Genomic DNA, 259,856 nt, shown 5'->3' on the forward strand with positions numbered 1-259,856 from the left:
GTTGGGCCCTTCCCGGGGCTAGGGAGGAAGACAGATGGATAAGCGATTGGAGGACCCGCACAAGTGCTACTGAAATGCACGTCTCTGCATATTTGCAAAACGTCTGGCCCCGGGATTGAAAACTTGGGCCAGCAGCCACTTTGCTGCTTCCCCCTCAGTTAACTCTAAGCAATGTGCTCTTGTCGCCTAAGACTCAGTGGCCAATCATGGCCTCCAGGCCGACCTGCCGGTCAGACGACGAGGCGGGTTCTTCCCCCGCTGCCGTGCTCCAGGATCAGCGCAGTAGCTGAGCAGGCTGGAATGGTTGGTTCTGTGTGATGAGCTCTGAGCGCTGCTGCTGGGTGCTGTGAGAGGCGCTCAGGCAAGCTTTTCCACGTGGTGAGCGCAGGAGCACTGCACACAAAGGGGAGGAGCTGTCGGCTGAGCCGCGGGAGCTGGAGAGCTGGGTCCTCCCGGGGGCTGGATGGGAGATCAGGCGGGTAGGCTAGCGGAGGACAGGCACGAGTGCTACTGAGATGCAAATCTCTGTAGTTCTGGAAAAAGTCTGGCCCTGGACCCTGGTCCAGGAAACACTATGCTGTGTCTCTTTTGGATATTCTAACCCTAAGGGAGGTGTTCACGTGACTAAAGACTCACTGGCCAATCAGGGCTTTCAAGTGGACCTGCCAGTCAGAAGAGGAGGAGGGTTCTCTGGAAGCCATGCTTTAGGTTCCCGGATTTGGCTGATGTGGTTTGGATCTTTCCGTGTCCTGTGCTCTGAGCGCTGCTGCTGCTGCTGGATGCTGTGACGGGAGCTCAGGCAAGCTCCGAAGTCAGGAGATGGTGAGACAGGGTCAAGGCCCGCAACCGGGAGGAGTAGACGGCTGCGCCACTGGTGTGGTAAGTCCTCTCTGGGGCTGGATGGTAAGTGGCGGCCAGGTGTGACCCCCTGTAAGGTCCGCTGTGGTTGTAGTCACTCTCTGGACCCAGTAGTGGCCTCTGATTAACTTCACAATGGGGGCTGCATCTGGGCAAACCATTTTGAGCAGGGGCTTGTGTGTAAGAACATCCTTGGCAGGATGTCAAACTGGGAGAGCCCTAGTTTTTCTAGCGTCTTCTACAAGTTCTGCCTTTAGCATTTAACATTTCGGGGTAAAATTCATTTTGTGGAGGTTGTAAAAGGCATCTCATGTGTTGAGTGGGGCTCCAATATTAAACTGTGATGTAGAAAGGTAGAACTGATGGTATAAAGGATTGGCCAATGCTTAGATTATAGTAAGAGGCACCAAGCCGAATTTAGCTGAGGAGGACCGCCTCTCAAACACCCCACAGGTGAACAGTGTGCTAACCAGGCCTCTTAGAGGTGTGTGCTACACATGTTTGCTCTCCAGAATTGTTCAGAAATCTGGCTCCAAAATATGATAAAGGAGACAGCACATATGTACAACCAGCCACTACTTCCATCCCCATCACACACACACACACACACACACACACACACACACACACACACACAGAGACTCCAAGCTTCTAACAAGCTGCTCAGTGGGGCATGACAGGTTCACAACCAACATCAAGGCCTGGTGTTCCTTAAAGCTCTAGTTTTCTTCTTGAGAAAAGCATAGTTTTGCCACATAGGCAAGACTACACCAGGTGACAACTCTCTGACAAGGAAAAAGACTGTTGTGTTGAGGGCTGGCCTGATGAAGCAGGCTTTCTATGAGGCCCTCCTGTATGGAGAATGACAGAGCTCCTTCTCCACCCCAGGAGCATGCTTGGGAGAGGCTGGGAATGGTCTAGAGCGAGGGCCTTTGGGGAGGGGTTGCTTCAGCTCCTGAGAACCCAACTCATTCTCTCACATGGGGCTGTGGTATCCGTCCCAAGTCCACTGTGGCTTGGTCAGTAATGTTTTTAGATACCCTGTGTTCCCCTGTACAGCATTGTTTTATTATATTCCTGAGTTAGTCCCATTGTGTAGTGGTTTCTGCTGGTGTCATAGAAGTCTCCCTTTTTTTTCCATTGTTTTCCCTGTAAGTCCTATACAAGATGCTGTTGTTCAGAGGCTTAGTTGGCATAAGACGTAGCTGTGGAAGACCTCCCGCCCTGGCTTTTCTACTTTCTACCTGCTACTTTCCCATCGTCTCATCTTCTGACACCTTCAAGTCAGGACCCTGTCACTGAAGAGTGACCTGCTGTTCTCAGAGCGCTGAGGTACTGAAGAAATAATTCACCGCTGAGGACTGGAGAGATGGCTCAGAGGGTATGAGCACTGATTGCTCTTTCAGGGGTCCTGAGTTTAATTCCCAACAACCACATGGTGGCTCATAGCCATCTATAATGTGATCTGATGGCCTCTTCTGGTGTGAAGGTGTACATGCAGGCAGAGCACTTGTATATGTAATAGTAATTAATAAATATTAAAAGAAAGAAATAATTCACCGGGCATGGTGGCACACGCCTTTAATCCCAACACTCGGGAGGCAGGAGCAGGCAGATCGCAGTGAGTCCGAGGCCAGCCTGGCCTACAAAGCGAGTCTAGGACATCCTAGGCTACACAGAGAAACCCTGTCCCGGAAAAAAAATTCTGGGAATAGTTTGCTGTGTAAATCTCCTATCGGTCTAAGTGGCTAGACTTGCAGTGTCCAGTTCCTATTTAAGTGTTTCAAACCATAACCTGTGGCTTGACCCTAAAAGAGACTAAAGGCTGACAGCGTATGTGGAATGCAAAATAATGTCTTCAGATGGCTCCTCTTGTGTGGGCAGTGATTTCTCCATAGGGAGGCATAGTGCTTCCAGAACAGCTGCATCTTCAGCCTTTCAGAAAGATGTGTCTGAGACAAGTTGTTTCGACTCCTGTCTCCTTGGACCTGGTCTGTTGCTCCCCAGGGCAATGACCTTGGGTTCCTATTGATGAAAATTTCTAAATTATTTTTTTGTTTATTTGCTTGTTTTGTTTTCTGAGACAGGGTTTCTCTGTGTAACCTTAGCAATCCTGGATTTGAACTCAGAGATCCGCCTGCCTCTGCCTCCTGAGTGCTGGGATTAAAGGTGTGCACCACCACGCCCGGTTTTTGTTGTTAATCTGAAAGACTTTGTTTATGGATAAAAAGTACTGTGCACTGTGCAGGTCACTCAGAAAATATTCTTTTGGTGGTGGTGGTGGGGGTTGACCTTTTTGGAATTGGGTTCAGATACCAATACCCAACTCAAGTCGGGAGGTTCATAACCATCTGCTACTCCAGATGGAAGGAATCCTATATCCTCTTCTCTGGTGAGTCACCTGTACAAGAATGGAAGACATTCTCTTTCTCACAGACATACATACACATAAAAATGGTGATAGGCTTGTACAATTAGTGCAAAACAAGCTATTTAGGTGTATAATACAAATCATACACTGTTTCTCTTTTTTAAATTTATTTATTTATTTTTATTCACTATATATCCTTGTCATAGCCCTGTCCTTCCTTTCCTCCTGGTCCAACCCTCCCTGCCTCTCCCGCTACAGCCTCCTCTATTCCTCAGAAAAGAGGAGCCCGCTTCCCATGCACCCCAGCTCATCAAGTCCCATCAGGATGTTGCCTGTCCTCTTTCTCTATGGCATGGCAAGGCAGTCCCATCATGGTGGAAGTGATCAAGAAGCTGGCATCAGAGTCCATGTCAGAGACAGCCCCTGCTCCCCTTACTAGAGGACCCACATGAAGCCTGAGCTGCCCATTGACGGCATCTCTGTAGTGAGCCTAGGTCCAGGTCATACATGGTCCTTGGTTGGTGCATGAGTCTCAGCAAGCCCCTCTGAGCCGTGATCAGTTGGTTGTATTGGTCTTCTTGTGGAGCTCCCATCACCTCCAGGTCCTGTTTTCCTTGCCATCACTTTTCCACACGACTCCCTATGTTTGGCTGTGAGTCTCAGCATCTTTGCAAACTGCTGCTAGGTGGAGACTCTCAGAGGACAACTCTGCTAGGTTCGTTTTTGTAAGCATAACAGAGTACCATTAATACTGTCAGGGGTTGGCTCTCTCCCATGGGGTGGTGGGGTCTTGGATTGGTCTCGGCATTGGTTGGACAGTCCCTCAATCTCTGCTCCATCTTTCTTCCTGCACATCTTGTAAGCAGGGTCAATTTCGGGCCAAAGATTTTGTGGGTGAGTTGGTGTTTCCCTCCCTCTACCAGGAGTCTTGTCAGGTTAGAGGGTGTCCTCTTCAGTCACTATGGGACCTCCTACTAGGAGTCTCTGCTAGCGTTCCCTCATATCTTCCCAGGAGCCTACCCTGACTTAGGTCTCCATCTTGTCACAGAGATGCCCCTGCCCACAGTTTCTCTTTTCCCTGGAGGCCTCTGTCCTCCTGACTCCACTCTCCCCAGGTCACATCTCCACCCTCCTTTCTCTACGCTCCCCCTCTGCTACCTGGTTCCCTCTAGTCAACCTTCTCTTCTGCCTTTTCTGTTTCCCTTTCTGAGTGATATTTGAGCATCTTCCCATGGGAGATCCTTCCATATTCTGATATCTTTCTCACTTTCTCCAGAAACTTGAAGTTTTTGTCATACAGATCTTTGACTTACTTGGTCAGAGTTACACCAAGATACTTTACACTATGTGTGGCTGTTGTGTGAAGGGTGTGGCTTCCCTTATTTCCTTCTGAACCCCTCTGTCTTTTGTATACAGGAGGACTACTGACTTCTTTGAATCAATTTTGTGTCCATCCACTTTGTTGAAGGTATCAGCTGTAGGAGTTCTCTGGTGGAATTTTGGGGGTCAGTAATGTATATTATCATAACATCTGCCAATTCGGATATTTGACTTTTTCCTTTACAACTTGCAAACCTTTGACTGACTCAGGTTGCTTTATTGCTCCAGCTAGAACTTTAGGTACTATATTGAAGAGACATGTCTGGTCCCTGATTTTAGTGGGATTGCTTTGAGTTTTTTTGTTTGTTTGTTTGTTTTGTTTTTTGTTTTTTGTTTTTCAAGACAGGGCTTCTCTGTTTGGCACTGGCCATCCTGGACTAACTTTGCAGACCAGGCTGGCCTCAAACCCACAGCGATCCGCCTGCCTTTGCCTTGGAGTGCTGAAATTAAAGGCGTGCGCCATCAACGCCCTGCTCTCCAAGACTTTCTTTCTTTTTTCTTTTCTTTTCTTTTCTTTTTTTTTTTTTTTTTTGGTTTTTTGAGACAGGGTCTCTCTGTGTAGCCTTGGCTGTCCTGGACTCACTTTGTAGACCAGGCTGGCCTCGAACTCACAGTGATCCACCTGCCTCTGCCTTCCGAGTGCTGGGATTAAAGGCTCTCCAACACTTTCATAATGAAGGCGTATTGGATTTTGTCAAAGGGTTTTTCTGCATGTAATAAAATAACTGTGATTTTTTTCTTTCAATTTGTTTATATGGTGGATTGCATTGATGGTTTTTCATGTGTGTTTAACTATTCCTGCATCCCTGGGATGAGGCCTACTTGATCACGATGAATGGTATATTTGATGTGTTCTTGGGTTCAGTTTGCAAGTATTTCATTATTTTTTCATCAATGTTCATAAGGGAAATTGGTCTGGAATTCTCTTTCTTTTGTGAGTCTTTGTGTGATTTAAGTATCATGGTGACTGGCTTCAAAAAATGTGTTTGGCAATGTTTCTTATGTTTATGTTTTGTGGAATAGTTTGAGGAATCTTGATATTAGGTCTTCTTTGAATGTCTGGTAGACTTCTGTGCTAAAACTTATCTGGCCCTGGACATTTTTCTTTGGGAGACTTTTGATAACTGCTTGATAAGATTGTTTAAATTGTGTACCTGATCTTGATTTAACTTTGGTAAGTGAAATTTATCATGAAAATATTCCATTTCCTTTATTTTTCCCAATTTTGTGGAATGCACGCTGATGGTTTTCTAAAATTTCCTCTGTGTCTGTTGTTATGTCCCCCTTTTCCTATCTGATTTTGTTAATTTGGATACTCGCCCTCTGCCTTTTAGTTCGTATGGCCAAGGATTTTTGTATCTTATTGATTTTTCTCAATATTGGTTCTTTGCATTGTTCTTTTGCTTCTAATTTATTGATTTCAGCCCTGAATTTGATAATTTCTTGACATCTATTCCTCTTGGAGTGTTTGCTTCTTTTTTGTTCTAGTACTTTCAGGTGTGCTTTTAAGTTGCTAGTATGGGATCTTCCCAATTTCTTTCTTTCTTTCAGCCTTAAAAAAAAATACATTTATAGCCGGGCGTGGTGGCGCACGCCTTTAATCCCAGCACTCGGGAGGCAGAGGCAGGCGGATCGCTGTGAGTTCGAGGCCAGCCTGGTCTACAAAGCGAGTCCAGGACAGCCAAGGCTACACACAGAGAAACCCTGTCTCGAAAAAACCAAAAAAAACAAAAAACAAAACAAAAAAAAACAAACAAACATTTATATTATTACACATATATACAATAAACTACATATAGCAAGAGCAATCATGAAACAACCAGGAATTATATATGTTTCATTTATGGTCTTTTGCCTATTTGTATTTGACAACTTTGAAGAAAACATGTTTCCTATTTGGTGAATCTAAAATTTTGAATGTAAATCAATATAATTTTTTTTATGAAAGTGCTTAGTGTTATGAATTTTCCTCCTAGTACTCTTTTCATTGTGTTTCATAGCTTTGGGTATGTTGTGCCTTCATTTTCTTTCTTTCTGTTTTTTGTTTTTTGTTTTTTTTGGTTTTTTGGTTTTTTGGTTTTTTGGTTTTTTGAGACAGGATTTCTCTGTGTTGCCTTGGCTGTCCTGGATTCGCTTTGTAGACCAGGCTGGCCTCGAACTCACAGCGATCCGCCTGCCTCTGCCTCCCAAGTGCTGGGATTAAAGGCATGGGCCACCACGCCTGGCTCATTAATTTATTTTTTTTTAAATTACATTCTTTACCCAGTTGCCATTATAAAGGGAGTTTATCAGTTTCCGTTACTTTATAGGCTTTCTCTCGTTTCTGTTGTTGAGTTCCAACGTTAATCCATGGAGGTCTGATAAGATACAAGGAGTTTTTTCAATCTCTTGTGTCTGTTGAGGCTTGCTTTGCTACCGAGTCAATGGTTGATAGTGGAGAAGGCTCTATGAGGTGCTGAGAAGGTGCTTCTGTGTGTGAGTGAAATGTTTTGTAGATATCTGTTAGGTCTATTTGATTCCTGATGTCTGTTAGTTTCATCATTTCTCCATTTAGTTTCTGTCTCGATGATCTGTGCATTGGTGAGAGTGGGGTGTTGAGGTCTCCCGCTGTTGATATGTGGTGCCGCTTGCTGGGAGGGTTTGTTGAAGGAGGCGGGGCAGGAGGATGTTTCCTTAAAAATCTGTTTTCTTGCATATGCTATCTGAAAATGTACATTTCCTCATACTGGTACAGACTTTCATCCAGTCAGTAGCCATAGGAAACCAAATGCAAAACAAGCATCCTTCAAGTGCCTTGTTCCAACCAATTATGAATGCCTGTTCCGGAAGCCCCACCCCCACCCCCAACGCGCGCAGATGCTGCCCTAGAGACATACAGCCTTTGTTCTCCCTGATTAAAACCAAACTACCCACTGAAGTAGTTCCTAGAGTGTCTGATCTCTGTTGTACTTGCTTTGTTCCTCTTGCCTGGGTGGGCTGGTGGCCAGCAGGCCTCCAGGGAAGGGGAGAACCACGCTTTGTGGCATTTTGGAGGGGAGCTTATGGAGGCTTTTAAAGAAGCCTTTCCAGATTCCGTAATTGGGAATGCAACTTGAGTGTATCTACTGTGTTGTGGTTGAAACTTCTCAGTCCGCTTCCCTTTTGTGCTGTCCTGCCCTCCCCAATCCACGCTCTATCCCTAACTGACGAAAGATACACTGGAAGCAACTGCTATTCAATGCTGAGACACGTTGCTGGCCTGATATTTGTGTAGTTTTAGTTTGTTGGGTTTGGTTTTGATTTTGAAGATGTAGTTTTTTTCTGTGTTGCTCTGGCTGTCCTGAAGGTAGGTATGTAGACCAGGCAGGCCTTGACTTTAGAGGTCCAGTTGACTCTGGCTCCAGAGTGCTAGGATTACACGCTGACCAACATGTCTGGCTTGTTTTATTTTTATACTATTAACTGATGGGCATGGAATGTGGGTTTCTGTACATGCAAGCACATGCTGTTGTGCTGATTTTCATCTACATCTTGAATTTTGAAATTTGGCAGAGAGTATATTCTGTTTCTCAGATGGCACGTATTCATGACACTAATGATGCCTGAGCCTTCTGAGTCATTGAATTGAAGGTGTGTGACATTCTTCCTGTCAGCTATATTTGTTTTGAATGTTTTCGAATGAATAGGAGTGTTTTGCCTCTTTGCATGAATATGTACGTAATGTATGCCCGGTCTTCACAGTAGTCAGAAGATGTACCCAGAACTCTGCACGTGGTTAATGGACAGGTATGAGCCCCCTTGGAAATCCTGGCAGTTGACCCATTATTTGCAAAATCAGCAAGAACTCTTATGTGAACTATATCTCCTGCCCAATGGTACTTATTAATTATGAAGGTTTTTATTGCTCATATTTTCATCTGCCCATTTGTAACTGTTTAACCCTGCGTTCCCTTTCACTAATGCCACATTTATGTTACAATACAGAACTGCAATGAATGTATAATACTTAGAAACTTCAGTAAAGTACCTCTGAGCTCTTTATCTTTTTTGTTTGTTTGATTGATTTTGCAGGGGAGTCAGGCTCTTAATATATGTACCTCTTACTGTTTGGAGCTGGTTGCATAGACCAGGCTTGCATCCACCTCAATGAGATACACCTGCCTCTGCCTCCTAATTGCTAGGATTAAAGACATGAGCAGATACACCCATCTTGCCCATCATTTTTGTAGTAGTTTTTCATATACTTTTTCTGGTTTGGGCTCAGTGCTGTTGATCTATCTGCTTGCCCCCTCCCAACCCCTCGCACCACTGTTAATTGGCGTTTCTCTTGCGAAGCTATATCCTACTCGAAGGTTGCAGCAATGACAGAGATGAACCTCATTATTCAGTTTCTTTCTAAAATGACTTGGTGATTGTGTTTTAACTTCCATGTCAGGTAATAAGTAGCGGAAGCACCAGAGTTATATGTCAATGAAGTATGTATTTGCAGTGTTGTCAGTATCAAGCTTTTTGTTGTACACATATATGGGATATTTTAGGATTTATTGACCTACGATGATGTGAATGTGAACTTCACTCGGGAAGAGTGGGCTTTGCTGGATCCTTCCCAGAAGAGACTCTACAGAGATGTGATGCTGGAGACCTTCAGGAACCTCACTGCCATAGGTAAGACACTGAATTTTCTTTCACTTTTTAAAATAAGGGAACAATTGTTTCTTTGTTATTGATGCCTTTCTATAATTTCTACTGAGAATGAGGAAGAATGATATGAATAAATCAGACAAGAAAGTAAGGTTCACTTAATATAGAAAGTTACATTTTGTCTAACTTCCAATAATATATCACACAATTTTTTGGTGTTATATTTTAGGCTGCAATTTGGAAGACCAACATAGTGAAGAGCATTGTAAAAGTTCTAGAAAGCGTGGAAGGTAATTTACATGTGCAAACTGGTATGAACATGCCTCTGAAGAAACGTTAAGGTATCCTGGAAGTTTGAAAGAAAAGCAACAGGCTAACAGAACTTTAAGATTATCCGTGATTATTAATTCTCACACAAGCATGTACCTCAATGTCAACTGTCTGATTTCCGTGTGTGATACATTGCTCTAAATAAAGAAGACAAGGAACAATGCTTAGCAGACATCATCATTTGCATCGTAGCCCCATAAGAACTGGGCTGGAGAACTGCCAATCTGTTTCCTTTCACACTAGTTAGATATTGCAAAAGATACAGAATAGTAATAAGTCTGTCTCTAAAACCCTTCTTTTTCTTTTCTTTTTTTTTCTTTTGGTATTTTGAAACAGGGTTTCTCTGTGTAGCCTTGGCTGTTCTGGACTTGCCTTGTAGACCATGCTGGCCTCAATCTCACAGAGATCCACCTGCCTCTGCTTCCCCGGGGCTGGCATTAAAGGCGTGCGCCACCACCGCCCAGCATCTAAAGCCTGCGAATAAGCCAATAGTCCACAGTAAAGCTGGTGTTACTCATATACTGCAGTGATGTTGCTGAATTTCTGGAGAGGACAGTTTATGAGAATCAAGAATGTTGTTGTAGAGAAACTTCAGTCTCTTTGCCACATGTGTGTGAGGAACAAACATTTAAACCATGTGACTGTGATGTGCAGCCCTTTATTCGTTATTCTTTTTTAAATAGTTATAGCATATGTCCTAGAGGATGCAAGCCACGTGAGCATAGGGATAGTGAAAGAAGCCACAGACCTCCCTCCCTCCCTCCCTCTCTCTCTCTCTCTGTCTCTCTCCTTCCCCCCTGCGTGAACAATTAGCAAACATGTAGGAGTGCCCCCTTGAGTAGACTTTTTGAATGTGATACCAGTTTACAGTTAATTGGTTTTTCAACTATATTGGGAACATCCACAAAATTGCACTTAAAAATCCCCATGAGGTGGCTAGAGAGACGGCTTAGAGGTTAAGAGCACTGACTGCTCATCCAGAGGTCCTGAGTTCAATTCCCAGCAACCAGATAGGGGCTCACAACCATCTATAATGTGATCTAATTCCTTTTTTTTTTCATGCAGCCAAGCACTGTATACATAATAAATAAATAAATCTTGGAAAAATATTTTTTAAAAATCCCCATGAGTACTAGGAATATGAAAATTCTCCTGTTTGTCCTGGTTCACTTTACAAATGTAGTATGACCGTACTATAGGAAAATTTATGAATGCAATCAAGGGAGAAAGGTCTCGGTTCTTCCAGTTTTCTTTAAAAATGTAGAAGTTCTAATATAGAAGAAAAGGATGCTATAAATGTGAGCCAAGTAATAAATTGTCCCTTATCTACAAAGAGGCAAAAGAACCCACCATGGAGAATGAATATAAACTAAGTGACAAATCTTTAAGATCTGATTCCTCTTTACCGTAAGACCAGATGTAAAATTAATCCATACAAATACAGGCATTCATGAGTGTGATGAATGTTGTAAAGCTCTCAGATGTGCCAATTATTTTTGCAGGCATGAAAGACGTCATACTGGCAAGAAACCACCTGAATATACTCAAGATGGTAAATCCTTTGGCTATCAGAGTCATCCTCTAAGGCATGAAAGAGTACATACTGGAGAGAAATCCTGTGAAGATATTCAGTATGGTGAAGCCGTTGCATTTCACAACAGCCTTCAAATACATAAAAGAACACGGACTGGAGAAAAACCCTATGAGTGCAACCAGTGTGGTAAAACCTTTTCACGAGGCAGTTATCTCTCAAGACATGAAAGAATACATACTGGAGAGAAACCATACAAATGTAATCATTGTGATAAAGCCTTTTTAAGGCGCAGCGGTCTCCAAATTCATGAAAGAAAACATACCGGAGAGAAACCCTATGTATGTAGTCAGTGTGGTATAGCGTTTGCATATCAAAATAATCTCCACACACATAAAAGAACACATACGGGAGAGAAACCTTGTAAATGTGACCTATGTGGTAAGGCCTTTGCGTGTCACAGTACTCTCCAGTCTCATAAGAGAACACACACTGGAGAGAAACCCTATGAATGTAATCACTGTGGTAGAGCCTTTGCACATCACAATCATCTTCAAATACATAAAAGAAGCCATACTGGAGAGAAACCCTATGAATGTAATGAGTGTGGTAAAACCTTTGCACATAACAGTCATCTCCGTGTACATAAAAGTACACATACTGGAGAGAAACCCTATGAATGTAATGAGTGTGGTAAAACCTTTGCACGAAACTGTCATCTCAAAGTACATAAAAGTACACATACTGGAGAGAAACCCTTTGAATGTAATGAGTGTGGTAAAACCTTTGCACGTAACAGTCACCTCAAAGTACATAAAAGTACACATACTGGAGAGAAACCCTATGAATGTAATGAGTGTGGTAAAACCTTTGCACAAAACTGTCATCTCAAAGTACATAAAAGTACACATACTGGAGAGAAACCCTTTGAATGTAATCAGTGTGGTAAAACCTTTCTATATAAAGGTCGTCTCCATGTACATAAAAGTACACATACTGGAGAGAAACCCTATGAATGTAATGAGTGTGGTAAAACCTTTCTATATAAAAGTCATCTCCATGTACATAAAAGTACACATACTGGAGAGAAACCCTATGAATGTAATCAGTGTGGTAAAACCTTTGCACGAAACTGTCATCTCAAAGTACATAAAAGTACACATACTGGAGAGAAACTCTTTGAATGTAACCAATGTGGTAAAACCTTTGCATGTTAGAGTTATCTTTGAAAGCATGAAAGAATTCATCCTTGAGAGAAACCCTATAAATGTATTCAATATGCTGAAGCATTTTCACATTTCTATAGTCTTCTCGGTCAGGAAGGAATTCATATGGGAGAGAAACCTTGTGGATGTATTTAATATGGTGAAGCCTTTGCACTTTTCTGTAGTCTTCATCATCATGAAAGTGTGTATAGTGGAGAGGAATTCTATGTAAGCGATGTGGTAAAGCCTTGTGTTGTGGGTTCTGCTGAGATCCAACACAACTCAAGGACCACATTAATGCAAATGACAAAGATTTATTGTAATCAAGTTGCTACTGCTCGTTCAGGGTGATGGAACACAGTGGGAAGCTGAACGGTGGCGCCTTGGCCCACTCCGCAGCCCCCCACATCTTCATACCGTGACTCTTGAGCCAGCATAGACAGCTTTTAAGCTTGAAAACCTCGAGTAACTATGCCAAGTTACAGCCACATTTTCCACCGGTCAGGATTTAGGAACAGGGGCGTTCCTATGTAGTTGCTCCATGTCAGCTGATACAGAATGTAGGTTTTAGAGTCTAACCAATCATATCAATATGTTCTTTTGTGATTAGGAACAGGGATTGTGTTTTGAGGAGCAAAAGATAAATACGAGAAGTCCTGGTTAGGAACAGTCATGTTTTGGGTAAGAAAGGATGAATAATGGAAGCTTGTCAGGTATTCAGAACTCTCCAACTCCTGTGGGGCCTGGGAACTTGAGCACAGTTTTACCCTGTGACTAACAGGAGGCAGATAAGAAGTCTTTAGGACCAGTTTCTTTTGCTTGTTCTGACATTTGCATATCACAGTCATCTTCAAATACATAAAGAACAGATTGCATAGGGAAGCTATGAATAAACATAGTAGCGTGTAGTAGTGGTCTTCAAAATTATGAGAAAATGTCATATACTGCAGAGAAACCCCATAAAGTTAGTCACTGTGCTCAGTTTTACACTTTATGGTATCTTTATACAAGAATAAAACCTTTGATGTGTATTCTATCTGTTAGAGCCTTTGCTTATCACAGTAGTGTTTGAAGATCATAAAGAACTCACACAGAAGGGAGTTGATGTCTATAAAGGATTTTGGAAGAAAAAACTAGTGGATAAAAACCCTTAGAATGTAACAGTGTGGTACTGTGTCATTGCACTTTCATTCAGTTACCCAAGATTATTTTGGAAAGAAATGTGACAAGTGTCAACAATCCCTTCAAACATTATGATCTCCCTCTTTATTTTGTTTGGACTTGCAAACTCATGGACAAAAGCCCCAAGAATTTAAACAATAATGTAACCCTTTTAGATTTTACAATTCTTTTCAGTTGTGTGAAATAACTCACCTAGGCATAAAAGGTTACGGGTTTGTATTGGTGCCTTTGCTGTTGTTGTAATTAAACCCAATGTCTATGGCAACTTATAAAAGAGTTGATTTAATTTGGCTGATGGTTCTAGGTGGGTATGGGGTCACCATGAAAGTGGCCACGCAGCCAGTGTCACACATGGCAGCTGAAGCAGGAATCTCAGGGCTCATATCTTCCAGCTCCAGCATGAAGTAGAGTGGGGACTAGAAATGGTGTGTGGGTGTAGCTCTCAAGCCCACCCCAGGTGACACATGTCCTCCCGCAGGGCGGCATTTCCTAAATTGTCTGAAGTGATATTACCAACTGAGAAGCATTAGCTTTCCTGACTTCAAGCCTACAGGCTTGCCTTCTGTTACACGAACCAATACATTATGAAGAAACTTGTGTAGGTAAGCCTTGAGGTACCTCAAGAGCTGAGTTACAGGAATAAATGCTTACACAAGGAAAACATTCATGAGTAAAATTTTATTTGTTTAGAAAATTGTTTTAATTTAAAAATTTTGACGTCAGTGTGTGGCTAGCGTTACCGTCTCGTCAGCAAGAACGACGCTGCACACACAAACAGGATCCTTCTGCAGTGAAGCTTTAATGCCTCTTGAGAGGGAGAGCATAAGCTTACAACATGTAAAACGGAGACAGAGAGAGCAAACAGCAGAAACCCCTCCCTTATATAGGAAACTGTCCTCCGCTTAGGATGTGTCAGTCCCTGATTGGCTGTTGCTCATCGGGCAAGATGATGCCAAGGGAGAGGCAGAGCACAACGAGTGGAAAATCCCTTCGCACATGCGCAGATTAGTTGTTTGTCAGCATGGGACACAGGATGTCAGCGCCATCTTGTAATGGCGAATGTGAGCGCGGCTTCTTACATCAGTGCAGCTGTGTGTGTGTGTCTGTGTGTGTGTGTGTGTGTGCGCGCGCGCGCACGCTGCTTCCAAAAATAAATTGTCTTTGGATTTTCTTGTAGCAAGAATTACAGGAATTTGTTAAAAAAAAAAAAAACCTGGCCCTGGTACTAGTCATGAACTTGTCTTAATTGCACAGCTATCTTTCTAACCCTTTAAATATCGTAAAGCCTATATATGTCCAGGACAGCCAAGGCTACACAGAGAAACCCTGTCTCAAATAACCAAATAAATAAATAAATAAATAAATAAATAATCTTGTTTCATCTTTTTCTTCATCATAGCCTTGAAGGAAGTAAGTTATTTACCATGTACAGTCAAGTGTAATAGCAGAGATCACAAATTGTGGTTTGTATATGAAACATTTGGGGTAGGTGTTGACGTTTGCTATATGTGTGACACATCGATTTACAGAGGTTTATTAGGCTGTTTTGATCTTCCTTCTGTGGCTGCTGTTCATCTTCTATTGCACTTTTACTTGGTGACGGATTTTTTTTGCTGCAGTGTACAGAGTGGTCTGGCCATCATCTAAGTGGTCCATTTAAACATCAGGCATCATCTGAATATCCTTTTCAGTAAAGGGTTCCTGTGAATGGATGGTGGGTGGCTGTTCCTGGTTTTGCTTTTCATATGTTCACAAATTCCTTTCAGAGTTTGCTGTTTCTTATCTAGCTTGGGTTGACCATCAGTCATTAGTTAAGGCTGCACTTTCACTCTTGATTCTCATGTGTTAGCCTCGTGATTGTCAGCCCAAGGGGAGAAGATGGATCCCCAATGTCAACACGGTTTAAGAACGTTAATGTTGGGGCTGAAGAGATGGCTCAGTGGTAAGAGCACTGCCTGCTCTTCCAAAGGACCCGGGTTCAATTCCCAGCACCCACAAGGTAGCTCACAACTGTCTTTGACTCCAAGATTAGACACCCTCACACCAGCACACATATATTAAAAAATTTTTTTAAAAATAAATGTTAATGTTAAAATGCTAAATAGAAGAGAATGTAAGAGACATTAGACACATCATATGTGTATCCAAGGCAGCATTTTCGTCTATCTGGTAGAGATGTGATGAAGTAGGATAATTAGCAATCATCTGTTTATCTCATAACATAGCTTGATTGGTATACATATAATTATTTGCTGTTCTATGCATCTTCAGATTCCCATTACTTAACAATTTGGCATTTCATCATGAAGTGCTGTCTTCTACGGGGATGACTTATAGATGCTACAGCAGTAAGATTGATTAGAGAAGCCAGGCATGGTGGCGCACACCTTTAATCCCAGCACTCGGGAGGCAGAGGCAGGTGGATCCCTGTGAGTTCAAGGCCAGCCTGGTCTACAAAGTGAGTCCAGGACAGCCAAGGTTATACAGAGAGACTCTGTCTTGAAAAACCAAAAAAAAAAAAAAAAAAAAATTGATTAAAGAAACATTCTCTGTGTGTGTGTTTGTGTAATATGATTATCGGCTTCCGGTCATGACGTATATGTGGAGACTGGGAGACAAATGTGAGGGCTCTACTTTGGCTATCTTTATATGATTATCAGCGTCAGGTTTCCAACTTTACATACCACAGACAACTCCCACTTAGCCATCTCATTGATGCTCAAATAAGATTAGCTGAAACATTACACCAGTACAATATTGCCTTCTTTTCAGATTGTAAACATTGTCATCTCAGGGTGGAGAAATATAGGGCAATTTAAGTAATAAATCCTATTTGCAAATGAAAATGATACACTGCTATTTTTATGTTTTTTTTTAATTCTGAGGAGTAAGCACTTTCTCACAAGTCAGTGCTAGAGATTTGCCTCAGTGGGTAAAGTTGGTTGTTGTTGCATCTGAACACCTGAGTTCAGTCTCTGAGGTCCACATTACTCCTTCTATTTTTTTTCTCCTATTTTTACACTTGGGCTGTGGCAAATGCACAGCCCCACACCACCAAATGCATAGATAATTTTTAAACCCAAATAAGGGACAGTGAGGTCACTTGAACCAAATGACCCCTTGGGCTTCCTGTCTAGAACTCACACAGAGGAAGCAGATGACAGCCGTAAGTTGTCCTTTCCTGACCACATGCACACCATGGCACAGGTGTGTACACAGACACAGGTCAGACATCTTCAAAATTAACAAAGCAAAGAACCCAATTATTGAGAACACATGAAAAGATAGGCCAGTTTATTACTGTAGAATTTTCACAAGTATTAACTCGCCATCCAAACAGGGGTGGTTTCTTTTTAAATCTTATTTTATCTTTTCATTTTCAGATTGAAAGTTTGACTAGTCCAGCTGGTCAGTTATTGGGGGTCCGAGAAGGGTCACAACCTGTGAATAAAGAATGGGCGAGAGAAAGGCAAGGCCCAAGGAAACCGCAGCTTGTCAAGAGCCGTTTATTGAAGGTGAGGGCAGGCTTTTTAAAACCTGCTTTAGGGAGGCGAGGAGGGTAATGGAAAAGTACAGAATCTTCTGGGGTTGGGCCCCGGGAACATCTGCAGGGGGAGGGGTTTTTCCTAGTTCGGGGCAAAGCAGGATGTCTCTGTGGTTATCTCAGGGTCAGATCGTTCTCTTCTCAGGGCTAAGCCGGATGCCTTGCCTGCCTAGTGAGCGGCCAAGCAGGATGTTTGCTGCAGGTGCTGAATGGGTGGGGGACGGCCAAGGGCCGTTTGGTTCCTGGCAAGAGATAGTTTCTTTTAAAAACCACATCATCTGGGCTTACATGTGCATCCCTGTTCTCCCAGCACATGGAGACAGTGACCTAAACTTGAGGCCATCTTGTTCCACATAGTTGTAAAGACATAGCTATGTAGGATTATCCTGTCTCAAAAACATTCCAATAATGAAGCGTATATCTCATATTATGCAGTTTTTCTGATATGATCTGACCAGATTCCGACTGATTTCAACAAAATGTTTTGCTGTCTTTCCTCACATTAAGAGAATTGTGTTAACAATGAAAACAATAAGCAATTAGGAGAGTGCATTCCCAGAGGGATAGAAATCCATTGAATCCATCAGCAACTTTGTAGCTGGGTTTCATAGCCTTCATGTGGTTGGAGACAGAAGGGGCAATGAAACGTCTTCCTTAGCATTATAATGGCATTTGGCAACTGGAGAGTTAGGAGTGCTACTCCACTTGCATACTCAAGTTTGGTTCCTAGTGCCCATATCAGATGGCTCAGAACCACCTGTCTTTCCAAGTCCAGGGTATCTAGTGCATTCTTCTGGCCTTATAGGGCACCAGATATGCAAATGGTAGAAACACATTCATATGTGACTTACATTGTGAAAAAAAATTTTTTTTTTGTTTTTTTGAGACAAGGTTTCTTTGTGTAGCCTTGCCTGTCCTGGACTAACTTTGTAGACCAGGCTAGCCTTGAACTCACAGTGATCCGCCTGCCTCTGCCTCCGGAGTGCTGGGATTAAAGGCAAGCGCCACCACCGCCCGGCGTGAAAATGGTTTTCTTTTTGTCCTGGGTAATTTTTAATAAAATTGATTTAATTTATGTGTGTGGGTGTTGGAGCTGTGCATTCCAACTGTATGCTGAGTACCAGTTGGAGCCTAGAGGTGACTGCCTGATCCCACGTGATTGCAGTTACAGACGGTTGTGAGCTGTCTCTCGGGTGCTGGAATCAGTGTTAGGCCCTGAGGATGAGCTCCAGTGCCTTTAGAGGGGGAGCTGTCTATTCAGCCCATGAAAATATCACTAAAGGCAGTACTGTGTCAATGGCTGATCCTGAGTTCATCTTTACCTCAGCCCTGATAACCCAGAAAAACATAAAATTGATAGCATCAGAAATTAACATAAGACTTGGTGCTTAAGGGAGTTTCTCAGCCCAAATTGCTAAAAAAAAAGTAAGAAGAGTACAAACACGCACACACACGCGCACACACACACACACACACACACACACACACACACACACACACAGAAATATCCGGAGAGAAACTGGCAATACAAGTCTTTACAAAGTGGTTGAAAACTTGAACAAATCTACAAGAATGAGTTTGTCTCACCCTGCCGCCTCCTGACAGCATCTCTGATGAAGAAACATTAACTTGTTATCTGAATACCTTACAGTAAAGAAAAGAGTTGAAAATTGGATAGGAATTTACAGATGTGAAAAAATTCATTGTATGGCTTGGTTGGATTACTTATTCATATCTCTGTGCTACTGTTTAAACCTGTCAGGACATGGTTGTCCTCGGACTGCAAAGAGATGTGTCTACCTTGCCTCCAGAGTGTTTGTGAGGCGCCTGTGCAGGAACTGACTTACATTATAAGTAAGTATTGTAATCATGAATATTAGAGCTAGAAAACCTGTTCTTTTGGTTGGCTTCTATAGGAATCAGTGGTTGAGCCTGGCTCCTTAGGTAACCTAACCAGGACACAGGCTCTGGCCCTAACTCCAGGGGGCTCCCATCAGCTGCAGCCCCCACTCTGCCTAAAAGTCCCCTGTCTTTCAACTATAAGCAATATTATTTTTCTTTTATCATTGAGTCTGCTACAGCTCATCAAAGGTCTAGGGCGGAGTTCTGTCCGTATTCTACAGGTGGGGAAACCAGGGCTCAAAAAGGTAAGTGGTCTTGCAACATAGTTAAGTGTAACTTCTCAGCTTACTCATCCCTTCACTGCAATCACCCACTCAATGAAGGTGAAGTCGCCTAAGCCAGGCATGGTGGCACAGGCCTGAAACCATGCTTGTTAGAAAGTAGAGACAGGAGTTTCTGAATTTGAAAGTATCTAAGTAAGAATGCTTAGCGCAGTGTGGGAGGTCCACAGAACCTGTGACTGGCGCGGGCCAATTTTCTGCCATCTATTGCAGGTCTGTACCTTCAGGGCCACGGCACCAGCAAGCGTTAGCTGGGGTACTTAATGCCCCAAGATTTCTGTTCTTGATAATGCTTCCCTCCCTAGGCAACCTGTGGCACTTCAGGGTCAGACTCCTCATTCTCCTGCAAGAAGGAGAAGCAGCCTCAGGAGAGGATGAGCTTGTCCAATGCTGAAGGTTCAGCTCTGAAACCATGAACCCGGTCAGGAGGAATGGACACAGCAGGTTCTATTTGTGTCTTTGCACATACGTACACATACTTATAAGGAAGAAATTGGAAGAATCTGGGAGGAGATGGAGAAAGGACAGGCAAGGGGAAAGTGATAGATTTTAATTCATATATACGAGCATTGAAAACACATCTAGAGGGATAGCACAGCAGTCAGGAGCCCTGAGTGCTATTACAGAGGACCCAGGTTCCATTTCCAGAAAAGAACTGATAGCTAAGCATCTCCTGGAACTCTCGTCCCAAGGGATCTGATTCCCCTTCTGGCCTCTGCAGGTGCTGCACACAGACATGTGCAGGCAAAACTTACGTAAAGTAAAATGGAAGCTTAGTGGAACATTTTACAGTGATGTCATAGCTCTAAGATAGACAGCAGTTAGGGCTAGTTAAAATGAACAGCTAGCCTGCTCAGAGGTAAAGCTGGCCTTATTCTAAGTTAGAATAGTTCAGTATAGCCATTTATCTAAGAACTGCAGCCAGAGTGCAGTCAGATCACTTTCCCTTGAAGTTTTCTGTATTTATCTTCCCTGTCGTTTGTATGTGTGAGGATTGTGCCATTGGTAAGTCCTTTAAATCTATAAAGGAAAATATCCCAGTGACTAAGTGTCCTCTAACCTCTCTGTCTTTTATTGGGACTTAAAAATTAAGAGGGGCCTGTGCAGGAATTGAGTTCTATCACTAACTTTGAAGGTAGAATAGTAACAGCAGAAAAATGGATGGAAAACAAGGAGGGTAAAAACTTTCCTGCTTTGACTATAGTTGACATTAGTAAGGAGCAGTGACGTCATCACTTTTAGAGCATCCATAAACGTCCGGACGGGCTATTTCTTGGGCCCATAGAGCAGGCACTCGAGAATCTGGAAACAAACAAACAAACAAACAAACAAAACCTGAACTTAATTCGAAAGTGATTTACTGCAGTTACAAAAGTTCAACTGAAATAGAAATGGTGTGGCCCTGTCTAACAGGTCTGCTCTTTTCCAGGTTTAAGGTGTGAGAAGAGATGTGAGCAACACTTGCTGTGCTGTAGTCCAGTTCCCTACTATCTTTTTACCTATAATTTTGGGGATTATAATTACATCAGTTCTACCATCTCTTTTCTGCCTCCGAGCCCTCCCCTTGAGCCCTCACTGACTGCTTATTCCTGGCCTCTTTTTGCTTTAACAAGTTACTCTGTGGATGTCGCCTGTGTTTCGCGGCAGGCAGGAGGTGACGCAATGGGATGGCTGCAGGGGGCACTGAGTGGGGAATGGAATGTGCACATAGAAGACCTTGTGCCTTGGAAGAGGAGGAAGAGCTCTGGGAACCTGCAAGAATTTCTACATAACCACACATTTCCCTGACTAGGGGTCAGTGTGCCTGTAGGGTGAGAGGGCAGAGCTGGGTAGGTCTGTGCTGTTTAAGTTATTCAGCTCTGCTCACCCAGTGGTGCAGCTAGTGCTGTCCTTAGGCCAAGCTGGGTTAAGGGTAGGAAAGCCCTAATGGCGGGAATCTAGGAAGACTGCAGTCAGGAGCACCAGTGAGAGACGGGCTGCAAATTCTTTCCTGTGTTTTTCTCTGCTGGGTCTTTAAGAGGGGATGAGGGAGACTACAAGCCATACCATGGTGAATGTGGGGGACACTGTCCACAGACCAGGAAGTGCAAAGGGCTGAGATATCAGAGTCTGATTTGATGGGATTGGGATGGAGTGTGAGGCAGATGTTGGCTCTCTCTGTGGGTACATATGGTGACCTGGGCAGAGTCCCTTGGTCTCTGAACTTTCCTGAGTATGGATCCCCTGGGGAGGGGTAGGCACTTCAGCCCTGCTTTTAGGAAGCTGTGATGCTTGTAATATCACTGTCCAGTATACACACCAGGCACTGCTTTGCGTGTCCAATAGGACCACAGTTTGAAAAACTGATGTTTTGGTTTCTAGAAGATCTTAACCTTGTACTACACATTCAGTTTTGTGTGATCACTTTCACAAATAGTTTAGAACCTGGTAGAAAGGAGGTGAGGGGTGTTGCCCTTCAGCAATGTTTAGTTAGAAACCTTTTACCTTTTTGCTACGACCAGCCACAGTGTCACGATTCAGGAAAATTCATTTCCAGGGTACAAAAGAGGTTTCTGAGCTGCAGAGGTTTCTCAGGTGTGCAGTGTTGTGCAGGTGGATCCCACATCCTATGCCACCATCCACACGGCAGGAAGCAGACATAAAATAATACTTCAGCATTATTTTGTGTGTGGGCTTCTGTGGTGCTGGGGTCGCCTGAAATCCACAAGGGGGTGTGAGAGGCTGCGGAGCTGTAGCCCACCTCTCGGTTATGCAGACAGCGGTGGTCAAGGTCAGGGTTTTAGTGGCAAACAGTCTCCATGAAAAAGTAAGGTAGGGATTATTTGTGTCATATGTTGTCCAAAAAAAAATCTCTCTTAATCTGCTCATGTCCTGTAAAATTAAGCAAGGCAAAGTAAATGATGAAATATTGATTCTGTTTGATGGTCGCTACTGACAAATCCTTCAGATCTACAGTGAAAAATAGCAACAAGGTAGGTAAAAAGAAATTCAATGCCTGTGGTTTGGAGAGAAAAACAGTACTAGGTAATTTCAGGTGGCAGCCAAATGCAGAAACAGAGGCAGGATTTTTTTTAAATGATTTTTTTCTTTATTATGTATACAGTGTTTTGCTTGCATGTACAACTGCATGCCAGAACAGGCTACCGGATCTCATTATAGATGGTTGTGAGCCACATGTGGTTGCTGAGAATTGACCTCAGGACCTTTGGATAAGCAGCCAGTGCTCTTAACCACTGAGCCATCTCTCCAGCCCCCGAGGCAGGAATTTTTAAGGAGATCATCACTATTAAAGAGAAGGCCCTTGCTCTGGATTTTAAGCCTTAGAAGGGACCTTAAGGGTAACGCTCTATTCTGCTCATTCTTAGTTGATGGAGGAGTAGGCAAAGTGACTTCTATTCTCAAGATGACGCTTCATACAGAACCTGGTGCCGCTGTCGTTCTAGCACGATCGGTTCCGTCTCAACTTCGAAGCCAAACTTGACAGGGTCATTCATGTCTTACTAGTTCTGGAAACAACAACCAAAACATATGCAAATTTTAAGGTCATGGATTCTTTCACTGCGGTTTCAGTTCAGCACTGTTGCTCTCATGTGCTTTCGGCAGAACCCAAACCCTCCGGAGGAGACTCTAAGGGCCTCCAGGCCGACCTGCCAGTCACAGGAGAAGGCGGGTTCTTCCCGGTGCCGCGCTCCCGGATCAGCTCTGTAGCTGAGCAGGCTGGAATGGGTGGTTCTGTGCCATGAGCTCTGAGCGCTGCTGCCAGGTGCTGTGAGAGGCGCTCAGGCAAGCTTTTCCACGTGGTGAGCGCAGGAGCAATGCACACAAAGGGGAGGAGCTGTCGGCTGAGCCGCGGGAGCTGGAGAGCTGGGTCTTCCCCGGGGGCTGGATGGGAGATCAGGCGGGTAGGCTAGCAGAGGACAGGCACGAGTGCTATGGAGATGCAAATCTCTGTAGTTCTGGAAAATGTCTGGCCCTGGACTGGAAGCCAGGGCCAAGAAACACTATGCTGTGTCCCCTCAGTACACTTCAAAAGAGAAGTTCTCACGTCACTCGAGACGCGCTAACCAATCAGAGCCTCTAGGCGAGCCTGCCCGGCAGAAGAGCAGAAGGTTCCTCTGGGTGCCCTGCTGCAGGTTCTGCTCTGTATCTGAGCAGGCTTAAGTGGTTCGGTGTGATTTTCTCTGAGCGCTGGTGCTGGGTGCTGTGAGGAGAGCTCAGGGAAGCTTCACGACATGGTGAGCGCAGGGTCACTGCCTGCAACGGGAGAAGCAGGCGGCTGAGCTGCGGGAGCTGGAGTTCTGGGTCCTGCCGGGGTTGGCTTGGGGAGACAGGCGGGTTGGCTCCTGGATAACAGGCTTAAGTGCTACTGACTGCAACTCTCTGCAGATCTGGCAAAGCTCTGGCCCTGGACTGGAAGCCCGGGCCAGGAAACGCTCTGCTGTGTCCCTTCAGTACCCTAACCCTGAGGGCGGGGCTCACGTCTAGACTCACTCGTCATCCAGGGCCTTCTGGCGGACCTGCCAGTCAGAAGAAGAGGAGGGTTTTTCCGGATGCCTTGCTACAGGTTCCGCTCTGTAGCCGAGCAGGCTTGAATGTTTAGGTAGGAAGTGCTCTTAGCGCCACTGCTGGGCGCTCTGAGGGCAACTCAGCAAGCTCCGTAGACTGGTCGCGGTGAGCAGGGGGTCACTGCCCACAACAGGGAGGAGCAGGCGGCCGCATGGCGGGAGCTGGTGTGGTGGGTCCTCTCTGGGGCCAGATGGTAAGTGGCGGCCAGATGCGGTCACCTGGGAGGTCTGTGGTGCTTCTTGTCACTCTCTGGACCCGGCAGTGGCCTCTGAGAAGCTTCACTGTGGAGGCTGTATCTGGGCATAGCAGGTCCAGCAGGGGCTGGTGTGTAGAAACATGCACGGGAGGATGCCAAACTCACAGAGCCCTAGTTTCTCTAGTATCTTCTACAGGTTCTGCCTTTAGCATTCAACATTTCAGTGTAAGATCCATTTGGAGTTAACTTTGTGGAGGTTGTAAAAAGCATCTCATGTGTTGGGTGGCACTCAGGTGTTAAGCTGTGATGTAGAAAAGTGTAACTGAGCATGTGACGGATTTGCCAATGCTTAGAAAATAATAAGAGACACCAAGCAGAATTTAGCTGAGGGAGGACCGCCTCTCAAACACCCCACAGGTGAACAGTGTGCTAACCAGGCCTCTTAGAGGTGCTACGATACACATATTTGCTCATCAGAATTGTTCAGAAATATGACTCCAAAATATGAAAAAGGAGACAGCACATATGTATAACCAGCCACTACTTCCATCCCCATTTCACACACACACACACACACACACACACACACACACACACACACTCAACACAATCCAAGCTTCTAACAAGCTGCTCAGTGGGGCATGACAGGTTCACAACCAACATCAAGGCCTGGTGTTCCTTGAAGCTCCAGTTTTCTTCTTGAGAAAAGCATAGTTTTGCCACATAGGCAAGACTACACCAGGCGACAACTCTCTGACAAGGAAAAAGACTGTTGTGTTGAGGGCTGGCCTGATGAAGCAGGGCTTTCTATGAGGCCCTCCTGTATGGAGAATGACAGAGCTCCTTCTGAAACCCAGGAGCATGCTTGGGAGAGGCAGCAACAGCCTGGAGACTAGGACTTGGGAGCTGTCCCTAAGGCCCCTATGCACTGGGAGTAGAGCTCCTTTTCTAAAGGCAGGAGCATGCTTGGGAGAGGCTGGGAATGGTCTAGAGCGAGGGCCTTTGGGGAGGGGTTGCTTCAGCTCCTGAGAACCCAACTCATTCTCTCACATGGGGCTGTGGTATCCATCCCAAGTCCACTGTGGCTTGGTCAGTAATGTTTTTAGATACCCTGTGTTCCCCTGTACAGCATTGTTTTATTATATGCCACGGACCACCGAGGGGGCTTCAACTGTGGCAGGGTCCTAGGTATCCAGGTGGGCACAGATTCGGCGCAACAGGCAGACGCACAAACGCTAGAGAGGTTTGATGCTGCTGCAATGACCCTTTACTCAGTTCAGTGGTTTATACAGTCATATCAGGAGCTAGTTATTGGTGGGTCTCCAGCAAGTGAAATACAAATCAAATCATAAAGTGCATAATACAGCAATAATAAAAAAACCAAACGTTCACTAAAAAACAGTGTTTCCCCTGAACCCAAGTTTACAGCAGACAGTGGTTAATCATCTAGACAGAGGCCAAAGCTTTTCTTAGACTTTGTGGTCATCCCATTTCATTTTTCAAGCTGTTTACTTTTAGTTTCTTGCTTCACCATAAGCCTGCTATTGTCAGCACGTCCTCAGGGCCCTTCAGGCCAGTTAATATATTTCATAAAGTACTCTATCCAATCTTCTTTTTTCTTCAATATCACCATCTTCTATCACGATCATCTCCTGAAAAATGTAGGAATCGGTAAACTTGTCACAACAGGTCTCTTTTCTTTGTCAGGGACATAGTGCACCAGGGAGGACGTGCACGTTGTATCCGTTCCCAAACGCTTAGGTCTCCATACTTAACACATTTCCCGTTCCTATTAACCCATCGTTCTGCATTTCTATCATATATTTTCGTATAGGGTCAAGGAGGACTAGGAGTGGCAGCCAGTCTGTAGGGACCCCGATGCTGAGGGGCTGTCACCACTTTTCTTTTATCCAATACCATACTGAGTCATTCGCTCCTTTTAGTGGGAACTCCCAGGACCACTGCATCATCCTCTGACCTGACTCTCTCTTCCTAACTCACCTCCTTTTCCTAGAAAGTGAACCCTTTATGCCTAACTCCATGTTTTGGGGCTGGTCCCTAACATTTCCTAACGTGGTATTTTTTCTCTCCCTAGCATCAACTTCAACAGAACTTTTACAGTCCTAGGGAGATTCTCAGTAATAGTCATATTCCTAGCAATGGTTACCAGACTCTGTTCTGCTTCATCATGTGATGTGTTCCTAATGGGAGCACTGGAAGCTGGGGTGGTCATGCTCCCCTCATGATCCGAACTGCTCATGTCAGTGGTTCCTGGAACAAGGATGTCCAGTGGGCCAGGCTGCCCACCACCTGTTCCTGCCATAAAGACTCCCTGCGAGATTAAAGTGAAAGGAACAGAAAGAAGAAACTGCCAGCACACAGATGGCCAGGAAATAGCTTGGTGCCCTCGAGCCCGGTTTCCACATCTTGGGTATCTGCCAGAGGCCTCCAGGAGACTTAGCTACATCAAGCACCTGCCTCGGGTCTGAACATGCTCCCAGCCTGTACGGCCGCATGTCACACGGCCTCTACTGGAGTGGGTGTGGCAATTATCCTCCTGAGTTAGTCCCCTTGTGTAGTGCCTTCTGCTGATGTCATAGAAGTCTCCCATTTTTCTCTATTTTCCCCTGTAAGTGGTACACAGGGTGCTACTAATAAGAAGCTATTCAGACTTATGCTATCACTACAGATAAGCAGAAAGTGTTCTTAGGTTTTTGGTTTTTTTTTTAACATTCACAGCCTTGGGCTCCTTGCCAACCTCCAGAGACAAAGTTGGGACATCTTGCTCACCAATCATCATTGTTTCTATCTCTTACCTTTCAAATGTGTAAAGCATGTTGCTTCTTTTAATAGAGTGTTTCCATCTCCCTCTCCGAGAGCATCCAGGACCACCAGTCTTGGTGAAAAGAGACAAGTCAGTGGAACTAGAGAACACTAGTTAGATGACTTCATCCTTCAGGTAGCATGAGCTAGAGGCAGAACTGGGGCTCTGTCCACCCCTGCCAAGAGCTGGCCTTCCTCATATCTCCCAGCCATTGTGGTTACCTAGTCCTTTTCACCCATCATTTACCCTCTTGCCTTCTCCGCCTGGCTCTCCCTCCTCCCTCTCTCTACACAGCTCAGCATCATGTCCACTATGGACTCTCCCATATGGCCCTGTTTCTGCCTATGCTCTCTCTTTATCTATAATAAACTTTTTACTCCATCATACGTAGGAACAGCCATGTCCTTTCCTGTATATTTCTTTTTTTTCTTTACCTTCCATTAACCACTCCCTGCTTTGAAATTTATGGTTACTTTTTGCTGTAATTCTTGTGTAGACCTTCCCAGCTATGAGTTAGTGTTGGAGGTTGGTCTGATGTATCTTGATGCTAATTACTGCTTGCTGTCTTTTTTTTTTTAAAGATTTGTTTGTTTATTTATTTATTACGTATACAGTGTTCTGCCTGCATGTACACCTGCAGGCCAGAAGAGGGCATCAGATCACATGGATGGTTGTGAGTCACTATGTGGTCTCAGGACCTCTGGAAGGGCAGTCAGTGCTCCTAACCTCTGAGCCATCTCTCCAGCCCTACTCGCTCTCTTTTAATGCTCTGTAACCTTGACTAAAAACATGTTCCTTTTGACCAATAAAAAGACCAATACAGCTGGGTAGGCAAATGGGCTAGACCTGACCTTGGGCTCTTGAAGACAGAGAGAAGAATCTTGGGGAAAGCGGGACGAGACAGGACAGAGCGGGAGGAGAATGACCATGGGATAGGAATGGACCACGTGGGCCCAGAGGAGGAATTCTGCAGTTCCTCATGGGAGGAGATGGAGAACATTAGCAAGTGCTTTGGGATTTTTGGATGGGAGGTGGCCAAAATAGAAATTACTAGAAGCGGATGGAAGGAGATGGAAAATAGGAGTTATCGGAGTACAGCTTAGGAGGTAATATCTGCCGTGGCCAGGGTAAAGGCTTACTCTAAACCACATCAGGTGTCTGAGTTTTCATTGATTTCTAGAGGGTTAGAAAATACTGCCTCACACACAGAAGAAGAGGAATCGGCTGTCTGGATGAGACCTGATAGGCTGTGGTCATATGGTGGGGGAGGAAGTCTAGGGGAGGGGAATAGGGTGAAAGAGGGAGGGAGGGTGGGATCAGGAAGATACAACTGAGCGGATAACAATCAGGATGTAATCTGAATACATTATTTTTTAAAAAAGAAAATACTGCTGTAATAATAAGTAGGCTACTAATAAATATTTACGAGGCTCTACTTCTAAAATTAACCACAACAAGGTAGAGATGGATGCACTGGACATTGAGTGTGTAATGGAATGTGCACACTAAGGACCTTGGAAAGAGGAACAGGAAGTGCTTTGGGAGACTGGAACATTCTATTAAATACCAACATCCCAGACTAGGCCTCTGTCTGCCCCTAGGGAAGAAGAAGAGAGCTGGGAAGGCTTCAGTTGTCTGCGTCATTTGATCTCTGGTCCCCCAGTATAGGAGCTGCTCCTGTCCCCAGGGCCACCTGGGTTGTCCAAGGCAGTGAGGGGCTGTGGGCAGGCCTAGCAGTCAGGAGCACCAGTGGGAGGTAGCTTGCAGGTTCTTTGCAGGATTCTCCTCAGCTGCCGCTGTGGCAAGCTACAAGGAAGGCTACATGGTATGGCATGGTGAGTGTGAGGGCCCTGTCTCCAGGCCGGGAGGAGCAGGTCTGTGGAGATATCAGAGTCTGATCCGCTGGGAGTAGGAGGGACCTTGGGTCATGAGGTCCATGTGGTGATCTGGGCAGAGCCCTTGACCTCTGATCCTCTCTGAGTGTGGAAATCTTCCTCTTGGGAGGGGTGGGGGTTGTGCATCCCTGGCAGGGGAAAGCAGTGGTGTTTATAAAATCACTATCAGGTGTGCACACACAGACAGCCGTTGCTTTTGGTGTGAAGTAGGAAGACAGGTTGGAAACCTGAAGGTCTCGTTTCCAGAAGTTCTGCATTTTGCATTCCCCAGTTTTCTGTGATAGATTTTATTTGTAGTTTAGAAACTTGGGGAAAGGTTATAGGGAGCAACCTTCAGCCATACTAGATTAGAATCTTTTTAACCTTTCCACTACCACCAGGCACAATAGCATGAATCAGGGAAATTCAACTCCTGGGTACAAAAGTAGTTTCTGTGATGCAGGGGTGCCCTGGACCACTCCAGCCGGATATGGGGGTCCGTGGAACAAGGGGCTTCGAAGACTTGGTGGGTAAAGCTTCGGTGGCGACGAACAGAAACAAACACAGAGGCAGTTTGAATCTGAGTGTATTTCACAGCTTTTAGGCAAGAATATTTATACCCAGTGAAACAAGTATGTCTTTGTGGTTACAGCTCTTGGAAGATGGGTTCAGCGAAGCAGTCAGGGATAGAACAGATAACATCATTGTTTTGTGTTACTTGGCACAGTAAAGCATAAGATCATCCAAAGTTGGTAGCATACTACCAAGAGCAGGTAAATCAATTCTTTCTTTTTTTTTTTTTTGGTTTTTCGAGACAGGGTCTCTCTGTGTAGCCTTGGCTGTCCTGGACTCACTTTGTAGACCAGGCTGGCCTCGAACTCACAGTGATCCACCTGCCTCTGCCTTCCGAGTGCTGGGATTAAAGGCTCTCCAAGACTTTCATAATGAAGACGTATTGGATTTTGTCAAAGGGTTTTTCTGCATGTAATAAAATAACTGTGATTTTTTTTCTTTCAATTTGTTTATATGGTGGATTGCACTGATGGTTTTTCATGTGTGTTTAGCTATTCCTGCATCCCTGGGATGAGGCCTACTTGATCATGATGAATGGTATATTTGATGTGTTCTTGGGTTCAGTTTGCAAGTATTTCATTATTTTTTCATCAATGTTCATAAGGGAAATTGGTCTGGAATTCTCTTTCTTTTGTGAGTCTTTGTGTGGTTTAAGTATCATGGTGAGTGGCTTCATGAAATGTGTTTGGCAATGTTCCTTATGTTTATATTTTGGAATAGTTTGAGGAATCTTGATATTAGGTCTTCTTTGAATGTCTGGTAGACTTCTGTGCTAAAACTTATCTGGCCCTGAGCTTTTCTCTTTGGGAGACTTTTGATAACTGCTTGATAAGATTGTTTAAATTGTGTACCTGATCTCGATTTAAATTTGGTAAGTGAAATTTATCATGAAAATATTCCATTTCCTTTATTTTTCCCAATTTTGTGGAATGCACGCTGATGGTTTTCTAAAATATCCTCTGTGTCTGTTATGTCTCCCTTTTCATATCTGATTTTGTTAATTTGGATACTCTCCCTCTGCCTTTTAGTTCATTTGACCAAGAATTTGTGTATCTTATTGATTTTTCTCAATATTGGTTCTTTGCATTGTTCTTTTTGCTTCTAATTTATTGATTTCAGCCCTGAATTTGATGATTTCTTGACATCTATTCCTCTTGGAGTGTTTGATTCTTTTTTGTTCTAGTGCTTTCAGGTGTGCTTTTAAGTTGCTAGTATGGGATCTTCCCAATTTCTTTCTTTCTTTCAGCCTTAAAAAAATCATTTATATTATTACACATATATACAATAAACTACATATAGCAAGAGCAATCATGAAACAACCAGGAATTATATATGTTTCATTTATGGTCTTTTGCCTATTTGTATTTGACAACTTTGAAGAAAACATGTTTCCTATCTTGGTGAATCTAAAATTCTGAATGTAAATCAATATAATTTTTTTCATGAAAGTGCTTAGTGCTATGAATTTTCCTCCTAGTACTGTTTTCATTGTGTTTCAAAGCTTTGGGTATCTTGTGCCTTCTTTTTTTTTTTTTTTTTTTTTTTTTTTTTGTTTGTTTGTTTGTTTGTTTATTGGTTTTTTGGTTTTTCGAGACAGGGTTTCTCTGTGTTGCCTTGGCTGTCCTGGACTCGCTTTGTAGGCCAGGCTGGCCTCGAACTCACATCGATCCGCCTGCCTCTGCCTCCCAAGTTATGGGAATAAAGGCATGCGCCACCACGCCCGGCCCATTAATTTATTTTTTTTTTAATTTCATTCTTTACCCAGTTGCCATTATATAGGGAGTTAAACAGTTTCTGTGACTTTGTAGGCTTTCTCTTGTTTCTGTTGCTGACTTCCAGCATTAATCCATGGAGGTCTGATAAGATACAAGGAGTTTTTTCAATCTCTTGTGTCTGTTGAGGCTTGCTTTGCTACCGAGTTAATGGTAGATAGTGGAGAAGGCTCTATGAGGTGCTGAGAAGGTGCTTCTGTGTGTGAGTGAAATGTTTTGTAGATATCTGTTAGGTCTATTTGATTCCTGATGTCTGTTAGTTTCATCATTTCTCCATTTAGTTTATGTCTGGATGATCTGTCCATTGGTGAGAGTGGGGTGTTGAGGTCTCCCGCTGTTGATATGTGGTGCCCCTTGCTGGGAGGATTTGCTGAAGGAGGTGGGGCAGGGGGATGTTTCCTTAAAAATCTGTTTTCTTGCATATGCTATCTGAAAATGTACATTTCCTCATACATTCATCCAGTCAGTAGCCATAGGAAACCAAATGCAAAACAAGCATCCTTCAAGTGCCTGGTTCCAACCAATTATGAATGCCTGTCCCGGAAGCCCCACCCCCATCCCCAACGCGAGCAGGTGCTGCCCTAGAGACATACAGCCTTTGTTCTCCCTGATAAAACCGAACTACCCCCTGAAGTGGTCCTAGAGTGTCTGATCTCTGTTGTACTTGTTTTGTTCCTCTTGCCTGGGTGGGCTGGTGGCCAGCAGGCCTCCAGGGAAGGGGAGAACCACGCTTTGTGGCATTTTGGAGGGGAACTTATGGAAGCTTTTAAAGAAGCCTTTCCAGATTCCGTAATTGGGAATGCAACTTGAGTGTATCTACTGTGTTGTGGTTGAAACTTCTCAGTCCGCTTCCCTTTTGTGCTGTCCTGCCCTCCCCAATACACGCTCTATCCCTAACTGATGAAAGATACACTGGAAGCAATTGCTATTCAATGCTGAGACACGTTGCTGTCCTGATATTTGTGTAGTTTTAGTTTGTTGGTTTTGGTTTTGATTTTGAAGATGCAGTTTTTCTGTGTTGCTCTGGCTGTCCTGAAGGTAGGTGTGTAGACCAGGCAGGCCTTGACTTTAGAGGTCCAGTTGACTCTGGCTCCAGAGTGCTGGGATTAGACACTGACCAACGTGTCTGGCTTGTTTTATTTTTGTACTATTAACTGATGGGCATGGAATGTGGGTTTCTGTACATGCAAGCACATGCTGTTGTGCTGATTTTCATCTACATCTTGAATTTTGAAATTTGGCAGAGAGTATATTCTGTTTCTCAGATGGCACGTATTCATGACACTAATGATGCCTGAGCCTTCTGAGTCATTGAATTGAAGGTGTGTGACATTCTTCCTGTCAGTTATATTTGTTTTGAATGTTTTCGAATGAATAGGAGTGTTTTGCCTCTTTGCATGAATATGTAGGTAATGTATGCCCAGTCTTCACAGTAGTCAGAAGATGTACCCAGAACTCTGCACGTGGTATAATGGACAGGTGTGAGCCCCCATGGAAATCGTGGCAGTTGACCCATTATTTGCAAATCAGCAAGAACTTTTATGTGAATATCTCTCCGACCCTATGGTACCTATTAATTATGAAGATTTTTATTGCTCATATTTTCATCTGCCCATTTGTAACTGTTTAACTCTGCGTTCCCTTTCACTAAGGCCACATTTATGTTACAATACAGAACTGCAATGAATGTATAATTCTTAGAAACTTCAGTAAAGTACCTCTGAGCTCTTTATCTTTTTTGTTTGTTTGATTTTGCAGGGCAGTCAGACTCTTAATATATGTACCTCTTACTGTTGGGAGCTGGTTGCATAGACCAGGCTTGCATCCACCTCAATGAGATACACCTGTCTCTGCCTCCTAATTGCTAGGATTGAAGACATGAGCAGATACACCCATCTTGCCCATCATTTTTGTAGTAGTCTTTCATATAATTTTTCTGGTTTGTGCTCAGTGCTGTTGATCTATCTGCTTGCCCCCTCCCAACCCCTCGCACCACTGTTAATTGGCGTTTCTCTTGCGAAGCTATATCCTACTCGAAGGGTGCAGCAATGACAGAGATGAACCTCATTATTCAGTTTCTTTCTAAAATGACTTGGTGATTGTGTTATAACTTCCATGTCAGGTAATAAGTAGCGGAAGCACCAGAGTTATATGTCAATGAAGTATGTATTTGCAGTGTTGTCATATCAAGCTTTTTGTTGTACACATATATGGGATATTTTAGGATTCATTGACCCACGATGATGTGAATGTGAACTTCACTCGGGAAGAGTGGGCTTTGCTGGATCCTTCCCAGAAGAGTCTCTACAGAGATGTGATGCTGGAGACCTTCAGGAACCTCACTGCCATAGGTAAGATAGTGAATTTTCTTTCACTTTTTAAAATAAGGGAACAACTGTTTCTTTGTTATTGATGCTTTTCTATAATTTCTATTGAGAATGAGGAAGAATGATATGAATAAATCAGACAGGAAAGTAAGGTTCACTTAATATAGAAAGTTACATTTTGTCTAACTTCCAATAATATATCACACAATTTTTTGGTGTTATATTTTAGGCTGCAATTTGGAAGACCAACATATTGAAGAGCATTGTAAAAGTTCTAGAAAGCGTGGAAGGTAATTTACATGTGCAAACTGGTATGAACATGCCTCTGAAGAAACGTTAAGGTATCCTGGAAGTTTGAAAGAAAAGCAACAGGCTAAAAGAGCTTTAAGATTATCAGTGATTATTAATTCTCACACAAGCATGTACCTCATGTCAACTGTCTGATTTCCGTGTGTAATGCATTGCTCTAAATAAAGAAGACAAGGAACAATGCTTAGCAGACATCATCATTTGCATCGTAGCCCCATAAGAACTAGGCTGGAGAACTGCCAATCTGTTTCCTTTCACACTAGTTAGATATTGCAAAAGACACAGAATAGTAATAAGTCTGTCTCTAAAACCCTTCTTTTTCTTTTCTTTTCTTTTTTTTTTTTTTTTTTTTTCTTTTGGTATTTTGAAACAGGGTTTCTCTGTGTAGCCTTGGCTGTTCTGGACTTGCCTTGTAGACCATGCTGGCCGCAATCTCACAGAGATCCACCTGCCTCTGCTTCCCCGGGGCTGGCATTAAAGGCGTGCGCCACCACCGCCCAGCATCTAAAGCCTTCGAATAAGCCAATAGTCCACAGTAAAGCTGGTGTTACTCATATACTGTAGTGATGTTGCTGAATTTCTGGAGAGGACAGTTTATGAGAATCAAGAATGTTGTTGTAGAGAAACTTCAGTCTCTTTGCCACATGTGTGTGAGGAACAAACATTTAAACCATGTGACTGTGATGTGCAGCCCTTTATTCCTTATTCTTTTTTTAAATAGTTATAGCATATGTCCTAGAGGATGCAAGCCACGTGAGCATAGGGATAGTGAAAGAAGCCACAGACCTCCCTCCCTCCCTCTCTCTCTCTCTGTCTGTCTCCCCCCCCCCTTCCTCTCTCTGCCTGAACAATTAGCAAACATGTAGGAGTGCCCCCTTGAGTAGACTTTTTGAATGTGATACCAGTTTACAGTTAATTGGTTTTTCAACTTTATTGGGAACATCCACAAAATTGCACTTAAAAATCCCCATGAGGTGGCTAGAGAGACGGCTTAGAGGTTAAGAGCACTGACTGCTCATCCAGAGGTCCTGAGTTCAATTCCCAGCAACCAGATAGTGGCTCACAACCATCTATAATGTGATCTAATTCCTTTTTTTTTTTCATGCAGCCAAGCACTGTATACATAATAAATAAATAAATCTTGGAAAAATATTTTTTAAAAATCCCCATGAGTACTAGGAATATGAAAATTCTCCTGTTTGTCCTGGTTCACTTTACAAATGTAGTATGACCGTACTATAGGAAAATTTATGAATGCAATCAAGGTAGAAAGGTCTCGGTTCTTCCAGTTTTCTTTAAAAATGTAGAAGTTCTAATATAGAAGAAAAGGATGCTATAAATGTGAGCCACGTAATAAATTGTCCGTTATCTTCAAAGAGGCAAACGAACCCACCATGGAGAATGAATATAAACTAAGTGACAAATCTTTAAAATCTGATTCCTCTTTACCGTAAGACCAGATATAAAATTAATCCATACAAATACAGGCATTCATGAGTATGATGAATGTTGTAAAGCTCTCAGATGTGCCAATTATTTTTGCAGGCATGAAAGACGTCATACTGGCAAGAAACCACCTGAATATACTCAAGATGGTAAATCCTTTGGCTATCAGAATCATCCTCTAAGGCATGAAAGAATACATACTGGAGAGAAATCCTGTGAAGATATTCAGTATGGTGAAGCCGTTGCATTTCACAACAGCCTTCAAATACATAAAAGAACACAGACTGGAGAAAAACCCTATGAGTGCAACCAGTGTGGTAAAACCTTTTCACGAGGCAGTTATCTCTCAAGACATGAAAGAATACATACTGGAGAGAAACCATACAAATGTAATCATTGTGATAAAGCCTTTTTACGGCACAGCGGTCTCCAAATTCATGAAAGAACACATACCGGAGAGAAACCCTATGTATGTAGTCAATGTGGTATAGCGTTTGCACATCAAAATAATCTCCACACACATAAAAGAACACATACGGGAGAGAAACCTTGTAAATGTGACCTATGTGGTAAGGCCTTTGCGTGTCACAGTACTCTCCTGTCTCATAAAAGAACACACACTGGAGAGAAACCCTATGAATGTAATCACTGTGGTAGAGCCTTTGTACATCACAATCATCTTCAAATACATAAAAGAAGCCATACTGGAGAGAAACCCTATGAATGTAATGAGTGTGGTAAAACCTTTGCACATAACAGTCATCTCCGTGTACATAAAAGTACACATACTGGAGAGAAACCCTATGAATGTAATGAGTGTGGTAAAACCTTTGCACGTAACACTCATCTCAAAGTACATAAAAGTACACATACTGGAGAGAAACCCTATGAATGTAATGAGTGTGGTAAAACCTTTGCACGTAACAGTCATCTCAAAGTACATAAAAGTATACATACTGGAGAGAAACCCTATGAATGTAATGAGTGTGGTAAAACCTTTGCACGAAACTGTCATCTCAAAGTACATAAAAGTACACATACTGGAGAGAAACCCTTTGAATGTAATCAGTGTGGTAAAACCTTTCTATATAAAGGTCATCTCCATGTACATAAAAGTACACATACTGGAGAGAAACCCTATATATGTAATGAGTGTGGTAAAACCTTTCTATATAAAAGTCATCTCCATGTACATAAAAGTACACATACTGGAGAGAAACTCTTTGAATGTAACCAATGTGGTAAAACTTTTGCATGTCAGAGTTATCTTCAAAAGCATGAAAGAATCCATTCTTGAGAGAAACCCTATAAATGTATTCAATATGCTGAAGCATTTTCACATTTCTATAGTCTTCTCGGTCAGGAAGGAATTCATATGGGAGAGAAACCTTGTGGATGTATTTAATATGGTAAAGCCTTTGCACTTTTCTGTAGTCTTCATCATCATGAAAGTGTGTATAGTGGAGAGGAATTCTATGTAAGCGATGTGGTAAAGCCTTGTGTTGTGGGTTCTGCTGAGATCCAACACAACTCAAGGACCACATTAATGCAAATGACAAAGATTTGTTGTAATCAAGTTGCTACTGCTCGTTCAGGGTGATGGAACACAGTGGGAAGCTGAACGGTGGCGCCTTGGCCCACTCCGCAGCCCCCCACATCTTCATACCGTGACTCTTGAGCCAGCATAGACAGCTTTTAAGCTTGAAAACCTCGAATAACTATGCCAAGTTACAGCCACATTTTCCACCGGTCAGGATTTAGGAACAGGGGCTTTCCTATGTGGTTGCTCTATGTCAGCTGATACAGAATGTAGGTTTTAGAGTCTAACCAATCGTATCAATATGTTCTTTTGTGATTAGGAACAGGGATTATGTTTTGAAGAACAAAGATAAATAGGAGAAGTCCTGGTTAGGAACAGTCATGTTTTGGGTAACAAAGGATGAATAATGGAAGCTTGTCAGGTAATCAGAACTCTCCAACTCCTGTGGGGCCTGGGAACTTGAGCACAGTTTTACCCTGTGACTAACAGGAGGCAGATAAGAAGTATTTAGGACCAGTTTCTTTTGCTTGTTCTGACATTTGCATATCACAGTCATCTTCAAATACATAAAGAACAGATCGCATAGGGAAGCTATGAATAAACATAGTAGTGTGTAGTAGTGGTCTTCAAAATTATGAGAAAATGTCGTATACTGCAGAGAAACCCCATAAAGTTAGTCACTGTGCTCAGTTTTACACTTCGTGGTATCTTTATACAAGAATAAAACCTTTGATGTGTATTCTATCTGTTAGAGCCTTTGCTTATCACAGTAGTGTTTGAAGATCATAAAGAACTCACACAGAAGGGAGTTTATGTCTATAAAGGATTTTGGAAGAAAAAACTCCTGGAGAAAAACCCTTAGAATGTAACAGTGTGGTACTATGTCATTGCACTTTCATTCAGTGACCCAAGATTATTTTGGAAAGAAATGTGACAAGTGTCAACAATCCCTTCAAACATTATGATGTCCCTCTTTATTTTGTTTGGACTTGCAAACTCATGGACAAAAGCCCCAAGAATTTAAACAATAATGTAACCCTTTTAGATTTTACAATTCTTTTCAGTTGTGTGAAATAACTCACCCAGGCATAACATGTTACGGGTTTGTATTGGTGCCTTTGCTGTTGTTGTAATTAAACCCAATGTCTATGGCAACTTATAAAAGAGTTGATTTAATTTGGCTGATGGTTCTAGGTGGGTATGGGGTCACCATGAAAGTGGTCACGCAGCCAGTGTCACACATGGCAGCTGACGCAGGAATCTCAGGGCTCATATCTTCCAGCTCCAGCATGAAGTAGAGTGGGGACTAGAAATGGTGTGTGGGTGTAGCTCTCAAGCCCACCCCAGGTGACACATGTCCTCCAGCAGGGCAGCATTTCCTAAATTGTCTGAAGTGATATTACCAAGTGAGAAGCATTAGCTTTCCTGACTTCAAGTCTACAGGCTTGCCTTCTGTTACATGAACCAATACATTATGAAGAAACTTGTGTAGGTAAGCCTTGAGGTACCTCAAGAGCTGAGTTACAGGAATAAATGCTTACACAAGGAAAACATTCATGAGTAAAATTTTATTTGTTTAGCAAATTGTTTTAATTTAAATTTTAGACGTCATTGCAGCTTTGTGTGTGTGTGTGTGTGTGTGTGTGTGTGTGTGTGTGTGTGCATCTCTGATGAAGAAACATTAACTTGTTATCTGAATACCCTACAGTAAAGAAAGGAGTTGAAAATTGGAAAGGAATTTACAGATGTGAAAAAATTCATTGTATGGCTTGATTAGCTTACTTATTCATATCTCTGTGCTACTGTTTAAACGTGTCAGGACGGGGGCCTGGAGAGATGGCTCAGCGGTTAAGAGCACTGACTGCTCTTCCAGAGGTCCTGAGTTCAATTCCCAGCAACCACATGGTGGCTCACAACCATCTATAATGTGATCAGATGCATACTGTATACATAATAAATAAATCTTTAAAAAAAAAAAAACCTGTCAGGACATGGTTGTCCTCGGACTGCAAAGAGATGTGTCTACCTTGCCTCCAGAGTGTTTGTGAGGCGTCTGTGCAGGAACTGACTTACATTATAAGTAAGTATTGTAATCATGAATATTACAGCTAGAAAACCTGTTCTTTTGGTTGGCTTCTATAGGAATCAGTGGTTGAGCCTGCCTCCTTAGGTAACCTAACCAGGACACAGGCTCTGGCCCTAACTCCAGGAACAGCGGGCCCCCATCAGCTGCAGCCCCCACTCTGCCTTAAAGTCCACTGTCTTTCAACTATAAGCAATATTATTTTTCTTTATCATTGAGTCTGTTACAGCTCATCAAAGGGCTAGGGCAGAGTTCTGTCCGTATTCTACAGGTGGGGAAACCTGGGCTCAAAAAGGTAAGTGAGCCGGGCGTGGTGGCGCACGCCTTTAATCCCAGCACTTGGGAGGCAGAGTCAGGCGGATCTCTGTGAATTCGAGGCCAGCCTGGCCTACAAAGCGAGTCCAGGACAGCCAAGGCTACATGGAGAAACTCTGTCTTGAAAAACCAAAAAAAAAAAAAAAAAGGGGAAGTGGTCTTGCAACACAGTTAAGTGTAACTTCTCAGCTTACTCATCCCGTCACTGTAATCGCCCACTCAATGTAGGTGAAGTCGCCTAGGCCAGGCATGGTGGCACAGGCCTGAAATCATGGCTCTTAGAAAGTGGGGACAGGAGTTACAGAAGTTTAAGTCATCTAAGTAAGAATGCTTAGCGCAGTGTGGGAGAAGCTTTTATTGGCGCGGGCCAATTTCTGCCATCTATTGCAGGTCTGTACCTTCAGGGCCACGGCACCAGCAAGTGTTAGCTGGGGTACTTAGTGCCCCAAGTTTTCTGTTCTTGATAACTTTTCCCGCCCAAGGCATCCTGTGGCGCTTCAGGGTCAGACTCCTCATTCTCCTGCAAGGAGGAGAAGCAGCCTCAGGAGAGGATGAGCTTGTCCAATGCTGAGGGTTCAGCTTTGAAACCAATGAACCCGGTCAGGAGGAATGGACACAGCAGGTTCTATTTGTGTCTTTGCACATACGTACACATACTTATAAGGAAGAAACTGGAAGAATTTGGGAGGAGATGGAGAAAGGACAGGCAAGGGGAAAGTGATAGATTTTAATTCATATATACGAGCATTGAAAACGCATCTAGAGGGATAGCACAGCAGTCAGGAGCCCTGAGTGCTATTACAGAGGACCCAGGTTCCGTTTCTAGAAACTAACTGATAGCTAAGCATCTCCTGGAACTCCAGTCCCAAGGGATCTGATTCCCCTTCTGGCCTCTGCAGGTGCTGCACACAGACATGTGCAGGCAAAACGTCAATATATGTAAAGTAAAATTGAAGCTTAGTGGAACATTTTACAGTGATGTCATAGCTCTGAGATGGACAGCAGTTAGGGCTAGTTAAAATGAACAGCTAGCCTGCTCAGAGGCAAAGCTGGCCTTATTCTAAGTTTAGCATAGTTCAGTATAGCCGTTTATCTAAGAACTGCAACCAGAGTGCAGTCAGATCACTTTCCCTTGAAGTTTTCTGCCTTTGTCTTCCCTGGAGTTTGTATGTGTGAGAATTGTGCCACTGGTAAGTCCTTTAAATCTATAAAGGAAAATATACCAGTGACAATGTTTTCCCCAACCTCTCTGTCTTTTATTGGGACTTAAAAATTAAGAGGGGCCTGTGCAGGAATTGAGTTCTATCACTAACTTTGAAGGTAGAATAGTAACAGCAGAAAAATGGATGGAAAACAAGGAGGGTAAAAACTTTCCCTCTTTGACTGTAGTTGACGTTAGTAAGGAGCAGTGACGTCATCACTTTTAGAGCATCCATAAACGTCCTGACAGGCTATCGAGCAGGCAATCGAGAATCTGGAAAACAAAACCAAAAACAAACAAACGAACAAAACCTGAACTTAATCATGAAACTGATTTACTGCAGTTACAAAAGTTCAACCGAAATATAAATGGTGTGGCCCTGTCTAACAGGTCTGCTCTTTTCCAGGTTTAAGGTGTGAGAAGAGATGTGAGCAACACTTGCTGTGCTGTAGTCCAGTTCCCTACTATCTTTTTACCTATAATTTTGGGGATTATAATTACATCAGTTCTACCATCTCTTTTCTGCCTCCGAGCCCTCCCCTTGAGCCCTCACTGACTGCTTATTCCTGGCCTCTTTTTGCTTTAACAAGTTACTCTGTGGATGTCGCCTGTGTTTCGCGGCAGGCAGGACCATCCAGATGTGATGCAATGGGATGGCTCCAGGGGACACTGAGTGGGGAATGAAATGTGCACATAGAAGACCTTGTGCCTTGGAAGAGGAGGAAGAGCTCTGGGAACCTGCAAGAATTTCTACATAACCACACATTTCCCTGACTAGGGGTCAGTGTGCCTGTAGGGTGAAAGGGCAGAGCTGGGTAGGTCTGTGCTGTTTAAGTTATTCAGCTCTGCTCACCCAGTAGTGCAGCTAGTGCTGTCCTTAGGCCAAGCTGGGTTAAGGGTAGGAAAGCCCTAATGGCGGGAATCTAAGAAGACTGCAGTCAGGAGCACCAGTGAGAGACAGGCTGCCAATTCTTTCCTGTGTTTTTCTCTGCTGGGTCTTTAAAGGGGGTGAGGGAGACTACAAGCCATACCATGGTGAATGTGGGGGACACTGTCCACAGATCAGGAAGTGCAACAGGGCTGAGATATCACAGTCTGATTTGAAGGGATTGGGATGGAGTGTGAGCCAGCCTTTGGCTCTCTCTGTGGGTACATATGGTGACCTGGGCAGAGTCCCTTGGCCTTGAACTTTCCTGAGTATGGATCCCCTGGGGAGGGGTAGGCACTTCAGCCCTGCTTTTAGGAAGCTGTGATGCTTGTAATATCACTGTCCAGTATACACACCAGGCACTGCTTTGCGTGTCCAATAGGACCACAGTTTGAAAAACTGATGTTTGGTTTCTAGAAGATCTCAACCTTGTACTACACATTCAGTTTTGTGTGATCACTTTCACAAATAGTTTAGAACCTTGTAGAAAGGAGGTGAGGGGTGTTGCCCTTCAGCAACGTTTAGTTAGAAACCTTTTACCTTTTTGCTACCATCAGCCACAGTGTCACGATTCAGGAAAATTCATTTCCAGGGTACAAAAGAGGTTTCTGAGCTGCAGAGGTTTTTCAGGTGTGCAGTGTTGTGCAGGTGGATCCCACATCCTATGCCACCATCCACACGGCAGGAAGCAGACATAAAATAGTAGTTGAGCATTATTTTGTGTGTGGGCTTCTGTGGTGCTGGGGTTGCCTGAAATCCACAAGGGGGTGTGAGAAGCTGCGGAGCTGTAGCCCACCTCTCTGTTATGCAGACGGCGGTGGTGAAGGTCAGGGTTTTAGTGGGAAACAGTCTCCATGAAAAAGTAAGGTAGGGATTATTTGTATCATATGTTGTCCAAAAAAATCTTTCTTAATCTGCTCATGTCCTGTAAAATTAAGCAGGGCCAAGTAAAAAAGTAATAGGTTGATTTCTTAGATGAAATATTGATTCTGTTTGATGGTCGCTACTGACAAATCCTTCAGATCTATCATGAAAAATAGCAACAAGGTAGGTAAAAAGAAATTCAATGCCTGTGGTTTGGAGAGAAAAACAGTACTAGGTAATTTCAAGTGGCAGCCAAATGCAGAAACAGAGGCAGGATTTTTTTTAATGATTTTTTTCTTTATTATGTATACAGTGTTTTGCCTGCATGTACAACTGCATGCCAGAACAGGCTACCGGATCTCATTATAGATGGTTGTGAGCCACATGTGGTTGCTGGGAATTGACCTCAGGACCTTTGGAAAAGCTGCCAGTGCTCTTAACCACTGAGCCATCTCTCCAGCCCCCAAGGCAGGAATTTTTAAGGAGATCATCACTATTAAAGAGAAGGCCCTTGCTCTGGATTTTAAGCCTTAGAAGGGACCTTAACGGTAACACTCTATTCTGCTCATTCTTAGTTGATGGAGGAGTAGGCAAAGTGACTTCTATCCCCACGATGACGCTTCATACAGAACCTGATGCCGCTGTCATTCTAGCACAATCGGTTCCGTCTCAACTTCGAAGCCAAACTTGACAGGGTCATTCATGTCTTACTAGTTTTGGAAACAACAACCAAAACATATGCAAAATTTAAAGGTCATGGATTCTTTCACTGTGGTTTCAGTTCAGCACTGTTGCTCTCATGTGCTTTTGGCAGAACCCAAACCCTCCGGAGGAGACTCTAAGGGCCTCCAGGCCGACCTGCCAGTCACAGGAGAAGGCGGGTTCTTCCCGGTGCCGCGCTCCAGGATCAGCTCTGTAGCTGAGCAGGCTGGAATGGTTGGTTCTGTGCGATGAGCTCTGAGCGCTGCTGCTGGGTGCTGTGAGAGGCGCTCAGGCAAGCTTTTCAACGTGGTGAGCGCAGGGTCACTGCACACAAAGGGGAGGAGCTGTCGGGTGGGCCGCAGGAGCTGGAGAGCTGGGTCTTCCCGCGGGCTGGATGGGAGATCAGGCGGGTAGGCTAGCAGAGGACAGGCACGAGTGCTATGGAGATGCAAATCTCTGCAGTTCTAGAAAAGGTCTGGCCCTGGACCCTGGACTGAAAGCCTGGGCCAGGAAACACAATGCTGTGTCTGCTGTACACTCTAACCCTAAGGGAGGTGTTCATGTCACTCAAGACTCACTGGCCAATGAGGGCTTTCAGGAGGACCTGCCAGTCAGAAGAGGAGGCGGGTTGTTCCGGATGCCGTGCTTTAGGTTTCGCTTTTGCGCTGATGTGGCTTGGCTCTTTCCGTGTCCTGTGCTCTGAGCGCTGCTGCTGCTGGATGCTGCGACGGGAGCTCAGGCAAGCTCCTAAGTCAGGAGATGGTGAGACAGGGTCAAGGCCCGCAATGGGGAGGAGCAGGCGGCTGCGCCACTGGTGTGGTAGGTCCTCTCTGGGGCTGGATGGTAAGTGGCGGCCAGATGTCACCACGTGTAAGGTCCTCTGTGGTTGTAGTCACTCTCTGAACCCAGTTGTGGCCTCTGATTAACTTCACAATGGGGGCAGCATCTGGGCAAACCATTTCGAGCAGGGGCTTGTGTGTAAGAACATCCTTGGCAGGATGTCAAACTGGGAGAGTCCCAGTTTTTCTAGCGTCTTCTACAAGTTCTGCCCTTAGCATTTAACATTTCGGGGTAAAATTCATTTTGTGGAGGTTGTAAAAGGCATCTCATGTGTTGGGTGGGGCTCCAATATTAAAATGTGATGTAGAAAGGTAGAACTGATGGTATAAAGGATTGGCCAATGTTTAGATTATAGTAAGAGGCACCAAGCCGAATTTAGCTGAGGAGGACCGCCTCTCAAACACCCCACAGGTGAACAGTGTGCTAACCAGGCCTCTTAGAGGTGTGTGCTACACATGTTTGCCCACCATAATTGTCCAGAAATCTGGCTCCAAAATATGATAAAGGAGACAGCACATATGTACAACCAGCCACTACTTCCATCCCCATTACACACACACACACACACACACACACACACACACACACACACACACACCCCACTCCAAGCTTCTAACAAGCTGCTCAGTGGGGCATGACAGGTTCACAACCAACATCAAGGCCTGGTGTTCCTTAAAGTGCCAGTTTTCTTCTTGAGAAAAGCATAGTTTTGCCACATAGGCAAGACTACATCAGGCGACAACTCTCTGACAAGGAAAAAGACTGTTGTGTTGAGGGCTGGCCTGATGAAGCAGGGCTTTCTATGAGGCCCTCCTGTATGGAGAATGACAGAGCTCCTTCTCCACCCCAGGAGCATGCTTGGGAGAGGCAGTAACAGCCTGGAGACTAGGACTTGGGAGCTGTCCCTAAGGCCCCTATGCACTGGGAGTAGAGCTCCTTTTCTAAAGGCAGGAGCATGCTCGGGAGAGGCTGGGAATGGTCTAGAGCGAGGGTCTTTGGGGAGGGGTTGCTTCAGCTCCTGAGAACCCAACTCATTCTCTCACATGGGGCTGTGGCTATCCATCCCAAGTCCACTGTGGCTTGGTCAGTAATGTTTTTAGATACCCTGTGTTCCCTTGCGCAACATTGTTTTATTAAACTCCTGAGTTAGTCCCATTGTGTAGTGGTTTCTGCTGGTGTCATAGAAGTCTTCCATTTTCCCCATTGTTTTCCCTGTAAGTCCTATACAAGATGCTGTTGTTCAGAGGCTTAGTTGGCATAAGACGTAGCTGTGGAAGACCTCCTGCCCTGGCTTTTCTACTTTCTACCTGCTACTTTCCCATCGTCTCATCTTCTGACACCTTCAAGTCAGGACCCTGTCACTGAAGAGTGACCTGCTGTTCTCAGAGCGCTGATGTACTTAACAAATAATTCACTGGGCGTGGAGGTGAATTAGTTTAATCCCAACACTCGGGAGGCAGGAGCAGGCAGGTTGCTGTGAGTTCGAGGCCAGCCTGGTCTACAAAGCGAGTCTAGTACAGCCAAGGCTACACAGAGAAACCCTGTCTCAAAAAACAAAACAAAACAAAACAAAACCAAAAAATAATAATTCTGGTCTGGGAATATTTTGCTGTGTAAATGTCCCATCGGTCTGAGTGGCTAGACTTGCAGTGTCCAGCTCCTTATTTAAGTGTTTCAAACCATAACCTGCGGCCTGAACCTAAAAGAGACTAAAGGCTGACAGCGTATGTGGAATGCGAAATATGTCTTCAGATGGCTCTTCTTGTGTGGGCAGTGATTTCTCCTTAGGGAGGCATAGTGCTTCCAGAACAGCTGCATCTTCAGCCTTTCAGAAAGATGTGTCTGAGACAAGTTGTTTTGACTTGGACCTGGTCTGTTACTCCCCAGGGCAATGACCTTGTGTTCCTATTGATGAAAATTTCTAAATTCTTTGTTTTGTTTTCTGAGACAGGGTTTCTTTGTGTAACCTTGGCAATCCCAGACGTGAACTCAGAGATCCACCTGCCTCTGCCTCCTGAGTGCTGGGATTAAAGGTGTGTGCCACCACTGTCCAGCTTCTAAATTCTTTAGTTAAAGAGCTGTACTATTTTAAAGAAACCCATTTGAGGCATGTAGTGAACTTTTCATTGTACTAACAGGGAAATGAGTTGCTTGTGGAGAGTGGCTTCTGCCTTCAGGCCAGAGTAGGAGGAACAGCATACTGTGTACTGTGCCAGGCGAAACAGCAGAGGTAATAGCTGGATCGCAGACTACAGGTTAAGGGAGTCAGCTGCAGTGGTCACCCTTATGGGGAAGGACCTTCCTGAGGCAGAGTGAGTGATTTTGTAGTTTCCTAGCATGTATTAATTCATGCATGTGAATAAAAACAGACCAGATTGGTGGGACTACACTTTGGGTGGGTTAACTGGAGCCAGTGCATATCGAATTTCCAATTAAGGAGTGTCCTATGTAGATATGTGCACTCCTCCTTGACGTAGTTAAGTCAGGTCAGAAATTTGAAGCACGTGTCATTATCTGTACCTGGGTGTGTCAGGATTTAGGTGTCCGCAGCTAACTTTGCACTTAAGAGCAAGGGCAAACTATCTCATTAATGTCATTCCCTCTACCAAGGAAGGCCCTCTGCTTTTTCAAAGCCAGTATACCTGTGTGTTTTATCAATTTTAGTTATCTTAAAAAAAAAAAGTCATTGAGCTAGAAATGATCATAATGAGTGAGTTAACCCAGAAGCAGAAAGAGTCAAATGGTATATACTCACTTATATCTGTACACTAGCCCAAGGGGCATGTCCCATGAAAGCCTTCACTTACCAGGAAACTGGCACAGAGGGGAGGACATCCTATTGAGACTCTGGATGAGAGAAGCATGGGAGAATAGCAAAGTAGAAGGATCCAGAGGGTCCTAGAAATCTACAAGTAGAACATGATAGGCAGATTTGGGCCCAGGGGTCCCGCTCAAAGTAAGGCACCAGCCAAGGACAATACAGGCGGTAAGCTTTAAACCCCTACCCAGATCTAGCCAATGGACAGGACATTCTCCACAGTAGAGTGGAGAGTGGGATATGACTTTCACACAAACTCTGGTGCCTCATATTTGACCATGTCCCCTCAGGGGGAGGCCTGGTGGCACTCAGAGGGAGGATAGCAGACTACCAAGAAGAGACTTGATACCCTATGAGCATATAAAGGCGGAGGAAGTCCCCCTCAGGCACAGTCATAGGGGAGGGGAGTAAGGGGAAAATGGGAGGGAGGGAAAAATGGGAGGTTACAAGGGATGGGATAACCATTGAGATGTAACAAGAATAACTTAAAAATAAAAAATTTTTTAAACAGTCAATTTTGGGATTACTTTTTAAATTTCATTTTCTTTATGCATCACTGCTTTAGTCTCTTATTTGTCTCTATTCTCCAATGTTTCTTAGTTATTTATAATTTCATTCCTAGAGCAGGCATGGCATGTGGCGCACTCCTGTAATCCTAACACTCAGAAGGTCAGATCGCTGTGAGTTCAAGGCTATCCTGGTCTACCAAGTGAGTCTGGTACAGTCAAGGCTACACAGAGAAACCCTGTATTGAAAAACCAAAAAAATAAAATAAAATAAAATAATTTTATTCCTTTTTTTTTTCCTCAAGGGTTTTCATATTTGTTTCTGTTTAGAGCAACATCACCTGTAGCTCAGCCTTTCCTCATGCTATGTAGTAAAGACCGGCTTTGAGCATCTAATCCTGCCTCTTCTGCCCAGGGCCTGGAAGACAGTTCTGTAACTCCTTTCAGGCTGGGCCTTGCCCGGTCAGCAGGAAAGAAGACACCAGTGAGTGATTGTCTTCCAACCTCCCTGGATTTTTTTTTTTTGCTGGGGCGGAGATTACAAATAAAGAGGAGCCTGTGTAGGAAGTGAGTTCACAGACCAACTTTGAAGCTGGTGTTAGTCACAACACAGAAAAATAGAAAGAGGAAAGAAGGTGGCAGCTTTCTTCCTTTGACAGCAGTTGCCTTGAGCAGTGAGTAGTCAGGTGAATCAATTTTAGACAATCTATAAAAGTCCAAACTGGTCATTTTTTGGGGGGGGGAGTGGGTCACAGACCAAGAGAATCAAGAATCTGGTTGAGGAACCGAACTTAGTTTTAGAAACCAAATTTCTGTCACCACGCTAGCTCAACCAACACAGAAGATCGGGACAAACTGCTGTGGCTGCGCCTAACACGGATGTCTGAAAATGCACACCGTGAGAGGAAAGGTGTGAGTCACACTTGGTGTGTTCTAGTCTGTATGATTGGCCCCTCAGGCGTATTGCATCATAAAGCTTGTTTCAAGTAGTAGAAATAATATCTGAGATTATAAATCACTTCAACTATTAAGTCTTGAACCCTGGGACAAATGGCTGATGTGCCCATTGACCAAATCAAAGCGGACCTGTCTAACAGGCTCTCCCAGCAGGCCTCAGTCCCTACCTTTTGCAGGGTTAGGGTTGGCATGGCCTACCCTCTAGCCCAGGGGTTGGGATGCCCTTCTCCCAGCTGTCCTTAAGTAAGCCAACCATTTTGGTGACCTGGTCTTTTTTGCCTTGTTTACTCTCCTGGCCTCTTGGTCTGATCCTCCCTTCCTCCCTCACATGGCTCGGGCTCATGCCCACTCTCCTAGATGTCCTTGGCTCTGGCTAGGCTCTCCTTTTCCTCTACAGTAAGTGTGCTGCTCCATCATGCTGAGGAGCAGCCATGGCCTTCCTTTTTATATTCGCCTTCCATTAACCATTCCTTGCATTCAAATTCACGGCCACTTTTTGCTTTTTTTTTTTTTTAATTTAAATTTTAATTTATGTGCATTGGTGTGAGGGTGTCAGATCTTAGAGTTACAGACAGTTGTGAGCTGTCGTGTGGGTGCTGGGAGTTGAACCTGGGTCCTTTGGAAGAGCAGGCAGTGCTCTTAACCACTTAAGCCATCTCTCCAGCCCCACTTTTTGCTTTAATTGTTGTTACTGTTTGACTTTGACTAAAGTTTGCCTGGAGGACTTTCGAGCTATGAGGTAGAGATGGCTGCACTGGACATTGAATGTGTAGTGGAATGTGTGCATAAAGGACCCCGTTGCCTTGGAAGAGGAACAGGAAGTGCTTTGGGAGACTGGAACATTCTATTAAATACCAACATCCCAGACTAGGTCTCTGTCTGCCCCTAGGGAGGAAGGAGAGAGCTGGGAAGGCTTCAGTTGTCTGCATCATTTGATCTCTGGTCCCCCAGTATAGGAGCTGCTCCTGTCCCCAGGCCCACCTGGGTTGTCCAAGGCAGTGAGGGGCTGTGGGCAGGCCTAGCAGTCAGGAGCACCAGTGGGAGGTAGCTTGCAGGTTCTTTGCAGGATTCTCCTCAGCTGCCTCTGTGGCAAGCTCCGAGGAAAACCACATGGCATGGCATGGTGAGTGTGAGGCCCCTGTCTCCAGGCCGGGAGGAGCAGGTCTGCGGAGATATCAGAGTCTGATCCGCTGGGAGTAGGAGGGACCTTGGGTCATGAGGTCCATGTGGTGATCTGGGCAGAGCCCTTGACCTCTGATCCTCTCTGAGTGCAAATCTTCCTCCTGGGAGAGGTGGGGGTTGTGCATCCCCGGCAGGGGAAAGCAGTGGTGTTTATAAAATCACTATCAGGTGTGCACACACAGACAGCCGTTGCTTTTGGTGTGAAGTAGGAAGACAGGTTGGAAACCTGAAGGTCTCGTTTCCAGAAGTTCTGCATTTTGCATTCCCCAGTTTTCTGTGACAGATTTTATTTGTAGTTTAGAAACTTGGGGAAAGGTTATAGGGAGCAACCTTCAGCAATACTTGATTAGAATCTTTTTGACCTTTCCACTACCACCAGGCACAATAGCATGAATCAGGGAAATTCAACTCCTGGGTACAAAAGTAGTTTCTGTGATGCAGGGGTGCCCTGGACCACTCCAGCCGGATATGGGGGTCCGTGGAACAAGGGGCTTCGAAGACTTGGTGGGTAAAGCTTCGGTGGGGAGGAACAGAAACAAGCACAGAGGCAGTTTGAATCTGAGTGTATTTCACAGCTTTTAGGCAAGAATATTTATACACAGTGAAACAAGTATGTCTTTGTGGTTACAGCTCTTGGAAGATGGGTTCAGCAAAGCAGTCAGGGATAGAACAGATAACATCATTGTTTTGTGTTACTTGGCACAGTAAAGCATAAGATCATCCAAAGTTGGTAGCATTCTACCAAGAGCAGGTTAATCAATTTTTGTGGTTAATTATTGTTTAACATCTAGTGCCTAAGTCTATGTGAACCTTCAAGGGGTGAATTTAAACTATTTTAATTCTTTTCTATTTGAGACTTCTTTTTCTCTAGGTAGGTACTTTATGGCCAATATTTTGTCCGTATCATTTTACTAAATAGTCCAAATTCCTGTTACTCATCATTAGTTATTTGTTAGTTATTTCTTAGAATCCTGTTGATTCTTTTTTTTTTTTTTTTTTTTTTTTTTTTTTAGTAAGAAGACAGCAAGGAGGCCAAGCCCTCTCAAGGTGCTCAGCCCCATTTAGGAAAAAGACACGCTCTCTCCATTAATCATAATCCATCCACCGTCCTCTTCATAAACTCCCGTACAAGGCAGAGGTGGATGTGGAGTAATAGCCAATCTATATGCACCCTTAGTATCTGGGATACCAAAGCCGACTCCCGACAGCATATGCATTGCCATGTGGAGTTTTTGCTGTTGGAAGAGGTTTGTAAATAATTCATGAGCTCCCCTAGCAAAGCATCTTTCTATAGCGCGATAACGCGCTGGTTTCTCTGGATATAGGGTCACGCGGGGGACTCCGTCTCAGGGAACATTTTCATATCCGTTTTCCCGCTTGGCATCTCAGCTCAGGCTATGAGGAACATCTCATGAGCGAGGAACGGAACAGATAAAAGTAATTGCTAAGAAACTCCAGCCAAGTGCACTGGCTAGGGTCAAACCACCATGACCCGTTCCAGGGGACTTCTTGTGAAGTTTTTGCCTCAGCCTGCGGAACAGGTCACACAGACTCCACTGGAGTTGGCGTGGCCCAGACGGTTCTCAGGTGTGCATGGTGCTGGGCATGTGGACAGGACAGATTCCACATCTTGTGCCATAGTCCTTGTGACAGGAAGCAGACATTAAATTTTTCTTCAAAATTAGTGCAAAACAAGCTATTTAGGTGTATAATACAAACCATGAACTGTTTCTCTTTTTTAATTTTATTTAATTTTTATTCACTATATACCCTTGTCATAGCCCTGTCCTTGCTTTCCTCCTGGTCCAACCCTCCCTGCCTCTCCCCCTACAGCCTCCTCTATTGCTCAGAAAAGAGGAGCCCGCTTCCCATGCACCCCAGCTCATTAAGTCCCATCAGGATGTTGCCTGTCCTCTTTCTCTATGGCCTGGCAAGACAGTCCGACCATAGCGGAAGTGATCAAAAAGCTGGCATCAGAGTCCATGTCAGAGACAGCCCCTGCTCCCCTTACTAGAGGACCCACATGAAGCCTGAGCTGCCCATTGACAGCATCTCTGTAGTGAGCCTAGGTCCAAGTCATACATGGTCCTTGATTGGTGCATGAGTCTCAGCAAGCCCCTCTGAGCCGTGATCAGTTGGTTGTATTGGTCTTCTTGTGGAGCTCCCATCACCTCCAGGTCCTGTTTTCCTTGCCATCACTTTTCCACACGACTCCCTATGCTTTGCCCAGTGTTTGGCTGTGAGTCTCAGCATCTTTGCAAACTGCTGCTAGGTGGAGACTCTCAGAGGACAACTCTGCTAGGTTCGTTTTTGTAAGCATAACAGAGTACCATTAATACTGTCAGGGGTTGGCTCTCTCCCATGGGGTGGTGGGTCTTGGATTGGTCTCGGCATCGGTTGGACAGTCCCTCAATCTCTGCTCCATCTTTCTTCCTGCACATCTTGTAAGCAGGGTCAATTTCGGGCCAAAGATTTTGTGGGTGAGTTGGTGTTTCCCGTGTCCTCTTCAGTCACTATGGGACCTCCTACTAGGAGTCTCTGCTAGCGTTCCCTCATATCTTCCCAGGAGCCTACCCTGACTTAGGTCTCCATCTTGTCACAGAGATGCCCCTGCCCACAGTTTCTCTTTTCCCTGGAGGCCTCTGTTCTCCTGACTCCACTCTCCCCAGGTCACATCTCCACCCTCCTTTCTCTACGCTCCCCCTCTGCTACCTGGTTCCCTCTAGTCAACCTTCTCTTCTGCCTTTTCTGTTTCCCTTTCTGAGTGATATTTGAGCGTCTTCCCATGGGAGATCCTTCCATATTCTGATATCTTTCTCACTTTCTCCAGAAACTTGAAGTTTTTGTCATACAGATCTTTGACTTACTTGGTCAGGTACACCAAGCTACTTTACACTATGTGTGGCTGTTGTGTGAAGGGTGTGGCTTCCCTTATTTCCTTCTGAGCCCCTTTGTCTTTTGTATACAGGAGGACTACTGACTTCTTTGAATCAATTTTGTGTCCATCCACTTTGTTGAAGGTATCAGCTGTAGGAGTTCTCTGGTGGAAATTTGGGGGTCACTAATGTATACTATTATATCATCTGCCAATTCGGATATTTGACTTTTTCCTTTACAATTTGCAAACCTTTGACTGACTCAGGTTGAAGAGACATGTCTGGTCCCTGATTTTAGTGGGATTGCTTTGAGTTTTTTTCCATTTAATTTGATGTCGGCCATCTCCTTGCCTTCATAATGGGCCTTATAGCCCTGATCTCTCCAAGGCTTTTTTTTTTTTTTTTTTTTGGTTTTTTTGGTTTTTGAAGACAGGGTTTCTCTGTTTGGCACTGGCTATCCTGGACTAACTTTGCAGACCAGGCTGGCCTCAAACTCACAGCGATCCGCCTGACTTTGCCTTGGAGTGCTGGAATTAAAGGCGTGCTCCATCACCGCCTGGCTCTCCAAGACTTACTTTCTTTTATTTGTTTTGTTTTGTTTTTGTTTTTTGAGACAAGGTCTCTCTGTGTAGCCTTGGCTGTCCTGGACTCACTTTGTAGACCAGGCTAGCCTCGAACTCACAGTGATCCACCTGCCTCTGCCTTCCGAGTGCTGGGATTAAAGGCTCTCCAAGACTTTCCTAATGAAGGCGTATTGGATTTTGTCACAGGGTTTTTCTGCATGTAATAAAATAACTGTGATTTTTTTTCTTTCTATTTGTTTATATGGTGGATTGCACTGATGGTTTTTCATGTGTGTTTAACTATTCCTGCATCCCTGGGATGAGGCCTACTTGATCACGATGAATGGTATATTTGATGTGTTCTTGGGTTCAGTTTGCAAGTATTTCATTATTTTTTCATCAATGTTCATAAGGGAAATTGGTCTGGAATTCTCTTTCTTTTGTGAGTCTTTGTGTGGTTTAAGTATCATGGTGACTGGCTTCCTAAACTGTGTTTGGCAATGTTTCTTATGTTTATGTTTTGTGGAATAGTTTGAGGAGTGTTGATATTAGGTCTTCTTTGAATGTCTGGTAGACTTCTGTGCTAAAACTTATCTGGCCCTGGGCATTTTTCTTTGGGAGACTTTTGATAACTGCTTGATAAGATTGTTTAAATTGTGTACCTGATCTTGTTTTAATTTTGGTAAGTGAAATTTATCATGAAAATATTCCATTTCCAAGCTGGGCGTGGTGGAGCATGCCTTTAATCCCAGCACTCGGGAGACAGAGGCAGGTGGATCACTGTGAGTTCGAGGCCAGCCTGGTCTACAAAGCGAGTCCAGGATAGCCAAGGCTAACACAGAGAGACCCTGTCTCAAAAAAAAACCAAAAAAAAAAAAAAAAAAAGAAAAGAAAATATTCCATTTCCTTTATATTTTCCAATTTTGTGGAATGCGCCTTTGTGATTTTCTAAAATTTCCTTTGTGTCTGTTGTTATGTCCCCCTTTTCATATCTGATTTTGTTAATTTGGATACTCTCCCTCTGCCTTTTAGTTAGTATGGCCAAGGATTTGTGTATCTTGTTGATTTTTCTCAATATTGATTTTTTGCATTGTTCTTTTTGGTTCTAATTTATTGATTTGAGCCCTGAATTTGATGATTTCTTGTCATCTATTCCTCTTGGAGTGTTTGCTTCTTTCTTCTTCTAGAGCTTTCAGGTGTGCTGTTAAGTTGCTAGTATGGGATCTTCCCAATTTCTTTCTTCCTTTCAGCCTTAAAAAAAACAACAACATGGGGCTGGAGAGATGGCTCAGCGGTTAAGAGCACTGACTGCTCTTCCAGAGGTCATGAGTTCAATTCCCAGCAACCACATGGTGGCTCACAACCATCTATACTGTGATTTGATGCCCTTTTCAGCACTGTATGCATAATAATAAATGAATATTTAAAAAAAACAACAACATACATTTATATTATTACACATATATACAATAAACTACATATAGCAAGAGCAATCATGAAAGAACCAGGAATTATATATGTTACATTTATGGTCTTTTGCCTATTTGTATTTGACAACTTTGAAGAAAACCTGTTTCCTATCTTGGTGAATCTAAAATTCTGAATGTAAATCAATATAATTTTTTTATGAATGTGCTTAGTGCTATGAATTTTCCTCCTAGTACTGCTTTCATTGTGTTTCATAGCTTTGGGTATGTTGTGCCTTCATTTTCATTAATTTAAATTTTTTTTTTCTTCGGTTTTTCGAGACAGGGTTTCTCTGTGTTGCCTTGGCTCTCCTGGATTCGCTTTGTAGACCAGGCTGGCCTCGAACTCACAGCGATCCGCCTGCCTGTGCCTCCCGAGTGCTGAGATTAAAGGCGTGCGCCACCAGACCCGGCCCATTAATTTATTTTTTATTTCATTCTTTACCTAGTTGCCATTATATAGGGAGTTAATCAGTTTCCGTGACTTTGTAGGCTTTCTCTCGTTTCTGTTGTTGAGCTCCAGCGTTAATCCATGGAGGTCTGATAAAATACAAGGAGTTTTTTCAATCTCTTGTGTCTGTTGAGGCTTGCTTTGCTACCGAGTCAATGGTTGATAGTGGAGAAGGCTCTATGAGGTGCTGAGAAGGTGCTTCTGTGTGTGAGTGAAATGTTTTGTAGATATCTGTTAGGTCTATTTGATTCATGATGTCTGTTAGTTTCATTATTTCTCCATTTAGTTTGTGTCTCGATGATCTGTCCATTGGTGAGAGTGGGGTGTTGAGGTCTCCCGCTGTTGATATGTGGTGCCGCTTGCTGGGAGGGTTTGCTGAAGGAGGTGGGACAGGAGGATGTTTCCTTAAAAATCTGTTTTCTTGCATATGCTATCTGAAAATGTACATTTCCTCATACTGGTACAGACTTTCATCCAGTCAGTAGCCATAGGAAACCAAATGCAAAACAAGCATCTTTTAAGTGCCTGGTTCCAACCAATTATGAATGCCTGTGCCGGAAGCCCCACCCCCACCCCCACCCCCGCGCCCGCGTGCTGCCCTAGAGACATACAGCCTTGGTTCTCCCTGATTAAAACCGAACTACCCCCTGAAGTGGTTCCTAGAGTGTCTGATCTCTGTTGTACTTGCTTTGTTCCTCTTGCCTGGGTGGGCTGGTGGCCAGCAGGCCTCAAGGGAAGGGGAGAACCACGCTTTGTGGCATTTTGGAGGGGAGCTTATGGAAGCTTTTTTAGAAACCTTTCCAGATTCCTTAATTGGGAATGCAACTTGAGTGTATCTACTGTGTTGTGGTTGAAACTTCTCAGTCCGCTTCCCTTTTGTGCTGTCCTGCCCTCCCCAATACACGCTCTATCCCTAACTGACGAAAGATACACTCCAAGCAACTGCTATTCAATGCTGAGGCACGTTGCTGGCCTGATATTTGTGTAGTTTTAGTTTGTTGGTTTTGGTTTTGATTTTGAAGATGTAGTTTTTCTGTGTTGCTCTGGCTGTCCTGAAGGTAGGTATGTGGACCAGGCAGGCCTTGACTTTAGAGGTCCAGTTGACTCTGGCTCCAGAGTGCTGGGATTAAACGCTGACCAACATGTCTGGCTTGTTTTATTTTTATACTGTTAACTGATGGGCATGGAATGTAGGTTTCTGTATATGCAATCACATGTTGTTGTGCTGATTTTCATCTACATCTTGAATTTTGAAATTTGGCAGAGAGTATATTGTTTCTCAGATGGCACGTATTCATGACACTAATGGTGCCTGAGCCTTCTGAGTCATTGAATTGAAGGTGTGTGACATTCTTCCTATCAGTTATATTTGTTTTGAATGTTTTCGAATGAATAGGAGTGTTTTGCCTCTTTGCATGAATATGTACGTAATGTGTGCCCGGTCTTCACAGTAGTCAGAAGGTGTACCCAGAACTCTGCACGTGGTATAATGGACAGGTGTGAGCCCCCATAGAAATCCTGGCAGTTGACCCCATTATGTGCAAAATCAGTGAGAACTCTTATGTGAATATCTCTCCTACCCTATGGTACCTATTATGAAGATTTTTATTGCTCATATTTTCATCTGCCCATTTGTAACTGTTTAACCCTGCGTTCCCTTACACTAACGCCACATTTATGTTACAATACAGAACTGCAATGAATGTATAATTCTTAGAAACGTCAGTAAAGTACCTCTGAGCTCTTTATCTCTTTTGTTTGTTTGTTTGATTGATTTTGCAGGGGAGTCAGGCTCTTAATATACGTACCTCTTACTGTTTGGAGCTGGTTGCATAGACCAGGCTTGCATCCACCTCAATGAGATACACCTGTCTCTGCCTCCTAATTGCTAGGGTTGAAGACATGAGCAGATACACCCATCTTGCCCATCATTTTTGTAGTAGTTTTTCATATACTTTTTCTGGTTTGGGCTCAGTGCTGTTGATCTATCTGCTTGCCCCCTCCCAACCACTCGCACCACTGTTAATTGGCGTTTCTCTTGCGAAGCTATATCCTATTCGAAGGGTGCAGCAATGACAGAGATGAACCTCATTATTCAGTTTCTTTCTAAAATGACTTGGTGATTGTGTTATAACTTCCATGTCAGGTAATAAGTAGCGGAAGCACCAGAGTTATATGTCAATGAAGTATGTATTTGCAGTGTTGTCATATCAAGCTTTTTGTTGTACACATATATGGGATATTTTAGGATTCATTGACCTACGATGATGTGAATGTGAACTTCACTCGAGAAGAGTGGGCTTTGCTGGATCCTTCCCAGAAGAGTCTCTACATAGAGGTGATGCTGGAGACCTTCAGGAACCTCACAGCCATAGGTAAGACAGTGAATTTTCTTTCACTTTTTAAAATAAGGGAACGATTGTTTCTTTGTTATTGATGCTTTTCTATAATTTCTATTGAGAATGAGGAAGAATGATATGAATAAATCAGACAGGAAAGTAAGGTTCACTTAATATAGAAAGTTACATTTTGTCTAACTTCCAATAATATATCACACATTTTTTGGTGTTATATTTTAGGCTGCAATTTGGAAGACCAACATATCGAAGAGCATTGTAAAAGTTCTAGAAAGCGTGGAAGGTAATTTACATGTGCAAACTGGTATGAACATGCCTCTGAAGAAACGTTAAGGTATCCTGGAAGTTTGAAAGAAAAGCAACAGGCTAAAAGAGCTTTAAGATTATCAGTGATTATTAATTCTCACACAAGCATGTACCTCATGTCAACTGTCTGATTTCCGTGTGTAATACATTGCTCTAAATAAAGAAGACAAGGAACAATGCTTAGCAGGCATCATCATTTGAATCATAGCCCCATAAGAACTAGGCTGGAGAACTGCCAATGTTTCCTTTCACACTAGTTAGATATTGCAAAAGATACAGAATAGTAATAAGTCTGTCTCTGAAACCCTTCTTTTTCCTTTCTTTATTTTTTTCTTTTGTTTTTCTTTTTATTTTTTTTTTTATTTTGGTATTTCGAAACAGGGTTTCTCTGTGTAGCCTTGGCTGTTCCGGACTTCCTTTGTAGACCATGCTGGCCTCAAACTCACAGAGATCCACCTGCCTCTGCCTCCCCGGGGCTGGCATTAAAGGCGTGCGCCACCACTGCCCAGCATCTAAAGCCTTTGAATAAGCCAATAGTCCACAGTAAAGCTGGTGTTACTCATATACTGTAGTGATGTGCTGAGTTTTTGGAGAGGACAGTTATGAGAATCAAGAATGTTGTTGTAGAGAAACTTCAGTCTCTTTGCCACATGTGTGTGAGGAACAAACATTTAAACCATGTGACTGTGATGTGCGGCCCTTTCATTCGTTATTCTTTTTTAAATAGTTATAGCATATGTCCTAGAGGATGCAAGCCACGTGAGCATAGGGATAGTGAAAGAAGCCATAGACCTCCGTCCCTCTCTCTCTCTCTCTCTCCCTCTCTCTGCCTGAACAATTAGAAAAAATGTAGGAGTGCCCCCTTGAGTAGACTTTTTGAATGTGATACCAGTTTACAGTTAATTGGTATTTCAACTTTATTGGGAACATCCACAAAATTGCACTTAAAAATCCCCATGAGGTGGCTAGAGAAATGGCTTAGAGGTTAAGAGCACTGACTGCTCATCCAGAGGTCCTGAGTTCAATTCCCAGCAACCATATAGTGGCTCAGAACCATCTATAATGTGATCTAATTCCTTTTTTTTTTTCATGCAGCCAAGCACTGTATACATAATAAATAAATAAATCTTGGAAAAATATTTTTTAAAAATCCCCATGAGTACTAGGAATATGAAAATTCTCCTGTTTGTCCTGGTTCACTTTACAAATGTAGTATGACCGTACTATAGGAAAATTTATGAATGCAATCAAGGTAGAAAGGTCTCGGTTGTTCCAGTTTTCTTTAAAAATGTAGAAGTTCTAATATAGAAGAAAAGGATGCTATAAATGTGAGCCAAGTAATACATTGTCCGTTATCTTCAAAGAGGCAAAAGAACCCATCATGGAGAATGAATATAAACTAAGTGACAAATCTTTAAGATCTGATTCCTCTTTACCGTAAGACCAGATATAAAATTAATCCATACAAATATAGGCATTCATGAGTGTGATGAATGTTGTAAAGCTCTCAGATGTGCCAATTATTTTTGCAGGCATGAAAGACGTCATACTGGCAAGAAACCACCTGAATATACTCAAGATGGTAAATCCTTTGGCTATCAGAATCATCCTCTAAGGCATGAAAGAATACATACTGGAGAGAAATCCTGTGAAGATATTCAATATGGTGAAGCCGTTGCATATCGCAATAGCCTTCAAATACATAAAAGAACACGGACTGGAGAAAAACCCTATGAGTGCAACCAGTGTGGTAAAACCTTTTCACGAGGCACTCATCTCTCAAGACATGAAAGAATACATACTGGAGAGAAACCATACAAATGTAATCATTGTGATAAAGCCTTTTCACGGCACAGCAGTCTCCAAATTCATGAAAGAACACATACCGGAGAGAAACCCTATGTATGTAGTCAGTGTGGTGTAGCTTTTATATGTAACAGTAGTCTCCAAGCACATAAACAGAAGCATGCTGGAGAGAAACCCTATGAATGTAATCAATGTGGTAAGGCCTTTGCGTGTCGCAGTACTCTCCTGTCTCATAAAAGAACACACACTGGAGAGAAACCCTATGAATGTAATCACTGTGGTAGAGCCTTTGCACATCACAGTCATCTTCATATACATAAAAGAAGCCATACTGGAGAGAAACCCTATAAATGTAATGAGTGTGGTAAAACCTTTGCACGTAACAGTCATCTCAAAGTACATAAAATTACACATACTGGAGAGAAACCCTATGAATGTAATCAGTGTGGTAAAACCTTTGCAGGTAAAGGTCCACTCAAAGTACATAAAAGTACACATACTGGAGAGAATCCCTTTGAATGTAGTAATTGTGGTAAAACCTTTCTATATAAATCTCATCTCCGTGTACATAAAAGTACACATACTGGAGAGAAACCCTATGAATGTAATCAGTGTGGTAAAGCCTTTGCACGTAACTATTACCTCAAAGTACATAAAAGTACACATACTGGAGAGAAACCCTTTGAATGTAATGAGTGTGGTAAAACCTTTGCACGTAACAGTCATCTCAAAGTACATAAAATTACACATACTGGAGAGAAACCCTATGAATGTAATCAGTGTGGTAAAACCTTTGCACGTAACGGTCCACTCAAAGTACATAAAAGTACACATACTGGAGAGAATCCCTTTGAATGTAATCATTGATGTAAAACCTTTCTATATAAATGTCATCTCCGTGTACATAAAAGTACACATACTGGAGAGAAACCCTATGAATGTAATCAGTGTGGTAAAGCCTTTGCACGTAACTATCACCTCAAAGTACATAAAAGTACACATACTGGAGAGAAACCCATTGAATGTAATCAGTGTGGTAAAACCTTTCTATATAAAAGTGAACTCCATGTACATAAAAGTACACATACTGGAGATAAACCCTTTGAATGTAATGAGTGTGGTAAAACCTTTGCACGTAACAGTCATCTCAAAGTACATAAAAGTACACATACTGGAGAGAAACTCTTTCATTGTAACCAATGTGGTAAAACCTTTGCATGTCAGAGTTATCTTCGAAAGCATGAAAGAATTCATCCTTGAGAGAAACCCTATAAATGTATTCAATATGCTGAAGCATTTTCACATTTCTATAGCCTTCTTGGTCAGGAAGGATTTCATACGGGAGAGAAACCTTGTGGATGTATTTAATATGGTAAAGCCTTTGCACTTTTCTGTAGTCTTCATCATCATGAAAGTGTGTATAGTGGAGAGGAATTCTATGTAAGCGATGTGGTAAAGCCTTGTGTTGTGGGTTCTGCTGAGATCCACCACAACTCAAGGACCACATTAATGCAAATGACAAAGATTTATTGTAATCAAGTTGCTACTGCTCGTTCAGGGTGATGGAACATAGTGGGAAGCTGAACTGTGGCGCCTTGGCCCACTCCGCAGCCCCCCACATCTTCATACCGTGACTCTTGAGCCAGCATAGACAGCTTTTAAGCTTGAAAACCTCGAATAACTATGCCAAGTTACAGCCACATTTTCCACCGGTCAGGATTTAGGAACAGGGGCGTTCCTATGTAGTTGCTCCATGTCAGCTCATACAGAATGTAGGTTTTAGAGTCTAACCAATCGTATCAATATGTTCTTTTGTGATTAGGAACAGGGATTATGTTTTGAGGAGCAAAAGATAAATACGAGAAGTCCTGGTTAGGAACAGTCATATTTTGGGTAAGAAAGGATGAATAATGGAAGCTTGTCAGGTATTCAGAACTCTCCAACTCCTGTGGGGCCTGGGAACTTGAGCACAGTTTTACCCTGTGACTAACAGGAGGCAGATAAGTCTTTAGGACCAGTTTCTTTTGCTTGTTCTGACATTTGCATATCACATTTATCTTCAAATACATAAAGAACAGATCGCATAGGGAAGCTATGAATAAACATAGTAGTGTGTAGTCGTGGTCTTCAAAATTATGAAAAAATCTCATATACTGCAGAGAAACCCCATAAAGTTAGTCACTGTGCTCAGTTTTACACTTTATGGTATCTTTATACAAGAATAAAACCTTTGATGTGTATTCTATCTGTTAGAGCCTTTGCTTATCACAATAGTGTTTGAAGATCAAAAAGAACTCACACAGAAGGGAGTTTATGTCTATAAAGGATTTTGGAAGAAAAAACTACTGGAGAAAAACCCTTAGAATGTAACAGTGTGGTACTATGTCATTGCACTTTCATTCAGTTACCCAAGATTATTTTGGAAAGAAATGTGACAAGTGTCAACAATCCCTTGAAACATTATGATGTCCCTCTTTATTTTGTTTGGACTTGCAAACTCATGGACAAAAGCCCCAAGAATTTAAACAATAATGTAACCCTTTTAGATGTTACAATTCTTTTCAGTTGTGTGAAATAACTCACCCAGGCATAAAATGTTACGGGTTTGTATTGGTGCCTTTGCTGTTGTTGTAATTAAACCCAATGTCTATGGCAACTTATAAAAGAGTTGATTTAATTTGGCTGATGGTTCTAGGTGGGTATGGGGTCACCATGAAAGTGGCCACGCAGCCAGTGTCACACATGGCAGCTGACGCAGGAATCTCAGGGCTCATATCTTCCAGCTCCAGCATGAAGTAGAGTGGGGACTAGAAATGGTGTGTGGGTGTAGCTCTCAAGCCCACCCCAGGTGACACATGTCCTCCAGCAGGGCAGCATTTCCTAAATTGTCTGAAGTGATATTACCAACTGAGAAGCATTAGCTTTCCTGACTTCAAGCCTACAGGCTTGCCTTCTGTTACACGAACCAATACATTATGAAGAAACTTGTGTAGGTAAGCCTTGAGGTACCTCAAGAGCTGAGTTACAGGAATAAATGCTGACACAAGGAAAACATTCATGAGTAAAATTTTATTTGTTTAGCAAATTGTTTTAATTTAAATTTTAGACGTCATTGCAGCTTTGTGTGTGTGTGTGTGTGTGTGTGTGTGTGTGTGTGTGTGTTTGTGTGTGTGTGTGTGTGTGTGTGTGTGTGTGCTGCTTCCAAAGAAAATTGTACCCGTGGATCTTCTTATAGCAAGAATCACAGGAATTTGAAAAAAAAAAAACCTGGCCCTGGCACTAGTCATGAACTTGTCTTTATTACACAGCTATCTTTCTAGCCCTCTAAATATCTTAAAGCCTATATATGTCATCTTGAAGTCAGGAAGTAGGAAAGAACTCAATACAAGTGAAAACCATACTCATGTAAATGATTGGATATAGACTTTATACATCTTCAGTTTAAGAAAAAAAAAGTCTTGTTTCATCTTTTTTTCATCATAGTCTTGAAGGAATTAAGCTTTTTACCATATTCACTCAAGTGTAATAGCAGAGCTCACCAACTGTGGTTGTTGTTTGTATTTGAAACATTTGGGGTAGGTGTTGATGTTTGCTGTATGTGTGGCACATCAATTTACAGAAGTTTATTAGGCTGTTTTGATCTTTCTTCTGTGGCTGCTGTTCATCTTCTATTGCATTTTTACTTGGTGACGGGTGTTGGTTGTTCTGCTACAGTGTACAGAGTGGTCTGGCCATCATCTAAGTGGTCCATTGTTTATTTAAACATCAGGCATCATCTGAACATCCTTTTCAATAAAGGGTTCCTGTGAATGGTTGGTGGGTGACTGCTCCTGGTTTTGCTTTTCATATTTCCACAAACTCCGTTCAGAGTTTGCTGTTTCTTATCCAGCTTGGGTTGACCATCGTCATTAGTCAAGGCTGCACTTTCACTCTTGATTCTCATGTGGTATCTCGTGATTGTCAGCCCTAGTGTGGACGATGTATCCCCAATGTCAACACAGTTTAAGAACGTTAGTGTTGGGGCTGGAGAGATGGCTCAGTGGTAAGAGCACGGCCTGCTCTTCCAAAGGACCTGGGTTCAATTCCCAGCACCCACGAGGTAGCTCACAACTGTCTTTGACTCCAAGATCAGACACCCTCACACCAGCACACATATATTAAAATATTTTTTTTAAAAATGAATGTTAATTTTAAAATGCTAAATAGAAGAGAATGTAAGAGACATTAAACACATCATATGTGTATCCAAAGCAGCATTTTCGTCTATCTGGTAGAGATGTGATGAAGTAGGATAATTAGCAATTATCTGTTTATCTCATAACATGGCTTGATTGGTATACATATAATTATTTGCTGTTCTATGCATCTTCAGATTCCCATTACTTAACAATTTGGCATTTCATCATGAAGTACTGTCTTCTACGGTGATGACTTATAGATGCTACAGCAGTAAGATTGATTAAAGAAGCCAGGCGTGGTGGCACACACCTTTAATCCCAGCACTCGGGAGGCAGAGGCAGGTGGATCCCTGTGAGTTCGAGGACAGCCAAGGTTACCCAGAGAGACTCTGTCTTGAAAAACCAAAAAAAAAAAAAAAGATTGATTAAAGAAACATTCTGTGTGTGTGTGTGTGTGTGTGTGTGTGTGTGTGTAATATAATTATCGGCTTTAGGTCATGACATATATGTGGAGACTGGGAGACAAATTTGAGGGCTCTACTCTGGCTATCTTTATATGATTATCAACGTCAGGTTTCCAAATTTACATCCCACAGACAACTCCCACTTAGCCATGTCCATGTGCTCACATAAGATTAGTTGAAACATTACACCAGCACAATATTGCCTTTTTTTCAGATTGTAAACATTGTCATCTCAAGATGGAGAAAAATAGGGCAATTTAAGTAATAAATCCTATTTGCAAATGAAAATGATATACTGCTATTTTTATGGTGTTTTTTTTTTATTCTGAGGAGTAGGCACTTTCTCACAAGTCAGTGCTAGAGAATTGCCTCAGTGGGTAAAGTTGGTTGTTGTTACATCTGAAGACCTGAGTTCAGTCTCTGAGGTCCACATTACTCCTTCTATTTTTTTTCTCCTATTTTTACACTTGGGCTGTGGCAAATGCACAGTCCCACACCACCAAATGCATAGATAATTTTAAAACCCAAATAAGGGACAGTGAGGTCACTTGAACCAAATGACCCCTTGGGCTTCCTGTCTAGAACTCACACAGAGGAAGCAGATGACAGCCGTAAGTTGTCCTTTCCTGACCACATGCACACCATGGCACAGGTGTGCACACAGACACAGGTCAGACATCTTCAAAATTAACAAAGCAAAGAACCCAATTATTGAGAACACATGAAGGATAGGCCAGTTTATTACTGTAGAATTTTGAGAAATATTAACTCCATCCAAACAGGGGTGGTTTCTTTTTAAATCTTATTTTATCTTTTCATTTTCAGATTGAAAGATAGTTCACTTTTAAAAACCACATCATCTGGGCTTACATGTGCATCCCTGTTCTCCCAGCACATGGAGACAGTGACCTAAACTTGAGGCCATCTTGTTCCACATAGTTGTAAAGACATGGCTATGTAGGATTATCCTGTCTCAAAAACATTCCAAAAATGAAGCGTATATCTCATATTATGCAGTTTTTCTGATATGATCTGACCAAAAACAAAATATTTTTCTGTCTTTATTCACATTAAGAGAATTGTGTTAACAATGAAAGCAATAAGCAATTAGGAGAGTGCATTCACAGAGGGATAGAAATCCATTGAATTCATCAGCAACTTTGTAGCTGGGTTTCATAGCCTTCATGTGGTTGGAGACAGAAGGAGCAATGAAACGTCTTCCTTGGCATTATAACAGCATTTGGCAACTGGAGAGTTAGGAGTGCTGCTCCACTTGCATACTCAAGTTTGGTTCCTAGTGCCCATATCAGATGGCTCAGAACCACCTGTCTTTCCAAGTCCAGGGTATCTAGTGCATTCTTCTGGCCTTATAGGGCACCAGATATGCAAATGGTAAAAAACATTCATATGTGACTTACATTGTGAAATGGTTTGTTTTTTTTTTTTTTTTTGGTTTTTTTTTTTTTTGGTTTTTTGAGACAAAGTTTCTTTGTGTATCCTTGCCTGTCCTGGACTAACTTTGTAGACCAGGCTAGCCTTGAACTCACAGCGATCCGCCTGCCTCTGCCTCCCGAGTGCTGGGATTAAAGGCGTGCGCCGCCACCACCGCCTGGCGTGAAAATGGTTTTCTTTTTGTCCTGGGTATTTTATAATTAAAATTGATTTAATTTATGTGCGTGGGTTTTAGAGCTGTGCATTCCAAGTGTATGCTGAGTACCCGTTGGAGCCATTGGTAAGTCCTTTAAATCTATAAAGGAAAATATACCAGTGACTAAGTGTCCTCCTACCTCTCTGTCTTTTATTGGGACTTAAAATTTAAGAGAGGCCTGTGCAGGAATTGAGTTCTATCACTAACTTTGAAGGTAGAATAGTAACAGCAGAAAAATGGATGGAAAACAAGGAGGGTAAAAACTTTCCTGCTTTGACTGTAGTTGACCTTAGTAAGGAGCAGTGACGTCATCACTTTTGGAGCATCCATAAACGTCCTGACGGGCTATCGAGCAGGCAATCGAGAATCTGGAAAACAAAACCAAAAACAAACAAACGAACAAAACCTGAACTTATCATGAAACTGATTTACTGCAGTCACAAAAGTTCAACTGAAATATAAATGGTGTGGCCCTGTCTAACAGGTCTGCTCTTTTCCAGGTTTAAGGTGTGAGAAGAGATGTGAGCAACACTTGCTGTGCTGTAGTCCAGTTCCCTACTATCTTTTTACCTATAATTTTGGGGACTATAATTACATCAGTTCTACCATCTCTTTTCTGCCTCCGAGCCCTCCTCTTGACCCCTCACTGACTGCTTATTCCTGGCCTCTTTTTGCTTTAACAAGTTACTCTGTGGATGTCGCCTGTGTTTCGCGGCAGGCAGGAGGTGACGCAATGGGATGGCTGCAGGGGACACTGAGTGGGGAATGGAATGTGCACATAGAAGACCTTGTGCCTTGGAAGAGGAGGAAGAGCTCTGGGAACCTGCAAGAATTTCTACATAACCACACATTTCCCTGACTAGGGGTCAGTGTGCCTGTAGGGTGAAAGGGCAGAGCTGGGTAGGTCTGTGCTGTTTAAGTTATTCAGCTCTGCTCACCCAGTAGTGCAGCTAGTGCTGTCCTTAGGCCAAGCTGGGTTAAGGGTAGGAAAGCCCTAATGGCGGGAATCTAGGAAGACTGCAGTCAGGAGCACCAGTGAGAGACGGGCTGCCAATTCTTTCCTGTGTTTTTCTCTGCTGGGTCTTTAAAGGGGGTGAGGGAGACTACAAGCCATACCAGGGTGAATGTGGGGGACACTGTCCACAGACCAGGAAGTGCAACAGGGCTGAGATATCAGAGTCTGATTTGATGGGATTGGGATGGAGTGTGAGGCAGCCTTTGGCTCTCTCTGTGGGTACATATGGTGACCTGGGCAGAGTCCCTTGGACTTGAACTTTCTTGAGTATGGATCCCCTGGAGAAGGGTAGGCACTTCAGGCCTGCTTTTAGGAAGCTGTGATGCTTGTAATATCACTGTCCAGTATACACACCAGGCACTGCTTTGCGTGTCCAATAGGACCACAATTTGAAATTTTGATGTTTTGCTTTCTAGAAGATCTCAACCTTGTACTACACATTCAGTTTTGTGTGATCACTTTCACAAATAGTTTAGAACCTTGTAGAAAGGAAGTGATGGGTGTTGCCCTTCATCAATGTTTAGTTAGAAACCTTTTACCTTTTTGCTACCACCAGCCACAATGTCACGATTCAGGAAAATTCATTTCCAGGGTACAAAAGAGGTTTCTGAGCTACAGAGGTTTTTCAGGTGTGCAGTGTTGTGCAGGTGGATCCCACATCCTATGCCATCATCCACACGGCAGGTAGCAGACATAAAATAATACTTAAGCATTATTTTGTGTGTGGGCTTCTGTGGTGCTGGGGTTGCCTGAAATCCACCAGGGGGTGTGAGAGTCTGCGGAGCTGTAGCCCACCTCTCTGTTATGCAGACAGCGGTGGTCAAGGTCAGGGTTTTTGTGGCAAACAGTCTCCATGAAAAAGTAAGGTAGGGATTATTTGTGTCATATGTTGCCCAAAAAAAAAAAAATCTCTCTTAATCTGCTCACGTCCTGTAAAATTAAGCAAGGCAAAATAAAAAAGTAATAGGCTGATTTCTTAGATGAAATATTGATTCTGTTTGATGGTCGCTACTGACAAATCCTTCAGATCTACAGTGAAAAATAGCAACAAGGTAGGTAAAAAGAAATTCAATGCCTGTGGTTTGGAGAGAAAAACAGTGCTAGGTAATTTCAGGTGGCAGCCAAATGCAGAAACAGAGGCAGGATTTTTTTTTTAATGATTTTTTTCTTTGTTATGTATACAGTGTTTTGCCTGCATGTACAACTGCATGCCAGAACAGGCTACCGGATCTCATTATAGATGGTTGTGAGCCACATGTGGTTGCTGGGAATTGACCTCAGGACCTTTGGAAAAGCAGCCAGTGCTCTTAACCACTGAGCCATCTCTCCAGCCCCCGAGGCAGGAATTTTTAAGGAGATCATCACTATTAAAGAGAAGGCCCTTGCTCTGGATTTTAAGCCTTAGAAGGGACCTTAAGGGTAACACTCTATTCTGCTCATTCTTAGTTGATGGAGGAGTAGGCAAAGTGACTTCTATTCTCAAGATGACGCTTCATACAGAACCTGGTGCCGCTGTCATTCTAGCACGATCGGTTCCGTCTCAACTTCGATGCCAAACTTGACAGGGTCATTCATGTCTTACTAGTTCTGGAAACAACAACCAAAACATATGCAAATTTGAAAGGTCATGGATTCTTTCACTGCGGTTTCAGTTCAGCACTGTTGCTCTCATGTGCTTTTGGCAGAACCCAAACCGTCCAGAGGAGACTCTAAGTGCCTCCAGGCCGACCTGCCAGTCACAGAAGAAGGCGGGTTCTTCCCGGTGCCGCGCTCCAGGATCAGCTCTGTAGCTGAGCAGGCTGGAATGGTTGGTTCTGTGCCATGAGCTCCGAGCGCTGCTGCTGGGTGCTGTGAGGCGCTCAGGCAAGCTTTTCCACGTGGTGATCACAGGAGCACTGCACACAAAGGGGAGGAGCTGTCGGCTGAGCCGCGGGAGCTGGAGTGCTGGCTCCTCCCGGGGGCTGGATGGGAGATCAGGCGGGTAGGCTAGCAGAAGACAGGCACGAGTGCTACTGAGATGCAAATCTCTGCAGTTCTGGAAAAGGTCTGACCCTGGACTGGAAGCCAGGGCCAAGAAACACTATGCTGTGTCCCCTCAGTACACTTCAAAAGAGAAGTTCTCACGTCACTCGAGACGCGCTAACCAATCAGAGCCTCTAGGCGAGCCTGCCCGGCAGAAGAGCAGAAGGTTCCTCTGGGTGCCCTGCTGCAGGTTCCGCTCTGTATCTGAGCAGCCTTAAGTGGTTCAGTGTGATTTTCTCTGAGCGCTGGTGCTGGGTGCTGTGAGGAGAGCTCAGGGAAGCTTCACGACATGGTGAGCGCAGGGTCACTGCCTGCAACGGGAGAAGCAGGCGGCTGAGCTGCGGGAGCTGGAGTCCTGGGTCCTGCCGGGGTTGGCTGGGGGAGAAGGCGGGTTGGCTCCTGGATAACAGGCTTAAGTGCTACTGACTGCAACTCTCTGCAGATCTGACAAAGCTCTGGCCCTGGACTGGAAGCCCGGGCCAGGAAACGCTCTGCTGTGTCCCTTCAGTACCCTAAGCCTGAGGGCGGGGCTCACGTCTCGACTCACTCGTCATCCAGGGCCTTCTGGCGGACCTGCCAGTCAGAAGAAGAGGAGGGTTTTTCCGGATGCCTTGCTACAGGTTCCGCTCTGTAGCCGAGCAGGCTTGAATGTTTAGGTAGGAAGTGCTCTTAGCGCCGCTGCTGGGCGCTCTGAGGGGAACTCAGCAAGCTCCCTAGACTGGTCACGGTGAGCACCGGGTCATTGCCCACAACAGGGAGGATCAGGCGGCCGCATGGCGGGAGCTGGTGTGGTGGGTCCTCTCTGGGGCCAGATGGTAAGTGGCGGCCAGATGCGGTCACCTGGGAGGCCTGTGGTGCTTCTTGTCACTCTCTGGACCCGGCAGTGGCCTCTGAGAATCTTCACTGTGGGGGCTGTATCTGGGCATAGCAGGTCCAGCAGGGGCTGGTGTGTAGAAACATGCACGGGAGGATGCCAAACTCACAGAGCCCTAGTTTCTCTAGTATCTTCTACAGGTTCTGCCTTCAGCATTCAACATTTCAGTGTAAGATCCATTCGGAGTTAAGTTTGTGGAGGTAGTAAAAAGCATCTCATGTGTTGGGTGGCACTCAGGTGTTAAGCTGTGGTGTAGAAAAGTGTAACTGAGCATGTGACGGATTTGCCAATGCTTAGAAAATAATAAGAGACACCAAGTAGAATTTAGCTGAGGAGGACCGCCTCTCAAACACCCCACAGGTGAACAGTGTGCTAACCAGGCCTCTGAGAGGTGCTATGATACACATATTTGCTCATCAGAAATGCCCAGAAATCTGGCTCCAAAATATGAAAAAGGAGACAGCACATATGTACAACCAGCCGCTACTTCCATCCCCATTTCACACACACACACACACACACACACACACACACACACACACACTCACCACAATCCAAGCTTCTAACAAGCTGCTCAGTGGGGCATGACAGGTTCACAACCAACATCAAGGCCTGGTGTTCCTTGAAGCTCCAGTTTTCTTCTTGAGAAAAGCATAGTTTTGCCACATAGGCAAGACTACACCAGGCGACAACTCTCTGACAAGGAAAAAGACTGTTGTGTTGAGGGCTGGCCTGATGAAGCAGGGCTTTCTATGAGGCCCTCCTGTATGGAGAATGACAGAGCTCCTTCTGAAACCCAGGAGCATGCTTGGGAGAGGCAGTAACATCCTGGAGACTAGGACTTGGGAGCTGTCCCTAAGGCCCCTATGCACTGGGAGTAGAGCTCCTTTTCTAAAGGCAGGAGCATGCTCGGGAGTTGGGAATGGTCTAGAGCGAGGGCCTTTGGGGAGGGGTTGCTTCAGCTCCTGAGAACCCAACTCATTCTCTCACATGGGGCTGTGGTATCCGTCCCAAGTCCACTGTGGGCTTGGTCAGTGATGTTCTCAGATACCCTGTGTTCCCCTGCACAGCATTGTTTTATTATATGCCACGGACCACGGAGCGGGCTTCAACTGTGGCAGGGTCCTAGGTATCCAGGTGGGCACAGATTCGGCGCAACAGGCAGACGCACAAACGCTAGAGAGGTTTGATGCTGCTGCAATGACCCTTTACTCAGTTCAGTGGTTTATACAGTCATATCAGGAGCTAGTTATTGGTGGGTCTCCAGCAAGTGAAATACAAATCAAATCATAAAGTGCATAATACAGCAATAATAAAAAAACCAAACGTTCACTAAAAAACAGTGTTTCCCCTGAACCCAAGTTTACAGCAGACAGTGGTTAATCATCTAGACAGAGGCCAAAGCTTTTCTTAGACTTTGTGGTCACCCCATTTCCTTTTTCAAGCTGTTTACTTTTAGTTCTTGCTTCACCATAAGCCTGCTATTTGTCAGCACGTCCTCAGGACCCTTCAGGCCAGTTAATGTATTTCATAAAGTACTCTATCCAATCTTTCTTTTTTCTTCAATATCACCATCTTCTATCACGTTCATCTCCTGAAAAATGTAGGAATCGGTAAACATGTCACAACAGGTCTCTTTTCTTTGTCAGGGACATAGTGCACCAGGGAGGACGTGCACGTTGTATCCGTGCCCAAACGCTTAGGTCTCCATACTTAACACATTTCCCGTTCCTATTAACCCATCGTTCTGCATTTCTATCATATATTTTCGTATAGGGTCAAGGAGGACTAGGAGTGGCAGCCAGTCTGTAGGGACCCCGATGCTGAGGGGCTGTCACCACTTTTCTTTTATCCAATACCATACTGAGTCATTCGCTCCTTTTAGTGGGAACTCCCAGGACCACTGCATCATCCTCTGAACCTGACTCTCTCTTCCTAACTCACCTCCTTTTCCTAGAAAGTGAGCCCTTTATGCCTAACTCCATGTTTTGGGGCTGGTCCCTAACATTTCCTAACGTGGTATTTTTTCTCTCCCTAGCATCAACTTCAACAGAACTTTTACAGTCCTAGGGAGATTCTCAGCCATAGTCATATTCCTAGCAATGGTTACCAGACTCTGTTCTGCTTCATCATGTGATGTGTTCCTAATGGGAGCACTGGAAGCTGGGGTGGTCATGCTCCCCTCATGATCCGAACTGCTCATGTCAGTGGTTCCTGGAACAAGGATGTCCAGTGGGCCAGGCTGCCCACCACCTGTTCCTGCCATAAAGACTCCCTGCGAGATTAAAGTGAAAGGAACAGAAAGAAGAAACTGCCAGCACACAGATGGCCAGGAAATAGCTTGGTGCCCTCGAGCCCGGTTTCCACATCTTGGGTATCTGCTAGAGGCCTCCAGGAGACTTAGCTACATCAAGCACCTGCCTCGGGTCCGAACATGCTCCCAGCCTGTACGGCCGCATGTCACACGGCCTCTACTGGAGTGGGTGTGGCAATTATCCTCCTGAGTTAGTCCCCTTGTGTAGTGCCTTCTGCTGATGTCATAGAAGTCTCCCATTTTTCTCTATTTTCCCCTGTAAGTGGTACACAGGGTGCTACTAATAAGAAGCTATTCAGACTTATGCTATCACTACAGATAAGCAGAAAGTGTTCTTAGGTTTTTGGTTTTTTTTTTAACATTCACAGCCTTGGGCTCCTTGCCAACCTCCAGAGACAAAGTTGGGACATCTTGCTCACCAATCATCATTGTTTCTATCTCTTACCTTTCAAATGTGTAAAGCATGTTGCTTCTTTTAATAGAGTGTTTCCATCTCCCTCTCCCAGAGCATCCAGGACCACCAGTCTTGGTGAAAAGAGACAAGTCAGTGGAACTAGAGAACACTAGTTAGATGACTTCATCTTTCAGGTAGCATGAGCTAGAGGCAGAACTGGGGCTCTGTCCACCCCTGCCAAGAGCTGGCCTTCCTCATATCTCCCAGCCATTGTGGTTACCTAGTCCTTTTCACCCATCATTTACCCTCTTGCCTTCTCCGCCTGGCTCTCCCTCCTCCCTCTCTCTACACAGCTCAGCATCATGTCCACTATGGACTCTCCCATATGGCCCTGTTTCTGCCTATGCTCTCTCTTTATCTATAATAAACTTTTTACTCCATCATACGTAGGAACAGCCATGTCCTTTCCTGTATATTTCTTTTTTTTCTTTACCTTCCATTAACCACTCCCTGCTTTGAAATTTATGGTTACTTTTTGCTGTAATTCTTGTGTAGACCTTCCCAGCTATGAGTTAGTGTTGGAGGTTGGTCTGATGTATCTTGATGCTAATTACTGCTTGCTGTCTTTTTTTTTTTTTAAAGATTTGTTTGTTTATTTATTTATTACGTATACAGTGTTCTGCCTGCATGTACACCTGCAGGCCAGAAGAGGGCATCAGATCACATGGATGGTTGTGAGTCACTATGTGGTCTCAGGACCTCTGGAAGGGCAGTCAGTGCTCCTAACCTCTGAGCCATCTCTCCAGCCCTACTCGCTCTCTTTTAATGCTCTGTAACCTTGACTAAAAACATGTTCCTTTTGACCAATAAAAAGACCAATACAGCTGGGTAGGCAAATGGGCTAGACCTGACCTTGGGCTCTTGAAGACAGAGAGAAGAATCTTGGGGAAAGCGGGACGAGACAGGACAGAGCGGGAGGAGAATGACCATGGGATAGGAATGGACCACGTGGGCCCAGAGGAGGAATTCTGCAGTTCCTCATGGGAGGAGATGGAGAACATTAGCAAGTGCTTTGGGATTTTTGGATGGGAGGTGGCCAAAATAGAAATTACTAGAAGCGGATGGAAGGAGATGGAAAATAGGAGTTATCGGAGTACAGCTTAGGAGGTAATATCTGCCGTGGCCAGGGTAAAGGCTTACTCTAAACCACATCAGGTGTCTGAGTTTTCATTGATTTCTAGAGGGTTAGAAAATACTGCCTCACACACAGAAGAAGAGGAATCGGCTGTCTGGATGAGACCTGATAGGCTGTGGTCATATGGTGGGGGAGGAAGTCTAGGGGAGGGGAATAGGGTGAAAGAGGGAGGGAGGGTGGGATCAGGAAGATACAACTGAGCGGATAACAATCAGGATGTAATCTGAATACATTATTTTTTAAAAAAGAAAATACTGCTGTAATAATAAGTAGGCTACTAATAAATATTTACGAGGCTCTACTTCTAAAATTAACCACAACAAGGTAGAGATGGATGCACTGGACATTGAGTGTGTAATGGAATGTGCACACTAAGGACCTTGGAAAGAGGAACAGGAAGTGCTTTGGGAGACTGGAACATTCTATTAAATACCAACATCCCAGACTAGGCCTCTGTCTGCCCCTAGGGAAGAAGAAGAGAGCTGGGAAGGCTTCAGTTGTCTGCGTCATTTGATCTCTGGTCCCCCAGTATAGGAGCTGCTCCTGTCCCCAGGGCCACCTGGGTTGTCCAAGGCAGTGAGGGGCTGTGGGCAGGCCTAGCAGTCAGGAGCACCAGTGGGAGGTAGCTTGCAGGTTCTTTGCAGGATTCTCCTCAGCTGCCGCTGTGGCAAGCTACAAGGAAGGCTACATGGTATGGCATGGTGAGTGTGAGGGCCCTGTCTCCAGGCCGGGAGGAGCAGGTCTGTGGAGATATCAGAGTCTGATCCGCTGGGAGTAGGAGGGACCTTGGGTCATGAGGTCCATGTGGTGATCTGGGCAGAGCCCTTGACCTCTGATCCTCTCTGAGTGTGGAAATCTTCCTCTTGGGAGGGGTGGGGGTTGTGCATCCCTGGCAGGGGAAAGCAGTGGTGTTTATAAAATCACTATCAGGTGTGCACACACAGACAGCCGTTGCTTTTGGTGTGAAGTAGGAAGACAGGTTGGAAACCTGAAGGTCTCGTTTCCAGAAGTTCTGCATTTTGCATTCCCCAGTTTTCTGTGATAGATTTTATTTGTAGTTTAGAAACTTGGGGAAAGGTTATAGGGAGCAACCTTCAGCCATACTAGATTAGAATCTTTTTAACCTTTCCACTACCACCAGGCACAATAGCATGAATCAGGGAAATTCAACTCCTGGGTACAAAAGTAGTTTCTGTGATGCAGGGGTGCCCTGGACCACTCCAGCCGGATATGGGGGTCCGTGGAACAAGGGGCTTCGAAGACTTGGTGGGTAAAGCTTCGGTGGCGACGAACAGAAACAAGCACAGAGGCAGTTTGAATCTGAGTGTATTTCACAGCTTTTAGGCAAGAATATTTATACCCAGTGAAACAAGTATGTCTTTGTGGTTACAGCTCTTGGAAGATGGGTTCAGCGAAGCAGTCAGGGATAGAACAGATAACATCATTGTTTTGTGTTACTTGGCACAGTAAAGCATAAGATCATCCAAAGTTGGTAGCATACTACCAAGAGCAGGTAAATCAATTCTTTCTTTTTTTTTTTTTTGGTTTTTCGAGACAGGGTCTCTCTGTGTAGCCTTGGCTGTCCTGGACTCACTTTGTAGACCAGGCTGGCCTCGAACTCACAGTGATCCACCTGCCTCTGCCTTCCGAGTGCTGGGATTAAAGGCTCTCCAAGACTTTCATAATGAAGACGTATTGGATTTTGTCAAAGGGTTTTTCTGCATGTAATAAAATAACTGTGATTTTTTTTCTTTCAATTTGTTTATATGGTGGATTGCACTGATGGTTTTTCATGTGTGTTTAGCTATTCCTGCATCCCTGGGATGAGGCCTACTTGATCATGATGAATGGTATATTTGATGTGTTCTTGGGTTCAGTTTGCAAGTATTTCATTATTTTTTCATCAATGTTCATAAGGGAAATTGGTCTGGAATTCTCTTTCTTTTGTGAGTCTTTGTGTGGTTTAAGTATCATGGTGAGTGGCTTCATGAAATGTGTTTGGCAATGTTCCTTATGTTTATATTTTGGAATAGTTTGAGGAATCTTGATATTAGGTCTTCTTTGAATGTCTGGTAGACTTCTGTGCTAAAACTTATCTGGCCCTGAGCTTTTCTCTTTGGGAGACTTTTGATAACTGCTTGATAAGATTGTTTAAATTGTGTACCTGATCTCGATTTAAATTTGGTAAGTGAAATTTATCATGAAAATATTCCATTTCCTTTATTTTTCCCAATTTTGTGGAATGCACGCTGATGGTTTTCTAAAATATCCTCTGTGTCTGTTATGTCTCCCTTTTCATATCTGATTTTGTTAATTTGGATACTCTCCCTCTGCCTTTTAGTTCATTTGACCAAGAATTTGTGTATCTTATTGATTTTTCTCAATATTGGTTCTTTGCATTGTTCTTTTTGCTTCTAATTTATTGATTTCAGCCCTGAATTTGATGATTTCTTGACATCTATTCCTCTTGGAGTGTTTGATTCTTTTTTGTTCTAGTGCTTTCAGGTGTGCTTTTAAGTTGCTAGTATGGGATCTTCCCAATTTCTTTCTTTCTTTCAGCCTTAAAAAAATCATTTATATTATTACACATATATACAATAAACTACATATAGCAAGAGCAATCATGAAACAACCAGGAATTATATATGTTTCATTTATGGTCTTTTGCCTATTTGTATTTGACAACTTTGAAGAAAACATGTTTCCTATCTTGGTGAATCTAAAATTCTGAATGTAAATCAATATAATTTTTTTCATGAAAGTGCTTAGTGCTATGAATTTTCCTCCTAGTACTGTTTTCATTGTGTTTCAAAGCTTTGGGTATCTTGTGCCTTCTTTTTTTTTTTTTTTTTTTTTTTTTTTTTTGTTTGTTTGTTTGTTTATTGGTTTTTTGGTTTTTCGAGACAGGGTTTCTCTGTGTTGCCTTGGCTGTCCTGGACTCGCTTTGTAGGCCAGGCTGGCCTCGAACTCACATCGATCCGCCTGCCTCTGCCTCCCAAGTTATGGGAATAAAGGCATGCGCCACCACGCCCGGCCCATTAATTTATTTTTTTTTTAATTTCATTCTTTACCCAGTTGCCATTATATAGGGAGTTAAACAGTTTCTGTGACTTTGTAGGCTTTCTCTTGTTTCTGTTGCTGACTTCCAGCATTAATCCATGGAGGTCTGATAAGATACAAGGAGTTTTTTCAATCTCTTGTGTCTGTTGAGGCTTGCTTTGCTACCGAGTTAATGGTAGATAGTGGAGAAGGCTCTATGAGGTGCTGAGAAGGTGCTTCTGTGTGTGAGTGAAATGTTTTGTAGATATCTGTTAGGTCTATTTGATTCCTGATGTCTGTTAGTTTCATCATTTCTCCATTTAGTTTATGTCTGGATGATCTGTCCATTGGTGAGAGTGGGGTGTTGAGGTCTCCCGCTGTTGATATGTGGTGCCCCTTGCTGGGAGGATTTGCTGAAGAAGGTGGGGCAGGGGGATGTTTCCTTAAAAATCTGTTTTCTTGCATATGCTATCTGAAAATGTACATTTCCTCATACATTCATCCAGTCAGTAGCCATAGGAAACCAAATGCAAAACAAGCATCCTTCAGGTGCCTGGTTCCAACCAATTATGAATGCCTGTCCCGGAAGCCCCACCCCCATCCCCAACGCGAGCAGGTGCTGCCCTAGAGACATACAGCCTTTGTTCTCCCTGATAAAACCGAACTACCCCCTGAAGTGGTCCTAGAGTGTCTGATCTCTGTTGTACTTGTTTTGTTCCTCTTGCCTGGGTGGGCTGGTGGCCAGCAGGCCTCCAGGGAAGGGGAGAACCACGCTTTGTGGCATTTTGGAGGGGAACTTATGGAAGCTTTTAAAGAAGCCTTTCCAGATTCCGTAATTGGGAATGCAACTTGAGTGTATCTACTGTGTTGTGGTTGAAACTTCTCAGTCCGCTTCCCTTTTGTGCTGTCCTGCCCTCCCCAATACACGCTCTATCCCTAACTGATGAAAGATACACTGGAAGCAATTGCTATTCAATGCTGAGACACGTTGCTGTCCTGATATTTGTGTAGTTTTAGTTTGTTGGTTTTGGTTTTGATTTTGAAGATGCAGTTTTTCTGTGTTGCTCTGGCTGTCCTGAAGGTAGGTGTGTAGACCAGGCAGGCCTTGACTTTAGAGGTCCAGTTGACTCTGGCTCCAGAGTGCTGGGATTAGACACTGACCAACGTGTCTGGCTTGTTTTATTTTTGTACTATTAACTGATGGGCATGGAATGTGGGTTTCTGTACATGCAAGCACATGCTGTTGTGCTGATTTTCATCTACATCTTGAATTTTGAAATTTGGCAGAGAGTATATTCTGTTTCTCAGATGGCACGTATTCATGACACTAATGATGCCTGAGCCTTCTGAGTCATTGAATTGAAGGTGTGTGACATTCTTCCTGTCAGTTATATTTGTTTTGAATGTTTTCGAATGAATAGGAGTGTTTTGCCTCTTTGCATGAATATGTAGGTAATGTATGCCCAGTCTTCACAGTAGTCAGAAGATGTACCCAGAACTCTGCACGTGGTATAATGGACAGGTGTGAGCCCCCATGGAAATCGTGGCAGTTGACCCATTATTTGCAAATCAGCAAGAACTTTTATGTGAATATCTCTCCGACCCTATGGTACCTATTAATTATGAAGATTTTTATTGCTCATATTTTCATCTGCCCATTTGTAACTGTTTAACTCTGCGTTCCCTTTCACTAAGGCCACATTTATGTTACAATACAGAACTGCAATGAATGTATAATTCTTAGAAACTTCAGTAAAGTACCTCTGAGCTCTTTATCTTTTTTGTTTGTTTGATTTTGCAGGGCAGTCAGACTCTTAATATATGTACCTCTTACTGTTGGGAGCTGGTTGCATAGACCAGGCTTGCATCCACCTCAATGAGATACACCTGCCTCTGCCTCCTAATTGCTAGGATTGAAGACATGAGCAGATACACCCATCTTGCCCATCATTTTTGTAGTAGTCTTTCATATAATTTTTCTGGTTTGTGCTCAGTGCTGTTGATCTATCTGCTTGCCCCCTCCCAACCCCTCGCACCACTGTTAATTGGCGTTTCTCTTGCGAAGCTATATCCTATTCAAAGGGTGCAGCAACGACAGAGATGAACCTCATTATTCAGTTTCTTTCTAAAATGACTTGGTGATTGTGTTTTAACTTCCATGTCAGGTAATAAGTAGCGGAAGCACCAGAGTTATATGTCAATGAAGTATGTATTTGCAGTGTTGTCATATCAAGCTTTTTGTTGTACACATATATGGGATATTTTAGGATTCATTGACCTACGATGATGTGAATGTGAACTTCACTCGGGAAGAGTGGGCTTTGCTGGATCCTTCCCAGAAGAGACTCTACAGAGATGTGATGCTGGAGACCTTCAGGAACCTCACTGCCATAGGTAAGACAGTGAATTTTCTTTCACTTTTTAAAATAAGGGAACGATTGTTTCTTTGTTATTGATGCTTTTCTATAATTTCTACTGAGAATGAGGAAGAATGATATGAATAAATCAGACAAGAAAGTAAGGTTCACTTAATATAGAAAGTTACATTTTGTCTAACTTCCAATAATATATCACACATTTTTTTGGTGTTATATTTTAGGCTGCAATTTGGAAGACCAACATATTGAAGAGCATTGTAAAAGTTCTAGAAAGCGTGGAAGGTAATTTACATGTGCAAACTGGTATGACCATGCCTCTGAAGAAACGTTAAGGTATCCTGGAAGTTTGAAAGAAAAGCAACAGGCTAACAGAACTTTAAGATTATCCGTGATTATTAATTCTCACACAAGCATGTACCTCAATGTCAACTGTCTTATTTCTGTGTGTAATACATTGCTCTAAATAAAGAAGACAAGGAACAATGCTTAGCAGGCATCATCATTTGAATCGTAGCCCCATAAGAACTAGGCTGGAGAACTGCCAATCTGTTTCCTTTCACACTAGTTAGATATTGCAAAAGATACAGAATAGTAATAAGTCTGTCTCTAAAACCCTTCTTTTTCTTATCTTTTTTTTTTTTTTGGTATTTTGAAACAGGGTTTCTCTGTGTAGCCTTGGCTGTTCTGGACTTGCCTTGTAGACCATGCTGGCCTCAATCTCACAAAGATCCACCTGCCTCTGCTTCCCCGGGGCTGGCATTAAAGGCGTGCGCCACCACCGCCCAGCATCTAAAACCTTCGAATAAGCCAATAGTCCACAGTAAAGCTGGTGTTACTTATATACTGCAGTGATGTTGCTGAATTCTTGAAAGGACAGTTTATGAGAATCAAGAATGTTGTTGTAGAGAAACTTCAGTCTCTTTGTCACATGTGTGTGAGGACAAACATTTAAACCATGTGACTGTGATGTGCAGCCCTTTATTCCTTATTCTTTTTTTAAATAGTTATAGCATATGTCCTAGAGGATGCAAGCCACGTGAGCATAGGGATAGTGAAAGAAGCCACAGACCTCCCTCCCTCCCTCTCTCTCTCTCTGTCTCTCTCCCCCCCCCTCCCTCTCTCTGCCTGAACAACTGGCAAACATGTAGGAGTGCCCCCTTGAGTAGACTTTTTGAATGTGATACCAGTTTACAGTTAATTGGTTTTTCAACTTTATTGGGAACATCCACAAAATTGCACTTAAAAATCCCCATGAGGTGGCTAGAGAGACGGCTTAGAGGTTAAGAGCACTGACTGCTCATCCAGAGGTCCTGAGTTCAATTCCCAGCAACCAGATAGTGGCTCACAACCATCTATAATGTGATCTAATTCCTTTTTTTTTTTCCATGCAGCCAAGCACTGTATACATAATAAATAAATAAATCTTGGAAAATTGTTTTTTAAAAATCCCCGTGAGTACTAGGAATATGAAAATTCTCCTGTTTGTCCTGGTTCACTTTACAAATGTAGTATGACCGTACTATAGGAAAATTTATGAATGCAATCAAGGTAGAAAGGTCTCTGTTGTTCCAGTTTTCTTTAAAAATGTAGAAGTTCTAATATAGAAGAAAAGGATGCTATAAATGTGAGCCAAGTAATAAATTGTCCGTTATCTTCAAAGAGGCAAAAGAACCCATCATGGAGAATGAATATAAACTAAGTGACAAATCTTTAAGATCTGATTCCTCTTTACCGTAAGACCAGATATAAAATTAATCCATACAGATACAGGCATTCATGAGTATGATGAATGTTGTAAAGCTCTCAGATGTGCCAATTATTTTTGCAGGCATGAAAGACGTCATACTGGCAAGAAACCACCTGAATATACTCAAGATGGTAAATCCTTTGGCTATCAGAATCATCCTCTAAGGCATGAAAGAATACATACTGGAGAGAAATCCTGTGAAGATATTCAATATGGTGAAGCCGTTGCATTTCACAACAGCCTTCAAATACATAAAAGAACACAGACTGGAGAAAAACCCTATGAGTGCAACCAGTGTGGTAAAACCTTTTCACGAGGCAGTTATCTCTCAAGACATGAAAGAATACATACTGGAGAGAAACCATACAAATGTAATCATTGTGATAAAGCCTTTTTACGGCACAGCGGTCTCCAAATACATGAAAGAACACATACCGGAGAGAAACCCTATGTATGTAGTCAATGTGGTATAGCGTTTGCACATCAAAATAATCTCCACACACATAAAAGAACACATACGGGAGAGAAACCTTGTAAATGTGACCTATGTGGTAAGGCCTTTGCGTGTCACAGTACTCTCCTGTCTCATAAAAGAACACACACTGGAGAGAAACCCTATGAATGTAATCACTGTGGTAGAGCCTTTGCACATCACAATCATCTTCAAATACATAAAAGAAGCCATACTGGAGAGAAACCCTATGAATGTAATGAGTGTGGTAAAACCTTTGCACATAACAGTCATCTCCGTGTACATAAAAGTACACATACTGGAGAGAAACCCTATGAATGTAATGAGTGTGGTAAAACCTTTGCACGAAACTGTCATCTCAAAGTACATAAAAGTACACATACTGGAGAGAAACCCTATGAATGTAATGAGTGTGGTAAAACCTTTGCACGTAACAGTCATCTCAAAGTACATAAAAGTACACATACTGGAGAGAAACCCTATGAATGTAATGAGTGTGGTAAAACCTTTGCACGAAACTGTCATCTCAAAGTACATAAAAGTACACATACTGGAGAGAAACCCTTTGAATGTAATCAGTGTGGTAAAACCTTTCTATATAAAGGTCATCTCCATGTACATAAAAGTACACATACTGGAGAGAAACCCTATGAATGTAATCAGTGTGGTAAAACCTTTCTATATAAAAGTCATCTCCATGTACATAAAAGTACACATACTGGAGAGAAACTCTTTGTATGTAACCAATGTGGTAAAACCTTTGCATGTCAGAGTTATCTTCAAAAGCATGAAAGAATCCATCCTTGAGAGAAACCCTATAAATGTATTCAATATGCTGAAGCATTTTCACATTTCTATAGTCTTCTCGGTCAGGAAGGAATTCATACGGGAGAGAAACCTTGTGGATGTATTTAATATGGTGAAGCCTTTGCACTTTTCTGTAGTCTTCATCATCATGAAAGTGTGTATAGTGGAGAGGAATTCTATGTAAGCGATGTGGTAAAGCCTTGTGTTGTGGGTTCTGCTGAGATCCAACACAACTCAAGGACCACATTAATGCAAATGACAAAGATTTGTTGTAATCAAGTTGCTACTGCTCGTTCAGGGTGATGGAACACAGTGGGAAGCTGAACGGTGGCGCCTTGGCCCACTCCGCAGCCCCCCACATCTTCATACCGTGACTCTTGAGCCAGCAGAGACAGCTTTTAAGCTTGAAAACCTAGAATAACTATGCCAAGTTACAGCCACATTTTCCACCGGTCAGGATTTAGGAACAGGGGCTTTCCTATGTAGTTGCTCCATGTCAACTGATACAGAATGTAGGTTTTAGAGTCTAACCAATCGTATCAATATGTTCTTTTGTGATTAGGAACAGGGATTGTGTTTTGAGGAACAAAGATAAATACGAGAAGTCCTGGTTAGGAACAGTCATGTTTTGGGTAAGAAAGGATGAATAATGGAAGCTTGTCAGGTATTCAGAACTCTCCAACTCCTGTGGGGCCTGGGAACTTGAGCACAGTTTTACCCTGTGACTAACAGGAGGCGGATAACAAGTATTTAGGACCAGTTTCTTTTGCTTGTTCTGACATTTGCATATCACAGTCATCTTCAAATACATAAAGAACAGATCGCATAGGGAAGCTATGAATAAACATAGTAGTGTGTAGTAGTGGTCTTCAAAATTATGAGAAAATGTCATATACTGCAGAGGAACCCCATAAAGTTAGTCACTGTGCTCAGTTTTACACTTCGTGGTATCTTTATACAAGAATAAAACCTTTGATGTGTATTCTATCTGTTAGAGCCTTTGCTTGTCACAATAGTGTTTGAAGATCATAAAGAACTCACACAGAAGGGAGTTGATGTCTATAAAGGATTTTGGAAGAAAAAACTACTGGAGAAAAACCCTTAGAATGTAACAGTGTGGTACTATGTCATTGCACTTTCATTCAGTTACCCAAGATTATTTTGGAAAGAAATGTGACAAGTGTCAACAATCCCTTGAAACATTATGATCTCCCATTTTATTTTGTTTGGGCTTGCAAACTCATATGGACAAAAGCCCCAAGAATTTAAACAATAATGTAACCCTCTTAGATTTTACAGTTCTTTTCAGTTGTGTGAAATAACTCACCCAGGCATAAAATGTTACGGGTTTGTATTGGTGCCTTTGCTGTTGTTGTAATTAAACCCAATTTCTATGGCAACTTATAAAAGAGTTGATTTAATTTGGCTGATGGTTCTAGGTGGGTATGGGGTCACCATGAAAGTGGTCACGCAGCCAGTGTCACACATGGCAGCTGAAGCAGGAATCTCAGGGCTCATATCTTCCAGCTCCAGCATGAAGTAGAGTGGGGACTAGAAATGGTGTGTGGGTGTAGCTCTCAAGCCCACCCCAGGTGACACATGTCCTCCAGCAGGGCGGCATTTCCTAAATTGTCTGAAGTGATATTACCAACTGAGAAGCATTAGCTTTCCTGACTTCAAGCCTACAGGCTTGCCTTCTGTTACACGAACCAATACATTATGAAGAAACTTGTGTAGGTAAGCCTTGAGGTACCTCAAGAGCTGAGTTACAGGAATAAATGCTTACACAAGGAAAACATTCATGAGTAAAATTTTATTTGATTAGAAAATTGTTTTAATTTAAAATTTTTGACGTCAGTGAAGCTTTGTGTGTGTATGTGTGTGTGTGTGCGTGCGTGCACGCTCACGTGTGCACATGCTGGTGTGCACATGCTGCTTCCAAAACAAATTGAGCCCTGCATTTTCTTGTAGCAAAAATTACAGGATTTGTAAAAAAAAAACAAAAACAAACAAACAAACAAACAAAAACCTGCCCTGGTACTAGTCATGAACTTGTCTTAATTGCACAGCTATCTTTCTAACCCTTTAAATATCTTAAAGCTTATATATGTCCAGGACAGCCAAGGCTATACAGAGAAACCCTGTCTCAAACAACCAAAGAAAGAAAGAAAGAAAGAAAGAAAAATCTTGTTTCATCTTTTCATCATAGCCTTGAAGGAAGTAAGTTATTTACCATGTACAGTCAAATGTAATAACAGAGATCAAATTGTGGTTTGTGTTTTGAAACATTTGGGGTAGGGGTTGACGTTTGCTGTATGTGTGGCACATCAATTTACAGAGGTTTATTAGGCTGTTTTGATCTTCCTTCTGTGGCTGCTGTTCATCTTCTATTGCACTTTTGCTTGGTGACGGATTTTTTTTGCTGCAGTGTACAGAGTGGTCTGGTCATCATCTAAGTGGTCCGTTGTTCATTTAAACATCAGGCATCATCTGAACATCCTTTTCAATAAAGGGTTCCTGTGAATGGTTGGTGGGTGGCTGCTCCTGGCTTTGCTTTTCATATTTTCACAAACTCCTTTCAGAGTTTGCTGTTTCTTATCTAGCTTGGGTTGACCATCGTCATTAGTCAAGCCTGCACTTTCACTCTTGATTCTCATGTGTTAGCCTCGTGATTGTCAGCCCAAGGGGAGAAGATGGATCCCCAATGTCAACACGGTTTAAGAACGTTAATGTTGGGGCTGGAGAGATGGCTCAGTGGTAAGAGCACGGCCTGCTCTTCCAAAGGACCCAGGTTCAATTCCCAGCACCCACATGGTAGCTCACAACTGTCTTTGACTCCAAGAACAGACACCCTTACACAAGCACACATATATTAAAATATTGTTTTAAAAATGAATGTTAGTGTTAAAATGCTGAATAGAAGAGAATGTAAGAGACAGTAAACACATCATATGTGTATCCAAGGCAGCATTTTCGTCTATCTGGTAGAGATGTGATGAAGTAGGATGATTAGCAATTATCTGTTTATCTCATAACATAGCTTGATTGGTATACATATAATTATTTGCTGTTCTATGCATCTTCAGATTCCCATTACTTAACAATTTGGCATTTCATCATGAACTACTGTCTTCTACAGGGATGACTTATAGATGCTACAGCAGTAAGATTGATTAGAGAAGCCAGGCGTGGTGGCACACACCTTTAATCCCAGCACTCGGGAGGTAGAGGCAGGTGGATCCCTGTGAGTTCGGGGCCAGCCTGGTCTACAAAGTGAGTCCAGGACAGCCAAATTTACCCAGAGAGACTCTGTCTTAAAAAACCAAAAAAAAAAAAAAATTGATTAAGGAAACATTCTGTGTGTGTGTGTGTGTGTGTGTGTGTGTGTGTGTGTGTGTGTGTTTGTGTAATATGATTATCAGCTTTAGGTCATGAGGTATATGTGGAGACTGGGAGACAAATGTGAGGGCTCTACTTTGGCTATCTTTATATGATTATCAGCGTCAGGTTTCCAACTTTACATCCCACAGACAACTCCCACTTAGCCATCTCCGTGTGCTCAAATAACATTAGTTGAAACATTACACCAGTACAATGTTGCCTTCTTCTCAGATTGTAAACATTGTCATCTCAGGATGGAGAAAAATAGGGCAATTTAAGTAATAAATCCTATTTGCAAATGAAAATGATATACTGCTATTTTTATGTTTTTTTTTTTAAATTCTGAGGAGTAAGCACTTTCTCACAAGTCCGTGCTAGAGAATTGCCTCAGTGGGTAAGGTTGGTTGTTGTTACATCTGAACACCTGAGTTCATTCTCTGAGATCCGCATTACTCCTTATATTTTTTTCTCTTATTTTTACACTTGGGCTGTGGCAAATGCACAGTCCCACACCACCAAATGCATAGATAATTTTTAAACCCAAATAAGGGACAGTGAGGTCATGAACCAAATGACCCCTTGGGCTTCCTGTCTAGAACTCACACAGAGGAAGCAGATGACAGCCGTAAGTTGTCCTTTCCTGACCACATGCACACCATGGCACAGGTGTGCACACAGACACAGGTCAGACATCTTCAAAATTAACAAAGCAAAGAACCCAATCATTGAGAACACATGAAAAGATAGGCCAGTTTATTACTGTAGAATTTTCACAAGTATTAACTCTCCATCCAAACAGGGGTGGTTTCTTTTTAAATCTTATTTTATCTTTTCATTTTCAGATTGAAAGATTGACCAGTCCAGCTGGTCAGTTAATGGGGGGCCGAGAAGGGTCGCAACCAGTAAATAAAGAATGGGCGAGAGAAAGGCAAGGCCCAAGGAAACCGTAGCTTGTCAAGAGCCATTTATTGAAGGTGAGGGCAGGCTTTTTAAAACCTGCTTTAGGGAGGGTGGGGGTAGTCGAGGAGGGTAATGGAAAAGTACAGAATCTTCTGGGGTTGGGCCCCGGGAACATCTGCAGGGGGAGGGGTTTTTCCTAGTTCGGGGCAAAGCAGGATGTCTCTGTGGTTATCTCAGGGTCAGATCGTTCTCTTCTCAGGGCTAAGCCGGATGCCTTGCCTGCCTAGTGAGCAGCCAAGCAGGATGTTTGCTGCAGGTGCTGAATGGGTGGGGGCCGGCCACGGGCTGTTTGGATCCTGGCAAAAGATAGTTCACTTTTAAAAACCACATCATCTGGGCTTACATGTGCATCCCTGTTCTCCCAGCACATGGAGACAGTGACCCAAACTTGAGGCCATCTTGTTCCACATAGTTGTAAAGACATGGCTATGTAGGATTATCCTGTCTCAAAAACATTCCAAAAATGAAGCGTATATCTCATATTATCCAGTTTTTCTGATGATCTGACCAGATTCCGACTGATTTCAACAAAATACTTTTCTATCTTTACTCACTTTAAGAGAATTGTGTTAACAATGAAAGCAATAAGCAATTAGGAGAGTACATTCACAGAGCGATAGAAATCCATTGAATCCATCAGCAACTTTGTAGCTGGGTTTCATAGCCTTCATGTGGTTGGAGACAGAAGGGGCAATGAAACGTCTTCCTTAGCATTATAACGGCATTTGGCAACTGGAGAGTTAGGAGTGCTGCTCCACTTGCATACTCAAGTTTGGTTCCTAGTGCGCATATCAGATGGCTCAGAACCACCGGTCTTTCCAAGTCCAGGGTATCTAGAGCATTCTTCTGGCCTTATAGGGCACCAGATATGCAAATGGTAGAAACACATTCATATGTGACTTACATTGTAAAAAAAAAAATTTTTTTTTTGTTTTTTTTGAGACAAGGTTACTTTGTGTAGCCTTGCCTGTCCTGGACTAACTTTGTAGACCAGGCTAGCCTTGAACTCACAGTGATCCGCCTGAGTCTGCCTCCAGAGTACTGGGATTAAAGGCGTGCGCCACAACCGCCCGGCGTGAAAATGGTTTTCTTTTTGTCCTGGGTAATTTTTAATTAAAATTTATTTAATTTATGTGCGTGGGTGTTGGAGCTGTGCATTCCAAGTGTGCGCTGAGTACCAGTTGGAGCCTAGAGGTGACTGCCTGATCCCACGTGATTGCAGTTACAGAGAGTTGTGAGCTGTCTCTCGGGTGCTGGAATCAGTGTTAGGCCCTGAGGATGAGCTCCAGTGCCTTCAGAGGGGGAGCTATCTATTCAGCCCATGAAAATGTCAGTAACGGCAATACTGTGTCAATGGCTGATCCTGAGTTCATCTTTACCTCAGCCCTGATAACCCAGAAAAACATAAAATTGATAGCATCAGAAATTAACATAAGACTTGGTGCTTAAGGTAGTTTCTCAGCCCAAATTGCTAAAAAAAAAAAAAAAAGAAAGAAAAAAAAAAAAAAGAAGAGTATACACACACACACACACACACACACACACAAATATCCGGAGAGAAACTGGCAATACCAGTCTTTACAAAGTGGTTGAAAACTTGAACGAATCTACAAGAATGAGTTTGTCTCACACCGCCGCCTCCTGACAGCATCTCTGATGAAGAAACATTAACTTGTTATCTGAATACCTTACAGTAAAGAGTTGAAAATTGGATAGGAATTTATAGATGTGAAAAAATTCATCGTATGGCTTGGTTAGATTACTTATTCATGGTAGCAGAGGCGCTACTGTTTAAACCTGTCAGGACATGGTTGTCCTCGGACTGCAAAGAGATGTGTCTACCTTGCCTCCAGAGTGTTTGTGAGGCACCTGTGCAGGAACTGACTTACATTATAAGTAAGTATTGTAATCATACATATTACAGCTAGAAAACCTGTTCTTTTGGTTGGCTTATATAGGAATCAGTGGTTGAGCCTGGCTCCTTAGGTAACCTAACCAGGACGCAGGCTCTGGCCCTAACTCCAGCGGGGCCCCATCAGCTGCAGCCCCCACTTGCCTTAAGCTCCACTGTCTTTCAACTATAAGCAATATTATTTTTCTTTTATCATTGAGTCTGCTACAGCTCATCAAAGGTCTAGGGCGGAGTTCTGTCCGTATTCTACAGGTGGGGAAACCCGGGCTCAAAAAGGTAAGTGGTCTTGCAACATAGTTAAGTGTAACTTCTCAGCTTACTCATCCCGTCACTGCAATCACCCATTCAATGAAGGTGAAGTCGCCTAAGCCAGGCATGGTGGCACAGGCCTGAAACCGTGCTTCTTAGAAAGTAGAGACAGGAGTTTCTGAATTTGAAAGTATCTAAGTAAGAATGCTTAGCGCAGTGTGGGAGGTCCACAGAACCTGTGACTGGCGCGGGCCAATTTTCTGCCATCTATTGCAGGTCTGTACCTTCAGGGCCACGGCACCAGCAAGCATTAGCTGGGGTACTTAATGCCCCAAGTTTTCTGTTCTTGATAATGCTTCCCACACAAGGCATCCTGTGGCGCTTCAGGGTCAGACTCCTCATTCTCCTGCAAGAAGGAGAAGCAGCCTCAGGAGAGGATGAGCTTGTCCAATGCTGAAGGTTCAGCTCTGGAACCATGAACCCAGTCAGGAGGAATGGACCCAGCAGGTTCTATTTGTGTATTTGCACATACGTACACATACATATAAGGAAGAAATTGGAAGAATCTGGGAGGAGATGGAGAAAGGACAGGCAAGGGGAAAGTGATAGATTTTAATTCATGTATACGAGCATTGAAAACGCATCTGGAGGGATAGCACAGCAGTCAGGAGCCCTGAGTGCTATTACAGAGGACCCAGGTTCCGTTTCCAGAGACTAACTGATAGCTAAGCATCTCCTGGAACTCCAGTCCCAAGGGATCTGATTCCCCTTCTGGCCTCTGCAGGTGCTGCACATAGACATGTGCAGGCAAAACTTACGTAAAGTAAAATGGAAGCTTAGTGGAACATTTTACAGTGATGTCATAGCTCTGAGATGGACAGCAGTTAGGGCTAGTTAAAATGAACAGCTAGCCTGCTCAGAGGCAAAGCTGGCCTTATTCTAAGTTAGAATAGTTCAGTATAGCCGTTTATCTAAGAACTGCAACCAGAGTGCAGTCAGATCACTTTCCCTTGAAGTTTTCTGTATTTATCTTCCCTGTCGTTTGTATGTGTGAGGATTGTGACATTGGTAAGTCCTTTAAATCTATAAAGGAAAATATCCCAGTGACTAAGTGTCCTCTAACCTCTCTGTCTTTTATTGGGACTTAAAAATTAAGAGGGGCCTGTGCAGGAATTGAGTTCTATCACTAACTTTGAAGGTAGAATAGTAACAGCAGAAAAATGGATGGAAAACAAGGAGGGTAAAAACTTTCCTGCTTTGACTGTAGTTGACATTAGTAAGGAGCAGTGACATCATCACTCTTAGAGCATCCATAAACGTCCGGACGGGCTATTTCTTGGGCCCATAGAGCAGGCAATCCAGAATCTGAAAACAAACAAACAAACAAACAAACAAACAAAACCTGAACTTAATGCGAAAGTGATTTACTGCAGTTACAAAAGTTCAACCGAAATATAAATGGTGTGGCCCTGTCTAACAGGCCTGCTCTTTTCCAGGTTTAAGGTGTGAGAAGAGATGTGAGCAACACTTGCTGTGCTGTAGTCCAGTTCCCTACTATCTTTTTACCTATAATTTTGGGGACTATAATTACATCAGTTCTACCATCTCTTTTCTGCCTCCGAGCCCTCCCCTTGAGCCCTCACTGACTGCTTATTCCTGGCCTCTTTTTGCTTTAACAAGTTACTCTGTGGATGTCGCCTGTGTTTCGCGGCAGGCAGGAGGTGACGCAATGGGATGGCTGCAGGGGACACTGAGTGAGGAATGGAATGTGCACATAGAAGACCTTGTGCCTTGGAAGAGGAGGAAGAGCTCTGGGAACCTGCAAGAATTTCCACATAACCACACATTTCCCTGACTAGGGGTCAGTGTGCCTGTAGGGTGAGAGGGCAGAGCTGGGTAGGTCTGTGCTGTTTAAGTTATTCAGCTCTGCTCACCCAGTAGTGCAGCTAGTGCTGTCCTTAGGCCAAGCTGGGTTAAGGGTAGGAAAGCCCTAATGGCGGGAATCTAGGAAGACTGCAGTCAGGAGCACCAGTGAGAGACGGGCTGCCAATTCTTTCCTGTGTTTTTCTCTGCTGGGTCTTTAAAGGGGATGAGGGAGACTACAAGCCATACCATGGTGAATGTGGGGGGCACTGTCCACAGATCAGGAAGTACAACAGGGCTGAGATATCAGAGTCTGATTTGATGGGATTGGGATGGAGTGTGAGCCAGCCTTTGGCTCTCTCTGTGGGTATATATGGTGACCTGGGCAGAGTCCCTTGGTCTCTGAACTTTCCTGAGTATGGATCCCCTGGGGAGGGGTAGGCACTTCAGCTCTGCTTTTAGGAAGCTGTGATGCTTATAATATCACTGTCCAGTTAACACACCAGGCGCTGCTTTGCGTGTCCAATAGGACCACAGTTTGAAAAACTGATGTTTTGGTTTCTAGAAGATCTTAACCTTGTACTACACATTCAGTTTTGTGTGATCACTTTCACAAATAGTTTAGAACCTTGTAGAAAGGAGGTGAGGGGTGTTGCCCTTCATCAACGTTTAGTTAGAAACCTTTTACCTTTTTGCTACCACCAGCCACAATGTCACGATTTAGGAAAATTCATTTCCAGGGTACAAAAGAGGTTTCTGAGCTGCAGAGGTTTTTCAGGTGTGCAGTGTTGTGCAGGTGGATCCCACATCCTATGCCACCATCCACACGGCAGGAAGCAGACATAAAATAATACTTCAGCATTATTTTGTGTGTGGGCTTCTGTGGTGCTGGGGTTGCCTGAAAACCACAAGGGGGTGTGAGAGGCTGCGGAGCTGTAGCCCACCTCTCTGTTATGCAGACAGCGGTGGTCAAGGTCAGGGTTTTAGTGGCAAACAGTCTCCATGAAAAAGTAAGGTAGGGATTATTTGTGTCATATGTTGCCCAAAAAAAAATCTTTCTTAATCACCTCATGTCCTGTAAAATTAAACAAGGCAAAGTAAAAAAAACTAATAGGCTGATTTCTTAGATGACATATTGATTTTGTTTGACGGTCACTACTGACTAATCCTTCAGGTCTACCGTGAAAAACAGCAACAAGGTAGGTAAAAAAAAAAAAATCCAGTGCCTGTGGTTTGGAGAGAAAAACAGTACTAGGTAATTTCAGGTGGCAGCCAAATGCAGAAACAGAGGCAGGATTTTTTTTTTAATGATTTTTTTCTTTATTATGTATACAGTGTTTTGCCTGCATGTACAACTGCATGCCAGAACAGGCTACCGGATCTCATTATAGATGGTTGAAAGCCACCATGTGGTTGCTGGGAATTGACCTCAGGACCTTTGGAAAAGCAGCCAGTGCTCTTAACCACTGAGCCATCTCTCCAGCCCCCGAGGCAGGAATTTTTAAGGAGATCATCACTATTAAAGAGAAGGCCCTTGCTCTGGATTTTAAGCCTTAGAAGGGACCTTAAGGGTAACGCTCTATTCTGCTCATTCTTAGTTGATGGAGGAGTAGGCAAAGTGACTTCTATCCCCACGATGACGCTTCATACAGAACCTGATGCTGCTGTCGTTCTAGCACGATCGGTTCCGTCTCAACTTCCAAGCCAAACTTGACAGGGTCATTCATGTCTCACTAGTTCTGGAAACAACAATAAAAAAAATGCAAAATTTAAAGGTCATGGATTCTTTCACTGCGGTTTCGGTTCAGCACTGTTGCTCTCATGTGCTTTTGGCAGAACCCAAACCCTCCGGAGGCCGACCTGCCAGTCACAGGAGAAGGCGGGTTCTTCCCGGTGCCGCGCTCCAGGATCAGCTCTGTAGCTGAGCAGGCTGGAATGGTTGGTTCTGTGCCATGAGTTCTGAGCGCTGCTGCCGGGTGCTGTGAGAGGCGCTCAGGCAAGCTTTTCCACGTGGTGAGCGCAGGAGCACTGCACACAAAGGGGAGGAGCTGTCGGCTGAGCCCGGGAGCTGGAGAGCTGGGTCCTCCCCGGGGCTGGATGGGAGATCAGGCGGGTAGGCTAGCAGAGGACAGGCACGAGTGCTACTGAGATGCAAATCCCTGCAGTTCTGGAAAAGGTCTGACCCTGGACTGGAAACCTGGGCTAAGAAACACTATGCTGTGTCCCCTCAGTACACTTCAAAAGAGAAGTTCTCACGTCACTCGAGACTCGCTAACCAATCAGAGCCTCTAGGCGAGCCTGCCCGGCAGAAGAGCAGAAGGTTCCTCTGGGTGCCCTGCTGCAGGTTCCGCTCTGTATCTGAGCAGGCTTAAGTGGTTCGGTGTGATTTTCCCTGAGCGCTAGTGCTGGGTGGGTGCTGTGAGGAGAGCTCAGGGAAGCTTCACGACATGGTGAGCGCAGGGTCACTGCCTGCAACGGGAGAAGCAGGCGGCTGAGCTGCAGGAGCTGGAGTTCTGGGTCCTGCCGGGGTTGGCTTGGGGAGACAGGCGGGTTGGCTCCTGGATAACAGGCTTAAGTGCTACTGACTGCAACTCTCTGCAGATCTGGCAAAGCTCTGGCCCTGGACTGGAACCCCGGGCCAGGAAACGCTCTGCTGTGTCCCTTCAGTACCCTAACCCTGAGGGCGGGGCTCACGTCTCGACTCACTCGTCATCCAGGGCCTTCTGGCGGACCTGCCAGTCAGAAGAAGAGGAGGGTTTTTCCGGATGCCTTGCTACAGGTTCCGCTCTGTAGCCGAGCAGGCTTGAATGTTTAGGTAGGAAGTGCTCTTAGCGTCACTGCTGGGCGCTCTGAGGGCAACTCAGCAAGCTCCGTAGACTGGTCACGGTGAGCACCGGGTCATTGCCCACAACAGGGAGGAGCAGGCGGCCGCATGGCGGGAGCTGATGTTGTGGGTCCTCTGTGGGGCCAGATGGTAAGTGGCGGCCAGATGCGGTCACCTGGGAGGTCTGTGGTGCTTCTTGTCACTCTCTGGACCCGGCAGTGGCCTCTGAGAAGCTTCACTGTGGGGGCTGTATCTGGGCATAGCAGGTCCAGCAGGGGCTGGTGTGTAGAAACATGCACGGGAGGATGCCAAACTCACAGAGCCCTAGTTTCTCTAGTATCTTCTACAGGTTCTGCCTTCAGCATTCAACATTTCAGTGTAAGATCCATTCGGAGTTAACTTTGTGGAGGTTGTAAAAAGCATCTTATGTGTTGGGTGGCACTCAGGTGTTAAGCTGTGATGTAGAAAAGTGTAACTGAGCATGTGACGGATTTGCCAATGCTTAGAAAATAATAAGAGACACCAAGTAGAGTTTAGCTGAGGAGGACCGCCTCTCAAACACCCCACAGGTGAACAGTGTGCTAACCAGGCCTCTTAGAGGTGCTACGATACACATATTTTTTTTACAAGAATTGCCCTTAAATTTGGCTCCAAAATATGATAAAAGACACACTCCATATGTATAATCACCACTACTTCCATCCCCATTTCACACACACACACACACACACACACACACACACCACCACCACCAACAACAACAACAACAACAACAGCAACAGCAACAACAAAACAAAAAACCAAGCCAAAACTCAAGCTTCTCACAAGCTGCTCAGTGGGGCATGACAGGTTCACAACCAACATCAAGGCCTGGTGTTCCTTGAAGCTCCAGTTTTCTTCTTGAGAAAAGCATAGTTTTGCCACATAGGCAAGACTACATCAGGTGACAACTCTCTGACAAGGAAAAAGACTGTTGTGTTGAGGGCTGGCCTGATGAAGCAGGGCTTTCTATGAGGCCCTCCTGTATGGAGAATGACAGAGCTCCTTCTCCAACCCAGGAGCATGCTTGGGAGAGGCAGTAACAGCCTGGAGACCAGGACTTGGGAGCTGTCCCTAAGGCCCCTATGCTGTAGCGCTATAGCCTGCCTTTCTGATCATCACCTCCACTTTCTAGGAGAGTTCTAGAGCGTGTAGCCTCACTGTTTGGAAGAGAAGTCAGTAATAGGTGGAGGGTCAGAAATATAACAGTTTAGAGTCATTTTGAATTATTCTGTACATCGCTGAGATTTTGGAGGAACTTATCTATTTAATTTTGTATAATTTATCCATGGAATCATATATATCTGTTACACCTAAGATGTATATTCCTATGATAAATTTGACTAGTATCTGATATGATCTCAAGTTGATCAACTAATGATTAACTTGTGTTATTTAATTATTCAAAACAGTTTGTAATAGCACGGTTAAAGGTTCTAGAAGCAAACCTTGTATTATAAATGAATTGTATGGGCACAATACCTCATGCCAGAGTAGAAATGTGTGTGTGTGTGTGTGTGTGTGTGTGTGTGTGTGTGTAACAAAGTAGCCTTGAATTTGTATCAATTTACCAAAATTTATACCAGTGTACCAAAATAAACTTACTTATATATAACAGTATCTCTAAGTTAAAGACTAGATACAATAATCTATCTTTTGGCTTATTATTCCTATAAGGTATTTCTGTATTCACCTTCTTTCTTTTCAACCCTTTACTTATTACCTAAGGAAGAAAAATAGAAAAAAGAAGGACAAGATAGCCCTATGTTTTTATACCTTGTTTTTTCCCCTCTGGATAGGACCATTAATAATTTTCTTAAATGACGACAAACGTGTATAGTCCATTAGCACAACCACAATTTACCTCCCCACCTTAAGGGAAATAGTGTATTGTTCTTCTCAAGGTTGTTTCTTGCTGATTTGGGTGCTTAGGATACCTTTTTGGGGCGTCCCAAATAAAATAGGAAATAATGGTTAAGCAAGCTAGCAGTAACACTGTACCTTTTTGAGTGTGCCAAATAAAATAGGAAATAATGGTTAAGCAAGCTAGCAGTAACATTATACCTTTTTGGGCTTCCCAAATAAAATAGGAAATAATGGTTAAGCAAGCTAGCAGTAACATTTGTGATCCAGTCTCTAAAGGTTGAGAAACTTGAGGCTTACCAGAAGTCCTGTTTGGAACAGTGGAAGTGCTGCTCTAGTTGAGAGCAGCAGCTTTCTTTGTAGCTCTCCTGGGAGCGGGATTTGAAGAAACAGCTGAAGCAGCTGTGTCTGGAGCCCGCAGGATGTTGGAATAAGCTGTGTCAGCGTATGAGCCAGCAGCATTGATAGCCGGTTCTTTTGCTCTAAAAACGCATTCTTCACAGGCATTATCTGTCCTAAAATTATAATGTAGGAGACGTGCAGGATGCATAGATCGATTAAAGATGTTCTTCCTGCTCTTTGGATCAGCAGAAGAAGACACCTGTCTTTCTTTAAGTCAGTTTGGATTGTATACCAAGCTGTAACACCAATTTTATCTATGTCATTTAAAAGAAAGGCATGATAAATCCTGAGGATTTTGTAGCCAAGGATCTTTTTTTCTTTTTTTTTTTGAAGTGTTTTGGCTGGAGACATTTATATGTCCCAGTTAGTTGAAGAGCTCTACCCATGTGGAGGGATCAGCAACTTACCTTTCCTGTTTGGTCTTCTTGATTGATTTTTTTTTTTCTTGTCCATGGCCAAAATCTTCATGGGATCGTCCTCTGTCAAATCTGATCTTTATAACTTTGGATACGGTACAAAGCTCTGCCTCTCACACACACACACACACCCGGTTAACAGAAATATATGGCTGCTCCTCTTTCAACATAATATTGGTCCTCCAGTTTGAAGTTATCCTGAGTATAGGATGATTTAATTCAGCAGTCCAGTTTTTTAGGCCTGCTATCATTTGATTGCCCCCAAAGGGGATGAGTAAAATCATTATTGAATATAGAAACATTTTCATGTTGATAAGTTAGAATATGATTGTATAGAGTTTAAGTATATTCTTTTATAGAGATATAATTATAAATTCCATTGAGATAAGATTTTCCTGTACAGCCTTGGCTGCTTTGGATTGGTTTTGTTGATTATGCTGTCCTCTAACTCACAAGGAACTTTTAGTATTTTGTTGTCTCCCAAGTATCAGGATCAAGGTATGAATTTAGTTAAAGATTGTAAGAGTCTAAATATTCCAGGCTGAAGCGTGGTAGGGCATGCCTTTTAGCCCAGCACTTACGAGGCAGAGGCAGGTGGATCGCTGTGAGTTTGAGGCCAGCTTGGTCTACAAAGTGAGTCTAGGACAGCCAAGGCTACACAGAGAAACCCTGTCTCGAAAAACAAAAGAAAGAAAAAACAAAACAAAAGAGTCTAAATATTCCATTTTATAGAGCTATATATATATATTTTTTTTAATGGAGGCATGGTTATTATATGTAGTTCTGGGGCTGGAGAGATGGCTCAGAGGTTAAGAGCACTGACTGCTCTTCCAGAGGTCCTGAGTTCAATTCTCAGCAACCACATGGTGGCTCACAACCATCTATAGTGTGATGCCCTCTTCTGGCCTGCAGGTGTATGTGCAGGCAGAGCACTGTATACATAATAATAAATAAATCTTTAAAAAAATATGTAATTCTGGCTCTGCCTCTTCCCCAAGTTGCAATTAAATGCATTAATTAATTATTTTGTGTTAGTTAGAGTTCCTATCAGTTCCTGTGAACTTTACACTGTTCTGAGCATTTAATTGTTTTGTTTTATTTATTTATTTATTTGACACTGATTAAATTACCTTACAGTTCCTATGAAGCTCCACACTTAGGAAACCAGTAGCCTGCTCAGAGCATAAATTAATTATTCATGTTGTTATATATCAATAATTTTCAGTTGAGGGAGGAATGCAGAGTGGTTTCCTGTCTTTGTGGTCCTGCCATAGCTGCTTGTCCTGAGTGCGGATGTGTGTAGGCTGAACTTTTCACTGCTGTTATTGTCCCCCTTGTTTTAAAAGGACAATGACTGTCTGACCCACTGCTCTGGGAATCTGTGAAAAACGCCTTAGTCCATGGAAGCCAAGTTAGTATTCCTGCGGCTGCACAAGGTTTGGGGCAAACCCTACCTTTGCTGAGTAACTGCCTCGCGTCCTATGCCCTGTTCTCCAGTCTCCAAGCCCTGTTCCCTGCCCACAGCCCCTTCTCCCCTCCTTAAAAGCAGCTTTTGTCTCCTGGGCTGATGTTGGGTGGAATCAGACAGAGGCATGGCAGCTGCGTTTCGTTAGACAGTTTTGTTCTGGTTAGGGCACTCCATCTCTTGCCTGCACACTGTACGATCTTTCACCTGTGGGCTTCCCCTCAGGGGCTCACATAGAGACACAGGTAGCAGACTGGTTTTGACCGGGAAGTTCTTGGTTTTAAGCTTCGGTTCTAAAAGTGTTTGTGTAGGGTGCCATTACGTTGTGGTCATGTTTATCATTAAAGCCTGTACGTATTACAGCCGTGTTATCCAACCCACATCATATTCAATAGAGATACAGACACCTGTTGTATTTTAGAATGGCCTCATTTTTCCTGGGGCTGAGCAGATTAATCCTCCAAACTACCTTTATCGTGCAGCCTCGATCCCAAGCCATCGGCTTTAATCATTCCTGTCTAGGCTGCTTCCGGTCCATCATCCGGAAATGCTTGCTGATGCTCTTCATCTGGGCTGCTGTCCTGCGTCCGTGCCGATGTGTTCTCGTGTTTCTCTCCACGCTACAGTAATTTTCTCTCCCCATGATCCTTCTCTCCCCAAAACTCGTGAACTCTGCATCTCTCGTCTACCCTGCCCTGCCCAGATTAGGCCTTTTAATCAGCCAATGAGGAATATTTTTTAGGCAAGGTTACAAACATCAGTTTTGGGTATGTGAGTGTGGGCAGAGAGAGGAAGGGGGAGGGGAGGGAGGGGGAGAGGGGGAGGGAGGAGAGAGAGAGAGAGAGAGAGAGAGAGAGAGAGAGAGAGAGAGAGAGAGAGAGAGAGAGAGAGAGATCATGCGAGCAAGCGCGCCCCGGGAACAAAATAGTTAGCAATCAAATACAAAGCCATGTTGTTACAACAAGCAAATGTGCTATTATAGTGTACAATAAAAATACAGCACATCAGTTTATTTGGATGGGAAGATAAGAGAGCTTTCTGTGAATGAGCCATACTGCATGAAAAAGTAAAAACGGGGTTATGAAACAGACTGACATGTTCTGTTTGAGTTTAAATAACGAAAATAAGGGCTGGAGAGATGGCTCAGTGGTGAAGAGCACTGCCTGCTCTTCCAAAGGACCCGGGTTCAATTCCCAGCACCCACATGGCAGCTCACAACTGTCTGTAACTCCAAGATCTGACACTCCCACACAATCAGACATAAATTAAAATTAAATAAAATATTTTTAAAAAGAAAATAAATTGTAGTTGATAAAAATAATAATAGTCTTAGATAAGTGAGCCTGCGCTTTGTTTTCTTCTCATCTTCTGATCCGTTAACTCCCTTATGTGATAACACTTTCATTTTTCTTTGGAGGATTTGTTTAAACCTTTAACATTTTTATATGTCATTTTGTTATGTTTAATATATTTTGCAATTAATGTCGCAATCCTGTATAACAATACGTATGTATTTCTATTATTTGAATAGTTATTCAAACAGTTTTCCTTCAAGAAAATGAAGAGCACTCCTTTGGAATGAAATGAGCAGGAATTGCAGAAAGAATTCCACAGTCCAAAGTAGTGAGAGCTAACATGGGAAAATGACCTGTGTTTGGTTCCTCTGTGAAGTACATTTCATATTGTAAAGCTTCTGATTTCGCAGATCTAGACAAGGCGCCACATGGATTGTCATGAGCTCCTGTATGATGCTCTCTCTCTACACACAAAGAACTAGGACCTTATGTGTCAAATCATGCTCTCCTCGTCTCTGTATTTGGCTTCTCTGGTTTTTTGTTGTTGTTTGTTTTTGTTTTTGTTTTTTTGTTTTTGGAGACAGGGTCTCTCTGTGTAGCCTTACTGTCCTGGACTCGCTTTGTAGACCAGGCTGGCCTCGAACTCACATCAATCCGCTTGCCTCTACCTCCCGAGTGCTGGGATTAAAGGCGTGCGCCACCATGCCCAGCTGGCTTCTCTGTGTTCTTTATTGCTTCACTTCTCTGCATTTTCAATTAGAAAACATCGAATTAATGTTTTTCAATTGAAATAGATTTTTTTCTCTCATACAATATATTCTGCTCAACTCCTAATTCCAGCCTCCCCCCCCACCACCCCCTTTGTCAGATCTTGTCCACCTTCTCTGTTTCCTCTCCAGATGAGAGAATCCGAGCTGCGTCTGTTCTCGCTCTTAGGAGTCACACAAACACAGCAAGCCGACAGCCATATCACGTCATCAGAGGACCCGGTGCAGACCCATGCACTCAGGTGCCTGCCATTTAAGTCTCTTGGAGATTCCTGGGCATCCAGGAAGTGTAAGGCATGGCTTCCCTCACATGCCATGGGCCTCTAGTTACACCAAACATCGTTTGGCCACTCAAACAAGTGTGGTGCCACCATGCTGCCCCTGCACATCTTGCAGGCAAGACAGATTTTAGTTAAAAGGTTTTTTTTAGCTGGGTTGGTGTCCAGGTTTCTCTTTCTATAGCCTATAGAGTACCTGCTCACCCCAAACAAACTTGAACAAGGGGCAAAGTCTCCAAGCCTGTACCTGCTTGACCTCTCTTTATTCAGTGATCTGTGTGGAAGTTTTCCTCCTCAATGGGATGCTGCTATCTCTTTCCAGAGAGCAACCTTCTGTCCTAGCATCAGCCAGGCTTGTTTAGGGATCTATTTAAATTATTTCTCTAATATTGCCAAGTACTCCTTCTAGGCTTACTTTTTTTTTTTCTTTAGAGCTTTCTGATGTGTTAAGTTGCTAGTAAAATATATCTCCATTTAAAAAATATGTATGCACTTAGTTCTGTCAACGGTCCTCTTATTACTGCCTCATTGTGTCCATAAATTTGGTTATTTGGGTATTCTTTTTCACTGAATTTATAAAATCTTTAATTTCTTTCTTTATTTCTGTCTTGTACAGTTTTCTGTTCAGTAGAGTGTTGTTCAGTTTCCTTATGTTTTTAACCTTTTGGTTGTTTCTCTTGTTGGTGATGTGCAACTTTAATCCATAGAGAGGTCTTACAGGATGCATGGGGTTGTTTCAATTGATTTGTATTTGTTGTCACTGGCACTATGTTCATGTATGTCATCAATTTTGGTGAAAGTTCCATGAGTTGCTGAGAATAGGATATATATGTGTGTGTGTGTGTGTGTGTGTGTGTGTGTGTGTGTGTGTGTGTGTGTAATGTTTTGTGAATAGGATTTTATTTGCTTTTTCTTGTTAGCTGGAGATTTTTCTGTTCATCCTTTGTTTGGAGGACGTCTCCTTTGTTAGAGTGAGATATTGAAGTCTTCCACCCTACCCACTGTGTGAGGACCAATGTGTTTCTTTTTCAGAAACGGCAGAAGTGTTTCTTTTACAACAGCATAAGCTCTTATGGTGGAGCTGAGATGTGATCTTTGTGGACTTTTAAAAAATGAATATGTAGTGTCCTTCCCCACCACTTTTGATTAATTTTTTGAAGTCTATTTTGTTAGATATTAAAACGGCTACACAAGCTTTGTTTTCAGTTCTATTTGCTTAGACTATCTTTGTCCCACCATTTACCATGAGGCATTGTCTATTCTTGACGTGGAGCTGTATTTCTTCCGTGGAGTAGGAGAATGGATTCTCTTTCAGCAGCTGTTCTATAGCCTGTGTCTTTTTATTGATGAATTGAGGTTATTGATGTTAAGAGATATCAGTGGACAGTGATTGACAATTCCTGGTATTGTGTTGTTGCTGTTGTTGTTGGTGTGTGTGTGTGTCCTTTTTTTTTTTTTATTATTTTGTTGGTAATGTGAGGTTGTTTATTTCCTGTGCTTTTATGTGTGTAGTTAAGCTCCTTGGGCTGGGTTTTTCCTTCTAACATCTTGTGTAGGGCTGTATTTGTAGATAGATATTGTGTAAATTTGATTTCATTGAGGAATGTTTTATTTTATCCATTTGGTGATTGAAAATTTTCTGGGTATGGCCTCTGCAGTTTCTTAGGGTCTGAGGCACATGTGTCCAATGCTTTCTAGCTTTCAGAGTCTGCATTGAGAATACAGGTGTAATTCTAATCAGTCTGTCTTTATATGTTACTTGTTTGTTTGTTGTTGTTTGGTTTGGTTTGGTTTCCACTGGAGCTTTCATATTCTTTCTTTGTTCTGTATGTTTAGAGTTTTGATTATTATGTGGAAAGAGGTCTCTCTTTTCTGGTTCAATCTATTTGATATTTTGTGTGCTTCTCATACCTTGATAGGCATCTTCTTTAGGTTAGAAATAAAAATAAGATTTTTGTTGAAATTATTTTCTGGGACTTAGATACGGTATTTTTCTCCTTCTATTCCTATTATTTTATGTTTTGTTTTTTTCTGTTCCAGGTTTCCTGGATGTTCCTGTGAGGAGTTTTTAGGTTTAACATTTTCTTTGACCAATGTATTCATTTCTTGTGTTATGTTTTCAGTGCCTGAGATTCTCTCTTCCATCTCTATTCTGTGGGTGAAACGTTCCTCTGTAGTTCCTCTTTGCAGTCCTAAAATTTACATTTCCAGGATTCTCTGTGTTTTTGCCTTCTTTATTGCTTCTCTTTCCATGTATAGGTGATGAACAGGTTTGTGTGTTCTCTTCAACTGTTTTTTTTTTCTTGCCTTTAGTTAAGGATTTATTGATTTTCTCCAATTATTTAATAGTATTTTCCTCAACCTTTTTTTTTTTAAAGCAATTTATACATTTCACCTCTTAAGCACATCAGTCATCTTCATATAGTTTTTAAGTCTTTTGTTTGTGCTATCAGCTATGTTGGACTATTCAGAACCTGTGTGTTAGGATAACTTGGCTCTGTGGGTAACAAATTTCCCTGGCTGTTTTTGATTACGCTCCTATGCTGGTATCTAGGCATCTATGTTTTGGTGATTGTAGCTCTAGGTGCTGATTTCTGCCTTTGTCTTGCTTGGGTGGGAGTTTTGTTCCTGGGTTTCTGTTTGCTCTCTGAGTTTTCTAAGAGTGGGTTTGCTGGGTATTGCCTCTTTTACTCACCTTCTTGGTGGGCGTGGTCAAGGAGGAGTGCTCGCTGGTGTTGGTAGCTGAGGTAAAAGGGAGCCAGAGAAGGATGATCTTAAAAGTCCACAGGAGGAGTAGACAGGGGAGAGCTGAAGCTGCCTCTGGTGTTCTAGTCCAGTGTTGGGCAAATGTGAAAATTTGATATTGGGTAAGAGACAGTGTCGTAGATCTGTGGACAGTCTACTTGGTATTCTGGTAGGGGTGTCTGCCCAAGTTGGGGCTGTGACACAGAGATGAAGCTGGAAAGAAAGGAAGGGCAGCTTGAGGGGTCTGTGATATCTACAAGAGGCACGGGAAAGAGAAGAGGAAGCTTCCCCGGCTGTTCTGTTCCAGTTCTAAGGCAAGTGTGAGAACTGGGTCTGAGGTAACAGATGATAGGGTAGGTAGGTCTTTGGACAGACCACCTAGTCTTCTGGCAGTCATGGCCTGTGGCTGAGCATGGGGTGTCCTTCCAGAGGTGGGGGCTCAGGCACAGAGATGCGGCAGGAAGAGAAGGGCAGATAGGGATGGTCTGTGGTACCTATAGGAGGCATAGGCGGGGGCGAGGAAGCACTCTGGGCGAGTTGAGTATTGGGTCTCAGGAAACAGAGAGTGGGGAAGGTCGAGAGGCGTCCTGTGTGGTCACATACCCAATGTCTTAATACTGAGGCATCACGTCTTTAGGGGTCATTTACTGACTTCTATATTTATGTAGGCTTTTGTTAACATTAATCTGTGAAAGACTTTTTGTTTATTGGGGGAAAAGTACTAAATGGGCTGTACGGGTTAGTTAGCAAGTATTCTCCTTGGGGTTGACCTGAATTCAGATCTCAACACCCAGCTCAAGTTGGGGGGCTCATAACCACCTGGTATATTCTACATCCAGGGGCTGGGACATTCTCTTCTCTGATGTGTCATCGGTGGACACATGGAAGACATTCTCTCTCTCACATTCTCAAATACACAGGTAAAAAGTAGGATAGACTTGTTTGCTCATGACTTTTAAAACAACTAGTGCAGAACAAACTGTTTGGGTGCATAATAGAAATCACACACTGTTTCTTTACAGATCTATTTTCTTGCATTTGGTCTGTAAGAATTTGTATTTCCTAACACTGCTGGAGATTTCTATACAATCATCAATCATAGGTAACAAAATGGTTTCTAATTGATCCTAACAGACATCCTTGTCTCTATCATAACACAGAATGAGATACTTTTCTTTTTTTTTTTTTTAGAATGAGATACTTTTAATAATCACAATTATTTTCTCTAACATTGGAACATTTGTATGCTTTAACCAAATCTCTCTGATTGGAATTGCCCTCCACCTCTGTTCCATTTTATATTATTGGCAAAGGAGAGAACCAGAGCGAACAGAAGGAGCGCTGGCCAGCGATTTCTTTGAGTTTTGACTTTGACTATAATCCTGTAGTTCCAGTTTAAGGACTGTTATATGCACAGATTTGTCTTGTGTTTGTTTTTTGTCAGTGGTGCATTCTATGCTATATTATTTTATTATTTATAATCTAATTATATTGTTGTTTCTCTGGGAAATGATAGACCTTCAGCAATCTTTGTCTTCTGAAATTTGAATATATTATGTTTTGTGTTTCTTGAGTTTTTGTTACTTTGGGGGACTTTCTTTTTTTTTTTTTTTTTTTGGTTTTTTTTTGGTTTTTTGAGACAGGGTCTCTCTGTTTTAGCCTTGGCTGTCCTGGACTCACTTTGTAGACCAGGCTGGCCTCAAACTCACAGCGATCGGCCTGCCTCTGCCTCCCGAGTGCTGGGATTAAAGGCGTGAACCACCACTGTGGAGAAATGGTTTTAGTTTTCTCTTTTTGATCCTAAAGACTGGCCTCACTTCTTTTCTTGGCAAGTCTGCATCTTTCACTTCCTCCAATCATCAATGTTTGTGTTTCTGATACTTAAGTAATTGATATAGTTAACACATTAGTTTGTGGTTTTAATACTTTGTCATATATTATTGTGTTTGTGTCTTAGTTAGCTTCAGTTCTCAACATTTTAGAGCCTACAGTCATGTGAGGAAGCCTCCAATGAGGAAGTGACCCCAACAGAATGGCTGGTTGTTATGGTCAGGAGAGAGTATATTGATTCGTGATTGACGTGGGAAGGCTCTTCTATTTATGGTGGCAATATCCCTAAGCAAACGGGCGTGGGCTGGATAGGAGAGCTTGCTGAGCCTGAGACAGTCAGGAAGCCAGAGTGCAAACCACAAAACCGTGTTTGTCTGTGGTTCTTGCCTTCATTTTCTAACTTGGGTTTCTCTTCTAAGCTTCCAAAATGATGGACTGTGATCTGAGAGAACCATCAAAACCAACAACCAATCAATCAATCAAACAAAAACAAAAACAAAAAAAACCCTGTTCGTTGCCTGGGATGCTTTTGGTTAGAGGATTCCATCACAGCAGCAGAGCAGCAGCGAGTTAGAATAAGAAGTGGTGTGAAAAAGTGATTTTGTGGCTGGACTCAACCTGGCTATGTTCTCTTTGGGGAGAAATGTGGAAAACATGATGACGTGAGATGGTCAAAAGCAGAGGAAGCTAAACAAGACCTTAATGGGCTTTTTTTTTTTTTTAGGACCTGAAAGATTGGAGTGTTGAGAGTAATGCAGACAGAGGAAGTTGAGGATTTCAGGGGAAAGTAGACTCCATGAAAAATTCAACAGAAGTCATTTATGTGATATTTTGACACCAAATCATTCTTTTTGTTTTGTTTTGTTTTGTTTGTTTTTGTTTTTCGAGACAGAGTTTCTCTGTGTAGCCTTGGCTGTCCTGGACTCCCTTTGTAGACCAGGCTGGCTTTGAACTCACAGCAATCCGCCTGCCTCTGCCTCCCGAGTGCTGGGACTAAAGGTGTGTGCCACTGGCTGAGGCCAAATCATTCTTCCTCTGCCATGTTCTGAGGAATTGAGTAAGGAAGAATTAAAAATCAATGGACTGATTTCATAGATGGAATATTGTAACACTCGGATAGTTATTACTAGGGACTCATTCACAACTACTTTGAGAAAAAGCACCCATTAGGGCAGAAATAAATGCAAAATCTCTGGTTTATAGAGACAAACAGCACAAGGTAATTTCCAATGGCAGTCAAATGGTGAAACAGAGGTGGGAGTTTTCAAGATTATCACCATTAAACAGAAGGCTCCTGCAACATTCTCTCCTTCTAAACTTTCACTTATTGGAAGGAGTAGGCAAAGTGATTCCTAGTCCCAGGAAGGAACTTCATATAAAACTTGATGCACCAGTCATCCAAGTGTGGCAGGGTCCATCCCATTTAGAAGCCAAACTTGACAGGATCTCCCATATTGTGCTGGGGTCTGGAAACAAGAAAGATGCCAAGCTTAAGGTCATAGATTTTTTTTTTTCCTTTGTGGTTTTAGTTCAGAACTATTTCATCCATGTATGTAGTGCAGAGTCAGAGTCCCAGTGAGGATACTGTGAGAGTTCATTGCATGAGGCTGTGAGAATGAAGCCTAAGCTGCACTTTGAGACCACAAGATGCTGAGATTCCCTAAGCTTTGAGAAACCTGCCATGGAGAGATGCTTATGCACAGTAGAGGTAACCAAGCTGAGAGTTGTATGAGAAGTTGCAGGCATGGGACCATCTAACACCTGTCAAACTGAAGCCCCACGTGTCTGAGACAGAGCTACAGGACTTCTTGTTTGTCCTACTGGTTTTGCTCCCGTGGTCCAATCTTCCTTCACTGCGTACGCATTTCTCTCTGTTGGACTGGGAAGGGAGATTCTGTGCCATTGTATTTGGAAAAATATAACTTGCTTTTTTTTATTTTACAAGTTGTGGCATTCAGGAGATTCTCCTGAACGTCAGAAGAGAGTTTGGACATCTGACCAGTGTAGGGGCTGTTACCACCATTAGGATCATTGGAGTTAGACGAATTGCACTTTCATCATGGGATGACCCTGAACCTCTAGTGACCATTGTCAGAATATATTTGGTTGAATCAAAGTGCTCCCAAATAGCATGATGTCTTTGAACACTTTCCTCTACTTTTCGGGGAGCTTATGGTAGCTTTTGTAGTAGGAATCTTTCAAGAGGTATTTTGGGGATGGGATTTGAGTGTCTATAGACACACTCCATTTCCTGCTCTTCCTTTGTGTGCTGTCATGCCCTCACTAGTCTACAATCCATCCCTACATTGCCTAAGATACAGTAGAAGCAACTGCCATTCAACACTAAGCTATTAGGCTAGCCTGATATTTTTATACTTATTGTTTTGTTATTTTTATTTTTGATTTTGAAGACAAAGTTTCGCTGTGTAGCCCAGGCTACCCTGAAAGTAGGTGTATAGACCAGGCAGGCCTTGGATTTAGCGATTCAGTGACTCTGGCTCCAGACTCTGGCTGGGATTAGATGTGGGCCAACATGCTTTATTTGTTTTATTTTTATATCATTACCTGATGGGATCAGAATATAGGTTTTTGTACATTCAATCACATGCTGTTGTGCGGACCTTCTTTTTTTTTTTTTTTTTCCGAGACAGGGTCTCTCTGTGTAGCCTTGGCTGTCCTAGACTCACCTAGTAGACCAGGTTGGCCTCGAACTCACAGCAATCCACCTGCCTCTGCCTCCCAAGTGCTGGGATTAAAGGCGTGCGCCACCACATCCGGCCCTATGGAGAGATGTTGGTTCTTTTGTTGTTGTTGTTGTTGTTGTTGTTGTTGTTGTTGTTGTTGTGCGGACCTTCGTCTACACCTTGAATTTTGAAATTTGGCAGAGAGTCTGTTCTATTTCTCAGGATGGCATGTATTCATGACACTAACAGTGCCTGAGCCATCTGAGTCATTACACTGACAGTGTGTGACATGCTTCCTATCTGTTGTGTTGGTTTTGAATATTTTTGAACAAATATAAGTATTTTGCCTGTATGTATGAATATGTGCATCATGCGTACCTGGTCTTCACAGTCTTCAGAAGACGGTCTCAGAGCTCTTGAACATGAAATTATGCATAGCTGTGAGCCCCCGTGTAAGCTCTGTCAATTGAGCCCAATTATTTGTGAGACCAGCAAGAACTCTTCACTGCTGAAACACCTCTTCCGCCCTATTTTGCTTATTTATAAACATTTACATTGCTAAAGTTGATTTAATAGATAGTTATGAGCCCCAATATAAATACTGGGAATTGGCCCCATTATTTGCAAAATCACTAAGAGATCTTCTTAGGTGAACTATCTCTCCTGTCCTATGTTATTTATTATGATCAACATTCATATGGCTAATACTTTCACCTGTCCATTTGTAACTGTTTAAACATGGATTCTCTTTTCCTAAGCTCATATTAATGTTACAGTTTAAACTAGGGAACTTCAGGTTTCTGGAAGATGAATATAGAAAGGAAGGGAATGTATAATTCTTTGTAGAAACTTCAGTAAAAAACTCTTGAGTTCTTTTTCTCTTTTTTTTTGTTTGTTTGTTTGTTTGATTGATTGATTCATTTTTTGCTGGGGAGTCAGGGTCTTAGTATGTACCACTTGCTTTCCTGGAACTTGTCGCATAGGCCAGGCTGGCATCCACCAGCCTCGTGGATGTACCTGCAGGTACACATACTTCTGCCTCCTGAGTGCTGGGACTAAGGGCATGAGAAAATGCACATATCTTGTCCATCATTTTTGTAGTTAATAGTCGTCCATACAATTTTTCTGATGTGTTATCAGTACTGTTGATCTCTCTGCCTCTCTCTCTCTCCCTCTCTCTCACTCTTAGTTGGCATTTCTCTTGCAAAGCGATATTCTATTCAAAAAGAAATAACAAGATGAATCTCATTTATTCAGTTTCTTTCCAAAATGACTTGGTGATACGAAAGAACTTCCAAGTCAGGAAGTCAGTGGAGAAAGCACCTGAATTATATGTCAATGTAGTATACTTTTACAGTGTTGTCAGTATCAAGCTTGTTATTTTACACATATATGGGATATTTTAGGATCCAGTGACCTATGATGATGTGCATGTGAACTTCACTCGGGAAGAGTGGGCTTTGCTGGATCCTTCCCAGAAGAGTCTCTACAAAGATGTGATGCTGGAGACCTGCAGGAACCTCTATGCTATAGGTAAGAAAGCGAATTTTCTTTTACTTAAAAAAAAAAATGGGACAGCCAGGCGTGGTGGCGCACGCCTTTAATCCCAGCACTCGAGAGGCAGAGGCAGGCGGATCACTGTGAGTTTGAGGCCAGCCTGGTCTACAAAGTGAGTCCAGGACAGCCAAGGCTACACAGAGAAACCCTGTCTCGAAACACACAAAAAAAAAATAAAAATAAAAATAAAAATAAATGGGACAACTGTTTCTTTGTTATTGATGCTTTTCTGTAATTTTTATTGAGAATGAGGAGGACTGATGTGAATAATTCAGGCATGATTGTAAGGTTCACTGAAGATACTAACATGAATTTTGCATAATTTTTAATAACATGACATATTTTCTGGTACTATATTTTAGGCTATAATTGGGAGAACCAACATATTGAAGATCATTGTCAAAGTTCTAGAAGACGTGAAAGGTAATTTTCATGTGCAAGCTAATATAAATATGCCTAAGAAATTTTAATGTGTCCTGGAAGTTTTAAAGAAAATCAACAGTGTAAATAAAACACTGCTTTAAGTGCATTGGTGATTATTAAATTCTCACAAAACCATGTACCTCAGTGTCAGGTATCGGCTTTGTTTTTGCCAAGCATTTCTCTAAGAAAGAAGACAAGGAAACAATGCCTGAATGGATATCACCATTCGAATCATAGCCCCGTTACAACAGAATAGATAAATATATGTCTAAAACCTCCAAATAAGAAAGTAGAGTGAGGGGTGGTGGTGCACGCCTTTAATCCCAGCACTGGAAAGGCAGAGGCAAGCGGATCACTGTGAGTTCAAGGCCAGCCTGATCTACAAAATGAGTCCAGGACATATACTTATAAAAATCATTGCTAAGTTTATTGACATGGCTAGTTTATGAGAGTCAAGAATGTTGTTGTTAAGGTTAATTGTTGTTAACCTTAATCTCTATACCACGTGTGTGAGGAACAAAAATTGAAACAGTATGAATGCAATGTGGAAGCCTTTCATTTTTCATTATTCTTTTAATAGGTGTAGCATATGTCACAGTGGATGCAAGCCATGTGAGCATAGGGAGAGTGAAAGAAGCCACATACTTCTCTTTCTTCCAGAACAATTAGAAAATATGTAGTAGTCCCCGCTCTGTGTAGACTTTCTGAATGTGATACGATTTTACAGGTAACTGGCTTTCCAACTTTATTTGGAACATCCACAAACTTACACTACAAAAAAATCTTTATGAGGCCGGGCGGTGGTGGCGCACCCCTTTAATCCCAGCACTCGGTAGGCAGAGGCAGGCGGATCGCTGTGAGTTCAAGGCCAGCCTGGTCTACAAAGCAAGTCCAGGACAGCCAAGGCTACACAGAGAAACCCTGTCTCAGGAAAACCAAAACCAAACAAAAACAAAAACCAAAAAAAAAAACAAAAATTCTCTATGAGTAATAGAAATATGGATATTCTTCTGGTTGTCCTGGTTTTCTCTCCAAATGTAGTATGACTCATACAATAGGCAAATTTACAAATGCAATCAGGGTGAAAAGATCTGGTTTCTTTCAGTTTTCTTACAATATGTAAAAATTTAATATAAAAACAGGATCCTATAAATGTGCGCCATGTAAAGAATGCTCTTACCATCAGAGGTATCTTCAAAGACAAAAGAACCCATAATGAAGGGGAACCAGGAATGTTAATATCGCAATAAAACTTTAAGATCTGAGTCCTCTTTACTATTAGGCCAAATTATAAAATTAATTACACAGATAAAAGCATTCATCAATGCAATCAATGTTGTAAAGCTCTCACATGTGCCAATTATTTTTTCAGGCATGAAAGACGTCATAGTGGAGAGAAATCACCTGAACATACTCAATGTGATAAATCCGTTCTGTGTCAGAGTCATCCTCCTGGAGAAAAACCCTATGAGGATATTCAATATGGTGAAGCCTTTGCATGTCTCCATGGGCTCCAAAGACATAAAGGAAGACACACTAAAGAAAAACCCTATGTATGTGACCAGTGTGGTAAAGACTTTCCATGTCACTGTAGTCTCCGAGTTCAAAAAAGGACACAGACTGCAGAGAATCCCTATAAATGTAACAACCAAAGTGATAAGGCCTTTTCACAACACAGTCGTCATAGAAAACATAAAAAAACAACTGCTGGAGAAAAACCTAATGAATGTAGTCAGTGTGGTAAAACCTTTGCATGTCACAGTGCTCTTCAACAGCATGAGCGAATTCATACAGGAGAGAAACCGTATGAATGTAATCAATGTGGTAAGGCCTTTGCACACCATGGTCATCTTCAAAGACATAAAAGAACACACACTGGAGAGAAACCTTATGAATGTAAGCACTGTGGTAAAGCCTTCGCAGTTCACAATACTCTTCAAATCCATGAACGAACACATACTGGAGAGAAACCTTACGAATGTAATCAATGTGGTAAAGCCTTTTCCCAACCGAGTAATCTCCAAATACATAAAAGAAAGCATACTGGAGAGAAACCCTATGAATGCAACCAATGTGGTAAAGCCTTTGCAAGTCATGGTAGTCTCCTATATCATAAAAGGACACATACTGGAGAGAAACCCTATGAATGTAATCAATGTGGTAAAGCCTTTGCACATCACAATCATCTTCAAATACATAAAAGAACTCATACTGGAGAGAAGCCCTATGAATGTAACCAATGTGGTAAAGCCTTTGCACGAAACAGTCATCTCCGAATACATAAAAGAACACACACTGGAGAGAAACCATTCGAATGTAGCCAATGTGGTAAAGGCTTTGCATGTCACAGTTATCTTCAAAGGCATGAAAGAAATCATCCCGGAGAGAAACCCTGTACATAAATTTAATGTGTTGAATCTTTTTCACATTTCTAAAGTCTTCATCATCATGAAAGAATTACTACTGGAGAGAAACCTTACGAATGTAGTTCTCATCATCCTGAAAATATAGTGGAGAGAAATTCTGGGAGTGTAAGCAATGTGGTAAAGCCTTTGTGTAGTGGGTTTGTTGCGATCCAACACAATGCAAACTCCAGATAAATGCACATGACCAGAATTTATTGTAATCAAGTTTCTACTGCTCGTTTAGGACCACAGAAAATACTTGGAAGCTGAACTGTGACACCTCAATCCCACTGCCCATCCCCCTTCCCCACTTTCATGCCACTACCCCTGAGCCAGAATATTACAGAGCTTTTAAGGTCGAAAACCACAAATATCTGTGCCAAGGTACAGCTACACTTTCTCACCAATCAGGATTTAAGGTTCGGGGCTTTCCTTACGTGGTTGATTGATGTCAACTGATACAGAATGTAGGTTGTACAATTTTGCCAATCATACCCATTTGTTCTTTTGTGGGTAGGAACAGTCATTATGTTTTGGGGAACAAAAGATGATAGACAGAAGCCAGTCAGCTGTTATAAAGTCTCCAGCATGACTAGGGCCTGGGAACTTGAACTCAGTTTCATTCTATGACTAAATGGAAGCAGATAACAAAGAGGACATGTTTCTTTTGCATGTCACCAACATTTGCCTGTCACAGTCAAATGCATAAAAGAACAGATCCTGTAAAGAAACCCTATGAATAAGCAATGCGTTAAAGCCTTTTCATGGAGCAGTAGCCTTAGAAATCATGAAAAAAAAAATCATCCTGCACAGAAATCCATAAATTTAGTCAGTTGGGAAAAGATACTTCATTCTATCTTTATACAAGAGTAAAACCTTTGGTGTACAGCATCATATTCAAGGGGAGGAGGTCCCCATCAGTCACAGTCATAGGGAAGGGGAATGGGGTGAAAGCAGGAGGGAGGGAGGAATGGGAGGATGCATAGGATGGGATAGCAATTGAGATGTAATATGAATGATTTTATTTTTCAATAAAAAAAAAAGAATGGAAAAAAAACCCTTTGGTGTATAATCATTTTTGCGAAAACCTTTGCATTTCACAGTAGTCTCTGAGGATCTTAAAGAACACATGCAAAAGGGAATCTATATTATTGCAGACTTGGAATAAAGAATCACTCACTGCCTATTGCTCCACAGGTGCTATGCTCCATTTGGGCCAATTTCCTGCAGAATCTTAGGAAGATGATTTTACCACTCCTGATAATAATTCCTGTGTCGATTCAGGTAACTTTGAGTCTTCCTGCTAATTAGCAGAAGAACTCCCAGGAACTTTGTATGCCTGTAAGGGTCAGGCATATAGACTGCGTTAAATTAGGCCTGACACAGATGTATGACCTAGGGCAAACATTTCTGTAGGTCAAGGGATTAGAGAGAGGACTCCTGTACAGGGGTTGCTGCACTGAGCCTGCTGGAAAGAATGGACATGCTCTGCCGGACCTGACATGTAAGGATAAACTGCCTGGAATCTCTTTTCAGTTCTGGGAATCAAGTTCCTGGCCTCCAGCAAGTTGTGCCAAAGAAAGAAAGGGGCTGAGATTCCTCTTTACAAGGCCTTCTCAGCTAGAGTGGGAAGTTCTGATAAGGCACCTGAAAGGTTCTCTACTCAGCCCCAAGCCAGTTGGAATCCTCTGAGTAAACAAGCCAGGGTCCCTTGTCAGTCTAATTAAGACTGCCTGCTGTTAAGCAATCAAAGACTTTAGTGAGAGAGGAGCTTTGGCTGGAAGAAAGTTAGTGACCTCAGATGGCTCAGGAGGTAAAGCAGGTTTTAAGTCTGGAAGTCTGGGGTTCAAAGCCACGCTCCAACTTGTCTACTTTCTCCCCTGAGTCTGTCGATGCTGGATATGACTTTGATTGACAGACTGCTTCCCTGCATATCTCTAGCTCTCATCCCAAATAGCCTGTGGTAGCGGCTTTCATGAGGACTAGAACTTTACATGGCACATTCTCTTTTGTTTGTTTGACTTACAAAAGACAAAAGGTACTTGTGGAAAAGAGACCCAAGATGGGATGAAGAACTAAGCAGTGATAATCTCTATGGAAGAAGTTTTTTTAAAAATGACACTTTGCACTAGAGTCAATTAAGGAGCTCATCCCTGGGCGTGGTGGCGCATGCCTTTAATCCCAGCACTCGGGAGGCAGAGGCAGGCGGATTGCTGTGAGTTCGAGGCCAGCCTAGCCTACAAAGTGAGTCCAGGACAGTCAAGGCTACACAGAGAAACCCTGTCTCGAAAAACCAAAAATAAATAAATAAATAAATAAATACGAACAGGAATCTGACCCCACAATGACCTAGGCTGCCTTTGACCTTACACAGTATCGATAATAGAAAACAAGGGATGGTAAATATTTCATTTAATACTTGTGAAGGCTGGGCGTGGTGGGGCACGCCTTTAATCTCAGCACTCTGGAGACAGAGGCAGTTGGATCGCTGTGAGTTCGAGGCCAGCCTGGTCTGTAAAGTGAGTCCAGGACAGCCAAGGCCAAAATCAAAATCTAAGGAATCAGTGGCCAGCACTGTGCACTCTGCTTTTCTCTCCTTTGCCAATAATAATGCAATGTGGACTGGGGGTGGGGGCGCTATTCCAAGATGAGAGAGCCACTTTAAGCATACAAGTATTTTAGTATTCGAGAAAATAATTTTGACTACTTAAAGTATCTTATTGTCTTTAAAAATATATTAATTTATTTATTCACTTCACATCCCAATCATAACTCGCTTCCTCCTTTCCTCCAAGTCCCGCCCTCCTGTCCTCCTCCCCTATCCTCCCTCCCCTATTCCTCTGAAAAGGGAAGCCCCGCCCCCCCTTCCCCCGCCACCAACCCACCAAGCTCATCAAGGACAGAAAATGTCCTCTTCCTCTGTGGCCTGGCCAGGCAGTGGGGAGTGATAAGGAAGTAGAGGCTTGGTGGGGTGCTTCTGGGGACACCTCTGGGTCCTGGGGAGTTGGCTCTGTTGTTCTTGTGGGGCTCCTGTCACCTCCAGGTCCTTCCGTCCTAACCCCTCCACCCCCTCACCCCTTCACCCCCTCACCGCCCCCCCCTTCCCACCAGCCTTTCTATTGCATTGCCCAGTATTTAGCTGTGAGTCTCAGCGTCTGTTTCAATCCCCTGCTGGGTGGAGCCTCTCATTGTCTTCTGATAAAAAGAAAAGAATGTATGTTAGGATCACTCAGAAACCACTTTTCCGCCTGGGATTGGTAAGTGGATATAAGTCTGCACCAGTGTGAGGAAATGTAAACTTTTAAAAAACCAAATACAACAAAGCAGATTTAAAAAAAAAAAAAAAGAAACACTCTATTTGTATTATACACCTAAAGAGCTTGTTTTACAGTTACTGCTTTATAAGTCATAAGCACTCTTGAAAACAAGCCTATCTTGATTTTTGTACATGTGTCTGTGTGTATGAGAGAGAGAGAGAGTCTTTCTTGTGGGCTCAGGTGCCACACCAGACAAGAGCGTGTCAGATCTCTTGGATCTAGAGTAGAAGGTGGTTATGAACTTCCCAACCTGGGTTGGGTGTTGGTATCTGAACCCATGTCAACCCCAAGAGGGTATCTGCTGAATTACCTGCCCAGCCCTCATAGTATTTTTTTTAAAGATTTATTTATTTATTACATACACAGTGTTCTACCTGATTGTGTGCCTGCATGTCAGAAGGCACCAGATCTCATTATAGATGGTTGTGAGCCGCCATGTGGTTGCTGGGAATTGAACTCAGGACCTCTGGAAAGAAAGAGTAGTCAGTGCTCTTAACCGCTGAGCCATCTCTCCAGCCCCCCTCTCATAGTATTTTTTAATCCAATAATCAAACCTCTTTTACAGAGTAACAACAACATAAACCTAAGTAAGTACAGAAGTAAATAATGACCCCTGGGAATCTGCTGCTGCAGTATTAAGACCCTGGGGGTGGGACTACGTAGGACGCCTCCAGAACATCCCCACTATGTTAGTCACCTGAGAACCAATACCACAGACCGTGCTCACCTGCTCTTCTCTTACTGCCTTATCTCTGTGTCTGAGACATCAACGATGGGCTGAGAAGCCCTACTCAACCAGAGGCCTTGCCTGCTAGACAACTTCGTAGTCTGTCTCAAGGCCTACCCCATTATCTGATACCCCAGACTCAACTCTCACGGTTCCTCTAGCACTGGAATAGAATAGTAGAGGAGGCTTCCTCTCCCCTTTTCCATGCCTCCTGTAGATACCACAGACCATTTCACCTGTTCCTCCTTTCCTGCCTCATTACTGTGTCCCAGCCCCCACTGGGGCAGACACTCTGCTCAACCACATGCCATTTCTGCTAAAAGACCATGTAGGCTGTTCACAGACCTAACACACTACATGTTACACTAGACACAATGTTCACAGTTTCTCCTAGCACTGGAATAGAACATCAAAGGCAGCTTCACCTCTTCCCTGTCTACACCTCCTGTGGGCTGCTAAGAACCACTCTCCCTGGCTTCCTTTTCCTCTAGTCTCCAATACCAGCAAGCATTTCCCCTGGAACACATCCACCAAACAGGTCAGTTTAAAAGTCAACAGTCGTCCACTACATTCAGGAAATCCAGATGGCAAGCAGAAACCCAGGAACGAAACTCCCACCCAAAGAAGAAAAACCCAGAAACCAGCACCTAGATCTGTACTCACCTCAAACCCAGGTGCCCAGACACCAGCCAGGGAACTACGTCACCAACTGAGGCAAACTACCCTGTCATAGCAAGTCCTGAATATTCCAAGTTAGCTGCACGCCTTTAATCCCAGCACTCAGGAGGCAGAGGCAGGTGGATAGCTGTGAGTTCGAGGCCAGCCTGGTCTACAAAGGGAGTCCAGGACAGCCAAGGCTACACAGAGAAACCCTGACTCAGAAAAAAAAAAAAGAAAGAAAAGAAAAGAAAAGAAAATAGAAGCAATAATAAAAAAAGAAAGCACAAATTGAGAGAAACCTGGAAGTGAAAGTTTTAGGACTGCAACAATGAACTACAGAGATAAGTTTCACCGCAGAAAAGAAATGGAAGCGCCGGGCTCAATGGCACACAGCTGCAATCCCAGCACTCGTGGAGGCAGACACAGATGGTCCTCTGTGAGTCTGAAGTCAGCCTGGTCTACAAAGTGAGAATCTCAGGCAGTCAAGATACAATGGAAGAAATGAATAAATCCATCAAAAAAATGTGAAATCTAAAAATTTCCTGGAAAAAAAACCTTTCAGGAACTCTGTGACATTATGAGAAGGCAATTGCAAATAGTAGGAATAGAGGAAGGAGAAAAACACCAGTTCAAATGTCTAGAAAATATTTTCATCAAAATAATCTAAAAAATGTGTAATGTAAAGAAGAAAATGCCTATAAAGGGACACTAAGCATACAAACACCAAACAGATTGGGCCACAAAAGGAAGTCACCTTGCCACATAATAACCAAATTCTAAACATACAGAACAAAGAAAAAATATAAAAAAGTTGCAAAAAGAACAACACAAAACAAAACAAAGTAACCTATAAAGGCAGAACTATTAGAATTATACCTGTTTTTCAATGGAAAATTTAAAAGTAAGAAAGACTTAGACACATGTGCCGCAGACTCTTAAGAAACTACACATGCCATCCCAGCTTATTATATGCAGAAAAAATCAATCACAACAAATGGAGAAAATAAGTTATTCCGTGATAAAGTCAAATTTAAATAATATGTCTATAAACACAGCCCCATACAAGGTGCTAGAAAGAAAAAAATGCAAGCCAAGGTGTAAACTATACACGTGACAACAGAGGAAACAAATAATCTCACATCATCAGCAAAAAGAAAATGGAAGTGCGTGCACACATATCACCACCACTACCACCATCACTCAATAACAACAGCAGCAACAGCAGCAGCAGCAGCAGCAGCAGCAGCAACAGGGACTTAACAGTCACTGTTCAATGACCTGAATTCACCAATAAAAAGACACGGTCTAACAGAATGGATGCTAAAGAGAGAATCCATCCTCTTATTGTATACAAGAAATTCAGTTCAGCCCAAGTGTGGTGGCGCATGCCTTTAAAACCAGCACTCAGGGAGGCAGAGGCAGGTGGATTGCTGTGAGTTCATAGCCAGCCTGATCTACAAGGCGAGTCCAGGACATCCAAGGCTACACAGAGAAACTCTGCCATGAAAAAAAAAAATCACAACAACAAAACAAAAATGAAGAGAAAGAAATACAGTTCAACTTGATGGACAGTACAGCCTCAAGGTAAAGGGTGGGAAAATGACACTTCAGCCAAATGGATCTAAGAAGCAAGTTGATGTAGCCATTTTAACGTCTAACAAAATAGACTTCAAACAAAAATTAATGAAAAGAGATGTTGAAGGATGCTAAATATCCATTAAAAAAAAACCCTACCAAGGTAGCATTTTCATTCTTTTTTTTTTTTTTAATTTTTCATTTATGTGCATTGGTGTGAGGGTGTCAGATCTTAGAGTTACAGACAGTTGTGAGCTGCCATGTGGGTGCTGGGAATTGAACCCTGGTCCTTTGGAAGAGCAGGCAGTGCTCTTAACCACTGAGCCATCTCTCCAGCCCAGTGTTTTCATTCTTAACATCTATGCTCCAAACATAATAGCTGCCACCACTGTAAAAGGAACAAGTCTGCAGCTTAAATCCCACATCGACCCTCATACACTTACAGTGGGAAACTTCAGTATCTTATTTCCACCAACAGGTAGGTCCTCCAGAGAAAAACTAAACAGAGAAATGCTCCTGATAACTGATGTTAAAAACCAAATAAACCCAACTCATACTTACAGACTATTTCACTTAGACACAAAAGAATATCCCTTCTTCTCAGCAATGTGTGGAACTTTCTAAAAACCTGATCATATCCTCAAACACAGTGCAAGTTTTAACAGATACAAGTAAACTGAAGTAAACCCCTGCTTCCCATAGGATCGCTGTGGATTAACACTGCACATCGTCAACAACAGAAACAACAGAAAGCTTTAAAACGTATGCAAGCTGAACCACCCTCTACAGAATGAAAAGTGGGTCGAGACAAAAATAAAGAAATGAAAAACTTTCTAGAATTCAATGAAGGGGCTGGAGAGATGGCTCAGAGGTTAAGAGCACTGCCTGCTCTTCCAGAGGTCCTGAGTTCAAATCCCAGCAACCACATGGTGGCTCACAACCATCTATAATGTGATCTGATGCCCTCTTCTGGCATACATTAATATGTATATGCATTAATAAATACATCTAAAAAAATAGAATTCAACGAAAATGAATTCACAGCATATCGGAATTTACGGGATACAGTGAGCGTGGTGATGAAAGAAGAGTTGAGAGCAATAAGTGCGTACATGAAGGCAGAGGTGCCCTTCATTCACACCGTGTTGAGGTGGACACATTCCCTTGTTAGCTGCCGAATGAGCAATGAGCTAAATGCAAACAGATTCTGGTATTGTATTTGCTATTGGGGGATCTCTTGCCTTAATATGTAGTGTAAAGATGACTCCCCAGTTATCTTTGATGGGTTAATAAAGAAGTTTAAGAGCCTATGACTGAGCAGCTGAGACAGTACGTTGGACCTCAATACCCAGTCTTGGGTTCCTTGGAGGTGGGAAGAAAGAGAGAGAGAGAGAGAGAGAGAGAGAGAGAGAGAGAGAGAGAGAGAGGAAAAAGGAGGAGGAGGAAGTTACCACAAAGCACAAAAACCAAGAGTGTACAATATTTGTAACAAACAAACAACCCTCCCCCCAAATAAGGGGATAAAAAGAAAAAAAACATAAGCATAAAAATATATTCAGGTTTTTCATCAACAGGCCTAAAGAAACTGCACCAGTAATCCTGTGAACTTGACCAATGTTACCTTTGATTGCACGTGTAAAGAAATTATATAAGCAGACTTCACAACTCCTACAAAAACAAGTCCAAGAGCTCCCTAACCTCTTATATTTCTGACCCTCCAGCTACTACTGATCTTTCTTGTGGGAAGCCATGCTAAATTCAGCCATGTTAGAAATCCCTTGCTTAGCCTGCACGCTGTGACCTTCGAGTTGTTGACCCTTGCTGAAGGAGCTCTTGTGTTCTAGGCTAATCTTTGGATTATTTACCTTTGAAAGAAATAGGGGGCTGGAGAGATGGCTCAGTAGTTTAGAGTAGTTAAGGGTTTCTCTGGGTTAGCCCTAACTGCCCTGGACTTTCTTTGTAGACCAGGCTGGCCTTAAATTCACAGCGATAAGCCTGCCTCTGCCTCCCAAGTGCTGGAATTGAAGGTGTGTGCTACCACAACCAGCTAAAATATATATATATTTTTTAATATTACAACATTTTGGTGGTTGCTTCCCGCTTTGAGACACTACAATAATAGTCACCTTTGAAAAAATTTTTTTTCTTATGTCCACTGGAGTTGTGTGATACTACGGAAGTGACTATGTACACCAGCATTACCTCGATTTCATGAATATGCGTTTGCGTCCAAAATTCTGGGATTAATGACATGTGCAATTATGTTTGGCAATATTCATTTTTGAAAAATGATTGTGGAAAACATCTGAAATGACATTAAGAGGTATTATATTGCCCTACTCGCCAATGTTCCTTTTTGTCTGTTATTTAAGTTTTTTCTTCTTTCTCACAGTGTATGTGCTTGTGTGTGTGTGTGTGTACATGTAGCACGGTATTTCCTCAAATTGACAGTGATCACCACGGCCCTGTGCTCTAAGTGCTGGGATTAAAGGAATGCACTACTACGCCCAGCTTCAACAATACCTTTTATTGCAAGTTTCCCTATCTATAAAAAAAAAAGTCATTATATTCCATGTACGAGTCTTTTGCCTGTGTGTATGTCTTTGTGCTCCTTTCATGTCTCTCAGTCACAGAGACTGGACATGGTGTCAGAACCCCTGGACCTTGAGTCAGATAGTCCTGAGCTGTCTTGTGTTGAAGAAAAGCATTGTCCTGGAAACAACTCTCCTTGCCTGTCACAGGGAAAACTCTCTCTCAGTTCTTCTATCTCGGCTGTTGTGATGCCTATTCTGGGTTGGACTCCATCTGGAATTAACTAAACCCAAAGAGTTGGATATTGTGGGGAATTTTCCTTAATCACAGCATTTGGAGTAGGAAAACTCTTGTTTAATCTGGATCTCTTGAGGTGATAAGATTCACCTCTAATCTAGGCCGTAGCTTCTGGTGGCATCCTACATACATGAAGGACACTGCAAACGACAGTTCTTTCACTTTGTCTGCTTGCCCTAGCTCTGGCTAGTAAGGTCATCTCTTACGACATTAGCGGCTTCTTCTTTGGGATTCCGCTATCTACTGAAAACTAATGGACACATCCAGACACACGGACTGAACGTCTACTGGATTCCTCAACTTTCCATTGTTAGTCAGCCACTGTTGGACTAGTGGACCACAGCCAGTGAGACGGAAACCCCCTTTCCACATACACAGAGCGGCTCATTCTATCAGCTGTATTCACCTGGGGAACCTTGACTAACACAGCCCTGTATTTGTTTTTCACTTTCCCACTGAGGAAGAGCTGCAGCTAACAGTGCTCTACAGAGGATGCTAGGTTTCCCTCTTCTCTCAGGGTTGCCTGATTCCTACCAGGTAACACGTTGCAGGAGTTTACCTGAACCCAGCGTGAAGAAACAAAACAGAAGTCGTGTCTCCTAAAATCTCTCTTTAATTGTGAGACCCATTGATAATTTCACTGCCAATTGAGTAATGGGCTCTGCAAGTTACCCACCTAGGTACAGGAGGAAGAAGGGGAGGTGCCTTCTGGGTGCTGTGACACAGTGAAGTCAGGGTCTCTGTGCCCAAACAGGAGGGAGGAGCCTGTGGCTGAGCGGAGGAAGCTCAAGTGGTGGGTCCTCCCTAGGCTAGTCCGAAAGACGACGTTAAGGCTATTGGAGGACAGTGCTACTGAAATGCAAACCTCTGCACTTCTGGAAAAGGCTTGTCCCTGGATAGGTAGCCTGGGGCCAGGAACCGCGATTCTGCGTCCCTGCTGCGCACTCTAACCCGAAGGGAAGCATTTATGTCACTTAAGATGAACTGGCCAATCAGGGCCTCCAGTTAGACCTGCCAGTCAAACGCGGAGGCGGGTTCTTCTCGGAGCCTTGCTGGAGGTTCAGCTCAGAAGCTGAGCCGGCTTGAGAAGTTTGCTGTGCTGTGCTCTGAGCTCTGCTGCTGACTGTTGTGAGGAAGCTCGAGCAAGTTCCAACGTCCCGACATGGTGAGTGGAGGGTCACCGTCCCCGGAAGGGAGCAGCAGGCTGCTGAGCAGAGCTTGCAGGAGAGGTGAGGTGAGTCTCGCGTGGAAAACAGAGGGTTTCGCTTTTGGAGGACAGACACTAGCGCTGCTGAAACGCAAATCTCTTCCTATCTGGAAATGGGCTGGAAGTCTGGGCCTGTTTTTAAAAAAAAAAAAAAAATGCGGTGTCCCTCAAGCGGCACACTCTCAGCCTAAGGGAGGTGCTCGTGTCACTCAAGACTCACCGGCCAATCCGGGCCTCCAGGTGGCCTGCCAGCACACAGAGAAGGCGGGTTCTGCCGGGTGCTAAGTTGGCTGGTTCAGCTGGAAAGCTGAGCTGTGTTGAATGGTTTGGTGTGCTGTGCTCTGAGCACTGCTGCTGGGCGCTGTGAAGAAAGCTCAGGCAAGCTCCAAAGTTGCGGCATGGCGAACTCAGGGTCGCTGCCCACCACGGGGAAGAGTAGGAAGCAGCCGCTGGTGTGGTGTGGTGCTTCCTCCCTGGGGTTGTGTGGTAAGCATAGGCCATATTGAGCCACCTGTGAGGTCCCTTGTGGTCCTAGTCACTTCCTGGACCCAGCTGTGGCCTTTGAATAACTTTACTATGGGAGCTGCATTTGGGCAAAGGTTTTGGGTCAGGACTACTTGTAGAAATATCCTAGGAAGGATGCCAAACTCGAAGATCCTTTGTTTCTCTCAGATCTTCTACAAGTTCTGCCCTAGACTTTAATATTTAGGTGTAAGATCCATTTGGAGTTAGTTTTGTGGAGGTTGTAAAAGGCATCACATGCATTGGGGAGCACTGCAGTGTTAAGCTGTGATGGAGAAAGTAGAAGTGATGATGGAAAGCATTTGCCCATGCTTAGAAAACAGTAAGAGACACCCAGTAGGATTTAGGTGAGGGAGGATTGCCTTAAAAATACCCCACAGATAAGTAGTATGCTCACCCAGCCTGTTAGAGGTTAGGATGCTGGGATGTATTATATGCTTACTCACTAGGATTGTCCAGACATTTGGGTCTAAAGCATGGCAAAGGAGTCACCCCTTACTATGACCAGCCACTAGGCCCATCTTCATGCAAAGGACAAGCCTCTAACTAGCTGCTCAAGTATTCAGAATAAAGTAGAACTCCTCTACAGCCAGGGCCAATGCTTGGGAGATCTGGTAAAGTTCAAAACATCTAATAAACAAATGCTCCATAATAAAGCTAGTTTTCCTCATATTATTTGCAGGAATGTTGTAAAGTTTAGTGAGTGGCAGTTTATGAGAGGCAAGAATGTTATTGTGGAGAAACTTTAATCCTTATGCCGTATGTCTATAAGGAAAACAAAAGTCAAACTGTGTGACTGCAGTGGGGACCCTTTCATTTGTTATTCTTTTCATAAGTCTGTCATATGTCACAATGGATGCCACCCATGTGAGCTTAGAGGTAATGAAACAAGCAATGTCTCCTCTCTAACCTAGAAGAATTAGGAGATATGTAGTAGTCACCATTGTGCCTACACTTTCTGAATATACTACAAGTTTACAATTAATTGGTTTTCCAACATCATTGAAAATAAATCCACAAACTTATACTATAGAAAGTCCTCTTTAGTAATAGGAATAAGAAATTCTTCTGTTTCTCTCAGTTCACTTTGCAAATATAATATGAGTCACACTATAGGAAAATTTATGAATGCAATCATTGTGGTAGAGCTCTGAGTTCTACCATTTTTCTTCAAATATATGAAAATCTTCTTATATTTTAAAAGGATGTTGTAAATGTAGTTCGTGTAATCAATGCTTTTACCATCACAGTTATCTTCAAAGATGGAAAACAACCCATAATGAATGGGAACACCATGAAAGTAAACAAAGTGAACATTCCATAATATCTAATTCTTCTTTACAATTGGACCAAAATGTAAAATTAAATCACACAGATAAAAATATTCATCAGTGTAATGACTGTGGTAAAGCTTTCATTTGTGCCAATTATCTTTGCAGGAATGGAAGAACTCATAGTGGAGCAAAAACCCTCTGAATTTACTCAGCATGGTAAATTGTTTGCACATCACAGTCATTCTCAGAGGCATAAAAGAACTCATACTGGAGAAAAAGCAAAGGAAGACATTCAATATGGTGAAGCCATTGCACATCAGAGTAGTCTCCAAATACATAAAAGAACACACACTGAACAAATAACCCATGAAGATAACCAGTGTTGTAGAAGTGGTGCATGTCAAGGTCATCTTCAGAGGGATGAAAGAAATCATATTGGAAAGAAACCATATGAATGTAATCAGGGTGTTAATGCCATTGCATGTCAGAGTCACCTTCAAAGACATGAAAGAAATTTTACAAGAGAGAAATCTTATGAATGTAGGCAATATGGTAAAGACTTTGAAGATCACAGTTCTCTTCAAAGGCATAAAAGAATTCATACAGGAGAGAAACCTTATGAATGTAATCAATGTGGTAAAGACTTTGCATGTCACAGGACCCTTAAAATGCATGAAAGAATTCATACTGGAGAGAAACTTTATGAATGTAATCAATGTGGTAAAGGCTTTGCACTGCACAGTAATCTTCAAAGGCATGAAAGAATTCATACTGGAGAGAAACCTTATAAATGTAATCAATGTGGTAAAGCCTTTGCACGGCACAGTAACCTTCAAAGGCATGAAAGAACTCATACAGGAAAGAAATCTTATGAATGTAACCAATGTGGTAAAGCCTTTGCAAGGCACTGTTCTCTTCAAATGCATGAAAGATTTCATACTGGAGAGAAACTTTATGAATGTAATCAGTGTGGTAAAGCCTTTGCACGGCACAGTCTTCTTCAAGTGCATGAAAGAGTTCATACAAGAGAGAAACCTTATAAATGTAATCAATGTGGTAAAGCCTTTGCATGTCACAGGAACCTTAAAATGCATAAAAGAATTCATACAGGAGAGAAACCTTATGAATGTAACCAATGTGGTAAAACCTTTGCATGGTACTGTTCTCTTCAAAGGCATGAAAGATTTCATACTGGAGAGAAACTTTATGAATGTAATCAATGTGGTAAAGCCTTTGCACGGCACAGTAATCTTCAAAGGCATGAAAGAATTCACACAGGAAAGAAACCTTATGAATGTAATCAATGTGGTAAAGCCTTTGCACGGCACAGTAATCTTCAAAGGCATGAGAAAATTCATGCAGGAAAGAAACCTTATGAATGTAATCAATGTGGTAAAGCCTTTGCATGGCACTGTTCTCTTCAAATGCATAGAAGAATCCATACAGGAGAGAAACCTTATGGATGTAATCAGTGTGGTAAAGCCTTTGCACGGCACAGTCTTCTTCAAGTGCATGAAAGAGTTCATACAAGAGAGAAACCTTATAAATGTAATCAATGTGGTAAAGCCTTTGCATGTCACAGGAACCTTAAAATGCATAAAAGAATTCATACAGGAGAGAAACCTTATGAATGTAACCAATGTGGTAAAACCTTTGCATGGTACTGTTCTCTTCAAAGGCATGAAAGATTTCATACTGGAGAGAAACTTTATGAATGTAATCAATGTGGTAAAGCCTTTGCACGGCACAGTAATCTTCAAAGGCATGAAAGAATTCACACAGGAGAGAAACCTTATGAATGTAATCAATGTGGTAAAGCCTTCTCACGGCACTGTAATCTTCAAAGGCATGAAAGACTTCATACAGGAAAGAAACCTTATTAATGTAATCAATGTGGTAAAGCCTTTGCACAGCACAGTTTTCTTCAAAGGCATGAAAGAATTTATACTTTCATTCATACCTTATAAATATTACTAATGTCATAATGCTTTTGCATGTAACAGTCTGTCTCCTAAGACATAAAAGCATACATGCTGGAGAGATACCCTATGAATGTAATCAATGTGGAAAGACCTTTGTACATCATGGTCCTACTGTAATTCATAAAAGAACACATACTGCAGAGAAACCCTATGAATGTAAGCACTGTGGTAAAACTTTTGAATGACAGTTATATTAAGAGATGTAAAAATATATTGGAAATAAACAATGTAAGAAGTGCACTTAATGTGTTGAATCTTCAGGCTTGGATCACTCTCTGCCCACTCCTCTCCTGCATGGTCTATCTAGAACACAGACAGTTGGCCAGCAGAGATGAGGTGGGCATGGGCTGCACCCCACCTTAACCACCACCCTGAGGAGGCCTGAGGGACACGCAAGCAGCTCTAGGCTTGATCCTCTCTTCACTTACTCTTCTCTGAACTGGCCCATCCAGGACACACAGAAGAAAAGCAGACAAAGCCGGTGGAAAATCTGACAGACAGTGTCAGAACCTCTGGACCTTGAGCTGTCTTGTGTTGAAGAAAACCATTGTCATGGAAACAACTCTCATGCTCTCCTTGCCTGTCACAGGGAAAACTCTCTCTCAGTTCTTCTATCTCGGCTGTTGTGATGCCTATTCTGGGTTGGACTCCATCTGGAATTAACTAAACCCAAAGAGTTAGAGATTGTGGGGAATTTTCCTTAATCACAGCATTTGGAGTAGGAAAACTCTTGTTTAATCTGGATCTCTTGAGGTGATAAGATTCACCTTTAATCTAGGCCGTAGCTTCTGGTGGCATCCTACATACATGAAGGACATTGCAAACGACAGTTCTTTCACTTTGTCTGCTTGCCCTAGCTCTGGCTAGTAAGTTCTTCTCTTACGACATTAGCAGCTTCTTCTTTGGGATTCAGCTATATACTGAAGACCAACGGACACATCCAGACACACGGACTGAACGTCTACTGGATTCCTCAACTTTCCATTGTTAGTCAGCCACTGTTGGACTAGTGGACCACAGCCAGTGAGACAGAAACCCCCTTTCCACATACACAGAGCGGCTAATTCTATCAGCTGTATTCACCTGGGGAACCTTGACTAACACAGCCATGCATTTGTTTTTCACTTGGCACAGGAAACAACTTCCTGAACAGAACACCAATAGGCCAGGCCTTAATGTCAACAATTAATAAATGGGACCTCATGAGGCTGAGAAACTTCTCTAAGGCAGGAGACACTGTCAAGAGAACAAAGCGACAGCCTACAGACTGAGAAAAGATCTTCACCAACCCTACATCTGACAAATGTCTAATATCCAAAACATATAAAGAGCTCAAGAAATTAAACACCACCAAACCAAATAACCCAATTAAGAAATGGGGCTCAGAACTAAACAGAGAATTCTCTACAGAGGAATATCAAGTGGCTGAGAAACACTTAAAGAAATGCTCAGCCTCCTTAGTCATCAGGGAAATGCAAATCAAAACAACTCTGAGATTCCATCTTACACCCATCAGAATGGCTAAGATCAAAAATTCAAGCGACACCACATGCTGGCGATGCTGTGGAGAGAGAGGAACACTCCTTCATTGCTGGTGGGGATGCAAACTATTACAGCCACTTTGGAAATCTATCTGGTGCTATCTCAGAAAACTGGGAATAGGGCTTCCTCAAGACCCAGCTCTTCCACTCCTTGGAATATACCCAGAAGATGCTCCAGCACACAACAAGAAAATTTGCTCAACCATATTCATAGCAGCCTTATTCATAATAGCCAGAACATGGAAACAGCCTAAGTGTACCTCAGTAGAAGAATGGATAAAGAAACTGTGGTGCATATACACTATGGAATACTACTCAGCTATTAAAAACAAGGAATTCCCGAAATTTGTGGACAAATAGATTGAGCTAGAAATGATCATAATGGGTGAGTTAACCCAGAAGCAGAAAGACTCAAATGGTATATACTCACTTATATCTGCATACTAGCCCAAGGGGCATGTCCCATGAAAGCCTTCACTTACCAGGAAACTGGGACAGAGGGGAGGACATCCTATTAGGACTCTAGATGAGAGAAGCATGGGAAAATAGCAAAGTAGAAGGATCCAGAGGGTCCTAGAAACCTACAAGTAGAACATTATGATAGGCAGATTTGGGCCCAGGGGTCCTGCTCAAACTATGGCACCAGCCAAGGACAATGCAGGCGGTAAACCTTAAACCCCTACCCAGATCTAGCCAATGGACAGAACATTCTCCACAGTAGAGTGGAGAGTGGGATATGACTTTCTCACGTACTCTGGTGCCTCACATTTGACCATGTCCCCTGGAGGGGGAGACCTGGTGGCACTCAGAGGAAGGACAGCAGGTTACCAAGAAGAGACTTGATGCCCTATGAGCATATACAGGGGGAGGTAATCCCCCTCAGGAACAGTCACAGGGGAGGGGAATAAGGGGAAAATGGGAGGGAGGGAAGAATGGGAGGATACAAGGGATGGGATAACCATTGAGATGTAACAAGAATAAATAAATTTAAAAAAAAAATAATTGTCTCCACTAAAACCAGACTGAAGAGGAGGCAGAAAAAGTGAGGGATACAGATACTATTGAGGGTACCAGGAGAGCATTGGCCAATTAAACAAATGAACAACGTTCCTATGAACTCACAAAATTGAAGGAGTCATCACAGGACAACAGGAGTCTGCACCGGGTCATCTGCATAGACAGCACAGCGTTCATGTAGCACTTTGGCGGGACTCCGGAATGTGTGAACAAGTGTATCGCTAATTCTCCTGTCTTGCCTTGCCCACCCCCTTACTTTTTTGTTGTTGTTGTTGTTTGTTTGTTTGTTTGTTTTTCGAGACAGGGTTTCTCTGTGTAGCCTTGGCTGTCCTGGACTCACTTTGTAGACCAGGCTGACTTCGAACTCACAGCGATCTGCCTGCCTCTGCCTCCTGAGTGCTGAGATCAAAGGCGTGCGCTACCACGCCCGGCTAACCCCACCTCCTTACTTTTAATTGTCTTGTCCAACTCCAATATGATAGTTGATTTACCTTCTTTCATTTTTTTCATAGTTTGATATTTTCTCTCAGAAGGCTGTTTTCTTTCAATAGGAGACAGACAGACGTGGGGTGGATTTGACCGGACAGGAGGTGGGGAGAAACTGGGAGCGGTAAAGGAAGGGGAACCTGTATTCCAAGTATATGAGAGAAGAACCTATGTTTGTTTCATCTGTGCTAAGAAACATCATGGGAGAATCCTTTTAAACTGCGTAATAGGTTGAAACATCAAAGAACAAAGACACAGCGAAATTTTGTACCACGACAGACTTCTGTCCATCAGGTGTAACTTTAATGATGGTGATAAACATTTTCAGGAGTTACCAAAACAAACTTGGTGACAGTGCAGGAAGAAAAACCATGTAATCTGACTTATGTATTAAAGTCTTCAGCTTCCTTTGAGCTATAGAGGTGGAAAAGCAGGGCAGCACATTGCTACGAAACTGGGAGGGCAAAATGGACATTTTGTTAGTGACATTAAGAAAGCGCAAAGCAGCACATGCTCTTAGTGGTTATGAATATTTAACATACTTTGTAAGACAAGCAGTTCATAATCTCTGTCATGAGTGAAGTTGGCATATGTGGCATAATCCTAGATCACAGGAGATAGGGGTATCCAGACTCTAGTGTTTTCTGTGGCGCGGCAGTATACGATTCCAAATACAGAAGAATCTTTATGCATTAAAATGGTGATAAACTGTCTTTGTAGGTACTCGACATAAACCAGGCATGAAAGGTTCAAGTGCTGGATGTCCTAGTAACTCTTTTTTTTTTTTTTTTTTTTTTTAAATTAAGACAGGGTCTGTGTAGCCTTGGCTGCCCTGGACTCGCTTTGTAGACCAGGCTGGCCTCGAACTCACTTCGATCCGCCTGTCTCTGCCTCCCAAGAGCTGGGATTAAAGGCATGCGCCACCATGCCCGGCCTCGTCCTAGTAACTCTTATTAGATTGTTATACGCATCACATATACAAATCTGTGAATTCACATCAAAGCCTACACAATGTATGTGCACAACTTGCACTAGTTTGAAAATGACTATTTCTGTACTGTGAATGTCTACACATGAATATACATGACACACAGCCCTTCTCCTGTAAAAGCACTACCTTGGTTTGAGAGAAAGACAAGAAAATAGAAACCATGGTTAGCTTCTGAACATCGAAGGGAAGTCTGAAGAACGAGCAATCCCTGTAGTAAATGAAGACAAATAAATGTTTGAAATTGGCAGCTGAGTGCAATATTACGTGTTGGGATTGTGAGGTGCATACTTTGAACAATTAGAGGAACAATGTGTTGTTTTGCAAAGCAGAATTAAATTTAAGGGGATTGGGCCATCTTTCATATATGTAAATTTCCAACAAGCACAAGGATGTGAGAGCATGAACTTGGGCTGTCTTCACCAACAATCAAATCTATAAGACAGGTGGTGAAATCTCTTACTCTGATATATATTGTATTAGAGCCTTTGTCAGCGCACCCAGGAGAAGCAAATGTCTACGAAAAGAAAATTCGTGGGAAGAAACCTATTCATGAGTTTGACTTCAAGCCTAGAGAATGACAGTATTTTAAAATGAGCCACGAGAGCCAAAGTGAATAGCCCACCGGAGATACTCATGACCCATGGACTTTTCTTGATGTTTCAGCCACTTTGAGACCCACTTCCATCTGATAACTACCTCAAAGATACTAGTTATTACTCCAAGGAGAAGCATCGATGTTCTTTAATTAACGCTTTCAGGTTAAAGGAGAGTAACAAAAGTGTCACTCAGAATTCTGCTTCTCAGCTCTGTTCAGACTCAATTTTAATGTCCAATGTGTTTGTGTTTGAGGAATGTAGCTGAACACTGCAGCTAGACAAGGTCATTAGGGAGGCCACCATCTTCCAGAAGGAAAGGACATGTAGATGTATGGAAGGAGAAACTCATGTCTGTTCTGTGTGCTGCCCCTCTTGACATCTATGCCTCAGCACAGAGTCTGGGGTGAATCCACCCTTCATTCTTGTTTTACATTCTTTGAGGAAAAGTAGGGGAGGGGTATTTGGTAGCTTTGAAATACAGAGAGACGGGGCTGGAGAGATGGCTCAGCGGTTAAGAGCACTGTCTACTCTTTCCAGAGGTTCTGAGTTCAAGTCCCAGCAACCACATGGTGGCTCACAACCATCTATACCCTCTGATCCCCCTCTTCTGACCTGCAGGTATACATGTAGATAGAGCACTCATATACATAAAAATAAATTTTTAAAAAAAGTTAAAAAGAAATACAGAGGGCTGGAGAGATGGCTCAGTGGGTAATAGTGCCGCCTGCTCTTCCAAAGGTCCCGAGTTCAATCCCCAGCAACCACATGGTGGCTCACAGCCATCTATAACGTACTGTGATGTGATGCCCTCTTCTGGCCTGAAGGTGTACATGCAGGCAGAACACTGTATACATAATAAATAAATAAATAAATCTTAAAAAAAAAAAAAGTCAATATGTTCCAGGTCAGAAGCAGGCAAAGAGCTCCAAGCCAAAGACTGCTTTTTAAGAACCCCCAGAGGCCACCCTAGTTTGGCAGATGATTCTTGTTAGAGCATAAAACTAGCTTAGATACGCTGGGTTCTCTGTGTCTGAGTTGGTCCTGGTAAGTGAAAAGAAATTTGAGAGATCTCCAATCTGAAAGCTTCTCAGGTGCCCAACAGGCCTCCTTGGTACAGTGGACATTGTGGCTTTTGGTCTAAGCATGACTCATTTTTACTGATTTGCTGTCTGGGTCCAAAATGGGCCAGGATGGTGAGAAGCCAGTGGAAAGAGAGCCACACTCAAAGCTACTCAGATACTCCACGGGCTTCATTTGCTTATTTTCTGTGTGTCCTGGATGGGCCAGTTCAGAGAAGAGTAAGTGAAGAGAGGTTCAAGCCTAGAGCTGCTTGCGTCTCCCTCAGGCCTCCTCAGAGTGGTGGGTAATGTGGGGTGCAGCCCATGCCCACCTCATCTCTGCTGGTTAACTATAGGAGAGGAGTGGGCAGAGAGTGATCCAAGCCTGAAGATTCAACATATTAAGTGCACTTCTTACATTGTTTATTTCCAATATATTTTCACATCTCTTAATATAACTGTCATTCAAAAGTTTTACCACATTGCTTACATTCATAGGGTTTCTCTGCAGTATGTGTTCTTTTATGAATTACAGTAGGACCATGATGGACAAAGGTCTTTCCACATTGGTTCCATTCATAGGGTATCTCTCCAGCATGTCTGCTTTTATGTTTTAGGAGACAGACTGTTACATGCAAAAGCATTATGACATTAGTAATATTTATAAGGTATGAATGAAAGTATAAATTCTTTCATACCTTTGAAGAAAACTGTGCTGTGCAAAGGCTTTACCACATTGACTACATTCATAAGGTTTCTCTCCTGTATGAATTCTTTTATGCATTTTAAGGTTCCTGTGACATGCAAACACTTTACCACATTGATTACATTAATAAGGTTTCTTTCCTGTATGAAGTCTTTCATGCCTTTGAAGATTACAGTGCCGTGAGAAGGCTTTACCACATTGATTACATTCATAAGGTTTCTCTCCTGTATGGATTCTTTCATGCCTTTGAAGATTACTGTGCCGTGCAAAGGCTTTACCACATTGATTACATTCATAAAGTTTCTCTCCAGTATGAAATCTTTCATGCATTTGAAGAGAACAGCGCCATGCAAAGGTTTTACCACATTGATTACATTCATAAGGTTTCTCTCCAGTATGGATTCTTTTATGCATTTTAAGGTTCCTGTGACATGCAAAGGCTTTACCACATTGATTACATTCATAAGGTTTCTCTCCTGTATGAACCCTTTCATGCACTTGAAGAAGACTGTGCCGTGCAAAGGCTTTACCACATTGATTACATTCATAAGGTTTCTCTCCTGTATGGATTCTTCTATGCATTTGAAGAGAACAGTGCCTTGCAAAGGCTTTACCACATTGACTACATTCATAAGGTTTCTTTCCTGTATGAATTTTCTCATGCCTTTGAAGATGACTGTGCTTTGCAAAGGCTTTACCACATTGATTACATTCATAAGGTTTCTCTCCAGTATGAATTCTTTCATGCATTTGAAGACGACAGGGCCATGCAAAGTCTTTACCACATTGACTACATTCATAAGGTTTCTCTCCGGTATGAATTCTTTCATGCCTTTGAAGATGACAGGGCCATGCAAAGGCTTTACCACATTGATTACATTCATAAGGTTTCCCTCTTGTATGAATTCTTTTATGCCTTTGAAGAGGACTGTGACCTGCAAAGTCTTTACCATATTGCCTACATTCATAAGATTTCTCTCTTGTAAAATTTCTTTCATGTCTTTGAAGGTGACTCTGACATGCAATGGCTTTAACACACTGATCACATTCATATGGTTTCTTTCCAATATGATTTCTTTCATCCCTCTGAAGATGATCTGGACATGAACCAGTTCTACCACATTGGTTATCCTCATGGGTTATTTGTTCAGTGTGTGTTCTTTTATGTATTTGGAGACTACTGTGATGTGCAATGGCTTCACCATATTGAATGTCTTCCTTTGCTTTTTCTCCAATATGAGTTCTTTTATGCCTCTGAGGATGACTGTGATGTGCAAACAATTTACCATGCTGAGTAAATTTAGAGGGTTTTTTTCTTCAGTATGACTTCACTCGGGAAGAGTGGGCTTTGTTGGGTCCCTCCCAGAAGAGTCTCTACAAAGATGTGATGCTGGAGACCTACAGGAACCTCTATGCTATAGGTAAGAAAGCGAATTTTCTTTTACTTAAAAAAAAATGGGACAGCCGGGCGTGGTGGCGCACACCGTTAATCCCAGCACTCGGGAGGCAGAGGCAGGCGGATCACTGTGAGTTTGAGGCCAGCCTGGTCTACAAAGTGAGTCCAGGACAGCCAAGGCTATACAGAGAAACCCTGTCTCGAAAAACCAAAAAAAAAAAAAAAAACAAAAATGGGACAACTGTTTCTTTGTTATTGATGCTTTTCTGTAATTTTTATTGAGAATGAGGAGGACTGATGTGAATAATTCAGGTATGATTGTAAGGTTCACTGAAGATACTAACATGAATTTTGCATAATTTTTAATAACATGACATATTTTCTGGTACTATATTTTAGGCTATAGTTGGGAGAACCAACATATTGAAGATCATTGTCAAAGTTCTAGAAGACGTGAAAGGTAATTTTCATGTGCAAGCTAATATAAATATGCCTAAGAAATTTTAATGTGTCCTGGAGGTTTTAAAGAAAATCAACAGTGTAAATAAAACACTGCTTTAAGTGCATTAGTGATTATTAAATTCTCACAAAACCATGTACCTCAGTGTCAGGTATCGGCTTTGTTTTTGCCAAGCATTTCTCTAAGAAAGAAGACAAGGAAACAATGCCTGAATGGATATCACCATTCGAATCATAGCCCCGTTACAACAGAATAGATAAATATATGTCTAAATCCTTCAAATAAGAAAGTAGAGTGAGGTGTGGTGGTGCACACCTTTAATCCCAGCACTGGAAAGGCAGAGGCAAGCGGATCACTGTGAGTTCAAGGCCAGCCTGATCTACAAAATGAGTCCAGGACATATACTTATAAAACCATTGCTAAGCAAGCTTATTGAGATGGCTAATTTATGAGAGTCAAGAATGTTGTTGTTAAGGTTAATTGTTGTTAACCTTAATCTCTAAACCACGTGTGTGTGTGTGTGTGTGTGTGTGTGTGTGAGGAACAAAAATTGAAACAGTATGAATGCAATGTGGAACCCTTTCATTTTTCATTATTCTTTTAATAGGTGTAGCATATGTCACAGTGGATGCAAGCCATGTGAGCGTAGGGAGAGTGAAAGAAGCCACATACCCTTCTTTCTTCCAGAACAATTAGAAAATATGTAGTATTCCCCACTGTGAGTAGACTTTCTGAATGTGATACGATCTTACAGTTGACTGGCTTTCCAACTTTATTTGGAACATCCACAAACTTACACTACAAAAAGATCTTTATGAGGCCGGGCGGTGGTGGCGCACCCCTTTAATCCCAGCACTCGGTAGGCAGAGGCAGGCGGATCGCTGTGAGTTCAAGGCCAGCCTGGTCTACAAAGCAAGTCCAGGACAGCCAAGGCTACACAGAGAAACCCTGTCTCAGGAAAACCAAAACCAAAAAAAACAAAAACAAAAAAAACCAAAAATTCTCTATGAGTAATAGAAATATGGATATTCTTCTGGTTGTCCTGGTTTTCTTTCCAAATGTAGTATGACTCATACAATAGGCAAATTTACAAATGCAATCAGGGTGAAAAGATCTGGTTTCTTTCAGTTTTCTTACAATATGTAAAAATTTAATATAAAAACTGGATCCTATAAATGTGCGCCATGTAAAGAATGCTCTTACCATCAGAGGTATCTTCAAAGACAAAAGAACCCATAATGAAGGGGAACCAGGAATGTTAATATCGCAATAAAACTTTAAGATCTGAGTCCTCTTTACTATTAGGCCAAATTATAAAATTAATTACACAGATAAAAGCATTCATCAATGCAATCAATGTTGTAAAGCTCTCACAAGTGCCAATTATTTTTTCAGGCATGAAAGACGTCATAGTGGAGAGAAATCACCTGAACATACTCAATGTGATAAATCCGTTCTGTGTCAGAGTCATCCTCCTGGAGAAAAACCCTATGAGGGTATTCAATATGGTGAAGCCTTTGCACGTCTCCGTAGGCTCCAAAGACATAAAGGAAGACACACTAAAGAAAAACCCTATGTATGTGACCAGTGTGGTAAAGACTTTCCATGTCACTGTAGTCTCCAAGTTCAAAAAAGGACACAGACTGCAGAGAATCCCTATAAATGTAACAACCAAAGTGATAAGGCCTTTTCACAACACAGTCGTCATAGAAAACATAAAAAAACAACTGCTGGAGAAAAACCTAATGAATGTAGTCAGTGTGGTAAAACCTTTGCATGTCACAGTGCTCTTCAACAGCATGAGCGAATTCATACAGGAGAGAAACCGTATGAATGTAATCAATGTGGTAAGGCCTTTGCACACCATGGTCATCTTCAAAGACATAAAAGAACACACACTGGAGAGAAACCTTATGAATGTAAGCACTGTGGTAAAGCCTTCGCAGTTCACAATACTCTTCAAATCCATGAACGAACACATACTGGAGAGAAACCTTATGAATGTAAACAATGTGGTAAAGCTTTTTCCCAACCGAGTAATCTCCAAATACATAAAAGAAAGCATACTGGAGAGAAACCCTATGAATGCAACCAATGTGGTAAAGCCTTTGCAAGTCATGGTAGTCTCCTATATCATAAAAGGACACATACTGGAGAGAAACCCTATGAATGTAATCAATGTGGTAAAGCCTTTGCACATCACAATCATCTTCAAATACATAAAAGAACTCATACTGGAGAGAAGCCCTATGAATGTAACCAATGTGGTAAAGCCTTTGCACGAAACAGTCATCTCCGAATACATAAAAGAACACACACTGGAGAGAAACCATTCGAATGTAGCCAATGTGGTAAAGGCTTTGCATGTCACAGTTATCTTCAAAGGCATGAAAGAAATCATCCCGGAGAGAAACCCTGTACATAAATTTAATGTGTTGAATCTTTTTCACATTTCTAAAGTCTTCATCATCATGAAAGAATTACTACTGGAGAGAAACCTTACGAATGTAGTTCTCATCATCCTGAAAATATAGTGGAGAGAAATTCTGGGAGTGTAAGCAATGTGGTAAAGCCTTTGTGTAGTGGGCTTGTTGCGATCCAACACAATGCAAACTCCAGATAAATGCACATGACCAGAATTTATTGTAATCAAGTTTCTACTGCTCGTTTAGGACCACAGAAAATACTTGGAAGCTGAACTGTGACACCTCAATCCCACTGCCCATCCCCCTTCCCCACTTTCATGCCACTACCCCTGAGCCAGAATATTACAGAGCTTTTAAGGTCGAAAACCACAAATATCTGTGCCAAGGTACAGCTACACTTTCTCACCAATCAGGATTTAAGGTTCGGGGCTTTCCTTACGTGGTTGATTGATGTCAACTGATACAGAATGTAGGTTGTACAATTTTGCCAATCATACCCATTTGTTCTTTTGTGGGTAGGAACAGTCATTATGTTTTGGGGAACAAAAGATGATAGACAGAAGCCAGTCAGCTGTTATAAAGTCTCCAGCATGACTAGGGCCTGGGAACTTGAACTCAGTTTCATTCTATGACTAAATGGAAGCAGATAACAAAGAGGACATGTTTCTTTTGCATGTCACCAACATTTGCCTGTCACAGTCAAATGCATAAAAGAACAGATCCTGTAAAGAAACCCTATGAATAAGCAATGCGTTAAAGCCTTTTCATGGAGCAGTAGCCTTAGAAATCATGAAAAAAAAATCATCCTGCACAGAAATCCATAAATTTAGTCAGTTGGGAAAAGATACTTCATTCTATCTTTATACAAGAGTAAAACCTTTGGTGTACAGCATCATATTCAAGGGGAGGAGGTCCCCATCAGTCACAGTCATAGGGAAGGGGAATGGGATGAAAGCAGGAGGGAGGGAGGAATGGGAGGATGCATAGGATGGGATAGCAATTGAGATGTAATATGAATGATTTTATTTTTCAATAAAAAAAAAAGAATGGAAAAAAAAACCCTTTGGTGTATAATCATTTTGCGAAAACCTTTGCATTTCACAGTAGTCTCTGAGGATCTTAAAGAACACATGCAAAAGGGAATCTATATTATTGCAGACTTGGAATAAAGAATCACTCACTGCCTATTGCTCCACAGGTGCTATGCTCCATTTGGGCCAATTTCCTGCAGAATCTTAGGAAGATGATTTTACCACTCCTGATAATAATTCCTGTGTCGATTCAGGTAACTTTGAGTCTTCCTGCTAATTAGCAGAAGAACTCCCAGGAACTTTGTATGCCTCTAAGGATCAGGCATGTAGACTGCGTTAAATTGGGCCTGACACAGATGTATGACCTAGGGCAAACATTTCTGTAGGTCAAGCGATTAGAGAGAGGACTCCTGTACAGGGGTTGCTGCACTGAGCCTGCTGGAAAGAATGGACATGCTCTGCCGGACCTGACATGTAAGGATAAACTGCCTGGAATCTCTTTTCGGCTCTGGGAATCAAGTTCCTGGCTTCCAGCAAGTTGTGCCAAAGAAAGAAAGGGGCTGAGATTCCTCTTTACAAGGCCTTCTCTCTCAGCTAGAGTGGGAAGTTCTGGTAAGGCACCTGAAAGGTTCTCTACTCAGCCCCAAGCCAGTTGGAATCCTCTGAGTAAACAAGCCAGGGTCCTTTGTCAGTCTAATTAAGACTGCCTGCTGTTAAGCAATCAAAGACTTTAGTGAGAGAGGAGCTTTGGCTGGAAGAAAGTTAGTGACCTCAGATGGCTCAGGAGGTAAAGCAGGTTTTAAGTCTGGAAGTCTGGGGTTCAAAGCCACGGTCCAACTTGTCTACTTTCTCCCCTGAGCCTGTCGATGCTGGATATGACTTTGATTGACAGACTGCTTCCCTGCATATCTCTAGCTCTCATCCCAAATAGCCTGTGGTAGCAGCTTTCATGAGGACTAGAACTTTACATGGCACTTTCTCTTTTGTTTGTTTTGACTTACAAAAGACAAAAAGGGTGCTTGTGGAAAAGAGACCCAAGATGGGATGAGGAACTAAGCAGTGATAATCTCTATGGAAGAAGTTTTTTTAAAAATGAGCAAGACCAATTTTTAAAAGATGCATCAGAGCCACAATTCACACACATACAAAGGACAGAGGACACAAGTACAGAAAGCATCAAGTAGAAGTCCTATAACACAGCACTGTGGTTACAGTTCTCAGATGAACAGCTATAGAACGCTAGTCTAACCTCAGAGAAAGGTTGCTTTGCCTCTTCTGAGCAGCCGCAACTGCTTCCATATAGGACGAGGAAGAGTTCTTTTGTTTTGCTTTGGGTTTTGGTTTTTCAAGACAGGGTCTCTCTGTGTAGCCTTGGCTGTCCTGGACTCGCTTTGTAGACCAGGCTGGCCTCGAACTCACAGTGATGTACCTGCCTCTGCCTCCTGAGTGCTAGGATTAAAGGTGGGTGCCACCACGCCCGGTTCATTTTAGCTAGCACTGACAGCTGTCTATCTCAGGGCTATGAGAAACCCATTGTAGAGAAACCATTTAAGCTCCATGTTTACTTTTTTTTTTTTTCGAGATAGGGTCTCTCTGTGTAGCCTTGACTGTCCTGGACTCACTTTGTAGACCAGGCTGGCCTCGAACTCACAGCAATCCACCTGCCTCTACCTTCCAAGTGCTGGGATTAAAGGCGTGCAGCACCACGCCTGGCCTCCATGTTTACTTTATTTCCCTGCATACCTCTGTGTGCAGTGCCTGCAGAAGGCAGAAGGAGCATCACAATCCCTTTGTATTACGGTTAAGTGCTTTCAACTGCTATCCTATCTCTCTAGATGCTTTTGCATTTAAAAATTATACATTTGAATTAAAATACATTATATCATTTTCCCCCTTCCTTGTCATTTCTCCATCCTTTCCCACATTCTTCCTTTATAATTTTCTCCTTTTAAGTATGTGTAAGTAAGTAAGTGCAGATTCATGACTGACACCCGCTAAGGCCATTGCTGTTGGTTGAGTGGATATGGTTATGGGGGGGGAGGGGGATGACACTTTGCACTAGATAATCAATTAAGGAGCTCATCCCTGGGCGTGGTGAGGCACGCCTTTAATCCCAGCACTTGGGAGGCAGAGGCAGGCGGATTGCTGTGAGTTCGAGGCCAGCCTAGTCTACAAAGTGAGTCCAGGACAGACAAGGCTACACAGAGAAACCCTGTCTCGAAAAAATAAAAAAATAAAAATAAAAATAAATAAATAAATAAATAAAGACCAACAGGAATCTGACCCCACAATGACCTAGGCTGCCTTTGACCTTACACAGTATCGATAATAGAAAACAAGGGATGGTAAATACTTCATTTAATACTTGTGAAGGCTGGGCGTGGTGGGGCACGCCCTTAATCTCAGCACTCTGGAGACAGAGGCAGGTGGATCGCTGTGAGTTCAAGGCCAGCCTGGTCTGTAAAGTGAGTCCAGGACAGCCAAGGCCAAAATCAAAATCTAAGGAATCAGTGGCCAGCACTGTGCACTCTGCTTTTCTCTCCTTTGCCAATAATAATGCAACGTGGACTGGGGGTGGGGGCGCTATTCGAAGATGAGAGAGCCACTTTAAGCATACAAATAATCTAGCATTCGAAAAAATAGTTTGACTACTTAGAGTATCTTATTGCCCCTAAAAATATATTAATTTATTTATTCACTTCACGTCCCAATCATAACTCGCTTCCTCCTTTCCTCCAAGTCCCGCCCTCCTGTCCTCCTCCCCTATCCTCCCTCCCCTATTCCTCTGAAAAGGGAAGCCCCCCCCCTTCCCCCGCCACCAACCCACCAAGCTCATCAAGGACAGAAAATGTCCTCTTCCTCTGTGGCCTGGCCAGGCAGTGGGGAGTGATAAGGAAGTAGAGGCTTGGTGGGGTGCTTCTGGGGACACCTCTGGGTCCTGGGGAGTTGGCTCTGTTGTTCTTGTGGGGCTCCTGTCACCGCCAGGTCCTTCCGTCCTCACCCCCTCACCCCTTCACCCCCTCACCCCTTCACCCCCCCCCCTTCCCACCAGCCTTTCTATTGCATTGCCCAGTATTTAGCTGTGAGTCTCAGCTTCTGTTTCAATCCCCTGCTGGGTGGAGCCTCTCATTGTCTTATGATAAAAAGAAAAGAATGTATGTTAGGGTCACTCAGAAACCACTTTTCCCCCTGGGATTGGTAAGTGGATATAAGTCTGCACCAGTGTGAGGAAATGTAAACTTTTAAAAAACCAAATACAACAAGGCAGATTTTTTTTTAAAAAAAAGAAACACTCTATTTGTATTATACACCTAAACAGCTTGTTTTACAGTAACTGCTTTATAAGTCATAAGCACTCTTGAAAACAAGCCTATCTTGATTTTTGTACATGTGTCTCTGTGTATGAGAGAGAGAGTGTCTTTCTTGTGGGCTCAGGTGACACACCAGACAAGAGCGTGTCAGATCTCTTGGACCTAGAGTAGAAGGTGGTTATGAATTTCCCAGCCTGGGTTGGGTGTTGGTATCTGAACCCATGTCAACCCCAAGAGGGTATCTGCTGAATTACCTGCCCAGCCCTCATAGTATTTTTTAAAAGATTTATTTATTTATTATGTACACAGTGTTCTACCTGCATATGTGCCTGCATGTCAGAAGGCACCAGATCTCATTATAGATGGTTGGGAGCCACCATGTGGTTGCTGGAAATTGAACTCAGGTCCTCTGGAAAGAGTAGCCAGTGTTCTTAACCTCTGAGCCATCTCTCCAGCCCCCCTCTCATAGTATTTTTTAAATCCAATAACCAAACCTCTTTTACAGAGTAACAACAACATAAACCTAAGTAAGTACAGAAGTAACTAATGACCCCTGGGAATCTGCTGCTGCAGTATTAAGACCCTGGGGGTGGGACTACGTAGGACGCCTCCAGAACATCCCCACTATGTTAATCACCTGAGAACCAATACCACACACCATGCTCACCTGCTCTTCTCTTACTGCCTTATCTCTGTGTCTGAGACATCAACGATGGGCTGAGAAGCCCTACTCAACCAGAGGCCTTGCCTGCTAGACAACTTCGTAGTCTGTCTCAAGGCCTACCCCATTGTCTGATACCCCAGACTCAACTCTCACAGTTCCTCTAGCACTGGAACAGAATAGTAGAGGAGGCTTCCTCTACCCTTTTCCATGGCTCCTGTAGATACCACAGACCATTTCACCTGTTCCTCCTTTCCTGCCTCATTACTGTGGCCCAGCCCCCACTGGGGCAGACACTCTGCTCAACCACATGCCATTTCTGCTAAAAGACCATGTAGGCTGTTCACAGACCTAACACACTACATGTTACACTAGACACAATGTCCACAGTTTCTCCTAGCACTGGAATAGAACATCAAAGGCAGCTTCACCTCTTCCCTGTCTACACCTCCTGTGGGCTGCTAAGAACCACTCTCCCTGGCTTCCTTTTCCTCTAGTCTCCAATACCAGCAAGCATTTCCCCTGGAACACATCCACCAAACAGGTCAGTTTAAAAGGCAACACTCGGCCACTACATTCAGGAAATCCAGATGGTAAGTAGAAACCCAGGAACGAAACTCCCACCCAAAGAAGAAAAACCCAGAAATCAGCACCTAGATCTGTACTCACCTCAAACCCAGGTGCCCATACACCAGCCAGGGAACTACGTCACCAACTGAGGCAAACTACCCTGTCATAGCAAGTCCTGAATATTCCAAGTTAGCTGCACGCCTTTAATCCCAGCACTCAGGAGGCAGAGGCAGGTGGATAGCTGTGAGTTCGAGGCCAGCCTGGTCTACAAAGGGAGTCCAGGACAGCCAAGGCTACACAGAGAAACCCTGACTCAGAAAAAAAAAAAAAAAGAAAGAAAAGAAAAGAAAAGAAAATAGAAGCAATAATAAAAAAAGAAAGCACAAATTGAGAGAAACCTGGAAGTGAAAGTTTTAGGACTGCAACAATGAACTACAGAGATAAGTTTCACCGCAGAAAAGAAATGGAAGCGCCGGGCTCAATGGCACACAGCTGCAATCCCAGCACTCGTGGAGGCAGACACAGATGGTCCTCTGTGAGTCTGAAGTCAGCCTGGTCTACAAAGTGAGAATCTCAGGCAGTCAAGATACAATGGAAGAAATGAATAAATCCATCAAAAAAATGTGAAATCTAAAAATTTCCTGGAAAAAAAACTTTCAGGAACTCTGGGACATTATGAGAAGGCAATTGCAAATAGTAGGAATAGAGGAAGGAGAAAAACACCAGTTCAAATGTCTAGAAAATATTTTCATCAAAATAATCTAAAAAATGTGTAATGTAAAGAAGAAAATGCCTATAAAGGGACACTAAGCATACAAACACCAAACAGATTGGGCCACAAAAGGAAGTCACCTTGCCACATAATAACCAAATTCTAAACATACAGAACAAAGAAAAAATATAAAAAAGTTGCAAAAAGAACAACACAAAACAAAGTAACCTATAAAGGCAGAACTATTAGAATTATACCTGTTTTTCAATGGAAAATTTAAAAGTAAGAAAGACTTAGACACATGTGCCGCAGACTCTTAAGAAACTACACATGCCATCCCAGCTTATTATATGCAGAAAAAATCAATCACAACAAATGGAGAAAATAAGTTATTCCGTGATAAAGTCAAATTTAAATAATATGTCTATAAACACAGCCCCATACAAGGTGCTAGAAAGAAAAAAATGCAAGCCAAGGTGTAAACTATACACGTGACAACAGAGGAAACAAATAATCTCACATCATCAGCAAAAAGAAAACGGAAGTGCATGCACACACATCACCACCACTACCACCATCACTCAATAACAACAGCAGCAACAGCAGCAGCAGCAGCAGCAGCAGCAGCAACAGGGACTTAACAGTCACTGTTCAATGACCTTAATTCACCAATAAAAAGACACGGTCTAACAGAATGGATGCTAAAGAGAGAATCCATCCTCTTATTGTATACAAGAAATTCAGTTCAGCCCAAGTGTGGTGGCGCACGCCTTTAAAACCAGCACTCAGGGAGGCAGAGGCAGGTGGATTGCTGTGAGTTCATAGCCAGCCTGATCTACAAGGCGAGTCCAGGACATCCAAGGCTACACAGAGAAACTCTGCCATGAAAAAAAAAATCACAACAACAAAACAAAAATGAAGAGAAAGAAATACAGTTCAACTTGATGGACAGTATAGCCTCAAGGTAAAGGGTTGGAAAATGACACTTCAGCCAAATGGATCTAAGAAGCAAGTTGATGTAGCCATTTTAACATCTAACAAAATAGACTTCAAACAAAAATTAATGAAAAGAGATGTTGAAGGATGCTAAATATCCATTTTTAAAAAACCCTACCAAGGTAGCATTTTCATTCTTTTTTTTTTTTTAATTTTTCATTTATGTGCATTGGTGTGAGGGTGTCAGATCTTAGAGTTACAGACAGTTGTGAGCTGCCATGTGGGTGCTGGGAATTGAACCTGGGTCCTTTGGAAGAGCAGGCAGTGCTCTTAACCACTGAGCCATCTCTCCAGCCCAGCGTTTTCATTCTTAACATCTATGCTCCAAACATAATAGCTGCCACCACTGTAAAAGGAACAAGTCTGCAGCTTAAATCCCACATCGACCCTCATACACTTACAGTGGGAAACTTCAGTATCTTATTTCCACCAACAGGTAGGTCCTCCAGAGAAAAACTAAACAGAGAAATGCTCCTGATAACTGACGTTAAAAACCAAATAAACCCAACTCATACTTACAGACTATTTCACTCAGACACAAAAGAATATCCCTTCTTCTCAGCAATGTGTGGAACTTTCTAAAAACCTGATCATATCCTCAAACACAGTGCAAGTTTTAACAGATACAAGTAAACTGAAGTAAACCCCTGCTTCCCATAGGATCGCTGTGGATTAACACTGCACATCGTCAACAACAGAAACAACAGAAAGCTTTAAAACGTATGCAAGCTGAACCACCCTCTACAAAATGAAAAGTGGGTCGAGACAAAAATAAAGAAATGAAAAACTTTCTAGAATTCAATGAAGGGGCTGAAGAGATGGCTCAGAGGTTAAGAGCACTGGCTGCTCTTCCAGAGGTCCTGAGTTCAATTCCCAGCAACCACATGGTGGCTCACAAGCATCTATAATGTGATCTGATGCCCTCTTCTGGCATACATTAATATGTATATGCATTAATAAATACATCTAAAAAATAGAATTCAATGAAAATGAATGCACAGCATATCTGAACTTACGGGATACAGTGAGCGTGGTGATGAAAGAAGAGTTGAGAGCAATAAGTGCGAACATGAAGGCAGAGGTGCCCTTCATTCACACCGTGTTGAGGTGGACACATTCCCTTGTTAGCTGCCGAATGAGCAATGAGCTAAATGCAAACAGATTCTGGTATTGTATTTGCTATTGGGGGATCTCTTGCCTTAATATGTAGTGTAAAGATGACTCCCCAGTTATCTTTGATGGGTTAATAAAGAAGTTTAAGAGCCTATGACTGAGCAGCTGAGACAGTACGTTGGACCTCAATACCCAGTCTTGGGTACCTAGGGGGTGGGGAGAAAGAGAGAGAGAGAGGGGGGGGGGGGAAAGGAGGAGGAGGAAGTTACCACAAAGCACAAAAACCAAGAGTGTACAATATTTGTAACAAACAAACAACCCTCCCCCCAAATAAGGGGATAAAAAGAAAAAAAACATAAGCATAAAAATATATTCAGGTTTTTCATCAACAGGCCTAAAGAAACTGCACCAGTAATCCTGTGAACTTGACCAATGTTACCTTTGATTGCACGTGTAAAGAAATTATATAAGCAGACTTCACAACTCCTACAAAAACAAATCCAAGAGCTCCCTAACCTCTTATATTTCTGACCCTCCAGCTACTACTGATCTTTCTTGTGGGAAGCCATGCTAAATTCAGCCATGTTAGAAATCCCTTGCTTAGCCTGCACGCTGTGACCTTCAAGTTGTTGACCCTTGCTGAAGGAGCTCTTGTGTTCTAGGCTAATCTTTGGATTATTTACCTTTGAAAGAAATAGGGGGCTGGAGAGATGGCTCAGTAGTTTAGAGTAGTTAAGGGTTTCTCTGGGTTAGCCCTAACTGCCCTGGACTTTCTTTGTAGACCAGGCTGGCCTTAAATTCACAGCGATAAGCCTGCCTCTGCCTCCCAAGTGCTGGAATTGAAGGCGTGTGCTACCACAACCAGCTAATATATATATATATATATATATATATTTTAATATTACAACATTTTGGTGGTTGCTTTCCGCTTTGAGACACTACAATAATAGTCACCTTTGAAAAAAATTTTTTTCTTATGTCCACTGGAGTTGTGTGATACTACGGAAGTGACTATGTACACCAGCATTACCTCGATTTCATGAATATGCGTTTGCGTCCAAAGTTCTGGGATTAATGACATGTGCAATTATGTTTGGCAATATTCATTTTTGAAAAATGATTGTGGAAAACATCTGAAATGACATTAAGAGGTATTATATTGCCCTACTCGCCAATGCTCCTTTTTGTCTGTTATTTAAGTTTTTTCTTCTTTCTCAAAGTGTATGTGTTTGTGTGTGTGTGTGTGTGTACATGTAGCACGGTATTTCCTCAAATTGACAGTGATCACCACGGCCCTGTGCTCTAAGTGCTGGGATTAAAGGAATGCACTACTACGCCCAGCTTCAACAATACCTTTTATTGCAAGTTTCCCTATCTATAAAAAAAAAAAGTCATTATATTCCATGTACGAGTCTTTTGCCTGTGTGTATGTCTTTGTGCTCCTTTCATGTCTCTCAGTCACAGAGACTGGACATGGTGTCAGAACCCCTGGACCTTGAGTCAGATAGTCCTGAGCTGTCTTGTGTTGAAGAAAAGCATTGTCCTGGAAACAACTCTCCTTGCCTGTCACAGGGAAAACTCTCTCTCAGTTCTTCTCTCTCGGCTGTTGTGATGCCTATTCTGGGTTGGACTCCATCTGGAATTAACTAAACCCAAAGAGTTGGATATTGTGGGGAATTTTCCTTAATCACAGCATTTGGAGTAGGAAAACTCTTGTTTAATCTGGATCTCTGAGGTGATAAGATTCACCTCTAATCTAGGCCGTAGCTTCTGGTGGCATCCTACATACATGAAGGACACTGCAAACGACAGTTCTTTCACTTTGTCTGCTTGCCCTAGCTCTGGCTAGTAAGTTCATCTCTTACTGACATTAGCGGCTTCTTCTTTGGGATTCTGCTATCTACTGAAGACCAACGGACACATCCAGACACACGGACTGAACGTCTACTGGATTCCTCAACTTTCCATTGTTAGTCAGCCACTGTTGGACTAGTGGACCACAGCCAGTGAGACAGAAACCCCCTTTCCACATACACAGAGCGGCTCATTCTATCAGCTGTATTCACCTGGGGAACCTTGACTAACACAGCCGTGTATTTGTTTTTCACTTTCCCACTGAGGAAGAGCTGCAGCTAACAGTGCTCTACAGAGGATGCTAGGTTTCCCTCTTCTCTCAGGGTTGCCTGATTCCTACCAGGTAACACGTTGCAGGAGTTTACCTGAACCCAGCGTGAAGAAACAAAACAGAAGTCGTGTCTCCTAAAATCTCTCTTTAATTGTGAGACCCATTGATAATTTCACTGCCAATTGAGTAATGGGCTCTGCAAGTTACCCACCTAGGTACAAGAGGAAGAAGGGGAGGTGCCTGCTGGGTGCTGTGACACAGTGAAGTCAGGGTCTCTGTGCCCAAACAGGAGGGAGGAGCCTGTGGCTGAGCAGAGGAAGCTCAAGTGGTGGGTCCTCCCTAGGCTAGTCCGAAAGACGACGTTAAGGCTATTGGAGGGCAGTGCTACTGAAATGCAAACCTCTGCACTTCTGGAAAAGGGTTGTCCCTGGATAGGAAGCCTGGGGCCAGGAACCGCGATTCTGCGTCCCTGCTGCGCACTCTAACCCGAAGGGAAGCATTTATGTCACTTAAGATGAACTGGCCAATCAGGGCCTCCAGTTAGAGCTGCCAGTCAAACGCGGAGGCGGGTTCTTCTCGGAGCCCTGCTGGAGGTTCAGCTCAGAAGCTGAGCCGGCTTGAGAAGTTTGCTGTGCTGTGCTCTGAGCTCTGCTGCTGACTGTTGTGAGGGAAGCTCGAGCAAGTTCCAACGTCCCGACATGGTGAGTGGAGGGTCACTGTCCCCGGAAGGGAGCAGCAGGCTGCTGAGCAGAGCTTGCAGGAGAGGTGAGGTGAGTCTCGCGTGGAAAACAGAGAGTTTCGCTTTTGGAGGACACACACTAGCGCTGCTGAAACGCAAATCTCTTCCTATCTGGAAATGGGCTGGAAGTCTGGGCCTGTTTTTAAAAAAAAAAAAAAAAAAAAATGCGGTGTCCCTCTAGCGGCACACTCTCAGCCTAAGGGAGGTGCTCGTGTCACTCAAGACTCACCGGCCAATCCGGGCCTCCAGGTGGCCTGCCAGAACACAGAGAAGGCGGGTTCTGCCGGGTGCTAAGTTGGCTGGTTCAGCTGGAAAGCTGAGCTGTCTTGAATGGTTCGGTGTGCTGTGCTTTGAACACTGCTGCTGGGCGCTGTGAAGTAAGCTCAGGCAAGCTCCAAAGTTGCGGCATGGCGAACTCAGGGTCGCTGCCCACCACGGGGAAGAGTAGGAAGCAGCCGCTGGTGTGGTGTGGTGCTTCCTCCCTGGGGTTGTGTGGTAAGCATAAGCCATATTGAGCCACCTGTGAGGTCCCTTGTAGTCCTAGTCACTTCCTGGACCCAGCTGTGGCCTTTGAATAACTTTACTATGGGAGCTGCATTTGGGCAAAGGTTTTGGGTCAGGACTACTTGTAGAAATATCCTAGGAAGGATGCCAAACTCGAAGATCCTTTGTTTCTCTAAGATTTTCTACAAGTTCTGCCCTAGACGTTAATATTGAGGTGTAAGTTCCATTTGGAGTTAATTTTGTGGAGGTTGTAAAAGGCATCACATGCGTTGGGGAGCACTGCAGTGTTAAGCTGTGATGGAGAAAGTAGAAGTGATGATGGAAAGCATTTGCCCATGCTTAGAAAACAGTAAGAGACACCCAGTAGGATTTAGGTGAGGGAGGACTGCCTTAAAAATACCCCACAGATAAGTAGTATGCTCACCCAGCCTGTTAGAGGTTAGGATGCTGGGATGTATATGCTTACTCACTAGGATTGTCCAGACATTTGGGTCTAAAGCATGGCAAAGGAGTCAGCCCTTACTATGACCAGCCACTAGGCCCATCTTCATGCAAAGGGCATGCCTCTAACTAGCTGCTCAAGTATTCAGAATAAAGTAGAACTCCTCTACAGCCAGGGCCAATGCTTGGGAGATCTGGTAAAGTTGGGGCCAGGACCTTCGAGGAGGTGTTGCTTCAGCTCCTGAGGACCCAAGTCTTGTTACTACTCTGGTTCTCAGTCCCAAGGGCCCTGTGGGCTTGACCAGTCATGCCCCTGAGATGCCCTGTGTTCCCTTCTGCAGGTTGTTTCACTGGACTCCTCTTGAGTGTAGCAGAGTTTCTCCTGATGTCATAAATGTCTCCCCTTCTTTCTAGTTACCCCCTTTAAGAGGTATACAAGGTACTGTTCTATTTTTATTTTAACAAGATGCTATTCTTAAAAAGGTTATGTGGCATAACTGTAGGTCCCCCCACACACACTCCGAAACCAGGTCTCTCTGTGTATCCCTGACTGTCCTGGACTCGCTTTGTAGACCAGGGTAGCCTGCAACTCACAGTGATCTGTCTATTTCTGCCTCCCCAGTGCTGGAATGAAAGGCATGCACCACCAGACCCGGTGTCAAGGTTGATTTTAATTGAAATTGTTTATAAAATTTCTGGGAAGGTCTGGGAATATAGCTTGGTGGGACAACACTTACCTAATATGCAGAAAGCCTGGGTTTACTCCTAGGTATCAGTATTTGTGTAGCGGAGCTGAACGGCGAACTCAGCAGTCACGCCATATGGCAGATCCATGTAACTGGTTTAATTGGGGAAGAGCATACAGAGACTGTCTCTGGAGACACATGAGGCAGCAGATGGAAGGAATTCTCTTTATAAGATAACCCCAAAGATAGGTGAAAAAAAAGGTGGTCGTGGTGGTGCACGCCTTTAATCCCGGCACTCAGGAGACAGAGGCAGGCGGAATCCTGTGAGTTCGAGGCCAGCCTGGTCTACAAAGTGAGTCTAGGACAGCCAAGGCTCTCCAACAACCCCCCCCCAAAAAAAAACCCAACCACCAGCAGCAACAACAAAAAAATCACAATAGGCCAAAAGTACACACGTGGTTTTATGGACTTCTTTCCAGGGTAGCTGTGAGGCGAAGGAGGATCCTCTGAGCTGTGTGGATCTGTCATGACCAATAGGGGCAGCCCCCAGTAGTGTCCAGTCCTTCCCTGCAAAGACTTTCTGTTCGGTAAAAGAGGAAGCTAACAAAAAATTCTATCAAATAAGAGAAGAGGGCTGGATATGGGGGTAATGGCGAATTCACTTGGCTTCTGACACCCAGCCATAGAGCAATTTCCCTACTCTACTCAGAGAGACTGTTATGAACAAATGAGGGCTTCTTGAACCTTGAGTCTTGAAATATAAGGGTTACCCTGTACAAGAACAGACCAGAGGGGGAGGAGGGAAACTATGTATCCAATAGAGTAGAGTTGACCATGGCTGCTGGAGTGAAGCCTCACTTTTCCAGAGTAGGAGGCAAGGTGGTTGGGCTCAGCCTTCCTCTTGGAGCTTAAGGGAGCAGGGCCCTGTTGGAGTTGGTAGGTAGGAACGGGCATTATCTTGAAGAGGTGAGTTAAAAGGCCTGAGGTTACAGAGGTGAGGGAAGCCTTCCAGGTCTGCAGCTGTGGGAGTCAGAAGACTTACTTTGAAGGGCTCTGCTATTTGATGGAAAGAGCTGAGGGACATTGGTCTGGAGGAGACAAAGGACCCGATGATCTTCAGTGTTTACAGGAGGGGGACAGGGGTGGACTAGATGGTGGTCAGTGAAGTCTCATAGTAGGGAGCAGAGATGACAGAGTAACTCGTGGGTACATGGTCAGGGAGGGGTGCTGATTTAAGTGAAAAAAAAATGGGTGTTAGGACTGGTTGTCCTGAAAGGAGCTCAAAGGGTAAAATAGAAGCAGTTTTCTTAGGCCTCAGCCTGAATAGAGCTAGTGGCAGGAATGTCACCCAGTCAAGGTGAAATTTCGGTGACAGTTTAATGAGAATATTTTTTTAAAGACCAGTTAGTTGGCTCTACCTTTCCTGAGAACTGTGGGTAGTATGGGATATGAAAATAGCAAGGAATGTTTAGGGCTTTAGGTAAAGTCTGGGAAACGCGAGATGTGAACTCGGGATCATTGTCCAGTTGGATGAAGCCAGAGACTCCAGAGTGATGGGTGATCTCTGGAAGGAGGTGTTGGTAGTGGGAAAGGCCTCCACCCATCCTGAGAATGTGTCTACCAGGACCAGTAGATACTAGGCATGCATGACTGTGTGCATGTGGGTGAACTCATGTTGCCAGTCAGTCCCAGGGAGGGAGCCCCTAACTTGGAGACAAGGGAAAGGGGGGCTACGATACCTGCAGTTAGGATTTGACAACTGACAGGTGTAACAGGAGGTAGTAATAGTCTTTAAGATGTTTAAGTTCATGTCAGTAGGATGTAGTGGGTTTTAACAAAGTTACATCAGACTTGGATATTAGGGTGAACAGGACAGAATTTGACGAGTATCAGGAGGTGATGTGGGGTGTGAGGGTTGTAGGGTGTGGATTTCTAGTGATGGCTGAGACAAGTTTAGGCTTCCAAAGGCCACAGCCCTAGCTGCCTCATCAGTCTAGTTATTTCCTTTAGAGACTATGGAATTGTCACTCTGGTGTGACCTAGGGTGGACAATTCCAATAGATGTGGAAATGTGAGAGGCTTTTAGCATGGCCGTGACCTGGTCTCCGTTAGTTATAGGTCCTCACTCTCTTGTTAGTAACCTGCCCTCTCTCCACATGGCTGCATGGGATAGGAGGATAGGAAAGGCATATTTGTGGTCTGTATGAATATTTCAGGACTGTCCCTGTGCCAACTGGAAGGCAGGGGTAATGTCTGTTAGCTTGGCCTGTTGATTAGTGGTATTTGCAGGGAGGACCTGTGCCTCAAAACCTTAGTATCCTCCATTATGGTATAGCCAGATTTTCAGGCTCCTTCATATACAAAGCAGCTACCAATTGTGTACCACGTATTGAAAGCCTGGGCAGTGTGGCCTCCTGTAAATGTGAGGAGGGGTGGGGTAAAACTTTCTTCAAGGTTTCAATGAAAGAATGTGATGGGAAGTCGTTAGCATTGGGTTGAGGAAGAAGATTAGAGATGCTAAGAGGTGGGCATGGTTGGAAGGTAAGTGTTGTGGGGCCATGTGGGGGGGGGGACCAGTTAGATTTATGGTACTTTTTTGCCTCCTTCTCCGAGTTAGATTTCTCCTCCTAGGTTAACTTTTCCCCCCAGACATTATTATCCTCTTCTGAGCTGTCTTTCTTAGGCTTTTGTACCAGGGGAAACACTGCTTGGAGGCTGCAACAAAGGAAGGAGGGAGTGAGAACTCTGGAGCATATAGGAAGTTCTCTTGTCATTTGTCAGTGTCTGTCTAACCAGGTTGTATATAAAATATGCATCAGGAGGCACATCTTTACCTCCATTATTGGTAAACTAGCTCTTAACGTTTATTTCTATCCTCTTCATGTGTCTTTATCTAAGTTCGTCTGGTCTGGTTGTTGGTGGCAGACCGTAGGTAAAATGACGAGTGTATTTGAACTTTTTCCAGAATCATATGGGTCCATATATCTCTCTATCCTTTGTTAGAGGTTTGTGGATATTACGCTCTTACAGGGATACGATTCTCACTAGTATCTTGAATAAGGTCTCTGAACGTTAGGTGAAGTTAAACAAAAGGCAAAGTGTTGACAGTTCTTTACAATCCAAAGCAAACTATTATCTGAGGGTGCCTCAATTGAGGGCATGCCCCCATCACACTGGTTGCTTGCTATATCTGTGAAAAATTGTGTTGATGGTTGATTGACATGGGAAGACTCTTCCACTGAGCGTTGCAAAATCCCAAAACAAGTGGCTGTGGGCTGCATAAAAGGGCCAGGTGAACATGAGACGCTGACCGAGGAGAGAACAAGCTATGGAACAGTGTTTATCATGGTCTTTGCCTTCATTTTCTAGCTTGTGCCTCTGTGCTAAGCTCCCAGAGTCATGGCCTGTGATCCCACAAAAACTGTTCATTACCTGAGTAGCAAGTTATTACCAAAAGCAGTATGCAATAAGTTATTTTGATGTAGGGCAGAACCCGGAATAATATCTTTTGAACAATCGCAGAACACACAAAGACTTGATATGGCAAAAGGCCCTACAGACTACTGAGGTTTGATTGAGCCAAAATTCCTGGCTTTTTTTTGTTTTAATATTATTAAGGAGATTGGATTGGCGTGTAGGTATACGCAAGCATATGCTGTTGTATTTCTTTTCATCCTTGTCTTGAATTTTGAAATGTGTCATAGAGTATATGTTATTTCTCAGGATGGCCTGTGTTTATTACACTAATACTAAATGAGCCTTTTATGTCATTGGGTTTCAGGTGTCTGAAATTCTTTCTACCTGTTACAGTTGTTTTGAATTTTTTTGAATAAATGTGTATTTTGCCTGTATGCATGAATATGTACATGATGTGTGTCTGATACTCACCGTAGTCTGAGGATGGTCTCAGAAATCTGACCACAGTATAATGGGTAGTTGTGAGCCTCTAATCTAAATAGTGGCAATGGACTCCAATTATTTGCAGGACCCACAAGAGCTCTGTTGTAATCTCTCCTGCCCTAGGTGGTTTATTTATGATAAAAACTTATATTGCTCATACATCCATCAATTTGTAACTGTTTGAACATGCATTTTCTATTAGAGAGATGTTATTGGTGTTACATTTTAAACTGGGGCATTTGAGGTTTCCGGAAGATGAATACAGAGCTGGGGTGAATGTGTGTGACCTAGTAGGAACTTCAGTAAACACCTCTGAGTTCTTTCTGTCTTTTTTGTTTGATTACCTGTTTTTGTTTTTGTTTGGTTTTTTTTTTTTTTTGAGACATGTCAGGGTCTTCATATGAACCTCATGCTGTGCTGAAGCTGATTGCATAGTGTAGGCCAGCACACACCTCAATGAGATACACCTGCCTCTGTCTCCTGAGTGCTGGGATTACAGGCATGAAAAAATACACCCAGCCTTCCCTTCATATTTATAGTTAGCAGTTGCTCATACAGTTTCTGTGATGTGAGTTCAGTAGTGTTGAGCTGCTTGATTGTCTCTCTGTTTCTCTCTCTCTATGTCTGTTGATGGGCATTCCTCTTGCAAAGCTGTATCCTGTCCAAGGGGTGCAGGAATGATGGAAGTGAGCATCATTATTCAACTTCTATCTGAAATGCCTTGGTGATTACATTAGAACATCTGTGTCAGGAAATAAGTGGAAGAAGCATCAGAATTACATGAGTCTGTTGTCAACAGCGTATACGTTTGCAGTGTTGTCACTATGTCTTATGTCACTTTGTCTTATCACATGTCTGTGGTGTATAGGATGCAGTGACCTATGATGATGTGCATGTGAACTTCACTCTGGAAGAGTGGGCTTTGCTGGATCCTTCCCAGAAGAGTCTCTACAAAGATGTGATGCTGGAGACCTACAGGAACCTCACTGATATAGGTAAGACAGTGATTTCTTCTTTCTTTTTACAATGTAAGGACAAGTGTTTCTTTGATACAGTTATTTGTTATTTCAATTAAGAATGAGGTAAATAAATTAGTGATGTTTCTAATGTTTACTGAAGGTGGTTACTTAAATTTTGCCTAATTTCCAAAAAAAAAAATTAATCAATTTCTGCTATTATATTTTAGGCTACAATTGGGAAGACCACAATACAATTCTTGAGAACATTTTCAATGGTCTAGAAGACAAGAAAGGTAATTACATTACACAAGTTGATACAAATATGCCTCTGAAGAAATTATAATGTGTCCTGCAAGTTTTCAGGAAAATCAACAGTGTAAAAATGCACTTCCTTAAGTATATTGATGATTATTAAATTCTCACAAAACCATGTACATCAATGGCAGGTATCTGGTTTATGATTGCAAAGCACTTCTCGAAGACAGAAGACAAGAAAACCATGCATTAACAGATGTCACCATTTGAATGGCAGCCCCATGAGAGCTAGACTACACAACCCCTAATGTGTTTAGTCTCATATGACTTAGATATTATAAAAGCTATGCCCAAGGCATAGGCAATAAGTCTATGTTCAAAACATCTAATAAACAAATGCTCCATAATAAAGCTAGTTTTCCTCATATTATTTACAGGAATGTTGTAAAGTTTAGTGAGTGGCAGTTTATGAGAGGCAAGAATGTTATTGTGGAGAAACTTTAATCCTTATGCCGTATGTCTATAAGGAAAACAAAAGTCAAACTGTGTGACTACAGTGGGGACCCTTTCATTTGTTATTCTTTTCATAAGTCTGTCATATGTCACAATGGATGCCACCCATGTGAGCTTAGAGGTAATGAAACAAGCAATGTCTCCTCTCTAACCTAGAAGAATTAGGAGATATGTAGTAGTCACCATTGTGCCTACACTTTCTGAATATACTACAAGTTTACAATTAATTGGTTTTCCAACATCATTGAAAATAAATCCACAAACTTATACTATAGAAAATCCTCTTTAGTAATAGGAATAAGAAATTCTTCTGTTTCTCTCAGTTCACTTTGCAAATATAATATGAGTCACACTATAGGAAAATTTATGAATGCAATCATTGTGGTAGAGCTCTGAGTTCTACCATTTTTCTTCAAATATATGAAAATCTTCTTATATTTTAAAAGGATGTTGTAAATGTAGTTCGTGTAATCAATGCTTTTACCATCACAGTTATCTTCAAAGATGGAAAACAACCCATAATGAATGGGAACACCATGAAAGTAAACAAAGTGAACATTCCATAATATCTAATTCTTCTTTACAATTGGACCAAAATGTAAAATTAAATCACACAGATAAAAATATTCATCAGTGTAATGACTGTGGTAAAGCTTTCATTTGTGCCAATTATCTTTGCAGGAATGGAAGAACTCATAGTGGAGCAAAAACCCTCTGAATTTACTCAGCATGGTAAATTGTTTGCACATCACAGTCATTCTCAGAGGCATAAAAGAACTCATACTGGAGAAAAAGCAAAGGAAGACATTCAATATGGTGAAGCCATTGCACATCAGAGTAGTCTCCAAATACATAAAAGAACACACACTGAACAAATAACCCATGAAGATAACCAGTGTTGTAGAAGTGGTGCATGTCAAGGTCATCTTCAGAGGGATGAAAGAAATCATATTGGAAAGAAACCATATGAATGTAATCAGGGTGTTAATGCCATTGCATGTCAGAGTCACCTTCAAAGACATGAAAGAAATTTTACAAGAGAGAAATCTTATGAATGTAGGCAATATGGTAAAGACTTTGAAGATCACAGTTCTCTTCAAAGGCATAAAAGAATTCATACAGGAGAGAAACCTTATGAATGTAATCAATGTGGTAAAGACTTTGCATGTCACAGGACCCTTAAAATGCATGAAAGAATTCATACTGGAGAGAAACTTTATGAATGTAATCAATGTGGTAAAGGCTTTGCACTGCACAGTAATCTTCAAAGGCATGAAAGAATTCATACTGGAGAGAAACCTTATAAATGTAATCAATGTGGTAAAGCCTTTGCACAGCACAGTAACCTTCAAAGGCATGAAAGAACTCATACAGGAAAGAAATCTTATGAATGTAACCAATGTGGTAAAGCCTTTGCATGGCACTGTTCTCTTCAAATGCATGAAAGATTTCATACTGGAGAGAAACTTTATGAATGTAATCAGTGTGGTAAAGCCTTTGCATGGCACAGTCTTCTTCAAGTGCATGAAAGAGTTCATACAAGAGAGAAACCTTATAAATGTAATCAATGTGGTAAAGCCTTTGCATGTCACAGGAACCTTAAAATGCATAAAAGAATTCATACAGGAGAGAAACCTTATGAATGTAACCAATGTGGTAAAACCTTTGCATGGTACTGTTCTCTTCAAAGGCATGAAAGATTTCATACTGGAGAGAAACTTTATGAATGTAATCAATGTGGTAAAGCCTTTGCACGGCACAGTAATCTTCAAAGGCATGAAAGAATTCACACAGGAGAGAAACCTTATGAATGTAATCAGTGTGGTAAAGCCTTTGCATGGCACAGTCTTCTTCAAGTGCATGAAAGAGTTCATACAAGAGAGAAACCTTATAAATGTAATCAATGTGGTAAAGCCTTTGCATGTCACAGGAACCTTAAAATGCATAAAAGAATTCATACAGGAGAGAAACCTTATGAATGTAACCAATGTGGTAAAACCTTTGCATGGTACTGTTCTCTTCAAAGGCATGAAAGATTTCATACTGGAGAGAAACTTTATGAATGTAATCAATGTGGTAAAGCCTTTGCACGGCACAGTAATCTTCAAAGGCATGAAAGAATTCACACAGGAGAGAAACCTTATGAATGTAATCAATGTGGTAAAGCCTTTGCACGGCACAGTAATCTTCAAAGGCATGAGAAAATTCATGCAGGAAAGAAACCTTATGAATGTAATCAATGTGGTAAAGCCTTTGCATGGCACTGTTCTCTTCAAATGCATAGAAGAATCCATACAGGAGAGAAACCTTATGAATGTAATCAGTGTGGTAAAGCCTTTGCACGGCACAGTCTTCTTCAAGTGCATGAAAGAGTTCATACAAGAGAGAAACCTTATAAATGTAATCAATGTGGTAAAGCCTTTGCATGTCACAGGAACCTTAAAATGCATAAAAGAATTCATACAGGAGAGAAACCTTATGAATGTAACCAATGTGGTAAAACCTTTGCATGGTACTGTTCTCTTCAAAGGCATGAAAGATTTCATACTGGAGAGAAACTTTATGAATGTAATCAATGTGGTAAAGCCTTTGCACGGCACAGTAATCTTCAAAGGCATGAAAGAATTCACACAGGAGAGAAACCTTATGAATGTAATCAATGTGGTAAAGCCTTTGCACGGCACAGTAATCTTCAAAGGCATGAAAGACTTCATACAGGAAAGAAACCTTATTAATGTAATCAATGTGGTAAAGCCTTTGCACAGCACAGTTTTCTTCAAAGGCATGAAAGAATTTATACTTTCATTCATACCTTATAAATATTACTAATGTCATAATGCTTTTGCATGTAACAGTCTGTCTCCTAAGACATAAAAGCATACATGCTGGAGAGATACCCTATGAATGTAATCAATGTGGAAAGACCTTTGTACATCATGGTCCTACTGTAATTCATAAAAGAACACATACTGCAGAGAAACCCTATGAATGTAAGCACTGTGGTAAAACTTTTGAATGACAGTTATATTAAGAGATGTGAAAATATATTGGAAATAAACAATGTAAGAAGTGCACTTAATGTGTTGAATCTTCAGGCTTGGATCACTCTCTGCCCACTCCTCTCCTGCATGGTCTATCTAGAACACAGACAGTTGGCCAGCAGAGATGAGGTGGGCATGGGCTGCACCCCACCTTAACCACCACCCTGAGGAGGCCTGAGGGACACACAAGCAGCTCTAGGCTTGATCCTCTCTTCACTTACTCTTCTCTGAACTGGCCCATCCAGGACACACAGAAGAAAAGCAGACAAAGCCGGTGGAAAATCTGACAGACAGTGTCAGAACCTCTGGACCTTGAGCTGTCTGGTGTTGAAGAAAACCATTGTCATGGAAACAACTCTCATGCTCTCCTTGCCTGTCACAGGGAAAACTCTCTCTCAGTTCTTCTATCTCGGCTGTTGTGATGCCTATTCTGGGTTGGACTCCATCTGGAATTAACTAAACCCAAAGAGTTGGATATTGTGGGGAATTTTCCTTAATCTCAGCATTTGGAGTAGGAAAACTCTTGTTTAATCTGGATCTCTTGAGGTGATAAGATTCACCTTTAATCTAGGCCGTAGCTTCTGGTGGCATCCTACATACATGAAGGACATTGCAAACGACAGTTCTTTCACTTTGTCTGCTTGCCCTAGCTCTGGCTAGTAAGTTCTTCTCTTACGACATTAGCAGCTTCTTCTTTGGGATTCAGCTATATACTGAAGACCAACGGACACATCCAGACACACGGACTGAACGTCTACTGGATTCCTCAACTTTCCATTGTTAGTCAGCCACTGTTGGACTAGTGGACCACAGCCAGTGAGACAGAAACCCCCTTTCCACATACACAGAGCGGCTAATTCTATCAGCTGTATTCACCTGGGGAACCTTGACTAACACAGCCATGCATTTGTTTTTCACTTGGCACAGGAAACAACTTCCTGAACAGAACACCAATAGGCCAGGCCTTAATGTCAACAATTAATAAATGGGACCTCATGAGGCTGAGAAGCTTCTCTAAGGCAGGAGACACTGTCAAGAGAACAAAGCGACAGCCTACAGACTGAGAAAAGATCTTCACCAACCCTACATCTGACAAATGTCTAATATCCAAAACATATAAAGAGCTCAAGAAATTAAACACCACCAAACCAAATAACCCAATTAAGAAATGGGGCTCAGAACTAAACAGAGAATTCTCTACAGAGGAATATCAAGTGGCTGAGAAACACTTAAAGAAATGCTCAGCCTCCTTAGTCATCAGGGAAATGCAAATCAAAACAACTCTGAGATTCCATCTTACACCCATCAGAATGGCTAAGATCAAAAATTGAAGCGACACCACATGCTGGCGAGGCTGTGGAGAGAGAGGAACACTCCTTCATTGCTGGTGGGGATGCAAACTATTACAGCCACTTTGGAAATCTATCTGGTGCTATCTCAGAAAACTGGGAATAGGGCTTCCTCAAGACCCAGCTCTTCCACTCCTTGGAATATACCCAGAAGATGCTCCAGCACACAACAAGAAAATTTGCTCAACCATATTCATAGCAGCCTTATTCATAATAGCCAGAACATGGAAACAGCCTAAGTGTACCTCAGTAGAAGAATGGATAAAGAAACTGTGGTGCATATACACTATGGAATACTACTCAGCTATTAAAAACAAGGAATTCCCGAAATTTGTGGACAAATAGATTGAGCTAGAAATGATCATAATGGGTGAGTTAACCCAGAAGCAGAAAGACTCAAATGGTATATACTCACTTATATCTGCATACTAGCCCAAGGGGCATGTCCCATGAAAGCCTTCACTTACCAGGAAACTGGGACAGAGGGGAGGACATCCTATTAGGACTCTAGATGAGAGAAGCATGGGAAAATAGCAAAGTAGAAGGATCCAGAGGGTCCTAGAAACCTACAAGTAGAACATTATGATAGGCAGATTTGGGCCCAGGGGTCCTGCTCAAACTATGGCACCAGCCAAGGACAATGCAGGCGGTAAACCTTAAACCCCTACCCAGATCTAGCCAATGGACAGAACATTCTCCACAGTAGAGTGGAGAGTGGGATATGACTTTCTCACGTACTCTGGTGCCTCACATTTGACCATGTCCCCTGGAGGGGGAGACCTGGTGGCACTCAGAGGAAGGACAGCAGGTTACCAAGAAGAGACTTGATGCCCTATGAGCATATACAGGGGGAGGTAATCCCCCTCAGGAACAGTCACAGGGGAGGGGAATAAGGGGAAAATGGGAGGGAGGGAAGAATGGGAGGATACAAGGGATGGGATAACCATTGAGATGTAACAAGAATAAATAAATTAAAAAAAAAAATAATTGTCTCCACTAAAACCAGACTGAAGAGGAGGCAGAAAAAGTGAGGGATACAGATACTATGGAGGGTACCATGAGAGCATTGGCCAATTAAACAAATGAACAACGTTCCTATGAACTCACAAAATTGAAGGAGTCATCACAGGACAACAGGAGTCTGCACCGGGTCATCTGCATAGACAGCACAGCGTTCATGTAGCACTTTGGCGGGACTCCGGAATGTGTGAACAAGTGTATCGCTAATTCTCCTGTCTTGCCTTGCCCACCCCCTTACTTTTTTGTTGTTGTTGTTGTTTGTTTGTTTGTTTGTTTTTCGAGACAGGGTTTCTCTGTGTAGCCTTGGCTGTCCTGGACTCACTTTGTAGACCAGGCTGACTTCGAACTCACAGCGATCTGCCTGCCTCTGCCTCCTGAGTGCTGAGATCAAAGGCGTGCGCTACCACGCCCGGCTAACCCCACCTCCTTACTTTTAATTGTCTTGTCCAACTCCAATATGATAGTTGATTTACCTTCTTTCATTTTTTTCATAGTTTGATATTTTCTCTCAGAAGGCTGTTTTCTTTCAATAGGAGACAGACAGACGTGGGGTGGATTTGACCGGACAGGAGGTGGGGAGAAACTGGGAGCGGTAAAGGAAGGGGAACCTGTATTCCAAGTATATGAGAGAAGAACCTATGTTTGTTTCATCTGTGCTAAGAAACATCATGGGAGAATCCTTTTAAACTGCGTAATAGGTTGAAACATCAAAGAACAAAGACACAGCGAAATTTTGTACCACGACAGACTTCTGTCCATCAGGTGAAACTTTAATGATAGTGATAAACATTTTCAGGAGTTACCAAAACAAACTTGGTGACAGTGCAGGAAGAAAAACCATGTAATCTGACTTATGTATTAAAGTCTTCAGCTTCCTTTGAGCTATAGAGGTGGAAAAGCAGGGCAGCACATCGCTACGAAACTGGGAGGGCAAAATGGACATTTTGTTAGTGACATTAAGGAAGCGCAAAGCAGCACATGCTCTTAGTGGTTATGAATATTTAACATACTTTGTAAGACAAGCAGTTCATAATCTCTGTCATGAGTGAAGTTGGCATATGTGGCATAATCCTAGATCACAGGAGATAGGGGTATCCAGACTCTAGTGTTTTCTGTGGCGCGGCAGTATACGATTCCAAATACAGAAGAATCTTTATGCATTAAAATGGTGATAAACTGTCTTTGTAGGTACTCGACATAAACCAGGCATGAAAGGTTCAAGTGCTGGATGTCCTAGTAACTCTTTTTTCTTTTTTTTTTTTTAATTTAGACAGGGTCTGTGTAGCCTTGGCTGCCCTGGACTCGCTTTGTAGACCAGGCTGGCCTCGAACTCACTTCGATCCGCCTGTCTCTGCCTCCCAAGAGCTGGGATTAAAGGCATGCGCCACCATGCCCGGCCTCGTCCTAGTAACTCTTATTAGATTGTTATACGCATCACATATACAAATCTGTGAATTCACATCAAAGCCTACACAATGTATGTGCACAACTTGCACTAGTTTGAAAATGACTATTTCTGTACTGTGAATGTCTACACATGAATATACATGACACACAGCCCTTCTCCTGTAAAAGCACTACCTTGGTTTGAGAGAAAGACAAGAAAATAGAAACCATGGTTAGCTTCTGAACATCGAAGGGAAGTCTGAAGAACGAGCAATCCCTGTAGTAAATGAAGACAAATAAATGTTTGAAATTGGCAGCTGAGTGCAATATTACGTGTTGGGATTGTGAGGTGCATACTTTGAACAATTAGAGGAACAATGTGTTGTTTTGCAAAGCAGAATTAAATTTAAGGGGATTGGGCCATCTTTCATATATGTAAATTTCCAACAAGCACAAGGATGTGAGAGCATGAACTTGGGCTGTCTTCACCAACAATCAAATCTATAAGACAGGTGGTGAAATCTCTTACTCTGATAGATATTGTATTAGAACCTTTGTCAGCGCACCCAGGAGAAGCAAATGTCTACAAAAAGAAAATTCGTGGGAAGAAACCTATTCATGAGTTTGACTTCAAGCCTAGAGAATGACAGTATTTTAAAATGAGCCACGAGAGCCAAAGTGAATAGCCCACCGGAGATACTCATGACCCACGGACTTTTCTTGATGTTTCAGCCACTTTGAGACCCACTTCCATCTGATAACTACCTCAAAGATACTAGTTATTACTCCAAGGAGAAGCATCGATGTTCTTTAATTAACGCTTTCAGGTTAAAGGAGAGTAACAAAAGTGTCACTCAGAATTCTGCTTCTCAGCTCTGTTCAGACTCAATTTTAATGTCCAACGTGTTTGTGTTTGAGGAATGTAGCTGAACACTGCAGCTAGACAAGGTCATTAGGGAGGCCACCATCTTCCAGAAGGAAAGGACATGTAGATGTATGGAAGGAGAAACTCATGTCTGTTCTGTGTGCTGCCCCTCTTGACATCTATGCCTCAGCACAGAGTCTGGGGTGAATCCACCCTTCATTCTTGTTTTACATTCTTTGAGGAAAAGTAGGGGAGGGGTATTTGGTAGCTTTGAAATACAGAGAGACGGGGCTGGAGAGATGGCTCAGCGGTTAAGAGCACTGTCTACTCTTTCCAGAGGTTCTGAGTTCAAGTCCCAGCAACCACATGGTGGCTCACAACCATCTATACCCTCTGATCCCCCTCTTCTGACCTGCAGGTATACATGTAGATAGAGCACTCATATACATAAAAATAAATTTTTAAAAAAAGTTAAAAAGAAATACAGAGGGCTGGAGAGATGGCTCAGTGGGTAATAGTGCCGCCTGCTCTTCCAAAGGTCCCGAGTTCAATCCCCAGCAACCACATGGTGGCTCACAGCCATCGATAACGTACTGTGATGTGATGCCCTCTTCTGGCCTGAAGGTGTACATGCAGGCAGAACACTGTATACATAATAAATAAATAAATAAATCTTAAAAAAAAAAAAGTCAATATGTTCCAGGTCAGAAGCAGGCAAAGAGCTCCAAGCCAAAGGCTGCTTTTTAAGAACCCCCAGAGGCCACCCTAGTTTGGCAGATGATTCTTGTTAGAGCATAAAACCAGCTTAGATACGCTGGGTTCTCTGTGTCTGAGTTGGTCCTGGTAAGTGAAAAGAAATTTGAGAGATCTCCAATCTGAAAGCTTCTCAGGTGCCCAACAGGCCTCCTTGGTACAGTGGACAATGTGGCTTTTGGTCTAAGCATGACTCATTTTTACTGATTTGCTGTCTGGGTCCAAAATGGGCCAGGATGGTGAGAAGCCAGTGGAAAGAGAGCCACACTCAAAGCTACTCAGATACTCCACGGGCTTCATTTGCTTATTTTCTGTGTGTCCTGGATGGGCCAGTTCAGAGAAGAGTAAGTGAAGAGAGGTTCAAGCCTAGAGCTGCTTGCGTCTCCCTCAGGCCTCCTCAGAGTGGTGGGTAATGTGGGGTGCAGCCCATGCCCACCTCATCTCTGCTGGTTAACTATAGGAGAGGAGTGGGCAGAGAGTGATCCAAGCCTGAAGATTCAACATATTAAGTGCACTTCTTACATTGTTTATTTCCAATATATTTTCACATCTCTTAATATAACTGTCATTCAAAAGTTTTACCACATTGCGTACATTCATAGGGTTTCTCTGCAGTATGTGTTCTTTTATGAATTACAGTAGGACCATGATGGACAAAGGTCTTTCCACATTGGTTACATTCATAGGGTATCTCTCCAGCATGTCTGCTTTTATGTTTTAGGAGACAGACTGTTACATGCAAAAGCATTATGACATTAGTAATATTTATAAGGTATGAATGAAAGTATAAATTCTTTCATACCTTTGAAGAAAACTGTGCTGTGCAAAGGCTTTACCACATTGACTACATTCATAAGGTTTCTCTCCTGTATGAATTCTTTTATGCATTTTAAGGTTCCTGTGACATGCAAACACTTTACCACATTGATTACATTAATAAGGTTTCTCTCCTGTATGGATTCTTTCATGCCTTTGAAGATTACTGTGCCGTGCAAAGGCTTTACCACATTGATTACATTCATAAAGTTTCTCTCCAGTATGAAATCTTTCATGCATTTGAAGAGAACAGCGCCATGCAAAGGTTTTACCACATTGATTACATTCATAAGGTTTCTCTCCAGTATGGATTCTTTTATGCATTTTAAGGTTCCTGTGACATGCAAAGGCTTTACCACATTGATTACATTCATAAGGTTTCTCTCCTGTATGAACCCTTTCATGCACTTGAAGAAGACTGTGCCGTGCAAAGGCTTTACCACATTGATTACATTCATAAGGTTTCTCTCCTGTATGGATTCTTCTATGCATTTGAAGAGAACAGTGCCATGCAAAGGCTTTACCACATTGACTACATTCATAAGGTTTCTTTCCTGTATGAATTTTCTCATGCCTTTGAAGATGACTGTGCTGTGCAAAGGCTTTACCACATTGATTACATTCATAAGGTTTCTCTCCAGTATGAATTCTTTCATGCATTTGAAGACGACAGGGCCATGCAAAGTCTTTACCACATTGACTACATTCATAAGGTTTCTCTCCGGTATGAATTCTTTCATGCCTTTGAAGATGACAGGGCCATGCAAAGGCTTTACCACATTGATTACATTCATAAGGTTTCCCTCTTGTATGAATTCTTTTATGCCTTTGAAGAGGACTGTGACCTGCAAAGTCTTTACCATATTGCCTACATTCATAAGATTTCTCTCTTGTAAAATTTCTTTCATGTCTTTGAAGGTGACTCTGACATGCAATGGCTTTAACACACTGATCACATTCATATGGTTTCTTTCCAATATGATTTCTTTCATCCCTCTGAAGATGATCTGGACATGAACCAGTTCTACCACATTGGTTATCTTCATGGGTTATTTGTTCAGTGTGTGTTCTTTTATGTATTTGGAGACTACTGTGATGTGCAATGGCTTCACCATATTGAATGTCTTCCTTTGCTTTTTCTCCAATATGAGTTCTTTTATGCCTCTGAGGATGACTGTGATGTGCAAACAATTTACCATGCTGAGTAAATTTAGAGGGTTTTTTCTTCAGTATGACTTCACTCGGGAAGAGTGGGCTTTGTTGGGTCCCTCCCAGAAGAGTCTCTACAAAGATGTGATGCTGGAGACCTACAGGAACCTCTATGCTATAGGTAAGAAAGCGAATTTTCTTTTACTTAAAAAAAAATGGGACAGCCGGGCGTGGTGGCGCACACCGTTAATCCCAGCACTCGGGAGGCAGAGGCAGGCGGATCACTGTGAGTTTGAGGCCAGCCTGGTCTACAAAGTGAGTCCAGGACAGCCAAGGCTATACAGAGAAACCCTGTCTCGAAAAACCAAAAAAAAAAAAAAAAAAAAAAAAATGGGACAACTGTTTCTTTGTTATTGATGCTTTTCTGTAATTTTTATTGAGAATGAGGAGGACTGATGTGAATAATTCAGGTATGATTGTAAGGTTCACTGAAGATACTAACATGAATTTTGCATAATTTTTAATAACATGACATATTTTCTGGTACTATATTTTAGGCTATAGTTGGGAGAACCAACATATTGAAGATCATTGTCAAAGTTCTAGAAGACGTGAAAGGTAATTTTCATGTGCAAGCTAATATAAATATGCCTAAGAAATTTTAATGTGTCCTGGAGGTTTTAAAGAAAATCAACAGTGTAAATAAAACACTGCTTTAAGTGCATTAGTGATTATTAAATTCTCACAAAACCATGTACCTCAGTGTCAGGTATCGGCTTTGTTTTTGCCAAGCATTTCTCTAAGAAAGAAGACAAGGAAACAATGCCTGAATGGATATCACCATTCGAATCATAGCCCCGTTACAACAGAATAGATAAATATATGCCTAAATCCTTCAAATAAGAAAGTAGAGTGAGGTGTGGTGGTGCACACCTTTAATCCCAGCACTGGAAAGGCAGAGGCAAGCGGATCACTGTGAGTTCAAGGCCAGCCTGATCTACAAAATGAGTCCAGGACATATACTTATAAAACCATTGCTAAGCTTATTGAGATGGCTAATTTATGAGAGTCAAGAATGTTGTTGTTAAGGTTAATTGTTGTTAACCTTAATCTCTAAACCACGTGTGTGTGTGTGTGTGTGAGGAACAAAAATTGAAACAGTATGAATGCAATGTGGAACCCTTTCATTTTTCATTATTCTTTTAATAGGTGTAGCATATGTCACAGTGGATGCAAGCCATGTGAGCGTAGGGAGAGTGAAAGAAGCCACATACCCTTCTTTCTTCCAGAACAATTAGAAAATATGTAGTATTCCCCACTGTGAGTAGACTTTCTGAATGTGATACGATCTTACAGTTGACTGGCTTTCCAACTTTATTTGGAACATCCACAAACTTACACTACAAAAAGATCTTTATGAGGCCGGGCGGTGGTGGCGCACCCCTTTAATCCCAGCACTCGGTAGGCAGAGGCAGGCGGATCGCTGTGAGTTCAAGGCCAGCCTGGTCTACAAAGCAAGTCCAGGACAGCCAAGGCTACACAGAGAAACCCTGTCTCAGGAAAACCAAAACCAAAAAAAACAAAAACAAAAAAAAACAAAAATTCTCTATGAGTAATAGAAATATGGATATTCTTCTGGTTGTCCTGGTTTTCTTTCCAAATGTAGTATGACTCATACAATAGGCAAATTTACAAATGCAATCAGGGTGAAAAGATCTGGTTTCTTTCAGTTTTCTTACAATATGTAAAAATTTAATATAAAAACAGGATCCTATAAATGTGCGCCATGTAAAGAATGCTCTTACCATCAGAGGTATCTTCAAAGACAAAAGAACCCATAATGAAGGGGAACCAGGAATGTTAATATCGCAATAAAACTTTAAGATCTGAGTCCTCTTTACTATTAGGCCAAATTATAAAATTAATTACACAGATAAAAGCATTCATCAATGCAATCAATGTTGTAAAGCTCTCACAAGTGCCAATTATTTTTTCAGGCATGAAAGACGTCATAGTGGAGAGAAATCACCTGAACATACTCAATGTGATAAATCCGTTCTGTGTCAGAGTCATCCTCCTGGAGAAAAACCCTATGAGGGTATTCAATATGGTGAAGCCTTTGCACGTCTCCGTAGGCTCCAAAGACATAAAGGAAGACACACTAAAGAAAAACCCTATGTATGTGACCAGTGTGGTAAAGACTTTCCATGTCACTGTAGTCTCCAAGTTCAAAAAAGGACACAGACTGCAGAGAATCCCTATAAATGTAACAACCAAAGTGATAAGGCCTTTTCACAACACAGTCGTCATAGAAAACATAAAAAAACAACTGCTGGAGAAAAACCTAATGAATGTAGTCAGTGTGGTAAAACCTTTGCATGTCACAGTGCTCTTCAACAGCATGAGCGAATTCATACAGGAGAGAAACCGTATGAATGTAATCAATGTGGTAAGGCCTTTGCACACCATGGTCATCTTCAAAGACATAAAAGAACACACACTGGAGAGAAACCTTATGAATGTAAGCACTGTGGTAAAGCCTTCGCAGTTCACAATACTCTTCAAATCCATGAACGAACACATACTGGAGAGAAACCTTACGAATGTAATCAATGTGGTAAAGCCTTTTCCCAACCGAGTAATCTCCAAATACATAAAAGAAAGCATACTGGAGAGAAACCCTATGAATGCAACCAATGTGGTAAAGCCTTTGCAAGTCATGGTAGTCTCCTATATCATAAAAGGACACATACTGGAGAGAAACCCTATGAATGTAATCAATGTGGTAAAGCCTTTGCACATCACAATCATCTTCAAATACATAAAAGAACTCATACTGGAGAGAAGCCCTATGAATGTAACCAATGTGGTAAAGCCTTTGCACGAAACAGTCATCTCCGAATACATAAAAGAACACACACTGGAGAGAAACCATTCGAATGTAGCCAATGTGGTAAAGGCTTTGCATGTCACAGTTATCTTCAAAGGCATGAAAGAAATCATCCCGGAGAGAAACCCTGTACATAAATTTAATGTGTTGAATCTTTTTCACATTTCTAAAGTCTTCATCATCATGAAAGAATTACTACTGGAGAGAAACCTTACGAATGTAGTTCTCATCATCCTGAAAATATAGTGGAGAGAAATTCTGGGAGTGTAAGCAATGTGGTAAAGCCTTTGTGTAGTGGGTTTGTTGCGATCCAACACAATGCAAACTCCAGATAAATGCACATGACCAGAATTTATTGTAATCAAGTTTCTACTGCTCGTTTAGGACCACAGAAAATACTTGGAAGCTGAACTGTGACACCTCAATCCCACTGCCCATCCCCCTTCCCCACTTTCATGCCACTACCCCTGAGCCAGAATATTACAGAGCTTTTAAGGTTGAAAACCACAAATATCTGTGCCAAGGTACAGCTACACTTTCTCACCAATCAGGATTTAAGGTTCGGGGCTTTCCTTACGTGGTTGATTGATGTCAACTGATACAGAATGTAGGTTGTACAATTTTGCCAATCATACCCATTTGTTCTTTTGTGGGTAGGAACAGTCATTATGTTTTGGGGAACAAAAGATGATAGACAGAAGCCAGTCAGCTGTTATAAAGTCTCCAGCATGACTAGGGCCTGGGAACTTGAACTCAGTTTCATTCTATGACTAAATGGAAGCAGATAACAAAGAGGACATGTTTCTTTTGCATGTCACCAACATTTGCCTGTCACAGTCAAATGCATAAAAGAACAGATCCTGTAAAGAAACCCTATGAATAAGCAATGCGTTAAAGCCTTTTCATGGAGCAGTAGCCTTAGAAATCATGAAAAAAAAATCATCCTGCACAGAAATCCATAAATTTAGTCAGTTGGGAAAAGATACTTCATTCTATCTTTATACAAGAGTAAAACCTTTGGTGTACAGCATCATATTCAAGGGGAGGAGGTCCCCATCAGTCACAGTCATCGGGAAGGGGAATGGGATGAAAGCAGGAGGGAGGGAGGAATGGGAGGATGCATAGGATGGGATAGCAATTGAGATGTAATATGAATGATTTTATTTTTCAATAAAAAAAAAAGAATGGAAAAAAAACCCTTTGGTGTATAATCATTTTTGCGAAAACCTTTGCATTTCACAGTAGTCTCTGAGGATCTTAAAGAACACATGCAAAAGGGAATCTATATTATTGCAGACTTGGAATAAAGAATCACTCACTGCCTATTGCTCCACAGGTGCTATGCTCCATTTGGGCCAATTTCCTGCAGAATCTTAGGAAGATGATTTTACCACTCCTGATAATAATTCCTGTGTCGATTCAGGTAACTTTGAGTCTTCCTGCTAATTAGCAGAAGAACTCCCAGGAACTTTGTATGCCTCTAAGGATCAGGCATGTAGACTGCGTTAAATTGGGCCTGACACAGATGTATGACCTAGGGCAAACATTTCTGTAGGTCAAGCGATTAGAGAGAGGACTCCTGTACAGGGGTTGCTGCACTGAGCCTGCTGGAAAGAATGGACATGCTCTGCCGGACCTGACATGTAAGGATAAACTGCCTGGAATCTCTTTTCGGCTCTGGGAATCAAGTTCCTGGCTTCCAGCAAGTTGTGCCAAAGAAAGAAAGGGGCTGAGATTCCTCTTTACAAGGCCTTCTCTCTCAGCTAGAGTGGGAAGTTCTGGTAAGGCACCTGAAAGGTTCTCTACTCAGCCCCAAGCCAGTTGGAATCCTCTGAGTAAACAAGCCAGGGTCCCTTGTCAGTCTAATTAAGACTGCCTGCTGTTAAGCAATCAAAGACTTTAGTGAGAGAGGAGCTTTGGCTGGAAGAAAGTTAGTGACCTCAGATGGCTCAGGAGGTAAAGCAGGTTTTAAGTCTGGAAGTCTGGGGTTCAAAGCCACGGTCCAACTTGTCTACTTTCTCCCCTGAGCCTGTCGATGCTGGATATGACTTTGATTGACAGACTGCTTCCCTGCATATCTCTAGCTCTCATCCCAAATAGCCTGTGGTAGCAGCTTTCATGAGGACTAGAACTTTACATGGCACTTTCTCTTTTGTTTGTTTTGACTTACAAAAGACAAAAAGGGTGCTTGTGGAAAAGAGACCCAAGATGGGATGAGGAACTAAGCAGTGATAATCTCTATGGAAGAAGTTTTTTTAAAAATGAGCAAGACCAATTTTTAAAAGATGCATCAGAGCCACAATTCACACACATACAAAGGACAGAGGACACAAATACAGAAAGCATCAAGTAGAAGTCCTATAACACAGCACTGTGGTTACAGTTCTCAGATGAACGGCTATAGTACGCTAGTCTAACCTCAGAGAAAGGTTGCTTTGCCGCCTCTGAGCAGCCGCAACTGCTTCCATATAGGACGAGGAAGAGTTCTTTTGTTTTGCTTTGGGTTTTGGGTTTTCGAGACAGGATCTCTCTGTGTAGCCTTGGCTGTCCTGGACTCGCTTTGTAGACCAGGCTGGCCTCAAACTCACAGTGATGCGCCTGCCTCTGCCTCCTGAGTGCTAGGATTAAAGGTGGGCGCCACCACGCCCGGTTCATTTTAGCTAGCACTGACAGCTGTCTATCTCAGGGCTATGAGAAACCCATTGTAGAGAAACCATTTAAGCTCCATGTTTACTTTTTTTTTTTTTTCCGAGATAGAGTCTCTCTGTGTAGCCTTGACTGTCCTGGACTCACTTTGTAGACCAGGCTGGCCTCGAACTCACAGCAATCCACCTGCCTCTACCTTCCAAGTGCTGGGATTAAAGGCGTGCACCACCACGCCTGGCCTCCATGTTTACTTTATTTCCCTGCATACCTCTGTGTGCAGTGCCTGCAGAAGGCAGAAGGAGCATCACAATCCCTTTGTATTACGGTTAAGTGCTTTCAACTGCTATGCTATCTCTCTAGATGCTTTTGCATTTAAAAATTATACATTTGAATTAAAATACATTATATCATTTTCCCCCTTCCTTGTCATTTCTCCATCCTTTCCCACATTCTTCCTTTATAATTTTCTCCTTTTAAGTATGTGTAAGTAAGTAAGTGCAGATTCATGACTGACACCCGCTGAGGCCATTGCTGTTGGTTGAGTGGATATGGTTATGGGGGGGGGGGGGAAATGACACTTTGCACTAGATAATCAATTAAGGAGCTCATCCCTGGGCGTGGTGGCGCACGCCTTTAATCCCAGCACTCGGGAGGCAGAGGCAGGCGGATTGCTGTGAGTTCGAGGCCAGCCTAGTCTACAAAGTGAGTCCAGGACAGACAAGGCTACACAGAGAAACCCTGTCTCGAAAAAATAAAAAAATAAAAATAAAAATAAATAAATAAATAAATAAAGACCAACAGGAATCTGACCCCACAATGACCTAGGCTGCCTTTGACCTTACACAGTATCGATAATAGAAAAGAAGGGATGGTAAATAGTTCATTTAATACTTGTGAAGGCTGGGCGTGGTGGGTCACGCCCTTAATCTCAGCACTCTGGAGACAGAGGCAGGTGGATCGCTGTGAGTTCAAGGCCAGCCTGGTCTGTAAAGTGAGTCCAGGACAGCCAAGGCCAAAATCAAAATCTAAGGAATCAGTGGCCAGCACTGTGCACTCTGCTTTTCTCTCCTTTGCCAATAATAATGCAACGTGGACTGGGGGTGGGGGCGCTATTCCAAGATGAGAGAGCCACTTTAAGCATACAAGTATTCTAGCATTCGAAAAAAGAGTTTGACTACTTAGAGTATCTTATTACCCCTAAAAATATATTAATTTATTTATTCACTTCACATCCCATTCATAACTCGCTTCCTCCTTTCTCCCAAGTCCCGCCCTCCTGTCCTCCTCCCCTATCCTCCCTCTCCTATTCCTCTGAAAAGGGAAGCCCCGCCCCTTCCCCCGCCACCAACCCACCAAGCTCATCAAGGACAGAAAATGTCCTCTTCCTCTGTGGCCTGGCCAGGCAGTGGGGAGTGATAAGGAAGTAGAGGCTTGGTGGGGTGCTTCTGGGGACACCTCTGGGTCCTGGGGAGTTGGCTCTGTTGTTCTTGTGGGGCTCCTGTCACCGCCAGGTCCTTCCGTCCTCACCCCCTCACCCCTTCACCCCCTCACCCCCTCACCCCCCCCTGCCCCTTCCCACCAGCCTTTCTATTGCATTGCCCAGTATTTAGCTGTGAGTCTCAGCTTCTGTTTCAATCCCCTGCTGGGTGGAGCCTCTCACTGTCTTCTGATAAAAAGAAAAGAATGTATGTTAGGATCACTCAGAAACCACTTTTCCCCCTGGGATTGGTAAGTGGATATAAGTCTGCACCAGTGTGAGGAAATGTAAACTTTTAAAAAACCAAATACAACAAAGCAGATTTAAAAAAAAAAAAAAAAAAGAAACACTCTATTTGTATTATACACCTAAACAGCTTGTTTTACAGTAACTGCTTTATAAGTCATAAGCACTCTTGAAAACAAGCCTATCTTGATTTTTGTACATGTGTCTCTGTGTATGAGAGAGAGAGTGTCTTTCTTGTGGGCTCAGGTGCCACACCAGACAAGAGCGTGTCAGATCTCTTGGATCTAGAGTAGAAGGTGGTTATGAATTTCCCAGCCTGGGTTGGGTGTTGGTATCTGAACCCATGTCAACCCCAACAGGGTATCTGCTGAATTACCTGCCCAGCCCTCATAGTATTTTTTAAAAGATTTATTTATTTATTATGTACACAGTGTTCTACCTGCATATGTGCCTGCATGTCAGAAGGCACCAGATCTCATTATAGATGGTTGTGAGCCACCATGTGGTTGCTGGGAATTGAACTCAGGACCTCTGGAAGAGCAGCCAGTGCTCTTAACCGCTGAGCCATCTCTCCAGCCCCCCTCTCATAGTATTTTTTAATCCAATAATCAAACCTCTTTTACAGAGTAACAACAACATAAACCTAAGTAAGTACAGAAATAACTAATGACCCCTGGGAATCTGCTGCTGCAGTATTAAGACATTGGTGATGGGACTAGGTAGGACGCCTCCAGAACTTCCCCACTATGTTAGTCACCTGAGAACCAATACCACAGACCGTGCTCACCTGCTCTTCTCTTACTGCCTTATCTCTGTGTCTGAGACATCAACGATGGGCTGAGAAGCCCTACTCAACCAGAGGCCTTGCCTGCTAGACAACTTCGTAGTCTGTCTCAAGGCCTACCCCATTATCTGATGCTCCAGACTCAACTCTCACGGTTCCTCTAGCACTGGAATAGAATAGTAGAGGAGGCTTCCTCTCCCCTTTTCCATGCCTCCTGTAGATACCACAGACCATTTCACCTGTTCCTCCTTTCCTGCCTCATTACTGTGTCCCAGCCCCCACTCGGGTAGACACTCTGCTCAACCACATGCCATTTCTGCTAAAGACCATGTAGGCTGTTCACAGACCTAACACACTACATGTTACACTAGACACCATGTTCACAGTTTCTCCTAGCACTGGAATAGAACATCAAAGGCAGCTTCACCTCTTCCCTGTCTACACCTCCTGTGGGCTGCTAAGAACCACTCTCCCTGGCTTCCTTTTCCTCTAGTCTCCAATACCAGCAAGCATTTCCCCTGGAACACATCCACCAAACAGGTCAGTTTAAAAGGCAACAGTCATCCACTACATTCAGGAAATCCAGATGGCAAGCAGAAACCCAGGAACGAAACTCCCACCCAAAGAAGAAAAACCCAGAAATCAGCACCTAAATCTATAATCACCTCAAACCCAGGTGTTGAGACACCAGCCAGGGAACTACGTCACCAACTGAGCCAAACTACCCTGTCATAGCAAGTCCTGAATATTCCAAGTTAGCTGCACGCCTTTAATCCCAGCACTCAGGAGGCAGAGGCAGGTGGATAGCTGTGAGTTCGAGGCCAGCCTGGTCTACAAAGGGAGTCCAGGACAGCCAAGGCTACACAGAGAAACCCTGACTCAGAAAACAAAAAAAAAAAAGAAAGAAAAGAAAAGAAAAGAAAATAGAAGCAATAATAAAAAAAGAAAGCACAAATTGAGAGAAACCTGGAAGTGAAAGTTTTAGGACTGCAACAATGAACTACAGAGATAAGTTTCACCGCAGAAAAGAAATGGAAGCGCCGGGCTCAATGCCACACAGCTGCAATCCCAGCACTCGTGGAGGCAGCAACAGATGGTCCTCTGTGAGTCTGAAGTCAGCCTGGTCTACAAAGTGAGAATCTCAGGCAGTCAAGATACAATGGAAGAAATTAATAAATCCATCAAAAAAATGTGAAATCTAAAAATTTCCTGGAAAAAAAACCTTTCAGGAACTCTGGGACATTATGAGAAGACAATTGCAAATAGTAGGAATAGAGGAAGGAGAAAAACACCAGTTCAAATGTCTAGAAAATATTTTCATCAAAATAATCTAAAAAATGTGTAATGTAAAGAAGAAAATGCCTATAAAGTGACACTAAGCATACAAACACCAAACAGATTGGGCCACAAAAGGAAGTCACCTTGCCACATAATAACCAAATTCTAAACATACAGAACAAAGAAAAAATATAAAAAAGTTGCAAAAAGAACAACACAAAACAAAACAAAGTAACCTATAAAGGCAGAACTATTAGAATTATACCTGTTTTTCAATGGAAAATTTAAAAGTAAGAAAGACTTAGACACATGTGCCGCAGACTCTTAAGAAACTACACATGCCATCCCAGCTTATTATATGCAGAAAAAATCAATCACAACAAATGGAGAAAATAAGTTATTCCATGATAAAGTCAAATTTAAATAATATGTCTATAAACACAGCCCCATACAAGGTGCTAGAAAGAAAAAAATGCAAGCCAAGGTGTAAACTATACATGTGACAACAGAGGAAACAAATAATCTCACATCATCAGCAAAAAGAAAACGGAAGTGCGTGCACACACATCACCACCACTACCACCATCACTCAATAACAACAGCAGCAACAGCAGCAGCAGCAGCAGCAGCAGCAGCAACAGGGACTTAACAGTCACTGTTCAATGACCTTAATTCACCAATAAAAAGACACGGTCTAACAGAATGGATGCTAAAGAGAGAATCCATCCTCTTATTGTATACAAGAAATTCAGTTCAGCCCAAGTGTGGTGGCACATGCCTTTAAAACCAGCACTCAGGGAGGCAGAGGCAGGTGGATTGCTGTGAGTTCATAGCCAGCCTGATCTACAAGGCAAGTCCAGGACATCCAAGGCTACACAGAGAAACTCTGCCATGAAAAAAAAAATCACAACAACAAAACAAAAATGAAGAGAAAGAAATACAGTTCAACTTGATGGACAGTACAGCCTCAAGGTAAAGGGTTGGAAAATGACACTTCAGCCAAATGGATCTAAGAAGCAAGTTGATGTAGCCATTTTAACATCTAACAAAATAGACTTCAAACAAAAATTAATGAAAAGAGATGTTGAAGGATGCTAAATATCCATTAAAAAAAAACCCTACCAAGGTAGCATTTTCATTCTTTTTTTTTTTTTAATTTTTCATTTATGTGCATTGGTGTGAGGGTGTCAGATCTTAGAGTTACAGACAGTTGTGAGCTGCCATGTGGGTGCTGGGAATTGAACCCGGGTCCTTTGGAAGAGCAGGCAGTGCTCTTAACCACTGAGCCATCTCTCCAGCCCAGCGTTTTCATTCTTAACATCTATGCTCCAAACATAATAGCTGCCACCACTGTAAAAGGAACAAGTCTGCAGCTTAAATCCCACATCGACCCTCATACACTTACAGTGGGAAACTTCAGTATCTTATTTCCACCAACAGGTAGGTCCTCCAGAGAAAAACTAAACAGAGAAATGCTCCTGATAACTGATGTTAAAAACCAAATAAACCCAACTCATACTTACAGACTATTTCACTCAGACACAAAAGAATATCCCTTCTTCTCAGCAATGTGTGGAACTTTCTAAAAACCTGATCATATCCTCAAACACAGTGCAAGTTTTAACAGATACAAGTAAACTGAAGTAAACCCCTGCCTCCCATAGGATCGCTGTGGATTAACACTGCACATCGTCAACAACAGAAACAACAGAAAGCTTTAAAACGTATGCAAGCTGAACCACCCTCTACAGAATGAAAAGTGGGTCGAGACAAAAATAAAGAAATGAAAAACTTTCTAGAATTCAATGAAGGGGCTGGAGAGATGGCTCAGAGGTTAAGAGCACTGGCTGCTCTTCCAGAGGTCCTGAGTTCAATTCCCAGCAACCACATGGTGGCTCACAAGCATCTATAATGTGATCTGATGCCCTCTTCTGGCATACATTAATATGTATATGCATTAATAAATACATCTAAAAAATAGAATTCAATGAAAATGAATGCACAGCATATCGGAACTTACGGGATACAGTGAGCGTGGTGATGAAAGAAGAGTTGAGAGCAATAAGTGCGTACATGAAGGCAGAGGTGCCCTTCATTCACACTGTGTTGAGGTGGACACATTCCCTTGTTAGCTGCCGAATGAGCAATGAGCTAAATGCAAACAGATTCTGGTATTGTATTTGCTATTGGGGGATCTCTTGCCTTAATATGTAGTGTAAAGATGACTCCCCAGTTATCTTTGATGGGTTAATAAAGAAGTTTAAGAGCCTATGACTGAGCAGCTGAGACAGTACGTTGGACCTCAATGCCCAGTCTTGGGTTCCTAGGAGGTGGGAAGAAAGAGAGAGAGAGAGAGAGAGAGAGAGAGAGAGAGAGAGAGAGAGAGAGAGAGAGAGAGAGGAAAAAGGAGGAGGAGGAGGAAGTTACCACAAAGCACAAAAACCAAGAGTGTACAATATTTGTAACAAACAAACAACCCTCCCCCCAAATAAGGGGATAAAAAGAAATAAAAACATAAGCATAAAAATATATTCAGGTTTTTCATCAAAAGGCCTAAAGAAACTGCACCAGTAATCCTGTGAACTTGACCAATGTTACCTTTGATTGCACGTGTAAAGAAATTATATAAGCAGACTTCACAACTCCTACAAAAACAAGTCCAAGAGCTCCCTAACCTCTTATATTTCTGACCCTCCAGCTACTACTGATCTTTCTTGTGGGAAGCCATGCTAAATTCAGCCATGTTAGAAATCCCTTGCTTAGCCTGCACGCTGTGACCTTCGAGTTGTTGACCCTTGCTGAAGGAGCTCTTGTGTTCTAGGCTAATCTTTGGATTATTTACCTTTGAAAGAAATAGGGGGCTGGAGAGATGGCTCAGTAGTTAAGAGTAGTTAAGGGTTTCTCTGGGTTATCCCTAACTGCCCTGGACTTTCTTTGTAGACCAGGCTGGCCTTAAATTCACAGCGATAAGCCTGCCTCTGCCTCCCAAGTGCTGGAATTGAAGGCGTGTGCCACCACAACCAGCTAAAATATATATATATATTTTAATATTACAACATTTTGGTGGTTGCTTTCTGCTTTGAGACACTAGAATAATAGTCACCTTTGAAAAAAATTTTTTTCTTATGTCCACTGGAGTTGTGTGATACTATGGAAGTGACTATGTACACCAGCATTACCTCGATTTCATGAATATGAATTTGCGTCCAAAGTTCTGGGATTAATGACATGTGCAATTATGTTTGGCAATATTCATTTTTGAAAAATGATTGTGGAAAACATCTGAAATGACATTAAGAGGTATTATATTGCCCTATTCACCAATGCTCCTTTTTATCTGTTATTTAAGTTTTTTCTTCTTTCTCAAAGTGTATGTGTTTGTGTGTGTGTGTGTGTGTACATGTAGCACGGTATTTCCTCAAATTGACAGTGATCACCACGGCCCTGTGCTCTAAGTGCTGGGATTAAAGGAATGCACTACTACGCCCAGCTTCAACAATACCTTTTATTGCAAGTTTCCCTATCTATAAAAAAAAAAAGTCATTATATTCCAAGTATGAGTCTTTTGCCTGTGTCTATGTCTTTGTGCTCCTTTCATATCTCTCAGTCACAGAGACCGGACATGGGGTCAGAACCCCTGAACCTTGAGTACCAGAATGTCCTGAGCTGTCTTGTGTTGAAGAAAAGCATTGTCCTGGAAACAACTCTCCTTGCCTGTCACAGGAAAAACTCTCTCTCAGTTCTTCTATCTCGGCTGTAGTGATGGCTTGTCTGGGTTTCACTCCATCTGGAAGTAACTAAACCCAAAGAGTTGGAGATTGTGGGGAATTTTCCTTAATCACAGCATTTGGAGTAGGAAAACTCTTGTTTAATCTGGATCTCTGAGGTGGTGAGATTCACCTTTAATCTAGGCCATAGCTTCTGGTGGCATCCTACATACATGAAGGACATTGCAAACGACAGTTCTTTCACTTTGTCTGCTTGCCCTAGCTCTGGCTAGTAAGTTCATCTCTTACTGACATTAGCGGCTTCTTCTTTGGGATTCTGCTATCTACTGAAGACCAACGGACACATCCAGACACACGGACTGAACGTCTACTGGATTCCTCAACTTTCCATTGTTAGTCAGCCACTGTTGGACTAGTGGACCACAGCCAGTGAGACAGAAACCCCCTTTCCACACACAGAGCGGCTCATTCTATCAGCTGTATTCACCTGGGGAACCTTGACTAACACAGCCCTATATTTGTTTTTCACTTTCCCACTGAGGAAGAGCTGCAGCTAACAGTGCTCTACAGAGGATGCTAGGTTTCCCTCTTCTCTCAGGGTTGCCTGATTCCTACCAGGTAACACGTTGCAGGAGTTTACCTGAACCCAGCGTGAAGAAACAAAACAGAAGTCGTGTCTCCTAAAATCTCTCTTTAATTGTGAGACCGATTGATAATTTCACTGCCAATTGAGTAATGGGCTCTGCAAGTTACCCACCTAGGTACAGGAGGAAGAAAGGGAGGTGCCTTCTGGGTGCTTTGACACAGTGAAGTCAGGGTCTCTGTGCCCAAACAGGAGGGAGGAGCCTGTGGCTGAGCGGAAGAAGCTCAAGTGGTGGGTCCTCCCTAGGCTAGTCCGAAAGACGACGTTAAGGCTATTGGAGGGCAGTGCTACTGAAACGCAAACCTCTGCACTTCTGGAAAAGGGTTGTCCCTGGATAGGAAGCCTGGGGCCAGGAACCGCGATTCTGCGTCCCTGCTGCGCACTCTAACCCGAAGGGAAGCATTTATGTCACTTAAGATGAACTGGCCAATCAGGGCCTCCAGTTAGAGCTGCCAGTCAAACGCGGAAGCGGGTTCTTCTCGGAGCCCTGCTGCAGGTTCAGCTCAGAAGCTGAGCCGGCTTGAGAAGTTTGCTGTGCTGTGCTCTGAGCTCTGCTGCTGACTGTTGTGAGGGAAGCTCGAGCAAGTTCCAACGTCCCGACATGGTGAGTGGAGGGTCACCGTCCCCGGAAGGGAGCAGCAGGCTGCTGAGCAGAGCTTGCAGGAGAGGTGAGGTGAGTCTCGCGAGGAAAACAGAGAGTTTCGCTTTTGGAGGACACACACTAGCGCTGCTGAAACGCAAATCTCTTCCTATCTGGAAATGGGCTGGAAGTCTGGGCCTGTTTTTAAAAAAAAAAAAAAAAAAAAATGCGGTGTCCCTCTAGCGGCACACTCTCAGCCTAAGGGAGGTGCTCGTGTCACTCAAGACTCACCGGCCAATCCGGGCCTCCAGGTGGCCTGCCAGCACACAGAGAAGGCGGGTTCTGCCGGGTGCTAAGTTGGCTGGTTCAGCTGGAAAGCTGAGCTGTCTTGAATGGTTCGGTGTGCTGTGCTTTGAGCACTGCTGCTGGGCGCTGTGAAGTAAGCTCAGGCAAGCTCCAAAGTTGCGGCATGGCGAACTCAGGGTCGCTGCCCACCACGGGGAAGAGTAGGAAGCAGCCGCTGGTGTGGTGTGGTGCTTCCTCCCTGGGGTTGTGTGGTAAGCATAGGCCATATTGAGCCACCTGTGAGGTCCCTTGTAGTCCTAGTCACTTCCTGGACCCAGCTGTGGCCTTTGAATAACTTTACTATGGGAGCTGCATTTGGGCAAAGGTTTTGGGTCAGGACTACTTGTAGAAATATCCTAGGCAGGATGCCAAACTCGAAGATCCTTTGTTTCTCTAAGATCTTCTACAAGTTCTGCCCTAGACGTTAATATTGAGGTGTAAGTTCCATTTGAAGTTAATTTTGTGGAGGTTGTAAAAGGCATCACATGCGTTGGGGAGCACTGCAGTGTTAAGCTGTGATGGAGAAAGTAGAAGTGATGATGGAAAGCATTTGCCCATGCTTAGAAAACAGTAAGAGACACCCAGTAGGATTTAGGTGAGGGAGGACTGCCTTAAAAATACCCCACAGATAAGTAGTATGCTCACCCAGCCTGTTAGAGGTTAGGATGCTGGGATGTATATGCTTACTCACTAGGATTGTCCAGACATTTGGCTCTAAACCATGGCAAAGGAGTCACCCCTTACTATGACCAGCCACTAGGCCCATCTTCATGCAAAGAGCACGCCTCTAACTAGCTGCTCAAGTATTCAGAATAAAGTAGAACTCCTCTACAGCCAGGGCCAATGCTTGGGAGATCTGGTAAAGTTGGGGCCAGGACCTTTGAGGAGGTGTTGCTTCAGCTCCTGAGGACCCAAGTCTTGTCACTACTCTGGTTCTCAGTCCCAAGGGCCCTGTGGGCTTGACCAGTGATGCCCCTGAGGTGCCCTGTGTTCCCTTCTGCAGATTGTTTCACTGGACTCCTCTTGAGTGTAGCAGAGTTTCTCCTGATGTCATAAATGTCTCCCCTTCTTTCTAGTTACCCCCATTAAGAGGTATACAAGGTACTATTCTATTTTTTTTTTAACAAGATGCTATTCTTAAAAAGGTTATGTGGCATAACTGTAGGTCCCCCCACACACACTCCGAAACCAGGTCTCTCTGTGTATCCTTGACTGTCCTGGACTCGCTTTGTAGACCAGGGTAGCCTGCAACTCACAGTGATCTGCCTATTTCTGCCTCCCCAGTGCTGGAATGAAAGGCGTGCACCACCAGACCCGGTGTCAAGGTTGATTTTAATTGAAATTGTGTGTAAAATTTCTGGGAAGGTCTGGGAATATAGCTTGGTGGGACAACACTTACCTAATATGCAGAAAGCCTGGGTTTACTCCTAGGTATCAGTATTTGTGTAGCGGAGCTGAACGGCGAACTCAGCAGTCACGCCATATGGCAGATCCATGTAACTGGTTTAATTGGGGAAGAGCATACAGAGACTGTCTCTGGAGACACATGAGGCAGCAGATGGAAGGAATTCTCTTTATAAGATAACCCCAAAGATAGGTGAAAAAAAAGGTGGTCGTGGTGGTGCACGCCTTTAATCCCGGCACTCAGGAGGCAGAGGCAGGTGGAATCCTGTGAGTTCGAGGCCAGCCTGGTCTACAAAGTGAGTCTAGGACAGCCAAGGCTCTCCAACCACCCCCCCCCACCCCGAAAAAAAAACCAACCACCCACAGCAACAACAAAAAAATCATGATAGGCCAAAAGTACACACGTGGTTTTATGGACTTCTTCCAGGGTAGCTGTGAGGCGAAGGAGGATCCTCTGAGCTGTGTGGATCTGTCATGACCAATAGGGGCAGCCCCCAGTAGTGTCCAGTCCTTCCCTGCAAAGACTTTCTGTTTGGTAAAAGAGGAAGCTAACAAAAAATTCTATCAAATAAGAGAAGAGGGCTGGATATGGGGGTAATGGCGAATTCACTTGGCTTCTGACACCCAGCCATAGAGCAATTTCCCTACTCTACTCAGAGAGACTGTTATGAACAAATGAGGGCTTCTTGAACCTTGAGTCTTGAAATATAAGGGTTACCCTGTCCAAGAACAGACCAGAGGGGGAGGAGGGAAACTATGTATCCAATAGAGTAGAGTTGACCATGGCTGCTGGAGTGAAGCCTCACTTTTCCAGAGTAGGAGGCAAGGTGGTTGGGCTCAGCCTTCCTCTTGGAGCTTAAGGGAGCAGGGCCCTGTTGGAGTTGGTGGGTAGGAAGGGGCATTATCTTGAAGAGGTGAGTTAAAAGGCCTGAGGTTACAGAGGTGAGGGAAGCCTTCCAGGTCTGCAGCTGTGGGAGTCAGAAGACTTACTTTGAAGGGCTCTGCTATTTGATGGAAAGAGCTGAGGGACATTGGTCTGGAGGAGACAAAGGACCCGATGATCTTCAGTGTTTACAGGAGGGGGACAGGGGTGGACTAGATGGTGGTCAGTGAAGTCTCATAGTAGGGAGCAGAGATGACAGAGTAACTCGTGGGTACATGGTCAGGGAGGGGTGCTGATTTAAGTGAAAAAAAAATGGGTGTTAGGACTGGTTGTCCTGAAAGGAGCTCAAAGGGTAAAATAGAAGCAGTTTTCTTAGGCCTCAGCCTGAATAGAGCTAGTGGCAGGAATGTCACCCAGTCAAGGTGAAATTTCGGTGACAGTTTAATGAGAATATTTTTTTAAAGACCAGTTAGTTGGCTCTACCTTTCCTGAGAACTGTGGGTAGTATGGGATATGAAAATAGCAAGGAATGTTTAGGGCTTTAGGTAAAGTCTGGGAAACGCGAGATGTGAACTCGGGATCATTGTCCAGTTGGATGAAGCCAGAGACTCCAGAGTGATGGGTGTTCTCTGGAAGGAGGTGTTGGTAGTGGGAAAGGCCTCCACCCATCCTGAGAATGTGTCTACCAGGACCAGTAGATACTAGGCATGCATGACTGTGTGCATGTGGGTGAACTCATGTTGCCAGTCAGTCCCAGGGAGGGAGCCCCTAACTTGGAGACAAGGGAAAGGGGGGCTACGATACCTGCAGTTAGGATTTGACAACTGACAGGTGTAACAGGAGGTAGTAATAGTCTTTAAGATGTTTAAGTTCATGTCAGTAGGATGTAGTGGGTTTTAACAAAGTTACATCAGACTTGGATATTAGGGTGAACAGGACAGAATTTGACGAGTATCAGGAGGTGATGTGGGGTGTGAGGGTTGTAGGGTGTGGATTTCTAGTGATGGCTGAGACAAGTTTAGGCTTCCAAAGGCCACAGCCCTAGCTGCCTCATCAGTCTAGTTATTTCCTTTAGAGACTATGGAATTGTCACTCTGGTGTGACCTAGGGTGGACAATTCCAATAGATGTGGAAATGTGAGAGGCTTTTAGCATGGCCGTGACCTGGTCTCCGTTAGTTATAGGTCCTCACTCTCTTGTTAGTAACCTGCCCTCTCTCCACATGGCTGCATGGGATAGGAGGATAGGAAAGGCATATTTGTGGTCTGTATGAATATTTCAGGACTGTCTCTGTGCCAACTGGAAGGCAGGGGTAATGTCTATTAGCTTGGCCTGTTGATTAGTGGTATTTGCAGGGAGGACCTGTGCCTCAAAACCTTAGTATCCTCCATTATGGTATAGCCAGATTTTCAGGCTCCTTCATATACAAAGCAGCTACCAATTGTGTACCACGTATTGAAAGCCTGGGCAATGTGGCCTCCTGTAAATGTGAGGAGGGGCGGGGTAAAACTTTCTTCAAGGTTTCAATGAAAGAATGTGATGGGAAGTCGTTAGCATTGGGTTGAGGAAGAAGATTAGAGATGCTAAGAGGTGGGCATGGTTGGAAGGTAAGTGTTGTGGGGCCATGTGGGGGGGGGGGGACCAGTTAGATTTATGGTACTTTTTTGCCTCCTTCTCCGAGTTAGATTTCTCCTCCTAGGTTAACTTTTCCCCCCAGACATTATTATCCTCTTCTGAGCTGTCTTTCTTAGGCTTTTGTACCAGGGGAAACACTGCTTGGAGGCTGCAACAAAGGAAGGAGGGAGTGAGAACTCTGGAGCATATAGGAAGTTCTCTTGTCATTTGTCAGTGTCTGTCTAACCAGGTTGTATATAAAATATGCATCAGGAGGCACATCTTTACCTCCATTATTGGTAAACTAGCTCTTAACGTTTATTTCTATCCTCTTCATGTGTCTTTATCTAAGTTCGTCTGGTCTAGTTGTTGGTGGCAGACCGTAGGTAAAATGACGAGTGTATTTGAACTTTTTCCAGAATCATATGGGTCCATATATCTCTCTACCCTTTGTTAGAGGTTTGTGGATATTACGCTCTTACAGGGATACGATTCTCACTAGTATCTTGAATAAGGTCTCTGAACGTTAGGTGAAGTTAAACAAAAGGCAAAGTGTTGACAGTTCTTTACAATCCAAAGCAAACTATTATCTGAGGGTGCCTCAATTGAGGGCATGCCCCCATCACACTGGTTGCTTGCTATATCTGTGAAAAATTGTGTTGATGGTTGATTGACATGGGAAGACTCTTCCACTGAGCGTTGCAAAATCCCAAAACAAGTGGCTGTGGGCTGCATAAAAGGGCCAGGTGAACATGAGACGCTGACCGAGGAGAGAACAAGCTATGGAACAGTGTTTATCATGGTCTTTGCCTTCATTTTCTAGCTTGTGCCTCTGTGCTAAGCTCCCAGAGTCATGGCCTGTGATCCCACAAAAACTGTTCATTACCTGAGTAGCAAGTTATTACCAAAAGCAGTATGCAATAAGTTATTTTGATGTAGGGCAGAACCCGGAATAATATCTTTTGAACAATCGCAGAACACACAAAGACTTGATATGGCAAAAGGCCCTACAGACTACTGAGGTTTGATTGAGCCAAAATTCCTGGCTTTTTTTTGTTTTAATATTATTAAGGAGATTGGATTGGCGTGTAGGTATACGCAAGCATATGCTGTTGTATTTCTTTTCATCCTTGTCTTGAATTTTGAAATGTGTCATAGAGTATATGTTATTTCTCAGGATGGCCTGTGTTTATTACACTAATACTAAATGAGCCTTTTATGTCATTGGGTTTCAGGTGTCTGAAATTCTTTCTACCTGTTACAGTTGTTTTGAATTTTTTTGAATAAATGTGTATTTTGCCTGTATGCATGAATATGTACATGATGTGTGTCTGATACTCACCGTAGTCTGAGGATGGTCTCAGAAATCTGACCACAGTATAATGGGTAGTTGTGAGCCTCTAATCTAAATAGTGGCAATGGACTCCAATTATTTGCAGGACCCACAAGAGCTCTGTTGTAATCTCTCCTGCCCTAGGTGGTTTATTTATGATAAAAACTTATATTGCTCATACATCCATCAATTTGTAACTGTTTGAACATGCATTTTCTATTAGAGAGATGTTATTGGTGTTACATTTTAAACTGGGGCATTTGAGGTTTCCGGAAGATGAATACAGAGCTGGGGTGAATGTGTGTGACCTAGTAGGAACTTCAGTAAACACCTCTGAGTTCTTTCTGTCTTTTTTGTTTGATTACCTGTTTTTGTTTTTGTTTGTTTTTTTTTTTTTTTTGAGACATGTCAGGGTCTTCATATGAACCTCATGCTGTGCTGAAGCTGATTGCATAGTGTAGGCCAGCACACACCTCAATGAGATACACCTGCCTCTGTCTCCTGAGTGCTGGGATTACAGGCATGAAAAAATACACCCAGCCTTCCCTTCATATTTATAGTTAGCAGTTGCTCATACAGTTTCTGTGATGTGAGTTCAGTAGTGTTGGGCTGCTTGATTGTCTCTCTGTTTCTCTCTCTCTATGTCTGTTGATGGGCATTCCTCTTGCAAAGCTGTATCCTGTCCAAGGGGTGCAGGAATGATGGAAGTGAGCATCATTATTCAACTTCTATCTGAAATGCCTTGGTGATTACATTAGAACATCTGTGTCAGGAAATAAGTGGAAGAAGCATCAGAATTACATGAGTCTGTTGTCAACAGCGTATACGTTTGCAGTGTTGTCACTATGTCTTATGTCACTTTGTCTTATCACATGTCTGTGGTGTATAGGATGCAGTGACCTATGATGATGTGCATGTGAACTTCACTCTGGAACAGTGGGCTTTGCTGGATCCTTCCCAGAAGAGTCTCTACAAAGATGTGATGCTGGAGACCTACAGGAACCTCACTGATATAGGTAAGACAGTGATTTCTTCTTTCTTTTTACAATGTAAGGACAAGTGTTTCTTTGATACAGTTATTTGTTATTTCAATTAAGAATGAGGTAAATAAATTAGTGATGTTTCTAATGTTTACTGAAGGTGGTTACTTAAATTTTGCCTAATTTCCAAAAAAAAAAAATTAATCAATTTCTGCTATTATATTTTAGGCTACAATTGGGAAGACCACAATACAATTCTTGAGAACATTTTCAATGGTCTAGAAGACAAGAAAGGTAATTACATTACACAAGTTGATACAAATATGCCTCTGAAGAAATTATAATGTGTCCTGCAAGTTTTCAGGAAAATCAACAGTGTAAAAATGCACTTCCTTAAGTATATTGATGATTATTAAATTCTCACAAAACCATGTACATCAATGGCAGGTATCTGGTTTATGATTGCAAAGCATTTCTCGAAGACAGAAGACAAGAAAACCATGCATTAACAGATGTCACCATTTGAATGGCAGCCCCATGAGAGCTAGACTACACAACCCCTAATGTGTTTAGTCTCATATGACTTAGATATTATAAAAGCTATGCCCAAGGCATAGGCAATAAGTCTATGTTCAAAACATCTAATAAACAAATGCTCCATAATAAAGCTAGTTTTCCTCATATTATTTGCAGGAATGTTGTAAAGTTTAGTGAGTGGCAGTTTATGAGAGGCAAGAATGTTATTGTGGAGAAACTTTAATCCTTATGCCGTATGTCTATAAGGAAAACAAAAGTCAAACTGTGTGACTGCAGTGGGGACCCTTTCATTTGTTATTCTTTTCATAAGTCTGTCATATGTCACAATGGATGCCACCCATGTGAGCTTAGAGGTAATGAAACAAGCAATGCTCTCCTCTCTAACCTAGAAGAATTAGGAGATATGTAGTAGTCACCATTGTGCCTACACTTTCTGAATATACTACAAGTTTACAATTAATTGGTTTTCCAACATCATTGAAAATAAATCCACAAACTTATACTATAGAAAATCCTCTTTAGTAATAGGAATAAGAAATTCTTCTGTTTCTCTCAGTTCACTTTGCAAATATAATATGAGTCACACTATAGGAAAATTTATGAATGCAATCATTGTGGTAGAGCTCTGAGTTCTACCATTTTTCTTCAAATATATGAAAATCTTCTTATATTTTAAAAGGATGTTGTAAATGTAGTTCGTGTAATCAATGCTTTTACCATCACAGTTATCTTCAAAGATGGAAAACAACCCATAATGAATGGGAACACCATGAAAGTAAACAAAGTGAACATTCCATAATATCTAATTCTTCTTTACAATTGGACCAAAATGTAAAATTAAATCACACAGATAAAAATATTCATCAGTGTAATGACTGTGGTAAAGCTTTCATTTGTGCCAATTATCTTTGCAGGAATGGAAGAACTCATAGTGGAGCAAAAACCCTCTGAATTTACTCAGCATGGTAAATTGTTTGCACATCACAGTCATTCTCAGAGGCATAAAAGAACTCATACTGGAGAAAAAGCAAAGGAAGACATTCAATATGGTGAAGCCATTGCACATCAGAGTAGTCTCCAAATACATAAAAGAACACACACTGAACAAATAACCCATGAAGATAACCAGTGTTGTAGAAGTGGTGCATGTCAAGGTCATCTTCAGAGGGATGAAAGAAATCATATTGGAAAGAAACCATATGAATGTAATCAGGGTGTTAATGCCATTGCATGTCAGAGTCACCTTCAAAGACATGAAAGAAATTTTACAAGAGAGAAATCTTATGAATGTAGGCAATATGGTAAAGACTTTGAAGATCACAGTTCTCTTCAAAGGCATAAAAGAATTCATACAGGAGAGAAACCTTATGAATGTAATCAATGTGGTAAAGACTTTGCATGTCACAGGACCCTTAAAATGCATGAAAGAATTCATACTGGAGAGAAACTTTATGAATGTAATCAATGTGGTAAAGGCTTTGCACTGCACAGTAATCTTCAAAGGCATGAAAGAATTCATACTGGAGAGAAACCTTATAAATGTAATCAATGTGGTAAAGCCTTTGCACAGCACAGTAACCTTCAAAGGCATGAAAGAACTCATACAGGAAAGAAATCTTATGAATGTAACCAATGTGGTAAAGCCTTTGCATGGCACTGTTCTCTTCAAATGCATGAAAGATTTCATACTGGAGAGAAACTTTATGAATGTAATCAGTGTGGTAAAGCCTTTGCATGGCACAGTCTTCTTCAAGTGCATGAAAGAGTTCATACAAGAGAGAAACCTTATAAATGTAATCAATGTGGTAAAGCCTTTGCATGTCACAGGAACCTTAAAATGCATAAAAGAATTCATACAGGAGAGAAACCTTATGAATGTAACCAATGTGGTAAAACCTTTGCATGGTACTGTTCTCTTCAAAGGCATGAAAGATTTCATACTGGAGAGAAACTTTATGAATGTAATCAATGTGGTAAAGCCTTTGCACGGCACAGTAATCTTCAAAGGCATGAAAGAATTCACACAGGAGAGAAACCTTATGAATGTAATCAGTGTGGTAAAGCCTTTGCATGGCACAGTCTTCTTCAAGTGCATGAAAGAGTTCATACAAGAGAGAAACCTTATAAATGTAATCAATGTGGTAAAGCCTTTGCATGTCACAGGAACCTTAAAATGCATAAAAGAATTCATACAGGAGAGAAACCTTATGAATGTAACCAATGTGGTAAAACCTTTGCATGGTACTGTTCTCTTCAAAGGCATGAAAGATTTCATACTGGAGAGAAACTTTATGAATGTAATCAATGTGGTAAAGCCTTTGCACGGCACAGTAATCTTCAAAGGCATGAAAGAATTCACACAGGAGAGAAACCTTATGAATGTAATCAATGTGGTAAAGCCTTTGCACGGCACAGTAATCTTCAAAGGCATGAGAAAATTCATGCAGGAAAGAAACCTTATGAATGTAATCAATGTGGTAAAGCCTTTGCATGGCACTGTTCTCTTCAAATGCATAGAAGAATCCATACAGGAGAGAAACCTTATGAATGTAATCAGTGTGGTAAAGCCTTTGCACGGCACAGTCTTCTTCAAGTGCATGAAAGAGTTCATACAAGAGAGAAACCTTATAAATGTAATCAATGTGGTAAAGCCTTTGCATGTCACAGGAACCTTAAAATGCATAAAAGAATTCATACAGGAGAGAAACCTTATGAATGTAACCAATGTGGTAAAACCTTTGCATGGTACTGTTCTCTTCAAAGGCATGAAAGATTTCATACTGGAGAGAAACTTTATGAATGTAATCAATGTGGTAAAGCCTTTGCACGGCACAGTAATCTTCAAAGGCATGAAAGAATTCACACAGGAGAGAAACCTTATGAATGTAATCAATGTGGTAAAGCCTTTGCACGGCACAGTAATCTTCAAAGGCATGAAAGACTTCATACAGGAAAGAAACCTTATTAATGTAATCAATGTGGTAAAGCCTTTGCAGAGCACAGTTTTCTTCAAAGGCATGAAAGAATTTATACTTTCATTCATACCTTATAAATATTACTAATGTCATAATGCTTTTGCATGTAACAGTCTGTCTCCTAAGACATAAAAGCATACATGCTGGAGAGATACCCTATGAATGTAATCAATGTGGAAAGACCTTTGTACATCATGGTCCTACTGTAATTCATAAAAGAACACATACTGCAGAGAAACCCTATGAATGTAAGCACTGTGGTAAAACTTTTGAATGACAGTTATATTAAGAGATGTAAAAATATATTGGAAATAAACAATGTAAGAAGTGCACTTAATGTGTTGAATCTTCAGGCTTGGATCACTCTCTTCCCACTCCTCTCCTGCATGGTCTATCTAGAACACAGACAGTTGGCCAGCAGAGATGAGGTGGGCATGGGCTGCACCCCACCTTAACCACCACCCTGAGGAGGCCTGAGGGACACACAAGCAGCTCTAGGCTTGATCCTCTCTTCACTTACTCTTCTCTGAACTGGCCCATCCAGGACACACAGAAGAAAAGCAGACAAAGCCGGTGGAAAATCTGACAGACAGTGTCAGAACCTCTGGACCTTGAGCTGTCTTGTGTTGAAGAAAACCATTGTCATGGAAACAACTCTCATGCTCTCCTTGCCTGTCACAGGGAAAACTCTCTCTCAGTTCTTCTATCTCGGCTGTTGTGATGCCTATTCTGGGTTGGACTCTATCTGGAATTAACTAAACCCAAAGAGTTGGATATTGTGGGGAATTTTCCTTAATCTCAGCATTTGGAGTAGGAAAACTCTTGTTTAATCTGGATCTCTTGAGGTGATAAGATTCACCTTTAATCTAGGCCGTAGCTTCTGGTGGCATCCTACATACATGAAGGACATTGCAAACGACAGTTCTTTCACTTTGTCTGCTTGCCCTAGCTCTGGCTAGTAAGTTCTTCTCTGACGACATTAGCAGCTTCTTCTTTGGGATTCAGCTATATACTGAAGACCAACGGACACATCCAGACACACGGACTGAACGTCTACTGGATTCCTCAACTTTCCATTGTTAGTCAGCCACTGTTGGACTAGTGGACCACAGCCAGTGAGACAGAAACCCCCTTTCCACATACACAGAGCGGCTAATTCTATCAGCTGTATTCACCTGGGGAACCTTGACTAACACAGCCATGCATTGGTTTTTCACTTGGCACAGGAAACAACTTCCTGAACAGAACACCAATAGGCCAGGCCTTAATGTCAACAATTAATAAATGGGACCTCATGAGGCTGAGAAGCTTCTCTAAGGCAGGAGACACTGTCAAGAGAACAAAGCGACAGCCTACAGACTGAGAAAAGATCTTCACCAACCCTACATCTGACAAATGTCTAATATCCAAAACATATAAAGAGCTCAAGAAATTAAACACCACCAAACCAAATAACCCAATTAAGAAATGGGGCTCAGAACTAAACAGAGAATTCTCTACAGAGGAATATCAAGTGGCTGAGAAACACTTAAAGAAATGCTCAGCCTCCTTAGTCATCAGGGAAATGCAAATCAAAACAACTCTGAGATTCCATCTTACACCCATCAGAATGGCTAATATCAAAAATTCAAGCGACACCACATGCTGGCGAGGCTGTGGAGAGAGAGGAACACTCCTTCATTGCTGGTGGGGATGCAAACTATTACAGCCACTTTGGAAATCTATCTGGTGCTATCTCAAAAAACTGGGAATAGGGCTTCCTCAAGACCCAGCTCTTCCACTCCTTGGAATATACCCAGAAGATGCTCCAGCACACAACAAGAAAATTTGCTCAACCATATTCATAGCAGCCTTATTCATAATAGCCAGAACATGGAAACAGCCTAAGTGTACCTCAGTAGAAGAATGGATAAAGAAACTGTGGTACATATACACTATGGAATACTACTCAGCTATTAAAAACAAGGAATTCCCGAAATTTGTGGACAAATAGATTGAGCTAGAAATGATCATAATGGGTGAGTTAACCCAGAAGCAGAAAGACTCAAATGGTATATACTCACTTATATCTGCATACTAGCCCAAGGGGCATGTCCCATGAAAGCCTTCACTTACCAGGAAACTGGGACAGAGGGGAGGACATCCTATTAGGACTCTAGATGAGAGAAGCATGGGAAAATAGCAAAGTAGAAGGATCCAGAGGGTCCTAGAAACCTACAAGTAGAACATTATGATAGGCAGATTTGGGCCCAGGGGTCCTGCTCAAACTATGGCACCAGCCAAGGACAATGCAGGCGGTAAACCTTAAACCCCTACCCAGATCTAGCCAATGGACAGAACATTCTCCACAGTAGAGTGGAGAGTGGGATATGACTTTCTCACGTACTCTGGTGCCTCACATTTGACCATGTCCCCTGGAGGGGGAGACCTGGTGGCACTCAGAGGAAGGACAGCAGGTTACCAAGAAGAGACTTGATGCCCTATGAGCATATACAGGGGGAGGTAATCCCCCTCAGGAACAGTCACAGGGGAGGGGAATAAGGGGAAAATGGGAGGGAGGGAAGAATGGGAGGATACAAGGGATGGGATAACCATTGAGATGTAACAAGAATAAATAAATTAAAAAAAAAAATAATTGTCTCCACTAAAACCAGACTGAAGAGGAGGCAGAAAAAGTGAGGGATACAGATACTATTGAGGGTACCAGGAGAGCATTGGCCAATTAAACAAATGAACAATGTTCCTATGAACTCACAAAACTGAAGGAGTCATCACAGGACAACAGGAGTCTGCACCGGGTCATCTGCATAGACAGCACAGCGTTCATGTAGCACTTTGGCGGGACTCCGGAATGTGTGAACAAGTGTATCGCTAATTCTCCTGTCTTGCCTTGCCCACCCCCTTACTTTTTTGTTGTTGTTGTTGTTTGTTTGTTTGTTTGTTTGTTTTTCGAGACAGGGTTTCTCTGTGTAGCCTTGGCTGTCCTGGACTCACTTTGTAGACCAGGCTGACTTCGAACTCACAGCGATCTGCCTGCCTCTGCCTCCTGAGTGCTGAGATCAAAGGCGTGCGCTACCACGCCCGGCTAACCCCACCTCCTTACTTTTAATTGTCTTGTCCAACTCCAATATGATAGTTGATTTACCTTCTTTCATTTTTTTCATAGTTTGATATTTTCTCTCAGAAGGCTGTTTTCTTTCAATAGGAGACAGACAGACGTGGGGTGGATTTGACCGGACAGGAGGTGGGGAGAAACTGGGAGCGGTAAAGGAAGGGGAACCTGTATTCCAAGTATATGAGAGAAGAACCTATGTTTGTTTCATCTGTGCTAAGAAACATCATGGGAGAATCCTTTTAAACTGCGTAATAGGTTGAAACATCAAAGAACAAAGACACAGCGAAATTTTGTACCACGACAGACTTCTGTCCATCAGGTGTAACTTTAATGATAGTGATAAACATTTTCAGGAGTTACCAAAACAAACTTGGTGACAGTGCAGGAAGAAAAACCATGTAATCTGACTTATGTATTAAAGTCTTCAGCTTCCTTTGAGCTATAGAGGTGGAAAAGCAGGGCAGCACATCGCTACGAAACTGGGAGGGCAAAATGGACATTTTGTTAGTGACATTAAGGAAGCGCAAAGCAGCACATGCTCTTAGTGGTTATGAATATTTAACATACTTTGTAAGACAAGCAGTTCATAATCTCTGTCATGAGTGAAGTTGGCATATGTGGCATAATCCTAGATCACAGGAGATAGGGGTATCCAGACTCTAGTGTTTTCTGTGGCGCGGCAGTATACGATTCCAAATACAGAAGAATCTTTATGCATTAAAATGGTGATAAACTGTCTTTGTAGGTACTCGACATAAACCAGGCATGAAAGGTTCAAGTGCTGGATGTCCTAGTAACTGGTTTTTTTTTTTGTTTTTTTTTTAATTTAGACAGGGTCTGTGTAGCCTTGGCTGCCCTGGACTCGCTTTGTAGACCAGGCTGGCCTCGAACTCACTTCGATCCGCCTGTCTCTGCCTCCCAAGAGCTGGGATTAAAGGCATGCGCCACCATGCCCGGCCTCGTCCTAGTAACTCTTATTAGATTGTTATACGCATCACATATACAAATCTGTGAATTCACATCAAAGCCTACACAATGTATGTGCACAACTTGCACTAGTTTGAAAATGACTATTTCTGTACTGTGAATGTCTACACATGAATATACATGACACACAGCCCTTCTCCTGTAAAAGCACTACCTTGGTTTGAGAGAAAGACAAGAAAATAGAAACCATGGTTAGCTTCTGAACATCGAAGGGAAGTCTGAAGAACGAGCAATCCCTGTAGTAAATGAAGACAAATAAATGTTTGAAATTGGCAGCTGAGTGCAATATTACGTGTTGGGATTGTGAGGTGCATACTTTGAACAATTAGAGGAACAATGTGTTGTTTTGCAAAGCAGAATTAAATTTAAGGGGATTGGGCCATCTTTCATATATGTAAATTTCCAACAAGCACAAGGATGTGAGAGCATGAACTTGGGCTGTCTTCACCAACAATCAAATCTATAAGACAGGTGGTGAAATCTCTTACTCTGATATATATTGTATTAGAACCTTTGTCAGCGCACCCAGGAGAAGCAAATGTCTACGAAAAGAAAATTCGTGGGAAGAAACCTATTCATGAGTTTGACTTCAAGCCTAGAGAATGACAGTATTTTAAAATGAGCCACGAGAGCCAAAGTGAATAGCCCACCGGAGATACTCGTGACCCATGGACTTTTCTTGATGTTTCAGCCACTTTGAGACCCACTTCCATCTGACACTACCCCAAAGATACTAGTTATTACTCCAAGGAGAAGCATCGATGTTCTTTAATTAACGCTTTCAGGTTAAAGGAGAGTAACAAGAGTGTCGCTCAGAATTCTGCTTCTCAGCTCTGTTCAGACTCAATTTTAATGTCCAATGTGTTTGTGTTTGAGGAATGTAGCTGAACACTGCAGCTAGACAAGGTCATTAGGGAGGCCACCATCTTCCAGAAGGAAAGGACATGTAGATATATGGAAGGAGAAACTCATGTCTGTTCTGTGTGCTGCCCCTCTTGACATCTATGCCTCAGCACAGAGTCTGGGGTGAATCCACCCTTCATTCTTGTTTTACATTCTTTGAGGAAAAGTAGGGGAGGGTTATTTGGTAGCTTTGAAATACAGAGAGACGGGGTTGGAGAGATGGCTCAGCGGTTAAGAGCACTGTCTGCTCTTTCCAGAGGTTCTGAGTTCAAGTCCCAGCAACCACATGGTGGCTCACAACCATCTATACCCTCTGATCCCCCTCTTCTGACCTGCAGGTATACATGTAGATAGAGCACTCATATACATAAAAATAAATTTTTAAAAAAAGTTAAAAAGAAATACAGAGGGCTAGAGAGATGGCTCAGTGGGTAATAGTGCCGCCTGCTCTTCCAAAGGTCCCGAGTTCAATCCCCAGCAACCACATGGTGGCTCACAGCCATCTATAACGTACTGTGATGTGATGCCCTCTTCTGGCCTGAAGGTGTACATGCAGGCAGAACACTGTATACATAATAAATAAATAAATAAATCTTAAAAAAAAAAAAGTCAATATGTTCCAGGTCAGAGGCAGGCAAAGAGCTCCAAGCCAAAGGCTGCTTTTTAAGAACCCCCAGAGGCCCCCCTAGTTTGGCAGATGATTCTTGTTAGAGCATAAAACCAGCTTAGATACACTGGGTTCTCTGTGTCTGAGTTGGTCCTGGTAAGTGAAAAGAAATTTGAGAGATCTCCAATCTGAAAGCTTCTCAGGTGCCCAACAGGCCTCCTTGGTACAGTGGACAATGTGGCTTTTGGTCTAAGCATGACTCATTTTTACTGATTTGCTGTCTGGGTCCAAAATGGGCCAGGATGGTGAGAAGCCAGTGGAAAGAGAGCCACACTCAAAGCTACTCAGATACTCCACGGGCTTCATTTGCTTATTTTCTGTGTGTCCTGGATGGGCCAGTTCAGAGAAGAGTAAGTGAAGAGAGGTTCAAGCCTAGAGCTGCTTGCGTCTCCCTCAGGCCTCCTCAGAGTGGTGGGTAATGTGGGGTGCAGCCCATGCCCACCTCATCTCTGCTGGTTAACTATAGGAGAGGAGTGGGCAGAGAGTGATCCAAGCCTGAAGATTCAACATATTAAGTGCACTTCTTACATTGTTTATTTCCAATATATTTTCACATCTCTTAATATAACTGTCATTCAAAAGTTTTACCACATTGCTTACATTCATAGGGTTTCTCTGCAGTATGTGTTCTTTTATGAATTACAGTAGGACCATGATGGACAAAGGTCTTTCCACATTGGTTCCATTCATAGGGTATCTCTCCAGCATGTCTGCTTTTATGTTTTAGGAGACAGACTGTTACATGCAAAAGCATTATGACATTAGTAATATTTATAAGGTATGAATGAAAGTATAAATTCTTTCATACCTTTGAAGAAAACTGTGCTGTGCAAAGGCTTTACCACATTGACTACATTCATAAGGTTTCTCTCCTGTATGAATTCTTTTATGCATTTTAAGGTTCCTGTGACATGCAAACACTTTACCACATTGATTACATTAATAAGGTTTCTTTCCTGTATGAAGTCTTTCATGCCTTTGAAGATTACAGTGCCGTGAGAAGGCTTTACCACATTGATTACATTCATAAGGTTTCTCTCCTGTGTGAATTCTTTCATGCCTTTGAAGATTACTGTGCCGTGCAAAGGCTTTACCACATTGATTACATTCATAAAGTTTCTCTCCAGTATGAAATCTTTCATGCATTTGAAGAGAACAGCGCCATGCAAAGGTTTTACCACATTGATTACATTCATAAGGTTTCTCTCCAGTATGGATTCTTTTATGCATTTTAAGGTTCCTGTGACATGCAAAGGCTTTACCACATTGATTACATTCATAAGGTTTCTCTCCTGTATGAACCCTTTCATGCACTTGAAGAAGACTGTGCCGTGCAAAGGCTTTACCACATTGATTACATTCATAAGGTTTCTCTCCTGTATGGATTCTTCTATGCATTTGAAGAGAACAGTGCCATGCAAAGGCTTTACCACATTGACTACATTCATAAGGTTTCTTTCCTGTATGAATTTTCTCATGCCTTTGAAGATGACTGTGCTGTGCAAAGGCTTTACCACATTGATTACATTCATAAGGTTTCTCTCCAGTATGAATTCTTTCATGCATTTGAAGACGACAGGGCCATGCAAAGTCTTTACCACATTGACTACATTCATAAGGTTTCTCTCCGGTATGAATTCTTTCATGCCTTTGAAGATGACAGGGCCATGCAAAGGCTTTACCACATTGATTACATTCATAAGGTTTCCCTCTTGTATGAATTCTTTTATGCCTTTGAAGAGGACTGTGACCTGCAAAGTCTTTACCATATTGCCTACATTCATAAGATTTCTCTCTTGTAAAATTTCTTTCATGTCTTTGAAGGTGACTCTGACATGCAATGGCTTTAACACACTGATCACATTCATATGGTTTCTTTCCAATATGATTTCTTTCATCCCTCTGAAGATGATCTGGACATGAACCAGTTCTACCACATTGGTTATCCTCATGGGTTATTTGTTCAGTGTGTGTTCTTTTATGTATTTGGAGACTACTGTGATCTGCAATGGCTTCACCATATTGAATGTCTTCCTTTGCTTTCTCTCCAGTATCAGTACTTTTATGCCTCTGAGGATGACTGTGATGTGCAAACAATTTACCATGCTGAGTAAATTTAGAGGGTTTTTTCTTCAGTATGACTTCACTCGGGAAGAGTGGGCTTTGTTGGGTCCCTCCCAGAAGAGTCTCTACAAAGATGTGATGCTGGAGACCTACAGGAACCTCTATGCTATAGGTAAGAAAGCGAATTTTCTTTTACTTAAAAAAAAATGGGACAGCCGGGCGTGGTGGCGCACACCGTTAATCCCAGCACTCGGGAGGCAGAGGCAGGCGGATCACTGTGAGTTTGAGGCCAGCCTGGTCTACAAAGTGAGTCCAGGACAGCCAAGGCTATACAGAGAAACCCTGTCTCGAAAAACCAAAAAAAAAAAAACAAACAAAAATGGGACAACTGTTTCTTTGTTATTGATGCTTTTCTGTAATTTTTATTGAGAATGAGGAGGACTGATGTGAATAATTCAGGTATGATTGTAAGGTTCACTGAAGATACTAACATGAATTTTGCATAATTTTTAATAACATGACATATTTTCTGGTACTATATTTTAGGCTATAATTGGGAGAACCAACATATTGAAGATCATTGTCAAAGTTCTAGAAGACGTGAAAGGTAATTTTCATGTGCAAGCTAATATAAATATGCCTAAGAAATTTTAATGTGTCCTGGAGGTTTTAAAGAAAATCAACAGTGTAAATAAAACACTGCTTTAAGTGCATTAGTGATTATTAAATTCTCACAAAACCATGTACCTCAGTGTCAGGTATCGGCTTTGTTTTTGCCAAGCATTTCTCTAAGAAAGAAGACAAGGAAACAATGCCTGAATGGATATCACCATTCGAATCATAGCCCCGTTACAACAGAATAGATAAATATATGTCTAAATCCTTCAAATAAGAAAGTAGAGTGAGGTGTGGTGGTGCACACCTTTAATCCCAGCACTAGAAAGGCAGAGGCAAGCGGATCACTGTGAGTTCAAGGCCAGCCTGATCTACAAAATGAGTCCAGGACATATACTTATAAAACCATTGCTAAGCAAGCTTATTGAGATGGCTAATTTATGAGAGTCAAGAATGTTGTTGTTAAGGTTAATTGTTGTTAACCTTAATCTCTAAACCACGTGTGTGTGTGTGTGTGAGGAACAAAAATTGAAACAGTATGAATGCAATGTGGAACCCTTTCATTTTTCATTATTCTTTTAATAGGTGTAGCATATGTCACAGTGGATGCAAGCCATGTGAGCGTAGGGAGAGTGAAAGAAGCCACATACCCTTCTTTCTTCCAGAACAATTAGAAAATATGTAGTATTCCCCACTGTGAGTAGACTTTCTGAATGTGATACGATCTTACAGTTGACTGGCTTTCCAACTTTATTTGGAACATCCACAAACTTACACTACAAAAAGATCTTTATGAGGCCGGGCGGTGGTGGCGCACCCCTTTAATCCCAGCACTCGGTAGGCAGAGGCAGGCGGATCGCTGTGAGTTCAAGGCCAGCCTGGTCTACAAAGCAAGTCCAGGACAGCCAAGGCTACACAGAGAAACCCTGTCTCAGGAAAACCAAAACCAAAAAAAACAAAAACAAAAAAAACCAAAAATTCTCTATGAGTAATAGAAATATGGATATTCTTCTGGTTGTCCTGGTTTTCTTTCCAAATGTAGTATGACTCATACAATAGGCAAATTTACAAATGCAATCAGGGTGAAAAGATCTGGTTTCTTTCAGTTTTCTTACAATATGTAAAAATTTAATATAAAAACAGGATCCTATAAATGTGCGCCATGTAAAGAATGCTCTTACCATCAGAGGTATCTTCAAAGACAAAAGAACCCATAATGAAGGGGAACCAGGAATGTTAATATCGCAATAAAACTTTAAGATCTGAGTCCTCTTTACTATTAGGCCAAATTATAAAATTAATTACACAGATAAAAGCATTCATCAATGCAATCAATGTTGTAAAGCTCTCACAAGTGCCAATTATTTTTTCAGGCATGAAAGACGTCATAGTGGAGAGAAATCACCTGAACATACTCAATGTGATAAATCCGTTCTGTGTCAGAGTCATCCTCCTGGAGAAAAACCCTATGAGGGTATTCAATATGGTGAAGCCTTTGCACGTCTCCGTAGGCTCCAAAGACATAAAGGAAGACACACTAAAGAAAAACCCTATGTATGTGACCAGTGTGGTAAAGACTTTCCATGTCACTGTAGTCTCCAAGTTCAAAAAAGGACACAGACTGCAGAGAATCCCTATAAATGTAACAACCAAAGTGATAAGGCCTTTTCACAACACAGTCGTCATAGAAAACATAAAAAAACAACTGCTGGAGAAAAACCTAATGAATGTAGTCAGTGTGGTAAAACCTTTGCATGTCACAGTGCTCTTCAACAGCATGAGCGAATTCATACAGGAGAGAAACCGTATGAATGTAATCAATGTGGTAAGGCCTTTGCACACCATGGTCATCTTCAAAGACATAAAAGAACACACACTGGAGAGAAACCTTATGAATGTAAGCACTGTGGTAAAGCCTTCGCAGTTCACAATACTCTTCAAATCCATGAACGAACACATACTGGAGAGAAACCTTACGAATGTAATCAATGTGGTAAAGCCTTTTCCCAACCGAGTAATCTCCAAATACATAAAAGAAAGCATACTGGAGAGAAACCCTATGAATGCAACCAATGTGGTAAAGCCTTTGCAAGTCATGGTAGTCTCCTATATCATAAAAGGACACATACTGGAGAGAAACCCTATGAATGTAATCAATGTGGTAAAGCCTTTGCACATCACAATCATCTTCAAATACATAAAAGAACTCATACTGGAGAGAAGCCCTATGAATGTAACCAATGTGGTAAAGCCTTTGCACGAAACAGTCATCTCCGAATACATAAAAGAACACACACTGGAGAGAAACCATTCGAATGTAGCCAATGTGGTAAAGGCTTTGCATGTCACAGTTATCTTCAAAGGCATGAAAGAAATCATCCCGGAGAGAAACCCTGTACATAAATTTAATGTGTTGAATCTTTTTCACATTTCTAAAGTCTTCATCATCATGAAAGAATTACTACTGGAGAGAAACCTTACGAATGTAGTTCTCATCATCCTGAAAATATAGTGGAGAGAAATTCTGGGAGTGTAAGCAATGTGGTAAAGCCTTTGTGTAGTGGGTTTGTTGCGATCCAACACAATGCAAACTCCAGATAAATGCACATGACCAGAATTTATTGTAATCAAGTTTCTACTGCTCGTTTAGGACCACAGAAAATACTTGGAAGCTGAACTGTGACACCTCAATCCCACTGCCCATCCCCCTTCCCCACTTTCATGCCACTACCCCTGAGCCAGAATATTACAGAGCTTTTAAGGTCGAAAACCACAAATATCTGTGCCAAGGTACAGCTACACTTTCTCACCAATCAGGATTTAAGGTTCGGGGCTTTCCTTACGTGGTTGATTGATGTCAACTGATACAGAATGTAGGTTGTACAATTTTGCCAATCATACCCATTTGTTCTTTTGTGGGTAGGAACAGTCATTATGTTTTGGGGAACAAAAGATGATAGACAGAAGCCAGTCAGCTGTTATAAAGTCTCCAGCATGACTAGGGCCTGGGAACTTGAACTCAGTTTCATTCTATGACTAAATGGAAGCAGATAACAAAGAGGACATGTTTCTTTTGCATGTCACCAACATTTGCCTGTCACAGTCAAATGCATAAAAGAACAGATCCTGTAAAGAAACCCTATGAATAAGCAATGCGTTAAAGCCTTTTCATGGAGCAGTAGCCTTAGAAATCATGAAAAAAAAATCATCCTGCACAGAAATCCATAAATTTAGTCAGTTGGGAAAAGATACTTCATTCTATCTTTATACAAGAGTAAAACCTTTGGTGTACAGCATCATATTCAGGGGGAGGAGGTCCCCATCAGTCACAGTCATAGGGAAGGGGAATGGGGTGAAAGCAGGAGGGAGGGAGGAATGGGAGGATGCATAGGATGGGATAGCAATTGAGATGTAATATGAATGATTTTATTTTTCAATAAAAAAAAAAGAATGGAAAAAAAACCCTTTGGTGTATAATCATTTTGCGAAAACCTTTGCATTTCACAGTAGTCTCTGAGGATCTTAAAGAACACATGCAAAAGGGAATCTATATTATTGCAGACTTGGAATAAAGAATCACTCACTGCCTATTGCTCCACAGGTGCTATGCTCCATTTGGGCCAATTTCCTGCAGAATCTTAGGAAGATGATTTTACCACTCCTGATAATAATTCCTGTGTCGATTCAGGTAACTTTGAGTCTTCCTGCTAATTAGCAGAAGAACTCCCAGGAACTTTGTATGCCTCTAAGGATCAGGCATGTAGACTGCGTTAAATTGGGCCTGACACAGATGTATGACCTAGGGCAAACATTTCTGTAGGTCAAGCGATTAGAGAGAGGACTCCTGTACAGGGGTTGCTGCACTGAGCCTGCTGGAAAGAATGGACATGCTCTGCCGGACCTGACATGTAAGGATAAACTGCCTGGAATCTCTTTTCGGCTCTGGGAATCAAGTTCCTGGCTTCCAGCAAGTTGTGCCAAAGAAAGAAAGGGGCTGAGATTCCTCTTTACAAGGCCTTCTCTCTCAGCTAGAGTGGGAAGTTCTGGTAAGGCACCTGAAAGGTTCTCTACTCAGCCCCAAGCCAGTTGGAATCCTCTGAGTAAACAAGCCAGGGTCCCTTGTCAGTCTAATTAAGACTGCCTGCTGTTAAGCAATCAAAGACTTTAGTGAGAGAGGAGCTTTGGCTGGAAGAAAGTTAGTGACCTCAGATGGCTCAGGAGGTAAAGCAGGTTTTAAGTCTGGAAGTCTGGGGTTCAAAGCCACGGTCCAACTTGTCTACTTTCTCCCCTGAGCCTGTCGATGCTGGATATGACTTTGATTGACAGACTGCTTCCCTGCATATCTCTAGCTCTCATCCCAAATAGCCTGTGGTAGCAGCTTTCATGAGGACTAGAACTTTACATGGCACTTTCTCTTTTGTTTGTTTTGACTTACAAAAGACAAAAAGGTACTTGTGGAAAAGAGACCCAAGATAGGATGAGGAACTAAGCAGTGATAATCTCTATGGAAGAAGTTTTTTTAAAAATGAGCAAGAACAATTTTTAAAAGATGCTTAAGAGCCACAATTCACACACATACAAAGGACAGAGGACACAAATACAGAAAGCATCAAGTAGAAGTCCTATAACACAGCACTGTGGTTACAGTTCTCAGATGAACAGCTATAGTACGCTAGTCTAACCTCAGAGAAAGGTTGCTTTGCCTCCTCTGAGCAGTCGCAACTGCTTCCATATAGGACGAGGAAGAGTTCTTTTGTTTTGCTTTGGGGTTTGGGTTTTCAAGACAGGGTCTCTCTGTGTAGCCTTGGCTGTCCTAGACTCGCTTTGTAGACCAGGCTGGCCTCGAACTCACAGTGATGCGTCTGCCTCTGCCTCCTGAGTGCTAGGATTAAAGGTGGGCGCCACCATGCCCGGTTCATTTTAGCTAGCACTGACAGCTGTCTATCTCAGGGCTATGAGAAACCCATTGTAGAGAAACCATTTAAGCTCCATGTTTACTTTTTTTTCTTTTTCCGAGATAGGGTCTCTCTGTATATCCTTGACTGTCCTGGACTCACTTTGTAGACCAGGCTGGCCTCGAACTCACAGCAATGCACCTGCCTCTACCTTCCAAGTGCTGGGATTAAAGGCGTGCGCCACCATGCCCGGCCTCCATGTTTACTTTATTTTCCCTGCATACCTCTGTGTGCAGTGCCTGCAGAAGGCAGAAGGAGCATCACAATCCCTTTGTGTTATGGTTAAGTGCTTTCAACTGCTATGCTATCTCTCTAGATGCTTTTGCATTTAAAAATTATACATTTGAATTAAAATACATTATATCATTTTCCGCCTTCCTTGTCATTTCTCCATCCTTTCCCACATTCTTCCTTTATAATTTTCTCCTTTTAAGTATGTGTAAGTAAGTAAGTGCAGAGCCATGACTGACACCCGCTGAGGCCATTGCTGTTGGTTGAGTGGATATGGTTGGGGGGGGAGGGACACTTTGCACTAGATAATCAATTAAGGAGCTCATCCCTGCCTGAGGCTAATTCTTCTTCCACTTTCAGGAAATTTCTTGTCTTTAAAGACCAACAGGAATCTGACCCCACAATGACCTAGGCTGCCTTTGACCTTACACAGTATCGATAATAGAAAACATGGGATGGCAAATACTTCATTTAATACTTGTGAAGGCTGGGCGTGGTGGGGCACGCCTTTAATCTCAGCACTCCGGAGACAGAGGCAGGTGGATCGCTGTGAGTTCAAGGCCAGCCTGGTCTGTAAAGTGAGTCCAGGACAGCCAAGGCCAAAATCAAAATCTAAGGAATCAGTGGCCAGCACTGTGCACTCTGCTTTTCTCTCCTTTGCCAATAATAATACAATATGGACTTGGGGGTGGGGGTGCTATTCCAAGATGAGAGAGCCACTTTAAGCATACAAGTATTTTAGTATTCGAGAAAATAATTTTGACTACTTAAAGTATCTTATTGTCTTTAAAAATATTTTAATTTATTTATTCACTTCACATCCCATTCATAACTCGCTTCCTCCTTTCCCCCAAGTCCCGCCCCTCTGTCCTTCTCCCCTATCCTCCCTCCCCTATTCCTCTGAAAAGGGAAGCCCCGCCCCCCCTTCCCCCGCCACCAACCCACCAAGCTCATCAAGGACAGAAAATGTCCTCTTCCTCTGTGGCCTGGCCAGGCAGTGGGGAGTGATAAGGAAGTAGAGGCTTGGTGGGGTGCTTCTGGGGACACCTCTGGGTCCTGGTGAGTTGGCTCTGTTGTTCTTGTGGGGCTCCTGTCACCGCCAGGTCCTTCCGTCCTCACCCCCTCACCCCCCCCCCTTCCCACCAGCCTTTCTATTGCATTGCCCAGTATTTAGCTCAGTATTTAGTATTTAGTCTCAGCGTCTGTTTCAATCCCCTGCTGGGTGGAGCTTCTCATTGTCTTATGATAAAAAGAAAAGAATGTATGTTAGGGTCACTCAGAAACCACTTTTCCCCCTGGGATTGGTAAGTGGATATAAGTCTGCACCAGTGTGAGGAAATGTAAACTTTTAAAAAACCAAATACAACAAAGCAGATTTTTTTTAAAGAAACACTCTATTTGTATTATACACCTAAACAGCTTGTTTTACAGTAACTGCTTTATAAGTGATAAGCACTCTTGAAAACAAGCCTATCTTGATTTTTGTACATGTGTCTGTGTGTATGAGAGAGAGAGTGTGTCTTTCTTGTGGGCTCAGGTGACACACCAGACAAGAGCGTGTCAGATCTCTTGGACCTAGAGTAGAAGGTGGTTATGAATTTCCCAGCCTGGGTTGGGTGTTGGTATCTGAACCCATGTCAACCCCAAGAGGGTATCTGCTGAATTACCTGCCCAGCTCTCATAGTATTTTTTTTAAAGATTTATTTATTTATTATGTACACAGTGTTCTACCTGCATATGTGCCTGCATGTCAGAAGGCACCAGATCTCTTTATAGATGGTTGGGAGCCACCATGTGGTTGCTGGGAATTGAACTCAGGTCCTCTGGAAAGAGTAGCCAGTGTTCTTAACTTTTGAGCCATCTCTCCAGCCCCCCTCTCATAGTATTTTTTAAATCCAATAACCAAACTTCTTTTACAGAGTAACAACAACATAAACCTAAGTAAGTACAGAAGTAACTAATGACCCCTGGGAATCTGCTGCTGCAGTATTAAGACATTGGGGATGGGACTAGGTAGGACGCCTCCAGAACTTCCCCACTATGTTAGTCACCTGAGAACCAATACCACACACCATGCTCACCTGCTCTTCTCTTACTGCCTTATCTCTGTGTCTGAGACATCAGCGATGGGCTGAGAAGCCCTACTCAACCAGAGGCCTTGCCTGCTAGACAACTTCGTAGTCTGTCTCAAGGCCTACCCCATTATCTGATACCCAAGACTCAACTCTCACGGTTCCTCTAGCATTGGAATAGAATAGTAGAGGAGGCTTCCTCTCCCCTTTTCCATGCCTCCTGTAGATACCACAGACCATTTCACCTGTTCCTCCTTTCCTGCCTCATTACTGTGGCCCAGCCCCCACTCGGGCAGACACTCTGCTCAACCACATGTCATTTCTGATAAAAGACCATGTAGGCTGTTCACAGACCTAACACACTACATGTTACACTAGACACAATGTTCAGTTTCTCCTAGCACTGGAATAGAACATCAAAGGCAGCTTCACCTCTTCCCTGTCTACACCTCCTGTGGGCTGCTAAGAACCACTCTCCCTGGCTTCCTTTTCCTCTAGTCTCCAATACCAGCAAGCATTTCCCCTGGAACACATCCACCAAACAGGTCAGTTTAAAAGGCAACACTCGGCCACTACATTCAGGAAATCCAGATGGTAAGTAGAAACCCAGGAACGAAACTCCCACCCAAAGAAGAAAAACCCAGAAATCAGCACCTAGATCTGTACTCACCTCAAACCCAGGTGCCCAGACACCAGCCAGGGAACTACGTCACCAACTGAGGCAAACTACCCTGTCATAGCAAGTCCTGAATATTCCAAGTTAGCTGCACGCCTTTATTCCCAGCACTCAGGAGGCAGAGGCAGGTGGATAGCTGTGAGTTCGAGGCCAGCCTGGTCTACAAAGGGAGTCCAGGACAGCCAAGGCTACACAGAGAAACCCTGACTCAGAAAAAAAAAAAAAAAAGAAAAGAAAAGAAAAGAAAATAGAAACAATAATAAAAAAAGAAAGCACAAATTGAGAGAAACCTGGAAGTGAAAGTTTTAGGACTGCAACAATGAACTACAGAGATAAGTTTCACCGCAGAAAAGAAATGGAAGCGCCGGGCTCAATGGCACACAGCTGCAATCCCAGCACTCGTGGAGGCAGACACAGGTGGTCCTCTGTGAGTCTGAAGTCAGCCTGGTCTACAAAGTGAGAATCTCAGGCAGTCAAGATACAATGGAAGAAATGAATAAATCCATCAAAAAAATGTGAAATCTAAAAATTTCCTGGAAAAAAAACCTTTCAGGAACTCTGGGACATTATGATAAGGCAATTGCAAATAGTAGGAATAGAGGAAGGAGAAAAACACCAGTTGAAATGTCTAGGAAATATTTTCATCAAAATAATCTAAAAAATGTGTAATGTAAAGAAGAAAATGCCTATAAAGGGACACTAAGCATACAAACACCAAACAGATTGGGCCACAAAAGGAAGTCACCTTGCCACATAATAACCAAATTCTAAACATACAGAACAAAGAAAAAATATTTAAAAAGTTGCAAAAAGAACAACACAAAACAAAACAAAGTAACCTATAAAGGCAGAACTATTAGAATTATACCTGTTTTTCAATGGAAAATTTAAAAGTAAGAAAGACTTAGACACATGTGCCGCAGACTCTTAAGAAACTACACATGCCATCCCAGCTTATTATATGCAGAAAAAATCAATCACAACAAATGGAGAAAATAAGTTATTCCGTGATAAAGTCAAATTTAAATAATATGTCTATAAACACAGCCCCATACAAGGTGCTAGAAAGAAAAAAATGCAAGCCAAGGTGTAAACTATACACGTGACAACAGAGGAAACAAATAATCTCACATCATCAGCAAAAAGAAAACGGAAGTGCGTGCACACACATCACCACCACTACCACCATCACTCAATAACAACAGCAGCAACAGCAGCAGCAGCAGCAGCAGCAGCAGCAGCAGCAACAGGGACTTAACAGTCACTGTTCAATGACCTTAATTCACCAATAAAAAGACACGGTCTAACAGAATGGATGCTAAAGAGAGAATCCATCCTCTTATTGTATACAAGAAATTCAGTTCAGCCCAAGTGTGGTGGCGCACGCCTTTAAAACCAGCACTCAGGGAGGCAGAGGCAGGTGGATTGCTGTGAGTTCATTAGCCAGCCTGATCTACAAGGTGAGTCCAGGCCATCCAAGGCTACACAGAGAAACTCTGCCATGAAAAAAAAAATCACAACAACAAAACAAAAATGAAGAGAAAGAAATACAGTTCAACTTGATGGACAGTACAGCCTCAAGGTAAAGGTTGGAAAATGACACTTCAGCCAAATGGATCTAAGAAGCAAGTTGATGTAGCCATTTTAACATCTAACAAAATAGACTTCAAACAAAAATTAATGAAAAGAGATGTTGAAGGATGCTAAATATGCATTAAAAAAAACCCTACCAAGGTAGCATTTTCATTCTTTTTTTTTTTTTTTAATTTTTCATTTATGTGCATTGGTGTGAGCGTGTCAGATCTTAGAGTTACAGACAGTTGTGAGCTGCCATGTGGGTGCTGGGAATTGAACCCTGGTCCTTTGGAAGAGCAGGCAGTGCTCTTAACCACTGAGCCATCTCTCCAGCCCAGCGTTTTCATTCTTAACATCTATGCTCCAAACATAATAGCTGCCACCACTGTGAAAGGAACAAGTCTGCAGCTTAAATCCCACATCGACCCTCATACACTTACAGTGGGAAACTTCAGTATCTTATTTCCACCAACAGGTAGGTCCTCCAGAGAAAAACTAAACAGAGAAATGCTCCTGATAACTGACGTTAAAAACCAAATAAACCCAACTCATTCTTACAGACTATTTCACTCAGACACAAAAGAATATCCCTTCTTCTCAGCAATGTGTGGAACTTTCTAAAAACCTGATCATATCCTCAAACACAGTGCAAGTTTTAACAGATACAAGTAAACTGAAGTAAACCCCTGCTTCCCATAGGATCACTGTGGATTAACACTGCACATCGTCAACAACAGAAACAACAGAAAGCTTTAAAACGTATACAAGCTGAACCACCCTCTACAGAATGAAAAGTGGGTCGAGACAAAAATAAAGAAATGAAAAACTTTCTAGAATTCAATGAAGGGGCTGGAGAGATGGCCCAGAGGTTAAGAGCACTGGCTGCTCTTCCAGAGGTCCTGAGTTCAATTCCCAGCAACCACATGGTGGCTCACAACCATCTATAATGTGATCTGATGCCCTCTTCTGGCATACATTAACATGTATATGCATTAATAAATAGATCTAAAAGAATAGAATTCAACGAAAATGAATGCACAGCATATCGGAACTTACGGGATACAGTGAGCGTGGTGAGGAAAGAAGAGTTGAGAGCAATAAGTGCGTACATGAAGGCAGAGGTGCCCTTCATTCACACCGTGTTGAGGTGGACACATTCCCTTGTTAGCTGCCGAATGAGCAATGAGCTAAATGCAAACAGATTCTGGTATTGTATTTGCTATTGGGGGATCTCTTGCCTTACTATGTAGTGTAAAGATGACTCCCCAGTTATCTTTGATGGGTTAATAAAGAAGTTTAAGAGCCTATGACTGAGCAGCTGAGACAGTAGGTTGAACCTCAATACCCAGTCTTGGGTTCCTAGGGGGTGGGGAGAAAGAAAGAGAGAGAGAGAGAGAGAGAGAGAGAGAGAGAGAGAGAGGAAAAAGGAGGAGGAGGAAGTTACCACAAAGCACAAAAACCAAGAGTGTACAATATTTGTAACAAACAAACAACCCTCCCCCCCAAATAAGGGGATAAAAAGAAAAAAAAACATAAGCATAAAAATATATTCAGGTTTTTCATCAAAAGGCCTAAAGAAACTGCACCAGTAATCCTGTGAACTTGACCAATGTTACCTTTGATTGCACGTGTAAAGAAATTATATAAGCAGACTTCACAACTCCTACAAAAACAAGTCCAAGAGCTCCCTAACCTCTTATATTTCTGACCCTCCAGCTACTACTGATCTTTCTTGTGGGAAGCCATGCTAAATTCAGCCATGTTAGAAATCCCTTGCTTAGCCTGCACGCTGTGACCTTCGAGTTGTTGACCCTTGCTGAAGGAGCTCTTGTGTTCTAGGCTAATCTTTGGATTATTTACCTTTGAAAGAAATAGGGGGCTGGAGAGATGGCTCAGTAGTTTAGAGTAGTTAAGGGTTTCTCTGGGTTATCCCTAACTGCCCTGGACTTTCTTTGTAGACCAGGCTGGCCTTAAATTCACAGCGATAAGCCTGCCTCTGCCTCCCAAGTGCTGGAATTGAAGGCGTGTGCTACCACAAACAGCTAAAATATATATATATATATATATATTTTAATATTACAACATTTTGGTGGTTGCTTTTCGCTTTGAGACACTACAATAATAGTCACCTTTGAAAAAAAATTTTTTCTTATGTCCACTGGAGTTGTGTGATACTACGGAAGTGACTATGTACACCAGCATTACCTCGATTTCATGAATATGCGTTTGCGTCCAAAGTTCTGGGATTAATGACATGTGCAATTATGTTTGGCAATATTCATTTTTGAAAAATGATTGTGGAAAACATCTGAAATGACATTAAGAGGTATTATATTGCCCTACTCGCCAATGCTCCTTTTTGTCTGTTATTTAAGTTTTTTCTTCTTTCTCAAAGTGTATGTGTTTGTGTGTGTGTGTGTACATGTAGCACGGTATTTCCTCAAATTGACAGTGATCACCACGGCCCTGTGCTCTAAGTGCTGGGATTAAAGGAATGCACTACTACGCCCAGCTTCAACAATACCTTTTATTGCAAGTTTCCCTATCTATAAAAAAAAAAAGTCATTATATTCCATGTACGAGTCTTTTGCCTGTGTGTATGTCTTTGTGCTCCTTTCATGTCTCTCAGTCACAGAGACTGGACATGGTGTCAGAACCCCTGGACCTTGAGTCAGATAGTCCTGAGCTGTCTTGTGTTGAAGAAAACCATTGTCATGGAAACAACTCTCCTTGCCTGTCACAGGGAAAACTCTCTCTCAGTTCTTCTATCTCGGCTGTTGTGATGCCTATTCTGGGTTGGACTCCATCTGGAATTAACTAAACCCAAAGAGTTGGAGATTGTGGGGAATTTTCCTTAATCACAGCATTTGGAGTAGGAAAACTCTTGTTTAATCTGGATCTCTGAGGTGATAAGATTCACCTCTAATCTAGGCCGTAGCTTCTGGTGGCATCCTACATACATGAAGGACACTGCAAACGACAGTTCTTTCACTTTGTCTGCTTGCCCTAGCTCTGGCTAGTAAGTTCATCTCTTACTGACATTAGCGGCTTCTTCTTTGGGATTCTGCTATCTACTGAAGACCAACGGACACATCCAGACACACGGACTGAACGTCTACTGGATTCCTCAACTTTCCATTGTTAGTCAGCCACTGTTGGACTAGTGGGACCACAGCCAGTGAGACGGAAACCCCCTTTCCACATACACAGAGCGGCTCATTCTATCAGCTGTATTCACCTGGGGAACCTTGACTAACACAGCCCTGTATTTGTTTTTCACTTTCCCACTGAGGAAGAGCTGCAGCTAACAGTGCTCTACAGAGGATGCTAGGTTTCCCTCTTCTCTCAGGGTTGCCTGATTCCTACCAGGTAACACGTTGCAGGAGTTTGCCTGAACCCAGCGTGAAGAAACAAAACAGAAGTCGTGTCTCCTAAAATCTCTCTTTAATTGTGAGACCCATTGATAATTTCACTGCCAATTGAGTAATGGGCTCTGCAAGTTACCCACCTAGGTACAAGAGGAAGAAGGGGAGGTGCCTGCTGGGTGCTGTGACACAGTGAAGTCAGGGTCTCTGTGCCCAAACAGGAGGGAGGAGCCTGTGGCTGAGCGGAGGAAGCTCAAGTGGTGGGTCCTCCCTAGGCTAGTCTGAAAGACGACGTTAAGGCTATTGGAGGACAGTGCTACTGAAATGCAGACCTCTGCATTTCTGGAAAAGGCTTGTCCCTGGATAGGTAGCCTGGGGCCAGGAACCGCGATTCTGCGTCCCTGCTGCGCACTCTAACCCGAAGGGAAGCATTTATGTCACTTAAGATGAACTGGCCAATCAGGGCCTCCAGTTAGACCTGCCAGTCAAACGCGGAAGCGGGTTCTTCTCGGAGCCTTGCTGGAGGTTCAGCTCAGAAGCTGAGCGGGCTTGAGAAGTTTGCTGTTCTGTGCTCTGAGCTCTGCTGCTGACTGTTGTGAGGAAGCTCGAGCAAGTTCCAACGTCCCGACATGGTGAGTGGAGGGTCACTGTCCCCGGAAGGGAGCAGCAGGCTGCTGAGCAGAGCTTGCAGGAGAGGTGAGGTGAGTCTCGCGTGGAAAACAGAGAGTTTCGCTTTTGGAGGACAGACACTAGCGCTGCTGAAACGCAAATCTCTTCCTATCTGGAAATGAGCTGGAAGTCTGGGCCTGTTTTAAAAAAAAAAAAAAAATGCGGTGTCCCTCTAGCGGCACACTCTCAGCCTAAGGGAGGTGCTCGTGTCACTCAAGACTCACCGGCCAATCCGGGCCTCCAGGTGGCCTGCCAGCACACAGAGAAGGCGGGTTCTGCCGGGCGCTGAGCTGCAGGTTCAGCTGGAAAGCTGAGCTGTGTTGAATGGGTTGGTGTGCTGTGCTCTGAGCACTGCTGCTGGGCGCTGTGAAGAAAGCTCAGGCAAGCTCCAAAGTTGCGGCATGGCGAACTCAGGGTCGCAGCCCACAACGGGGAAGAGTAGGAAGCAGCCGCTGGTGTGGTGTGGTGCTTCCTCCCTGGGGTTATGTGGTAAGCATAGGCCATATTGAGCCACCTGTGAGGTCCCTTGTGGTCCTAGTCACTTCCTGGACCCAGCTGTGGCCTTTGAATAACTTTACTATGGGAGCTGCATTTGGGCAAAGCTTTTGGGTCAGGACTACTTGTAGAAATATCCTAGGAAGGATGCCAAACTCGAAGATCCTTTGTTTCTCTAAGATCTTCTACAAGTTCTGCCCTAGACGTTAACACTGAGGTGTAAGATCCATTTGGAGTTAATTTTGTGGAGGTTGTAAAAGGCATCACATGCGTTGGGGAGCACTGCAGTGTTAAGCTGTGATGGAGAAAGTAGAAGTGATGATGGAAAGCATTTGCCCATGCTTAGAAAACATTAAGAGACACCAAGTAGGATTTAGGTGAGGGAGGGCAGCCTTCAAAATGCCCCACAGATAAGTAGTATGCTCACCCAGCCTGTTAGAGGTTAGGATGCTGGGATGTATTATATGCTTACTCACTAGGATTGTCCAGACATTTGGCTCTAAAGCATGGTAAAGGAGTCACCCCTTACTATGACCAGCCACTAGGCCCATCTTCATGCAAAGGACAAGCCTCTAACTTGCTGCTCAAGTATTCAGAATAAAGTAGAACTCCTCTACAGCAGGGCCAATGCTTGGGAGATCTGGTAAAGTTGGGGCCAGGACCTTTGGGGAGGTGTTGCTTCAGCTCCTGAGGACCCAAGTCTTGTCACTACTCTGGTTCTCAGTCCCAAGGGCTCTGTGGGCTTGACCAGTGATGCCCCTGAGGTGCCCTGTGTTCCCTTCTGCAGATTGCTTCACTGGACTACTCTTGAGTTGTAGCAGAGTTTCTCCTGACGTCATAAATGTCTCCCCTTCTTTCTAGTTACCCCCTTTAAGAGGTATACAAGATGCTATTCTATTTTTTTTTTTAACAAGATGCTATTCTTAAAAAGGTTATGTGGCATAACTGTAGGTCCCCCCCACCCCGAGACCGGGTCTCTCTGTGTATCCTTGACTGTCCTGGACTCGCTTTATAGACCAGGCTGTTCTGCAACTCACAGTGATCTGCCTATTTCTGCCTCCCCAGTGCTGGAATGAAAGGCGTGCACCACCAGACCCGGTGTCAAGGTTGATTTTAATTGAAATTGTGTGTAAAATTTCTGGGAAGGTCTGGGAATATAGCTTGGTGGGACAACACTTACCTAATATGCAGAAAGCCTGGGTTTACTCCTAGGTATCAGTATTTGTGTAGCGGAGCTGAACGGCGAACTCAGCACTCACGCCATATGGCAGATCCATGTAACTGGTTTAATTGGGGAAGAGCATACAGAGACTGTCTCTGGAGACACATGAGGCAGCAGATGGAAGGAATTCTCTTTATAAGATAACCCCAAAGATAGGTGAAAAAAAAGGTGGTCGTGGTGGTGCACGCCTTTAATCCCGGCACTCAGGAGGCAGAGGCAGGCGGAATCCTGTGAGTTCGAGGCCAGCCTGGTCTACAAAGTGAGTCTAGGACAGCCAAGGCTCTCCAACCACCCCCCCCCCGAAAAAAAAAACCAACCACCAACAGCAACAACAAAAAAATCATGATAGGCCAAAAGTACACACGTGGTTTTATGGACTTCTTCCAGGGTAGCTGTGAGGCGAAGGAGGATCCTCTGAGCTGTGTGGATCTGTCATGACCAATAGGGGCAGCCCCTGTAAGTGTCCAGTCCTTCCCTGCAAAGACTTTCTGTCCGGTAAAAGAGGAAGCTAACAATTCTATCAAATAAGAGAGGAGGGCTGGATATGGGGGTAATGGCGAATTCACTTGGCTTCTGACACCCAGCCATAGAGCAATTTCCCTACTCTACTCAGAGAGACTGTTATGAACAAATGAGGGCTTCTTGAACCTTGAGTCTTGAAATATAAGGGTTACCCTGTACAAGAACAGACCAGAGGGGGAGGAGGGAAACTATGTATCCAATAGAGTAGAGTTGACCATGGCTGCTGGAGTGAAGCCTCACTTTTCCAGAGTAGGAGGCAAGGTGGTTGGGCTCAGCCTTCCTCTTGGAGCTTAAGGGAGCAGGGCCCTGTTGGAGTTGGTAGGTAGGAAGGGGCATTATCTTGAAGAGGTGAGTTAAAAGGCCTGAGGTTACAGAGGTGAGGGAAGCCTTCCAGGTCTGCAGCTGTGGGAGTCAGAAGACTTACTTTGAAGGGCTCTGCTATTTGATGGAAAGAGCTGAGGGACATTGGTCTGGAGGAAACAAAGAATCCGATGATCTCCAGTGTTTACAGGGGGGGACAGGGGTTGGGTAGATGGTGGTCAGTGAAGTCTCATAGTAGGGAGCAGAGATGACAGAGTAACTCGTGGGTACATGGTCAGGGAGGGGTGCTGATTTAAGTGAAAAAAAAAATGAGTGTTAGGACTGGTTGTCCAGAAATGAGCTCAAAGGGTGAAATAGAAGCAGTTTTCTTAGGGAGAGCCCTCAGCCTGAATAGAGCCAGTGGCAGGAATGTCACCCAGTCAAGGTGAAGTTCCTGTGACAGTTTAATGAGAATATTTTTTAAAGACCAGTTAGTTGGCTCTACCTTTCCTGAGAACTGTGGGTAGTATGGGGTATGAAAATAGCAAGGAATGTTTAGGGAAACGCGAGATGTGAACTCGGGATCATTGTCCAGTTGGATGAAGCCAGAGACTCCAGAGTGATGGGTGATCTCTGGAAGGAGGTGTTGGTAGTGGGAAAGGCCTCCACCCGTCCTGAGAATGTGTCTACCAGGACCAGTAGATACTAGGCATGCATGACTGTGTGCATGTGGGTGAACTCATGTTGCTAGTCAGTCCCAGGGAGGGAGCCCCTAACTTGGAGACAAGGGAAAGGGGGGCTACGATACCTGCAGTTAGGATTTGACAACTGACAGGTGTTACAGGAGGTAGTAATAGTCTTTAAGATGTTTAAGTTCAAGGCAGTAGGCTGTAGTGGGTTTTAACAAAGTTACATCAGGCTTGGATATTAGGGTGAACAGGACAGAATTTGACGAGTATCAGGAAGTGATGTGGGGTGTGAGGGTTGTAGGGTGTGGATTTCTAGTGATGGCTGAGACAAGTTTAGGCTTCCAAAGGCCACAGCCCTAGCTGCCTCATCAGTCTAGTTATTTCCTTTAGAGACTATGGAATTGTCACTCAGGTGTGACCTAGGGTGGACAATTCCAATAGATGTGGAAATGTGGGAGGCTTTTAGCATGGCCGTGACCTGGTCTGCATTAGTTATAGGTCCTCACTCTCTTGTTAGTAACCTGCCCTCTCTCCACATGGCTGCATGGGACAGGAGGATAGGAAAGGCATATTTGTGGTCTGTATGAATATTTCAGGACTGTCCCTGTGCCAACTGGAAGGCAGGGGTAATGTCTGTTAGCTTGGCCTGTTGATTAGTGGTATTTGCAGGGAGGACCTGTGCCTCAAGACCTTAGTATCCTCCATCATGGTGTAGCCAGATTTTCAGGCTCCTTCATATACAAAGCAGCTACCAATTGTGCACCAGGTATGGAAGGCCAGGGCACTGTGGCCTCCTGTAAATGTGAGGAGGGGCGGGGCAAAAGTTTCTTCAAGGTTTCAATGAAAGAATGTGATGGGAAGTCGTTAGCATTGGGTTGAGGAAGAAGATTAGAGATGCTAAGAGGTGGACATGGTTGGAAGGTAAGTGTTGTGGGGCCACGTGGGGGGACCAGTTAGAATTATGGTACTTGCTGGGCGTGGTGGCGCACGCCTTTAATCCCAGCACTCGGAAGGCAGAGGCGGGTGGATCACTGTGAGTTCAAGGACAGCCTGGTCTACAAAGTGAGTCCAGGACAGCTAAGGCTAACACAGAGAGACCCTGTCTCAAAAAACAACAAAACATAACAAAAAAACAAACAACAAAAAAGAATTATGGTACTTTTTTGCCTTTTTCTCCAAGTTAGATTTCTCCTCCTAGGTTAACGTTCCCCCAGACATTATTATCGTCTTCTGAGCTGTCTTGCTTAGGCTTTTGTACCAGGGGAAACACTGTTTGGAGGCTGCAACAGAGGCAGGAGGGAGTGAGAACTCTGGAGCATATAGGAAGTTCTCTTGTCATTTGTCAGTGTCTGTCCAACCAGGTTGAAAATAAAATATGCATCAGAAGGCACATCTTTACCTCCATTATTGGTAAACTAGCTCTTAATGTTTATTTCTATCCTCTTCATGTATCTTTATCTAAGTTTGTCTGGTCTGGTTGTTGGTGGCAGACCGTAGGTAAAATGACGAGTGTATTTGAACTTTTTCGAGAATCATATGGGTCCACATATCTCTCTACCCCTTGTTAGAGGTTTGTGGATATTACGCTCTTACAAGGATACGATTCTCACTAGTATCTTCAATAGGGTCTCTGAACGTTAGGTGAAGTTAAACAAAAGGCAAAGTGTTGACAGTTCTTTACAATCCAAAGCAAACTGTTATCTGAGGGTGCCTCAATTGAGGGCATGTCCCCATCACACTGGTTGCTTGCTGTGCCTGCGAAAAATTGTGTTGATGGTTGATTGACGTGGGAAGACTCTTCCACTGAGGGTGGCAAAATCCCAAAACAAGTGGCTGTGGGCTGCATAAAAGGGCCAGGTGAACACGAGACGCTGACCGAGGAGAGAACAAGCTATGGAACAGTGTTTATCCATGGTCTTTGCCTTCATTTTCTAGCTTGTGCCTCTGTGCTAAGCTCCCAGAATCATGGCCTGTGATCCCACAAAAACTGTTCATTACCTGAGTAGCAAGTTATTACCAAAAGCAGTATGCAATAAGTTATTTTGATGTAGGGCAGAACCCGGAATAATATCTTTTGAACAATCGCAGAACACACAAAGACTTGATATGGCAAAAGGCCCTACAGACTACTGAGGTTTGATTGAGCCAAAATTCCTGGATTTTTTTGTTTTAATATTATTAGCACATGGGATTGGCGTGTAGGTATACGCAAGCATATGCTGTTGTATTTCTTTTCATCCTTGTCTTGAATTTTGAAATATGTCATAGAGTATATGTTATTTCTCAGGATGGCCTGTGTTTATTACACTAATACTAAATGAGCCTTTTACGTCATTGGGTTTCAGGTGTCTGAAATTCTTTCTACCTGTTACAGTTGTTTTGAATTTTTTTTGAATAAATGTGTATTTTGCCCGTATGCATGAATATGTACATGATGTGTGTCCTATACTCACCGTAGTCTGAGGATGGTCTCAGAAATCTGACCACAGTATAATGGGTAGTTGTGAGCCTCTAATCTAAATAGTGGCAATGGACTCCAATTATTTGTAGGACCCACAAGAGCTCTGTTGTAATCTCTCCTGCCCTAGGTGGTTTATTTATGATAAAAACTTATATTGCTCATACATCCATCAATTTGTAACTGTTTGAACATGCATTTTCTATTAGAGAGATGTTATTGATATTACATTTTAAACTGGGGCATTTGAGGTTTCCGGAAGATGAATACAGAGCTGGGGTGAATGTGTGTGACCTAGTAGGAACTTCAGTAAACACCTCTGAGTTCTTTCTGTCTTTTTTGTTTGATTACCTGTTTTTGTTTTTGTTTTTGTTTTTTTTTTTTTGAGACATGTCAGGGTCTTCATATGAACCTCATGCTGTGCTGAAGCTGATTGCATAGTGTAGGCCAGCACACACCTCAATGAGATACACCTGCCTCTGTCTCCTGAGTGCTGGGATTACAGGCATGAAAAAATACACCCAGCCTTCCCTTCATATTTATAGTTAGCAGTTGCTCATACAGTTTCTGTGATGTGAGTTCAGTAGTGTTGGGCTGCTTGATTGTCTCTCTGTTTCTCTCTCTCTATGTCTGTTGATGGGCATTCCTCTTGCAAAGCTGTATCCTGTCCAAGGGGTGCAGGAATGATGGAAGTGAGCATCATTATTCAACTTCTATCTGAAATGCCTTGGTGATTACATTAGAACATCTGTGTCAGGAAATAAGTGGAAGAAGCATCAGAATTACATGAGTCTGTTGTCAACGGCGTATACGTTTGCAGTGTTGTCACTATGTCTTATGTCAATTTGTCTTATCACATGTCTGTGGTGTATAGGATGCAGTGACCTACGATGATGTTCATGTGAACTTCACTCGGGAAGAGTGGGCTTTGCTGGATCCTTCCCAGAAAAGACTCTACAAAGATGTGATGCTGGAGACCTACAGGAACCTCACTGATATAGGTAAGACAGTGATTTCTTCTTTCTTTTTACAATGTAAGGACAAGTGTTTCTTTGATACAGTTATTTGTTATTTCAATTAAGAATGAGGTAAATAAATTAGTGATGTTTCTAATGTTTACTGAAGGTGGTTACTTAAATTTTGCCTAATTTCCAAAAAAAAAAAAAAAATTAATCAATTTCTGCTATTATATTTTAGGCTACAATTGGGAAGACCACAATACAATTCTTGAGAACATTTTCAATGGTCTAGAAGACAAGAAAGGTAATTACATTACACAAGTTGATACAAATATGCCTCTGAAGAAATTATAATGTGTCCTGCAAGTTTTCAGGAAAATCAACAGTGTAAAAATGCACTTCCTTAAGTATATTGATGATTATTAAATTCTCACAAAACCATGTACATCAATGGCAGGTATCTGGTTTATGATTGCAAAGCATTTCTCGAAGACAGAAGACAAGAAAACCATGCATTAACAGATGTCACCATTTGAATGACAGCCCCATGAGAGCTAGACTACACAAACCCTAATGTGTTTAGTCTCATATGACTTAGATATTATAAAAGCTATGCCCAAGGCATAGGCAATAAGTCTATGTTCAAAACATCTAATAAACAAATGCTCCATAATAAAGCTAGTTTTCCTCATATTATTTGCAGGAATGTTGCAAAGTTTAGTGAGTGGCAGTTTATGAGAGGCAAGAATGTTATTGTGGAGAAACTTTAATCCTTATGCCGTATGTCTATAAGGAAAACAAAAGTCAAACTGTGTGACTGCAGTGGGGACCCTTTCATTTGTTATTCTTTTCATAAGTCTGTCATATGTCACAATGGATGCCACCCATGTGAGCTTAGAGGTAATGAAAGAAGCAATGCTCTCCTCTCTAACCTAGAAGAATTAGGAGATATGTAGTAGTCACCATTGTGCCTACACTTTCTGAATATACTACAAGTTTACAATTAATTGGTTTTCCAACATCATTGAAAATAAATCCACAAACTTATACTATAGAAAATCCTCTTTAGTAATAGGAATAAGAAATTCTTCTGTTTCTCTCAGTTCACTTTGCAAATATAATATGAGTCACACTATAGGAAAATTTATGAATGCAATCATTGTGGTAGAGCTCTGAGTTCTACCATTTTTCTTCAAATATATGAAAATCTTCTTATATTTTAAAAGGATGTTGTAAATGTAGTTCGTGTAATCAATGCTTTTACCATCACAGTTATCTTCAAAGATGGAAAACAACCCATAATGAATGGGAACACCATGAAAGTAAACAAAGTGAACATTCCATAATATCTAATTCTTCTTTACAATTGGACCAAAATGTAAAATTAAATCACACAGATAAAAATATTCATCAGTGTAATGACTGTGGTAAAGCTTTCATTTGTGCCAATTATCTTTGCAGGAATGGAAGAACTCATAGTGGAGCAAAAGCCCTCTGAATTTACTCAGCATGGTAAATTGTTTGCACATCACAGTCATTCTCAGAGGCATAAAAGAACTCATACTGGAAAAAAAGCAAAGGAAGACATTCAATATGGTGAAGCCATTGCACATCACAGTAGTCTCCAAATACATAAAAGAACACACACTGAACAAATAACCCATGAAGATAACCAGTGTTGTAGAAGTGGTGCATGTCAAGGTCATCTTCAGAGGGATGAAAGAAATCATATTGGAAAGAAACCATATGAATGTAATCAGGGTGTTAATGCCATTGCATGTCAGAGTCACCTTCAAAGACATGAAAGAAATTTTACAAGAGAGAAATCTTATGAATGTAGGCAATATGGTAAAGACTTTGAAGATCACAGTTCTCTTCAAAGGCATAAAAGAATTCATACAGGAGAGAAACCTTATGAATGTAATCAATGTGGTAAAGCCTTTGCATGGCCCTGTCGTCTTCAAGTGCATGAAAGAATTCATACAGGAGAGAAACCTTATGCATGTAATCAATGTGGTAAAGCCTTTGCACAGCACAGTCTTCTTCAAGCGCATGAAAGAATTCATACTGGAGAGAAACCTTATGAATGTAATCAATGTGGTAAAGCCTTTGCATGTCACAGGACCCTTAAAATGCATAAAAGAATTCATACAGGAGAGAAACCTTATGAATGTAATCAATGTGGTAAAGACTTTGCATGTCACAGGACCCTTAAAATGCATGAAAGAATTCATACTGGAGAGAAACTTTATGAATGTAATCAATGTGGTAAAGGCTTTGCACTGCACAGTAATCTTCAAAGGCATGAAAGAATTCATACTGGAGAGAAACCTTATAAATGTAATCAATGTGGTAAAGCCTTTGCACAGCACAGTAACCTTCAAAGGCATGAAAGAACTCATACAGGAAAGAAATCTTATGAATGTAACCAATGTGGTAAAGCCTTTGCATGGCACTGTTCTCTTCAAATGCATGAAAGATTTCATACTGGAGAGAAACTTTATGAATGTAATCAGTGTGGTAAAGCCTTTGCACGGCACAGTCTTCTTCAAGTGCATGAAAGAGTTCATACAAGAGAGAAACCTTATAAATGTAATCAATGTGGTAAAGCCTTTGCATGTCACAGGAACCTTAAAATGCATAAAAGAATTCATACAGGAGAGAAACCTTATGAATGTAATCAATGTGGTAAAACCTTTGCATGGTACTGTTCTCTTCAAATGCATGAAAGATTTCATACTGGAGAGAAACTTTATGAATGTAATCAATGTGGTAAAGCCTTTGCACGGCACAGTAATCTTCAAAGGCATGAAAGAATTCACACAGGAGAGAAACCTTATGAATGTAATCAATGTGGTAAAGCCTTTGCACGGCACAGTAATCTTCAAAGGCATGAAAGACTTCATACAGGAAAGAAACCTTATTAATGTAATCAATGTGGTAAAGCCTTTGCACAGCACAGTTTTCTTCAAAGGCATGAAAGAATTTATACTTTCATTCATACTTTATGAATATTACTAATGTCATAATGCTTTTGCATGTAACAGTCTGTCTCCTAAGACATAAAAGCATACATACTGGAGAGATACCCTATGAATGTAATCAATGTGGAAAGACCTTTGTACATCATGGTCCTACTGTAATTCATAAAAGAACACATACTGCAGAGAAACCCTATGAATGTAAGCAATGTGGTAAAACTTTTGAATGACAGTTATATTAAGAGATGTGAAAATATATTGGAAATAAACAATGTAAGAAGTGCACTTAATATGTTGAATCTTCAGGCTTGGATCACTCTCTGCCCACTCCTCTCCTGCATGGTCTATCTAGAACACAGACAGTTGGCCAGCAGAGATGAGGTGGGCATGGGCTGCACCCCACCTTAACCACCACCCTGAGGAGGCCTGAGGGACACGCAAGCAGCTCTAGGCTTGAACCTCTCTTCACTTACTCTTCTCTGAACTGGCCCATCCAGGACACACAGAAGAAAAGCAGACAAAGCCGGTGGAAAATCTGACAGACAGTGTCAGAACCTTTGGACCTTGAGTTGTCTTGTGTTGAAGAAGACCATTGTCATGGAAACAACTCTCATGCTTTCCTTGCCTGTCACAGGGAAAACTCTCTCTCAGTTCTTCTATCTCGGCTGTTGTGATGCCTATTCTGGGTTGGACTCCATCTGGAATTAACTAAACCCAAAGAGTTGGATATTGTGGGGAATTTTCCTTAATCACAGGATTTGGAGTAGGAAAACTCTTGTTTTATCTGGATCTCTTGAGGTGATAAGATTCACCTTTAATCTAGGCCGTAGCTTCTGGTGGCATCCTACATACATGAAGGACATTGCAAACGACAGTTCTTTCACTTTGTCTGCTTGCCCTAGCTCTGGCTAGTAAGTTCATCTCTTACTGACATTAGCGGCTTCTTCTTTGGGATTCAGCTATATACTGAAGACCAACGGACACATCCAGACACACGGACTGAACGTCTACTGGATTCCTCAACTTTCCATTGTTAGTCAGCCACTGTTGGACTAGTGGACCACAGCCAGTGAGACAGAAACCCCCTTTCCACATACACAGAGTGGCTAATTCTATCAGCTGTATTCACCTGGGGAACCTTGACTAACACAGCCGTGCATTTGTTTTTCACTTGGCACAGGAAACAACTTCCTGAACAGAACACCAATAGGCCAGGCCTTAATGTCAACAATTAGTAAATGGGACCTCATGAGGCTGAGAAGCTTCTCTAAGGCAGGAGACACTCTCAAGAGAACAAAGCGACAGCCTACAGACTGAGAAAAGATCTTCACCAACCCTACATCTGACAAAGGTCTAATATCCAAAACATAAAGAGCTCAAGAAATTAAACACCACCAAACCAAATAACCCAATTAAGAAATGGGGCTCAGAACTAAACAGAGAATTCTCTACAGAGGAATATCAAGTGGCTGAGAAACACTTAAAGAAATGCTCAACCTCCTTAGTCATCAGGGAAATGCAAATCAAAACAACTCTGAGATTCCATCTTACACCCATCAGAATGGCTAAGATCAAAAATTCAAGCGACACCACATGCTGGCGAGGCTGTGGAGAGAGAGGAACACTCCTTCATTGCTGGTGGGGATGCAAACTATTACAGCCACTTTGGAAATCTATCTGGTGCTATCTCAGAAAACTGGGAATAGGGCTTCCTCAAGACCCAGCTCTTCCACTCCTTGGAATATACCCAGAAGATGCTCTAGCACACAACAAGAAAATTTGCTCAACCATATTCATAGCAGCCTTATTCATAATAGCCAGAACATGGAAACAGCCTAAGTGTACCTCAGTAGAAGAATGGATAAAGAAACTGTGGTACATATACACTATGGAATACTACTCAGCTATTAAAAACAAGGAATTCCCGAAATTTGTGGACAAATAGATTGAGCTAGAAATGATCATAATGGGTGAGTTAACCCAGAAGCACAAAGAATCAAATGGTATATACTCACTTATATCTGCATACTAGCCCAAGGGGCATGTCCCATGAAAGCCTTCACTTACCAGGAAACTGGGACAGAGGGGAGGACATCCTATTAGGACTCTAGATGAGAGAAGCATGGGAAAATAGCAAAGTAGAAGGATCCAGAGGGTCCTAGAAACCTACAAGTAGAACATTATGATAGGCAGATTTGGGCTCAGGGGTCCTGCTCAAACTAAGGCACCAGCCAAGGACAATACAGGCCGTAAACTTTAAACCCCTACCAAGATCTAGCCAATGGACAGAACATTCTCCACAGTAGAGTGGAGAGTGGGATATGACTTTCTCACGTACTCTGGTGCCTCACATTTGACCATGTCCCCTGGAGGGGGAGACCTGGTGGCACTCAGAGGAAGGACAGCAGGTTACCAAGAAGAGACTTGATGCCCTATGAGCATATACAGGGGGAGGTAATCCCCCTCAGGAACAGTCACAGGGGAGGGGAATAAGGGGAAAATGGGAGGGAGGGAAGAATGGGAGGATACAAGGGATGGGATAACCATTGAGATGTAACAAGAATAAATAAATTAAAAAAAAAAAAGAATTGTCTCCACTAAAACCAGACTGAAGAGGAGGCAGAAAAAGTAAGGGATACAGATACTATGGAGGGTACCAGGAGAGCATTGGCCAATTAAACAAATGAACAACGTTCCTATGAACTCACAAAACTGAAGGAGTCATCACAGGACAACAGGAGTCTGCACCAGGTCATCTGCATAGACAGCACAGCGTTCATGTAGCACTTTGGCGGGACTCCGGAATGTGTGAACAAGTGTATCGCTAATTCTCCTGTCTTGCCTTGCCCACCCCCTTACTTTTTGTGTTTGTTTGTTTGTTTGTTTTTCGAGACAGGGTTTCTCTGTGTAGCCTTGGCTGTCCTGGACTCTGTAGACCAGGCTGACTTCGAACTCACAGCGATCCACCTGCCTCTGCCTCCTGAGTGCTGAGATCAAAGGCGTGCGCTACCACGCCCGGCTAACCCCACCTCCTTACTTTTAATTGTCTTGTCCAACTCCAATATGATAGTTGATTTACCTTCTTTCATTTTTTTCATAGTTTGATATTTTCTCTCAGAAGGCTGTTTTCTTTCAATAGGAGACAGACAGAAGTGGGGTGGATTTGACCGGACAGGAGGTGGGGAGAAACTGGGAGCAGTAAAGGAAGGGGAACCTGTATTCCAATTATATGAGAAAAGAACCTATGTTTGTTTCATCTGTGCTAAGAAACATCATGGGAGAATCCTTTTAAACTGCGTAATAGGTTGAAACATCAAAGTACAAAGACACAGCGAAATTTTGTACCACGACAGACTTCTGTCCATCAGGTGTAACTTTAATGATAGTGATAAACATTTTTAGGAGTTATCAAAACAAACTTGGTGACAGTGCAGGAAGAAAAACCATGTAATCTGACTTATGTATTAAAGTCTTCAGCTTCCTTTGAGCTATAGAGGTGGAAAAGCAGGGCAGCACATTGCTACGAAACTGGGAGGGCAAAATGGACATTTTGTTAGTGACATTAAGGAAGCGCAAAGCAGCACATGCTCTTAGTGGTTATGAATATTTAACATACTTTGTAAGACAAGCAGTTCATAATCTCTGTCATGAGTGAAGTTGGCATATGTGGCATAATCCTAGATCACAGGAGATAGGGGTATCCAGACTCTAGTGTTTTCTGTGGCGCGGCAGTATACGATTCCAAATACAGAAGAATCTTTATGCATTAAAATGGTGATAAACTGTCTTTGTAGGTACTCGACATAAACCAGGCATGAAAGGTTCAAGTGCTGGATGTCCTAGTAACTCTTTTTTTTTTTTTTTTTTTTTTTTTGTAATTTAGACAGGGTCTATGTAGCCTTGGCTGCCTGGACTCGCTTTGTAGACCAGGCTGGCCTCGAACTCACTTCAATCCGCCTGTCTCTGCCTCCCAAGTGCTGGGATTAAAGGCATGCGCCACCATGCCCGGCCTCGTCCTAGTAACTCTTATTAGATTGTTATACGCATCACATATACAAATCTGTGAATTCACATCAAAGCCTACACAATGTATGTGCACAACTTGCACTAGTTTGAAAATGACTATTTCTGTACTGTGAATGTCTACACATGAATATACATGACACACAGCCCTTCTCCTGTAAAAGCACTACCTTGGTTTGAGAGAAAGACAAGAAAATAGAAACCATGGTTAGCTTCTGAACATCGAAGGGAAGTCTGAAGAACGAGCAATCCCTGTAGTAAATGAAGACAAATAAATGTTTGAGGGCTGGAGAGATGGCTCAGAGGTTAAGAGCACTGACTGCTCTTCCAGAGGTCCTGAGTTCAATTCCCAGCAACCACATGGTGGCTCACAACCATCTATAATGTGATCTGATGCCCTCTTCTGGCCTGAGGAGGTATGTGTAGGCAGAGCACTGTATACATAATAAAAATCTTAAAAAAATAAAATAAAATAAAATAAATGTTTGAAATTGGCAGCTGAGTGCAATATTATGTGTTGGGATTGTGAGGTGCATACTTTGAACAATTAGAGGAACAATGTGTTGTTTTGCAAAGCAGAATTAAATTTAAGGGGATTGGGCCATCTTTCATATATGTAAATTTCCAACAAGCACAAGGATGTAAGAGCATGAACTTGGGCTGTCTTCACCAACAATCAAATCTATAAGACAGGTGGTGAAATCTCTTACTCTGATATATATTGTATTAGAACCTTTGTCAGCGCACCCAGGAGAAGCAAATGTCTACGAAAAGAAAATTCGTGGGAAGAAATCTATTCATGAGTTTGACTTCAAGCCTAGAGAATGACAGTATTTTAAAATGAGCCACAAGAGCCAAAGTGAATAGCCCACCGGAGATACTCGTGACCCATGGACTTTTCTTGATGTTTCAGCCACTTTGAGACCCACTTCCATCTGACACTACCCCAAAGATACTAGTTATTACTCCAAGGAGAAGCATCGATGTTCTTTAATTAACGCTTTCAGGTTAAAGGAGAGTAACAAGAGTGTCGCTCAGAATTCTGCTTCTCAGCTCTGTTCAGACTCAATTTTAATGTCCAATGTGTTTGTGTTTGAGGAATGTAGCTGAACACTGCAGCTAGACAAGGTCATTAGGGAGGCCACCATCTTCCAGAAGGAAAGGACATGTAGATATATGGAAGGAGAAACTCATGTCTGTTCTGTGTGCTGCCCCTCTTGACATCTATGCCTCAGCACAGAGTCTGGGGTGAATCCACCCTTCATTCTTGTTTTACATTCTTTGAGGAAAAGTAGGGGAGGGTTATTTGGTAGCTTTGAAATACAGAGAGACGGGGCTGGAGAGATGGCTCAGCGGTTAAGAGCACTGTCTGCTCTTTCCAGAGGTTCTGAGTTCAAGTCCCAGCAACCACATGGTGGCTCACAACCATCTATACCCTCTGATCCCCCTCTTCTGACCTGCAGGTATACATGTAGATAGAGCACTCATATACATAAAAATAAATTTTTAAAAAAAGTTAAAAAGAAATACAGAGGGCTAGAGAGATGGCTCAGTGGGTAATAGTGCCGCCTGCTCTTCCAAAGGTCCCGAGTTCAATCCCCAGCAACCACATGGTGGCTCACAGCCATCTATAACGTACTGTGATGTGATGCCCTCTTCTGGCCTGAAGGTGTACATGCAGGCAGAACACTGTATACATAATAAATAAATAAATAAATAAATCTTAAAAAAAAAAAAAAAGTCAATATGTTCCAGGTCAGAAGCAGGCAAAGAGCTCCAAGCCAAAGGCTGCTTTTTAAGAACCCCCAGAGGCCACCCTAGTTTGGCAGATGATTCTTATTAGAGCATAAAACCAGCTTAGATACGCTGGGTTCTCTGTGTCTGAGTTGGTCCTGGTAAGTGAAAAGAAATTTGAGAGATCTCCAATCTGAAAGCTTCTCAGGTGCCCAACAGGCCTCCTTGGTACAGTGGACATTGTGGCTTTTGGTCTAAGCATGACTCAATTTGACTGATTTGCTGTCTGGGTCCAAAATGGGCCAGGATGGTGAGAAGCCAGTGGAAAGAGAGCCACACCCAAAGCTACTCAGATACTCCACAGGCTTCATTTGCTTATTTTCTGTGTGTCCTGGATGGGCCAGTTCAGAGAAGAGTAAGTGAAGAGAGGTTCAAGCCTAGAGCTGCTTGCGTCTCCCTCAGGCCTCCTCAGAGTGGTAGGTAATGTGGGGTGCAGCCCATGCCCACCTCATCTCTGCTGGTTAACTATAGGAGAGGAGTGGGCAGAGAGTGATCCAAGCCTGAAGATTCAACATATTAAGTACACTTCTTACATTGTTTATTTCCAATATATTTTCACATCTCTTAATATAACTGTCATTCAAAAGTTTTACCACATTGCTTACATTCATAGGGTTTCTCTGCAGTATGTGTTCTTTTATGAATTACAGTAGGACCATGATGGACAAAGGTCTTTCCACATTGGTTACATTCATAGGGTATCTCTCCAGCATGTCTGCTTTTATGTTTTAGGAGACAGACTGTTACATGCAAAAGCATTATGACATTAGTAATATTTATAAGGTATGAATGAAAGTATAAATTCTTTCATACCTTTGAAGAAAACTGTGCTGTGCAAAGGCTTTACCACATTGACTACATTCATAAGGTTTCTCTCCTGTATGAATTCTTTTATGCATTTTAAGGTTCCTGTGACATGCAAACACTTTACCACATTGATTACATTAATAAGGTTTCTTTCCTGTATGAAGTCTTTCATGCCTTTGAAGATTACAGTGCCGTGAGAAGGCTTTACCACATTGATTACATTCATAAGGTTTCTCTCCTGTATGGATTCTTTCATGCCTTTGAAGATTACTGTGCCGTGCAAAGGCTTTACCACATTGATTACATTCATAAAGTTTCTCTCCAGTATGAAATCTTTCATGCATTTGAAGAGAACAGCGCCATGCAAAGGCTTTACCACATTGATTACATTCATAAGATTTCTCTCCAGTATGGATTCTTTTATGCATTTTAAGGTTCCTGTGACATGCAAAGGCTTTACCACATTGATTACATTCATAAGGTTTCTCTCCTGTATGAACCCTTTCATGCACTTGAAGAAGACTGTGCCGTGCAAAGGCTTTACCACATTGATTACATTCATAAGGTTTCTCTCCTGTATGGATTCTTCTATGCATTTGAAGAGAACAGTGCCATGCAAAGGCTTTACCACATTGACTACATTCATAAGGTTTCTTTCCTGTATGAATTTTCTCATGCCTTTGAAGATGACTGTGTTGTGCAAAGGCTTTACCACATTGATTACATTCATAAGGTTTCTCTCCAGTATGAATTCTTTCATGCATTTGAAGACGACAGGGCCATGCAAAGTCTTTACCACATTGACTACATTCATAAGGTTTCTCTCCGGTATGAATTCTTTCATGCCTTTGAAGATGACAGGGCCATGCAAAGGCTTTACCACATTGATTACATTCATAAGGTTTCCCTCTTGTATGAATTCTTTTATGCCTTTGAAGAGAACTGTGACCTGCAAAGTCTTTACCATATTGCCTACATTCATAAGATTTCTCTCTTGTAAAATTTCTTTCATGTCTTTGAAGGTGACTCTGACATGCAATGGCTTTAACACACTGATCACATTCATATGGTTTCTTTCCAAAATGATTTCTTTCATCCCTCTGAAGATGATCTGGACATGAACCACTTCTACCACATTGGTTATCCTCATGGGTTATTTGTTTAGTGTGTGTTCTTTTATGTATTTGGAGACTACTGTGATGTGCAATGGCTTCACCATATTGAATGTCTTCCTTTGCTTTTTCTCCAATATGAGTTCTTTTATGCCTCTGAGGATGACTGTGATGTGCAAACAATTTACCATGCTGAGTAAATTTAGAGGGTTTTTTCTTCAGTATGACTTCTTTCATTCCTGCAAAGATAATTGGCACACTGATGAATATTTTTATCTCTGTGATTTAATTTTACATTTTGGTCCAATAGTAAAGAAGAATCAGATATTATGGAATGTTCACTTCGCTTACTTTCATGGTGTTCCCATTCATTATGGGTTGTTTTGCATCTTTGAAGATAACTATGATGGTAGAGCATTGATTACATGAACTACATTTACAACATTTTCTCTTAATATATGAGAAGATTTTCATATATTTGAAGAGAAATGGTAGAACTCAGAGCTCTACCACAATGATTGCATTCATAAATTTTCCTATAGTGTGACTCATACTATATTTGCAAAGTGAACTGAGAGAAACAGAAGAATTTCTTATTCCTATTACTTAAGAGAATTTTCTACAGTGTAAGTTTGTGGATTTATTGTCAGTGATGTTGGAAAACCAATTAATTGTAAACTTGTATTTAATTCAGAAAGTCTACACACAATGGGGACTACTATGTATCTACTAATTCTTCTAGGTTAGAGAGAAGCACATTGCTTATTTCAATACCTCTAAGCTCACATGGGTGGCATCCATTGTGACATATGACAGACTTATGAAAAGGAGAATAACAAATGAAAGGGTCCCCACTGCAGTCACAGAGTTTGACTTTTGTTTTCCTTACAGACATACGGCATAAGGATTAAAGTTTCTCCACGATAACATTCTTGCCTCTCATAAACTACCACTCACTAAACTTTGCGACATTCCTGCAAATAATATGAGGAAAACTAGCTTTACTATGGAGCATTTGCTTATTAGATGTTTTGAACATAGACTTATTGCCTATGCCTTGGGCATAGCTTTTATAATATCTAAGTCATATGAGACTAAACACATTAGTGGTTGCATAGTCTAGCTCTCATGGGGCTGTCATTCAAATGGTGACATCTGTTAATGCATGGTTTTCTTGTCTTCTGTCTTTGAGAAATGCTTTGCAATCATAAACCAGATACCTGCCGTTGAGGTACATGGTTTTGTGAGAATTTAATAATCATCAATATACTTAAGGAAGTGCATTTTTACACTGTTGATTTTCCTTAAAACTTGCAGGACATGGGCTGGAGATGGCTCAGAGGTTAAGAACGCTGCCAGCTCTTCCAGACGTCCTGAGTTCAATTCCCAGCAACCACATGGTGGCTCACAACCATCTGTAACATGATCTGATGTCCTCTTCTGCAGATAAAGTACTCATATACAATAAATAAATAAATCTTAAAAAAAAAACTTGCAGGACACATTAAAATTTCTTCAGAGGCATATTTGTATCAACTTGTGTATGCTAATTACCTTTCATGTCTTCTAGACCACTGAAAATGTTCTTAAGAATTGTATTGTGGTCTTCCCAATTGTAGCCTAAAATGTAATAGCAGAAATTGATTAATTTTTTTTTTAAATTAGGCAAAATTTAATAACCACCTTTAGTAAACATTAGAAACGTCACTGATTTATTTACCTCATTCTCAATTGAACTTATAACAAATAACTATATCAAAGAAATACTGTCCTTACATTGTAAAAAGAAAGAAGAAATCACTGTCTTACCTATATCAGTGAGGTTCCTGTAGGTCTCCAGCATCACATCTTTGTAGAGACTCTTCTGGGAAGGATCCAGCAAAGCCCACTCTTCCCGAGTGAAGTTCACATGCACATCATCATAGGTCACTGCATCCTATAACACCGCAGACATGTGTATAAGACAAAGCATGATAGTGACAACACTGTAAACAGATACGTCGTTGACAATAGACTCATGTAATTCTTATGCTTCTTCCTCTTATTTTCTGACACAGATGTTCTAATGTAATCACCAAGGCATTTCAGATAGAAGTTGAATAATGATGCTCACTTCCATCATTCCTGCACCCCTTGAACAGGATACAGCCTTGCAAGAGAAACGCCCATCAACAGACATAGAGAGACAGAGAGACAATCAAGCAGCTCAACACTACTGAACTCATAACACAGAAACTGTATGAGCAACTGCTAACTATAAATATGAAGGGAAGGCTGGGTGTATTTTTTTATGCCTGTAATCCCAGCACTCAGGAGACAGAGGCAGGTGTATCTCATTGAGGTGTGTGCTGGCCTACACTATGCAATCAGCTTCAGCACAGCATGAGGTTCATATGAAGACCCTGACTTCTCTCAAAAAAAAAAAATCAAGAAATCAAACAAAAAAGATAGAAAGAACTCAGAGTTGTTTACTGAAGTTCCTACTAGGTCACACACATTCACCCCAGCTCTGTATTCCTCTTCTGGAAACCTCAAATGCCTCAGTTTAAAATGTAACATCAATAACATCTCTCTAATAGAAAAATGCATGTTTAAGCAGTTACAAATGGACAGATGGATGTATGAGCGATATAAATTTTTATCGTAAATAAACCACATAGGGCAGGAGAGATGGTACTCCAGAGCTCTTGTGGGTCCTGCAAATAATCGGAGTCCATTGCCACTATTTAGATTAGAGGCTCACAACTACCCATTATACCATGGTCAGATTTCTGAGACCATCCTTGGACTACTATAAGCATTAGGCACACATCATGCACATATTCATGCATATAGGCAAAATACACATTTATTCAAAAAATTCAAAACAACTGTAACAGGTAGAAAGAATGTCAGACACCTGAAACCCAATGATGTAAAAGGCTCCTTTAGTATTAATGTCTTAAACACAGGCCATCCTGAGAAACAACATATACTCTATGACACATTTCAAAATTCAAGACAAGGATGAAAAGAAATACAACAGCATATGCTTGCATATACCTACACGCCAATTCCATCTGCTAATAATATTAAAACAAAACAAGCCAGGCATTTTGGCTCACATCAAACCTCAGCATTCTGTAGACAGAGTCAGATGGATCTCTAAGTTCAAGGCCTGATTGGTCTACACAACCTACTTTCTGGAGAACAAGGGCTACACAGAGAAATTTTGCCTTAAAAATAAAAACAATTATCAACAAAAGCATGTAAAAAATATCCTGCTAGCCAAACAGCATTGAACAGCTTTTACTGATCCTTATGTGATTTAGGGATAGAGTATACAATACTCAGGGCATGACAGCACAAGATGGAAGCTGCCTGATGAGTTTCAATCACAACACAGCAGACACAAAGAACAAGAAATGGATTGAGTCTATAGACACTCACAACCCATCCCCTATAAGGTATTTAGAAAGGCTCCTCTTATAGAAGCTTCCATAAGCTCCAAAAAAGAATGCAATAAAATAAAGACATCATCCTAACTGGGAGCTTTTAATTGAATCAACTACACTCTGACCCTGGTTACCACAGGCTCATGGTCATCCCATGATGAAAATACATCGAGTCTAGATTCGATGATCCTACTGGTCTCCAACAGCCCGTACAGTGTTCAAATGTCCAAAGGCTCCTTTGACAGTCATGGCAATCTCCTGACTGCCACATCTTGTAAAATCAGAAAAGAAGCAATATCTTCAGAACATACAATGGCACAGAAGAGCTGTTCCCATCCCAATAAAGAACAATGCGTACACAGTGAGGGAAGACTGGACTAACAAAAGTAAAGTAATAGAGCAAACACCAAATCGTGTCCGTCTGACTCAGACATATGGGGCTTCAGTTTCAAAGGGCAGAGTCAGCCCTATGCACACAAGTTCTCAAATATCCGCCAGTTTGTTTATTTCTACTCCCTACATGCATCTCTCCATGGCAGATTTCTCATAGTTTTGCTATCTCAACATCTTAAGCTCTCAAAATTCGACTTGGGATTCATCCTCAAAGCTTCATGCAGTAAACTCTCAGTATCTTCACTGAACATCTGATTCTCCCGAAGATAACTGGCTGAAAAAGTGCTGAATGGAAACAAGCAGGAAGGATCCAGGACCTTAACTTTTGTATCTCCCTTGTTTCCATAACCGGTAGAGCATGAAGGATCCTGCCAAGTTGGCTTCTAAATTCTGATGGGCTGTACCATACTGGACCACACTTGTAGCAGATTTTATGTGAATTTCCTTTCTGGGAGCAGGAATCACTTTGTGTATCTTCCATTCATTCAAAGCTTAGAAGTAGAGAGTGATAACCTTAGGGCACCTTCTTCAGCTTCTAATACACAGCAAGGCCCTTCTTTTTAATGGTGATAATGTCCTTGAAAATCCCTGCCTCTGTCTCATCATTTGACGGCCACCTGCACCTACATACTGCTGTTTGTCTCTACAAACCACAGGCTTTGCGTTTATCTCAGCCTCTCTTGTTGCTTATTTTCACCGTAGTCCTGAATGAGTCACTAGTAATAATAATCCAACAGATTCAAGATTCCGTCTAAGAAATCAACCCATTATTTTAAAGTTCTGCCTTACTCAATTCCTCAGGGCATGGGCAGAATTAGAATGTTTCGGGGCCAAAATATCACAGAAATGACCTCTAGCTAAATTCTTTTCATGGAGTCTATTTTCCATTGAAACCCTATGACCTCAACTTTCTACGTCTACATTACTCTCGACACTCTGCTCTCCCGTGTCCTACAAGAACAGCAGACTAAGTTCTGTCTACAGCTTTCCATGCCTTTTCCATATCAAGTCTTTCTGTGTTCCACGTTCCTTCAAAAGATAAGATTCCCAGGTTCTGCCCAGCATCAAAATAACTTCTTGTGTACCACTTTTGCTAATAACTTGCTTCTCAGGTAATGAACAGTTTTTGTGGATGGTTTTGTGGGATCACGGGCCATGACTCTGGGAGCTTAGCACAGAGACACAAGCTAGAAAATGAAGGCAAAGACCATGGAGAAACACTGTTCCATAGCTTGTTCTCTCCTCGGTCAGCATCTCATGTTCACCTGGCCCTTTTATGCAGCCCATAGCCACTTGTTGTGGGATTTTGCCACCCTCAGTGGAAGAGTCTTCCCACGTCAATCAACAATCAACACAATTTTTCACAGACATAGCAAGGAACCAGTGTGATGGGAGCATGCCCCCTCCCCTGAGGCACCCTCAGATAATAGTTTGCTTTGGATGTAGAGAACCAAATCTAATTAGGATACAGAAAAGGTAATATATTAAGAAGTTTTAATAATCCAAACCAATGTGCTAATTCCAGCTTTCACTTAAGTAGCAAAACCACAAACATTGATGATTACAACAACCAGAAAACACAGATTTGCTAAGAAATGAAGAGAGGCAAGTCTGTAGAATCCAGAAGAGAAAACCAAAACTGTTTCTAAAAAAAAACAAAACAAACAAACAAACAAACAAAACAAGTCCAGAAACCAACAAAAATTCAAGGAAATCAAGCCGGGCGTGTTGGCGCACACCTTTAATCCCAGCACTTGGGAGGCAGAGGCAGGTGGATCGCTGTAAGTTCGAGGCCAGCCTGGTCTACAAAGCAAGTCCAGGACAGCCAAGGCTACACAGAGAAACCCTGTCTCAAAAAAACAAAAAAAAATTTTCAAGGAAATCATAGAATAATAATTTCAATTTTCAGGAGACAAAATCTCAGCACTCGAGGAGTCAGAGGCAGGTGGCTATCTGTGAGTTCAAGGCCATCCTGGTCTACAAAATGAGTCCAAGATAGTGAAGGCTACACAAAGAAATCCTGTCTTGGGGAAAAAAAGAATTCCATTAAATCTTTTTTCTCAAGGGCTTTCATATTTGTTTCTATATCGAGCATTGTCTCCTGTAGCTCACCCTTTCCCAGGCTGCTCAGGTAAGACTTGATTTGACCACCTAATCCTGCCTCTCCTGCCTAGCGCCTGGAAGACGGTTCTGCAACTCAGTTTTGGTTTCTCAAGACAAGGTATCTCTGTGTAGCCTTGCCTGTTCTGGATTCATGTTGTAGATCAGCCTGGCCTTGGACTCACAGAGATCCACTTGCCTCTGCCTCCTGGAGGGCTGACCTTAAAGGCGTGTACCACTGCACTTGGTGAGGAAGTAAATTCTTAATGACTGAGAAACATTGGGGAATAGAAACAAATAGGAGATTAGAGCAGTGATGGATTTTTTAAAATGAAATTTAAAAGTAACATCAACAATTAATTTTTTAAACAGATGAATATAACTGCAAAAACAGATAGGCTTACTGACATTGAAAAACATCACTCCAGGCTGTCTTAGAGGGAATGGCATTAGAAAAATATGTTAGCTGCTGACATCTGTAACCTGACACAGTCACAGACAATAGCCTGGGTCTCAAATTTCTAAGCTGATATAACCATGTTAACTAGGACTTCACTTAACTGCATAGGACAGTTCATATATTGGAAAGTCAGTGTTCCCTGCCTCAAGCTAACCTATCCAAATTGGACAACCACCAATCCAATGTTTTCACTCATATGAATGGATTAATACATCTTGGGAAATTACAAAATTACTTACCCTGTGGAATTCAGGCCCTTCTTAAAATGGTGACCCCTGCAGCTGACTCTCTTAAACTTTCTTACACTATCTCTTACCCTGTGATATAGATATTGACTACCTTGTTTCACCCTGCAGTGCACACAGTAAACTGTTCCTCCTCTTCAGGTCTGAAAGAAGAAGCCAGGCACCATATGGAAACACTTTTCCTGTTACTGCAGTTGACAGTTCACTACAGGACTCAAATAGGTAGTTTCAAGACTCTGATGTGGTACAGCCATTTAGGAAGAAACAGAGGAAGTTTACCTAAGAGAAAAGCAAGGTCACTGCCTGGGGAGCAACCCACTGGAATCAAGTTGATCTAAGTTAACATAGATTGTCACAGAAACATTTTTCTAAAGGCATGAAATGCAATTGTCCGAGAATTACTATGCCTTCCAACAGCATGCATTCCGCTCTGGCTAATGCTCAGAGAAGAGCCAGCTGAGAACAGATTTTGCATTTCATGTTTACTGTCAGCCTAATGTCTCTTTGAGGTTCAGGACCCAGGTTATGTTTTAAGCTATTTAAATATGGACTGGAAGCCGGGCGTGGTGGCGCACGCCTTTAATTCCAGCACTCGGGAGGAGAGGCAGGTGGATCGATGTGAGTTCGAGGCCAGCCTGGTCTACAAAGCAAGTCCAGGACAGCCAAGACTAACACAGAGAGACCCTGTCTCGAAAAATAAATAAATAAATAAATAAATAAATATGGACTGGAAGGGCAAGTCTAGACATGCAGACAGATGGAAGATTTGCGTAGCAAAGATATTCCCTGAGATGTTTCACTACCCCAGTGCCCTCAAACAGCAGGTCATTATTCAGTGACAGGCTCCTAGGTGGAAGGTTCTAGAAGATGAAAAGATAGGAAAAGTAGAAGGCAGGAAGTATAAAAGATAGGGTGGGGAGGTCTTGCACAAGCTATCTCTTACACCATGTAAGCTCCTTAGGAATCTGGTATACTACTTACAGGGGGGAAAAAATGAAATAATTAGGAAACTTCTAAGAACTCAGCATAAATTATCCTACAATGGAATAAACTCAGGAGGAGCCTAATAAAGCAGTGCTGCTCAAGGGGGACATAGGGTATCTGGAAGACATTACTGACCAAGCCAATAGTGGCTTTGGACCTGATAAACATAGGACCAAACAGTGGGATGAGTTTGGTTCTCGGGCCATAAAACAAGCCTTCCACAAAGGCCCTGGCCGCAGACCAAGATAAGCTCTCCTGTACATGTTTCTGAAAGAAGGAGCTCTACTTTATTCTTAATACACCAGGGGCCTTAGGGATAGATCCCAATGCCTAGCTAACAGGCTGTTTCTGGTTCTGCAAAGCATGTTCCTGTAGTTGTGCATTTGAGAAAGATCTAGGACATTTTCTATTCTTTTGGGCCTATGAGTAAGCCTTGCTTGATTAGGTCAGTGATCAACACAACAGAGTTTTTCCTCTGTTTCTTCTCTCTCTCCTCCCCCCTCCCTCCCTCTCTCCCCCCCATCTCTCCCCCCCCCACCCCGTCTGTATGTTTGTTTGTTTGTTTTTCAAGACACAGTTTCTATGTGTATTCTTGGCTGTCCTGAACTTCCATTGAGGGCCAGGCTGGCCTTGAACTCACAGTCATCTGCCTGCCTCTGCCTCCCTAAGTGCTGGGATTATAGACATGTGCCAAGCACCTGGCACATTTTTCTTTTTCAAAGTGTTGTCACCAAATGTAGTATGGCCCATGTGGCATAACTACGCTTGTTTCAAGAAGAAAAACTGAAGTTTTATGGCATGCCAGACCTTAATGTTGTTGTGACGCTGTAATGCCCACCTTGATCAGCTTGTAGGAGGCCAGTTTTGTCCGGAGCCAGCCCAGGGTCATTCAAGGCTAAAAGAATCTACTAGCTGAGGCAAAATTCTGATGCCCCATTCCAAAGCTAAACTTCCTCATTTCAGCCTCTGCACAACTTCCTTATTTCAGCCTCTGCATAACTTCCTCATTTCAGCCTCTGCATAACTTCCTTATTTCAGCCTCTGCACAACTTCCTTATTTCAGCGTCTGCACAACTTCCTTATTTCAGCCTCTGCATAACTTCCTTATTTCAGCCTCTGCATAACTTCCTCATTTCAGCCTCTGCATAACCTCCTCCTTTCGACCTCTGCAGATGTTGTTTAGCTGGGTTGGCTCGGGACTTTCCAAGAGATAGTTAGCTAAAATAAGATAGGAATTGTTTCAAGATGAACCACCGGATGTTCCCCTGCTGAGATCACCTGGAGGCATTCTCAGACCCCTCCCCTACTGCTTGGCTCCTGCTTCCACCCCATATAAGCTTTTGCTTTCGATTCAATAAACAGACCTTGATAGGAGTTCTACTTGGTCTCGTCTCCTTCTTTCTCGTCCCATCTTTTCAGGTATGGCTCCCCTCGCGACCCCGTAATTACTGGTCCTGCTGGACGGGACAAGTTTTTTTTAGGTTTTTATGTGAAGATGGGCCTAGTAGCTGATTGAATGAAAGGGGGTCTCCATTGTCATGGTTTGGAGACAAATTTCTGGACAATCCTTTCACAAAAACATGTGTTTCCTAGATGTCTAATCTCTAACAGGCTTGAGTAGCATACTTACTACTTTTCTTTTTTTCTTTTTTCTTTTTTTTTTTTTTTCGAGACAGGGTTTCTCTGTGTAGCCTTGGCTGTCCTGGACTCGCTTTGTAGACCAGGCTGGCCTCGAACTCACAGCGATCTGCCTGCCTCTGCCTCCCGAGTGCTGGGATTAAAGGCGTGCGCCACCACCGCCCGGCTCTTACTACTTTTCTATGAGGTGTTTTGGAGGAATCTCCCTGTTTGTTAAACTGTAGTTGGTGCCACTTAGTAGTTTTTAAGCATTGGTAAAGCCTTTATATCATAAGTTCTTCTCGCCCACATCACAGCTTATTATTGGAGTGCTACAACCTCTAGAAAATTAACTCCTAATGGATCTTAAACCTAAATGGTAAATGCTAAGGACAGAAATTGTACATATATTAGAGAGGCTAGGTCTCTCCAGGTGGATTCCTGGGAAGGACGTTTCTACACAAAAGCCCATGCTACAAAACTTTTATGCAGCTACAGCCCACACAGTGAAGTTTCTCAGAGGCCACCACTGGATCCAGAGCATGCCTAGAGCCACAGTGAACTTCAAGGTCACAGCATGTGGGGGCACTTTACCAACCAGGCCCAGGAAGAACTTGTCACAACAACTCCTGCTGCTCATCTGCCTGCTCCTCCCTTTGTGGGCAGTGACGGTGCAGTCACCATGCTGTGACTTGGCAGCTTTCCTAGGCTTCCCTCACAACACCTAGCACCCTCCATCAGAGCCCATCACAGGGATCCATTCAAGCCCACTCAGACACACACATCAACTTTAAGTCTATACTGACATGGAGCTGAATCGGGCACCTGAAAGTACCAGGCTTCTCTTCTTCTTGCAGACATGCCTGGAGGCCCTGATTGGCCAGTCAGGTTTGAGTGACATGAGCATCTCCCTCAGGATTAGATTGTGCTTGAAGGGATACAGCATAATAGTTCCAGGCTCAGGCTTCCAGTCCAGGGCCCTACCTTTTCCAGATCTCTAGAGATTTGCCTTTAAGTAGCGACTCCTGCCTCACCTCAGATAGCCTACCCATGTGTCTTCCCACCGAGATGGAGGCAGGACACACCACTCCAGGTAGCTCTGCTCAGCAGCCTGGTTCTCCCTGATGGAGACAGTAAAAAAAAGAAAGTAGTTTCTAGCTCTGAGGTAAAAGGTATCATTTTAAAGCAACTGGCCTTTGAAAATGCTACACCTACTTGTCAGTCATTACTGAGACCAATTAGAGAGTGTGGAAATACTGATTTTATTAATGCGTGCACTAAAGTTACTTCCTCACATGCCCAAGGTGTAACTGTTATAGCTGCTCTGCAAGGCTAGACTGCTACCCAGTTTCTAGCTAGATAAGAAAAAAGGAAATCTAAGCCAGGCATGGTGGCGCACGCCTGTAATCCCAGCACTCAGGACGCAGAGGCAGGTGACTGCTGTGAGTTCGAAGCCAGCCTGGTCTACAAAGCGAGTCCAGGACGGCGAAGATAACATAGAGAAGCCCTGTGTCGAAAAACCAAAAATAAATAAATTAATTAGTTAATTGCCAGGGACCAAACAGCCCGTGGCCGACCCCCACCCATTCAGCATCTGCAGCAAACATCCGGCTGGGCCACTCATTAGGCATGCAAGGCATCCGGCTTAGCCCTGAGAAGAGAGCGATCCAATCCTGAGATAACCACAGAGACATCCTGCTTTGCCTCACCTAGGAAAACCCCTCCCCCTGCAGATGTTCCCGGGGCTCAACCCCAGAAGATTTTGTACTTTTCCATTACTCTCCTTGCTTACCCCGCCCTCCCTAAAGCAGGTTTTAAAAAGCCTGCCCTCACCTTCAATAAACGGCTCTTGACAAGCTACTGTTTGCTTGAGCCCTGCATCTCTCTCGCCCATTTCTTTATCCACAGGTTGCGACCCCCCTCGGCCCCCCAATAACTGACCAGCTGGACTGGTTATGTGGACTAGTTAGTTAATTAAAAAAGAAAAAAGGAAATCTGATCAAGGGATCATGGCTTACAGATGCTAGTCATACAGCAAGTCTGGACATATTAGCAGACAATGTGCTAATAAGGCAGGAGATCCACGAAGTCTACTACTCCTGATCCCACTTGGGGTCCAGATCCAAGCTCACCTCCTTTGCTATGCCTTCCCTGCAGGAGAGGACAGCACTGCAAGAGGAAACGGTGCTCCCTTATCTGCTGTTCCTGTAGCTCCTAAATATGTGAGACACCGTTGAACCAGGGACACTGGGTGAGGGGAGCACCCAGGTCTCCCAAATAACAAAGGCCACCTGACGGCCTTAGACAACCTGTCCAGTTGTCACCAAGGAACTATTCAACAACTGTAACAGGCAACTCTAGGCAGTATGAGACTGGAACTCTGTTCCAACTCTGTACAGATAATAAATATGGTCTCTGGGGTGATTGATTCTGATTACAGTGGAGAAATTTTTCTTCTTCTGTTTTTGAAAGATTTTGTTTGTTTGATGTATGAGCATCCTATCTGCATGTACACCTGCCTGCCAGGAGAGGGCATCAGATACCGGTATAGATGATTGTGAGCTACCATGTGGTTGCTGAGAATTGAACTCAGGTCCTCTGGAAGAGCAGAAAGTGCTCTTATCCACTGAGCCATCTCTCCAGCCCCCAATGTTGGTTCTTGAAAGTAAAAATCAGACATACGGAGAATATCACAAGACATTAGAACAATAATTGAAGGCAGGGAAGCCTTCAGCCTGGGCTACCATCACCTCCTGTCATTCAGAAGATGATAATAGTATTGTCATTGAATCCCCAAGATTGCCTTTTTCCATTCTACTGTACGCTTCTGTCAACACTTTGCCTTTTGTTTAACTTCACCTAACGTTCAGAGACCCTATTGAAGATACTAGTGAGAATCGTATCCCTGTAAGAGCGTAATATCCACAAACCTCTAACAAAGAATAGAGAGATATATGGACCCATATGATTCTGAAAAAAGTTCAAATACACTCGTCATTTTACCTACGGTCTGCCACCAACATCCAGACCAGACAAACTTAGATAAAGACACATGAAGAGGATAGAAATAAATGTTAAGAGCTAGTTTACCAATAATGGAGGTAAAGATGTGCCTCCTGATGCATATTTTATATACAACCTGGTTAGACAGACACTGACAAATGACAAGAGAACTTCCTATATGCTCCAGAGTTCTCACTTCCTCCTTCCTTTGTTGCAGCCTCCAAGCAGTGTTTCCCCTGGTACAAGAGCCTAAGAAAGACAGCTCAGAAGACGATATAATGTCTGGGGGAAAAGTTAACCTAGGAGGAGAAATCTAACTTGGAGAAGGAGGCAAAAAGTACCCTAATTCTTTTTTGTTGTTTGGTTTTTTTGTTTTGTTTTGTTTTTGTTTTGTTGTTTTTTGAGACAGGGTCTCTCTGTGTTAGCCTTAGCTGTCCTGGACTCACTTTGTAGACCAGGCTGGCCTCGAACTCACAGTGATCCGCCCGCCTCTGCCTCCCGAGTGCTGGGATTAAAGGCGTGCGCCACCACGCCCAGCAAGTACCATAATTCTAACTGGTCCCCCCCACATGGCCCCACAACACTTACCTTCCAACCATGCCCACCTCTTAGCATCTCTAATCTTCTTCCTCAACCTAATGCTAACGACTTCCCATCACATTCTTTCATTGAAACCTTGAAGAAACTTCTGCCCCGCCCCTCCTCACATTTACAGGAGGCCACACTGCCCTGGCTTCCATACCTGGTGCACAATTGGTAGTTGCTTTGTATATGAAGGAGCCTGAGAAGCTGGCTATACCATAGTGGAGGATGCTAAGGTCTTGAGGCACAGGTCCTCCCTGCAAATACCACTAATCAACAGGCCAAGCTAACAGACATTACCCCTGCCTTCCAGTTGGCACAGGGACAGTCCTGAAATATTCATACAGACCACAAATATGCCTTTCCTATCCTCCTGTCCCATGCAGCCATGTGGAGAGAGGGCAGGTTACTAACAAGAGAGTGAGGACCTATAACTAATGCAGACCAGGTCACGGCCATGCTAAAAGCCTCCCACATTTCCACATCTATTGGAATTGTCCACCCTAGGTCACACCTGAGTGGCAATTCCATAGTCTCTAAAGGAAATAACTGGACTGATGAGGCAGCTAGGGCTGTGGCCTTTGGAAGCCTAAACTTGTCTCAGCCATCACTAGAAATCCACACCCTACAACCCTCACACCCCACATCACCTCCTGATACTCGTCAAATTCTGATCTGTTCACCCTAATATCCAAGCCTGATGTAACTTTGTTAAAACCCACTACAGCCTACTGCCATGAACTTAAACATCTTAAAGACTATTACTACCTCCTGTTACACCTGTCAGGTGTCAAATCCTAACTCCAGGTATCGTAGCCCCCCTGTCCATAGTCTCCAAGTTAGGGGCTCCCTCCCTGGGACTGACTGGCAACATGAGTTTACCCACATGTACACAGTCATGCATGCCTAGTATCTACCCGTCCTGGTAGACACAGTCTCAGGATGGGTGGAGGCCTTTCCCACTACCAACACCTCCTTCCAGAGAACACCCATCACTCTGGAGTCTCTGGCTTCATCCAACTGGACAATGATCCCGAGTTCACATCTCCCGTTTCCAAGACCTTACCTAAAGCCCTAAACATTCCTTGCTATTTTCATATCCCATACTACCCACAGTTCTCAGGAAAGATAGAGCCAGCTAACTGGTCTTTAAAAAATATTCTCATTAAACTGTCACCGAAATTTCACCTTGACTGGGTGACATTCCTGCCACTAGCTCTATTCACACTGAGGGCTCTCCCCAAGAAACCTGTTTCTATTTCACCCTTTGAGCTCATTTCAGGACAACCAGTCCGAACATCCGTTTTTGGTTGTTTTTTTTTTTTTTCACTTAAATCAGCACCCCTCCCTGACCATGTGCTCACCCCCTTACTCTGTCATCTCTGCTCCCTACTATGAGACTTTACTGACCACCATCTACCCAACCCCTGTCCCTCCCCTGTCAACACTGGAAATCATCAGGTCCTTTGTCTCCTCCAGACCAATGTCCCTCAGCTCTTTCTACTAAATAGCAGAGCCACACAAGCAGAAGATCCTCTTTCACCTCACAGCTACCCTGGAAAAAAGTCCATAAAACCATGTGTGTACTTTTGGCCTATCGTGAGTTTGTTATTGTTTTTGTTGTTGTTTGGGGGGGGTGGTTGGAGACAGGGTTTCTCTGTGTAGCCTTGGCTGTCCTAGACTCATTTTGTAGGCCAGGCTGGGCTTGAACTCACAAGATTCCGCCTGCCTCTGCCTCTGCCTCTCCCTCCTGAGTGCTGGGATTAACGGCCTGCATGACCACACCCGCCTCCTTTTCGCCTATTTTTGGGGTCATCTTATAAAGAGAATTCCTTCCATCTGCTGCCTCATGTGTCTCCAGAGACAGTTTCTGTGTGCTCTTCCCCAATAAAACCACTTACATGGATCTGCCATATGGCGTGACTGCTGAGTTCGCCGTTCAGCTCCGCTACACAAATCCTGATACCTGGGAGTAAACCTAGGCTTTCTGCATATTAGGTAAGTGTTGTCCCACCAATCTATATTCCCAGACCTTCACAGAAATTTTACACACAATTTCAATTAAAAACAACCCTGACATCGGGTCTGGTGGTGCACGCCTTTCATTCCAGCACTGGGGAGGCAAAAATAGGCAGATCGCTGTGCGTTGCAGAACAGCCTGGTCTACAAAGCGAGTCCAGGACAGTCAAGGCTACACAGAGAGATCCTGTTTGGGGGTGGAGGGAACCACAGTTATGGTACATAAGCTTTTTAAGAACAGCATCTTGTAAAATAAAAAATAGAATAGCACCTTGTATACCTCTTAAAGGGGGTAACTAGAAATAAGGGGAGACATTTATGACATCAGGAGAAACTCTGCTACACTCAAGAGGAGTCCAGTGAAACAACCTGCAGAAGGGAACACAGGGCACCTCAGGGGCATCACTGGTCAAGCCCACAGAGCCCTTGGGACTGAGAACCAGAGTAGTGACAAGACTTGGGTCCTCAGGAGCTGAAGCAACACCTCCCCAAAGGTCCTGGCCTCAACTTTCCCAGCTCTCCCAAGCATTGGCCCTGGCTGTAGAGGAGTTCTGCTTTATTCTGAATACTTGAGCAGCAAGTTAGAGGCGTGCCCTTTGCATGAAGATGGGCCTAGTGGCTGGTCATAGTAAGGGGTGACTCCTTTGCCATGGTTTAGAGCCAAATGTCTGGACAATCCTAGTGAGTAAGCATATAATACATCCCAGCATCCTAACCTCTAACAGGCTGGGTGAGCATACTCCTTATCTGTGGGGTATTTTTAAGGCAATCCTCCCTCACCTAAATCCTACTGGGTGTCTCTTACTGTTTTCTAAGCATGGGCAAATGCTTTCCATCATCAGTTCTATTTTCTCCATCACAGCTTAACACTGCGGTGCTCCCCAACGCATGTGATGCCTTTTACAACCTCCACAAAACTAACTCCAAATGGATCTTACACCTAAATGTCAAAGTCTAAGGGCAGAACTTGTAAAAGATCTTAGAGAAACTAAGGTTCTCCGAGTTTGGCATCCTGCCTGAGATGTTTCTATACCCCAGTCCTGACCCAAAAGCTTTGCTCAAATGCAGCCCCCATAGTAAAGTTATTCAAAGGCCACAGCAGCGTTCAGGAAGTGACTAGGACCACAAGGGACCTCACATGTGGCACAATCTGGCCTATGCTTACAACCCCAGGGAGGAAGCACCACACCACACCAGCGGCTGCTGCTCACCTTCCTGCTCTTCCCCGTGGTGGGCAGCGACCCTGAATTCGCCATGCCGCAACTTTGGAGCTTGCCTGAGCTTCCTTCACAGCGCCCAGCAGCAGTGCTCAGAGCACAGCACACTAACCCATTCAACACAGCTCAGCTTTCCAGCTGAACCTGCAGCTCAGCGCCCGGCAGAACCCGCCTTCTCTGTGTGCTGGCAGGCCACCTGGAGGCCCTGATTGGACAGTGAGTTTTGAGTGACACGAACACTTCCCTTAGGCAGAGAGTGTGCCGCTGGAGGGACACCTCATTATTTACCGGCCCAGACTTCCAGCCCATTTCCACACAGTAAGAGATTTGCGTTTCAGCAGCACTAGTGTCTGTCCTCCAAAAGCGAAACTCTCTGTTTTCCACGCGAGACTCACCTCACCTCTCCTGCAAGCTCTGCTCAGCAGCCTGCTGCTCCCTTCCGGGGACAGTGACCCTCCACTCACCATGTCGGGACGTTGGAACTTGCTCGAGCTTCCTCACAACAGTCAGCAGCAGAGCTCAGAGCACAGCACAGCAAACTTCTCGAGCCCGCTCAGCTTCTGAGCTGAACCTGCTGCAAGGCTCTGAGAAGAACCCGCCTTCGCGTTTGACTGGCAGGTCTAACTGGAGGCCCTGATTGGCCAGTTCATTTTTTTTTTTTTTCGAGACAGGGTTTCTCAGTGTAGCCTTGGCTGTCCTGGACTAACTTTGTAGACCAGTCTAGCCTCGAACTTACAGCGATCCTCCTGCCTCTGCCTCCGGAGCGCTGGGATTAAAGGCGTGAGCCACCACCGCCCAGCTGGCCAGTTCATCTTAAACGACATAAGTGCTTCCTTTAGGGCTAGAGTGTGCTGCAGGAACGCAGAATCGCGGTTCCTGGCCCCAGGCTTCCTATCCAGGGACAAGCCTTTTCCAGAAGTGCAGAGGTTTGCATTTCAGTAGCACTGCCCTCCAATAGCCTTAACGTCGTCTTTCGGACTAGCCTAGGGAGGACCCACCACTTGAGCTTCTTCCGCTCAGCCACAGGCTCCTCCCTCCTGTTTGTGCACAGAGACCCTGACTTCACTGTGTCACAGCACCCAGCAGGCACCTCCCCTTCTTCCTCCTGTACCTAGGTGGGTAACTTGCAGAGCCCATTACTCAATTGGCAGTGAAATTATCAATCGGTCTCACAATTAAAGAGAGATTTTAGGAGACACGACTTCTGTTTTGTTTCTTCAAGCTGGGTTCAGGTAAACTCCTGCAACGTGTTACCTGGTAGGAATCAGGCAACCCTGAGAGAAGAGGGAAACCTAGCATCCTCTGTAGAGCACTGTTAGCTGCAGCTCTTCCTCAGTGGGAAAGTGAAAAACAAATACAGGGCTGTGTTAGTCAAGGTTCCCCAGGTGAATACAGCTGATAGAATGAGCCGCTCTGTGTATGTGGAAAGGGGGTTTCTGTCTCACTGGCTGTGGTCCCACTAGTCCAACAGTGGCTGACTAACAATGGAAAGTTGAGGAATCCAGTAGACGTTCAGTCCGTGTGTCTGGATGTGTCCGTTGGTCTTCAGTATATAGCAGAATCCCAAAGAAGAAGCCGCTAATGTCGTAAGAGATGAACTTACTAGCCAGAGCTAGGGCAAGCAGACAAAGTGAAAGAACTGTCGTTTGCAATGTCCTTCATGTATGTAGGATGCCATCAGAAGCTATGGCCTAGATTAAAGGTGAATCTTATCATCTCAAGAGATCCAGATTAAACAAGAGTTTTCCTACTCCAAATGCTGTGATTAAGGAAAATTCCCCACAATATCCAACTCTTTGGGTTTAGTTAATTCCAGATGGAGTCCAACCCAGAATAGGCATCACAACAGCCGAGATAGAAGAACTAAGAGAGAGTTTTCCCTGTGACAGGCAAGGAGAGCATGAGAGTTGTTTCCATGACAATGGTTTTCTTCAACACAAGACAGCTCAGGACTATCTGGTACTCAAGGTTCAGGGGTTCTGACACCATGTCCGGTCTCTGTGACTGAGAGACATGAAAGGAGCACAAAGACATACACACAGGCAAAAGACTCGTACACAGTGGTCTGTCTGTCTCTGCCTCGGGAGTGCTGGGAATAAAGGCGTGCGCCACCACGCTCGGCTTGGCGTTTTATGTTATAAACAGTCTCATCAGGATTGGCATATTTTGGTCAGATAAAAGATAGGTTTTACAGCCGGGCGTAGTGGTGCATGCCTTTAATCCCAGTACTGGGGAGGTGGGGGGTGGGGGAGACAGAGGCAGGCAGTCGCTGTGAGTTCCAGGCCAGCCTGGTCTACAAAGTGAGTCCAGGAAGGCCAAGGCTACACAGAGAAACCCTGTCTAGAAAAAAGAAAAAAAATTGGTTTTACTCTCTAAGAGTTTAAGAAAGATATGTATTTACATAATAATGTCTCGCATAGACTTATATTTTTGAGTATTTCTTTTTCAGTTAGTGGAACACCTTGGGAAAGATTAGATGTGTGCCCACTTTTTCTTTTTATTTGTTTTGTTTTCGAGACAACGTGTCACTGATTATCATTGGCTGTCCTGGACTCCCTTTGTAGACTAGGCTGGCCTCGAACTGACAGCGATTCACCTGCCTTCGCCTCCCAAGATCTGGGATTCCAGGTGTGTGCCACCATGCCTGGCATGTGGCCAATTTAAGGAGGTATGTCAAGAGGATGGACACACGCGTACATATATGTATTTAATTTGGAAAGCTGACTGTAACAAAATTATATATTTTCCTTTGGTAACTTGTGGTAAAAAAAAAATCAAGAGTTACACATTTAGATATAATTTTATTTTTAATCAACTTTAAGTATGCCAGAATTGCCTACAAGCATTAATGTGTTTCTAAATAACTCATAACATTTCATTTGAATTACCATGCTTTAATTTGGGCTTATGTGCTTCTACTGAAGAATATTAGATACTATAAATTAGTGTAATCTTCATGCCAATGTAATGTCAATCAAATTGTTACACCTTTAGTACTGTATAATATTTGTCCTAGAAATCTGTTTAGACACAACTAAATCCCTTAAAAGGTATTTCAATGAGGTATAGTGTAGATCAGGTTGACACGTCTACATCTGCAGTAGACAGGTTTTCGTTTTGTTTGTTTGCTTGTTTTTGGTTTTTTAAGACAAGGTTTCTCTGTGTAGCCTTGGCTGTCCTGGACTCACTTTGTAGGCCAGGCTGGCCTCGAACTCACAGTGGTCCGCCTGCCTCTGCCTCTGCCTCTCCCTCCTGAGTACTGGGATTAACAGCCTGCATGACCACACCCGCCTCCTTTTCGCCTATCTTTGGGGTCATCTTATAAAGAGAATTCCTTGCATCTGCCGCATCTCTCTCTCCCTCAGTGTCTCTGTGTGCTCTTCCCCAATAAAACCACTTACATGGATCTGCCATATGGCATGATTGCTGAATTCGCCGTTCAGCTCCGCTACACAAATCCTGATACCTGGGAGTAAACACAGGCTTTCTGCATATTAGGTAAGGGCTGTCCCACCAAGCTATATTCCCAGACCTTCACAGAAATTTCATACACAATTTCAATTGAAAACAACCCTGAGAGCCGGACGTGGTGGCGCACGTCTGTAATGCCAGCACTCGGGAGGCAGAGGCAGGCGGATCGCTGTGAGTTCGAGGCCAGCCTGGTCTACAAAGTGACTCCAGGACAGCCAAGGCTAACACAGAGAGACCTTGTCTCAAAAAAACAAAAATAAATTAATTAATTAATTAATTAAAACAACCCAGAGGCTGGGTGTGGTGGCACACGCCTTTAATCCCAGCACTGGGGAGGCAGACATTCACACCCCGGCTTCTATCTTTTGTACTGTAGGGGCAAAATTAATGCCATATTCTACAATTAATGCCATGCTCTGTGGGAAAGTTGTCCTCCAGGTGATTCCACTACTTCCCGCATTCTGGGAAAGACCACGCACTGCCATAAACTTAAACCTGCCAGCACTCTCCAGAAGATACAATTAACACCCAATGATGCCTGGAGATTCAGCCTCCTGGACCCGACCTGCTGGAAGGTCTGCATTCCTGAGACTCACAACTTTCCCTGGAGATCTGGTCCCCACCCAGGCTGCCTAAAGGACTGCATTCCTGAGACTCATGACCTCCACTTAGGTTTTGTCCTTGCTTCCCTGTGACCGCCATCCCTAATTACAGTTTTTTTCCTTATAAACTCATTACCCTTGAAGCTCTGGTAAACACTCGCCTATCCGGCTGTGTCAGGAAGGCTGTGTCAGATGCGTGGCTCTGAGCCCATAATACAGGACCCTGTGTTTATTGCATCGGTATCGAGTCCTAGTGGTCTTCTTTGGGGGTCTCACGATCTGGGTAATCTCGGCATAACATTACCTTCTATTTTTCCTATCTTTTTCATTTTCTGGCACCTCTAGGGACCCTGTCACTGAAGAGCATTTTGCAATGTAGGGCACTGGTGTACTTAAGAAATAATTCTGGAAATATCTTTGCTGTGTAAGTCTCCAGTCTACCAATGGCTGGACTTTCAGTCTTCTGTCAGCACTTAAATTGACCTGGACCCTGACCCCAAAAGACACTTGAGGGTCACAGCATATGTAGACTAGGAAATCTATTCTACTGTGGTTCCTGTTTGAGAATTAGTCAGAGCTGAATGCATGATATCTCTAGTGAGATTTTTCTTTATTAATCTCCTATGTGTGTGGGCTGATTTCTTCCTGGGAAGGCATAGTCATCCTTGAACAGCTGCATATCTGTTTTTTGTTTGTTTGTTTGTGTTTTTTTTTCTTTTTTGGTTGTTCGAGACAGGGTTTCTCTGTGTAGCCTTGGCTGTCCTGGACTCACTTTGTAGACCAGGCTGGCCTCGAACTCACAGCGATCTGCCTGTTTCTGCCTCCCGAGTGCTGGGATTATAGGCGTGCACCACCACGCCCCGCTTGCATATCTGGGTTTTTTTGTTTTGTTTTGGTTTGGTTTGGTTTTTGGTTTTTCGAGACAAGATTTCGCTGTGTAGCCTTGCCTGTCTTGGACTAACTTTGTAGACCAGGCTGGCCTCGAACTCACAGCGATCCGCCTGCCTCCGCCTCCCGAGTGCTGGGATTAAAGGCGTGCGCCACCACCACCCGGCTTGCACATCTGTTTTTATATCAATGTTTCTGAGACACTCTCTCCTGTGTTGACTCAAGCGGCATTAACCTGAGCCTGTTGCTCTTCATGGCAATGGCCTTGCTGTCTTCTTGATCTAATCTCCTAAATTCTCAATTTTAATGGTTGTATCACTACAGAGTTTTAATATTACTCATTTTACTCATGTATCTGTCTGTCCATCGAAGTCACCAGAAAAGGATTTGCATTAGAAACATGATTTCTATTTTCAGACCAGAATTGGAGGAGTAATTTATTGTGTACACTGGAGCAGGAAGCAGGATGGACAGTCAGCTCCCGTGGTCTCCAACACCTACTTTACCCCAATCCCTTCTGAAACCCCAACACTAGGTAGGGGAGAAAGAAAGTTAGTGGGGAGTGGATTTGTAGTTTTCCTTTAGCTGCTTTCTGCTATTCAGGGTCATCATCTTCCTTTCAGGAGGTCTCCAACTTCTTCTCATCCAACTGCATCAACGGCAACCAGGAGGGAGGGTGCGATAGGGAGGCAATCGGGGAGGTGGTTACTGTGGGGGTGTAAGGAATTCCAATTGCAAAACAAGCAGGTAACTCATAGTGCTAAGCCCACTACATGGAAATACCTCTGAGTCTGGCTGAGACATGACTGACCATGCAGACACGAGGCTTCTTATTGGTCCCAGAATCCCTGTGACTTATTATTAGATGGCATCCTTTGTATGGCATGAGTGAAGGCTATCAGATGTCTTTCTTCTGCTCATACTAAGAGCAGAGAACCAGCCTTATTCATTCTGTGCGTCATGTATGTATGTACACCTCATATATTTATAATTATAGGACTGTGTAATGCTTGTGACAATTTATATGTTTTCAGAACCAAAGAGCCGGACGCTGAAGCTGGATCAGACCTGACAGGGCTCATTCCTCTCAGCATGTCGGACCCTGACATCCTGCATCCTTCATGTTCCAGCCCCACGGGCTTCAGCTGTAAAAATTTACCAGACAAAACTGAACGGGAACTGTAAGGTTCAGAACTTATAGAAACCAGACCTTCAGTTTTCTGACCTATCTTCCTACTGCATGCCAGAAACAAAGCCTGTGTGTGTCACGCTGAATAGTAATGCCATAAGCACCACATATTTTCACTTTTCCCTAAGGCCCTCATGTATCAGGATTAAAAGAGGCCCCATTCTCTAAAAGGAAGTGACAATGTTTGCGAGGGCTGGTATTGCTCCAGGTCCAGGGCCTTTGGGAAGGAGTTGCCTCAGATCCTGTGACCCCAACTCTTCCCACCACATAGAGGCCACTGTGGGCTTAGTCAGAATGTTCTTGGGATACCTCATGTTTCTCTTGTGCAGCGTTGTTTATTAGTATTGTTAGTTTGTCTTATTGTATAATAGTTTCTGCTGACTTCATAAAAGTCTTCCATATCTTTACACACACACATACACACACACACACACACACACACACACACACACACACCCCTGGAAGTAGTATACAAAATGGTATTCTTTTGTTTGTTTGTTGTGGTTTTTTGTTTTCTTTGTTTATTTTGTTTGAGACAGGGTTTCTCTGTGTAGCCTTGGCTGTCCTGGACTCGCTTTGTAGACCAGGCTGGCCTCGAACTCACAGCGATCCACCTGCCACTGCCTCCCAAGTGCTAGGATTAAAGACGAGTGCCGCCACTGCCCGCTTCTCAGATTTTTTTCAAGATGGTATTCTTAAGACACTTACTTAGTGTAAGGCATAGCTTGAGCAAAACATCTGCACTCTACCTTTTATACTTTTGACCTTCTACTTTGAGGGACTGTGGGTCAGACTGTGGTTCTGTTGGTCCATGTGTTGACCTGAGTGTGGACTCCCTGGGGAGAGGGAGGCTCTGCAGTCCTGGCAGTGGAAAACTGTGGTGTTTATAGTGTCACTATTCAGTGTGCACACACAGGTATTGCTTTTGGTGTGTAGTAGGAAGATAGATTTTGAAAATTGAAGGTCTGATTTCTAGAAGTTCTGAACTTTGCATTCCACGGTCAGTTCTTTGTGACAAACTTTATAAATACCTTTAAAACTGGTAGAAAAATAGGTGATGAAAACCATCCTTCGGCAAGACTCAATTAGGAACTTTTTATCTTTCTACTACATCCACAATGGTATGATTCGGTGTAATTCTATTTCAGGGTACAAAAGGAATTTCTGCTCTGCAGAGGTTTCACAGGTGTGCATGGTGCTGGGTAGGTGGGTAGGGCAGATTATACATTTTATGAGATAATCCATATGGCAGCAAGTAGATACTAAATTATTCTACAACATTGTTTGGTGTGTGGGCTTCAGTGGAGCTGGGTTTTCCAGAAACCACAAGGTGGCATGAGGGGCTGCAGAGTCACAGACCACCTTTCTGATCACCTCTACTAAGAGAACTCTAGCTGGAAGTGAAAGATCCCCAAAGGGAGACCCTCACTCAAGCCTCGGGATGGCGTGCACCCAAAGACGCACAAACGACCGTCTTGCTGTAAACACATGAGGCAGTTTATTGGCGGAGCTCCGGGTCGACACGTATCTCACGCAGGAGACAGAGGGGTCGACCCAGAAGCCCAGGGGTTTGGGGTTTATATGGGCAAGGGTCAGGGGGAGTGGGAAGTTTCGGCGCGGCCACACACAATTGGTTGTTTCAAACATTTGAACATCAGCAAATTGCGTAGGCAGATCTGGGGTAAGCTCAGACTTAATCATACGGGAACAGTCCTTGGTTCCTGTTTTTCTTGAAACCCGAGGGTAGATGTTTTATCTGAGCTGACAACACATCTGGTTAAACTCAAACCTGGAACATTGTGTGCGGGCCTCAAAGAGGATTAAGCAAACACCATAAAATTGGATGAGGGGTCTTGGCTCATTACTCACTTGATCATGTCCGGTACCTGCTTCTCTCAGGAATTTGTCCTTGTGTATCCTCCCTATCTTTTATGGCCAGCCGGTCCCTGGAACACTCAGTAGGCCTTTGTCTCTTATCTCTGCATTCTTTGTGACTTATCATCTGGGACCTTGGGCTAGAATACCTGTCGACCTGCACTTATGAGTTAGAGAGCTCTGCTGTTCTGGTTGCTTTAATGCTAATTAAAAAAGTGTCCTGGCCTGTGGGAGAAACCAAACCAGGGTTCACCTGGGAGTTGGGATTGAAAGTGGGGACAAAGAGAGTCACATCTCTCTCTCTCTCTCTCTCTCTCTCTCTCTCTCTCTCTCTCAACATTGTTGGTTTTTTAAATTTTACTTATTTATGTATACAATGTTTTGTCTGCATGTACACCTGCAGGCCAGAAGAGGGCACCAGATCTCATTACAGATGGTTGTGAGCCTCCATGTGGTTGCTGGGACTTGAACTCAGGACCTTTGGAAGAGCAGCCAGTAAGTGCTTTTAACCTCTGAGCCATCTCTCCAGCCCCCTGATCAAGACTCTCTTTAATGAGGATGAGTAAGACTTTATAGAGCAAGGTCAAAGGTTCTATTCTAATCCCACTTTCCCTAGCCCCCAGGCAAGAATACAATTGCCTGAATAGCTCCCTGTAAGAACTTCCCTAGTCCTCTGGGTAGTTCCCTGTAAGGACTTCCCTATTTCTTTTTCTAAAGATTTATTTATTCATTATTGTGTATATAGTGCTCTGCCTACAGGTACACCTATAGGCCAGAGGAGGGCATCAGATCACATTATAGATCCCTTGTGGTTGCTGGGAATTGAACTCAGGACCTCTGGAAGAGCAGGGGGCACTTTTAACCACTGAGCCATCTCTCCAGCCCCCTATTTCTTTCAAAGGTAAATAATCCAAAGATTAGCCTAGAACACAAGAGCTCCTTCAGCAAGGGTCAACAACTCGAAGGTCACAGCGTGCAGGCTAAGCAAGGGATTTCTAACATGGCTGAATTTAGCATGGCTTCCCACAAGAAAGATCAGTAGTAGCTGGAGGGTCAGAAATGTAAGAGGTTAGGGAGCTCTTGGATTTGTTTTTGTAGGAGTTGTGAAGTCTGCTTATATAATTTCTTTACACGTGCAATCAAAGGTAACATTGGTCAAGTTCACAGGATTACTGGTGCAGTTTCTTTAGGCCTTTTGATGAAAAACCTGAATATATATATATATATATATATGTTTTTTTTTTCGAGACACGGTCTCTCTGTGTAGCCTTGGCTGTCCTAGACTCACTTTGTAGACCAGGCTGGCCTTGAACTCACAGCGATCCACCTGCCTCTGCCTCCCAAGTGCTGGGATTAAAGGTGTGTGCCACCACGCCCGGCTCCTGAATATATTTTTATGCTTATGTTTTTTTTCTTTCTATCCCCTTATTTGGGTCTGGGGTAGGGTTGTTTGTTTGTTACAAATATTGTACACTCTTGATTTTTGTGCTTTGTGGTAACCTCCTCCTCCTCCTTTTTCCTCTCTCTCTCTCTCTCTCTCTCTCTCTCTCTCTCTCTCTCTCTCTCTCTCTTTCTCCCCACCCCCTAGGAACCCAAGACTGGGTATTGAGGTCCAACCTACTGTCTCAGCTGCTCAGTCATAGGCTCTTGAACTTCTTTATTAACCCATCAAAGATAACTGGGGAGTCATCTTTACACTACATATTAAGGCAAGAGATCCCTCAATAGCAAATACAATACCAGAATCTGTTTGCATTTAGCTCATTGCTCATTCGGCAGCTAACAAGGGAATGTGTCCACCTCAACACGGTGTGAATGAAGGGCACCTCTGCCTTCATGTACGCACTTATTGCTCTCAACTCTTCTTTCATCACCACGCTCACTGTATCCCGTAAGTTCCGATATGCTGTGCATTCATTTTCGTTTAATTCTATTTTTTTAGATCTATTTATTAATGCATATACATGTTAATGTATGCCAGAAGAGGGCATTAGATCACATTATAGATGGTTGTGATCCACCATGTGGTTGCTGGGAATTGAACTCAGGACCTCTGGAAGAGCAGCCAGTGCTCTTAACCTCTGAGCCATCTCTCCAGCCCCTTCATTGAATTCTAGAAAGTTTTTCTTTTCTTTTCTTTTCTTTTTTTTTTTTTTTTTTTTTTTTTGGTTTTTCAAGACAGGGTTTCTCTGTGTAGTCTTGGCTGTCCTAGACTTGCTTTGTAGTCCAGGCTGGCCTCGAACTCACAGCGATCCGCCTGCCTCTGCCTCCCGAGTGCTGGGATTAAAGGCGTGCGCCACCACGCCGGGCTAGAAAGTTTTTCATTTCTTTATTTTTGTCTCGACCCACTTTTCATTTTGTAGAGGGTGGTTCAGCTTGCATACGTTTTAAAGCTTTCTGCTGTTTCTGTTGTTGACGATGTGCAGTGTTAACCCATAGCGACCCTATGGGAGGCAGGGGTTTACTTCAGTTTACTTGTATCTGTTAAAACTTGCACTGTGTTTGAGGATATCATCAGGTTTTTAGAAAGTTCCACACATTGCTGAGAAGAAGGGATATTCTTTTGTGTCTGAGTGAAATAGTCTGTAAGTATGAGTTGGGTTTATTTGGTTTTTAACGTCAGTTATCAGGCGCATTTCTCTGTTTAGTTTTTCTCTGGAGGACCTACCTGTTGGTGGAAATAAGATACTGAAGTTTCCCACTGTAAGTGTATGAGGGTCGATGTGGGATTTAAGCTGCAGACTTGTTCCTTTCACAGTGGTGGCAGCTATTATGTTTGGAGCATAGATGTTAAGAATGAAAATGCTACCTTGGTAGGTTTGTTTTTTATTTTTTAATGGATATTTAGCGTCCTTCAACATCTCTTTTCATTAATTTTTGTTTGAAGTCTATTTTGTTAGATATTAAAATGGCTACATCAGCTTGCTTCTTAGATCCATTTGGCTGAAGTGTCATTTTCCAACCTTTTACCTTGGGTTGTACTGTCCATCAAGCTGAACTGTATTTCTTTCTCTTCATTTTTGTTTCGTTTTTGTGATTTTTTTTTTTCATGGCAGAGTTTCTCTGTGTAACCTTGGATGTCCTGGACTCCCCTTATAGATCAGGCTGGCTATGAACTCACAGCAATCCACCTGCCTCTGCCTCCCTGAGTGCTGATTTTAAAGGCATGCACTATGTTGATTCTCCCAATCCACGAACAAGGTAAATCCCTCCATCTTCTGATGTCATCTTCAATCTCTTTTTTCAGAGGTTTAAAGTTTTTTTCGAGTAAGTCCTTCACTTGCTTGGTTAGAGTTACTCCTAAATATTTTATATTGTTTGTGGCTATCGTGAAGGGAGTAGTTTTCCTAATTTCGTCCTCTGCCTGTTTGTCATTTGTACACAGGAAAGCTACTGACTTTTTTGAGTTTATTTTGTATCCTGCCAATTTGCTGAAGGTGTTTATCAGCTGTAGGAGTTCTCTGGTGCAAATAGGGATAATTTTACTTCTTCCTTTCCCATTTGGATCCCCTTGATCTCCTTTTGATGTCTTACTGCTCTGGCTAGAACTTCAAGAACTATATTGAAGAGATATGGGGACAGAGGGCAGCCTTGTCTGGTTCCCGATTTTAGAGGGATTTCCTTGAGTATCTCTCCATTTAATTTAATGTTGGCTGTTGGTTTGCTGTATATAGCCTTTATTTGGTTGGTTGGTTTTTTTTTTTTTTTTTTTTTTCCGAGACAGGGTCTCTCTGTGTAGCCTTGGCTGTCCTGGACTCAACTTTGTAGACCAGGCTGGCCTCGAACTCACAGCGATCCGCCTGCCTCTGCCTCCCAAGTGCTGGGATTAAAGGCGTGCGCCACCACGCCCGGCCTGTATATAGCCTTTATTATGTTTAGATAAGTGCCTTGTATTCCTGATCTCTTCAGAACTTTAAACATAAATGGGTGTTGGATTTTGTCAAATGCATTTTCTGCATCTAAAGAGATGATCATGTGGTTTTTCTCTTTCAGTTTGCTTATATGATGGATTACACTGATGGATTTCCATATGTTAAACCATCCCTGCATGCCTGGAATGAATCCTACCTGGTCATGGTGAATGATGTCTTTGATATGCTGTTGTATTCGCTTTGCGAGTATTTTGTTGAGTATTTTTGCATCAATGTTCATAAGAGAAATTCCAGCTATCCCACTCCTTGGAATATACCCAGAAAATGCCCTACCACACAACAGGGACATATGCTCAACCATGTTCATAGCTGCTTTATACATAATAGCCAGAACATAGAAACAGCCTAAGTGTCCCTCAGTAGAAGAATGGACTAAGAAACTGTGGTACATTTACACTATGGAATACTACTCAGCTATTAAAAACAAGGAATTCCCGAAATTTGTGGACAAATGGATTGATCTAGAAATTATCATAATGAGTGAGTTCACCCAGAAGCAAAAAGAGACAAACGGTATATACTCACTTATATCAAAAAACTAGTCCAAGGGATACGTACCATGAAAAACTTTACTTACCAAGAAAGTGGGTCAGAGGAGAGGACATCCTATTGAGACTTTAGGCGAGAGTAGCATGGAAGAATGGGGAAATTGTAGGATCCACAGGGTACTGGAAACCTACAAAAAGAACTTTATGACAGGCAGATCTGGGTCCTGGGGTCCTCCTCAAACTAAGGCACCCGCCAAGGAGAATATAGGCAGTAAACTTCGAACCCATACCAAGACCTAGCTTAGGAACATGATATTCTCCACCACTGAGTAGAGAGTGAGATCTGACTCTCACACGAACTCTGGTGCCCCTTTTCTGACCATGTCCCCTGGATGGGGAGGCCTGGCAGCACTCAGAGGAAGGATAGCAAGTTACCAAGAAGAGACTCGATATTCTAAGAGCATATATAGGGGGAGGAGGTCTCCCTCATTCACAGACATAGGGGAGGGGAGAAGGGGGGAAGTGGGAGGGAGGGAGGAATGGGAGGAAACAGGGGAAGGGCTAACAATCGAGATGTAATATGAATAAATTAATAAAAAATGTAAAAAAAAGTAAATAAAGGCATGCACCACCACACTTGGGCTGAACTGAATTTCTTTTCTTTTCTTTTTTTTTCTTTTTTCTTTTTTCTTTTTGGTTTTTTCGAGACAGGGTTTCTCTGTGTAGCCTTGGCTGTCCTGGACTCACTTTGTAGACCAAGCTGGTCTTGAACTCACAGTGATCCGCCCGCCTCTGCCTCCCGAGTGCTGGGATTAAAGGCATGCGCCACCACGCCCAGCTGAACTGAATTTCTTGTACGCAATAGAAGGATGGATTCTCTCTTTAGCATCCATTCTGTTAGACCGTGTCTTTTTATTGGTGAATTCAGGTCATTGAGCAGAGACTGCTGCTGCTGCTGTTATTGGGTGGTGGTGGTGGTAGTGGTGGTGTGTGTGTGTGTCTGTGTGTGTGTGTGTGTGTGTGTGCGTGCTTCCCTTTTCTTTTTGCTGATGATGTGAGATTATTTCCTCTGTTGTCACGTGTATAGTTTACACCTTGGCTTGCATTTTTTTTTCTAGCCCCTTGTATGGGGCTGTGTTTATAGACATATTATTTAAATTTGACTTTACCATGGAATAACTTATTTTCTCCATTTGTTGTGATTGATTTTTTTCTGCATATAATAATCTGGGATAAGCCGGGCGTGGTGGCGCACGCCTTTAATCCCAGCACTCGGGAGGCAGAGGCAGGCAGATCCCTGTGAGTTTGAGGCCAGCCTGGTCTACAAAGCGAGTCCAGGACAGCCAAGGCAACACAGAGAGACCCTGTCTTGAAAAACAAAAACAAAATGATAATAATAATAATAATAATCTGGGATGGCATGTGTAGTGTCTGCAGCACATGTGTCTAAGCCTTTCTTTTAAATTTTCCATCTAGAAAACAGGTATAATTCTAATAGTTCTGCCTTTATAGGTTACTTTGTTTTGTTTTGTGTTGTTCTTTTAGCGACTTTTTACATTTTTTCTTTGTTCTGTATGTTTAGAATTTGTTTATTATGTGGCAAGGTGACTTCCTTTTGTGGCCCAATCTGTTTGGTGTTTGTATGCTTAGTGTCCCTTTATAGGCATTTTCTTCTTTAGATTACACATTTTTTAGATTATTTTGATGAAAATATTTTCTAGACATTTGAACTGGTGTTTTTCTCCTTCCTCTATTCCTACTATTTGCAATTGCCTTCTCATAATGTCCCAGAGTTCCTGGAAGTTTTTTTTTTCCAGGAAATTATTAGATTTCACATTTTTTGATGGATTTATTAATTTCTTCCATTGTATCTTCACTGCCTGAGATTCTCACTTTGTAGACCAGGCTGACTTCAGACTCACAGAGGACCGACTGTGTCTGCCTCCACGAGTGCTGGGATTGCAGCTGTGTGCCATTGAGCCTGGCGCTTCCATTTCTTTTCTGCGGTGAAACTTATCTCTGTAGTTCATTGTTGCAGTCTTAAAACTTTCGCTTCCAGGTTTCTCTCAATTTGTGCTTTCCTTTTTTTATTGCTTCTATTTTCTTTTCTTTTCTTTTGTTTTTTGTTTGTTTGCTTGTTTTTGTTTTTGTTTTTTGAGACAGGGTTTCTCTGTGTAACCTTGACTGTCCTGGACTTAGTTTGTAATCCAGGCTGGCCTCGAACTCACAGCCATCCACCTGCCTCTGCCTCCCGAGTGCTGGGATTAAAGGCGTGTGCCACCACACCCAGCTTATTGCTTCTATTTTCATCTTTAAGCCTTGAACAGTTTTATGTGCTCATTCAATTGTTTTTGTTTTCTCTTGACATTATGTAAGGAATTCATTGATTTCCTGTAATTGTTTAATTTTGTTTTCCTGGGTTTTTAAGAAAGGATTTATTCATTACCTCTTTAGGGACCTCTGTGATTTTCATATAGTTGGTTTTAAGGTCTTTGCTTCTCCTGCTTTCAACTAACCTGGAATATTCAGGACCTGTTGTGACAGGGTAGTTTGCCTCAGTTGGTGACGTAGTTCCCTGGCTGGTGTCTCGGCACCTGGGTTTGAGGTGAATATAGATCTAGGTGCTGGTTTCTGGGTTTTTCTTCTTTGGGTGGGAGTTTCGTTCCTGGGTTTCTGCTTGCCATCTGGATTTCCTGAATGTAGTGGATGACTGTTGCCTTTTAAACTGACCTGTTTGGTGGATGTGTTCCAGGGGAAATGCTTGCTGGTATTGGAGACTAGAGGAAAAGGAAGCCAGGGAGAGTGGTTCTTAGCAGCCCACAGGAGGTGTAGACAGGGAAGAGGTGAAGCTGCCTTTGATGTTCTATTCCAGTGCTAGGAGAAACTGTGAACATTGTGTCTAGTGTAACATGTAGTGTGTTAGGTCTGTGAACAGCCTACATGGTCTTTTAGCAGAAATGGCATGTGGCTGAGCAGAGTGTCTGCCCGAGTGGGGGCTGGGCCACAGTAATGAGGCAGGAAAGGAGGAACAGGTGAAATGGTCTGTGGTATCTACAGGAGGCATGGAAAAGGGGAGAGGAAGCCTCCTCTACTATTCTATTCCAGTGCTAGAGGAACCGTGAGAGTTGAGTCTGGGGTATCAGATAATGGGGTAGGCCTTGAGACAGACTACGAAGTTGTCTAGCAGGCAAGGCCTCTGGTTGAGTAGGGCTTCTCAGCCCATCGCTGATGTCTCAGACACAGAGATAAGGCAGTAAGAGAAGAGCAGGTGAGCACGGTCTGTGGTATTGGTTCTCAGGTGACTAACATAGTGGGGATGTTCTGGAGGCGTCCTACA

General features: G+C 42.8%; 10 protein-coding genes and 1 long non-coding RNA gene across 21 annotated transcripts; 10 read left to right on the forward strand and 1 right to left on the reverse strand.

The window, feature by feature from the left end:
- Positions 1-241: 241 nt before the first annotated feature.
- On the forward strand, positions 242-12,307 carry LOC311587166 (uncharacterized protein; the record flags this gene model as incomplete). The annotated part of the gene is made up of 5 exons (XM_084763664.1): positions 242-560; positions 609-879; positions 9,127-9,253; positions 9,459-9,519; positions 11,062-12,307. The coding sequence occupies exons 2-5, from the start codon at positions 820-822 to the stop codon at positions 12,305-12,307; spliced, it is 1,494 nt and encodes a 497-aa protein (XP_084619790.1). The 5' UTR covers positions 242-560; positions 609-819.
- Positions 12,308-23,174: 10,867 nt separating this feature from the next.
- Positions 23,175-36,500, forward strand: LOC311585619 (uncharacterized protein). 2 transcript variants are annotated; one of them, XM_084761044.1, is made up of 5 exons: positions 23,175-23,439; positions 23,904-23,963; positions 33,234-33,360; positions 33,566-33,626; positions 35,191-36,500. In XM_084761044.1, exons 1-5 carry the CDS (start codon positions 23,437-23,439, stop codon positions 36,386-36,388), a joined length of 1,449 nt encoding a protein of 482 aa, XP_084617170.1. In that variant the 5' UTR covers positions 23,175-23,436; the 3' UTR covers positions 36,389-36,500. The 2 variants fall into 2 exon arrangements, with proteins under 2 accessions (XP_084617170.1, XP_084617171.1); XM_084761045.1 differs by lacking the exon at positions 23,904-23,963.
- A 6,543-nt stretch (positions 36,501-43,043) lies between these two features.
- On the forward strand, positions 43,044-111,242 carry LOC311587167 (uncharacterized protein). The gene is made up of 9 exons (XM_084763665.1): positions 43,044-43,567; positions 47,005-47,091; positions 56,632-56,758; positions 56,963-57,023; positions 58,579-59,717; positions 68,912-68,994; positions 107,779-107,905; positions 108,292-108,352; positions 109,725-111,242. The coding sequence occupies exons 1-9, from the start codon at positions 43,484-43,486 to the stop codon at positions 110,752-110,754; spliced, it is 2,799 nt and encodes a 932-aa protein (XP_084619791.1). The 5' UTR covers positions 43,044-43,483; the 3' UTR covers positions 110,755-111,242.
- Positions 111,243-120,843: 9,601 nt separating this feature from the next.
- On the forward strand, positions 120,844-162,399 carry LOC311585606 (uncharacterized protein). 3 transcript variants are annotated; one of them, XM_084761007.1, is made up of 4 exons: positions 120,844-121,030; positions 153,185-153,311; positions 153,503-153,568; positions 154,725-162,399. In XM_084761007.1, the coding sequence occupies exons 1-4, from the start codon at positions 121,028-121,030 to the stop codon at positions 156,776-156,778; spliced, it is 2,250 nt and encodes a 749-aa protein (XP_084617133.1). In that variant the 5' UTR covers positions 120,844-121,027; the 3' UTR covers positions 156,779-162,399. The 3 variants fall into 3 exon arrangements, with proteins under 3 accessions (XP_084617133.1, XP_084617132.1, XP_084617131.1); XM_084761006.1 differs by lacking the exon at positions 120,844-121,030 and adding an exon at positions 146,315-146,747; XM_084761005.1 differs by lacking the exon at positions 120,844-121,030 and adding an exon at positions 146,321-146,816.
- Positions 121,471-135,683, forward strand: LOC311586322 (uncharacterized protein; the record flags this gene model as incomplete). The annotated part of the gene is made up of 5 exons (XM_084762291.1): positions 121,471-121,558; positions 123,034-123,084; positions 132,550-132,666; positions 133,041-133,101; positions 134,497-135,683. 5 exons carry the CDS (start codon positions 121,471-121,473, stop codon positions 135,524-135,526), a joined length of 1,347 nt encoding a protein of 448 aa, XP_084618417.1. The 3' UTR covers positions 135,527-135,683.
- A 2,044-nt stretch (positions 162,400-164,443) lies between the features above and the next one.
- On the forward strand, positions 164,444-168,379 carry LOC311587168 (uncharacterized protein; the record flags this gene model as incomplete). The annotated part of the gene is made up of 3 exons (XM_084763666.1): positions 164,444-164,603; positions 164,980-165,040; positions 166,420-168,379. The coding sequence occupies 3 exons, from the start codon at positions 164,444-164,446 to the stop codon at positions 167,447-167,449; spliced, it is 1,251 nt and encodes a 416-aa protein (XP_084619792.1). The 3' UTR covers positions 167,450-168,379.
- A 10,006-nt stretch (positions 168,380-178,385) lies between these two features.
- LOC311585608 (uncharacterized protein) lies at positions 178,386-189,096 on the forward strand. Of its 2 annotated transcripts, none has more exons than XM_084761009.1 (4): positions 178,386-178,787; positions 185,162-185,288; positions 185,481-185,546; positions 186,704-189,096. In XM_084761009.1, the coding sequence occupies exons 1-4, from the start codon at positions 178,716-178,718 to the stop codon at positions 188,755-188,757; spliced, it is 2,319 nt and encodes a 772-aa protein (XP_084617135.1). In that variant the 5' UTR covers positions 178,386-178,715; the 3' UTR covers positions 188,758-189,096. The 2 variants fall into 2 exon arrangements, with proteins under 2 accessions (XP_084617135.1, XP_084617136.1); XM_084761010.1 differs by having other exon boundaries at positions 178,387-178,718.
- Positions 189,097-196,582: 7,486 nt separating this feature from the next.
- On the forward strand, positions 196,583-200,522 carry LOC311585627 (uncharacterized protein). The gene is made up of 3 exons (XM_084761060.1): positions 196,583-196,672; positions 197,047-197,107; positions 198,489-200,522. Exons 1-3 carry the CDS (start codon positions 196,639-196,641, stop codon positions 199,516-199,518), a joined length of 1,125 nt encoding a protein of 374 aa, XP_084617186.1. The 5' UTR covers positions 196,583-196,638; the 3' UTR covers positions 199,519-200,522.
- A 9,951-nt stretch (positions 200,523-210,473) lies between these two features.
- On the forward strand, positions 210,474-221,523 carry LOC311585613 (uncharacterized protein). Of its 2 annotated transcripts, none has more exons than XM_084761024.1 (4): positions 210,474-210,621; positions 217,219-217,345; positions 217,542-217,607; positions 218,765-221,523. In XM_084761024.1, exons 1-4 carry the CDS (start codon positions 210,619-210,621, stop codon positions 220,228-220,230), a joined length of 1,662 nt encoding a protein of 553 aa, XP_084617150.1. In that variant the 5' UTR covers positions 210,474-210,618; the 3' UTR covers positions 220,231-221,523. The 2 variants fall into 2 exon arrangements, with proteins under 2 accessions (XP_084617150.1, XP_084617149.1); XM_084761023.1 differs by having other exon boundaries at positions 210,481-210,690.
- A 5,107-nt stretch (positions 221,524-226,630) lies between these two features.
- LOC311585617 (uncharacterized protein) lies at positions 226,631-244,729 on the reverse strand. Of its 6 annotated transcripts, none has more exons than XM_084761041.1 (4): positions 244,539-244,729; positions 229,797-229,956; positions 229,575-229,640; positions 226,631-228,259 (listed from the first exon to the last, which is right to left on the reverse strand). In XM_084761041.1, the coding sequence occupies exons 1-4, from the start codon at positions 244,539-244,541 to the stop codon at positions 227,046-227,048; spliced, it is 1,443 nt and encodes a 480-aa protein (XP_084617167.1). In that variant the 5' UTR covers positions 244,542-244,729; the 3' UTR covers positions 226,631-227,045. The 6 variants fall into 6 exon arrangements, with proteins under 6 accessions (XP_084617167.1, XP_084617168.1, XP_084617166.1 ...); XM_084761042.1 differs by having other exon boundaries at positions 244,475-244,729; XM_084761040.1 differs by having other exon boundaries at positions 229,596-229,640; positions 229,830-229,956; positions 244,470-244,729.
- On the forward strand, positions 236,189-238,802 carry LOC311585777. The gene is made up of 2 exons (XR_014775346.1): positions 236,189-236,497; positions 237,108-238,802. It is a non-coding gene; the product is annotated as an uncharacterized lncRNA (long non-coding RNA).
- Positions 244,730-259,856: the final 15,127 nt, after the last annotated feature.

Source organism: Acomys minous, assembly GCF_964271855.1.
Source record: "Acomys minous genome assembly, chromosome: 16".
Taxonomy (NCBI): domain Eukaryota; kingdom Metazoa; phylum Chordata; class Mammalia; order Rodentia; family Muridae; genus Acomys; species Acomys minous.

Coding starts and splice junctions, on each gene's coding strand:
- LOC311585619 (XM_084761044.1), top strand. Junction 23,964..33,233: donor GTCCTCTCTGGGGCCAGATG/GTAAGTGGCGGC, acceptor GGGATATTTTAG/GATTCATTGACCCACGATGA. Junction 33,361..33,565: donor CAGGAACCTCACTGCCATAG/GTAAGATAGTGA, acceptor GTTATATTTTAG/GCTGCAATTTGGAAGACCAA.
- LOC311587167 (XM_084763665.1), top strand. CDS start 43,484: ATGGTGAGACAGGGTCAAGGCCCGCAATGGGGAGGAGCAGGCGGCTGC. Junction 57,024..58,578: donor AGTTCTAGAAAGCGTGGAAG/GTAATTTACATG, acceptor TTATTTTTGCAG/GCATGAAAGACGTCATACTG. Junction 107,906..108,291: donor CAGGAACCTCTATGCTATAG/GTAAGAAAGCGA, acceptor ACTATATTTTAG/GCTATAATTGGGAGAACCAA.
- LOC311585606 (XM_084761005.1), top strand. CDS start 146,745: ATGGTGAGTGGAGGGTCACTGTCCCCGGAAGGGAGCAGCAGGCTGCTG. Junction 146,817..153,184: donor GAGCTTGCAGGAGAGGTGAG/GTGAGTCTCGCG, acceptor TGTGGTGTATAG/GATGCAGTGACCTATGATGA. Junction 153,569..154,724: donor TGGTCTAGAAGACAAGAAAG/GTAATTACATTA, acceptor TTATCTTTGCAG/GAATGGAAGAACTCATAGTG.
- LOC311585608 (XM_084761009.1), top strand. CDS start 178,716: ATGGTGAGTGGAGGGTCACCGTCCCCGGAAGGGAGCAGCAGGCTGCTG. Junction 178,788..185,161: donor GAGCTTGCAGGAGAGGTGAG/GTGAGTCTCGCG, acceptor TGTGGTGTATAG/GATGCAGTGACCTATGATGA. Junction 185,547..186,703: donor TGGTCTAGAAGACAAGAAAG/GTAATTACATTA, acceptor TTATCTTTGCAG/GAATGGAAGAACTCATAGTG.
- LOC311585627 (XM_084761060.1), top strand. CDS start 196,639: ATGCTGGAGACCTACAGGAACCTCTATGCTATAG. Junction 196,673..197,046: donor CAGGAACCTCTATGCTATAG/GTAAGAAAGCGA, acceptor ACTATATTTTAG/GCTATAATTGGGAGAACCAA. Junction 197,108..198,488: donor AGTTCTAGAAGACGTGAAAG/GTAATTTTCATG, acceptor TTATTTTTTCAG/GCATGAAAGACGTCATAGTG.
- LOC311585613 (XM_084761023.1), top strand. CDS start 210,619: ATGGTGAGTGGAGGGTCACTGTCCCCGGAAGGGAGCAGCAGGCTGCTG. Junction 217,346..217,541: donor CAGGAACCTCACTGATATAG/GTAAGACAGTGA, acceptor ATTATATTTTAG/GCTACAATTGGGAAGACCAC. Junction 217,608..218,764: donor TGGTCTAGAAGACAAGAAAG/GTAATTACATTA, acceptor TTATCTTTGCAG/GAATGGAAGAACTCATAGTG.
- LOC311585617 (XM_084761037.1), bottom strand. CDS start 244,541: ATGGTGAGTGGAGGGTCACTGTCCCCGGAAGGGAGCAGCAGGCTGCTG. Junction 229,957..244,469: donor GAGCTTGCAGGAGAGGTGAG/GTGAGTCTCGCG, acceptor GCGGTGTTATAG/GATGCAGTGACCTATGATGA. Junction 228,260..229,574: donor TGGTCTAGAAGACATGAAAG/GTAATTAGCATA, acceptor TTATCTTTGCAG/GAATGAAAGAAGTCATACTG.